The sequence below is a fragment of the Anabrus simplex genome, chromosome 3 (genome assembly GCF_040414725.1).
Source record: "Anabrus simplex isolate iqAnaSimp1 chromosome 3, ASM4041472v1, whole genome shotgun sequence".
In the NCBI taxonomy this organism is placed as follows: Eukaryota; Metazoa; Arthropoda; class Insecta; order Orthoptera; family Tettigoniidae; genus Anabrus; species Anabrus simplex.
In genome coordinates, this window is record NC_090267.1 from 23,741,279 (window position 1) to 24,021,139 (window position 279,861).

The window sequence follows — 279,861 nt, forward strand, 5'->3', positions numbered from 1 at the left end:
CCTGGGAGCAGTCTTGGCTTGCGGCTGGGCGGCCATCTCCTGATGGGCCGGCGTCGCCTTCTGCTTCCTGGTCCGGTGTCGTCTTCTTCTTCTTCCCGGGCGTGTCTTCCCGGCAGGGGAAGAGGCCTCGTCCTGGTGGCCCTCCTCCCGGCCTGGTGACCCCGGGGTAGCTGGTGGTTCCGCTGCGTCGCCGTCTTCTTCCTTCTCCTGGCTGGCGGAGGCGGCGTCGGTCGGTGCTAACACTCGACTGCGTTCCCGATCCTTGGGGGCGCACATCGAGGTCTGCAGCTCGACAGACACGATAGCAGGCTGGGCCTGGGTAGCAGCCTCCGAACGCCATGGGACGTCCTTTTCCACTGCTGTGCTCCTATCCGCCATCAGGGGCGCCTTCCTGGATTGCACTCGGGTGACCGGCCCTTCCTGGTAGGCCTGGGTCTGTGACCACTTCGTGGAGGTGGCCCTTGGAGGAGTGGTCTGCGTCCACTTCGCAATTCCGAGTCGCTCAGCCTGGGTCGCACAGTCGCGGCGCCAGGGGGCGGCATGCTCCACCTCCGTAGTGGCGTCGCTGGTCTCCGACCGGGTGGCTTGTACTAGGTCAGTGTTAACCGCCCTATGCCTTAGCCTCCTCGGCGTCTGGGTGATGGCCTCCCTGGTCTCCGGCTCAGCATTCCTCCTGAGGGCGCCGGCGTTCGTCCCTGGCACGCCGTCCCTCCCAGGTAGTCGGACGACCTGAAACAGAGTAGAGAGCTCCATCTCCACGTCGTGCACCCGCTCCTGGTCGTGATGCCTTATGATAAGGCCTCCTGGTAGAAAGCTCTCCACGGACATGGTCGTCGGTAGCCTCCTGCCTCCCTGGAGGGGGCGCCGCACTCTGTCCAGGACTAGGGCCCGTTCGGAATGAACAGGGCGACCTGGCCTGTAGTAGACGAGCAGCGCCTCGTACTCCGGATCGGTGTAGCCCTCAGAGAAGAAAAAGCCGTCGGGGGGTTGCACCCATCCCTGTGCGGCTCCGTCTCCACCTCGGTCTGTGACGCGTCCTGCTCCGTCGGTGAGGACGATGTCTTTGGTTCAGGGTGGTCCTCCATCCATTGCCGCGTTGTGTAGAAGCGGCCTCCCCTGTAGATAACTCCTTTCGCCAACGCCATGCCATAGGAAGCGTCCCTGAAGTTCGCCGTGGTCATCCTGAAATAAAATCCTGAAAGAGAGATGGTAGTGCCTGTTCTTCAGCTCCTTACTTTATAGGCGAGATGCCCTGGTACTAGCAGTGGGGGAAAAACGCAACCCCTTCTCAAAATGTGCTCCGATAATACGCAACGTACAGTGACGAATATCAAATTGTAGCTCCTGTATTCCCATTTTCACTGAGTGAATATTATTAAAATAGCTTCATAGATTCTCAAGCAATCTTAAAAGCATCCTTTTGTCTCTGTTGGTGATTGATGACGACCACTAGGAGAATCCTTCAGTTCGCTGCCACGGTTGGGACTCAACATCTGTTAACCATTAAGACGCGCCCCTGTTACGGCGTATCTACCATTCTTTCAATTAAGTAGAGAACTTCTCGGTCTCATAATTATGTGTAAAATTCCCTGATTCAAATGAATGTTTGCACGTGACTCTCCGTCGAGTATTTTGCGATTTATAAAAATTATCGAGGGAAAAACAATTGAACTCGATGAGTTGGCAGTGTGAATGAATGATGGAAATAGGGTATAATGTTAGTTCTCACATTGGATGTACTCCCTGAGCCTTGCTAGTGACCTAGATTCTCTGTCACGTGATAACGCGTCTCTTTCTGTCTTGCTCGTGGTTGGAGTGAGAAAACTTCACGTACAAGCGCTCTTGCACCGCCTCGCTGCTAATTACCAGCAACTAGAGTTGGGTCGCGCGACTCAGGTTACTGCCAATCGTATCCCGGAGCGGGTGGAAAAATTCTAACTTGGGCAGTTTTTTATCATGGAATGATGCGGAAAACGGCATATTTCAACTCCTGGGTATCATGACATACTATAAGTGACGTTGTGAACGGTCACAGTACCATGCCGGCATTTGCCTGGAGGAGAAATGGGAAACCCTGGAAAAGCACTTCCAGGATAGCTGAGGTGGGAATCGAACCCACCTCTACTTAGTTTACCTCCCGAGGCTGAGTGGACCCCGTTCCAGCCCTCGTAACACTTTTCAAATTTCGTGGCAGAGCCGGGAATCCAACCCGGGCCTCTGAGGGTGGCAGCTAATCACAATAACCACTACACCACAAAAGCGAGTAAAGGAGACTCTGGATACTGAAGGTAAATTTATGGCCTCCTCCATTGAGCAGACAGCTCCGTGTCAGGATAGCCGAGCGGTCTAAGGCACCAGACTCAAGGGAATACCTTGCCTGTATGACGCAGGCCAGAAGATTTGTGGTCGTCTCTGAGGGCGTGGGTTCGAATCCCACTCCTGACAATTATTATTATTATTATTATTATTATTATTATTATTATTATTATTGAATTTCCCATTACAAACCCTATTTTACAAGTAGTATATTAGGGCTATAGATAGTGAGACTAAGTTAATACATGACAATTGAATTAAAATAGAGATGACTTATAAATGAAATGGAGAAATTTAACAAACACTTTATAACAGCATCTTCTCTGAAATACCATAGTGAGAGGTGCTTGGTATTCTATATTACACATGTTTAAATGCATTAATAATTCATATCAACTCCTGTTAAAAATCGGACACTCAAATAAATGATGAGGAACAGTTTGTTGCATTTCACAGGTACAGCTGTAGGGCTTCTGAATACTGATTCCAAACCTCTCGAAGTATGATCCAAACTTTCCATGTCCTGTCAAACACTGAGTTATAATATGTTCATGTTGCAAAAACCTACTTTGTAGTGTGTCTTGAATATTTGGAAAGAACAACTCCCTTGTTAGCTGGCCATTAGTGCTGGTGATCCATTGGTTGTTCTACGTATCTTTTGTATTCTCCTTCAGTTCCTTTTGTACATGAGACATAGGGGACTTTCATATATCAACAAGGCGTCAGAAGAAGTAGTAGCTGCTTTGGCAAGTTCATCAGATCTCTCATTTCCTTCTACTCCGTCATGACCTCGGACCCATTTCATGCAGATATGGTTACTGTAGCCTAATATGTGTGATCTTATATTAACAGCTACCGGATGAAAGTTATATTTTTCTTGGATTGCTCTCAAAGCTGCCTGAGAGTCACTCAATATTTGTAATGCCTAGTGTATAGTGCACAATTCGGCTTGAAAGACTGAACATGAGGGAGATAGTCTAAATTTTTCAGCATGCACCTCACTGTTATTCTGTATCACTACAAAAGCACATCCTACAAGCCAGCCATCATTTTCTTTGCTAATCCGGGATCCGTCCGTATAAATATTGTAATGATGTTGTGTGTTGCACACTTCTTGCACAAGATTATTGGCAAATTTACTTGGGTGATTTGCTGTCAATGCATTAGCTTGCAGTTCAGGAGTAACCATTAATATCCTATCAGGATATAAAACACCTTTTTTTGTTAATGTGAGCTCAGCTTTGGCAATGGCTGTTAAATAGAGATGTGGGATTCCCGCCACAACAAGGGCTGCTTCCGTGGATATTGTGCGGTATGCATGAATAATTCTGAGTACAAAAGCTCTTTGAATTTGGGCTAGTTTATTATACAAGGGAAATAAGGAAATTTAAAAAAATGTAGAATAGTAAACAGGAAAATCAAAGAGGGTAGGGAGCATAGAGAAACTAGAAAACAGCTAATGAGGGAACTGAATAGAGTGAAAAAGGAAGCAAAAGAGAAATATATGAAAGGCATACTTCAAGAGGGTAATGACCACAAAGGGAAATGGAAAAAGGTGTATTCATATATTAGGAATAAAAAAGGAAAAGGAATCCAAATTCCTACAATGGTGGGAGAAGGGGGTGAACACAATTCAACAGATACTGAGAAAGCAAATCTATTTAGTAGGGAATTCAGAGATTCAGTAGAAGATTGTCAGGAGTTGGACACAGTAACAGAAGATAGAGAGGGAGAGACACATAGGGAAACAAGAAGCTTCTCATTCACAAATGAAGATATTTTCAGAGAAATCCAACTGCTTCAGCAAGGAAAAGCAGCAGGAAGTGATGAAATTACTGGGGAGGTATTAAGGACAATGGGTGGTACATAGTGCCTTATTTAAAATTTCTCTTTGACTATGTCATAAATAATAGTGTAATACCAAAGGAATGGAAGGAATCTATAATAATACCAATTTATAAAGGAAAGGGTGATAAAAGGAAACCAGAGAACTACAGACCAATCAGCCTGACCAGTATAGTTTGTAAAATACTGGAGAGTTTAATATCAAAGTACATCAGAATGATATGTGATGATAAAAATTGGTTCATGAGGAGCCAGTATGGATTTAGAAAGAAATTTTCTTGTGAGACACAACTGGTGGGATTTCAGCAGGACATATCAGATCAGTTGGATTCAGGAGGCCAGTTAGATTGCATAGCCATAGATCTTTCCAAAGCCTTTGATAGAGTAGAACATGGAATATTATTAAAGAAATTGGAGGGAATAGGTTTGGACGTAAGGGTTATACGTTGGATAAGAACATTTCTAAATTCAAGGGTTCAGAAAGTCAAAGTAGGAAATAATATATCACAGGAAGAGAAAGTTTGGAAGGGAATCGCACAGGGTAGTATAATCGGTCCGTTACTTTTCTTAATATACACAAATGATTTAGGGAACAATATAACATCAAAAATAAGATTGTATGCAGATGATATAATTGTTTATAGGGAAATAAATAACATTGAGGATTGTTCAGAATTACAAAGGGACCTTGAAAGTATCCAACAGTGGGTTGAAGAAAATAATATGAAGGTTAATGGAGGCAAATCAACTTTTACAACGTTTACAAACAGGAGCTTTAAAACTGAATTTGAATATACTTTGGATGAGGTAGTTATCCCAAAAGATGGCAAGTGCAAATGCTTAGGTGTGAGGTTTGAAAGTAATTTGCACTGGAAGGGTCATGTTGATGACATTGTTGGGAAAGCATACAGATCGTTACATGTCATAATGAGGCTACTTAAAGGATGCAACAAAGAATTAAAAGAAAAAGTTACTTAAGTATGGTTCGTCCGTTATTGGAATATGCAAACAGTGTTTGGGATCCTCACCAAGAATACCTAATAAAAGAAATAGATAGTGTGCAGAGGAAAGCAGCAAGATTTGTAACAGGGGATTTCAGGAGAAAGAGTAGTGTATCAGAAATGTTAGAGGAACTTGGGTGGGAAACTTTAAGTAAGAGAAGGGAGAAAACTAGACTTATAGGATTATATAGAGCCTATACAGGAGAAGAAGCATGGAGAGAAATCCGTGAGAGGCTTCAGTTGGAAAATAATTATATTGGCAGAACTGACCACAAGTATAAAATTAGAAGGAATTTTAGCAGAAGTGACTGGGATAAATTTTCATTCATTGGGAAGGGTGTGAAGGAGTGGAACAGTTTACCAGGGGTAGTGTTTGATCCTTTTCCAAAATCTGTACAGGTATTCAAGAAGAGAATAAACAGCAACAGGGAAAATAAATGAAATGTTAGAGGGCATTCGACCAGTGCAGGCTATTGTAAATAAAAAATGTGTGTAAAAAAAATTTAATTCCATCCCCAGGTCCATGGAGTTTGGACAGCCAAAGTAGGGGACTGCCTTTAGGGGTGAAGTACAGTGGGGACTTCGAGGGTCCTGGGACCGCTACGGTAGCTGTGAAGGCCCTTCAGGAACTCTGAAAAGTGGTGGCAAAAGGGGGTTCTGGTTAAGACGCAGTAGGTCGTTATGCTACTTAGGTTCCAAAATGGGTAAAGAAAAGTAAATAAATGCATGGTAAATTTTAATCTTATATCAGTTGCATAGTATTATTTGAAGTAATTCCACATACTGTATATGAGTTGACTATGTTTGTAAGTATAGGAGATATTATAAGTAGAATTTTGTAAACAATATAAATTTATTAAGGATGGTCTGTTTGTTTAATAAAAAAATTGTTAGCATAAATTGTATATTATTGTATTCTAGAAAAAAATTCTTCTCTTGTTAATTTAATATTTAGTGCTTGACAATAATGTATTTTAGTGTACCATTTGCCACCGAGGTAGACACCTCATTTGCAAATAAAGAGATTTTGATTTGATTTGAACCCACTTCCTTTTCAATACATTACGATAAGCAGATGAACCATACAGTAATAATGGTTCCACTGCTACATGATACATTGTCTTTAATAGTTCTAGATTAAGTCCCCATGTCAGTCCGGTAGCAATAGTGAAGCCAGACAGAAATTTGCTAGCTTTGGTAGACAGAACATTGAAATGCGCTCTAAATGTTAGTTTTCTGTCTGAAACAACACCTAAGTATGACATTTGGTCCACCAATTTTATAACTTGTCCATTCATGTGTACTACAGGTGTTTCAGCTTTCCTCTTCCTCGTAATGAACATGCCGCTCGTTTTTTGAGGGTTGAACTCCAATTTATTTTCAAATCCCCAGTTGTAAATTATATTCAGCGCTGTATTAGCTCGAAAAGTCAAATTTGAAACATCATTACTTTTAAGTAAGAGAGGAGCATCATCTGCATAAGCAATTATGTGACAGACAGCAGGTAATTCCAAAATCAGTAAATCATCATATAGAATTGTCCAAAATCCTGGACTACATGCAGAACCTTGAGGACAGCCTTTGGTGACATTTTTGGTAAATGTAGTACTGCCCATTGTGAGCTTTGCCATTCGATTATTAAAGTAGTTTCTGATTTTTATATACAAGTTTCTAGGACAGGATTTTTTCTTCAATTGATGTAATATTTTTGGCCACCAGGCATTGTGAAACGCTCCTGAAATATCTAGCGAGATCAGCAGAGCGGTCTTCTTTTCTGCAAATACCTCTTCTATCCATTCGACTACCAGTCGTATTGCATCCTCTGTTGACTTCTGTGCTGTGAACCCAAACTGGTTGTCCTTTAAAAGATTGTTACTGCGGAGGTGGAACATAACTCAATCAATTAATAGCTTTTCTAATATTTTTCCTAACACTGGCAATAGACATATAGGCCTATAAGATTTTGCACTAGCTTTGTTTGAAGAATTTGGTTTTGGAATCATTTTCACTGCAGCCACCTTCCAACAGTCAGGGAACACACCAAGTTCCAGGCACATATTAAATATATTCAGAAATAGTTTTGGGCAACACATTTGGATATTTTTTTATTATATTGGCTGATATTCCGTCCATTCCTGGGGATTTATTAACACATTGTTTGTTGATTACACGTTGAACTTCTTCAAGTGTAAAGGGAGAATCATTTATCGTGTCTGGTGCAGTTTTTGTGGAATTTCTGGCATATTTCTGAAAGTTATTATCTTGTGATTCTTCGGGGAAGAATTTTTTCAAAAGTACCTCCGCTGTTTCTTGAATGGTTGTTGCGAACCCACTCGCTGTATGTAAGGTTGTGATAGTATTATTGAAATTTTCAGGTCTTCGTATGATTTTATATACAATGTTCCAAGGGTTACTGGTCTGTTGTGCAGAGCAGAAAGCTTTCCATGCCTCATTTTTGGTTTGTATTATTTTAATTTTATAATCCGATTTAATTCTATTATAAGCCTCTTCATAATGTCGACGAAGTATTTCACAAGTAGATCGCTTATATCTCCTGTATGATGCTAAGACCTTCTTTCTCATCCAATCTAGTTCCGAGTTCCACCAGTAATTGTTTGCAGGTTTCTGCGACAATTTGGGAAGATGCGCTTCACAGATATTATAAATAGTTTGCGTAAAGTCATTTATCATTATATTAAGTTGTTGGCTTGTAGTCACTTGTAGCACCTGCTCTGCTATTCTTTCAAGTTTCCGAGCAGCTATCTGAAAATGAGTCCACTGAAAATTTTTTGTTCTAAAAATACGTGTAATGGATTGACTAGCACTAACTGTATTTATACATACATACATACATACATACATACATACATTATCATTATAGACTGTTATGCCTTTCGGCGTTCAGTCTGCAAGCCTCTGAGAATTTACTAAACGTCGCCACAATCCTTGATTTGCAACTAGTGTTGTGGCCTCATTTAGTTGTATACCTCTTATCTTTAAATCATTAGAAACTGAGTCTAACCATCATCGTCTTGGTCTCCCTCTACTTCTCTTACCCTCCATAACAGAGTCCATTATTCTCCTAGGTAACCTATCCTCCTCCATTCTTCTCACATGACCCCACCACCGAAGCCGGTTTATGCGTACAGCTTCATCCATCGAGTTCATTCCTAAATTAGCCTTTATCTCCTCATTCCGAGTACCATCCTACCATTGTTCCCACTGTTTGTACCAGCAATCATTCTTGCTACTTTCATGTCTGTTACTTCTAACTTATGAATAAGATATCCTGAGTCCACCCAGCTTTCGCTCCCGTAAAGTAAAGTTGGTCTGAAAACAGACCGATGTAAAGATAGTTTCGTCTGCGAGTTGACTTCCTTCTTACAGAATACTGCTGATCGCAACTGCGAGCTCACTGCATTAGCTTTACTACACCTTGATTCAATCTCACTTACTATATTACCATCCTGGGAGAACACACAACCTAAATACTTGAAATTATCGACCTGTTCTAGCTTTGTATCACCAATCTGACATTCAATTCTGTTGAATTTCTTACCTACTGACATCAATTTAGTCTTCGAGAGGCTAATTTTCATACCATACTCATTGCACCTATTTTCAAGTTCCAAGATATTAGACTCAGGCTTTCAGCACAGTCTGCCATTAAGACCAAGTCGTCAGCATAGGCCAAACTGCTTACTACATTTCCATCTAACTGAATCCCTCCCTGTCATTTTATACCTTTCAGCAGATGATCCATGTAAACTACGAACAGCAAAGGTGAAAGATTGCAGCCTTGTCTAACCCCTGTAAGTACCCTGAACCAATAACTCATTCTACCATCAATTCTCACTGTAGCCCAATTGTCAACATAAATGCCTTTGATTGATTTTAATAATCTACCTTTAATTCCATAGTCCCCCAGTATAGCGAACATATTTTCCCTCGGTACCCAGCCATATGCTTTCTCTAGATCTACGAAACATAAACACAACTGCCTATTCCTGTCGTAGCATTTTTCAATTACCTGGTGCATACTGAAAATCTGATCCTGACAGCCTCTCTGTGGTCTGAAACCACACTGGTTTTCATCCAACTTCCTCTCAACGACTGATCGCACCCTCCCTTCCAAGATTCCAGTGAATACTTTGCCTGTTATACTAATCAATGAGATACCTCGATAGTTGTTGCAATCCTTCCTGTTCCCTTACTTATAGATAGGTGCAATTACTGCTTTTGTCCAATCTGAAGGTACCTTACCAACACTCCACGCTAATTTTACTACTCTATGAAGCCATTTCATCCCTGCCTTCCCACTATACTTCACCATTTCAGGTCTAATTTCATCTATTCCTGCTGCCTTATGACAATGGAGTTTATTTACTATCCTTTCCACTTCCTCAAGCATAATTTCACCAACATCATTTTCCTCCTCCCCATGAGCTTGGCTGTTTGCAACACCATCATGATGATGTCCTTTTACATTGAGAAGATGTTCAAAATATTCCCTCCACCTCTCCAGTGATTCCCTGGGATCTATTATGAGTTCACATGAATTACTCAAAACACTGTTCATTTCCTTTTTCCCTCCCTTCCTAAGATTCTTTATTACTGTCCAGAAAGGTTTTCCTGCTGCTTGACCTAGCCTTTCCAGGTTATTACCAAAATCTTCCCATGACTTCTTTTTGGATTCAACAACTATTTGTTTCGCTCTGTTTCTTTCATCTACGTACAAATCCCTGTCTGCCTCGGCCCTTGTTTGGAGCCATTTCTGATAAGCCTTCTTTTTACGTTTACAGGCTGCTCTCACTTCATCATTCCACCAAGATGTTCGCCTTTTCCCATCTTTACACACAGTTGTTCCTAGGCATTCCTTTGCTGTTTCTACTACAGCATCCCTGTATGCCACCCATTCACTTTCTATATCCTGAACCTGCTTACTGTCTACTGTTCGAAATTTCTCACTAATCATATCCATGTACTTCTGTCTAATTTCCTTGTCCTGGAGATTTTCTACCCTTATTCGTTTGCAGACAGATTTCACTTTCTCTACCCTAGGCCTAGAGATACTTAGCTCACTACAGATCAGATAGTGGTCTGTATCATCAAAAAATCCCCGGAAAACTCATACATTCCTAACAGATTTCCTGAATTCAAAGTTTGTTAAGATATAGTCTATTATGGATCTGGTACCCCTAGCCTCCCATGTGTAGCGGTGAATAGCCTTATGCTTGAAGAATGTATTTGTAACAGCTAAACCCATACTAGCACAGAAGTCCAGCAAACGCTTCCCATTCCCATTAGCTTCCATATCTTCCCCACATTTACCAATCACCCTTTCGTATCCTTCAGTTCTATTCCCAACTCTCGCATTGAAATCGCCCATTAGCACTATTCTATCCTTGCTGTTGACCCTGACCACGATGTCACTCAATGCTTCATAAAACTTGTCAACTTCATCCTCATCTGCATCCTCACATGGTGATTACACGGGCACAATTCTTCTCCTAATTCTTCCCACTGACAAATCTACCCAGATCATTCGCTCATTTACGTGCCTAGCAGAAACTATGTTGCGTGCAATGGTATTCCTGATAAAGAGTCCTACCCCAGACTCTGCCTTTCCCTTTCTAACACCCGTCAAGTACACTTTATAATCTCCTATCTCTTCCTCATTATCTCCCCTTACCCAAATATCACTTACTCCTAGCACATCCAGATGCATCCTCTTTGCTGACTCAGCCAGTTCTACCTTCTTTCTTCCATAAGCCCCATTAATATTGATACCTCCCCATCGAATTCCATTTCGTTCGCCAAGTTGTTTCCAAGGAGTCCCTCGCCTGTCAAATGGGAGTGGGACTCCATTACTCCCATAGGTCCGAGGCGTGCTTAAAGTGTTCTGAGCTCGGTAAATTCATGAAGCAGGATGCTGCCCTACTTGCACATAGTCCAAGTGAGGATCTCTCCTCTAACGGGTTATGGACCACTGGTGAATTGTATATTCCTAGCCACCTGAGCACAAGGAGGACCACGACTCAGAATATGTCCGAGATGCCCACTCCCATTCCATAGCAACTGGTATCCCGACTCTCAGGACCACTTACTAGGCCACTCAGCCGTTGCCCATGGTTCACGAAATAGGACGTGACTACAGTGTCTGTTTTAATTTTTATAGTAATAAGTCTATGATCAGAAAGACTAGGAGCTTCACTGACTTCCCATTCCAAAATGTGTTTTAAAAGTGCAGGTCAACAGACGCTAACGTCTATAAAACTATTACTATCATTTCGACTGAAAGTTGGAATTCGTCCATCGTTAAGTATTATTAGATTATTGCAGGAGCAAAAATCGAAAAACTGATTTCCACGATTATCGGTCACAGGACTTCCCCATGCACTATGTTTAGCATTAATATCTCCAATTACTAAGAAGGCCTTGTCTTTCAAATCAATACACAGTTCGTTGAGGTCATTTAGAACTTCACTTAAATTATCCTTGGATTCACAGTAAATATCACATACATAGAAAGTCTTACCATTTAAGTCAACACCTACTACAACTCTGTCAGGTGAACAGTATTGTATCAACTGAAAAACGGACGTTGAAGTTGTTACGATAGCGGCACGCGGTCTATCACCGTTACACACTAGTGATGGGTCGTTCATGAACGAACTGACTCTTTTGAACGACTCTTGTAAGAGCTAGCTCCCTCCTTGCTCCTTGAGAGCTAGCACGAACCGACTCTTTTATCAACAGCTAGTCGTTCAATTACGAGTCGGCTCTTGCATGAGCTAGCTCCCTCCTTGCTCCCTGAGAGCTAGCACGAGCCGACTCTTTTATCAGCAGCGACTCCAAGAAAGAGCTAGCTCGTCACATCGACTCTCGTTCATTTCTAGCCAATGCCATGCCTCAGATAATCACGTGACGTACTGAAGCCGCTTTCTTTTTTATAGGCTGCCCAGTCTAGCCTCTTCCCGCATTCAGTCAGTGCTCTGAGTGCAGTGGTTCTGGTCTGTTTGTTAGGTACGTTTTTGTGCCATAGTTCTGGCAACTTGCAACGTAACGAAACAATGAAATTAAATAAATAACATGTTATTGAGCAATACTTACCTGTTCACTTCCTGTATGCACTCATAATCTATGAAGGATGTAGGGCCTAGTATAGATCCAGTAGGTTAGGAGCAAATAAACGACACGAAGTTCGGGTTAACTAACCTCAACTAAGCACGAACAAACATTCGCTATCCAGAATACTGAATATACCACTCGGCAAGTGGAAACGGCGTAGTTTTATTCTGTCTGAAATAATTAAGAAATACGCTGACAAATCCTCATCTGTTTCTTAAATGAGTTCGTAGTTATGAATTAACATATTGCCAAAATCTTTCGGTTTTACGGTACAGTGGATAAAATATACCGTAGTTTTAAATCGAATTAAGGCAAATAGAAAATAACACTAGTTTTGGCTTTAAAATATAGGCTAAATAACTCATACCAACGTGTATACCGCAGTACATTTTCAAATAATTATTTATTGACGTGTAAGAAGTCCGACTCCTTAGCTGGATGGTCAGCATTAAGACCCTCGCTGCAGAGGGTCCCGGATTCGATTCTCGGCCAAGTCGGGAATGTAATTCTTCTGGCTCGGGAACTGGGTGTTTGTGTTTGTCCCAACACTTTCCTCTTCATATTCAGACAACACACCACAATACCAACCACCATAGAAACACGCAATATTGATTACATCCCCCCGCATAAGGTTAGCGTCAGGAAGGACATCCGGTCATAAAACAGGGCCAGCCGGGCTGAGTGACTCAAACGGTTGAGGCGCTGGCCTACTGACACCAACTTGGCAGGTTCGATCCTGGCTCAGTCCGGTGGTATTTGAAGGTGCTCCAATACGTCAGCCTTGTGTCGGTAGATTTACTGTCACGTAAAAGAACCCCTGCGAGGCTAAATTCTGGCACCTCGGCGTCTCCGAAAACCGTAAATGTAGTTGGTGGGACGTAAAGCCAGTAACATTATTACTGATTAAAAAACAGGGCCAAATCCACATTTGCGGAACAGTTTGCACCCGCGAACCCACAAGTGTGGGAAAAGTGGTCGAAGCGGAAGAAGAAGAAGTAAGTTTAGATAGTGTAAGGAATGCCAATATATCGAACATATACGAGTCATACGGTTTAATCGTTCTTGAAAAAAAAAAAAATAGAAGAGAGTGTGACCATACTGTACACGAAAAATAGGCAAAATGCTATGCGTACTGTAGTATACTTGGTTATATGTACGTTTGTGCTGATAGTAGTTTCCATTATTTTCGTTAAAGATCGCGTTTAATTAGTTATGTTTCCTACGCTGCATTAATGAATGAAAGAATCTGTTGTCCCAACGCGGAGTGTTTTAAGTGAGAAACTTTCTGCAGCTCCAGTCGAAAGAGGATATTCTGATGACATCTTTTGAGTGAAATGTAAACTACGTGCACAGGAATATTCTTCTTATGCTTATCTGGATTGCCGCGGTCGAACGGAAGTATTGCCAATATCTCGAACATACGTCCCGTACGGTGCATTCAATCTTGAAAGACATCATTTTAAGGAGAATGGAACTTAGGCAAAGTAATATTAGATGTTATCAATCAACACTGTATATTTGCGACACGTTTCTCCGTTACTGTGTATAAAACTTTATCATTGGATTAATTGCGAATGTTGGCAGCGATGTACATTTGTTTTATTCCAAGAGTAGCGTACCAAACTGTACATTGTGTTGCCATCTGTTGTGTAAAAGGTGAACTATCTCGCACCATCTCGCTCCTTCAAATAAAAACGGGAGTCATGATTAATCTAGAAGATGTAAAATCACGCTATTTTGGACGTTTCTGAATAAAAAACTCATGGCTTAGTGTATACTATAGTAACTTACATCCCATTACATTCTTAAACAATTATTTATTAACGTGTAAGTATTGCCAATATCATGAACATACGTCTCGTCACGGTGCATTCAGTCTTGAAAAGCATCATTTTAAGAAGAAAGGAACATGGGCAAAGTAATATTAGATGTTATCCATTAATACTGCATATTTGTTAATCATTTCTTCGTTACTGTATATAAAGCTTTATAGTTAGATTATTTGCCAATGTTGCCAGGAGTGCATTTGTTTATTTGTTTTATTTCAAGAGAAGCTTTCTGAACTAGACGTTGTGCTGCCATCTGTTGTGGAAAATATAAACTATTTGCGCTATATCGTTCGTTCCCGGAAGTCATACAGAGCGACCGGAAGTCATGAAGAGCGACCGGAAGTCATAAAGAGCCGTCTGCCCTAAACCGGATGAACGAATGAACGAACGAACCTGGAGCGGAGAGCGGCCTCTGACTTCCTGGCTCGCTCCTACCTTTCCGCTCCCAAGAGTCGACTCTTTTGAACGACTCTCAGTTAGGAGCGGGAGCGAATGAGCTAGCTCCCTCAAAAGAGCTAGTTCGACCCATCACTATTACACACTATTATTGGTAAGAACTAGCGATGGGCATTCCGAATGAAAACTATCGAATTATTCGATAGTCTCAAACTACCGTTTCATTCGATTGTTTTCAACAACATTCGATGTTTCATTCGGTCTATATGATACTGAATTCTCCTGCAGTAGTTGCTCCCACTTCGCTCAAAACGATAGTACCTACGTAAGTCAATAATGTTAAGGAAACGATAGGAACCAATGCAATAGTATTACGGTCTAGGAGAGCAATTATCGCGCGCGTATTTTAAACATTATCCAATGATGGTCCGTAAATATTATTCTCTCCATTACATGGGCAAAAAAAGCAGTCCAGCAGAATTCTGGAAGACACACAAATCTGCCATGGAACTCTTATACACATTGGCACAAAAATATCTCACAGTTCCTGCACCATCTGTTTCAGCAGGAATAATATTTTCGAAAGCTGGCCAGATGAGTGAAAGAAGAAACAGTCTGAAAGCAAAACATTTAGATCTTTTAATATTCCTGAACAAAAATCTTTGATTATAGGAAGACAGTGGTAGCCTAAGTGTCTGATTAATTATACTGCAAGTTTAACATATTGTTTTAGTTATCCTAACCTGTTCTATGTGCACAGAATGAAAACATTTGATCTAGCTACTTTATGTACTTTTTACCACGACATAAAATTAGTGACTGCACATATAAATGCTTATTGCTCTATTACATGTGTGTTTCATTTAGTTCGCGGTTTGGTTGTATTTTTTCATGTTAAAATGCAATTTTTTAAAATATAATGTAAGTATCTGAAAATCTATGACAGCTTTGAAGAGAGCTATGTTTAACGGCTGTTTGCACATGTATATTGTTTGACATGATACCAGTTAAATACCGGTAAATAAAAATGTATTTTACTGTACTTCCTCCTACGAAGAGAGATTGCCTAACCTAAAACTGACGAAGTGCACCATTAAATATTTCATATTAAAATAAGTAGGCCTATGTGGTCCCAGTGTCCATAATGTTAATAATGAGTATTCTATAAATTGTTCCTAATGATTAGCACAGATCTTGTGGGAGCCGAAGTTTCAAGGATCAGAGTAAATATAAGACCGTACACTGTAAAAAGCGTGCATATTGCAGTAATTAGTAACTACCGTAACGAATGTCAGCAATTCGGAAACCGAATGAAAACTATCGAATAAAAACATTCGGTTGTTCTCCTGGACTATCGTTTAACAATCGATAGCAGGAAACATTCGAAATGCCCATCACTATGTCAGCAATTCGGAAACCGAATGAAAACTATCGAATAAAAACATTCGGTTGTTCTCCTGGACTATCGTTTAACAATCGATAGCAGGAAACATTCGAAATGCCCATCACTAGTAAGAACTGTACAGTTCAGACCAAATCTAACGACTTTGTTCCCTCTGGTGTTCGGTTCTTGTACACACAGAAGTTTTATAACATGTTCCTGTTTTAAATTATTAAAGTCCGAGTTTTGTATGATTTCCTGCGTTGGGACAACTGATTTATGTAAGTTTTGCTGATATATATTAATTTCAGGCATAATTCATTTTTGATTTGATAATATTTACTTTTCTTTGATAAATGGAACAATCAGTTGATGTGGCAGGATGATCCGTTTTCAAGTGTTCGTTCCTTGTTCTAGAAGCCATTTTCCGATTAGTGTTCTTGCAATTAATGCATTCCGTTTTACTTTTAGGACAGTCTTTTGTTTCATGTAAATCAGAACACTGAGAACAGATTAAAAGACATTCACACTCTTTCGCAAAATGATTGAAGCCATGGGACTTGTAACAGGGTATCACACGTGTATACTCGTTGACTGGACAACTACAATAACCGATGCATAACCTCTCTGATCGCATTATGATGTTATAAACACTCGGTGACACTTCGAACACAGAGTATTGCGATCTTCCATTCCTTGACTTCCTTACAAAGCATTTCTTCAGGAACGCACTCGTATCTAGCAAGCTGTGCTTCACGAGAGGATTTTGTTGTAATATGGCTTCCGTTGACTCCTCCTCCGGAAAATCCTCCTCGATCCCATGTATCATAATTCGAGGATTTAATTTCTTCAGAATTCGTGCAGACAAGTTAGATTGCGTCTCCTGGAGATGGTTTACAAAGGTCTTACACTCGTCATTATTTCTTAATTCCAATATAGCACCCTTATTTGAAGTTTTCTTGATGTTTTTAACTCCTACCTGCAGTGAAGCCAATTTTGTCTCAGATTGCAATATATTAAGGGTTTGCTGCGAATCTTTATCTTTAGTAGCGTCCTATGGAGTAACCAGCACAATATTAGCTATTTTCTGTGAAACTGGTTGTGTGGGCTATGTAGTGACCTGAAGTACATCCTAGTAGCTCTGTTGTTTGCTTTCAGCTGTAGTTAGTTCTTCCCGTAACTTGAGTAATTCTTCTTTAAATGAGTCAAGAGTTTTCTTGATATGATCTGCTGAATCAAGTACTTTGCTGATCCAATGCTTGTTGGTCCTTTTGTCACAGTTAAGCACCTCCTTAATGAACTTTATGTGATTTTCAGCACATCTGTACACTCCGCCATCTTTATTCACTCCTGACAATGTTATTCTTTGTTTTTTGTACTGGTCGATAGCTAAACTCAACATTTCCATATGAATCTGGGACTGGAAACACAACCTCTATTTTGTTGTCATCCGGTGTGTGATGTTCATAGAATTTGTTAGACACTGTTTACGTGAAAATAGTAGGGGGGGAATGTGTAGGGGAATAGATATTGTTCCCCTGAAGGTTTTGAGCAACAATACTAGACTAGACCCACTAGTTCATTGCATTTCCTCCAAATGTGCGTAAATTACATTTGGAACGATGTCGCAGATCAGTTACACTATGCATCTACATCTTTACAGGAAAGACGCCACCATCTTCTCGGAAGAATAACTCATTTAGGATTGTAGAACAGGACTATTATTATATCATAGAATTCTCTCCCCCTCCTTTAGCGTATATCTACTTTCAGAGATCTATGAATATGATACACCAATAAACACTTACAAAAGTTCCTTGACCCCGACGTGATTCCAACACGCAACCTTCTGATCTGGAGTCAGACGCATTACCGTTGCGCCTCGGAGTCACTGATGTTTCTCAACCGTCTACTAGGTATTAGACCTGGGACTCAAAAACACAAGCGTTTTACTATTAACAGTTCGGAGACACAACTGTTGTGCAACGAAACGAAATAATTACAAGGAAACAACCGTTGCAGTGCCGCTCTGCCACCCATCAAGTGATGTTTCATTCTGTTCGCGAAAGTAGCTTCCATGACACTGGACTTATCATCAATTCAAACGTGTTTTCTTGGCACAATACCAGAAATTTTACATTCCCAAGGACCTAATACGCCGCTGTAATGTCCCCAGATTTTAAGCTGATCAGTATTGTTAACACTCGCTACTATTAACAATTTCAGATGCTGCTTGAACTATATCCCCGTCTTCCTGGAAGTGATACTTATCTGGAGTGTTGCCTACGAGATACACAAGGCCTGGAAATACAACACTCTAAACTTGTCCTCGAGATACTTCCGACAAGCGCTGCTACAGTTCTCTTTACTATTCTGTCTATGCACTTTTTTCTTTCTTTCCTAATCTGCTTACCTTCCAGGGTTGGTTTTCCCCTCGGACTCAGCAAGCGATCTCACATCTACCGCCTCAAGGGCAGTGTTCTGGAGCTTTAGACATTGGGTCAGAGGATTCAACTGGGGAGGATGGTCAGTACTTCGCGCAGGCGTCCTCACCTGCTGTGTTGGTGGGGGATTGGAAGATTAGGAGGGATAGAGGGTAGGAAACGGTCGTGGCCTTAAGTTAGGTACCATGCCGGCATTTGCCTGGAGGAGAAGTGGGACAATCCTGGAAAACCACTTCCAGGATGGCTGAGGTGGGAATCGAACACACCTCTACTTAGTTGACCACCCGGGGCTGAGTGGACCCCGTTCCAGCCCTCCTAACACTTTTCAAATTTAGTAGCAGAGCCGGGAATCCAACTCGGGCCTCTGGGGGTGGCTGCTAATCACACTATCCACTGCACCGCAGAGGAGGACCACTACAGTCACAAAAGCGAGTAAAGGAGACTCTGGATACTGAAGGTAAATTTATGGCCTCCTCCATTGAGCAGAAGGCTCTGTGTCAGGATGGCCGAGCGGTCTAAGGCGCCTGACTCAAGGGAATACCTTGCCTGTACGACGCAGGTCAGAATAATTCTGGTCCTCTCTGAGGGCGTGGGTTCGAATCCTACTCCTGACAATATTTTTCTTGTACTGGTCGATAGCTAAACTCTACATTTCCATATTAATCTGGGACTGGAAACACAACCTCTATTTTATTATCCGGTGTGTGATGTTAATAGAATTTGTTAGACACTGTTTACGTGAAAATAGTAAGGGGGGAATGTGTAGGGGAATAGACACTGTTCCCGCGAAGGTTTTGAGCAACAATACTAGACTAGACGCACTAGTTCATTGAATTTCCTCCAAACGTGCGTAAATTAGATTTGGAGCGATGTCGCAGATCAGTTACACTATGCATCTACATCTTTACAGGAAAGACGAAACCATCTTCTCGGAGGAATCACTCATTTAGGATTGTAGAACAGGACTAATACTATATCATAGAATTCTCTCCCCTCCTTTAGCGTATATCTACTTTCAGAGATCTATGAATATGATACACCAATAAACACTTACAAATATTCCTTGACCCCGACGTGATTCGAACACGCAACGTTCTGATCAGGAGACAGACGCGTTACCGTTGCGCCACGGAGTCACTGATGTTTATCAACCGTCTACTAGGTATTAGAATTGGGACTCATAAGCACAAGCGTTTTATTAACAGTTCGGAGACACAACTGTTGTACAACGAAACTAAATAATTACAAGGAAACAACCGTTGCAGTGCCGCTCTGCCACCCATCAAGTGACGTTTCATTCTGTTCGCGAAAGTAGCTTCCATGACACTGGACTTATCATCAATTCAAACGAGTTTTCCGGGCACAATACCAGAAATTTTACATCCCCACGGACCCAATACGCCGCTGTAATGTCCCCAGATTTTTTTTCCTAGGGGCTTTACGTCGCGCCGACACAGTTACGTCTTATGGCGACGATGGGATAGGAAAGGCCTAGGAAGTGGAAGGATGCGGCCGTGGCCTTAATTAAGGTACAGCCCCGGCATTTGCCTGGTGTGAAAATGGGAAACCACGGAAAACCATCTTCAGGGCTGGCGACAGTGGGGCTCGAACCCACAATCTCCCGATTACTGGATACTGGCCGCACTTAAGCGACTGCAGCTATCGAGCTTGGTCCCCCCCCCCCCCCAGATTTTAAGCTGATCAGTATTGTTATCACTCGCTACTATTAACAAATTCAGACGCAGCTTGAACTATATCCGCGGGTTCCTGGAAGTAATTCTTATCTGGAGCGTTGCCTACGAGATACACAAGGCCTGGAAATACAGCACTCTAAACTTGTCCTCGAGATAATTCCGACAAGCGCCGCCAGAGTTCTCTTTACTATTCTGTCTATGCACATTTTTCTTTCCTTCCTAATCTGCTTACCCTCCAGGGTTGGTTTTTCCCTCGGACTCAGTAAGCGCTCTCACCTCTACCACCTCAAGGGCAGTGTTCTGGAGCTTCAGACATTGGGTCGGAGGATTCAACTGGGGAGGATGGTCAGTACCTCGCGCAGGCGTCCTCACCTGCTGTGTTGGTGGGGGATTGGAAGATTAGAAGGGATAGAGGGAAGGAAACGGTCGTGGCCTTAAGTTAGGTACCATGCCGGCATTTGCCTGGAGGAGAAGTGGGACAATCCTGGAAAACCACTTCCAGGATGGCTGAGGTGGGAATCGAACACACCTCTACTTAGTTGACCACCCGGGGCTGAGTGGACCCCGTTCCAGCCCTCGTAACACTTTTCCAATTTAGTAGCAGGGCCAAGAATCCAACCCGGGCCTCTGGGGGTGGCTGCTAATCACACTATCCACTGCACCGCAGAGGAGGACCACTACAGTCACAAAAGCGAGTAAAGGAGACTCTGGATACTGAAGGTAAATTTATGGCCTCCTCCATTGAGCAGAAGGCTCTGTGTCAGGATGGCCGAGCGGCCTAAGGCGCCTGACTCAAGGGAATACCTTGCCTGTACGACGCAGGTCAGACTAATTCTGGTCCTCTCTGAGGGCGTGGGTTCGAATCCTACTCCTGACAATATTTTTCTTGTACTGGTCGATAGCTAAACTCTACATTTCCATATTAATCTGGGACTGGAAACACAACCTCTATTTTATTATCCGGTGTGTGATGTTAATAGAATTTGTTAGACACTGTTTACGTGAAAATAGTAAGGGGGGAATGTGTAGGGGAATAGACACTGTTCCCGCGAAGGTTTTGAGCAACAATACTAGACTAGACGCACTAGTTCATTGAATTTCCTCCAAACGTGCGTAAATTAGATTTGGAGCGATGTCGCAGATCAGTTACACTATGCATCTACATCTTTACAGGAAAGACGAAACCATCTTCTCGGAGGAATCACTCATTTAGGATTGTAGAACAGGACTAATACTATATCACAGAATTCTCTCCCCTCCTTTAGCGTATATCTACTTTCAGAGATCTATGAATATGATACACCAATAAACACTTACAAATATTCCTTGACCCCGACGTGATTCGAACACGCAACGTTCTGATCAGGAGACAGACGCGCTACCGTTGCGCCACGGAGTCACTGATGTTTATCAACCGTCTACTAGGTATTAGAATTGGGACTCATAAACACAAGCGTTTTATTAACAGTTCGGAGACACAACTGTTGTACAACGAAACTAAATAATTACAAGGAAACAACCGTTGCAGTGCCGCTCTGCCACCCATCAAGTGACGTTTCATTCTGTTCGCGAAAGTAGCTTCCATGACACTGGACTTATCATCAATTCAAACGAGTTTTCCGGGCACAATACCAGAAATTTTACATCCCCACGGACCCAATACGCCGCTGTAATGTCCCCAGATTTTTTTTTCCTAGGGGCTTTACGTCGCGCCGACACAGTTACGTCTTATGGCGACGATGGGATAGGAAAGGCCTAGGAAGTGGAAGGATGCGGCCGTGGCCTTAATTAAGGTACAGCCCCGGCATTTGCCTGGTGTGAAAATGGGAAACCACGGAAAACCATCTTCAGGGCTGGCGACAGTGGGGCTCGAACCCACAATCTCCCGATTACTGGATACTGGCCGCACTTAAGCGACTGCAGCTATCGAGCTTGGTCCCCCCCCCCCCCCAGATTTTAAGCTGATCAGTATTGTTATCACTCGCTACTATTAACAACTTCAGACGCAGCTTGAACTATATCCGCGGGTTCCTGGAAGTAATTCTTATCTGGAGCGTTGCCTACGAGATACACAAGGCCTGGAAATACAGCACTCTAAACTTGTCCTCGAGATAATTCCGACAAGCGCCGCCAGAGTTCTCTTTACTATTCTGTCTATGCACATTTTTCTTTCCTTCCTAATCTGCTTACCCTCCAGGGTTGGTTTTTCCCTCGGACTCAGTAAGGGCTCTCACCTCTACCACCTCAAGGGCAGTGTTCTGGAGCTTCAGACATTGGGTCGGAGGATTCAACTGGGGAGGATGGTCAGTACCTCGCGCAGGCTTCCTCACCTGCTGTGTTGGTGGGGGATTGGAAGATTAGAAGGGATAGAGGGAAGGAAACGGTCGTGGCCTTAAGTTAGGTACCATGCCGGCATTTGCCTGGAGGAGAAGTGGGACAATCCTGGAAAACCACTTCCAGGATGGCTGAGGTGGGAATCGAACACACCTCTACTTAGTTGACCACCCGGGGCTGAGTGGACCCCGTTCCAGCCCTCGTAACACTTTTCCAATTTAGTAGCAGGGCCAAGAATCCAACCCGGGCCTCTGGGGGTGGCTGCTAATCACACTATCCACTGCACCGCAGAGGAGGACCACTACAGTCACAAAAGGGAGTAAAGGAGGCTCTGGATACTGAAGGTAAATTTATGGCCTCCTCCATTGAGCAGACGGCTCTGTGTCAGGATGGCCGAGCGGTCTAAGGCGCCAGACTCAAAGGAATACCTTGCCTGTACAACGCAGGTCAGAAGAATTCTGGTCCTCTCTGAGGGCGGGGGTTCGAATCCCACTCCTGACAATGTTTTTCCTTTTTTGTACTAGTCGATAGCTAAACTCTACATTTCCATATTAATCTGGGACTGGAAATACAACCTCTATTTTATTATCCGGTGTGTGATGTTAATGGAATTTGTTAGACACTGTTTACGTGAAAATAGTAAGGGGGGAATGTGTAGTGGAATAGACACTGTTCCCGCGAAGGTTTTGAGCAACAATACTAGACTAGACGCACTAGTTCATTTAATTTCCTCCAAACGTGCGTAAATTACATTTGGAACGATGTAGCAGATCAGTTACATTATGCATCTATATCTTCACAGGAAAGACGAAACCATCTTCTCGGAGGAATCACTCATTTAGGATTGTAGAACTGGACTATTATTATATCATAGAATTCTCTCCCCTCCTTTAGCGTATATCTACTTTCAGAGATCTACGGATATGATACACCAATAAACACTTACAAAAGTTCCTTGACCCCGACGTGATTCGAACACGCACCCTTCTGATCTGGAGTCAGACGCGCTACCGTTTCGCCACGGAGTCACGGATGTTTCTCAACCGTCTACCAGGTATTAGACCAGGCACTCATAAAAACAAGCGTTTTATAATTAACTGTTCGGAGACACAACTGTTGTACCACGAAACGAAATAATTAGAAGGAAACAACTGTTGCGGCAGTGGTAAAGAAGTAGGGGACTGGAAATAATAATGATATTGCATTGAAAATTACTCACATGTGTTTAGTAATCCATTTTGTATATTATTAGGTCCCGAAATGTAGCATTATTAGTGATTTTGTGCGTAATATTGGTAATAATTGCACACAAGAAGTAGGAGGATATATTTATGATGGCCATCTTTGTTTCTAGAGATGTTATAGTATAGACTGGTTACTTTGACTTTACAACAAAGCAAGGAATTTCAGATAGGTGAGAAGCATGGAAGTTACAACATAAAGCATGGATGTTACAACTCCTCTAATTTAGTAGCTGTAATTTATCTTTGCAAATTCAGGCCAACCTCTGTCATAAGGGGACCACACTCCTTTCGAAAGGCTCTTAACTATCGCCGCGGCGCATACTGCCCGCACGGCAAGAAAAAAGTATAATTTAGTGGCTCTAACCCAGGGATGGCGAACCTATGCCACGCGTGTCACTAGGTGACACGCGGACACGATTTCGGTGACACGCCACATGAACATAATAATATTTTATATATACGTCTCGTAATACAGACAGTGCATATCTTACAGCGTTTCACGTGTAAGAAATAAATATCGAAAATCTAAATACTAGTTCCATTCGGACGTGCAATATGGCAACACTGCTACACTGATAGGTCCGAAAGTCAAGTGAGGTAATGTCGTTTTCTGGTGGTTTTGTATACGGACATCGCAAATATGTTTTCGGTGCCGAAAAAAACAGAAACTTAACAAAGGTGGTGACCGTATTTTTCAAGAACTCTGGCCAAGGGAATTCGGACTGTTAAAAAGATGTGTTGCCTGTGTTCGAAAACAGTTGTATCCCCACATTTAATGTAAAGCGCAATTTTGAGACTGGTCATTCAAATGTTTGTTCCATTTCAAATGAAGAAAGAAGAGAGTTTGTTTCACAAAATATCCAACATTACACAAACAAACTAGTTCTTTTGTATCATCTTCCCGGCCAAGGAATAATATCAGTGCGGCTGTTTCTATCTGTCTCACTGCATAGTACAGCATGCATGGGAAACAGATTTCTGACGGTGAGTTGTTGAAAGAAAGTTTCTTATTGACGTCCAACACATTATTTGAAAACTTCCCTAACAAACAACTAATAATTAACAAGATTAAAGAAATGCCAGCCAGCTGAACTGTTGTCAAGGATAGAATAATAAAAATGAGTGAAGAAGTTTCGGAGCAGTTGAAAGCTAATTTGGATAACTCCCACATATATGCAGGATTGTTTGATGGAAGCATGAATGTGACCTTACAAGCAAGGATAGCTGTTTTTTTTTTAAATAAGATTTCCTTATAGAATTGTGATGAGGGAGAAATTAGTTTAATTGTTGAGCGTACAAACTACAACATGGGAAGATACTGAAGCTAATGGGGGAAGTGAAGTCCATTCACAATATTAGTACTATAGATTTTTATATTTATTTTTTTTACAATTTGTTTTACGTCGCACTGACACAGATAGGACTTGTGGCGACGATGGGATAGGCTTACGAGTGGGTAGGAAACCGCCGCGGCCCCGCGGAACATGCAATCAAATATATTTAAAAGATATATTGCACCCGTTATGCAAATATGTATAATAAATAAATAAATGACTCAATAAATGAATAAATAACGTATTATGAAACATAATCTGGAAATTGAAAGGAAGTTGCGAGGGGGGGGGGGGGAGGTTGTAGACATCCCGTAATGGAAATGGAAAACAACAAGTGGCACAGTCAACAGATGAGAATAATAAACCAGAGTTAAAATGGCACACTAGTTGGAAAAGGTTCGCCATCCCTGCTCTAACCTATCTTTGCAAAATCCAGGCCAAGCTCTGTCATGCGAACAGTGGCCCCCTTCGGGGGCCACACTCCCTTCGAGAGGCTCTAAACTATCGCCGCGGCGCATACTGCACGCACGGCAAGAAAAAAGTATAATTTAGTGGCTCTAACCTATCTTTGCAAAATTCAGGCCAAACTCTGTCATGACAATAACATATTTGCATTGCAACTTCCATGCTCCCATGCTTTCCAATGTCAAAGTAACCAGTCTATTCCATAACATCTCTGGAAACAAACAAAGATGGCTATCATGAACACATCTTTATACTTAATATGTGCAATTATTGTCCGCCTCTGTGGTGTAGTGGTTAGCGTGATTAGCTGCCACCCCCGGAGGCCCGGGTTCGATTCCCGGCTCTGCCACGAAATTTGAAAAGTGGTACGAGGGCTGGAACGGGGTCCACTCAGCCTCGGGAGGTCAAATGAGTAGAGGTGGGTTCGATTCCAACCTCAGCCATCCTGGAAGCAGTTTTCCGTGGTTTCCCACTTCTCCTCCAGGCGAACCTCCTTAAGGCCACGGCCGATTCCTATCCCTTCCAATCATCCCATCCCTCCACAAGGCCCCTGTTCAGCATAGCAGGTGAGGCCGCCTGGGCGAGGTACTGGTCATACTCCCCAGTTGTATCCCCGACCAATAGTCTGAAGCTCCAGGACACTGCCCTTGCGGCGGTAGAGGTGGGATCCCTCGCTGTGTCCGAGGGAAAAGCCGAACCTGGAGGGTAAACAGATGATGATGATGATGATGTGCAATTATTACCAATATTACCGACAAAATGACTAAGAATGCCACATTTCGGGACCTAATAATATTCAAAATTTTCAATGCAATATTATTATTATTTCCAGCCGCTCTGCCACCCATCAAGTGACGTTTCATTCTGTTCGCGACAGTAGCTTCCATGACACTGGACTTATCATCAATTCAAACGTGTTTTCTGGGCACAATACCAGAAATTTTACATGCCCAAGGACCCAATACGCCGCTGTAATGTCCCCAGATTTTAAGCTGATCAGTATTGTTAACACTCGCTATTCATTAACAACTTCAGAAGCTGCTTGAACTATATCCTCGTCTTCCTGGAAGTGATACTTATCTGGAGTGTTGCCTACGAGATACAAAAGGCCTGGAAATACAACACTCTAAACTTGTCCTCGAGATACTTCCGACAAGCGCCGCTAGAGTTCTCTTTACTATTCTGTCTATGCACTTTTTTCTTTCTTTCCTAATCTGCTTACCCTCCAGGGTTGGTTTTACCCTCGGACTCAGCAAGCGATATCACCTCTACCGCCTCAAGAGCAGTGTTCTGAAGCTTCAGACATTGGGTAGGAGGATTCAACTGGGTAGGATGGTCAGTACCTCGCGCAGGCGTCCTCACCTGCTGTGTTGGTGGGGGATTGGAAGATTAGATGGGATAGAGGGTAGGAAACGGTCGTGGCCTTAAGTTAGGTACCATGCCGGCATTTGCCTGGAGGAGAAGTGGGAAAATCCTGGAAAACCACTTCCGGGATGGCTGAGGTGAGAATCGAACCCACCTCTACTTAGTTAACCTCCCGGGGCTGAGTGGACCCCGTTCCAGCCCTCGTAACACTTTTCAAATTTCGTAGCAGAGCCGGGAATCCAACCCGGGCCTCTGGGGGTGGCTGCTAATCACACTATCCACTGCACCGCAGAGGAGGGCCACTACAGTCACAAAAGCGAGTAAAGGAGACTCTGGATACTGAAGGTAAATTTATGGCCTCCTCCATTGAGCAGACGGCTCCGTGTCAGGATGGCCGAGCGGTCTAAGGCGCCAGACTCAAGGGAATGCCTTGCCTGTATGACGCAGGTCCGAAGAATTCTGGTCCTCTCTGAGGGCGTGGGTTCGAATCCCACTCCTGACCATGTTTTCCTTTCTTTTTTGTACTGGTCGATAGGTAAACTTACATTTCCATATTAATCTTGGACTGGAAATACAACCTCTATTTTATTATCCGGTGTGTGATGTTAATGGAATTTGTTAGACACTGTTTACGTGAAAATAGTAAGGCGGGAATGCGTAGGGGAATAGACACTGTTCCCACGAAGGTTTTGAGCAACAATACTAGACTAGACGCACTAGCTCATTGAATTTCCTCCAAACGTGCGTAAATTAGATTTGGAACGATGTCGCAGATCAGTTACACTATGCATCTACAACTTTACAGGAAAGACGAAACCATCTTCTCGGAGGAATCACTCATTTAGGATTGTAGAACAGGACTATTACTATATCATAGAATTCTCTCCCCTCCTTTAGCGTATATCTACTTTCAGAGATCTATGAATATGATACACCAATAAACACTTAAAAATGCTCCTTGACCCCGACGTGATTCGAACACGCAACGTTCTGATCTGGAGTCAGACGCGCTACCGTTGCGCCACGGAGTCACTGATGTTTCTCAACCGTCTACCAGGTATTAGACCTGGCACTCATAAACACAAACGTTTTATTATTAACAGTTCGGAGACACAACTGTTGTACCACGAAACGAAATAATTACAAGGAAACAACCGTTGCAGTGCCGCTCTGCCACCCATCAAGTGACGTTTCATTCTGTTCGCGACAGTAGCTTCCATGACACTGGACTTATCATCAATTCAAACGAGTTTTCTTGGCACAATACCAGACATTTTACATCCCCACGGACCCAATACGCCGCTGTAATATCCCCAGATTTTAAGCTGATCAGTATTGTTAACACTCGCTATTATTAACAACTTCAGAAGCTGCTAGAACTATATCCGCGTCTTCCTGGAAGTGATACTTATCTGGAGCGTTGCCTACGAGGTACACAAGGCCTGGATATACAGCACTCTAAACTTGTCCTCGAGATACTTCCGACAAGCGCCGCTAGAGTTCTCTTTACTATTCTGTCTATGCACTTTTTTCTTTCTCAACTAATCTGCTTACCCTCCAGGGTTGGTTTTACCCTCGGACTCAGCAAGCGATCTCACCTCTACCTCCTCAAGGGCAGTGTTCTGGAGCTTCAGACATTGGGTCGGAGGATTCAACTGGGGAGGATGGTCAGTACCTCACGCAGGCGTCCTCACCTGCTCTGTTGCTGGGGGATTGGAAGATTAGAAGGGATAGAGGGAAGTAAGCGGTCGTGGCCTTAAGTTAGGTACCATGCCGGCATTTGCCTGGAGGAGAAGTGGGAAAATCCTGGAAAACCACTTCCAGGATGGCTGAGGTGGGAATCGAACACAACTCTACTTAGTTGACCCCCCGGGGCTGAGTGGACCCGTTCCAGGCCTCGTAACACTTTTCAAATTTCGTAGCAGAGCCGGGAATCCAACCCGGACCTCTGGGGTGGCAGCTAATCACACTATCAACTACACCGCAGAGGAGGACCACTACAGTCACAAAAGCGAGTAAAGGAGACTCTGGATACTGAAGGTAAATTTATGGCCTCCTCCATTGAGCAGACGGCTCCGTGTCAGGATGGCCGAGCGGTCTAAGGCGCCAGATTCAAGGGAATACCTTGCCTGTATGACGCAGGTCCGAAGAATTCTGGTCCTCTGTTGGCGTGGGTTCGAATCCCAGTCCTGACCATGTTTTTCCTTTTTTTTGTACTGGTCGATAGCTAAACTTACATTTCCATATTAATCTGGGACTGGAAATACAACCTCTATTTTATTGTCATCCGGTGTGTGATGTTAATAGGATTTGTTAGACGCTGTTTACGTGTAAATAGTAAGGGGGGAATGTGTAGGGGAATAGACACTGTCACTGCCTTCGTGATGTCCAGGCCGTACTGTAACGGGCGCGGGAAAGCAATCAGCTGATCGTTAGGGGGGAAAGTTAGCACTTGAGTTAGTAGAGTTAAACATAGATTTTCGCAGTTTTATTGAAATTTTTAACGATGGCCACGTGTTCACTCAGATATATGTGAGAATGGGTCGTCATCGACTGCATTATTAAGTGGAAAGTCGTTAATTAGTGAAGAAAACTTAGTGTGAGCGTGTATTTATGTGAAGCTATTGGTTAAGAAGATCGTTCTTCAGTGTTTTAATTTCGTAGTTTATTTGTGTAAAGTTATATTTATAGTGTAAAATTAATTGAGTTAGTGCATTCTGTGTTTTATTATTAACCACGAATTGTATATACTTAAATTAAGATGATCAGTGAGGGACATCACCATGCCTAAAAGTTGCTGTGTGCCTGGCTGCAAAGCTAATTATAAACAAGGAGAGTACACTCGGGTATTAGTGTTTCCTTCTGATGAAGAACGAGTTATGTTATGGAAGAAGGCTATTCCCAGGGAGAATTTAATAGTTAATCACAACACAGTTGCGTGAAAACACATCCTGAGAGAAATAAGAGTGTCCCGTCCAGATGGTGAGTTAATTTTTTTTATTATGTCATAAACATGGGTAACATTAGGTAGGCCCTATATTTTTATGTAATCAGACCTACGGCTTATCTGAATTTGGTGTATTTGAAAATGCAAGTCTTGGTTTTGAGTATCACCGAGCTCGAAAGCTGCATTCGCTTAACTGCGGTCAGTATCCAGTATTCGGCAGACAATGGGTTCGAACCCCACTGTCGGCAGCCCTGAAGATGGTTTTCCGTAGTTTCCCATTTTCACGCCAGGAAAATGCTGGGGCTCTACCTTAATTAAGGCCATGGGCGCTTCCTTCCCATTCCTAGACCTTTCCTGTCCCATCCTCACCGTAAGACCTATCTGTGTCGGTGCGATGAAAAGCAAATAGAAAAAAAATGAGTATCAAACAGCAGTGTGTGATTTATGTAAATCTTATCTTCTGACAGATTCAGATCTTATTTATGAACTGTCTCCAACCGAGCTCGATAGCTGCAGTCGCTTAAGTGCGGCCAGTATCCAGTATTCGGGAGATAGTAGGTTCGAATCCCACTGTCGGCAGCCCTGAAAATGGTTTTCCGTGGTTTCCCATTTTCACACCAGGCAAATGCTGGGGCCGTACCTTAATTAAGGCCACGGCCGCTTCCTTCCCACTCCTAGCCCTTCCCTGTCCCATCGTCGCCATAAGACCTATCTGTGTCGGTGCGACGTAAAGCAACTAGCAAAAAAAAAAAAAAAAAAAAAAACTGTCTCCAGAAGTAAGATATCTGAATTTCCTAAATCGAGGGGGCTTAAAGTATCCATGAAATGAAGTGAAATGTCGTATGGCTTTTAGTGCTTCGGCTCGTCAGGTGCAGGTCTTTCTATTTGACTCCCGTAGGCGACCTGCGCGTCGTGATGAGGATGAAATGATGATGAAGACAACACCTACACCAGCCCCCGTGCCATTGGAATTAACCAATTAACGTTATAATCCCCGAACCGGCCGGGAATGGAACCCGGGACCCTGTGAACCGAAGGCCAGTACGCTGACAGTTCAGCCATCGAGTCGGACAAAGTATCCATCAGACATGTTAATAGAGCTTGGAATTGAGGTGTACAAAGTATATTGTATGTTGGTGTCAGATATATATATATAAAAAGATGATATTTCTAAATTCAGACGATCCTAAGTGTGTCACAAAATCCCTGGCTTTGGAGTCAATGCAGTTGGCTGATTCCCTAGTCATTTGTGACTGCGGGAAGAAATTGGAAGACCTGGCCGGACCGTGTAGGCCTATATATATTTGGGTGAATATATTTTTAAATAACTTTTCCAAAATTCACACCGACTTGTGTATTCAACAATGTGCTTCAAAGAGAGCAGACCTACTCCATACTGGTGTAACTTCCTGTAAGAGGTCCAGGAAAGCTGCAGTGTTCAGTGAGGTACAGAAATAATTTATATTTGTAATAAATAGTAATGGTAATTGGCTACATGTTTTCTGTCAGTGTGTATGATGTGAATGTTCCAGTTGACCAGAAAATGGATAAAATCGCAAGAATATGTCTCAAAGTGTTAGGCTGTACTCACGCAAACGAACGTATATACGCGAGAAAATAGAACGTTACGGAGAAGGATATTCATTGTATGTCAGAATTAACAAATGTTTGAGGATAGGTTTTGGTTTTATAAGGTGTTAACAGTTCTTTAAGTAATTTAAACGAGTGTGTTATTCAAGCGGAGCGTATGCGTATCGCCTTCAAGTCCCCCCCAAAGCGTGACGTCATCAGAGGTACAGTACGACCTGGACATTACGAAGGCAGTGACACTGTTCCCGCGACGGTTTTGAGCAACAATACTAGACTAGACGCACTAGTTCATTGAATTTCCTCCAAATGTGCGTAAATAACATTTGGAACGATGTCGCAGATCAGTTACACTATGCATCTATATCTTTACAGAAAATACGCCACCATCTTCTCGGAAGAATAACTCATTTAGGATTGTAGAACAGGACTATTATTATATCATAGAATTCTCTCCCCTCCTTTAGCGTATATCTACTTTCAGAGATCTATGAATATGATACACCAATAAACACTTACAAAAGTTCCTTGACCCCGACGTGATTCGAACACGCAACCTTCTGATCTGGAGTCAGACGCGCTACCGTTGCGCCACGGAGTCACGGATGTTTCTCAACCGTCTACCAGGTACTAGACCTGGCACTCATAAAAACAAGCGTTTTATTATTGACAGTTCGGAGACACAACTGTTGTACCACGAAACGAAATAATTACAAGGAAACAACCGTTGCAGTGCCGCTCTGCCACCCATCAAGTGACGTTTCATTCTGTTCGCGAAAGTAGCTTCCATGACACTGAACTTATCATCAATTCAAACGTGTTTACTGGGCACAATACCAGAAATTTTACATCCCCAAGGACCCAATACGCCATGTAATGTCCTCAGATTATAAGCTGATCAGTATTGTTAACACTCGCTATTATTAACAACTTCAGAAGCTGCTAGAACTATATCCGCGTCTTCCTGGAAGTGATACTTATCTGGCGCGTTGCCTACGAGATACACAAGGCCTGGAAATACAACACTCTAAACTTGTCCTCGAGATACTTCCGACAAGCGCCGCTAGAGTTCTCTTTACTATTCTGTCTATGCACTTTTTTCTTTCTTTCCTAATCTGCTTACCCTCCAGGGTTGGTTTTTCCCTCGGACTCAGCAAGCGATATCACCTCTACCGCCACAAGGGCAGTGTTCTGGAGCTTCAGACATTGGGTAGTAGGATTCAACTGGGGAGGATGGTCAGTACCTCGCGCAGGCGTCCTCACCTGCTGTGTTGGTGGGGGATTGGAAGATTAGGAGGGATAGAGGGTAGGAAGCGGTCGTGGCCTTAAGTTAGGTACCATGCCGGCATTTGCCTGGAGGAGAAGTGGGAAAATCCTGGAAAACCACTTCATGGATGGCTGAGGTGGGAATCGAACCCACCTCTACTTAGTTGACCTCCCGGGGCTGAGTGGACCCCGTTCCAGCCCTCGTAACACTTTTCAAATTTCGTAGCAGAGCCGGGAATCCAACCCGGGCCTCTGGGGCTGGCTGCTAATCAGACTATCCACTGCACCGCAGAGGAGGACCACTACAGTCACAAAAGCGAGTAAAGGAGACTCTGGATACTGAAGGTAAATTTATGGCCTCCTCCATTGAGCAGACGGCTCTGTGTCAGGATGGCCGAGCGGTCTAAGGCGCCTGACTCAAGGGAATACTTTGCCTGTACGACGAAGGTCCGAAGAATTCTGGTGCTCTCTGAGGGCGTGGGTTCGAATCCCACTCCTGGCCATGTTTTCCTTTTTTTTGTACTGGTCGATAGCTAAACTCTACATTTCCATATTAATCTGGGACTGGAAATACAACCTCTATTTTATTATCATCTGGTGTGTGATTTTAATAGAATTTGTTAGACACTGTTTTCGTGAAAATAGTAAGGGGGGAATGTGTAGGCGAATAGACACTGTTCCCGCGACGGTTTTGAGCAACAATACTAGACTAGCCGCACTAGTTCATTGAATTTCCTCCAAATGTGCGTAAATTAGATTTGGAACGATGTCGCAGATCAGTTACACTATGCATCTACATCTTTACAGGAAGGACGCCACCATCTTCTCGGAAGAATAACTCGTTTAGGATTGTACAACAGGACTATTATTATACCATAGAATTCTCTCCCCTCCTTTAGCGTATATCTACTTTCAGAGATCTATGAATATGATACAGCAATAAACACTTACAAAAGTTCCTTAAGCCCGACGTGATTCGAACACGCAACCTTCTTATCTGGAGTCAGACGCGCTACCGTTGCGCCACGGAGTCACTGGTTTTTTCTCAGCCGCCTACTAGGTATTAGACCTGGGACTCATAAACACAAGCGTTTTGTTATTAACCCAGTGGCGGCTCGTTTGGGAGGCGCTAAGTCGCGCGCCCCCCACGGGGTTCCATTAAATTCGGGAATTTTAATCTTAAACGTTAACAAGGGAAATATTTTACTATAAGATTATTATCAAGGGCGCGAGTTGTACTGTGCTGCGGCGCGATGCGCTGCTGGCCCTACGCAGGAGGGCGCTCTCTCACAGCGGACCAAATACTCCCGAGTCTCGCTTGACTGGCCTTGAGGGAGCCAATCAGAGGCGCAGTAGAGATGTGCTGTTCTACGGAAATTCCGGCGCGTTTCTGCCGCGGCCCATCGTTGCAGCCAACCTACCCGAAACATTGGTGATCTGATTTCTATTTAACAGGGGTCAGTTTATGCCATTTCTCTCCTAAAACTAGGAACTATTTTACTGAGGCACTTACCTGAGTTAAATGTGCCGGTATACATTTAAAATAGTCTTGTAATTTTTAGGATTATTAACTAACGAAACGAGTAACGACTGTAACTACTGGCTCCTCGCACTTGACTCATGTTGGCCATACTCACTGGAGAGCGCGATGTTTAACTTTGTGTTGGTGAATGACCGTGATGCGACTGTGACAAGGTGAAATTAGGAGAAAGGTTGTGATTTATATGTAGGCGTAGTGTTATGTATGCACTTCGTACAGTATGATTACCGTCGAACATATTAAAGAACTAACGTTTTCTTCTCTTTCTACCGAGAAGAAAGTCGAACTGAAGGAGTGTTTTAGGCCGACACCAGACTTCTTGTTGAAAAAACCGGAGACAAAGAAAAATGAAAATAGGGCTTTCCAAAGACAAATTAGTTCTCCTGACGTATATAACAAGAACTCGCGGATATGTGGAAGTGATATCTCAGAAACCTTTTACTGCTTTCCTTGCCCGCTATTCTCCCGTTCTAGGAAAGGAGATAAATGGATCACCACAGGGGTGATATCAATAGTACCATGGACTTTGAAATGCTGTAAGTGATCACTACAATGAAACTATTCGTAAACATAACTCGATGGTGGACAAGAACAGGCAAATATTATTATTATTATATATATATATATACATTCGTTTAGCCCCTTAAGGAGCACGTGGAACCATTAAATAGCACTGGTATTCTTCATCTTCTTGTTCTTCTTATCTTCCCAAAACTTCCTCATCCTTTCACTATGGGCCTGCCGTCTTTCTTGTGTCCACGAGTTTTTGAGTTTCAAGCTTTTCTCAGATGGATTCTTGGGTGCAAATTTATGGCTGTTGATCTTTTGTCTGTATGTATTCCTTGTGGTTGCCATTGGATCAACGTCGACTTCTGCGAGGTCCTTTTGTGCATCCACGAGCCAGCGAGCTTTGGATTGTCGGTTTCCATTGATAATAAGAAATATCTTCTTAGTCAGTCGTGAGTCATCCATTCGTGCTAGATGTCCATAAAATTTCATACGCCGTTTGCGTGCGACTGAAGAGAATCGCTCAGTTAATGCATAGAGTTCTTCCGAGCTTCTTCGCATCCATTTACCCTCTTGAAACTTGGGCCCGAATATCTTCCTCAGTACCTGTCGTTCAATTTTCTCGATGTCCTTGATGTTAATGGTAAGTGCTGATGTCTCAGTTGCGTAGAGTGCCTCAGGGAGGACAACGGTGTGGTAGTGTCGGAGTTTGGCTTTTGTGGATATTGATTTCTTATTGTAGAACTTGTAGGTGATTAGGTATGCTTTACGTAGTTTTTCTGCGCGCATTTTGTTGGCTGCTTTTTCATTGCCTGAATCACCAATAATTTCACCCAAGTACTGGAATTGTTTGACTTGTAAAATGTTGCCATATTTGGTCGCTAGTGATGTTAGGTGTGTGCACTTGGAGTCCATGTATTGCGTTTTTTCATAAGAGATGTGGAGACCAGTTTTTATTGCAATCTCGTGAAGCTTCTCGATGGCGTGCCTGGCTTCTTCGGGAGTCCGGGTAATTATTGCTAGATCGTCAGCAAAGGCAAGGCATTTAATGTTAATCCGTTTACTTTTCGTTCCCATGTTTATTCCGGGTACTTCTTTCTCCCATGTTTTAATGACCTTATCCAGTACTAGGTTGAACAGAAGTGGGGACAATCCATCACCTTGTCTAACGCCTGTTTTTATTTCAAAGGGTGCAGAGATTTCACCCATGAACTTCACCTTAGAGGTTGTATCTGTTAAGGTTTGTTGGATTAACGTGAGTGTTTTGTTATCAACACCGTATTCTCGAAGAACATTGAACAGGGTACCACGGTCTATTGAGTCGTATGCTTTTTTAAAATCTACGAAAGTGACTACTGTGCGGTTTGACTGGCGGTGTTGGAGTATCATCTTCAGGTTCCAGATCTGTTCCACGCACGATCGATGTGGACGGAAGCCCGCCTGATATTCGCCGATCTTATCTTCTGTCTGTTGTTCCAATCTGGTAAGCAGAGCACGTGAAAGAATTTTGTATGCTATTGACAGAAGAGAAATACCTCGGTAGTTGTTTGGATCCATCTTGTCACCTTTCTTATGCAGTGGATGGATCAGGGCAGTTTTCCAATCTACAGGTATGACTTCACTTTCCCATATGTTCGCAATGATGACCTGTAATTGGTCGATCATTTGATCCCCTCCAATCTTAAGCATCTCGGCGATTACACCATCTTCTCCTGGTGCTTTATTGTTTTTGAGATGTAATATGATGCTCCTTATCTCCTCATGGGTCGGTGGAAGGGAATCTGTGTTTGGAGTGGGTATGTGGAATTGAAGTTTCTCAGTTGGTGATTCGCAGTTGTGTAACTTTTCGAAGTGTTGTTTCAGGATGTCACAGTTAGCCTTTGTATTTGTTTCGAGAGTTCCGTCAGGGCGCCGAAAAGAAAGAGTGGGTGGCTTGTAGCTGGTCAGTTCTTCGCGAAAGGTTTTGTAGAAATTTCTCGTGTTATTCCGTTTGAAGTCATTATCGATCTCCTCTAATCTCTTGTTATGGTATGCACGTTTAATTCGTCTGAGTCTTTTGGACGTTTGCTTCTGAGTTTCTGAAAATATATGCCAATTCTCTGGTGTTTGATGACTGTGCCAATTCTTCCAGGCTCGTATACGTGTTTCCAGTGCTCTGTCACAATCCGAAGTCCACCATCTATGTTTCCGTTTACGGGGTGGTTGGCCAAGTTTCGTAGATGATTCTTGGATAGTCTCAAGGAGTGCATCCCATGTTTTTGCATTTGCACGCAACGACTGGGCAAACTCATGTGCATGTTCTTGCAGATAACCTGGGTCAATGCGTGGGATTGTAGGTTTTTGGTATTTCCTTCGGTTGGGTCTGAAACGGATTTTGATTTGTGAGAGGTGGTGGTCTGACTCTACATAACCTTTGCGTACCCTGATGTTCATAATTTCAGGGGAAAATTTTCTGGTAATTGCTACATGGTCGATCTGGTATTCGCCTAGGTGACTGATCGGCGATTTCCATGTGGTCATTTTTTGTGGAGGTTTCTTAAAGTGTGTGGACATCAGCTGGAGGTTTGCCATTCCACATACGTTGATTAAACGGTGTCCATTTGCGTTAGTCTTCTTGTGTGCTGAGAAACATCCAGTAATATGCCTGTGTTCCCTTTCTCTGCCGATTTGCGCATTAAAATCTCCAAGGAGAATTTTTACATGATGCTGAGGGATCTTGGTAAGTGCCCGTTCGAGTAGTGACCAAAATTTTTCAACCTTGTTTTTGTCAGGTTCACTGTTGACTGGAGCGTGTGCATTAATTAGTGTATAGGCTTTATTGGCGCATTTAACTGTGAGCAAGGAGAGGCGTTCTGAAGGTGACGTGAAATTTATCACAGAGTTCTGGATGCTGTTGTGTACTAGGAATCCAGTTCCCAACACATACAGGTTGCTATTTGGCACTTTTGTTGCTGGCTTCCCCTTGTAGAAGCGGTAACCACAGGAGTCAAAATGATCGGAGTCGCGAAATCGTGTTTCTTGTATTGCAAGTATCAGAATCCTAAATCTGTCACAAGTATCCGTGACTGTCTTGAGTTTCCCTATTTTGGTCAGGGTTTGTGCGTTTAGTGTACCAATGAATTTGGTTTCCTTAGGTTTGAGGAGTTTTGGGAAGCTCCGACTCTTCCCAGCATGATGTCCTGGTCCCCCAGAATCCGAATGACCAGGTTTACCTTTGCTGTTGTCAGCTCGGGACTGAGGTAGTTGCTTTGTTACTGTTGTTTCCATCATGCTATATTCATGGTTGATTTTAGCTGGGGGGCATGAGCCCGGGGCGAGCGAATCACTGATGTCTGATTCACTCTCATCGTAAGGGTTGTTAATCCGTACGGGTAGCTGGTGTTTATTATTGTATTATCGCAGACCACCAAGATGGCTCCCAGCAGTAGGCAAAGATCTGTTGCCTTAGAAACGCCTCACTGGAAGAGTGGAGTTATATATCTAGATGGTAGTATCTATGGAGACCAAGAAAATTTAGCGAGTGGGTGGTTGTTAGGGCAAGGTTAGCAACCAAAATACACTCTTACTAATTTATCTATGGAGCAATTGTAGCAAAATCCAGCATGGAGGCACTTAGGGCAATAAGATGAAATAAAATTATGCCCTCAAATAAACTAAAACAAGCTCTAGACTCTTAAGATAACACGTTCACACAACCACCACACCAATTAAATGCTCAAATACTCCCTGATACCCATTAACACTACACAGAACGCGAGAAAGGATGTTAAGATCGCGGAGCTCCACTACACACATGATCTCTTCCAGTGAGCTTCTATTATTATTATTATTATTATTATTATTATTATTATTATTATTATTATTATTATTATTATTATTATTATGTATGTTCAGTCTTCAGCCCTAAGGCTGGTTGGATCCTCAACAGCTCTGCCATCAGCTGTCATAGATGGCCTAGGCATCACTGAAGAGGCATACTAGGGAAATGAGGAGTGAGGTAGTTTCCCGTTGCTTTCCTCACTGAGCCAGAAGTTGCTGTTACATGTCAGTCTGCGAAGCCCACTGAAAGGCACGCACCAACCGACCCTATGAGCAACATTTTCACACCATTCATAGCAGGGACTGGCTGCAGAAGGAATGGAATTACTAGCATCGCTCATACCTCAGTCACTTTCATATTGTCAAAGCCAAGGATAAGACAGAGACAGATCAATGAAAGTAACAAAATTGCTCTAGCCCATACCAGAAGACATAGTGCACTGTAAACACTAGGTCCTGCCAGTAAAGGGATATAATAATAATAATAATAATAATAATAATAATAATAATAATAATAATAATAATAATAATAATAATAATAATAATAATAATAATAATAATAATAATAATAATAATAATAATCAAAACAATTGCGTATGCATTGCACCGTATAGTGTTCGAATTGTGTATCTTGATAACATGTTTTGAAGAACTTGAGATATTTGTGGAATTATGAAACTAAGGTGCGCCCCCCACTGCTGATATCCACGAGCCGCCACTGAATTAACCCTTTATAGGGCAAATGACTGGGGGTATTAAAAAATCTATTTTATGGTTAATTTGTACATGAAATGTATGTAAGACTATGGATGTACAACTAGTTTATGGATTTACATCTTATTTCGTAAAATGTGCGGTGGGAAATTAGTATCCCACTGACCGTTCCAGATAGGTAACATCTGTGTGTGGGCAGTTTGATAATAATTTCCCACTTAAAAATATTTATGATAATGCGCTCATTACGTATTAATTACTTTATTGCCATCAATATAATACAATAACATTACATACTACATGGCCTATGGATTAAAAAATGATAATGAAATCTCTCAAACCTAATTTACTTTGGTTGTAGAAAAATTTGAAAATACTGTCTATGATTTGTGAAATGGTTCAAAGAATGATTTACATAATGCAACATTACATTTCATGTTACTCCTTTTACTCGATACTACACTGTGCAAAGCGACGATATGTTTTTATTAGCTCAGGTAGATGGCTGTCGATATCTAATAATCTCGCCGTATTTTCGATCGTTGCTTGTCCATCAGACCTGTTTCTCTTCCTTCTACGCCCGTTCGCTGGGGAATAGCCAGGGCGTTTCTTGCTCGAAAATAACTATCAGTTCATTTACTAGTTGTGACCTTATCTTCAGGTGTGATGTACCTTTTGTCTTCTCTTTCATTCCCGCTTTGTACACTGTGTATGAATTGGCAATCGCAATATCCAGGAAGTAATAAAAATCTTCTTGACTTCTTGACCTGCCAATAAAAGATAACATGAACCTATAAGACACTATGTATAGGAATACCAATCATAATAGGTTGCATGGGTTGAACATTGTTTTTTTCTTACCTACCAGAGTACTGGACACGATCTTCAGCATCAGAGTTTCCACCTTCCTCCGAGTTCACAGCTTGTTCTTCTGATATTTCATTCAGCCAGACTTCAATCTTTGCTTCCATATTCAGAGCAGTAGTAATCAGCCTACAAATAGTTCCAATATAATACTGTATTATTATTATTATTACCAAGTTACTATTAGAGGAAACATGCTTTACCTATGTTTATGATTTGAAACCACTTATTAGAAGAACTAAATAACACAAATACAGTCCAAGCAAAATTAGGCCTAGATCTTGCATAAAATCCAAGTACTGGCTAAGTGCAAATGACAATAACATCTTTGTCCGTCGTCATAAGGGGAAACTTAAAACAGTTTTAGAATAAGGAATTATAGTAAGTTTGAAAAATACGTAAACAATTTTGAAATGACATCTTACTAAGTTGTAGAAAAACTATGAAATTATCATTTTTTTTAAATTTCGTGTGGCTATTTCTAGCCGAGTGCAGCCCTTGTAAGGCAGACCCTCCGACGAGGGTGGGCGGCATCTGCCATGTGTAGGTAACTGCGTGTTATTGTGGTGGAGGACAGTGTTATGTATCATTGATTCTGTTAGTAGTATTCCAAATGACACAACGGATGGATCATTATGATATTTGTAACCGTACGTATGTACGATCCCCGAGTTTTTAGGTTAGAAAATTTTCGTATATAGTTTGTAATGTTAAAATCATGTAATTTTGTTTATTTACAATGTAGAAACGTAATATTATAAGAAAAATGTATAGTTAGGGAATATTGCATATGTGCATCATTATATTTTGTATAAATTTCCGTTTGGGTAAGAGTCTGTAAATATGGCCTAGCCGTAAGGATTGTGCAACCGGGAAAACAGCGACTATATCGGGAAGGACGGTTGAGGTCAGTTGTGTGTGTTGCAACAAAGTGGCTTGGAAACACGGGGTACGGCAGGTGGTATAGGCTGAAGACTGGAGTGGATCAATGTGGATATACGTGAGTGGACGTTCTATGTTACATCTGACACTCGATAGAAAATACGAGGGCTTTGTTTTAAGCGAGGTTGGGTTGACTGAGTGACGCGTCAAGAAGTGCCTGTGAGAGCGTTGCTACCAGTTAACTTTTCAGGACGCTATAACCACGTGTAGCAAGCATATATAAGTGTGTACGCGTGTACGGCGAGCAGTGGCGGTGGGCTCTCAGGAGCACAGGAGCACGTGAACACCCAGTTTTATTACATATTTACGCATTCATTCTTTTCTTTCGACCTGATTTCGACAATCGATCGAAAGCATTCGACAATCGACTTATATCGAAGCTCCGTTACACCGACAGTTGTTCGTTTTGACTGACAGTGCAGCGAGCACACTGGATAATGCGCTATTGTGCTGAAGACTATACGCATGCGCAAAGCAGATGACGTCATGGTTTTCTGCACTGATATTCCCATTAGCGAGGAGCACGGTAAGGTACGTGCCTTGTCGTCTAGAGCCACCCTCAACCCAGTGGCAGTATTACAGTTGACCACAAGGGTCCGCCACCTCCCCTATTATAGTTAGCCTCAGCCTCCCAGGAGCTACTATTGCATTACATTACCGGCATATTTCGCTTGTACCCTAATTCTGAATAGGCATTTTGGTGTCTGTTCAGACTCTTTTCCAGAAAGAGAACTGAATACAATGGCGCATATGTATCCCTGCCTAAATAAGATACAGCTGAAGACTGAACTAGAAGTATTGTATATGAGAAATGGCTTTCAGAAAGATGATGGGGCCATTTCCATGTTGCAGTTTCTGCTTGACAATGAACTAGATAGGGACACATTTCCACAATTATGCGAATTACTCCGAATTGTTGTCACAACCCCAATTACGACAGCGGAGCCTGAGAGGTGTTTTTCTACTTTGAATACGAATTAAAACGTTTCTGAGGAACACCATGACTGGAGAAAGACTGTCAGCGCTGGCTATGCTTGTTATTGAGAAGAGATTTGTCAACAACATCAGTGACTTCAATCGTAAAGTGTTTGAGAAATTTGCGCGATTGAAAGACAGAAGGATTGCTTTCCTGTACAAATAATCAGCATTTACGTGAGTAGCTAATCTAAATCCTATCATTTAAATAAGCATGATCTAGTATTGTTGTTTGTACTGCATGCTAAATTGTTTAGAGTAGTGGCTATAATTTGCAAAATGAGAGTAATTACCATGTGATACAGTAGAACCCTAACTAACCGAGATAATGTGGAGACTATTGGGGTCAATTCGGAAATAATTATTTTTAAAAAAATTACCGGTAAATGCGGTACATATTCCTTCTATGCTTCTCGTCATACCCAGGTGAACTTCGTGCTGTTTAAAAACTAGGAATAGTGCTCGCATCCTTCAGTGTTCGCAGTGCAGTAAAGCTATTATGAATTTTACTATTGTTCTACACTAAGACAGCCGGCCCGCGGTGTAGGGGTAATATGCCTGCCTCTTACCCGGAGGCCCCGGGTTCGATTCCCGGCCAGGTCAGGGATTTTAACCTGGATCTGAGGGATGGTTCGAGGTCCACTCAGTCTACGTGATTACAATTGAGGAGCTATCTGACGGTGAGATGGCGGTCAAAAAAGCCAAGAATAACGGCCGAGAGTATTCGTCGTGCTAACCACACGACACCTCGTAATCTGCAGACCACCGGGCTGAGCAGCAGTTGCTTGGTAGGCCATGAGGTTTGGTTTGGTTCTACACTAACACCCAGGTGAAATTCGTGCTGTTTAAAAACCAAGAATAGTGCTCGCATCCTTCAATAATCTCAGTGTAGTAAAGTTATTGTGAATTTTACTTTTGTTCTACACTAACAAATTAGTCTCGTATAAAATTTATCCTCGGTTACAGGGGTTCTACAAAGTATTTGTGAAGAAGGAACCGTACAACTGTTAGTGAAATGATTTATGTACCTATGTTACTCTTTTGCTGATTTGAGACATGAACAGAAATGTTGTGAACCTCCTAAAAATTTTGTCACGAGCCGCCACTGATGGCGAGTCATTCTGATTCTCACTCTGATTCTGATACTTATTCCGACTCTGATGCTGATTCTGCGTGTTTCTCATTTGTACCGGTCTGCGGGAGCTACGTATTTGCGCAGTTTGCTATACGATCTGCTATTGTTCGTGAGTATCTGTTACGGAGGGAACATGGTATAATCTCAACGACTTACCGGCTTTGCAGTGGACATTCTATGAAAAGAAAGTGTTTGTTTGTAACTTGTCACCCGAGTATGCAGCTTCAGTAGATGGAGAATTTTGCTGTTTGCTTGCCTCCGGACATGTAACGCCTTCTGTCCAGCCAGCAATTGGAAAGGATTCAAGACGTCGACGAAGAAGTGTAAATAAGGTTAGGAATGCTCCTCGTATAGAAGGTTGCATCCATATGTAGAGAAATAGTCGTCGTACTTTTCTCTACCAGATTAGGATTCACGGTAACAGTGGAGTGCAGTGGGGCTCTTACCTGGAGGTATGTTAAAAGTATAATGATGTTCTATTTTTTATTGGTAATTTTAATGGTTTGTAATTTGCCTTTGTAGACGGCAAACGAGTAAATTTCATGAAGAGATGATTTTGTTGGGTAGTATTGTGTATATTTGCTCTATGTAAACAGCAAGCACTAAGTGGGTTGCATAATTGTTGATTTTGTTGGTGTTTGTCACATATTAGTTCTTATTCTGGGAGTAAAGTCAGAGAGTCAAACTTAAAGTGAGTCTTTTGTCAGTGGAGTAAGGCTGAACCTGGCATGTTACCCAAATTTAATTTCAGGGGTTATATAGCAACAGGTAAGGTTATAAAGCAAGTCTGGAGCCTCGTCAGCCTGATGACCGTCGCCTTGGGAGAGGGAGTGGCTCGTTGCTCTACATAATTAAATATTCCTGCAATTGTTTTGCAGGTGGCGCCCATTATCCTTGTTATTTACACTTAGTTGAGTCAACGTTTATCTGTTCAGTATTTCAATAGCTTGCAGTAGTTACATATTCATGGCACAAATACATTTGGTCCTTGAATAAAACATGATAAACTGCATCTCAGAAGTGTATACTAATCTTTAGAAATCTTCTGTGTTGAGTATTCCACTCCTTCTTCCTACAGACACCGTTTCACTGCAACTGAACCCAAAGTGACAGCCACTGTACGCGTGCTAGGAACCACTGGGAAATATACTTCCCACCTAGTGATTTAGGTCGTAGTAGCGATCAGGTTATTAAGTTTGAAATCAAATTGTGCAGCCCTCTTACACTAGCAAGTGGAACTGCATGCTCTGAAACAACTGGGAAGATAATCTCCCTAAACCCGTTACGTATATACGAGGTGGGAAGATAATATCCCAAAGACCTATACAGAGTTAACAGTTCGGAGACACAACTGTTGTACAACGAAACGAAATAATTACAAGGAAACAACCGTTGCAGTGCCGCTCTGCCACCCATCAAAAGACGTTTCATTCTGTTCGCGACAGTAGCTTCCATGACACTGGACTTATCATCAATTCAAACGTGTTTTCTGGTCACAATACCAGAAATATTACATCCCCACGGACCCAATACACCGCTGTAATGTCCCCAGATTTTAAGCTGATCAGTATTGTTAACACTTGCTACTATTAACAACTTCAGAAGCTGCATGAACTATATCCGCGGCTTCCTGGAAGTGATACTTATCTGGAGCGTTGCCTACGAGATACACAAGGCCTGGAAATCACTCTAAACTTGTCCTCGAGTTACTTCCGACAAGCGCCGCTAGAGTTCTCTTTACTATTCTGTCTATGCACTTTTTTCTTTCTTTCCTAATCTGCTTACCCTCCAGGGTTGGTTTTTCCCTCGGACTCAGCAAGCGATATCACCTCTACCGCCTCAAGGGCAGTGTTCTGGAGCTTCAGACATTGGGTAGGAGGATTCAACTGGGGAGGATGGTCAGTACCTCGCGCAGGCGTCCTCACCTGCTGTGTTGGTGGGGGATTGGAAAATTAGGAGGGATAGAGGGTGGGAAGCGGTCGTGGCCTTAAGTTAGGTACCATGCCGGCATTTGCCTGGAGGAGAAGTGGGAAAATCCTGGAAAACCACTTCCGGGATAGCTGAGGAGAGAATCGAACCCACCTCTACTTAGTTGACCTCGCGGGGCTGAGTGGACTCCGTTCCAGCCCTCGTAACACTTTTCAAATTTCGTAGCAGAGCCGGGAATCCAACCCGGGCCTCTGGGGGTGGCTGCTAATCACACTAACCACTGCACCGCAGAGGAGGACCACTACAGTCACAAAAGCGAGTAAAGGAGACTCTGGATACGGAAGGTAAATTTATGACCTCCTCCATTGAGCAGACGGCTCTGTGTCAGGATGGCCGAGCGGTCTCAGGCGCCAGACTCAAGGGAATACCTTGCCTGTACGACGCAGGTCAGAAGAATTCTGGTCCTCTCTGAGGGCGTGGGTTCAAATCCCACTCCTGACATTATTTTTCCTTTTTTGTACTGGTCGATAGCTAAACTCTACATTTCCATATTAATCTGGGACTGGAAATACAACCTCTATTTTATTATCATCCGGTGTGTGATTTTAATACATACATACATACATACATACATTTATTGAACATAACAGACGACTTCGCCGCTATACATGTTCACATGCAAAGTAAAATAAATAATAAATAATAATAATAATAATAATAATAATAATAATAATAATAAGGATAATAATAATAAGAATAATATCTATCAGTCATTAGCTGTAGCAGTCACTCAATGTTCAAACATATTCATCCAGTGTCCTTATTGTGCTCTGTACTTGCGTCACATTATTGTTCCTGACCTACACCTAATCAATAAATCAAACAACAACACTCAGCCTTTCAGCACTTGCATTCCAGCTAACTTTAAAACAAACAGACCATGCAATCCTGTATCATTACCCAACTTCACATAACGAAGTACTCTATCCCTATATTCCCTAATCCATTAGAATTTTATCATACTATCCCCTTCCCTTATATACATAACTATTCCACCCCCCCTATTCCCCTGCCTACCCTCTAACTCACTCTCCTTCATTTTACTCTCGCATGCCTTTTTTGTCGCACATAAATACCTGTTCAATTCACCCCATTTTTCCCATTGTTTAATAATCCATCTCAGGATTGCGTTCTCATCCCCTCTCCCCAATATTTCCCGATGCTCGGCACTCAATAATCCATGTCATAACCCCCTCGTTACCTCACAGTCTCTTAGCAAGTGAAAATCATCATTCACATCTCCGCAAAGTACACATCTTGTCTTATCCCACCCCTGTATCCACCCTGTATTCCTTTGCAAACCTAAAAGCCACCACATCATCCCATACCGTTTTGACCTATCGACGTATCTAATATTCAACCCTGCTATCTCCTCTATTTCGTCAAAACCGTCAGCGAATTTCTTAGTCTGCTTTCCCCCAATAATTTCTGCCTATGGATATCTCTAATTCTCCTTTCCAGTATATTCATCCCTCTCACTTCTGTCTTCGACCAAACCTCCCCCCACAGGTGTCCTAATCCTATCCTCTCCAAATATCCCTTTATTTTTTCTAACCATCCACCCTTATACCTGCTCTTAAATTGCTGTGCATAAGCTGCCTGTAATACTCTCCCACCTTCCTGTCTTTTTAAATTCATCCAGTATCTAACTATTCTTTTCACACCCTCTGATTCCAAATCCTCCCCACACATTAATTCCGCCCCTACATTTGCTGTACACCTCGGTAAGCCCATTACTAACTTAGCAAAACCACTAACAATCCTTCTTAGTTCCTCTCTTTTCTCATCCAGCCCCCAAACTTCTGAGCCGTATAATACCCTCCCAACGATTACCGACCTGAACACAAGTCTCAGTGTTTTATAACTGATCCCCGGATACTTGACTAGCAAAATTCTGACTGAGGCTACGGCTGCCAATCATCTATATTTCACCCTTTTGATCTGGTCACTCCAAGTTTCTTTATCATTAAAAATAACTCCTAGATATTCCAACTTCCTTACCTGTTCCAATCTTTCTCCCTGAATTACCCAATTACCTTCTATCTTTCTTCTTTTGTCCACCTGTACTACTAATATTTTAGACTTATTTCCATTAATTCTCAATCCCCATTTCCTCGCAAATAGCGTCACTGACTTTAAGGCCCTATTCATCGCCCCTGAGGTTAGCGTCATCAATAACACATCATCCGCAAATATCAGTCCTGGTACTTCAAAATCATTAATTACTGGTACAGCGCAATTTTCTGCCCCAAACCCCTCTAAAATATCGTTGATAAATAAAATAAACAGTATTGGCGATAACTTGCAACCTTGTTTTAAACCCACCTTGGACTCTAATGGTCCACTCAGTCTCCCTTCTCCCAATTTTACACAAAACCTGACAACCCTATATATTCCTTCCACAGCCCTCAACATCATCTCCGAAACCCCTAGCCTGCCTAATTTCTCTAATAGGGCCTCTCTATTCACCTTGTCAAAAGCTTTCTCAAAATCTATTGCTGCTACATAAACCGTACTTCTAGCCATATTCTTATATTTTTCTAAAATAGTCTTTACAATCATTATATTATCCACTGTTCTTTTCTTTTTCCTAAATCCCCCTTGGTAATCCGTCAAAATTTCATTTTCTTCCGCCCACTCGCTTATTCTGTTCGCTAACACACCAGTATATATTTTACTCAAAGAAATCAACAGAGATATACCTCTATAACTGTTCACATTGTTCCTACTACCCTTCCCCTTGTATATAGGGCATATAATTCCTGTTTCCCATTCCTTAGGGTAATTACCTCCCTCAAATATCCTATTGAATAGTTTAACCATGCCCTCTATCATTATCTCATTTTTACTAATTTCCTTCCAAAACTTGTTATTTATACCATTACACCCCCCGGCCGACTTCGCTCTGGCTCTGCTTATCACTCTCAGGATTTCCTCTCTTGTGATTTCTTTATTCAGGTCATAAATTGCCACTCTCCTATTCCTCCAAATTACTTCTTCTCCCGAACCTCTCCATCTTTCATCCCCCTTTTTCCCTAGTAATTCATCAAAGCGCCTGACCCATTGCACTTCCTCAATACTCGTTCTCTCTATATTCCTTCCACCCTTAATAATTTTATTAATCTTATCCCAAACTCTCTCAAAATTATTTGTCTTGCAGTCATTATGTATGGCTTCCATTTGTTCCTCTAACCACGTCTTTTTTGTCCTACAAATTTTCTTTTTATACTCCTTCCTCAATCTACAGAAAAACTCCCTTTCTTGGCTCCCACCTTTCCTTCTATATTCTCCTAATGCGTCCATCACCTTCCTCCGCATTCCTTCACACTCCCTATTAAACCATTCTTCTCCCTCTTTCTTATTTCCCTTTCTAGCTTTCGCCTTCTGCGCTATCACCTTTATTGGATGTAGCAACAATTCCAAGGCTTTATCAGTATTATTCTCTTCTAACGCCCCTTCCCACCCATATTTCAGAAGATGTAACTCCTCTTTTACTACCCTATTCCAATCCCGGCCCACCTTCTCTGTCCATTTATACTTATTATAACCACTCCCTCGTTTATCATTTGTCTCATCTTCCTTCATTGTACACTTCTCTTCCTACCTTTTCAGCATAACCCTCACCGGGAAATGGTGTGATTTAATCCAGTCTCTTATTTCCATTCTTACAACTTCCTCAATCATCCCTTCCGAACTTAAAACCATATCTATCACACTACCACCCTTCTCAGTAACATATGTCAATTTCCCCGTCCTGTCACCCTCTATCCACCCATTCAGAATATACAAATTTCCCACAGCACACATCTCTAGGAGCTTCTCTCCATAACTATTTGTAATTTTGTCCTCACTCCTTCTACTTTCCAACAAACACATTCCATCCTCCCTACTATAAACTGGGCTCTGTTCCCCTATTCTCGCGTTCAAATCCCCAAATAACAACATATCCTCCTCACCTGGATATATTCCCCTTATCCTACCAATATCCACCAATAACTCTTCAAAAAAATATTTATTTGCATATGCTGAATTACTAGGGTGGCAGTAAACAAAAGCTAGATTTATTTTCTTCCTCCTTCCCTCACCCCCTCCCAAATTCAATCTCAGCCATATGGTTTCCATCATATCGGCCTCTATATCCTCTACTCTTTCACTAATTTCTTCCCTAATTAGAACTATCATCCCTCCTGGTGCTCGTCCCTTATTCCTCTCTTTTCTTCTATATTTATATTTTATCTCAAACCCCTTCCATTAAATCTCCCTCCCTGTTTCCAACCACGTCTCCAAGAGTGCCACAACATCAAAACTTTCAATTACTTCCCGAACTTTCTTGTTTCCTGATTTGTTCCTTAGTCCCTCAATATTCACACATCCTATTTTCCAATATAGTTATAACATTCCCTCCCTCCCTTCTAGGTCTCCCCCTCTATTCTTACTTCTAGTAGTTATCGACCTCTCGTCCTCTGTATCCTCCATCCCTTTACGTACTTTTCCCCATATGTCTTTTAAGCTCTTACTTCTGACTTTACTCATAATTTTTATACCTTCCTGTCGATCTGTCCCCTCTTGACCTTTCTTGTTCACTACACCACTGCACCCTGCTCTCACCGCTTCTTGCTGCTCACCCCCACTCACCCCCTCACTATTTTGGACTTCTGAATCCACCTTCCCTTGTCCTTTCTTGCTCACTGCAACACTACACTCAAATCTCCCAGTTTCTTGCTGCCCACTCTCACCGTCCACTTCACTATCTTGATCTTCTGTCCACCGGCTGCACTGCCCATTCTCTTCTGAGATGCTCTCCTCTCCTGCCACGTCCCTCCTCCTCTTCTTTTCTTCTTTCTTCGTCCCATCTTGCCTTGTCCTCTCACCACCCTCAACCCTCTCGTTTTCGTCCATCTCCTTTAGCTTCGTCACTGAATGTACTCTAACCCATCGCCCGTTTGTCACCTCCAACCTCAGACCTCTTATTCGGGCCTTTAGCCCCTGGTTCCTAGCTCTCCATAGGTGCCTATTCAAGATCTTCATATTTTCACTTCCTTCTCTTCCCATGTCTCTTTTCACCCTTATTTTCTGTCCCTGTAAATTCTTACTGTTACCTACCACAATTTCTGCCAGTAGGGTAGATAAAAGTTTTACCCTAATTGGCCTCCGACCTTTAGTCTTACCAATTCTCTCTACATCGTCTATGTCTATCTGACTAAAGTTTATCTTAATTGAATCACGTGTCATTTCCACCACCTTAAATATCAGTTCAATCTTGCTCTCCCTCGCCCCTTCCTCAACTCCATATATAAATATGGCTTTCTCCAATCTCTCCTGCCTGTACCCCTCCTCTTCTTTCTTCATCTTCATCACCTCCTCTTTCAGATGTTTCACTTCCCCTCTCATAACTCGATTTCTTTCTCATTATTGTCCACTCTCCTGCTCGATTCCTCTGTCTTCATTTCAAGCCATTTCTTCATGTTCCCTATCTCCTTTCTCTGCTCCTCCGTCATGTGCTTTATTTCCTGCACCTTGTCCTATTGACACTTTTCCTGCATAACTTCACTTACAACCACCCTGAGTGCGGTCAAATCCTCCGTACTATATTTTCCACTGGTATTTGGGCCTGGGTTTACTTCCACCCCCTCCCAATAACCAGTAGCACCGCTATCACTGTCACTACCAGCACCGCTTCACTCACTTTTAATCCGTCCGTACTTATCACCAAGCCATTCCTGGTCTCCTTCTTCTGCCTTGCCTGCCATTTCCCAATAGCGGCCCGGTACTGTTCAATGACGACCATGTTTACAGCACGCACTTCACTACGCAACCTCTATCCTCGACCGCTCGAGCTAGACTGGTGTGATTTTAATAGAATTTGTTAGACACTGTCTTCGTGAAAATAAGGGGGGAAAGTGTAGGCGAATAGACACTGTTCCCGCGAAGGTTTTGAGCAACAATACTAGACTAGACGCACTAGTTCATTGAATTTCCTCCAAATGTGCGTAAATTACATTTGGAACGATGTCGCAGATCAGTTACACTATGCATCTATATCTTTACAGAAAATACGCCACCATCTTCTCGGAAGAATAACTCATTTAGGATTGTAGAACAGGACTATTATTATATCATAGAATTCTCTCCCCTCCTTTAGCGTATATCTACTTTCAGAGATCTACGGATATGATACACCAATAAACACTTACAAAAGTTCCTTGACCCCGACGTGATTCGAACACGCACCCTTCTGATCTGGAGTCAGACGCGCTACCGTTGCGCCACGGAGTCACTGATGTTTCTCAACCGTCTACCAGGTATTAGACCTGGCACTCATAAAAACAAGCGTTTTATTATTAACAGTTCGGAGACACAACTGTTGTACCACGAAACGAAATAATTACAAGGAAACAATCGTTGCAGTGCCGCTCTGCCACCCACCAAGTGACGTTTCATTCTGTTCGCGACAGTAGCTTCCATGACACTGGACTTATCATCAATTCAAACGTGTTTTCTGGGCACAATACCAGAAAATTTTACATCCCCACGGACCCAATACGCCGCTGTAATGTCCCCAGATTTTAAGCTGATCAGTATTGTTAACACTCGCTATTATTAACAACTTCAGAAGCTGCTAGAACTATATCCGCGGCTTCCTGGAAGTGATACTTATCTGGAGCGTTGCCTACGAGACACACAAGGCCTGGAAATACAACACTCTAAACTTGTCCTCGAGATACTTCCGACAAGCGCCGCTAGAGTTCTCTTTACTATTCTGTCTATGCACTTTTTTCTTTCTTTCCTAATCTGCTTACCCTCCAGGGTTGGTTTTTCCCTCGGACTCATCATCATCATCATCATCATCTGTTTACCCTCCAGGTTCGGTTTTTCCCTCGGACTGAGCGAGGGATCCCACCTCTACCGCCTCAAGGGCAGTGTCCTGGAGCTTCAGACTCTTGGTCGAGGGATACAACTGGGGAGTATGACCAGTACCTCGCCCAGGCGGCCTCACTTGCTATGCGGAACAGGGGCCTTGTGGAGGGATGGGAAGATTGGAAGGGATAGGCAAGGAAGAGGGAAGGAAGCGGCCGTGGCCTTAAGTTAGGTACCATCCCGGCATTCGCCTGGAGGAGAAGTGGGAAACCACGGAAAACCACTTCCAAGATGGCTGAGGTGGGAATCGAACCCACCTCTACTCAGTTGACCTCCCGAGGCTGAGTGGACCCCGTTCCAGCCCTCGTACAACTTTTCAAATTTCGTAGCAGAGCCGGGAATCCAACCCGGACCTCTGGGGGTGGCAGCTAATCACACTATCAACTACACCGCAGAGGAGGACCACTACAGTCACAAAAGCGAGTAAAGGAGACTCTGGATACTGAAGGTAAATTTATGGCCTCCCCCATTGAGCTGCCGACTGTGTGGCAGGATGGCCGAGCGGTCTAAGGCGCCAGACTCAAGGGAATACCTTACCTGTATGACGCAGGTCCGAAGAATTCTGGTCCTCTCTGAGGGCGTGGGTTCGAATCCCACTCCTCACAATGTTTTCCTTTTCTTTGTACTGGTCGATAGCTAGACTTACATTTCCATAATAATCTGGGACTGGAAATACAACCTCTATTTTATTATCCGGTGTGTGATGTTAATGGAATTTGTTAGACACTGTTTACGTGAAAATAGTAAGGGGGTAATTTGTAGGGGAATAGACACTGTTCCCGCGAAGGTTTTGAGCAACAATACGAGACTAGACGCACTAGTTCATTGAATTTCCTCCAAACGTGCGTAAATTACATTTGGAACGATGTCGCAGATCAGTTACACTATGCATCTACATCTTTACAGGAAAGAAGAAACCATCTTCTCGGAGGAATCACTCATTTAGGATTGTAGAACAGGACTATTACTATATCATAGAATTCTCTCCCCTCGTTTAGCGTATATCTAATTTCAGAGATCTATGAAGATGATACACTAATAAACACTTACAAAAATTCCTTGACCCCGACGTGATTCGAACACGCAACCTTCTGATCTGGAGTCAGACGCGCTACCGTTGCGCTACGGAGTCACTGATCTTTATCAACCGTCTACTAGGTATTAGAATTGGGACTCATAAACACAAGCGTTTTATTAACAGTTCGGAAACACAACTGTTGTACAACGAAACGAAATATTTACAAGGAAACAACCGTTGCAGTGCCGCTCTACCACCCATCAAGTGACGTTTCATTCTGTTCGCGACAGCAGCTTCCATGACACTGGACTTATCATCAATTCATACGTGTTTTCTGGGCACAATACCAGAAATTTTACATCCGCACGGACCCAATACGCCGCTGTTAGGTCCCCAGATTTTAAGCTGATCAGTATTGTTAACACTCGCTACTATTAACAACTTCAGAAGCTGCTTGAACTATATCCGCGTCTTCCTGGAAGTGATAGTTATCTGGAGCGTTGCCTACGAGATACACAAGGCCTGGGTATACAGCACTCTAAACTTGTCCTCGAGATACTTCCGACAAGCGCCGCTAGAGTTCTCTTTACTATTCTGTCTATGCACTTTTTTCTTTCTCATCTAATCTGCTTACATTCCAGGGTTGGTTTTTCCCTCGGACTCAGCAAGCGATCTCACCTCTACCTCCTCAAGGGCAGTGTTCTGGAGCTTCAGACATTGGGTCGGAGGATTCAACTGGGGAGGATGGTCAGTACTTCGCGCAGGTGTTCGCACCTGCTCTGTTGCTGGGGGGTTGGAAGATTAGAAGGGATAGAGGGAAGGAAGCGGTCGTGGCCTTAAGTTAGGTACCATGTCGGCATTTGCCTGGAGAAGAAGTGGGAAAATCCTGGAAAACCACTTCCAGGATGGCTGAGGTGGGAATCGAACCCACCTCTCTTTAGTTGACCCCCCGGGGCTGAGTGGACCCCGTTCCAGGCCTCGTAACACTTTTCAAATTTCGTAGCAGAGCCGGGAATCCAACCCGGACCTCTGGGGGTGGCAGCTAATCACACTATCAACTACACCGCAGAGGAGGACCACTACAGTCACAAAAGCGAGTAAAGGAGACTCTGGATACTGAAGGTAAATTTATGGCCTCCTCCATTGAGCAGACGGCTCCGTGTCAGGATGGCCGAGCGGTCTCGGGCGCCGGACTCAAGGGAATATCTTGCCTGTATGACGCAGGTCCGAAGAATTCTGGTCCTCTCTGAGGGCGTGGGTTCGAATCCAACTCCTGAAAATGTTTTCCTTTTTTTGTACTGGTCGATAGCTAAACTCTTCACTTCCATATTAATCTGGGACTGGAAATACAACCTCTATTTTATTGTCATCCGGTGTGTGATGTTAATAGGATTTGTTAGACACTGTTTACGTGTAAATATTAAGGGGGGAATGTGTAGGGGAATAGACACTGTTCCCGCGAAGGTTTTGAGCAACAATTCTATAGTCGTCCCCGTGTAAGGACGTACCCTAAAGGTGCAACCTTACCCTTTCTCCCCTGTAATATTAAAGTATTGATTTATAGTAACTTTTCTTGCTGTTGGGTCTTTTTCAGTGTCGGTAACCATACAGTTTAGGGACCCGACTTGCCGATACGACGTCTTACATTAACCGTTAATCTGGCACGTTGGCAACGTTCAATCACTGTTCTAGCGTGAATTGCGTGTTGCCACCGCATTGGTATTAAAGTCACTAATGATACAATTGCGAGAATATTTTCTTTTTCTGTGGGATTGTAAATCTATTTGGCTAATACCAGGTAAGTAGAATTGTGGCATGTTCGGATAATGCATTTGATAACATAGTTTGTGTGAAATGATGAGCACAACATTTTATTAATTACGTTCCTATTTCGTCCCATACTTATACGAACAGAGTTCGATTGGGATGTCTAAGAAGGAAGAAAAATCTGCAAGAACTCCTCCGAAAAGGAAAGCAAGGTTACGTCCTTTACAAACATCAGGCCAAGAAATGCTTGTACATTGCTACGAGCAATTGAAACACGAACTACGACGAAGAAGGTATCAGTCGCAGTGATACGAAGCTAATGGCAAGAGTTTCATTATTAACTGGGGTAAGTGTTCGTTTTTATCTTGTTTCTGTGATAAGTTTCTGACATAATGACAATCAGTTCAAATGGAGCAGTATTTCATTCTGAACCGAACCTAACCTAATCATGTAGGCCTATACCATGTCTTGTGTCGACTTCGATACGGTTTGTAGACTTAACCTTTGTGTATTCCTGTTGACGTATGGTGTATGTGTATGTAATATATTTCTGTGTGTGTATTCTTACAGGGTAGTGGTGAATATATATGTTATATATTATATTTTATTTAAAAATCTTAGAATAATTTATCTTCATCAGGTGTCTTTGGTTTCAAATGTGCATTTCTCTTTCAGGGTCGCCCACATACTCCTGGAATAAACCACACAAATCTGGACATGATGTTCAAGGAGTAATTCGTCGACCTGTGTCTGAGGGAGGAAGACTGGTTATTGTTCATGCTGGAAAGAAAGATGGCTTTGTACCTGGTATGTTCTTACTTTATTTTACTTCATTTTATTATAGTGAGGTGATCTCTCTTTTCATAGTTATGAGGGTATTTAGGGTTTGTAGTACGGATGTAAAAGGGAAGGGCACGTAAGTCTCTGATAAAACCCCAACTTGAGTACAGTTCCTGTGTATGAGACCCTCACTAGGATTACTTGATTTGAGAACTGGAAAAGTTCAAAAGAAAGAAGCACGATTTGTTGTGGGTGATTTCTGACAAAAGAGTAGCGTTACAAAAATTTTGTCGAGTTTGCGCTGGGAAGACTTGGGAGAAAGGAGACGAGTGGCTGGACTAAGTGGTGTGTTCCGAGCTGTAGGTGGAGAGGTGGTGTGGAATGACATTGGTAGACGAATACGTTTCAGTGGTATTTTAAAAGTAGGTAAGATCATAGTACAATTATAAAGTTGAGGATGAAAAGTGGGGCAAATATTTGTTTTTGTTTTTTTTAAGAAGGGAGTTAGGGATTGGAGTAATTTACCAAGGGAGATTTCAATAAATTTCCAAATTCTTTGCAATTATTGAAGAAAAGACTAGGCCTGTCCCTGAAACTGCATCTTCCACCTGGGCGACTGATCTAAGTGCAAATCAGTGGTGCCCGATTGATTGAAATTGACTGGCACGAGATCGGTAGTGGCATTATAACTTACCGCTCATTGGGTTCTGTACGTGGTTTTTGATTTTGACTTCTCCACTGTCAAGGGATCTCTTGGTTATTAAAAAGACTTGCAGGTATTCACTTTAGGCCAATGATTAACCTTAGAGAGGTACTTCAATCAAAACTTCCCCAGTGTATTTTCATATAATATTACTGGATATTTGTATCAGTAAATTACTTGTATTGCAGGCCTATTTATTATGTTTATTCTGCATTCGACAATCTCCACCTGAATCGGTGCTTGATACCTGACTGTTGAACACCTTCCAAGCTTCTTATTTCTTACTGCCTGATATAGGTTTATTGTTCGCAGCAATTACATTTGTTCTAAGGTATTGAAATGGGTGTTTATACTTATATCTTTAATGCAAGTAATCGTGGACTTCTAATCCAGATATAGGCCTACTAATGGAAATACATTCATGAGAGATGTTAGGATAAAGTAGTGTAAGTAGTAATTCATCATCAGGTGACTTTGCTACACAGTAGTTGGTTTCACTTAAAATCAGACATCTTTTTGTATCATTCAACAGAAATCACATTTTTTTATCAATTAATAGGCCTATCCTTGAAGAGGGGTGATCTCATATTTTTAGGGAATACTTTTTTTAGAAGAAATAACTTCATACTAAAACTTAAAATTCTTACAGGTGCTGATTTGATGCTACAAACTTGAAGAGAAATCAAGATTATGCTACAAAAGATGAGCTGCAAAGGTTGTGTAATATGAATCGAAGTCACTTAAAGAGGTACAGAAGCACCTAAACATAAGTTTAGATAATGTTGTTTACATTCATGTTGTGACCGGGCGAGTTGGCTGTGCGCGTAGAGGCGCCCACTGGTTTTCTGATTAAACATCATTTATTTAAGCTATTGCATCAGTCTACTTACATACTCACTGTCCACGTATACCGGTAACCTGGTGATTCGATTATTGAAGCATTGTGCAATGATGCGACATACAAACTGAGACAATTTCGAGTGGTCATGAGCATAACTCATAGTCATAGGGTAGGCTAAATAATAATGTAATTGGCTTTATGTCCCACTAACAACTTTTATGGTTTTTTTGAGATGTCGACGTGCTGGAATTTAGTCCTGCAGGAGCTCTTTTATGTGCCAGTAAATCTACTGACACGAGGCTGAGCACCTTCAAATGCCATCGCACTGAGCTCGGCCCTGCCAAGTTGGGTTCAGAAGGCCAGCGCCTCATCCGTCTGAGCCATTCAGACAGGCGTGGAGGCTAGAGAGCTGAGTTTAAGTAATTGTCGAACGTCAACTAGTTATAAAAATACTGATTGATTAAACTAATACGGTAATTAGAATAACCTAATTGCCTACCTACTTACAAGCTAGGTACTTTGGAATTATGTTCTGACTATCTTTTTAACACTGCAAATAAATCCATCTATTATTTAAAACTCCCTGTAAGAAGAGGACAGTGAATGCGAGTGGGTATTATTTTCAAATGAGCTGAGCTCGAGAGTCCATTGTAGCATATGATTTTTCCAGTGTACCATGACTCTGTATGTATTGCTTCAGAGGAAGTTTGGCTTCCCGCCAATGTCCAGTGTACCGATAATGAGCCATGTGTGTGTTGTGTCTCACTGATCCGTGACTACGTACGATTCTTTCAGTGTGCCATGATTCACTGTGTCTCGCTGCAACGGAAGCTCGGCTCCCCGCCAGTGTCCATTGTGCCGATAAGGAGCCGTGTGTGTCATGTGGCTCACTGAGCCGTGATTGTGCATGATTTGTGTGCGTGAGCTTGCCGTTCCTGTGAATCGATTCACTCGGACACTTGAATGAATCGATACACTGCTTCGAATCATGCACTCAGTAGCCAACATTAGTACAGGTACATAGTACATTACCATTAAGACAGATAGCATTGCAAAGTAATTCGTCTTTACCATAATAATAATAATAATAATAATAATAATAATAATAATAATAATAATCGTATGGCCTCAGTTACCGTGTGTAGACATTTCAAGTTGACGCCATCTGGCTGTCTGCTCGTTTTTGACGTTCCGTTTTATTCTAGGCCCACTAGATGGCAGACCGAGTATACCGAAACTCTCTTGGGCGTCTCTGGCTGAGATTTAATTAATTTTGTCAGGTAAACACCAAATGTGTCGCCAGAGATCTTTTACATGCCGATATCGTACGGCATGGAGTTTCGAATGGACTTTTTTCCGCCCTTCAAAAATCCGACTACCTCTGCCGGGTTTGAACCCGCTATCTTGGGATCCGGAGGCCGTCACTCTACCACTGATCCACAGAGACAGCTGTCTTTACCATGAAATACATCGTCAACATAGATTAGTGAGGTTGGACATCCTGCCCGTCATCATTCATCAGTCGCTGTTCAACATACTGTACTTGTCAAAACTAGTAAGTTTCTATTTTACACAATAATAGTGAAATGTTGATGAAGACGACATACACCCAGCCCCCGTGCCAGAGATATTAACCAACGGTGGTTCAAATTCGTGACGCTGTCGGGAATCGAACCCGCATCCTGTGACCAAAGGCCAGCACGCTAACCATTTAGCCATGGAGCCGGACAATAATAGTGAAAAACCACGTTCACTGCAGCTATTGTTGACTGGATATTTTTTCTCTTTAAAGAACAGTGAGTACCACGAATTAATATCCTGTTTGTTGATTCCTGTAAACTTTGTATGTACGGTGTTGGTTCGCCAGTTCCTAGCGTATCTACTGAATGAAAACTTTGTAGATCAATGGATTCAGTTTTATGTTTATTGCCTTCAGTCGTCACGGCAGTGCTTTCAATGACAACAGTCGCTCGAGTACAATTCCTGTCGAACCTAACCTAACCCTGTGACAATCAGTGGTTTTCGGTGGATCACAACCTAACCGGTCATTATAATTTGTTTTCGGCGGATCACAACCAAACCTGTCCCTATCAGTGGTTTTCGGAAGAATACTGTGGTTTTGTCACAAGCCAATACAGACTCTTGAATCAATGTGTGAAAATGGGAAAGAGCAGAAAACCCTCTTCAGGAATGCCAATCTCAAAGTCCATAGTCTTTTTAGCGTTGTCGCACAGCTGAAATGTCACTTTAGAGGTAATTGTAAAAAGTCTTGTATATAGGCTCTACAGATACATAGTACATTACCAATTCCATCTCGATAGCTATGAGACGCACACTGCATAGCGGTTTCGCTCTATAGATAAATCATATTATAGTGAAAAAAAAAATTGTTTAAAAAAATCTGACATGAAGGTCCAGAAGGAAAATACTTTCATTGGAATTCTTATTTATGTGTTCACCACCCTAGTAGGTTTAAATAAACCTTATAAATGCTTCGTAAGGCCCATTCTCGAATATGGATCTGCATGCTGGGATGCGTACAGGATGGGTTTAATAAATTCCCTAGAGAAAGTTCAAAGAAGAGCGATGCGTTTCGTAACTGGGAATAGGAGAAATACCATTAATTGGGAAAGTCTTGAATCTAGAAGAACTAGAGCTCGCCTGTGTGGTCTTTATAAGAGCTATACGGAAAGGGCTGCTTGGAGTTGTATTAGGAATAATTTGGAACCTCCCTCATACTTATCGAGAAATTATCATAAGCATAAAAACCAGCATACGGATGTGGGCAAGTTTTCCTTCGTCAACAGGATCGTAAGGGATTGGAATAAATTACCTGCAGCAGCCTTTGATAGATTCCCTTCTGGTATCAAGTCATTTAAGAAGACCATTAGTGTTTGTGGAAAGTGAAAAGTAAAAGTTGTAAATTATGGGCACTGAATTTGTGATTTTCTGCTTGGATTCCATTGTGAAACTGGGAGGTTTTTACTTGTGGTATTCTCTTTCCAGGAAATTGCTTGCTGTACTCATGGTTTTGTAATTGCTGTTGTTCTTGGTTAATTAACAATGTTTTTAACTTTATTTTTTATCACTTGTAACGTTAAGCTAGTAGTAAGCTCAATCTATAGTTTTGTAAGCCATAATGTCAAGTATTGGAAATAATTAAATTGTGTGTGAAACTGTACATGATGCTGGATTTAAAACGACTAGTAGTATTTCTTGTAATATTTTTTATGGAATTCCTTTTTGTACCGATACTTTAGTTGTTGTAGTTGTTGGGTAGTAGGTTTTAACTTTATCATCACTTGTAGTGTTAAGCTAGTAGTAAGTTCAGTCTGTAGTATTGTAATTTGTAGTGTTAAGTACTGGAAATACTTAAGTTGTGTGCGAATATGTATATAATGACACTGGATTTAGAAAGTTAAATTACTAGTATCTTTTGCTTGTTGTAATGTTGTTGTTGTAGGGTAATTACGGTTTAACTTCACTTTATTATCACTTATAATGGTAAGCTAGTAGTAAGGTCAACCTATAATATTGTAAGCCATATTGTTAAGCACTATAAATACTTAAGTTGTGTGAGAATTTGTATATGATGTTGCTCGATTTAGAATATTAAACTAGCAGTAATGCTTGCAATATTTTCCTTCCATATATCTGCTTCTTGTACTCTTGTTCTTTGCTTGTTTGTTTGTTTTTTGTTTGTTGTTGTTGGGTAATTATGTTAACTTTACTTTATTATTACATTACTGTAAGTGACCGTTGCCACCGGGATATTTCCCATTTGCAATTTAATAATAATAATAATAATAATAATAATAATAATAATAATAATAATAATAATAATAATAATAATAATGAGTGACAGGGTTTAACGTAATTTGGAAGGAATGTTTTGCGTATGATAAACGAGTACCAGGTTAACTACTGGGGGGCAAGGGCGGCATGCGTAGAACTAACCACTCCACTCCACCGAGTGCCAACGTTATGGATAGTGGAAGCCTTCACCTTCCACCCTTCCAATCGCTTTCATGGTTTGTACGGAGATGACTTTGCTTTTTGCTTTTTAAATATTAGTATTCATGTTTATTATGTTTGTTTATTCATACCCGTGCTTTGTAATTCAGTGACCATGGAATGGCTCTAAATGTTGTAAATTATATTTATATTTACTTCTATTTATTTCCTTTTTCCATATTGCACATGTTTGTTGTTATTATTATTACTGCTACATATCGCTTAACATGTAAATAAACTAATATTTAATACATAATGTTTATCTCTTTGAATTCATTTTTTCGTTGCGTATTCTTTTTGCTATGACAACATTACTTCTTTATGATATAAATAAATATAAAATAAAAGTATTTCTTCCCAAACATATTTGTTATACGTGCACCAATCAGAGAACCAACCTTTTACTAAGGTGCATAATGTTTTTGCATACATGTATAATTGAAGAACTGAAGATCCATATACAGGTAAGTGGGTCGCCCATGTGGTAGGCCTATTACGCGTCATAGGAAACTGAGTGAACTGGCTGTGCAGTTTGATCACATTGCTGTGAGCTTGGTATCAGGAGATGGTGATGGATTTGAACCCCACACTCGGCACGTCTGAAGTTTTTTTTTCGCCCGTCATTTTCATTTCAGGCTAGTGCTGTGTCTGTACGCTTATGTACATTTTAAACGTTTGAAATCTTAGCCCTCTTCCCTATCCCATTCTTGCCTCACAACCTGTCTTCATGTGATTTAAGGCAATGTATATGTAAAAATCTGGTAATGTTGTTTGACTCATAGTGCTCCTGTACATTGGTTTCTGTAATGTTGTAAGCTTGAGATACACCAGCTTGTAAGCTGAAAATATTTTTCAAATGCCAAATGCCGTAAAAGTACTTAGTGGGATGTAAAGCTGTTAGCATTATTATTGAAAGGAAGGACAGATATGTCTTATGTGGTAAGTCCTTGAACTTGCAGAAATCGCAATGAATTATACAATCTATATTCCCTCCCCCCTTCCTTTTTCTTTTTTTTTGCTAGTTGCTTTTACGTCGCTCCGACACAGATAGATCTTATGGCGACGACCAACCTTCCTTTAACAATGCAGTTATAGTAATGCGTACATCAGAATAAAGGCAGGATTTTTTAAAATTAATTTAAGCAAGTGAAGGAGAGAATGTATGACTAGCTCAGGTTGGCGGATTCGAGTTAGACGGTATTTGAAAGTGCTCAAATACGCCAGCCTCATGTCTAGATCTACCGGTACATAAAGAACTCTTGTGGGACGAAATACTGGCACCTCGGCGTATGTGAAAACGATAGAAGTAGATAGTAGAAGTAATATTCAATTCTGCAGTGAGCTTGAAAGCTGACCTAATTTCCGTTCACGTAGCTTGGCACATTAGTGTTCTTATATGGTGGGTTCGAGTCCGGCGGTATTTGAAAGTGCTCAAATACGCCAGTGTCATGTCTAGATCTACCGGTACATGAAATAACTCTTGCGGGACGACATTTTTTGGCAGTACAACTTATTACATTATTATTTTCAAATCCCCAGTGAACTTGAAAGCTGACCTAAATTCCGTTCACGGAGCTTGGCACATTAGTATTCCTATATGTTTCCTGGTAAGCCTGAAGATATAACCAGCCTGCAGGCTGAAAATATGCCCAGTAATCTCTCTCCTTACTGGTTACCGGTATTGAAGAGAGAAGGAAATGTTCGCGCAAAAGAAAGGGAAGTCATTGGATGTCTGGAACTTTCGAAAATCACACTGCAAAGATTTATTAAATAAATTGTATCGTTTAACACGCCCCTCTTTTCAAGGATATGGTTAGTACGCCTACTGTATATCAAAATAAAGACAGATACATGCAACATTAATTTGAGTGAGAAAGTGTGTTTATTTCCTTAATTCCTCATTGAGCGTGGAAACCGACTTAATTATGAATATCTTGATTTATTTCATCTTAACTTTTAGCATTTACTAGGGTAGGGACACATTCATTATCGGTGTTTACATTGAGGTTAGTTTGTTATGGTTATGTCTGGTGATTTTAATATGTAACCAGGCAGGTTGGCAGCAGTGATCAGCCATTACAAAAAAGAGAAAACAAAAGCATCGGGCGGCGATATTTACTTTCTGGGGTATTTCCTTACGCGGCGATTACTATAGACTAGACGCACTAGTTCATTGAATTTCCTCCAAATGTGCGTAAATTACATTTGGAACGATGTCGCAGATCAGTTACACTATGCATCTACATCCTTACAGAAAATACGCCACCATCTCCTCGGAAGAATAACTCATTTAGGATTGTACAACAGGACTATTATTATATCATAGAATTCAATCCCCTCCTTTAGCGTATTTCTACTTTCAGAGATCTATGAATATGATACACCGATAAACAATTACAAAACTTCCTTGACCCAGGCGTGATTCGAACACGCAACCTTCTGATCAGGAGTCAGACGCGCTACCGTTGCGCCACGGAGTCACGGTTGTTTATCAACCGTCTACGAGGTATTAGACCTGGCACTCATAAATTCAAACGTTTTATTATTAACAGTTCGGAGACACAACTGTTGTACCACGAAACGAAATAATTACAAGGAAACAACCGTTGCAGTGCCGCTCTGCCACCCATCAAGTGACGTTTCATTCTGTTCGCGACAGTAGCTTCCATGACACTGGACTTATCATCAATTCAAACGAGTTTTCTGGGCACAATACCAGAAATTTTACATCCCCAAGGACCCAATACGCCGCTGTAATGTCCCCAGATTTTAAGCTGATCAGTATTGTTATCACTCGCTACTATTAACAACTTCAGAAGCAGCTTGAACTATATCCGCGGCTTCCTGGAAGTAATTCTTATCTGGAGCGTTGCCTACGAGATACAAAATACAGCACTCTAAACTTGTCCTCGAGATAATTCCGACAAGCGCCGCTAGAGTTCTCTTCACTATTCTGTCTATGCACTTTTTCTTTCTCATCTAATCTGCTTACCCTCCAGGGTTGGTTTTTCCCTCGGACTCAGCAAGCGCTCTCACCTCTACCACCTCAATGGCAGTGTTCTGGAGCTTCAGACATTGGGTCGGAGGATTCAACTGGGGAGGATGGTCAGTACCTCGCGCAGGCGTCCTCACCTGCTGTGTTGATGTGGGATTGGAAGATTAGAAGGGATAGAGGGAAGGAAACGGTCGTGGCCTTAAGTTAGGTACCATGCCGGCATTTGCCTCGAGGAGAAGGGGGGACAATCCTGGAAAACCACTTCCAGATGGCTGAGGTGGGAATCGAACACACCTCTACTTAGTTGACCACCCGGGGCTGAGTGGACCCCGTTCCAGCCCTTGTAACACTTTTCAAATTTAGTAGCAGAGCCAGGAATCCAACCCGGGCCTCGGGGGTGGCTGCTAATCACACTATCCACTGCACCGCAGAGGAGGACCACTACAGTCACAAAAGCGAGTAAAGGAGACCCTGGATACTGAAGGTAAATTTATGGCCTCCCCCATTGAGCGGACGGCTGTGTGTCAGGATGGCCGAGCGGTCTAAGGCGCCAGACTCAAGGGAATACCTCGCCTTTACGACGCAGGTCAGAAGAATTCTGGCCCTCTCTGAGGGCGTGGGTTCGAATCACACTCCTGACAATATTTTTCCTTTTTTGGTACTGGTCGATAGCTAAACTCTACATTTCCATATTAATCTGGGACTGGAAATACAACCTCTATTTTATTGTCATCCGGTGTGTGATGTTAATAGGATTTGTTAGACACTGTTTACGTGTAAATAGTAAGGGGGGAATGTGTAGGGGAATAGACACTGTTCCCGCGAAGGTTTTGAGCAACAATACTAGACTAGCCGCACTAGTTCATTGAATTTCCTCCAAATGTGCGTAAATTACATTTGGAACAATGTCGCAAATCAGTTGCACTATGCATCTATATCTTTACAGAAAATACGCAACCATCTTCTCGGAAGAATAACTCATTTAGGATTGTAGAACATGACTATTATTATATCATAGAATTCTCTCCCCTCCTTTAAGGTATATCTACTTTCAGAGATCTACGGATATGATACACCAATAAACACTTACAAAAGTTCCATGATCCCGACGTGATTCGAACACGCAACCCTCTGATCTGGAGTCAGACGCGCTACCGTTGCACCACGGAGTCACGGATGTTTCTCAACCGTCTACCAGGTATTAGACCTGGCACTCATAAATTCAAGCGTTTTATTATTAACAGTTCGGAGACACAACTGTTGTACCACGAAACGAAATAATTACAAGGAAACATCCGATGCAGTGCTGCTCTGCCACCCATCAAGTGACGCTTCATTCTGTTCGCGACAGTAGCTTCCATGACACTGGACTTATCATCAATTCAAACGTGTTTTCTGGGCACAATACCAGAAATTTACATCCCCAAGGACCCAATACGCCGCTGTAATGTCCCCAGATTTTAAGCTGATCAGTATTGTTAACACTCGCTATTATTAACAACTTCAGAAACTGCTTGGACTATATCCGCGTCTTCCTGGAAGTGATACTTATCTGGAGCGTTGCCTACGAGATAGACAAGGCCTGGAAATACAACACTCTAAACTTGTCCTCGAGATACTTCCGACAAGCGCCACTAGAGTTCTCTTTACTATTCTGTCTATGCACTTTTTTTCTTTCTCATTTAATCTGCTTACACTCCAGGGTTGGTTGTTCCCTCGAACTCATCAAGCGATATCACCTCTACCGCCTCAAGGGCAGTGTTCTGGAGCTTCAGACATTGGGTATTAGGATTCAACTGGGTAGGACGGTCAGTACCTCGCGAAGGCGTCCTCAGCTGCTGTGTTGGTGGGGGATTGGAAGATTAGGATGGATAGAGGGAAGGAAACGGTCGTGGCCTTAAGTTAGGTACCATGCCGGCATTTGCCTGGAGGAGAAGTGGGAAAATCCTGGAAAACCACTTCCGGGATGGCTGAGGTTGGAATCGAACCCACCTCTAAGTAGTTGACCTCCCGGGGCTGAGTGGACCCAGTTCCAGGCCTCGTAACACTTTTCAAATTTCGTAGCAGAGCCGGGAATACTACCCGGACCTCTGGGGGTGCCAGATAAGCACACTATCAACTACACCGCAGAGGAGGACCACTACAGTCACAAAAGCGAATAAAGGAGACTCTGGATACTGAAGGTAAATTTATGGCCTCCCCCATTGAGCTGCCGACTGTGTGGCAGGATGGCCGAGCGGTCTAAGGCGCCAGACTCAAGGGAATACCTTACCTGTACGACGCAGGTCAGAAGAATTCTGGTCCTCTCTGAGGGCGTGGGTTCGAATCCCGCTCCTGACAATATTTTTCCTTTTTTTGTACTGGTCGATAGCTAAACTCTACATTTCCATATTAATCTGGGACTGGAAATACAACCTCTATTATATTGTCATCCGGTGTGTGATGTTAATAGGATTTGTTAGACACTGTTTACGTGTAAATAGTAAGGGGGGAATGTGTAGGGGAATAGACACTGTTCCCGCGACGGTTTTCAAATCAAATCAAAATCTCTTTATTTGCAAATGAGGTGTCTACCTCGGTGGCAAATGGTACACTAAAATACATATATTGTCAAGCACTAAATATTAAATTAACAAGAGAAGAAAATTTTTCCTATAATACAATATTATACAATTTACGCTAACAATGTTTTCTATTAAACACACAGCTCATCCTTAATAAATTTATATTGTTTACAAAATTCTACTTATAATATATCCTGTCCTACTTACAAATATAGTCAACTGATATACAGTATGTGGAATTACTTCAAATGATACTATACAACTGGTATAGCATTAATATTTACATTGCATTTATTTATTTACTTTTTTTTTTTTTACCCGTTCTGGATCCTAAGTAGCATAACGACCTGCTGCGTCTTAACCAGAGCCCCTTTTGCCACCACTTTTCAGAGTTCCTGAAGGGCCTTCACAGCTACCGTAGCGGTCCCAGGGCCCTCGAAGTCCCCACTGTACTTCACCCCTACAGGCAGTCCCCTACTTTGGCTGTCCAAACTCCTTAGACCAGGGGATGGAATTAATTTATTCACACACATTTTTTTATATACAATAACCTGCACTGGTCGAATGCCCTCTAACATTTCATTTATTTTCTCTGTTGCTGTTTATTCTCTTCTTGAATATCTGTACAGATTTTGGAAAAGGATCAAACACTACCCCTGGTAAACTGTTCCACTCCTTCACGCCCTTCCCAATGAATGAAAATTTACCCCAATCGCTTCTGCTAAAATTCCTTCTAATTTTATATTTGTGGTCAGTCCTGCCAATATAATTATTTTCCAACTGAAGCCTCTCACGGATATCTCCCCATGCTTCTTCTCCTGTATAGGCTCTATATAATCCTGTAAGTCTAGTTTTCTCCCTTCTCTTACTTAAAGTTTCCCACCCAAGTTCCTTTAACATTTCTGATACACTACTCTTTCTCCTGAAATCCCCTGTTACAAATCTTGCTGCTTTCCTCTGCACACTATCTATTTCTTTTATTAGGTATTCTTGGTGAGGATCCCAAACACTGTTTGCATATTCCAATAATGGACGAACCATACTCAAGTAACTTTTTTCTTTTAATTCTTTGTTGCATCCTTTAAGTAGCCTCATTATGACTTGTAATGATCTGTATGCTTTCCCAACAATGTCATCAATATGACCCTTCCAGTGCAAATTACTTTCAAATCTCACACCTAAGTATTTGCTCTTGCCATCTTTTGGGATAACTACCTCATCCAAAGTATATTCAAATTCAGTTTTAAAGCTCCTGTTTGTAAAAGTTGTAACAGTTGATTTGCCTCCATTAACCTTCATATTATTTTCTTCAACCCATTGTTGGATACTTTCAAGGTCCCTTTGTAATTCTGAACAATCCTCAATGTTGTTTATTTCTCTATAAACAATTATGTCATCTGCATACAATCTTATTTTTGATGTTATATTGTTCCCTAAATCATTTGCGTATATTAAGAAAAGTAACGGACCGATTATACTACCCTGTGCAATTCCCTTCCAAACTTTCTCTTCCTGAGATACATTATTTCCTACTTTGACTTTCTGAACCCTTGAATTTAGAAATGCTTTTATCCAACGTGTAACCCTTACGTCCAATCCTATTCCCTCCAATTTCTTTAATAATATTCCATGTTCCACTCTATCAAAGGCTTTGGAAAGATCTATGGCTATGCAATCTAACTGGCCTCCTGAATCCAACTGATCTGATATGTCCTGCTGAAATCCCACCAGTTGTGCCTCACAAGAAAATTTCTTTCTAAATCCATACTGGCTCCTCATGAACCAATTTTTATCATCACATATCCCTCTGATGTACTTCGATATTAAACTCTCCAGAATTTTACAAACTATACTGGTCAGGCTGATTGGTCTGTAGTTCTCTGGTTTCCTTTTATCACCCTTTCCTTTATAAATTGGTATTATTACAGATTCCTTCCATTCCTTTGGTATTACACTATTATTTATGACATAGTCAAAGAGAAATTTTAAATAAGGCACTATGTACCACCCCATTGTCTTTAATACCTCCCCAGTAATTTGATCACTCCCTGCTGCTTTTCCTTGCTGAAGCAGTTGGATTTCTCTGAAAATATCTTCGTTTGTGAATGAGAAGCTTCTTGTTTCCCTCTGTCTCTCTCCCTCTCTATCTTCTGTTTCGGTTTCCAACTCTTGACAATCATCTACTGAATCTCTAAATTCCCTACTAAATAGGTTTGCTTTCTCAGTATCTGTTAAATAGTGTTCACCCCCTTCTCCCACCATTGTAGGAATTTGGATTCCTTTTCCTTTTTGATTCCTGATATATGAATACAGCTTTTTCCATTTCCCTTTGTGGTCATTACCCTCTTGAAGTATGCCATTCATATAATTCTCTTTTGCTTCCTTTTTCGCTCTATTCAGTTCCCTCATTAGCTGTTTTCTAGTTTCTCTACTCTCCCTACCCTCTTTGATTTTCCTGTTTACTATTCTACATTTTCTTTTTAATTTTCTTATTTCCCTTGTATAATAAACAGGGTCTGAGGTCATTTTACCCTTCTTAACAGGTACAAATCTCTTCTCTCCTTCCCAAATAATTCCTTTAAATTTAGCCCAAAGTGTATCCACGTTACTCCCTTCACTTATCCAACAACTGAACTGTGAGTTAAGGTAAGTCCCAAATTCATCAACTTTAGTTTTTCTGTACAATTTCTTGTCTTGTGTAACCCTCTTATTAAGCCTTTTTGGTACGAGTCCTACATCCATTATTACAGCCTTATGGTCTCCTATTCCTTCAATTACCTCAGTTTTATCAACAATTTCCCATGGTTTAACCAAGAATACATCTAGTAAGTTATTGAGACGAGTCGGTTCTTGTACTACTTGTGTAAATCCTCCCTCCCAAATTAACTTATTTGCCAGTTTCTGTTCATGGGCTTCACTTGCAGCTCCTTTCCATTCAACCTCAGGCAAATTTAGATCTCCCCCAATTATTACCATATCATTGTTATTGTTTTTACAAGTATAATCTATTATTTTTTCAAAGATTTCCATGTCTCTTTCCTCTCTTCCAGGCCTGTATGTTCCTATAATTCCCACCTCCTTCATATTATCACAAACTAATTTTATCCCTAATATTTCATCCCTTTCATCGGTAAACCATTCATGTGAACAGTAAGTTTCCTTCACCAGAATAAACACCCCCCCTCCCTTTTTATCTCCTCGGTCTCTACGATAGACTGTGTACCCTTCTGGAAATACTTCTCTATTACCCACCCCTTCTTTCAACCACGATTCCACTCCTATCACCACATCAGTCTCATAAGATTCCATCAATGTACCGAATTTTAATTGTTTATTTACTACACTTTGACAGTTTACCAAGAGCAATCTCAGACCCCCTTCCTCCCTAAAACTTGACTGTTGCAATTGGGTAACTTGAAATTCCTTACTATCCTGAGTTTCTTTTTCTAGTTGATTGAGCCAGCTTGAAGTATAGCTGGCTCTTTCTGCTAGTTTTCCTGGTCAGTATTATAACTCAAGGGAGTTGCCTGTTTTACAGTACATATCTTAAGATTAATAAAATCTAGAACAATATTTCCTATCTTTCGTTTACCTGAATTGTTTAGATGGAGGCCATGTTTTGTATAACAGTATCTCTCAAAACTGCTGCATTCAATAACCTGAGTATTCCGAAAATGTTTACAAATTTTAACAATATCTGTATTGACCTTGTCCACTTCAATGTTCACACATGAATCTCTACTCAAATCATGCCTGTGGGGCACGTTCACTACAAAAACGTTAGTGTGGGTCAGCTTCCCTAGTGTATGTTTAAGTTGTGATCTTACATTCTTGGCGTCGTCGCGAGCTACGTCGTTCGTCCCACCGATGATAAGCACTGCATCGCCGCTCCCGAAGTTCCTAGTTGCTGCTTCTACGTTTTCCACAACACTGCTGATAGAAGCTCCTGGATATATTTCTCCGGTTGCTGCTATATTCTCGTCGTTAATCACTCCCGCAATTCCCCTTCCTTGGCTATCACCAAACACAGCTACCTTCGCTGATTTAGGCCTAACTGGGTCTTGAATCTGAATTCTAGGCCTAAATTTCAAACTCGGCACGGCAACGGATCGCGATGATTTGGTTTCACGCGCGCGATCACTTTCTTCCAGGATTAAATTATTTAGGGCAGAAAACCTATTTCTAATGTTTATTTCCGGAAATTCAGTTGTAGATTTCTTCTTAGCCGGCCATCCACGAACTACTTGACACCACGTGCTCGAGTTTGTTACTTGTACCGGTATATCACTCGATGAATGGTCAGTACCAAATTCTCGCGATCGCAGTCTTTCTTTTAATTCTTGATTTTCAACTTTAAGAGTCTCATTGTCCTTTTTTAGAATGTTTATAATTTCTAATGCACTTTTATATTCCTCATCGACTGTTTTCGGTGCTTCGTCAACGCCGTCCCCAACAACAACATTCCGAACACACTGCTCACAAATCCAGTCAACATTTTCATTAGTTTTTACGTCTCTAGGGCAATTTCCGCACTTATAATGCCACCATCGATCACATGAATCACACAACATTCCATTTTTCACTAATTTTCGACATTTTCCGCACTTTTCGTCACATTTTACGGTTAATTTACTCGGAGAATAAAACACTACGTCGTCATTACCGGGCGCCATTTTGAAAAAAAAAAAGCAACAATGCTAGACTAGCCGCACTAGTACATTGAATTTCCTCCAAATGTGCGTAAATTACATTTGGAACGATGTCGCAGATCAGTTACACTGTTCATCTACATCTTAACAGAAAATACGCCACCATCTTCTCCTAAGAATAACTCATTTAGGATTGTAGAACAGGACTATTATTATATCATAGAATTCTCTCCCCTCCTTTAGCGTATATCTACTTTCAGAGATCTACGGATATGATACACCAATAAACACTTACAAAAGTTCCTTGACCCCGACGTGATTCGAACACGCAACCTTCTCTTCTGGAGTCAGACGCGCTACCGTTGCGCCACGGAGTCACGGATGTTTCTCAACCGTCTACCAGGTACTAGACCTGGCACTCATAAATTCAAGCGTTTTAATATTAACAGTTCGGAGACACAACTGTTGTACCACGAAACGAAATAATTACAAGGAAACAACCGTTGCAGTGCCGCTCTGCGACCCATCAAGTGACGTTTCATTCTGTTCGCGACTGTAGCTTCCATGACACTGGACTTATCATCAATTCAAACGTGTTTTCTGGGCACAATACCAGAAACTTACATCCCCAAGGACCCAGTACGCCGCTGTAATGACCCCAGATTGTAAGCTGATCAGTATTGTTAACACTCGCTATTATTAACAAATTCAGAAGCTGCTAGAACTATATCCACGTCTTCCTGGAAGTGATACTTATCTGGAGCGTTGCCTACGAGATACACAAGGCCTGGAAATACAACACTCTAAACTTGTCCTCGAGATACTTCCGACAAGCGCCGCTATAGTTCTCTTTACTATTCTGTCTATGCACTTTTTTCTTTTTTATCTAATCTGCTTACACTCCAGGGTTGGTTTTTCCCCCGAACTCATCAAGCGCTCTCACCTCTACCGCCTCAAGGGCAGTGTTCTGGAGCTTCAGACATTATGTAGTAGGATTCAACAGGGTAGGACGGTCAGTACCTCGCGCAGGCGTCCTCAGCTGCTGTGTTTGTGGGGGATTGGAAGATTAGGAGGGATAGAGGGAAGGAAACGGTCGTGGCCTTAAGTTAGGTACCATGCCGGCATTTGCCTCGAGGAGAAGGGGGACAATCCTGGAAAACCACTTCCGGGATGGCTGAGGTCGGAATCGAACCCACCTCTAAGTAGTTGACCTCCCGGGGCTGAGTGGACCCCGTTCCAGCCTTCGTAACACTTTTCAAATTTAGTAGCAGAGCCGGGAATCCAACCCGGTCCTCGGGGGTTGCTGCTAATCACACTATCCACTGCACCGCAGAGGAGGACCACTAGAGTCACAAAAGCGAGTCAAGGAGACTCTGGATACTGAAGGAAAATTTATGGCCTCCTCCATTGAGCAGACGGCTCCTTGTCAGGATGGCCGAGCGGTCTAAGGCGCCAGACTCAAGGGAATACCTTGCCTGTACGACGCAGGTCCGAAGAATTCTGGTCCTCTCTGAGGGCGTGGGTTCGAATCCCACTCCTGACAAAATTTTTACTTCATTGGTACTGGTCGATAGCTAAACTCTACATTTCCATATTAATCTGGGACTGGAAATACAACCTCTATTATATTGTCATCCGGTGTGTGATGTTAATAGGATTTGTTAGACACTGTTTACGTGTGAATAGTAAGGGGGGAATGTGTAGGGGAATAGACACTGTTCCCGCGAAGGTTTTGAGCAACAATACTAGACTAGCCGCACTAGTTCATTGAATTTCCTCCAAATGTGCGTAAATTACATTTGGAACGATGTCGCAGATCAGTTGCAATATGCATCTATATCTTTACAGAAAATACGCCACCATGTTCTCGGAAGAATAACTCATTTAGGATTGTAGAACAGGACTATTATTATATCATAGAATTCTCTCCCCTCCTTTAGCGTATATCTACTTTCAGAGATCTACGGATATGATACACCAATAAACACTTACAAAAGTTCCTTGAACACGCAACCTTCTGATCTGGAGTCAGACGCGCTACCGTTGCGCCACGCAGTCACGGATGTTTCTCAACCGTCTACGAGGTATTAGAGCTGGCACTCATAAAAACAAGCGTTTTATTATTAACAGTTCGGAAACGCAACTGTTGTACCACGAAACGAAATAATTACAAGGAAACAACCGTTGCAGTGCCGCTCTGCCACCCATCAAGTGACGTTTCATTCTGTTCGCGACAGTAGCTTCCATGACACTGGACTTATCATCAATTCAAACGAGTTTTCTGGGCACAATACCAGAAATTTTACACCCCCACGGACCCAATACGCCGCTGTAATGTCCCCAGATTTTAAGCTGATCAGTATTGTTATCACTCGCCACTATTAACAACTTCAGAAGCAGCTTGAACTATATCCGCGGCTACCTGGAAGTAATTCTTATCCGGAGCGTTGCCTACGAGATACAAAAGGCCTGGAAATACAGCACTCTAAACTTATCCTCGAGATAATTCCGACAAGCGCCGCTATAGTTCCCTTTACTATTCTGTCTATGCACATTTTTCTTTCTCATCTAATCTGCTTACCCTCCAGGGTTGGTTTTTCTCTCGGACTCAGCAAGCGCTCTCACCTCTACCACGTAAAGGGCAGTGTTCTGGAGCTTCAGACATTGGTTCGGAGGATTCAACTGGGGAGGATGGTCAGTACCTCGCGCAGGCGTCCTCACCTGCTGTGTTGATGGGGGATTGGAAGATTAGAAGGGATAGAGGGAAGGAAACGGTCGTGGCCTTAAGTTAGGTACCATGCCGGCATTTGCATCGAGGAGAAGGGGGACAATCCTGGAAAACCACTTCCAGATGGCTGAGGTGGGAATCGAACACACCTCTAAGTAGTTGACCACCCGGGGCTGAGTGGACCCCGTTCCAGCCCTCGTAACACTTTTCAAATTTAGTAGCAGAGCCAGGAATCCAACCCGGGCTTCGGGGGTGGCTGCTAATCACACTATCCACTGCACCGCAGAGGAGGACGACTACAGTCACAAAAGCGAGTAAAGGAGACTCTGGATACTGAAGGTAAATTTATGGCTTCCTCCATTGAGCGGACGGCTCCGTGTCAGGATGGCCGAGCGGTCTAAGGCGCCAGACTCAAGGGAATACCTTGCTTGTACGACGCAGGTCAGAAGAATTCTGGTCCTCTCTGAGGACGTGGGTTCGAGTCCCACTCCTGACAAAATTTGTCCTTTTTTGGTACTGGTCGATAGCTAAACTCTACATTTCCATATTAATCTGGGACTGGAAATACAACCTCTATTTTATTGTCATCCGGTGTGTGATGTTAATAGGATTTGATAGACACTGTTTACGTGTAAATAGTAAGGGGGGAATGTGTAGGGGAATAGACACTGTTCCCGCGAAAGTTTTGAGCAACAATACTAGACTAGCCGCACTAGTTCATTGAATTTCCTCCAAATGTGCGTAAATTACATTTGGAACGATGTCGCAGATCAGTTGCACTATGCATCTATATCTTTCCAGAAAATACGCCACCATGTTCTCGGAAGAATAACTCATTTACGATTGTAGAACAGGACTATTATTATATCATAGAATTCTCTCCCCTCCTTTAGCGTATATCTACTTTCAGATATCTACGGATATGATACACCAATAAACACTTACAAAAGTTCATTGACCCCGACGTGATTCGAACACGCAACCTTCTGATCTGGAGTCAGACGCGCTACCGTTGCACCACGGAGTCACGGATGTTTCTCAACCGTCTACCAGGTATTAGACCTGGCACTCATAAAAACAAGCGTTTTATTATTAACAGTTCGGAGACACAACTGTTGAACCACGAAACGAAATAATTACAAGGAAACAACCGTTGCAGTGCCGCTCTGCGACCCATCAAGTGACGTTTCATTCTGTTCGCGACAGTAGCTTCCATGACACTGGACTTATCATCAATTCAAACAAGTTTTCTGGGCACAATACCAGAAATTTTACACCCCCACGGACCCAATACGCCGCTGTAATGTCCCCAGATTTTAAGCTGATCAGTATTGTTATCACTCGCTACTATTAACAACTTCAGAAGCAGCTTGAACTATATCCGCGGCTACCTGGAAGTAATTCTTATCTGGAGCGTTGCCTACGAGATACAAAGGCCTGGAAATACAGCACTCTAAACTTATCCTCGAGATAATTCCGACAAGCGCCGCTAGAGTTCTCTTTACTATTCTGTCTATGCACATTTTTCTTTCTCATCTAATCTGCTTACCCTCCAGGGTTGGTTTTTTTCTCGGACTCAGCAAGCGCTCTCACCTCTACCACCTCAAGGGCAGTGTTCTGGAGCTTCAGACATTGGTTCGGAGGATTCAACTGGGGAGGATGGTCAGTACCTCGCGCAGACGTCCTCACCTGCTGTGTTGATGGGGGATTGGAAGATTAGAAATGATAGAGGGGAGGAAACGGTCGTGGCCTTAAGTTAGGTACCATGCCGGCATTTGCCTGGAGGAGAAGTGGGAAAATCCTGGAAAACCACTTCCGGGATGGCTGAGGTTGGAATCGAACCCACCTCTAAGTAGTTGACCTCCCGGGGCTGAGTGGACCCAGTTCCAGGCCTCGTAACACTTTTCAAATTTCGTAGCAGAGCCGGGAATACTACCCGGACCTCTGGGGGTGCCAGCTAAGCACACTATCAACTACACCGCAGAGGAGGACCACTACAGTCACAAAAGCGAGTAAAGGAGACTCTGGATACTGAAGGTAAATTTATGGCCTCCCCCATTGAGCTGCCGACTGTGTGGCAGGATGGCCGAGCGGTCTAAGGCGCACAGACTCAAGGGAATACCTTACCTGTACGACGCAGGTCAGAAGAATTCTGGTCCTCTCTGAGGGCGTGGGTTCGAATCCCACTCCTGACAATATTTTTCCTTTTTTTGTACTGGTCGATAGCTAAACTCTACATTTCCATATTAATCTGGGACTGGAAATACAACCTCTATTATATTGTCATCCGGTGTGTGATGTTAATAGGATTTGTTAGACACTGTTTACGTGTAAATAGTAAGGGGGGAATGTGTAGGGGAATAGACACTGTTCCCGCGAAGGTTTTGAGCAACAATGCTAGACTAGCCGCACTAGTTCTTTGAATTTCCTCCAAATGTGCGTAAATTACATTTGGAACGATGTCGCAGATCAGTTACACTATTCATCTACATCTTAACAGAAAATACGCCACCATCTTCTCCTAAGAATAACTCATTTAGGATTGTAGAACAGGACTATTATTATATCATAGAATTCTCTCGCCTCCTTTAGCGTATATCTACTTTCAGAGATCTACGGATATGATAAACCAATAAACACTTACAAAAGTTCCTTGACCCCGACGTGATTCGAACACGCAACCTTCTGTTCTGGAGTCAGACGCGCTACCGTTGCGCCACGGAGTCACGGATGTTCCTCAACCGTCTACCAGGTACTAGACCTGGCACTCATAAATTCAAGCGTTTTAATATTAACAGTTCGGAGACACAACTGTTGTACCACGAAACGAAATAATTACAAGGAAACAACCGTTGCAGTGCCGCTCTGCGACCCATCAAGTGACGTTTCATTCTGTTCGCGACTGTAGCTTCCATGACACTGGACTTATCATCAATTCAAACGTGTTTTCTGGGCACAATACCAGAAACTTACATCCCCAAGGACCCAGTACGCCGCTGTAATGTCCCCAGATTGTAAGCTGATTAGTATTGTTAACACTCGCTATTATTAACAAATTCAGAAGCTGCTAGAACTATATCCACGTCTTCCTGGAAGTGATACTTATCTGGAGCGTTGCCTACGAGATACACAAGGCCTGGAAATACAACACTCTAAACTTGTCCTCGAGATACTTCCGACAAGCGCCGCTAGAGTTCTCTTTACTATTCTGTCTATGCACTTTTTTTCTTTTTTATCTAATCTGCTTACACTCCAGGGTTGGTTTTTCCCTCGAACTCATCAAGTGCTCTCACCTCTACCGCCTCAAGGGCAGTGTTCTGGAGCTTCAGACATTATGTAGTAGGATTCAACTGGGTAGGACGGTCAGTACCTCGCGCAGGCGTCCTCAGCTGCTGTGTTTGTGGGGGATTGGAAGATTAGGAGGGATAGAGGGAAGGAAACGGTCGTGGCCTTAAGTTAGGTACCATGCCGGCATTTGCCTCGAGGAGAAGGGGGACAATCCTGGAAAACCACTTCCACATGGCTGAGGTGGGAATCGAACACACCTCTACTTAGTTGACCACCCGGGGCTGAGTGGACCCCGTTCCAGCCCTCGTAACACTTTTCAAATTTAGTAGCAGAGCCGGGAATCCAACCCGGACCTCTGGGGGTGCCAGCTAATCACACTATCAACTACACCGCAGAGGAGGACCACTAGAGTCACAAAAGCGAGTCAAGGAGACTCTGGATACTGAAGGAAAATTTATGGCCTCCTCCATTGAGCAGACGGCTCCGTGTCAGGATGGCCGAGCGGTCTAAGGCGCCAGACTCAAGGGAATACCTTGCCTGTACGACGCAGGTCCGAAGAAATCTGGTCCTCTCTGAGGGCGTGGGTTCGAATCCCACTCCTGACCAAATTTTTCCTTCATTGGTACTGGTCGATAGCTAAACTCTACATTTCCATATTAATCTGGGACTGGAAATACAACCTCTATTATATTGTCATCCGGTGTGTGATGTTAATAGGATTAGTTAGACACTGTTTACGTGTAAATAGTAAGGGGTGAATGTGTAGGGGAATAGACACTGTTCTCGCGAAAGTTTTGAGCAACAATACTAGACTAGCCGCACTAGTTCATTGAATTTCCTCCAAATGTGCGTAAATTACATTTGGAACGATGTCGCAGATCAGTTGCACTATGCATCTATATCTTTCCAGAAAATACGCCACCGTGTTCTCGGAAGAATAACTCATTTAGGATTGTAGAACAGGACTATTATTATATCATAGAATTCTCTCCCCTCCTTTAGCGTATATCTACTCTCAGAGATCTACGGATATGATACACCAATAAACACTTACAAAAGTTCATTGACCCCGACGTGATTCGAACACGCAACCTTCTGATCTGGAGTCAGACGCGCTACCGTTGCGCCTCGGAGTCACGGATGTTTATCAACCGTCTACCAGGTATTAGACCTGACACTCATAAAAACAAGCGTTTTATTATTACAGTTCGGAGACACAACTGTTGTACCACGAAACGAAATAATTACAAGGAAACAACCGTTGCAGTGCCGCTCTGCGACCCATCAAGTGACGTTTCATTCTGTTCGCGACAGTAGCTTCCATGACACTGGACTTATCATCAATTCAAACAAGTTTTCTGGGCACAATACCAGAAATTTTACACCCCCACGGACCCAATACGCCGCTGTAATGTCCCCAGATTTTAAGCTGATCAGTATTGTTATCACTCGCTACTATTAACAACTTCAGAAGCAGCTTGAACTATATCCGCGGCTACCTGGAAGTAATTCTTATCTGGAGCGTTGCCTACGAGATACAAAGGCCTGGAAATACAGCACTCTAAACTTATCCTCGAGATAATTCCGACAAGCGCCGCTAGAGTTCTCTTTACTATTCTGTCTATGCACATTTTTCTTTCTCATCTAATCTGCTTACCCTCCAGGGTTGGTTTTTTTCTCGGACTCAGCAAGCGCTCTCACCTCTACCACCTCAAGGGCAGTGTTCTGGAGCTTCAGACATTGGTTCGGAGGATTCAACTGGGGAGGATGGTCAGTACCTCGCGCAGACGTCCTCACCTGCTGTGTTGATGGGGGATTGGAAGATTAGAAATGATAGAGGGGAGGAAACGGTCGTGGCCTTAAGTTAGGTACCATGCCGGCATTTGCCTGGAGGAGAAGTGGGAAAATCCTGGAAAACCACTTCCGGGATGGCTGAGGTTGGAATCGAACCCACCTCTAAGTAGTTGACCTCCCGGGGCTGAGTGGACCCAGTTCCAGGCCTCGTAACACTTTTCAAATTTCGTAGCAGAGCCGGGAATACTACCCGGACCTCTGGGGGTGCCAGCTAAGCACACTATCAACTACACCGCAGAGGCGGACCACTACAGTCACAAAAGCGAGTAAAGGAGACTCTGGATACTGAAGGTAAATTTATGGCCTCCCCCATTGAGCTGCCGACTGTGTGGCAGGATGGCCGAGCGGTCTAAGGCGCACAGACTCAAGGGAATACCTTACCTGTACGACGCAGGTCAGAAGAATTCTGGTCCTCTCTGAGGGCGTGGGTTCGAATCCCACTCCTGACAATATTTTTCCTTTTTTTGTACTGGTCGATAGCTAAACTCTACATTTCCATATTAATCTGGGACTGGAAATACAACCTCTATTATATTGTCATCCGGTGTGTGATGTTAATAGGATTTGTTAGACACTGTTTACGTGTAAATAGTAAGGGGGGAATGTGTAGGGGAATAGACACTGTTCCCGCGAAGGTTTTGAGCAACAATGCTAGACTAGCCGCACTAGTTCTTTGAATTTCCTCCAAATGTGCGTAAATTACATTTGGAACGATGTCGCAGATCAGTTACACTATTCATGTACATCTTAACAGAAAATACGCCACCATCTTCTCCTAAGAATAACTCATTTAGGATTGTAGAACAGGACTATTATTATATCATAGAATTCTCTCCCCTCCTTTAGCGTATATCTACTTTCAGAGATCTACGGATATGATAAACCAATAAACACATACAAAAGTTCCTTGACGCCGACGTGATTCGAACACGCAACCTTCTGTTCTGGAGTCAGACGCGCTACCGTTGCGCCACGGAGTCACGGATGTTCCTCAACCGTCTACCAGGTACTAGACCTGGCACTCATAAATTCAAGCGTTTTAATATTAACAGTTCGGAGACACAACTGTTGTACCACGAAACGAAATAATTACAAGGAAACAACCGTTGCAGTGCCGCTCTGCCACCCATCAAGTGACGTTTCATTCTGTTCGCGACAGTAGCTTCCATGACACTGGACTTATCATCAATTCAAACGAGTTTTCTGGGCACAATACCAGAAATTTTACACCCCCACGGACCCAATACGCCGCTGTAATGTCCCCAGATTTTAAGCTGATCAGTATTGTTATCACTCGCCACTATTAACAACTTCAGAAGCAGCTTGAACTATATCCGCGGCTACCTGGAAGTAATTCTTATCCGGAGCGTTGCCTACGAGATACAAAAGGCCTGGAAATACAGCACTCTAAACTTATCCTCGAGATAATTCCGACAAGCGCCGCTATAGTTCCCTTTACTATTCTGTCTATGCACATTTTTCTTTCTCATCTAATCTGCTTACCCTCCAGGGTTGGTTTTTCTCTCGGACTCAGCAAGCGCTCTCACCTCTACCACGTAAAGGGCAGTGTTCTGGAGCTTCAGACATTGGTTCGGAGGATTCAACTGGGGAGGATGGTCAGTACCTCGCGCAGGCGTCCTCACCTGCTGTGTTGATGGGGGATTGGAAGATTAGAAGGGATAGAGGGAAGGAAACGGTCGTGGCCTTAAGTTAGGTACCATGCCGGCATTTGCATCGAGGAGAAGGGGGACAATCCTGGAAAACCACTTCCAGATGGCTGAGGTGGGAATCGAACACACCTCTAAGTAGTTGACCACCCGGGGCTGAGTGGACCCCGTTCCAGCCCTCGTAACACTTTTCAAATTTAGTAGCAGAGCCAGGAATCCAACCCGGGCTTCGGGGGTGGCTGCTAATCACACTATCCACTGCACCGCAGAGGAGGACCACTACAGTCACAAAAGCGAGTAAAGGAGACTCTGGATACTGAAGGTAAATTTATGGCTTCCTCCATTGAGCGGACGGCTCCGTGTCAGGATGGCCGAGCGGTCTAAGGCGCCAGACTCAAGGGAATACCTTGCTTGTACGACGCAGGTCAGAAGAATTCTGGTCCTCTCTGAGGACGTGGGTTCGAGTCCCACTCCTGACAAAATTTGTCCTTTTTTGGTACTGGTCGATAGCTAAACTCTACATTTCCATATTAATCTGGGACTGGAAATACAACCTCTATTTTATTGTCATCCGGTGTGTGATGTTAATAGGATTTGATAGACACTGTTTACGTGTAAATAGTAAGGGGGGAATGTGTAGGGGAATAGACACTGTTCCCGCGAAAGTTTTGAGCAACAATACTAGACTAGCCGCACTAGTTCATTGAATTTCCTCCAAATGTGCGTAAATTACATTTGGAACGATGTCGCAGATCAGTTGCACTATGCATCTATATCTTTCCAGAAAATACGCCACCATGTTCTCGGAAGAATAACTCATTTACGATTGTAGAACAGGACTATTATTATATCATAGAATTCTCTCCCCTCCTTTAGCGTATATCTACTTTCAGATATCTACGGATATGATACACCAATAAACACTTACAAAAGTTCATTGACCCCGACGTGATTCGAACACGCAACCTTCTGATCTGGAGTCAGACGCGCTACCGTTGCACCACGGAGTCACGGATGTTTCTCAACCGTCTACCAGGTATTAGACCTGGCACTCATAAAAACAAGCGTTTTATTATTAACAGTTCGGAGACACAACTGTTGAACCACGAAACGAAATAATTACAAGGAAACAACCGTTGCAGTGCCGCTCTGCGACCCATCAAGTGACGTTTCATTCTGTTCGCGACAGTAGCTTCCATGACACTGGACTTATCATCAATTCAAACAAGTTTTCTGGGCACAATACCAGAAATTTTACACCCCCACGGACCCAATACGCCGCTGTAATGTCCCCAGATTTTAAGCTGATCAGTATTGTTATCACTCGCTACTATTAACAACTTCAGAAGCAGCTTGAACTATATCCGCGGCTACCTGGAAGTAATTCTTATCTGGAGCGTTGCCTACGAGATACAAAGGCCTGGAAATACAGCACTCTAAACTTATCCTCGAGATAATTCCGACAAGCGCCGCTAGAGTTCTCTTTACTATTCTGTCTATGCACATTTTTCTTTCTCATCTAATCTGCTTACCCTCCAGGGTTGGTTTTTTTCTCGGACTCAGCAAGCGCTCTCACCTCTACCACCTCAAGGGCAGTGTTCTGGAGCTTCAGACATTGGTTCGGAGGATTCAACTGGGGAGGATGGTCAGTACCTCGCGCAGACGTCCTCACCTGCTGTGTTGATGGGGGATTGGAAGATTAGAAATGATAGAGGGGAGGAAACGGTCGTGGCCTTAAGTTAGGTACCATGCCGGCATTTGCCTGGAGGAGAAGTGGGAAAATCCTGGAAAACCACTTCCGGGATGGCTGAGGTTGGAATCGAACCCACCTCTAAGTAGTTGACCTCCCGGGGCTGAGTGGACCCAGTTCCAGGCCTCGTAACACTTTTCAAATTTCGTAGCAGAGCCGGGAATACTACCCGGACCTCTGGGGGTGCCAGCTAAGCACACTATCAACTACACCGCAGAGGAGGACCACTACAGTCACAAAAGCGAGTAAAGGAGACTCTGGATACTGAAGGTAAATTTATGGCCTCCCCCATTGAGCTGCCGACTGTGTGGCAGGATGGCCGAGCGGTCTAAGGCGCACAGACTCAAGGGAATACCTTACCTGTACGACGCAGGTCAGAAGAATTCTGGTCCTCTCTGAGGGCGTGGGTTCGAATCCCACTCCTGACAATATTTTTCCTTTTTTTGTACTGGTCGATAGCTAAACTCTACATTTCCATATTAATCTGGGACTGGAAATACAACCTCTATTATATTGTCATCCGGTGTGTGATGTTAATAGGATTTGTTAGACACTGTTTACGTGTAAATAGTAAGGGGGGAATGTGTAGGGGAATAGACACTGTTCCCGCGAAGGTTTTGAGCAACAATGCTAGACTAGCCGCACTAGTTCTTTGAATTTCCTCCAAATGTGCGTAAATTACATTTGGAACGATGTCGCAGATCAGTTACACTATTCATCTACATCTTAACAGAAAATACGCCACCATCTTCTCCTAAGAATAACTCATTTAGGATTGTAGAACAGGACTATTATTATATCATAGAATTCTCTCGCCTCCTTTAGCGTATATCTACTTTCAGAGATCTACGGATATGATAAACCAATAAACACTTACAAAAGTTCCTTGACCCCGACGTGATTCGAACACGCAACCTTCTGTTCTGGAGTCAGACGCGCTACCGTTGCGCCACGGAGTCACGGATGTTCCTCAACCGTCTACCAGGTACTAGACCTGGCACTCATAAATTCAAGCGTTTTAATATTAACAGTTCGGAGACACAACTGTTGTACCACGAAACGAAATAATTACAAGGAAACAACCGTTGCAGTGCCGCTCTGCGACCCATCAAGTGACGTTTCATTCTGTTCGCGACTGTAGCTTCCATGACACTGGACTTATCATCAATTCAAACGTGTTTTCTGGGCACAATACCAGAAACTTACATCCCCAAGGACCCAGTACGCCGCTGTAATGTCCCCAGATTGTAAGCTGATTAGTATTGTTAACACTCGCTATTATTAACAAATTCAGAAGCTGCTAGAACTATATCCACGTCTTCCTGGAAGTGATACTTATCTGGAGCGTTGCCTACGAGATACACAAGGCCTGGAAATACAACACTCTAAACTTGTCCTCGAGATACTTCCGACAAGCGCCGCTAGAGTTCTCTTTACTATTCTGTCTATGCACTTTTTTTCTTTTTTATCTAATCTGCTTACACTCCAGGGTTGGTTTTTCCCTCGAACTCATCAAGTGCTCTCACCTCTACCGCCTCAAGGGCAGTGTTCTGGAGCTTCAGACATTATGTAGTAGGATTCAACTGGGTAGGACGGTCAGTACCTCGCGCAGGCGTCCTCAGCTGCTGTGTTTGTGGGGGATTGGAAGATTAGGAGGGATAGAGGGAAGGAAACGGTCGTGGCCTTAAGTTAGGTACCATGCCGGCATTTGCCTCGAGGAGAAGGGGGACAATCCTGGAAAACCACTTCCACATGGCTGAGGTGGGAATCGAACACACCTCTACTTAGTTGACCACCCGGGGCTGAGTGGACCCCGTTCCAGCCCTCGTAACACTTTTCAAATTTAGTAGCAGAGCCGGGAATCCAACCCGGACCTCTGGGGGTGCCAGCTAATCACACTATCAACTACACCGCAGAGGAGGACCACTAGAGTCACAAAAGCGAGTCAAGGAGACTCTGGATACTGAAGGAAAATTTATGGCCTCCTCCATTGAGCAGACGGCTCCGTGTCAGGATGGCCGAGCGGTCTAAGGCGCCAGACTCAAGGGAATACCTTGCCTGTACGACGCAGGTCCGAAGAAATTTGGTCCTCTCTGAGGGCGTGGGTTCGAATCCCACTCCTGACCAAATTTTTCCTTCATTGGTACTGGTCGATAGCTAAACTCTACATTTCCATATTAATCTGGGACTGGAAATACAACCTCTATTATATTGTCATCCGGTGTGTGATGTTAATAGGATTAGTTAGACACTGTTTACGTGTAAATAGTAAGGGGTGAATGTGTAGGGGAATAGACACTGTTCTCGCGAAAGTTTTGAGCAACAATACTAGACTAGCCGCACTAGTTCATTGAATTTCCTCCAAATGTGCGTAAATTACATTTGGAACGATGTCGCAGATCAGTTGCACTATGCATCTATATCTTTCCAGAAAATACGCCACCGTGTTCTCGGAAGAATAACTCATTTAGGATTGTAGAACAGGACTATTATTATATCATAGAATTCTCTCCCCTCCTTTAGCGTATATCTACTCTCAGAGATCTACGGATATGATACACCAATAAACACTTACAAAAGTTCATTGACCCCGACGTGATTCGAACACGCAACCTTCTGATCTGGAGTCAGACGCGCTACCGTTGCGCCTCGGAGTCACGGATGTTTATCAACCGTCTACCAGGTATTAGACCTGACACTCATAAAAACAAGCGTTTTATTATTACAGTTCGGAGACACAACTGTTGTACCACGAAACGAAATAATTACAAGGAAACAACCGTTGCAGTGCCGCTCTGCGACCCATCAAGTGACGTTTCATTCTGTTCGCGACAGTAGCTTCCATGACACTGGACTTATCATCAATTCAAACAAGTTTTCTGGGCACAATACCAGAAATTTTACACCCCCACGGACCCAATACGCCGCTGTAATGTCCCCAGATTTTAAGCTGATCAGTATTGTTATCACTCGCTACTATTAACAACTTCAGAAGCAGCTTGAACTATATCCGCGGCTACCTGGAAGTAATTCTTATCTGGAGCGTTGCCTACGAGATACAAAGGCCTGGAAATACAGCACTCTAAACTTATCCTCGAGATAATTCCGACAAGCGCCGCTAGAGTTCTCTTTACTATTCTGTCTATGCACATTTTTCTTTCTCATCTAATCTGCTTACCCTCCAGGGTTGGTTTTTTTCTCGGACTCAGCAAGCGCTCTCACCTCTACCACCTCAAGGGCAGTGTTCTGGAGCTTCAGACATTGGTTCGGAGGATTCAACTGGGGAGGATGGTCAGTACCTCGCGCAGACGTCCTCACCTGCTGTGTTGATGGGGGATTGGAAGATTAGAAATGATAGAGGGGAGGAAACGGTCGTGGCCTTAAGTTAGGTACCATGCCGGCATTTGCCTGGAGGAGAAGTGGGAAAATCCTGGAAAACCACTTCCGGGATGGCTGAGGTTGGAATCGAACCCACCTCTAAGTAGTTGACCTCCCGGGGCTGAGTGGACCCAGTTCCAGGCCTCGTAACACTTTTCAAATTTCGTAGCAGAGCCGGGAATACTACCCGGACCTCTGGGGGTGCCAGCTAAGCACACTATCAACTACACCGCAGAGGCGGACCACTACAGTCACAAAAGCGAGTAAAGGAGACTCTGGATACTGAAGGTAAATTTATGGCCTCCCCCATTGAGCTGCCGACTGTGTGGCAGGATGGCCGAGCGGTCTAAGGCGCACAGACTCAAGGGAATACCTTACCTGTACGACGCAGGTCAGAAGAATTCTGGTCCTCTCTGAGGGCGTGGGTTCGAATCCCACTCCTGACAATATTTTTCCTTTTTTTGTACTGGTCGATAGCTAAACTCTACATTTCCATATTAATCTGGGACTGGAAATACAACCTCTATTATATTGTCATCCGGTGTGTGATGTTAATAGGATTTGTTAGACACTGTTTACGTGTAAATAGTAAGGGGGGAATGTGTAGGGGAATAGACACTGTTCCCGCGAAGGTTTTGAGCAACAATGCTAGACTAGCCGCACTAGTTCTTTGAATTTCCTCCAAATGTGCGTAAATTACATTTGGAACGATGTCGCAGATCAGTTACACTATTCATGTACATCTTAACAGAAAATACGCCACCATCTTCTCCTAAGAATAACTCATTTAGGATTGTAGAACAGGACTATTATTATATCATAGAATTCTCTCCCCTCCTTTAGCGTATATCTACTTTCAGAGATCTACGGATATGATAAACCAATAAACACTTACAAAAGTTCCTTGACCCCGACGTGATTCGAACACGCAACCTTCTGTTCTGGAGTCAGACGCGCTACCGTTGCGCCACGGAGTCACGGATGTTCCTCAACCGTCTACCAGGTACTAGACCTGGCACTCATAAATTCAAGCGTTTTAATATTAACAGTTCGGAGACACAACTGTTGTACCACGAAACGAAATAATTACAAGGAAACAACCGTTGCAGTGCCGCTCTGCGACCCATCAAGTGACGTTTCATTCTGTTCGCGACTGTAGCTTCCATGACACTGGACTTATCATCAATTCAAACGTGTTTTCTGGGCACAATACCAGAAACTTACATCCCCAAGGACCCAGTACGCCGCTGTAATGTCCCCAGATTGTAAGCTGATTAGTATTGTTAACACTCGCTATTATTAACAAATTCAGAAGCTGCTAGAACTATATCCACGTCTTCCTGGAAGTGATACTTATCTGGAGCGTTGCCTACGAGATACACAAGGCCTGGAAATACAACACTCTAAACTTGTCCTCGAGATACTTCCGACAAGCGCCGCTAGAGTTCTCTTTACTATTCTGTCTATGCACTTTTTTTCTTTTTTATCTAATCTGCTTACACTCCAGGGTTGGTTTTTCCCTCGAACTCATCAAGTGCTCTCACCTCTACCGCCTCAAGGGCAGTGTTCTGGAGCTTCAGACATTATGTAGTAGGATTCAACTGGGTAGGACGGTCAGTACCTCGCGCAGGCGTCCTCAGCTGCTGTGTTTGTGGGGGATTGGAAGATTAGGAGGGATAGAGGGAAGGAAACGGTCGTGGCCTTAAGTTAGGTACCATGCCGGCATTTGCCTCGAGGAGAAGGGGGACAATCCTGGAAAACCACTTCCACATGGCTGAGGTGGGAATCGAACACACCTCTACTTAGTTGACCACCCGGGGCTGAGTGGACCCCGTTCCAGCCCTCGTAACACTTTTCAAATTTAGTAGCAGAGCCGGGAATCCAACCCGGACCTCTGGGGGTGCCAGCTAATCACACTATCAACTACACCGCAGAGGAGGACCACTAGAGTCACAAAAGCGAGTCAAGGAGACTCTGGATACTGAAGGAAAATTTATGGCCTCCTCCATTGAGCAGACGGCTCCGTGTCAGGATGGCCGAGCGGTCTAAGGCGCCAGACTCAAGGGAATACCTTGCCTGTACGACGCAGGTCCGAAGAAATCTGGTCCTCTCTGAGGGCGTGGGTTCGAATCCCACTCCTGACCAAATTTTTCCTTCATTGGTACTGGTCGATAGCTAAACTCTACATTTCCATATTAATCTGGGACTGGAAATACAACCTCTATTTTATTGTCATCCGGTGTGTGATGTTAACAGGATTTGATAGACACAGTTTACGTGTAAATAGTAAGGGGGGAATGTGTAGGGGAATAGACACTGTTCCCGCGAAAGTTTTGAGCAACAATACTAGACTAGCCGCACTAGTTCATTGAATTTCCTCCAAATGTGCGTAAATTACATTTGGAACGATGTCGCAGATCAGTTGCACTATGCATCTATATCTTACCAGAAAATACGCCACCATGTTCCCGGAAGAATAACTCATTTACGATTGTAGAACAGGACTATTATTATATCATAGAATTCTCTCCCCTCCTTTAGCGTATATCTACTTTCAGATATCTACGGATATGGTACACCAATAAACACTTACAAAAGTTCCGTGACCCCGACGTGATTCGAACACGCAACCTTCTGATCTGGAGTCAGACGCGCTACCGTTGCACCACGGAGTCACGGATGTTTCTCAACCGACTACCAGGTATTAGACCTGGCACTCATAAAAACAAGCGTTTTATTATTAGCAGTTATGAAACGCAACTGTTGTACCACGAAACGAAATAATTACAAGGAAACAACCGTTGCAGTGCCGCTCTGCGACCCATCAAGTGACGTTTCATTCCGTTCGCGACAGTAGCTTCCATGACACTGGACTTATCATCAATTCAAACGAGTTTTCTGGGCACAATACCAGAAAATTTACACCCCCACGGACCCAATACGCCGCTGTAATGTCCCCAGATTTTAAGCTGATCAGTATTGTTATCACTCGCTACTATTAACAACTTCAGAGGCAGCTTGAACTATATCCGCGGCTACCTGGAAGTAATTCTTATCTGGAGCGTTGCCTACGAGATACAAAGGCCTGGAAATACAACAATCTAAACTTGTCCTCGAGATACTTCCGACAAGCGCCGCTAGAGATCTCTTTACTATTCTGTCTATGCACTTTTTTTCTTTTTTATCTAATCTGCTTACACTCCAGGGTTGGTTTTTCCCTCGAACTCATCCAGCGCTCTCACCTCTACCGCCTCAAGGGCAGTGTTCTGGAGCTTCAGACATTATGTAGTAGGATCCAACTGGGTAGGACGGTCAGTACCTCGCGCAGGCGTCCTCAGCTGCTGTGTTTGTGGGGGATTGGAAGATTAGGAGGGATAGAGGGAAGGAAACGGTCGTGGCCTTAAGTTAGGTACCATGCCGGCATTTGCCTCGAGGAGAAGGGGGACAATCCTGGAAAACCACTTCCACATGGCTGAGGTGGTAATCGAACACACCTCTACTTAGTTGACCACCCGGGGCTGAGTGGACCCCGTTCCAGCCCTCGTAACACTTTTCAAATTTAGTAGCAGAGCCGGGAATCCAACCCGGACCTCTGGGGGTGCCAGCTAATCACACTATCAACTACACCGCAGAGGAGGACCACTAGAGTCACAAAAGCGAGTCAAGGAGACTCTGGATACTGACGGAAAATTTATGGCCTCCTCCATTGAGCAGACGGCTCCGTGTCAGGATGGCCGAGCGGTCTAAGGCGCCAGACTCAAGGGAATACCTTGCCTGTACGACGCAGGTCCGAAGAATTCTGGTCCTCTCTGAGGGCGTGGGTTCGAATCCCACTCTTGACAAAATTTTTCCTTCATTGGTACTGGTCGATAGCTAAACTCTACATTTCCATATTAATCTGGGACTGGAAATACAAACTCTATTATATTGTCATCCGGTGTGTGATGTTAATAGGATTAGTTAGACACTGTTTACGTGTAAATAGTAAGGGGTGAATGTGTAGGGGAATAGACACTGTTCTCGCGAAAGTTTTGAGCAGCTATACTAGACTAGCCGCACTAGTTCATTGAATTTCCTCCAAATGTGCGTAAATTACATTTGGAACGATGTCGCAGATCAGTTACACTATGCATCTACAGAAAACACGCCACCATCTTCTCGGAAGAATAACTCATTTAGGATTGTAGAACAAGACTATTATTATATCATAGAATTCTCTCCCCTCCTTTAGCGTATATCTACTTTCAGAGATCTACGGATATGATACACCAATAAACATTTACAACAGTTCCTTGACCCCGACGTGATTCGAACACGCAACCTTCTGATCTGGAGACAGTCGCGCTACCGTTGCGCCACGGAGTCACAGATATTTCTCAACCGTCTACCAGGTATTAGACCTGGCACTCATCAACACAAGAGTTTTATTATTAACAGTTCGGAGACACAACTGTTGTACCACGAAACGAAATAATTACAAGGAAACAACCGTTGCAGTGCCGCTCTGCCACCCATCAAGTGACGTTTCATTCTGTTCGCGACAGTAGCTTCCATGACACTGGACTTATCATCAATTCAAACGAGTTTTCTGGGCACAATACCAGACATTTTACACCCCCACGGACCCAATACGCCGCTGTAATGTCCCCAGATTTTAAGCTGATCAGTATTGTTATCACTCGCCACTATTAACAACTTCAGAAGCAGCTGAACTATATCCGCGGCTACCTGGAAGTAATTCTTATCTGGAGCGTTGCCTACGAGATACAAAAGGCCTGGAAATACAGCACTCTAAACTTATCCTCGAGATAATTCCGACAAGCGCCGCTATAGTTCTCTTTACTATTCTGTCTATGCACATTTTTCTTTCTCATCTAATCTGCTTACCCTCCAGGGTTGGTTTTTCTCTCGGACTCAGCAAGCGCTCTCACCTCTACCACCTAAAGGGCAGTGTTCTGGAGCTTCAGACATTGGTTCGGAGGATTCAACTGGGGAGGATGGTCAGTACCTCGCGCAGGCGTCCTCACCTGCTGTGTTGATGGGGGATTGGAAGATTAGAAGGGATAGAGGGAAGGAAACGGTCGTGGACTTAAGTTAGGTACCATGCCGGCATTTGCCTCGAGGAGAAGGGGGACAATCCTGGAAAACCACTTCCAGATGGCTGAGGTGGGAATCGAACACACCTCTACTTAGTTGACCACCCGGGGCTGAGTGGACCCCGTTCCAGCCCTCGTAACACTTTTCAAATTTAGTAGCAGAGCCAGGAATCCAACCCGGGCTTCGGGGGTGGCTGCTAATCACGCTATCCACTGCACCGCAGAGGAGGACCACAACAGTCACAAAAGCGAGTAAAGGAGACTCTGGATACTGAAGGTAAATTTATGGCTTCCTCCATTGAGCAGACGGCTCCGTGTCAGGATGGCCGAGCGGTCTAAGGCGCCAGACTCGAGGGAATACCTTGCTTGTACGACGCAGGTCAGAAGAATTCTGGTCCGCTCTGAGGGCGTGGGTTCGAGTCCCACTCCTGACAAAATTTGTCCTTTTTTGGTACTGGTCGATAGCTAAACTCTACATTTCCATATTAATCTGGGACTGGAAATACAACCTCTATTCTATTGTCATCCGGTGTGTGATGTTAATAGGATTTGGTAGACACTGTTTACGTGTAAATAGTAAGGGGGGAATGTGTAGGGGAATAGACACTGTTCCCGCGAACGTTTTGAGCAACAATACTAGACTAGCCGCACTAGTTCATTGAATTTCCTCCAAATGTGCGTAAATTACATTTGGAACGATGTCGCAGATCAGTTGCACTATGCATCTATATCTTTCCAGAAAATACGCCACCATGTTCTCGGAAGAATAACTCATTTAGGATTGTAGAACAGGACTATTATTATATCATAGAATTCTCTCCCCTCCTTTAGCGTATATCTACTCTCAGAGATCTACGGATATGATACACCAATAAACACTTACAAAAGTTCCTTGACCCCGACGTGATTCGAAGACGCAACCTTCTGATCTGGAGTCAGACGCGCTACCGTTGTGCCTCGGAGTCACGGATGTTTATCAACCGTCTACCAGGTATTAGACCTGGCACTCATAAAAACAAGCGTTTTATTATTAACAGTTCGGAGACACAACTGTTGTACCACGAAACGAAATAATTACAAGGAAACGACCGTTGCAGTGCTGCTCTGCCTCCCATCAAGTGACGTTTCATTCTGTTCGCGACTGTAGCTTCCATGGCACTGGACTTATTATCGATTCAAAGGAGTTTTCTGGGCACAATACCAGAAATTTTACATCCCCACGGACCCAATACGCCTCTGTAATGTCCCCAGATTTTAAGCTGATCAGTATTGTTATCACTCGCTACTATTAACAACTTCAGAAGCTGCTTGAACTATATCCGCGGCTTCCTAACAGTAATTCTTATCTGGAGCGTTGCCTGCGAGATACAAAAGGCCTGGAAATACAGCACTCTAAACTTGTCCTCGAGATAATTCCGACAAGCGCCGCTAGAGTTCTCTTTACTATTCTGTCTATGCACTTTTTTCTTTCTCATCTAATCTGCTTACCCTCCAGGGTTGGTTTTTCCCTCGGACTCAGCAAGCGCTCTCACCTCTACCACCTCAAGGGCAGTGTTCTGGAGCTTCAGACATTGGGTCGGAGAATACAACTGGGGAGGATGGTCAGTACCTCGCGCAGGCGTCCTCACCTGCTGTGTTGATGTGGGATTGGAAGATTAGAAGGTATAGAGGGAAGGAAACGGTCGTGGCCTTAAGTTAGGTACCATGCCGGCATTTGCCTCGAGGAGAAGGGGGACAATCCTGGAAAACCACTTCCAGATGGCTGAGGTGGGAATCGAACACACCTCTACTTAGTTGACCACCCGGGGCTGAGTGGACCCCGTTCCAGCCCTCGTAACACTTTTCAAATTTAGTAGCAGAGCCAGGAATCCTACCCGGGCCTCGGGGGTGGCTGCTAATGACACTATCCACTGCACCACATAGGAGGACCACTACAGTCACAAAAGCGAGTAAAGGAGACTCTGGATACTGAAGGTAAATTTATGGCCTCCCCCATTGAGCTGACGAGTGTGTCAGGATGGCCGAGCGGTCTAAGGCGCCAGACTCAAGGGAATACCTTGCCTGTACGACGCAGGTCCGAAGAATTCTGGTCCTATCTGAGGACGTGGGTTCGAATCCCACTCCTGAGAAAATTTTTCCTTCATTGGTACTGGTCGATAGCTAAACTCTACATTTCCATATAATCTGGGACTGGAAATACAACCTCTATTATATTGTCATCCGCTGTGTGATGTTAATAGGATTTGTTAGACACTGTTTACGTGTGAATAGTAAGGGGGGAATGTGTAGGGGAATAGACACTGTTCCCGCGAAAGTTTTGAGCAACAATACTAGACTAGCCGCACTAGTTCATTGAATTTCCTCCAAATGTGCGTAAATTACATTTGGAACGATGTCGGAGATCAGTTGCACTATGCATCTATATCTTTACAGAAAATACGCCACCATTTTCTCGGAAGAATAACTCATTTAGGATTGTAGAACAGGACTATTATTATATCATAGAATTCTCTCCCCTCCTTTAGCGTATATCTACTTTCAGAGACCTACGGATATCATACACCAATAAACACTTACAAAAGTTCCTTGACCCCGACGTGATTCGAACACGCTACCTTCTGATCTGGAGTCAGACGCGCTACCGTTGCGCCACGGAGTCACGCATGTTCATCAACCGTCTACCAGGTATTAGACCTGGCACTCATAAAAACAAGCGTTTTATTATTAACAGTTCGGAGACACAACTGTTGTACCACGAAACGAAATAATTACAAGGAAACAACCGTTGCAGTGCCGCTCTGCCACCAATCAAGTGACGTTTCATTCTCTTCGCGACAGTAGCTTCCAATCCACTGGACTTATCATCAATTCAAACGAGTTTTCTGGGCACAATACCAGAAATTTTACACCCCCACGGACCCAATACGCCGCTGTAATGTCCCCAGATTTTAAGCTGATCAGTATTGTTAACACTCGCTATTATTAACAAATTCAGAAGCTGCTAGAACTATATCCACGTCTTCCTGGAAGTGATACTTATCTGGAGCGTTGCCTACGAGATACACAAGGCCTGGGCATACAACACTCTAAACTTGTCCTCGAGATACTTCCGACAAGCGCCGCTAGAGTTCTCTTTACTATTCTGTCTATGCACTTTTTTCTTTCTCATTTAATCTGCTTACACTCCAGGGTTGGTTATTCTCTCGAACTCATCATACGCTCTCACCTCTACCACCTCAAGGGCAGTGTTCTGGAGCTTCAGTCATTGGGTAGTAGGATTCAACTGGGTAGGACGGTCAGTACCTCGCGCAGGCGTCCTCACCTGCAGTTTTGGTGGGGGATTTGAAGATTAGAAGGGATGGAGGGAAGGAAGCGGTCGTGGCCTTAAGTTAGGTACCATGCCGGCATTTGCATGGAGGAGAAGGGGGACAATCCTGGAAAACCACTTCCAGATGGCTGAGGTGGGAATCGAACACACCTCTACTTAGTTGACCACCCGGGGCTGAGTGGACCCGGTTCCAGCCCTCGTAACATTTTTCAAATTTCGTAGCAGAGCCGGGAATCCAACCCGGGCCTCTGGGGATGGCTGCTAGTCACACTATCCACTGCACCGCAGAGCAGTACCACTACAGTCACAAAAGCGAGCAAAGGAGACTCTGGATACTGAAGGTAAATTTATGGCTTCCCCCATTGTGCAGACGGCTCTGTGTCAGGATTGTCGAGCGGTCTAAGGCGCCGGACTCAAGGGAATACCTCGCCTTTACGACGCAGGTCAGAAGAATTCTGGTCCTCTCTGAGGGCGTGGGTTCGAATCCCACTCCTGACAATATTTTTCCTTCATTGGTACTGGTCGATAGCTAAACTATACATTTCCATATTAATCTGGGACTGGAAATACAACCTCTATTATATTGTCATCCGCTGTGTGATGTTAATAGGATTTGTTAGACACTGTTTACGTGTGAATAGTAAGGGGGGAATGTGTAGGCGAATAGACACTGTTCCCGCGAAGGTTTTGAGCAACAATACTAGACTAGACGCAGTAGTTCATTCAATTTCCCCCATATGTGCGTAAATTACATTTGGAACGATGTCGCAGATCAGTTACACTATGCATCTACATCTTTACAGAAAATACGCCACCATCTTCTCGGAAGAATAACTCATTTAGGATTGTAGAACAGGACTATTATTATATCATAGAATTCTCTGCCCTCCTTTATCGTATATCTACTTTCAGAGATCTACGGATATGATACACCAATAAACACTTACAAAAGTTCCTTGATCCAGACGTGATTCGAACACGCAACCTTCTGATCTGGAGTCAGATGCGCTACCGTTGCGCCACGGAGTCACGCATGTTCATCAACCGTCTACCAGGTATTAGACCTGGCACTCATAAAAACAAGCGTTTTATTATTAACAGTTCGGAGACACAACTGTTGTACCACGAAACGAAATAATTACAAGGAAACAACCGTTGCAGTGCCGCTCTGCCACCCATCAAGTGACGTTTCATTCTCTTCGCGACAGTAGCTTCCATGACACTGAACTTATCATCCATTCAAACGTGTTTTCTGGGCACAATACCAGAAATTTACATCCCCAATGACCCAATACGCCGCTGTAATGTCCCCAGATTTTAAGCTGATCAGTATTGTTAACACTCGCTATTATTAAGAACTTCAGAAGCTGCTAGAACTATATCTGCGTCTTCCTGGAAGTGATACTTATCTGGAGCGTTGCCCACGAGATACACAACGCCTGGAAATACAACACTCTAAACTTGTCCTCGAGATACTTCCGACAAGCGCCACTAGAGTTCTCTTTACTATTCTGTCTATGCACTTTTTTTCTTTCTCATTTAATCTGCTTACACTCCAGGGTTGGTTTTTCCCTCGAACTCACCTCTACCGCCTCAAGGGCAGTGTTCTGGAGCCTCAGACATTGGGTAGTAGGATTCAACTGGGTAGGACGGTCAGTACCTCGCGCAGGCGTCCTCACCTGCTGTGTTGGTGGGGGATTGGAAGATTAGAAGGGATAGAGGGAAGGAAGCGGTCGTGGCTTTAAGTTAGGTACCATGCCGGCATTTGCCTGGAGGAGAAGTGGGAAAATCCTGGAAAACCACTTCCAGGATGGCTGAGGTGGGAATCGAACCCACCTGTACTTAGTTGACAACCCGGGGCTGAGTGGACCACGTTCCAGGCGTCGTAACACTTTTCAAATTTTCTAGCAGAGCCGGGAATACTACCCGGACCTCTGGGGGTGCCAGCTAATCACACTATCAACTACACCGCAGAGGAGGACCACTAGAGTCACAAAAGCGAGTAAAGGAGACTCTGGATACTGAAGGTAAATTTATGGCCTCCTCCATTGAGCAGACGGCTCCGTGTCAGGATGGCCGAGCGGTCTGAGCCGCCAGACTCAACGGAATACCTTGGCTGTATGTCGCAGGTACGAAGAATTCTGGTCCTCTCTGAGGGCGTGGGTTCGAATCCCACTCCTGACAATGTTTTCCTCTTTTTGTACTGGTCGATAGCTAAACTTATATTTCCATATTAATCTGGGACTGGAAATACAGACTCTATTTTATTGTCATCTGGTGTGTGATGTTAATAGGATTTGTTAGACACTGTTTACGTGTAAATAGTAGGCCTAAGGGGGGAATGTGTAGGGGAATAGACACTGTTCCCGCGAAGGTTTTGAGCAACAATACCAGACTAGCCGCACTAGTTCATTGAATTTCCTCCAAATGTGCGTAAATTACATTTGGAACGATGCCGCAGATTTGTTACACTATGCATCTACATCTTTAGAGAAAACACGCCACCACCTTCTCGGAAGAATAACTCACTTAGGATTGTAGAACAGGACTATTATTATATCATAGAATACTCTCGCCTCCTTTAGCGTATATCTACTTTCAGAGATCTACGGATATGATACACCAATAAACACTTACAAAAGTTCCTTGACCCCGACGTGATTCGAACACGCAACCTTCTGATCTGGAGTCAGTCGCGTTACCGTTGCGCCACAGAGTCACGGATATTTCTCAACCGTCTACCAGGTATTAGACCTGGCACTCATAAAAACAAGCGTTTTATTATTAACAGTTCGGAGACACAACTGTTGTACCACGAAACGAAATAATTACAAGGAAACAACCGTTGCAGTGCCGCTCTGCCACCCATCATGTGACGTTTCATTCTGTTCGCGACAGTAGCTTCCATGACACTGGACTTATCAATTCAAACGAGTTTTCTGGGCACAATACCAGAAATTTTACATCCCCACGGACCCAATACGCCGCTGTAATGTCCCCAGATTTTAAGCTGATCAGTATTGTTATCACTCGCTACTATTAACAACTTCAGAAGCAGCTTGAACTATATCCGCGGCTTCCTGGAAGTAATTCTTATCTGGAGCGTTGCCTACGAGATACAAAAGGCCTGGTAATACAGCACTCTAAACTTGTTCTCGAGATAATTCCGACAAGCGCCGCTAGAGTTCTCTTTACTATTCTGTCTATGCACTTTTTTCTTTCTCATCTAATCTGCTTACCCCCCAGGGTTGGTTTTTCCCTCGGACTCAGCAAGCGCTCTCACCTCTACCACCTCAAGGGCAGTGTTCTGGAGCTTCAGACAATTTGTCGGAGGATTCAACTGGGGAGGATGGTCAGTACCTCGCGCAGGCGTCCTCACCTGCTGTGTTGATGTGGGATTGGAAGATTAGAAGGGATAGAGGGAAGGAAACGGTCGTGGCCTTAAGTTAGGTACCATGCCGGCATTTGCCTGGAGGAGAAGTGGGAAAATCCTGGAAAACCACTTCCGGGATGGCTGAGGTCGGAATCGAACCCACCTCTAAGTAGTTGACCTCCCGGGGCTGAGTGGACCCCGTTCCAGCCTTCGTAACACTTTTCAAATTTAGTAGCAGAGCCAGGAATCCAACCCGGTCCTCGGGGGTGGCTGGTAATCACACTATCCACTGCACCGCAGAGGAGGACCACTACAGTCACATAAGCGAGTAAAGGAGACGCTGGATACCGAAGGTAAATTTATGGCTTCCCCCATTGAGCAGACGGCTCTGTGTCAGGATTGTCGAGCGGTGTAAGGCGCCGGACTCAAGGGAATAATTCGCCTTTACGGCGCAGGTCAGAAGAATTCTGGTCCTCTCGGAGGGCGTGGGTTCGAATCCCACTCCTGACAATATTTTTCCTTTTCTGGTACTGGTCGATAGCTAAACTCTACATTTCCATATTAATCTGGGACTGGAAATACAACCTCTATTTTATTATCATCCGGTGTGTGATTTTAATAGAATTTGTTAGACACTGTTTTCGTGAAAATAGTAAGGGGGGAATGTGTAGGCGAATAGACACTGTTCCCGCGAAGGTTTTGAGCAACAATACTAGACTAGACGCACTAGTTCATTCAATTTCCCCCATATGTGCGTAAATTACATTTGGAACGATGTCGCAGATCAGTTACACTATGCATCTACATCTTTACAGAAAATACGCCACCATCTTCTCGGAAGAATAACTCATTTAGGATTGTAGAACACGACTATTATCTATATATATAAAATAACTTGTCCTGACTGACTGACTGACTGATTCATCATCGCCGAGCCAAAACTACTGGACATAAAGAGATGAAATTTTTGGGGATATATTCATATTAAGAGGTAGGTGCTCGCTAAGAGAGGATTTTTGGATATTCCTTCGCTAAGGGGGTGAAAACGGGGGTGAAATTTTAAAATGACTTGCTCTATATCTCAAAACTTTAAAAGTTTACAGATGTAAAAATTGGTATTTAGAATCTTCTTTAAAAATAAGGAAACACGTATTTTTTGGTTTTCAGAAAATCCCAATAGGAGGGGTGAAAAAGGGTGAAAATTGGGAAAAATGGGTTGAATGCCTTTAATCAGGATACCGGTACCTATATCTCAGAAACTGAAGATATTACAGACCTGAAAATTGGTACTTTTGATCTCTTTTTAAAATAAAGAAACACGTATTTTTTTGTTTTTAGAAAATCCAATTAATGGGAGGGTGAAAAGGGGGTGAATTTTTAAAATGAGTGAATCTATATCTCCAAACTTTTAAAGTTTGCAGATGTAAAAATTGGTACTTAGAACCTTCATTAAAAATAAAGGAACACGTATTTTTTTGTTTTCCGAAAATCGCAATAGGAGGAGTGAAAAGGGGCTAAAAAGTGGTTGAATGCCTTTAATGAGGCTACTTATATATCAGAAACTGAAGATATTACAGACCTAAAAATTGGTGTTTGGGATCTCCGTTAAAAATAAAGAAACACGTATTTTTTTGTTTCTGGAAAATCCAATTTGGGGGGTGAAAAGGGAGTAATATTTTAAAATGAGTGTATCTATCTCAAAATTTTTAAAGGTTATATATGTGAAAATTGGTATTTAGAATCTCCTTTAAAAACAAATAAACACACGTATTTTTTCGTTTTTGGAAAATCCAAATATTGGGGGGTAAAAGGGGGGAGGGTAATTTTTTTAAAATGAGAGTGTATACATCTTAAAACTTTAAAATTTACAGATGTAAACATTGGTAGTTAGAATCTCCTCTAAAAAAAAAGGAAAACGTATTTTTTGTTTCCTCTAAATCCCAATAGAAGGGGTGTAAAAGGGTGAAAAATGGGTTGAATGCCTTTAATGAGGATACATATATCTCAGAAACGAAAGATATTACAGAACTGAAAATTTGTATATGGGATCTCCTTTAAAAATAAAGAAACACGTATTTTTTCGTTTTGGAAAATCCAATTAATGGCGGTTAAACAGGAGTGACAAATTGGGTGAATTTTTGAAAGACTATATCTACAGAATATCTTGGAAACGTAAAATGTTACAGACGTAAAAAGTGGGTGTTTGTAATCTCCTGTAAATCTAAAGAAACATAGGTGATTTGTGTTTGGAAACTCCACTTAAGGGGAACTCAAAAGGGGTGAAATTTTAAAATGAGAATTTTTACAGTTTATCTAAAAAAACTTAACATGTTACAGAAGTGAAAAATGGTATTTTTTATCTCTATTAAACATAAAGAAACGTGTATTTTTAGCTTTCGGAAATACCACCTGGGTGGAGGGGGGGGGGATAAAGTGACTGAAAATGGTGTTGAGTTCTTTTAATTAGGCTACTGATATCTCAAAAATGAAGATGTTACAGACGTGAAATTTGATATTTGCAATCTGCTTTAAAAATAAAGAAACACGTATTCTCGGAAAATCCAATGAAGGGGGGGGGGTGAGAGAATAGAAAAATTAATTGAATTAATTGAATGAGAATACATACATCTAATAAAAACTAAAGTTGTTACAGACGTGAAAATTCGTATTTGGATCTGCTTTAAGAACAAAGAAAAACGCGTTTTGGGGGGAAACCATCTTGGAGGGCGGGAGTGTAAAGGAGTTGAATTCCTTTCATGAGGACACATAAAACAAAAACTGAAGAAGTTAGAGTCGTGATAATTGGAATTTAGAAGATCCTTTACTATTAAAGAAACAAGTATTTTTTGCAGGAAAATTCACTTAGGGGGGGGGGGGGGGAATAGTGTGAAATGAAGTGAAGAAAGTAAATAATTTTTATGGGGATACTTATATCTCAAAACTGAAGGTAATAGACGTGAACATTGGTGTTTGAAATCTTCTTTAAACATAAGAAACAAGCCTTCTTCTAATTTTTTTTTTTGGGGGGGGGGGTTGCCGGTAAATAAACTTAACGGCGGTGGGGTGTAGAAGGAGGTGAGACCAATTGATTTTACTGTTCTTAATGTACTTATAAGGATCCTCGGCAGCGCGCCGGCCTCTCACAGCTGGGTTCCGTGGTTCAAATCCCGTTCACTCCATGTGACATTCGTGCTGGACAAAACGGAGGCGGGACAGGTTTTTCTCCGGATACTCCGGGTTTCCTGTCATCATCCATTCCAGCAACACGTAATAATAATAATAATAATAATAATAATAATAATAATAATAATAATAATAATAATAATAATAATAATAATAATGTTCCGGACCGTCGTCAAATGTGCGGACAGCGCTGGAAACGGCTCCTGGACGGGTAATGACTAAGAATGCAGTCCGGCCGCGGGTTCAGTGCCTTCTAGGCACCCAATATGACACCACGCCGGATCTCCTGAAGGATTTTATCCATATTAAAAATGATTATAGGAAAAGATGGCAAAGATTTACGGACCCAACTGACCGGGAGGAATACCTGAGCCTAGCCCGGGAAGTACGAAATCGATTGCTGGAAAAGAAGATTGAAAAATGGGAGGAAACATGACGTAACCTAATAGAAAACGAGTCAGATCGGGAATTTTGGTGGGTTCTCGCAGAAAACGAGTCAGACCGCGAATTTCGGCGGATTATATATCTAAAACAATAAGCATTCAATTATAAATTTCAGTATAATACCGTAGCGAAGCACGGGTATCTTGCTAGTTATATCATAGAATTCTCTGCCCTCCTTTATCGTATATCTACTTTCAGAGATCTACGGATATGATACACCAATAAACACTTACAAAAGCTCCTTGACCCCGACGTGATTCGAACACGCAACCTTCTGATCTGGAGTCAGTCGCGTTACCGTTGCGCCACAGAGTCACAGATATTTCTCAACCGTCTACCAGGTATTAGACCTGGCACTCATAAAAACAAGCGTTTTATTATTAACAGTTCGGAGACACAACTGTTGTACCACGAAACGAAATAATTACAAGGAAACAACCGTTGCAGTGCCGCTCTGCCACCCATCATGTGACGTTTCATTCTGTTCGCGACAGTAGCTTCCATGACACTGGACTTATCAATTCAAACGAGTTTTCTGGGCACAATACCAGAAATTTTACATCCCCACGGACCCAATACGCCGCTGTAATGTCCCCAGATTTTAAGCTGATCAGTATTGTTATCACTCGCTACTATTAACAACTTCAGAAGCAGCTTGAACTATATCCGCGGCTTCCTGGAAGTAATTCTTATCTGGAGCGTTGCCTACGAGATACAAAAGGCCTGGAAATACAACACTCTAAACTTGTCCTCGAGATACTTCCGACAAGCGCCACTAGAGTTCTCTTTACTATTCTGTCTATGCACTTTTTTTCTTTCTCATTTAATCTGCTTACACTCCAGGGTTGGTTTTTCCCTCGAACTCATCAAACGCTCTCACCTCTACCGCCTCAAGGGCAGTGTTCTGGAGCTTCAGACATTGGGTAGTAGGATTCAACTGGGTAGGACGGTCAGTACTTCGCGCAGGCGTCCTCACCTGCTGTGTTGTTGGGGGATTGGAAGATTAGGAGGGATAGAGGGAAGGGAGCGGTCGTGGCCTTAAGTTAGGTACCATGCCGGCATTTGCCTGGAGGAGAAGTGGGAAAATCCTGGAAAACCACTTCCAGGATGGCTGAGGTGGGAATCGAACCCACCTGTACTTAGTTGACAACCCGGGGCTGAGTGGACCACGTTCCAGGCGTCGTAACACTTTTCAAATTTTCTAGCAGAGCCGGGAATACTACCCGGACCTCTGGGGGTGCCAGCTAATCACACTATCAACTACACCGCAGAGGAGGAACACTAGAGTCACAAAAGCGAGTAAAGGAGACTCTGGATACTGAAGGTAAATTTATGGCCTCCTCCATTGAGCAGACGGCTCCGTGTCAGGATGGCCGAGCGGTCTAAGGCGCCAGACTCAAGGGAATACCTTGCCTGTAAGACGCAGGTCCGAAGAATTCTGGTCTTCTCTGAGGGCGTGGGTTCGAATCCCACTCCTGACAAAATTTTTCCTTCATTGGTACTGGTCGATAGCTAAACTCTACATTTCCATATTAATCTGGGACTGGAAATACATCCTCTATTATATTGTCATCCGGTGTGTGATGTTAATAGGATTTGTTAGACACTGTTTACGTGTAAATGGTAAGGGGTGAATGTGTAGGGGAATAGACACTGTTCCCGCGAAAGTTTTGAGCAACTATACTAGACTAGCCGCACTAGTTCATTGAATTTCCTCCAAATGTGCGTAAATTACATTTGGAACGATGTCGCAGATCAGTTGCACTTTGCATCTATATCTTTACAGAAAATACGCCACCATCTTCTCGGAAGAATAACTCATTTAGGATTGTAGAACAGGACTATTATCTATATATATAAAATAACTTGTCCTGACTGACTGACTGACTGATTCATCATCGCCGAGCCAAAACTACTGGACATAAAGAGATGAAATTTTGGGGATATATTCATATTAAGAGGTAGGTGCTCGCTAAGAGAGGATTTTTGGATATTCCTTCGCTAAGGGGGTGAAAACGGGGGTGAAATTTTAAAATGACTTGCTCTATATCTCAAAACTTTAAAAGTTTACAGATGTAAAAATTGGTATTTAGAATCTTCTTTAAAAATAAGGAAACACGTATTTTTTGGTTTTCAGAAAATCCCAATAGGAGGGGTGAAAAAGGGTGAAAATTGGGAAAAATGGGTTGAATGCCTTTAATCAGGATACCGGTACCTATATCTCAGAAACTGAAGATATTACAGACCTGAAAATTGGTACTTTTGATCTCTTTTTAAAATAAAGAAACACGTATTTTTTTGTTTTTAGAAAATCCAATTAATGGGAGGGTGAAAAGGGGGTGAATTTTTAAAATGAGTGAATCTATATCTCCAAACTTTTAAAGTTTGCAGATGTAAAAATTGGTACTTAGAACCTTCATTAAAAATAAAGGAACACGTATCTTTTTGTTTTCCGAAAATCGCAATAGGAGGAGTGAAAAGGGGCTAAAAAGTGGTTGAATGCCTTTAATGAGGCTACTTATATATCAGAAACTGAAGATATTACAGACCTAAAAATTGGTGTTTGGGATCTCCGTTAAAAATAAAGAAACACGTATTTTTTTGTTTCTGGAAAATCCAATTTGGGGGGTGAAAAGGGAGTAATATTTTAAAATGAGTGTATCTATCTCAAAATTTTTAAAGGTTATATATGTGAAAATTGGTATTTAGAATCTCCTTTAAAAACAAATAAACACACGTATTTTTTCGTTTTTGGAAAATCCAAATATTGGGGGGTAAAAGGGGGGAGGGTAATTTTTTTAAAATGAGAGTGTATACATCTTAAAACTTTAAAATTTACAGATGTAAACATTGGTAGTTAGAATCTCCTCTAAAAATAAAGGAAAACGTATTTTTTGTTTCCTCTAAATCCCAATAGAAGGGGTGTAAAAGGGTGAAAAATGGGTTGAATGCCTTTAATGAGGATACATATATCTCAGAAACGAAAGATATTACAGAACTGAAAATTTGTATATGGGATCTCCTTTAAAAATAAAGAAACACGTATTTTTTCGTTTTGGAAAATCCAATTAATGGCGGTTAAACAGGAGTGACAAATTGGGTGAATTTTTGAAAGACTATATCTACAGAATATCTTGGAAACGTAAAATGTTACAGACGTAAAAAGTGGGTGTTTGTAATCTCCTGTAAATCTAAAGAAACATAGGTGATTTGTGTTTGGAAACTCCACTTAAGGGGAACTCAAAAGGGGTGAAATTTTAAAATGAGAATTTTTACAGTTTATCTAAAAAAACTTAACATGTTACAGAAGTGAAAAATGGTATTTTTTATCTCTATTAAACATAAAGAAACGTGTATTTTTAGCTTTCGGAAATACCACCTGGGTGGAGGGGGGGGGGATAAAGTGACTGAAAATGGTGTTGAGTTCTTTTAATTAGGCTACTGATATCTCAAAAATGAAGATGTTACAGACGTGAAATTTGATATTTGCAATCTGCTTTAAAAATAAAGAAACACGTATTCTCGGAAAATCCAATGAAGGGGGGGGGGGGTGAAAGAATAGAAAAATTAATTGAATTAATTGAATGAGAATACATACATCTAATAAAAACTAAAGTTGTTACAGACGTGAAAATTCGTATTTGGATCTGCTTTAAGAACAAAGAAAAACGCGTTTTGGGGGGAAACCATCTTGGAGGGCGGGAGTGTAAAGGAGTTGAATTCCTTTCATGAGGACACATAAAACAAAAACTGAAGAAGTTAGAGTCGTGATAATTGGAATTTAGAAGATCCTTTACTATTAAAGAAACAAGTATTTTTTGCAGGAAAATTCACTTAGGGGGGGGGGGGGAATAGTGTGAAATGAAGTGAAGAAAGTAAATAATTTTTATGGGGATACTTATATCTCAAAACTGAAGGTAATAGACGTGAACATTGGTGTTTGAAATCTTCTTTAAACATAAGAAACAAGCCTTCTTCTAATTTTTTTTTGGGGGGGGGGGGTTGCCGGTAAATAAACTTAACGGCGGTGGGGTGTAGAAGGAGGTGAGACCAATTGATTTTACTGTTCTTAATGTACTTATAAGGATCCTCGGCAGCGCGCCGGCCTCTCACAGCTGGGTTCCGTGGTTCAAATCCCGTTCACTCCATGTGACATTCGTGCTGGACAAAACGGAGGCGGGACAGGTTTTTCTCCGGATACTCCGGGTTTCCTGTCATCATCCATTCCAGCAACACGTAATAATAATAATAATAATAATAATAATAATAATAATAATAATAATAATGTTCCGGACCGTCGTCAAATGTGCGGACAGCGCTGGAAACGGCTCCTGGACGGGTAATGACTAAGAATGCAGTCCGGCCGCGGGTTCAGTGCCTTCTAGGCACCCAATATGACACCACGCCGGATCTCCTGAAGGATTTTATCCATATTAAAAATGATTATAGGAAAAGATGGCAAAGATTTACGGACCCAACTGACCGGGAGGAATACCTGAGCCTAGCCCGGGAAGTACGAAATCGATTGCTGGAAAAGAAGATTGAAAAATGGGAGGAAACATGACGTAACCTAATAGAAAACGGGTCAGATCGGGAATTTTGGTGGGTTCTCGCAGAAAACGAGTCAGACCGCGAATTTCGGCGGATTATATATCTAAAACAATAAGCATTCAATTATAAATTTCAGTATAATACCGTAGCGAAGCACGGGTATCTTGCTAGTTATATCATAGAATTCTCTCCCCTCCTTTATCGTATATATACTTTCAGAGATCTACGGATATGATACACCAATAAACACTTACAAAAGCTCCTTGACCCCGACGTGATTCGAACACGCAACCTTCTGATCTGGAGTCAGACGCGCTACCGTTGCGCCACGGAGTCACGGATGTTTCTCAACCGTCTACGAGGTATTAGAGCTGGCACTCATAAAAACAAGCGTTTCATTATTAACAGTTCGGAAACGCAACTGTTGTACCACGAAACGAAATAATTACAAGGAAACAACCGTTGCAGTGCCGCTCTGCCACCCATCAAGTGACGTTTCATTCTGTTCGCGGCAGTAGCTTCCACGACACTGGACTTATCATCAATTCAAGCGAGTTTTCTGGGCACAATACCAGAAATTTTACACCCCCACGGACCCAATACGCCGCTGTAATGTCCCCAGATTTTAAGCTGATCAGTATTGTTATCACTCGCTACTATTAACAACTTCAGAAGCAGCTTGAACTATATCCGCGGCTACCTGGAAGTAATTCTTATCTGGAGCGTTGCCTACGAGATACACAAGGCCGGGAAATACAACACTCTAAACTTGTCCTCGAGATACTTCCTACAAGCGCCGCTAGAGTTCTCTTTACTACTCTGTTTATGCACTTTTTTCTTTTTTATGTAATCTGCTTACACTCCAGGGTTGGTTTTTCCCTCGAACTCATCAAGCGCTCTCACCTCTACCGCCTCAAGGGCAGTGTTCTGGAGCTTCAGACATTATGTAGTAGGATTCAACAGGGTAGGACGGTCAGTACCTCGCGCAGGCGCCCTCAGCTGCTGTGTTTGTGGGGGATTGGAAGATTAGGAGGGATAGAGGGAAGGAAACGGTCGTGGCCTTAAGTTAGGTACCATGCCGGCATTTGCCTCGAGGAGAAGGGGGACAATCCTGGAAAAACACTTCCAGATGGCTGAGGTGGGAATCGAACACACCTCTAATTAGTTGACCACCCGGGGCTGAGTGGACCCCGTTCCAGCCCTCGTAACACTTTTCAAATTTAGTAGCAGAGCCGGGAATCCAACCCGGACCTCTGGGGGTGCCAGCTAATCACACTATCAACTACACCGCAGAGGAGGACCACTACAGTCACAAAAGCGAGCAAAGGAGACTCTGGATACTGACGGTAAATTTATGGCCTCCTCCATTGAGCAGACGGCACAGTGTCAGGATGGCCGAGCGGTCTAAGGCGCCAGACTCAAGGGAATTCCTTGCCTGTAAGACGCAGGTCAGAATAATTCTGGTCCTCTATGAGGGCGTGGGTACAAATCCCACTCCTGAAAATATTTTTCTTTTACTGGTCGATAGCTAAACTCTACATTTCCATATTAATCTGGGACTGGAAATACAACCTCTATTTTATTGTCATCCGGTGTGTGATGTTAATAGGATTTGTTAGACACTGTTTACTTGTAAATAGTAAGGGGGGAATGTGTAGGCGAATAGACACTGTTCCCGCGAAGGTTTTGAGCAACAATACTAGACTAGACGCACTAGTTCATTCAATTTTCTCCAAATGTGCGTAAATTACATTTGGAACGATGTCGAAGATCAGTTACACTATGCATCTACATCTTTACAGAAAATACGCCACCATCTTCTCGGAAGAATAACTCATTTATGATTGTAGAACAGGAATATTATTATATCATAGAATTCTCTCCCCTCCTTTCGCGTATATCTGCTTTCAGAGATTTATGAATATGATACACCAATGAACACTTACTAAAGTTCCTTGACTCCGACGTGATTCGAACACGCAACCTTCTGATCTGGAGTCAGACGCGCTACCGTTGCGCCACGGAGTAACGGATGCTTATCAACCGTCTACAAGGTATTAGACCTGGCACTCATAAAAACAAGCGTTTTATTATTAACAGTTCGGAGACACAACTGTTGTACCACGAAACGAAATAATTACAAGGAAACAACTGTTGCAGTGCCGCTCTGCCACCAATCAAGTGACGTTTCATTCTGTTCGCGACAGTAGCTTCCATGACACTGGACTTATCATCAATTCAAACGTTTTTTCTGGGCACAATACCAGATATTTTACATCCCCACGGACCCAATATGCCGCTGTAATGTCCCCAGATTTTAGGCTGATCAGTGTTGTTATCACTCGCTACTATTAACAACTTCAAAAGCTGCTTGAACTATATCCGTGTTTTCCTGGAAGTGATACTTATCTGGAGCGTTGCCTACGAGATACACAAGGCCTGGTAATACAGCACTCTAAACTTGTCCTCGAAATACTTCCGACAAGCGCCGCTAGATTTCTCTTTACTATTCTGTCTATGCACTTTTTTCTTTCTCATCTAATCTGCTTACCCTCCAGGGTTGGTTTTTCCCTCGGACTCAGCAAGCGATCTCACCTATACCACCTCAGGGGCAGTGTTCTAGAGATTCAGACATTGGGTCAGAGGATTCAACTGGGGAGGATGGTCAGTAACTCGCGCAGGCGTCCTCACCTGCTGTGTTGATGTGGGATTGGAAGATTAGAAGGGATAGAGTGAAAGAAACGGTCGTGGCCTTAAGTTAGGTACCATGTCGGCATTTGCCTCGAGGAGAAGGGGGACAATCCTGGAAAACCACTTCCAGATGGCTGAGGTGGGAATCGAACACACCTCTACTTAGTTGACCACCCGGGGCTGAGTGGACCCCGTCCCAGCCCTCGTAACACTTTTCAAATTTAGTAGCAGAGCCAGGAATCCAACCCGAGCCCCGGGGGTGGCTGCTAATCACACTATCCACTGCACCACAGAGGAGGGCCACTACAGTCACAAAAGCGAGTGAAGGAGACTCTGGATACTGAAGGTAAATTTATGGCCTCCCCCATTGAGCAGACGGCTCCGTGTCAGGATGGCCGAGCGGTCTAAGGCGCCAGACTCAAGGGAATACCTTGCCTGTACGACGCAGGTCCGGAGAATTCTGGCCCTCTCTGAGGGCGTGGGTTCGAATCCCACTCCTGACAAAATTTTTCCTTCATTGGTACTGGTCGATAGCTAAACTCTACATTTCCATATTAATCTGGGACTGGAAATACAACCTCTATTATATTGTCATCCGGTGTGTGATGTTAATAGGATTTGTTAGACACTGTTTACGTGTGAATAGTAAGGGGGGAATGTGTAGGGGAATAGACACTGTTCCCGCGAAGGTTTTGAGCAACAATACTAGACTAGCCGCACTAGTTCATTGAATTTCCTCCAAATGTGCGTAAATTACATTTGGAACGATGTCGCAGATCAGTTGCACTATGCATCTATATCTTTACAGAAAATACGCCACCATCTTCTCGGAAGAATAACTCATTTAGGATTGTAGAGCAGGACTATTATTATATCATAGAATTCTCTCCCCTCCTTTAGCGTATATCTACTTTCAGAGATCTACGGATATGATACACCAATTAACACTTACAAAAGTTCCTTGACCCCTACGTGATTCGAAAACGCAACCTTCTGATCTGGAGTCAGACGCGCTACCGTTGCGCCACGGAGTCACGGATGTTTATCAACCGTCTACCAGGTATTAGACCTGGCACTCATAAAAACAAGCGTTTTATTATTAACAGTTCGGAGACACAACTGTTGTACCACGAAACGAAATAATTACAAGGAAACAACCGTTGCAGTGCCGCTCTGCGACCCATCAAGTACGTTTCATTCTGTTGGCGACTGTAGCTTCCATGACACTGGACTTATCATCAATTCAAACGTGTTTTCTGGGCACCATACCAGAAACTTACATCCCCAAGGACCCAATACGCCGCTGCAATGTGCCCAGATTGTAAGCTGATCAGTATTGTTAACACTCGCTATTCATTGACAACTTCAGAAGCTGCTTGAACTATATCCCCGTCTTCCTGGAAGTGATACTTATCTGGAGTGTTACCTACGAGATACACAAGGCCTGGAAATACAACACTCTAAACTTGTCCTCGAGATACTTCCGACAAGCGCCGCTAGAGTTCTCTTTACTATTCTGTCTATGCACTTTTTTTCTTTTTTATCTAATCTGCTTACACCCCAGGGTTGGTTTTTCCCTCGAACTCATCAAGCGCTCTCACCTCTACCACCTCAAGGGCAGTGTTCTGGAGCTTCAGACATTTTGTCGGAGGATTCAACTGGGGAGGATGGTCAGTACCTCGCGCAGGCGTCCTCACCTGCTGTGTTGATGTGGGATTAGAAGATTAGAAGGGATAGAGGGAAGGAAACGGTCGTGGCCTTAAGTTAGGTACCATGCCGGCATTTGCCTCGAGGAGAAGGGGGACAATCCTGGAAAACCACTTCCACATGGCTGAGGTGGGAATCGAACACACCTCTACTTAGTTGACCACCCGGGGCTGAGTGGACCCCGTTCCAGCCCTCGTAATATTTTTCAAATTTCGTAGCAGAGCCGGGAATCCAAGCCGGACCTCTGGGGGTGCCAGCTAATCACACTATCAACTACACCGCAGAGGAGGACCACTACAGTCACAAAAGCGAGTAAAGGAGACTCTGGATACTGAAGGTAAATTTATGGCCTCCTCCATTGAGCATACGGCTCCGTGTCAGGATGGCCGAGCGGTCTATGCCGCCAGACTCAAGGGAATACCTTGGCTGTATGACGCAGGTCCGAAGAATTCTGGTCCTCTCTGAGGGCGTGGGTTCGAAACCCACTCCTGACAATGTTTTCCTTTTTTGTACTGGTCGATAGCTAAACTTACATTTCCATATTAATCTGGGACTGGAAATACAGACTCTATATTATTGTCATCTGGTGTGTGATGTTAATAGGATTTGTTAGACACTGTTTACGTGTAAATAGTAGGCCTAAGGGGGGAATGTGTAGGGGAATAGACACTGTTCCCGCGAAGGTTTTGAGCAACAATACTAGACTAGCCGCACTAGTTCATTGAATTTCCTCCAAATGTGCGTAAATTACATTTGGAACGATGCCGCAGATCAGTTACACTATGCATCTACATCTTTAGAGAAAACACGCCACCACCTTCTCGGAAGAATAACTCATTTAGGATTGTAGAACATGACTATTATTATATCATAGAATTCTCTCCCCTCCTTTAGCGTATATCTACTTTCAGAGATCTATGAATATGATACACCAATAAACACTTACAAAAGTTCCTTGACCCCGACGTGATTCGAACATGCAACCTTCTGATCTGGAGTCAGACGCGCTACCGTTGCGCCACGGAGTCACGGATATTTCTCAACCGTCTACCAGGTATTAGACCTGGCACTCATAAAAACAAGCGTTTTATTATTAACAGTTCGGAGACACAACTGTTATACCACGAAACGAAATAATTACAAGGAAACAACCGTTGCAGTGCCGCTCTGCCACCAATCAAGTGACGTTTCATTCTGTTCGCGACAGTAGCTTCCATGACACTGGACTTATCATCAATTCAAACGTGTTTTCTGGGCACAATACCAGAAATTTACATCCCCAATGACCCAATACGCCGCTGTAATGTCCCCAGATTTTAAACTGATCAGTATTGTTAACACTCGCCACTATTAACAACTTCAGAATCAGCTTGAACTATATCCGCGGCTACCTGGAAGTAATTCTTATCTGGAGCGTTGCCTACGAGATACAAAAGGCCTGGAAATACAGCACTCTAAACTTATCCTCGAGATAAATCCGACAAGCGCCGCTATAGTTCTCTTTACTATTCTGTCTATGCACATTTTTCTTTCTCATCTAATCTGCTTACCCTCCAGGGTTGGTTTTTCTCTCGGACTCAGCAAGCGCTCTCACCTCTACCACCTAAAGGGCAGTGTTCTGGAGCTTCAGACATTGGTTCGGAGGATTCAACTGGGGAGGATGGTCAGTTCCCCGCGCAGGCGTCCTCACCTGCTGTGTTGATGGGGGATTGGAAGATTAGAAGGGGTAGAGGGAAGGAAACGGTCGTGGCCTTAATTTATGTACCATGCCGGCATTTTCTTCGAGGAGAAGGGGGACAATCCTGGAAAACCCCTTCCAGATGGCTGAGGTGGGAATCGAACACTCCTCTACTTAGTTGACCACCCGGGGCTGAGTGGACCCCGTTCCAGCCTTCGACACACTTTTCAAATTTAGTAGCAGAGCCAGGAATCCAACCCGGGCTTCGGGGGTGGCTGCTAATCACACTATCCACTGCACCGCAGAGGAGGACCACTACAGTCACAAAAGCGAGTAAAGGAGACTCTGGATACTGAAGGTAAATTTATGGCCTCCCCCATTGTGCTGACGAGTGTGTCAGGATGTCCGAGCGGTCTAAGGCGCCAGACTCAAGGGAACACCTCGCCTGTACGACGCAGGGCAGAAGAATTCTGGTCTTCTCTGAGGGCGTGGGTTCGAATCCCACTCCTGAAAAAAAATTTCCTTCATTGGTACTGGTCGATAGCTAAACTCTACATTTCCATATTAATCTGGGACTGGAAATACAACCTATTATATTGTCATCCGGTGTGTGATGTTAATTGAATTTGTTAGACACTGTTTACGTGTAAATAGTAAGGGGGGAATGTGTAGGGGAATAGTCACTGTTCCCGCGAAGGTTTTGAGCAACAATACTAGACTAGCCGCACTAGTTCATTGAATTTCCTCCAAATGTGCGTAAATTACATTTGGAACGATGTCGCAGATCAGTTGCACTATGCATCTATATCTTTACAGAAAATACGCCACCATCTTCTCGGAAGAATAACTCATTTAGGATTGTAGAACAGGACTATTATTATCATCATCGTCATCATCATCATCATTTTACCCTCCAGGTTCGGCTCTTCCCTCGGACTCAGCGAGGGATCCCACCTGTACCGCCTCAAGGGCAGTCTCCTGGAGCTTCAGACTCTTGGTCGGGGGATACAACTGTGGAGTATGACCAGTACCTCGCCCAGGCGGTCTCACCTGCTATGGTGAACAGGGGCCTTGTAGGGGGATGGGAAGATTGGAAGGGATAGGCAAGGACGAGGGAAGGAAGTGGCCGTGGCCTTAAGTGAGGTACCATCCCGGCATTCGCCTGGAGGTGAACTGGGAAACCACGGAAAACCACTTCAAGGATGGCTGAGGAGGGAATCGAACAAACCTCTACTCAGTTGACCTCCCGAGGCTGAGTGGACCCCGTTCCAGCCCTCGTACCACTTTTCAAATTTCGTGGCAGAGCCGGGAATCGAACCCAGACCTCCGGGGGTGGCAGCTAATCACGCTAACCACTACACCACAGAGGCGGCGACTATTATTATATCATAGAATTCTCTCCCCTCCTTTAGCGTATATATACTCTCAGAGATCCACGGATATGATACACCAATAAACACTTACAAAAGTTCCTTGACCCCGACGTGATTCGAACACGCAACCTTCTGATCTGGAGTCAGACGCGCTACCGTTGCGCCACGGAGTCACGGATGTTTATCAACCGTCTACAAGGTATTGGACCTGGCACTCATAAAAACAAGCGTTTTATTATTAACAGTTCGGAGACACAACTGTTGTACCACGAAACGAAATAATTACAAGGAAACAACCGTTGCAGTGCCGCTCTGCCACCCATCAAGTGACGTTTCATTCTGTTCGCGACTGTAGCTTCCATGACACTGGACTTATCATCAATTCAAAGGAGTTTTCTGGGCACAATACCAGAAATTTTACATCCCCACGGACCCAATACGCCTCTGTAATGTCCCCAGATTTTAAGCTGATCAGTATTGTTATCACTCGCTACAATTAACAACTTCAGAAGCTGCTTGAACTATATCCGCGGCTTCCTGGAAGTAATTCTTATCTGGAGCGTTGCCTACGAGATACAAAAGGCCTGGAAATACAGCACTCTAAACTTGTCCTCGAGATACTTCCTACAAGCGCCGCTAGAGTTCTCTTTACTATTCTGTCTATGCACTTTTTTCTTTCTCATCTAATCTGCTTACCCTCCAGGGTTGGTTTTTCCCTCGGACTCAGCAAGCGCTCTCACCTCTACCACCTCAAGGGCAGTGTTCTGGAGCTTCAGACATTGGGTTGGAGGATTCAACAGCGGAGGATGGTCAGTAACTCGCGCAGGCGTCCTCACCTGCTGTGTTGATGTGGGATTGGAAGTTAGAAGGGATAGAGGGAAGGAAACGGTCGTGGCCTTAAGTTAGCTACCATGCCGGCATTTGCCTCGAGGAGAAGGGGGACAATCCTGGAAAACCACTTCCAGATGGCTGAGGTGGGAATCGAACACACCTCTACTTAGTTGACCACCCGGGGCTGAGTGGACCCCGTTCCAGCCCTCGTAACACTTTTCAAATTTAGTAGCAGAGCCAGGAATCCAACCCGGGCCTCGGGGGTGGCTGCTAATCACACTATCCACTGCACCACAGAGGAGGACCACTAAAGTCACAAAAGCGAGTAAAGGAGACTCTGGATACTGAAGGTAAATTTATGGCCTCCCCCATTGTGCTGACGAGTGTGTCAGGATGGCCGAGCGGTCTAAGGCGCCAGACTCAAGGGAATACCTTGCCTGTACGACGCAGTTCGGAAGAATTTTCGTCCTCTCTGATGTCGTGGGTTCGAATCCCACTCCTGACAAAATTTTTCCTTCATTGGTACTGGTCGATAGCTAAACTCTACATTTCCATAGTAATCTGGGACTGGAAATACAACCTCTATTATATTGTCATCCGGTGTGTGATGTTAATAGGATTTGTTAGACACTGTTTACGTGTGAATAGTAAGGGGGGAATGTGTAGGGGAATAGACACTGTTCCCGCGAAGGTTTTGAGCAACAATACTAGACTAGCCGCACTAGTTCATTGAATTTCCTCCAAATGTGCGTAAATTACATTTGGAACGATGCCACAGATCAGTTACACTATGCATCTACATCTTTAGAGAAAACACGCCACCACCTTCTCGGAAGAATAACTCATTTAGGATTGTAGAACAGGACTATTATTATATCATAGAATTCTCTCCCCTCCTTTAGCGTATATCTACTTTCAGAGATCTACGGATATGATACACCAATAAACACTTACAAAAGTTCCTTGACCCCGACGTGATTCGAACACGCAACCTTCTGATCTGGAGTCAGACGCGCTACCGTTGCGCCACGGAGTCACGGATGCTTCTCAACCGCCTACCAGGTATTAGACCTGGCACTCATAAAAACAAGCGTTTTATTATTAACAGTTCGGAGACACAACTGTTGTACCACGAAACGAAATAATTACAAGGAAACAACCGTTGCAGTGCCGCTCTGCCACCAATCAAGTGACGTTTCATTCTGTTCGCGACTGTAGCTTCCATGACACTGGACTTATCATCAATTCAAAGGAGTTTTCTGGGCACAATACCAGAAATTTTACATCCCCACGGACCCAATACGCCGCTGTAATGTCCCCAGATTTTAAGCTGATCAGTATTGTTAACACTCGCTATTATTAACAAATTCAGAAGCTGCTAGAACTATATCCACGTCTTCCTGGAAGTGATACTTATCTGGAGCGTTGCCTACGAGATACACAAGGCCTGGAAATATAACACTCTAAACTTGTCCTCGAGATACTTCCGACAAGCACCGCTAGAGTTCTCTTTACTATTCTGTCTATGCACTTTTTTCTTTCTCATTTAATCTGCTTACACTCCAGGGTTGGTTATTCTCTCGAACTCATCAAACGCTCTCACCTCTACCGCCTCAAGGGCAGTGTTCTGGAGCTTCAGACATTGGGTAGTAGGATTCAACTGGGTAGGACGGTCAGTACCTCGCGCAGGCGTCCTCACCTGCTGTGTTGGTGGGGGATTGGAAGATTAGAAGGGATAGAGGGAAGGAAGCGGTCGTGGCCTTAAGTTAGGTACCATGCCGGCATTTGCCTGGAGGAGAAGTGGGAAAATCCTGGAAAACCACTTCCAGGATGGCTGAGGTGGGAATCGAACACACCTGTACTTAGTTGACAACCCGGGGATGAGTGGACCCCGTTCCAGGCCTCGTAACACTTTTCAAATTTCGTAGCAGAGCCGGGAATACTACCCGGACCTCTGGGGGTGCCAGCTAATCACACTATCAACTACACCGCAGAGGAGGACCACTACAGTCACAAAAGCGAGTAAAGGAGACTCTGGATACTGAAGGTAAATTTATGGCCTCCTCCATTGAGCAGACGGCTCCGTGTCAGGATGGCCGAGCGGTCTAAGCCGCCAGACTCAAGGGAATACCTTGGCTGTATGTCGCAGGTCCGAAGAATTCTGGTCCTCTCTGAGGGCGTGGGTTCGAATCCCACTCCTGACAATATTTTCCTTTTTTTGTACTGGTCGATAGCTAAACTTACATTTCCATATTAATCTGGGACTGGAAATACAGACTCTATTTTATTGTCATCTGGTGTGTGATGTTAATAGGATTTGTTAGACACTGTGTACGTGTAAATAGTAGGCCTAAGGGGGGAATGTGTAGGGGAATAGACACTGTTCCCGCGAAGGTTTTGAGCAGGAATACTAGACTAGACGCACTAGTTCATTGAATTTCCTCCAAATGTGCGTAAATTACATTTGGAACGATGTCGAAGATCAGTTACACTATGCATCTACATCTTTACAGAAAATACGCCACCATCTTCTCGGAAGAATAACTCATTTATGATTGTAGAACAGGACTATTATTATATCATAGAATTCTCTCCCCTCCTTTCCCGTATATCTGCTTTCAGATATTTATGAATATGATACACCAATAAACACTTACAAAAGTTCCTTGACCCCGACGTGATTCGAACACGCAACCTTCTGATCTGGAGTCAGACGCGCTACCGTTGCGCCACGGAGTCACGGATGTTTCTCAACCGCGTACCAGGTATTAGACCTGGCACTCATAAAAACAAGCGTTTTATTATTAACAGTTCGGAGACACAGCTGTTGTACCACGAAACGAAATAATTACAAGGAAACAACCGTTGCAGTGCCGCTCTGCCACCCATCAAGTGACGTTTCATTCTGTTCGCGACAATAGCTTCCATGACACTGGACTTATCATCAATTCAAACGTTTTTTCTGGGCACAATACCAGATATTTTAAATCCCCACGGACCCAATATGCCGCTGTAATGTCCCCAGATTTTAAGCTGATCAGTATTGTTATCACTCGCTACTATTAACAACTTCAGAAGCTGCTTGAACTATATCCGCGTCTTCCTGGAAGTGATACTTATCTGGAGCGTTGCCTACGAGATACACAAGGCCTGGATATACAGCACTCTATACTTGTCCTCGAAATACTTCCGACAAGCGCCGCTAGATTTCTCTTTATTATTCTGTCTATGCACTTTTTTCTTTCTCATCTAATCTGCTTACCCTCCAGGGTTGGTTTTTCCCTCGGACTCAGCAAGCGCTCTCACCTCTACCACCTCAAGGGCAGTGTTCTGGAGCTTCAGACAATTTGTCGGAGGATTCAACTGGGGAGGATGGTCAGTACCTCGCGCAGGCGTCCTCACCTGCTGTGTTGATGTGGGATTGGAAGATTAGAAGGGATAGAGGGAAGGAAACGGTCGTGACCTTAAGTTAGGTACCATGCCGGCATTTGCCTCGAGGAGAAGGGGGACAATCCTGGAAAACCACTTCCAGATGGCTGAGGTGGGAATCGAACACACCTCTACTTAGTTGACCACCCGGGGCTGAGTGGACCCCGTTCCAGCCCTCGTAACACTTTTCAAATTTAGTAGCAGAGCCAGGAATCCAACCCGGGCTTCGGGGGTGGCTGCTAATCACACTATCCACTGCACCGCAGAGGAGGACCACTACAGTCACAAAAGCGAGTAAAGGAGACTCTGGATACTGAAGGTAAATTTATGGCCTCCCCCATTGTGCTGACGAGTGTGTCAGGATGGCCGAGCGGTCTAAGGCGCCAGACTCAAGGGAATACCTCGCCTGTACGACGCAGGTCAGAAGAATTCTGGTCCTCTCTGAGGGCGTGGGTTCGAATCCCACTCCTGACAAAATTTTTCCTTCATTGGTACTGGTCGATAGCTAAACTCTACATTTCCATATTAATCTGGGACTGGAAATACAACCTCTATTATATTGTCATCCGGTGTGTGATGTTAATAGGATTTGTTAGACACTGTTTACGTGTAAATAGTAAGGAGGGATGTGTAGGGGAATAGTCACTGTTCCCGCGAAGGTTTTGAGCAACAATACTAGACTAGCCGCACTAGTTCATTGAATTTCCTCCAAATGTGCGTAAATTACATTTGGAACGATGTCGCAGATCAGTTGCACTATGCATCTATATCTTTACAGAAAATACGCCACCATCTTCTCGGAAGAATAACTCATTTAGGATTGTAGAACAGGACTATTATTATATCATAGAATTCTCTCCCCTCCTTTAGCGTATATCTACTTTCAGAGATCTACGGATATGATACCCCTTTCGCTCCCTGCACTCACAATTGTGAGTGTGGATTTAACACTGCCTAGATACGAATTTATTTTGTTGACTTCGTTCACTCCGCTCTCACATGAAAGTGAGGGTTGTGGTTTATGCGAAACCACTGCAGTCTGGCGGTAAACCTCAGATTCAAAGTTGAAAACAAGGAGTCTCGTTGCTAACTCTGTGACAAGATGGCACAACGAGGTAATTATGTTTCTATTTTAGTCAATTTGTACTTCTAATTATTATATCGTTATAAATTATTAACTTAATACTATCTAGAATTAAATTATATATATTTGTTTCCAATCTAAAAGTGTTTGGGGTATTCAATTCATCTATGAATTATGCACTCACGTTCGTGAGTGTTGGGAGTGTACGTGTACCCCTCAGCTTTGAGGTTAAGTTCGTCAGACATGCATTTATTGCTATTAAAGTAGCTTTAGCTACCTGTCTATTGTTCCTATTACTAATTACAGAGTCGAATCGTATTTTTACTTGCTCACAGTATATTTTCACGTAGTTGTAACTGTTTTAATTTACATTACAGTCTGTACTATCTATCCCTAATTTTAAGAAAAATGTACTTCAAGGTCTCTTGTAGCTTTTCAGATAAACTACGGGCACTAGAAAACCTCCTAGATTACCCAGGGGCTATTCAAGTTTAATTAGACACGTCAGATATTGAGGGATTTGATGGCAGTGATGACCAGTCAGCATGGCAACCAGAACCTTGTGCAGATGGTTCTAGTTCAGAATCTGAATAGAAGTGCCAGTGAACCCGGTTCCTTCGCCAAGTGTCTCATGGTCTATGAAAACATTTAAATGTAAACCTGGTCCTGAATTTATTTCTATACACGGAGGAAATCCAGTTTGGGTGAGTAAAATTTAGGGATTGCAAGTTTATTGGGAAGGTACCAGAAGAGATGATGGACCTGCTAGTGTTCCGGTTGGCCATTGGAGAGTACATTCTAGGTGGACCCAAGAGAAAAAGGTATGACGATTTCAATGAGCAGAATGGGAAACTTTCTCCCCCACAAGAAATACCTGCAGGTGTGTCCGGAAAAGACAAATGAATTGATGGTTTTGAAAATTATCCGGTTGTAGATAATTTGAAGACGCAACTATATTGCACACTTCATGGCTGCCAACGGAGATCTCACACACGATGAATGAAATGCAATGTTTACCTCTTTTTAAATAAATACAATAATTGTTTCCATTTGTTACGTACAGTGAAGTAGAAATTCCATTATGAAGACAAATCCTAAAGTGACATTTACCCTGCTGTAATCAATACTTTTGTTGTTATAATTTGTTATATTTCTGGTTACAAACTATTAAAAATTTACTTTAATTAAGGATATGATGGCAAAAATTGATTTTTCATTCACGAAACACATTTTAGGATGACAAATGCAAGATCTCAACCATCCTCATTGCCTTAGTAAATCTGATACTCACAATTGTGAGGGTCATGGTTTACTACTGACCCTCACAATTGTGAGGGGTCAAAAAATACCCCTAGTGGCGTTTGTAAATGGGGAAAATTTAATTTTTGGTAATATTTAGACCATAATCACTTAGGAAATGGCAATTACGCACCCATATTCTCTTAGTATATGTATCGGGAGTGAAAGGGATATACCAATAAACACTTACAAAAGCTCCCTGACCCCGACGTGATTCGAACACGCAACCTTCTGATCTGGAGTCAGACGCGCTACCGTTGCGCCACGGAGTCACGGATGTTTCTCAACCGTCTACGAGGTATTAGAGCTGGCACTCATAAAAACAAGCGTTTTATTATTAACAGTTCGGAAACGCAACTGTTGTACCACGAAACGAAATAATTACAAGGAAACAACCGTTGCAGTGCCGCTCTGCCACCCATCAAGTGACGTTTCATTCTGTTCGCGACAGTAGCTTCCATGACACTGGACTTATCATCAATTCAAACGAGTTTTCTGGGCACAATACCAGGAATTTTACACCCCCACGGACCCAATACGCCGCTGTAATGTCCCCAGATTTTAAGCTGATCAGTATTGTTATCACTCGCTACTATTAACAACTTTAGAGGCAGCTTGAACTATATCCGCGGCTACCTGGAAGTAATTCTTATCTGGAGCGTTGCCTACGAGATACAAAGGCCTGGAAATACAACACTCTAAACTTGTCCTCGAGATACTTCCGACAAGCGCCGCTAGAGTTCTCTTTACTATTCTGTCTATGCACTTTTTTTCTTTTCTATGTAATCTGCTTACACTCCAGGGTTGGTTTTTCCCTCGAACTCATCAAGCGCTCTCACCTCTACCGCCTCAAGGGCAGTGTTCTGGAGCTTCAGACATTGGGTAGTAGGATTCAACTGGGTAGGACGGTCAGTACCTCGCGCAGGCGTCCTCAGCTGCTGTGTTTGTGGGGGATTGGAAGATTAGGAGGGATAGAGGGAAGGAAACGGTCGTGGCCTTAAGTTAGGTACCATGCCGGCATTTGCCTCGAGGAGAAGGGGGACAATCCTGGAAAACCACTTCCGGGATGGCTGAGGTCGGAATCGAACCCACCTCTAAGTAGTTGACCTCCCGGGGCTGAGTGGACCCCGTTCCAGCCTTCGTAACACTTTTCAAATTTAGTAGCAGAGCCAGGAATCCAACCCGGTCCTCGGGGGTTGCTGCTAATCACACTATCCACTGCACCGCAGAGGAGGACCACTACAGTCACAAAAGCGAGTCAAGGAGACTCTGGATACTGAAGGAAAATTTATGGCCTCCTCCATTGAGCAGACGGCTCCGTGTCAGGATGGCGGAGCGGTCTAAGGCGCCAGACTCAAGGGAATACCTTGCCTGTACGACGCAGGTCCGAAGAATTCTGGTCCTCTCTGAGGGCGTGGGTTCGAATCCCACTCCTGACAAAATTTTTACTTCATTGGTACTGGTCGATAGCTAAACTCTACATTTCCATATTAATCTGGGACTGGAAATACAACCTCTATTATATTGTCATCCGCTGTGTGATGTTAATAGGATTTGTTAGACACTGTTTACGTGTGAATAGTAAGGGGGGAATGTGTAGGGGAATAGACACTGTTCCCGCGAAAGTTTTGAGCAACAATACTAGACTAGCCGCACTAGTTCATTGAATTTCCTCCAAATGTGCGTAAATTACATTTGGAACGATGTCGCAGATCAGTTGCACTATGCATCTATATCTTTACAGAAAATACGCCACCATGTTCTCGGAAGAATAACTCATTTAGAATTGTAGAACAGGACTATTATTATATCATAGAATTCTCTCCCCTCCTTTAGCGTATATATCATCATCATCATCATCATCATCTGTTTACCCTCCAGGTTCGGCTTTTCCCTCGGACTCAGCGAGGGATCCCACCTCTACCGCCCCAAGGGCAGTGTCCTGGAGTTTCAGACTCTCGGTCGGGGGATACAACTGGGGAGTATGACCAGTACCTCGCCCAGGCGGCCTCACCTGCTCTGGTGAACAAGGGCCTTGGAGGGGGATGGGAAGATTGGAAGGGATAGGCAAGGATGAGGGAAGGAAGCGGCCGTGGCCTTAAGTTAGGTACCATCCCGGCATTCGCCTGGAGGTGAAGTGGGAAACCACGGAAAACCACTTCGAGGATGGCTGAGGTGGGAATCGAACCCACCTCTACTCAGTTGACCTCCCGAGGCTGAGTGGACCCCGTTCCAGCCCACGTACCACTTTTCAAATTTTGTGGCAGAGCCGGGAATCGAACCCGGACCTCCGGGGGTGGCAGCTAATCACGCTAACCACTACACCACAGAGGCGGCTAGCGTATATATACTTTCAGATATCTACGGATATGATACACCAATAAACACTTACAAAAGTTCCTTGACCCCGACGTGATTCGAACACGCAACCTTCTGATCTGGAGTCAGACGCGCTACCGTTGCACCACGGAGTCACGGATGTTTCTCAACCGTCTACCTGGTATTAGACCTGGCACTCATAAAAACAAGCGTTTTATTATTAGCAGTTATGAAACGCAACTGTTGTACCACGAAACGAAATAATTACAAGGAAACAACCGTTGCAGTGCCGCTCTGCGACCCATCAAGTGACGTTTCATTCTGTTCGCGACAGTAGCTTCCATGACACTGGACTTATCATCAATTCAAACGAGTTTTCTGGGCACAATACCAGAAATTTTACACCCCCACGGACCCAATACGCCGCTGTAATGTCCCCAGATTTTAAGCTGATCAGTATTGTTATCACTCGCTACTATTAACAACTTCAGAAGCAGCTTGAACTATATCCGCGGCTACCTGGAAGTAATTCTTATCTGGAGCGTTGCCCACGAGATACACAACGCCTGGAAATACAACACTCTAAACATGTCCTCGAGATACTTCCGACAAGCGCCGCTACAGTTCTCTTTACTATTCTGTCTATGCACATTTTTTCTTTTTTATCTAATCTGCTTACACTCCAGGGTTGGTTTTTCCCTCGAACTCATCAAGCGCTCTCACCTCTACCGCCTCAAGGGCAGTGTTCTGGAGCTTCAGACATTATGTAGTAGGATTCAACTGGGTAGGACGGTCAGTACCTCGCGCAGGCGTCCTCAGCTGCTGTGTTTGTGGGGGATTGGAAGATTAGGAGGGATAGAGGGAAGGAAACGGTCGTGGCCTTAAGTTAGGTACCATGCCGGCATTTGCCTCGAGGAGAAGCGGGACAATCCTGGAAAACCACTTCCACATGGCTGAGGTGGTAATCGAACACACCTCTACTTAGTTGACCACCCGGGGCTGAGTGGACCCCGTTCCAGCCCTCGTAACATTTTTCAAATTTAGTAGCAGAGCCGGGAATCCAACCCGGACCTCTGGGGGTGCCAGCTAATCACACTATCAACTACACCGCAGAGGAGGACCACTAGAGTCACAAAGGCGAGTCAAGGAGACTCTGGATACTGAAGGAAAATTTATGGCCTCCTCCATTGAGCAGACGGCTCCGTGTCAGGATGGCCGAGCGGTCTAAGGCGCCAGACTCAAGGGAATACCTTGCCTGTACGACGCAGGTCCGAGGAATTCTGGTCCTCTCTGAGGGCGTGGGTTCGAATCCCACTCATGACAAAATTTTTCCTTCATTGGTACTGGTCGATAGCTAAACTCTACATTTCCATATTAATCTGGGACTGGAAATACAACCTCTATTATATTGTCATCAGATGTGTGATGTTAATAGGATTTGTTAGACACTGTTTACGTGTAAATAGTAAGGGGTGAATGTGTTGGGGAATAGACACTGTCCTCGCGAAAGCTTTGAGTAACTATACTAGACTAGCCGCACTAGTTCATTGAATTTCCTCCAAATGTGCGTAAATTACATTTGGAACGATGTCGCAGATCAGTTACACTATGCATCTACAGAAAACACGCCACCATCTTCTCGGAAGAATAACTCATTTAGGATTGTAGAACAGGACTATTATTATATCATAGAATTCTCTCCCCTCCTTTAGCGTATATCTACTTTCAGAGATCTACGGATATGATACACCAAAAAACACTTACAACAGTTCCTTGACCCCGACGTGATTCGAACACGCAACCTTCTGATCTGGAGTCAGACGCGCTACCGTTGCGCCACGGAGTCGCGGATATTTCTCAACCGTCTACTAGGTATTATACCTGGCACTCATCAAAACTAGAGTTTTATTATTAACAGTTCGGAGACACAACTGTTGTACCACGAAACGAAATAATTACAAGGAAACAACCGTTGCAGTGCCGCTCTGCCACCCATCAAGTGACGTTTCATTCTGTTCGCGACAGTAGCTTCCATGACACTGGACTTATCATCAATTCAAACGAGTTTTCTGGGCACAATACCAGAAATTTTACACCCCCACGGACCCAATACGCCGCTGTAATGTCCCCAGATTTTAAGCTGATCAGTATTGTTATCACTCGCCACTATTAACAACTTCAGAAGCAGCTTGAACTATATCCGCGGCTACCTGGAAGTAATTCTTATCTGGAGCGTTGCCTACGAGATACAAAAGGCCTGGAAATACAGCACTCTAAACTTATCCTCGAGATAATTCCGACAAGCGCCGCTATAGTTCTCTTTACTATTCTGTCTATGCACATTTTTCTTTCTCATCTAATCTGCTTACCCTCCAGGGTTGTTTTTTCTCTCGGACTCAGCAAGCGCTCTCACCTCTACCACGTAAAGGGCAGTGTTCTGGAGCTTCAGACATTGGTTCGGAGGATTCAACTGGGGAGGATGGTCAGTACCTCGCGCAGGCGTCCTCACCTGCTGTGTTGATGGGGGATTGGAAGATTAGAAGGGATAGATGGAAGGAAACGGTCGTGGCCTTAAGTTAGGTACCATGCCGGCATTTGTCTCGAGGAGAAGGGGGACAATCCTGGAAAACCACTTCCAGATGGCTGAGGTGGGAATCGAACACACCTCTACTTAGTTGACCACCCGGGGCTGAGTGGACCCCGTTCCAGCCCTCGTAACACTTTTCAAATTTAGTAGCAGAGCCAGGAATCCAACCCGGGCTTCGGGGGTGGCTGCTAATCACACTATCCACTGCACCGCAGAGGAGGACCACTACAGTCACAAAAGCGAGTAAAGGAGACTCTGGATACTGAAGGTAAATTTATGGCCTCCCCCATTGAGCTGACGAGTGTGTCAGGATGGCCGAGCGGTCTAAGGCGCCAGACTCAAGGGAATACCTTGCCTGTACGACGCAGGTCCGAAGAATTCTGGTCCTATCTGAGGGCGTGGGTTCGAATCCCACTCCTGAAAAAATTTTTCCTTCATTGGTACTGGTCGATAGCTAAACTCTACATTTCCATATTAATCTGGGGCGGGAAATACAACCTATTATATTGTCATCCGGTGTGTGATGTTAATTGGATTTGTTAGACACTGTTTACGTGTAAATAGTAAGGGGGGAATGTGTAGGGGAATAGTCACTGTTCCCGCGAAGGTTTTGAGCAACAATACTAGACTAGCCGCACTAGTTCATTGAATTTCCTCCAAATGTGCGTAAATTACATTTGGAACGATGTCGCAGATCAGTTGCACTATGCATCTATATCTTTACAGAAAATACGCCACCATCTTCTCGGAAGAATAACTCATTTAGGATTGTAGAACAGGACTATTATTATCATCATCGTCATCATCATCATCATTTTACCCTCCAGGTTCGGCTCTTCCCTCGGACTCAGCGAGGGATCCCACCTGTACCGCCTCAAGGGCAGTCTCCTGGAGCTTCAGACTCTTGGTCGGGGGATACAACTGTGGAGTATGACCAGTACCTCGCCCAGGCGGTCTCACCTGCTATGGTGAACAGGGGCCGTGTAGGGGGATGGGAAGATTGGAAGGGATAGGCAAGGACGAGGGAAGGAAGTGGCCGTGGCCTTAAGTGAGGTACCATCCCGGCATTCGCCTGGAGGTGAACTGGGAAACCACGGAAAACCACTTCAAGGATGGCTGAGGAGGGAATCGAACAAACCTCTACTCAGTTGACCTCCCGAGGCTGAGTGGACCCCGTTCCAGCCCTCGTACCACTTTTCAAATTTCGTGGCAGAGCCGGGAATCGAACCCAGACCTCCGGGGGTGGCAGCTAATCACGCTAACCACTACACCACAGAGGCGGCGACTATTATTATATCATAGAATTCTCTCCCCTCCTTTAGCGTATATATACTCTCAGAGATCCACGGATATGATACACCAATAAACACTTACAAAAGTTCCTTGACCCCGACGTGATTCGAACACGCAACCTTCTGATCTGGAGTCAGACGCGCTACCGTTGCGCCACGGAGTCACGGATGTTTATCAACCGTCTACAAGGTATTGGACCTGGCACTCATAAAAACAAGCGTTTTATTATTAACAGTTCGGAGACACAACTGTTGTACCACGAAACGAAATAATTACAAGGAAACAACCGTTGCAGTGCCGCTCTGCCACCCATCAAGTGACGTTTCATTCTGTTCGCGACTGTAGCTTCCATGACACTGGACTTATCATCAATTCAAAGGAGTTTTCTGGGCACAATACCAGAAATTTTACATCCCCACGGACCCAATACGCCTCTGTAATGTCCCCAGATTTTAAGCTGATCAGTATTGTTATCACTCGCTACAATTAACAACTTCAGAAGCTGCTTGAACTATATCCGCGGCTTCCTGGAAGTAATTCTTATCTGGAGCGTTGCCTACGAGATACAAAAGGCCTGGAAATACAGCACTCTAAACTTGTCCTCGAGATACTTCCTGCAAGCGCCGCTAGAGTTCTCTTTACTATTCTGTCTATGCACTTTTTTCTTTCTCATCTAATCTGCTTACCCTCCAGGGTTGGTTTTTCCCTCGGACTCAGCAAGCGCTCTCACCTCTACCACCTCAAGGGCAGTGTTCTGGAGCTTCAGACATTGGGTTGGAGGATTCAACAGCGGAGGATGGTCAGTAACTCGCGCAGGCGTCCTCACCTGCTGTGTTGATGTGGGATTGGAAGTTAGAAGGGATAGAGGGAAGGAAACGGTCGTGGCCTTAAGTTAGCTACCATGCCGGCATTTGCCTCGAGGAGAAGGGGGACAATCCTGGAAAACCACTTCCAGATGGCTGAGGTGGGAATCGAACACACCTCTACTTAGTTGACCACCCGGGGCTGAGTGGACCCCGTTCCAGCCCTCGTAACACTTTTCAAATTTAGTAGCAGAGCCAGGAATCCAACCCGGGCCTCGGGGGTGGCTGCTAATCACACTATCCACTGCACCACAGAGGAGGACCACTAAAGTCACAAAAGCGAGTAAAGGAGACTCTGGATACTGAAGGTAAATTTATGGCCTCCCCCATTGAGCTGACGAGTGTGTCAGGATGGCCGAGCGGTCTAAGGCGCCAGACTCAAGGGAATACCTTGCCTGTACGACGCAGTTCGGAAGAATTTTCGTCCTCTCTGAGGTCGTGGGTTCGAATCCCACTCCTGACAAAAATTTTCCTTCATTGGTACTGGTCGATAGCTAAACTCTACATTTCCATAGTAATCTGGGACTGGAAATACAACCTCTATTATATTGTCATCCGGTGTGTGATGTTAATAGGATTTGTTAGACACTGTTTACGTGTGAATAGTAAGGGGGGAATGTGTAGGGGAATAGACACTGTTCCCGCGAAGGTTTTGAGCAACAATACTAGACTAGCCGCACTAGTTCATTGAATTTCCTCCAAATGTGCGTAAATTACATTTGGAACGATGCCACAGATCAGTTACACTATGCATCTACATCTTTAGAGAAAACACGCCACCACCTTCTCGGAAGAATAACTCATTTAGGATTGTAGAACAGGACTATTATTATATCATAGAATTATCTCCCCTCCTTTAGCGTATATCTACTTTCAGAGATCTACGGATATGATACACCAATAAACACTTACAAAAGTTCCTTGATCCCGACTTGATTCGAACACGCAACCTTCTGATCTGGAGTCAGACGCGCTACCGTTGCGCCACGGAGTCACGGATATTTCTCAACCGCGTACCAGGTATTAGAGCTGGCACTCATCAAAACAAGCGTTTTATTATTAACAGTTCGGAGACACAACTGTTGTACCACGAAACAAAATAATTACAAGGAAACAACCGTTGCAGTGCCGCTCTGCGACCCATCAAGTGACGTTTCATTCTGTTCGCGACTGTAGCTTCCATGACACTGGAATTATCATCAATTCAAACGAGTTTTCTGGGCACAATACCAGAAATTTTACATCCCCACGGACCCAATACGCCGCTGTAATGTCCCCAGATTTTAAGCTGATTATTGTTATCACTCGCTACTATTAACAACTTCAGAACAGCTTGAACTATATCCGCGGCTTCCTGGAAGTAGTTCTTATCTGGAGCGTTGCCTACGACATACAAAAGGCCTGGTAATACAGCACTCTAAACTTGTTATCGAGATAATTCCGACAAGCGCCGCTAGAGTTCTCTTTACTATTCCGTCTATGCACTTTTTTCTTTCTCATCTAATCCGCTTACCCTCCAGGGTTGGTTTTTCCCTCGGACTCAGCAAGCGCTCTCACCTCTACCACCTCAAGGGCAGTGTTCTGGAGCTTCAGACAATTTGTCGGAGGATTCAACTGGGGAGGATGGTCAGTACCTCGCGCAGGCGTCCTCACCTGCTATGTTGATGTGGGATTGGAAGATTAGAAGGGATAGAGGGAAGGAAACGGTCGTGACCTTAAGTTAGGTACCATGCCGGCATTTGCCTCGAGGAGAAGGGGGACAATCCTGGAAAACCACTTCCAGATGGCTGAGGTGGGAATCGAACACACCTCTACTTAGTTGACCACCCGGGGCTGAGTGGACCCCGTTCCAGCCCTCGTAACACTTTTCAAATTTAGTAGCAGAGCCAGGAATCCAACCCGGGCTTCGGGGGTGGCTGCTAATCACACTATCCACTGCACCGCAGAGGAGGACCACTACAGTCACAAAAGCGAGTAAAGGAGACTCTGGATACTGAAGGTAAATGTATGGCCTCCCCCATTGTGCTGTCGAGTGTGTCAGGATGGCCGAGCGGTCTAAGGCGCCAGACTCAAGGGAATACCTCGCCTGTACGACGCAGGTCAGAAGAATTCTGGTCCTCTCTGAGGGCGTGGGTTCGAATCCCACTCCTGACAAAAATTTTCCTTCATTGGTACTGGTCGATAGCTAAACTCTACATTTCCATATTAATCTGGGACTGGAAATACAACCTCTATTATATTGTCATCCGGTGTGTGATGTTAATAGGATTTGTTAGACACTGTTTACGTGTAAATAGTAAGGGGGGAATGTGTAGGGGAATAGTCACTGTTCCCGCGATGGTTTTGAGCAACAATACTAGACTAGCCGCACTAGTTCATTGAATTTCCTCCAAATGTGCGTAAATTACATTTGGAACGATGGCGCAGATCAGTTGCACTATGCATCTATATCTTTACAGAAAATACGCCACCATCTTCTCGGAAGAATAACTCATTTAGGATTGTAGAACAGGACTATTATTATATCATAGAATTCTCTCCCCTCCTTTAGCGTATATCTACTTTCAGAGATCTACGGATATGATACACCAATAAACACTTACAAAAGTTCCTTGACCCCGACGTGATTCGAACACGCAACCTTCTGATCTGGAGTCACACGCGCTACCGTTGCGCCACGGAGTCACGGATGTTTCTCAACCGCCTACCAGGTATTAGACCTGGCACTCATAAAAACAAGCGTTTTATTATTAACAGTTCGGAGACACAACTGTTGTACCACGAAACGAAATAATAACAAGGAAACAACGGTTGCAGTGCCGCTCTGCCACCAATCAAGTGACGTTTCATTCTGTTCGCGACAGTAGCTTCCATGACACTGGACTTATCATCAATTCAAACGAGTTTTCTGGGCACAATACCAGAAATTTTACATCCCCACGGACCCAATACGCCGCTGTAATGTCCCCAGATTTTAAGCTGATCAGTATTGTTATCACTCGCTACTATTAACAACTTCAGAACAGCTTGAACTATATCCGCGGCTTCCTGGAAGTAGTTCTTATCTGGAGCGTTGCCTACGAGATACAAAAGGCCTGGTAATACAGCACTCTAAACTTGTTCTCGAGATAATTCCGACAAGCGCCGCTAGAGTTCTCTTTACTATTCTGTCTATGCACTTTTTTCTTTCTCATCTAATCTGCTTACCCTCCAGGGTTGGTTTTTCCCTCGGACTCAGCAAGCGCTCTCACCTCTACCACCTCAAGGGCAGTGTTCTGGAGCTTCAGACAATTTGTCGGAGGATTCAACTGGGGAGGATGGTCAGTACCTCGCGCAGGCGTCCTCACCTGCTGTGTTGATGTGGGATTGGAAGATTAGAAGGGATAGAGGGAAGGAAACGGTCGTGACCTTAAGTTAGGTACCATGCCGGCATTTGCCTCGAGGAGAAGGGGGACAATCCTGGAAAACCACTTCCAGATGGCTGAGGTGGGAATCGAACACACCTCTACTTAGTTGACCACCCGGGGCTGAGTGGACCCCGTTCCAGCCCTCGTAACACTTTTCAAATTTAGTAGCAGAGCCAGGAATCCAACCCGGGCTTCGGGGGTGGCTGCTAATCACACTATCCACTGCAACGCAGAGGAGGACCACTACAGTCACAAAAGCGAGTAAAGGAGACTCTGGATTCTGAAGGTAAATTTATGGCCTCACCCATTGTGCGGACGAGTGTGTCAGGATGGCCGAGCGGTCTAAGGCGCCAGACTCAAGGGAATACCTCGCCTGTACGACGCAGGTCAGAAGAATTCTGGTCCTCTCTGAGGGCGTGGGTTCGAATCCCACTCCTGACAAAATTTTTCCTTCATTGGTACTGGTCGATAGCTAAACTCTACATTTCCATATTAATCTGGGACTGGAAATACAACCTCTATTATATTGTCATCCGGTGTGTGATGTTAATAGGATTTGTAAGACACTGTTTACGTGTAAATAGTAAGGGGGAATGTTTAGGCGAATAGACACTGTTCCCGCGAAGGTTTTGAGCAGGAATACTAGACTAGACGCACTAGTTCATTGAATTTCCTCCAAATGTGCATAAATTACATTTGGAACGATGTCGAAGATCAGTTACACTATGCATCTACATCTTTACAGAAAATACGCCACCATCTTCTCGGAAGAATAACTCATTTATGATTGTAGAACAGGACTATTATTATATCATAGAATTCTCTCCCCTCCTTTCGCGTATATCTGCTTTCATAGATTTATGAATATGATACACCAATGAACACTTACAAAAGTTCCTTGACCCCGACGTGATTCGAACACGCAACCTTCTGATCTGGAGTCAGACGCGCTACCGTTGCGCCACGGAGTCACGGATGCTTCTCAACCGCCTACCAGGTATTAGACCTGGCACTCATAAAAACAAGCGTTTTATTATTAACAGTTCGGAGACACAACTGTTGTACCACGAAACGAAATAATTACAAGGAAACAACCGTTGCAGTGCCGCTCTGCCACCAATCAAGTGACGTTTCATTCTGTTCGCGACTGTAGCTTCCATGACACTGGACTTATCATCAATTCAAACGTGTTTTCTGGGCACCATAGCAGAAACTTACATCCCCAAAGACCCAATACGCCGCTGCAATGTGCCCAGATTGTAAGCTGATCAGTATTGTTAACACTAGCTATTCATTGACAACTTCAGAAGCTGCTTGAACTATATCCCCGTCTTCCTGGAAGTGATGCTTATCTGGAGTGTTGCCTACGAGATACACAAGACCTGGAAATACAACACTCTAAACTTGTCCTCGAGATACTTCCGACAAGCGCCGCTAGAGTTCTCTTTACTATTCTGTCTATGCACTTTTTTTCTTTTTTATCTAATCTGCTTACACCCCAGGGTTGGTTTTTCCCTCGAACTCATCAAGCGCTCTCACCTCTACCACCTCAAGGGAAGTGTTCTGGAGCTTCAGACATTTTGTCGGAGGATTCAACTGGGGAGGATGGTCAGTACCTCGCGCAGCCGTCCTCACCTGCTGTGTTGATGTGGGATTGGAAGATTAGAAGGGATAGAGGGAAGGAAACGGTCGTGGCCTTAAGTTAGGTACCATGCCGGCATTTGCCTCGAGGAGAAGGGGGACAATCCTGGAAAACCACTTCCAGATGGCTGAGGTGGGAATCGAACACACCTCTACTTAGTTGACCACCCGGGGCTGAGTGGACCCCGTTCCAGCCTTCGTAACTGTACCGGGCGGTACACCTCTACACCGTTTATTTAAAAGTTGCGCCAGTTGAAACTCCTCTTCTGGAGGAAGGTTGAACTTTATCTATTCTATTAATTCTCTACTTTCTCAGAAGATGTCACCACGTGGAAAATTTTGAGTTTTTGAACTGTGTCACTTTTGATGTGTTTTTGTTTCGCTTGAAGTAAGAAGTGTGAACTTTCTCTTCTAGAGGACACTACTGAAGAATTACAATAGTGCAACCTAGTGCAAAATCAAAGAACTATTTTGTTGGAGAAATTTTTATTTCAAGAGTTTGTTCTTTGTTAAATTTCTTTCTGTCATGGTTTAAGTTGGCTGTATACCCCTCTTTTTCCCCTTATTTTGGATCTAGCCAATCCCGAATTTCTTTAATTAATTTTCCACCAACAATGTGTTTCTTCTTCCTCTATGTAGGGGTTTCTTTTCCCTAGCCAATAAAAACCTTAAGGGAGGGTGTTTTATTTCCCCTAACGCCTAGAATCTTCCGCGAGAGGATATAAACTGCTGATTTTAGGGTCTCCGGGCCACTTCTGTTCCATCTTTCAGTGTATTAAGTACATAGCAGGAGGCGGGAAGCGCCTCTTTCTTCTTCAGCCGTTCAACACCAGGTAATGGTCTTTTAATAACTTCTTTTCTTGCTAGGTCGGCAGTTTAACACTCGCGGCGGGTTCGAAGCATTTCCATCATGTAACCTTTTCCTAAAATGTAATTACTCTTTTCATCTTTTTCTTGTAAAGCTACATATTGGGATAGAGAGTGCTAACCCTCTCGGGCTCCCCCTCACATTTGTTTTGAGGTGAACTTATTTTCTCAAACTATTCTTCGTTTATGTAATGTAAAGTGTTCTTCTCTAAGTCACCTCTGTAGTATGGGATTAGCCCTTGCGTTAGTGGCCCAGAGCCAGATTAGGTTTTAAAAACAAAGTGTATTAGGAGTGCAAGTTCGCCTCCTCTCAAATTGTTATTTTAGAGGTCATGTAATCAACCTTCTTTTCATGTAATAGACCTCCGTAGTTTGGGTATTTTACCCCTGTAAATACGTCCTTAGAGGACAGCTTGAAGGTAGAGTTTGGTGTGGCCTTTGAGAGGCTTAAATTTTAAGAGCGGATCGCTCTTTTGAAAATGGAGTGTCATATGCCTCGTGGAGGCTTTTCTGTGTAATTCGGCGCCAGGGGCTCCTAGGGATGAATGGGGTTTTCTGCCCCGTTGTTAAAATTTGTATATCGGAAAGTTGGGCTAGTTGCTCAAAAATTGTGAACTCAGGGCTCGAAGCCCAAACTCTGTAATCCCTGTAATTGTACATTTCAAATTGTGTTTCGGCTACTAAGTACCCGTTCTTTGTTATTACTTAATTTTGAAAAGAAAATATAACCTGGTTAAATTTTACTTAGTTTCTCTTCCGTAGCTTGAGACCCGTTCACGCCCGCACCTTCTTTCTCCTCTACCTACCACTAAAACACGGTAACAAGTGGTAGCAGAGCGTGGTTGAATGGGTCTCAATTTAGCCCCTTTTGACGGCTAAACATTGCTTTGATTCGAACTCTAACAATTTTCTCAGTTGCTGGAATTTTTTGAGTTTTTCAAAATTGTTCTGTCATCATGCCCGGCCCTCGCGATGTTCTCCTCCTTAACTATTTGCGCAAAGAGGAGTTGATATACGAGTTAACTATCAGAAATGTGCAATCTGGAGGCACGGTTGCAATCGACACAAACAAACTTAGAGAGTCCCTTGATTTGCCCATTTCCATCCCCAATTTGGGAGAGAAAGAAATTGATGACTCTCTTTCCACGATCGTCGAAAATATTACTGGGCTAGCATCTGTAGTTAGCTTTTTTGATGAAAACGATCCGTCTCCTAATCAAATCAAGCGTGTGCAAGGCAGGCTGTATCACTTTGCAAATAGAGTTAATGATCTATTGTCTCTAAAGGTGAATGACGTTCAGAGGAAGCAAGCTAATACGCTCCTTGAAACTATTTCTGAATTGTCTAATAAGGTCACTCAATTGCTAACCGGCGAAGCTCCTCCCAAAACTGATCAACCCGCCACGGTGAATGTAGGTAACGAGGAAGAGCCTCCTCAGGGAGAAGTCAATAGGATAACCGTTGCTGCTCAAACTATCTCTGCCCCATCGAACAACGAATCTGAACGCCGTGCGTCATTGAGTAACATCCGCTCTGAATTAACTTCTTTGCCCTTGAAACCTTTAACGACTATGCCACCTGGGTTCAGCAGCTTGCCTCATCCATTGGCAATGTTGCTTAGAGGTATCTCTAAGTTTTCCGTCAACACCACCAGTGACGTAATTTCATTTTTAAGATTTCTAGTGGAATTTCAGGATCATGCCCTTGTGTTTTCTCTTTCCCCATGTCAAATTTTGCAAATTATCTATCCTTATGCTATTGGTGTTCTATCTGACAAAATAGTTAGAGCCATTGCCGAGCAATCTTCTATTGAGGATTTCCATGCCCATTTGCTAGCTAACTTCATCCCGGCTAGGGCCAGGTCCTCCCTTATTCAGAAATACTATTATCGGGTACAGCGCTTGGATGAAAACCTGGCAGACTTCATCCAAGATATTAAGTTTTATACTAGGGTGTTTGCTCTCCACTTCCCTGAGGATCAGATCGTGCAAGCTATTGTTGAAGGGATTTCACCACCCTACAGGTCATATTTGTGTTTCGCGGCGTGCCCGCAAACCTTCTCTGAACTGGAAGCATTAGCCGTCTCTGCGGAAGGAGTTAGGTATGCCGATTCCTTGCGTGTGGCGAAAGAACCCCCGCCTTCCTTTAGTAACACTCGGCCTCCACCTCGCCGACCAGTCAATCCCCGTAAATGTTATGCTTGTGGGTCGCCTGACCATCTGCGGAATAAGTGTCCTCTGATCAAGTCAAGTGGGACAAGGAATGGAGCAGAGTCATCACAAGGCTGTTTTAAGTGTGGGGCCTTCTCACATATCGCCAAGAATTGCCCAAACTCAAATAGCACCCCCTCCTGCTCAACTTCTGGTGCAAATTCCAGCTATTCCAATAATAAAAAGTGACTAGTGGCGTCGGCTGAGCCGACTAATCCATCTTCCCGAGACTTAGCCCCTAGTAAACAGGTTGTAAATGCAGAGAACGACCAGCCTTCAAATTCATCTTTTGAATGCCCTAAAGAGTGTCTTAGGATTGCGGCGGATACCCCCGCACCTGTTCCTTTTCTTAAGATTGAGTTAAATAACGAGCCTATAACAGCTCTCTTAGATTCAGGCAGTGTTTGCTCTATTATTTCGGCTGATTGGTATTCTAAATTGAAATCTGTTTGTAAACTCCCTGACTATGTCTCTTCTCCTGTTCAATACGTTTCGGCTAATTCATCTCCATTAGAAATTCTAGGTTCCTTACTGGTCAAAATTCGTGTTTTTAAGTTTACATGGAAAGTTAAATTGTTTGTGGCCAAGCAATTGTCTTGCCCCATTATATTGGGAGCTGACTTTATTTCTCACACTGGTCTTGTGCTCGATCTCCGGTCTAGGTCGTGCACTTTCAAATTTGCTTCTAGTTATAAAATCCCACTATTAAAGTGTAATTCTGTATCATGTTCATCTATTTCGCCTACCCAGGATGAGATGTTGTTAGACCTTAGACATCTACCTGAGGAGCAGGCTGATAGTATTCGCAAACTGTGTCAGTCGTTTCCCGAGGTGTTCTCTGATACTCTTGGTGTTACTGACCTTATTGAATACAAAATTGAGGTCACGGACTCGATTCCTGTCCGTTTTCCACCGTATAGGCTATCTCCACCTAAAATGAAGGCTCTGAAAGAAATCATCGATCAGATGTTGAAGGATGGTATTATTAGGCCCTCTAAGTCAGCGTATTCTTCGCCTATTTTTCTAGTCCCGAAACCCCAAGGAGGCTTCAGGCCTGTCATTGATTACAGGGCTCTCAATCGGAAGGTGGTGTTGCAATCTGTGCCCCTTCCCGACCTTCATTCTTGCTTTTCATGGTTTCGTAAGGCCAAGTTCTTCACCATCTTGGACTTGAATCAGGCCTATAATCAAATTCCCCTTGCCGAAGAGTCTAAACATCTTACAGCGTTTGCCACGGACTGGAACTTATACGAATACAACCGCGTGCCTTTCGGGCTCCCCACGGGGGCAGCTGTGCTCACTAGGCTACTAGATAGGGTCTTTTCCGACATCAAATTTGAGTACTTATATCACTACTTGGATGATGTCGTCGTATTTTCCGAGACTTTTGAAGAACATCTAGATCATCTGCGAGAAGTTCTCGATCGCCTTCGTAAGGCTGGGTTAACTGTTAAGTTGTCCAAGGTTGCCTTTGCTAAGCCCTCAATGTCATTCCTAGGGCATATTGTGTCACCCGATGGGGTAGCTGTCGATCATTCTAGAACACAGGCCATCCGTGATTTTAAACCTCCTAAGGACATCAAAGGTATCGCTAGATTCATTGGTATGGTGAATTTCTTCAGGAAGTTTATTCCTAACTTCGCTAATAGAGCGGCGCCCTTAAACCTTCTTCGTAGGAAAGGCATCAAATTCGAGTGGGGACCTTCTCAACAAGCCGCTTTCGAGGATCTTAAATTAGCTCTCTGTAATGCCCCTGTACTTGCTATGCCTGATTTCTCGAAGAAATTCATCGTCCAAACGGACGCGTCGTCGTCAGCTGTAGCTGCAGTCCTTCTTCAAGAGACTGAACTAGGGAGGCGTCCCATCGCCTATGCATCTAGGACTCTATCGGTTCAAGAAGCCAAGTATTCCATCTATGAGCTCGAAGGGTTGGCAGTCCTATTCGCCTTAGAAAAGTTCCGTCTCTATCTGGAACATGTCAAATTCGACCTGGAGACAGATAATCAAGCCTTAAGCTGGGTCTTAGGTAGGCCGCGTCGTACAGGTCGTATAGCCCGTTGGGCCATCCGTATTTCTGCCTTCCAATTCGATGTACGGCATATCAGAGGTACCGAAAATGTTGTTGCTGATGGACTCAGCCGTATGTTTTCTAACGACGTCGAGACCCATGAACCGGTAGACAGTTCATCACCTCCCGAGTCCATGCTATCTGATGTTAATGCCATCTTAACAGATGCTCCCATGCTTTTTAGGGATATTGAGAAATACCAACGGGAAGATCCGACGCTGGCTCCTATAATGGAAACCCTTTCTTCTGGGGAACATGCTGTCCCTTATGTTCTGAGGAATGGTGTTCTATGTTGCCCTTCGAGGCATGATAAGTTGATGAAAGTTGTTGTTCCAGCGGTTCTTGTACCTATGATCTTCAAATACTATCATGAGACCCCATTGGGAGGGCATCTGGGTATCTTTAAAACTCGTGAAAAGATTCGTGAAATGTTCATCTGGAAAGGTATGGACGGTGAAATCCGTGAACTTGTAAAAGCTTGTAAATCTTGTTTGCTCAGTAAACCAACCATGTCCACCAAGGTAGGCCTCTTGTCTTCGCATCAAGCGTCGCGCCCCATGGAACGCCTGTATATTGATTATGTGGGACCCTTCCCCCAGTCAAAGGGGAATGCCAACAAGTTCATCTTTGTGTGTGTAGATGGTTTTACAAGATTTTCCTGGTTATTTCCGACTAAGCTGGCTACCGCTCAGTCTACAATTACTTGCTTAAATTCTATTTTTGCTTCTTTTGGTCCGTGTCAATATATTGTATCTGATAATGCTAAGGCTTTTACATCAAATTTATTTCGTAAATTCTGTTTTGACTTGTCCATCTCTCATGTAACTACTTCTGCTTATTACCCTCAACCTTCTCTGGCTGAACGGGTTAACCGTAATCTCAGGTCCGCACTCATTGCCTATCATCATGAAGATCCTTCCAGGTGGGACACGTCCCTGCATTGGATAGCTTTTGCTTTGAATTCGGCGGTTCATGAATCTCACAAGTTTACTCCAGCTTCTTTGATGTTCAAGTTTGTTCCCAACTCGCCGCTCTCTAACCTCTGGTCTTTGAATGACATTCTACCCGAGACAATAGATCCGGATAACATTAAAGATCTTTGGAAGAAGGCTAAAGCCAATCTTAAAGTGTCTCATGAAAAGGTTAGGGAAAGGTATGATCGTGGACGGAGACCCACCCCTTTGAAGGTAGGTGACCAGGTTATGGTCAAGAACTTTGTTCCCGCGGGCAAGCTTGCCCCCAGATTTCATGGGCCTTGTATCATTCTCGATTTTCTTACGCCGGTTACCTTATTGCTAAGTAATCCAGCCACCGAGAGGATATTTAGAGTTCACCTGTCCCAGGTGAAACCGGTGTAATTTTTGTGTCAACTTGCTTCATATAATTTTATAGGAATACGATGGTTATATTTTTTTTTTGAGTTCCACGCTTAAGGCTTTCTGCTCCTTCTATAATATTTTGTTTTATATGTAAGCTGTTCTTGTAAACCTCCCTCGATTGTTTAACTGCCATCCTGTCTTTGCCACGGCCATTACCACGCTCCCGTCTCCTGCTCCAATACACACTGCGGCTTCATAATATTAAGTTATGCCATGGATATTTGCACGCCGCTAGCCCCTCAACCTCTCCACAAGCCTGTACCCTCAACGAAGATGATTGTCCAACACAATTCTGCCGCCTAGCTTTAATGTTTCAGCGCCCCCGCAGCCGCTCAGCGCCGTGCAGCAACTGGGGAGGGGGATGGGCCCCCTCCTCTCCAGCGAAGACGACATGTGCCCGGCGAAGCCGGAGCTCTCCTCCCGGCCAAGGCTGATGTGCGGCGCACGACCTGCTACTGGCCCGCAGCCTGTATATGTTCACCGCGGGCGCGGCGTGTTTCAACACCTCTGCTCCCCTCATAGTGCGGGCGAGCGGTATCTCAGGGTACTTGAGGGGTCCGAGCGGCCTCCGTTGGACGCAAGCTGCAACGGCCGGTCTGGCCATCCGACTCAATCTACATCAACTACATGGACAGTCACCATAAGCAATAATTACATTTGGGAATTTAACAACAATATTTGGTGGACATTGCAAAACTTTTCTTCACTTTTAAGCATTAAAGGTTTATCTTCAGAAATTCAACTACTACAACAGAAAAACTTTACTGCACCGGCAACAACAAAATTTTGAAATTGCAACCAACCAAATTACTAAAATCTTATAAATGCTTCCGCAATTAATCTTAATATCAACATCAAAACTTGGACCTTATTTTGGAAACAAAGCTTATGTTCTTCTGTGTCACCCCTGGAGGAACTTTTGGGGGGGAGGTCTGTACCGGGCGGTACACCTCTACACCGTTTATTTAAAAGTTGCGCCAGTTGAAACTCCTCTTCTGGAGGAAGGTTGAACTTTATCTATTCTATTAATTCTCTACTTTCTCAGAAGATGTCACCACGTGGAAAATTTTGAGTTTTTGAACTGTGTCACTTTTGATGTGTTTTTGTTTCGCTTGAAGTAAGAAGTGTGAACTTTCTCTTCTAGAGGACACTACTGAAGAATTACAATAGTGCAACCTAGTGCAAAATCAAAGAACTATTTTGTTGGAGAAATTTTTATTTCAAGAGTTTGTTCTTTGTTAAATTTCTTTCTGTCATGGTTTAAGTTGGCTGTATACCCCTCTTTTTCCCCTTATTTTGGATCTAGCCAATCCCGAATTTCTTTAATTAATTTTCCACCAACAATGTGTTTCTTCTTCCTCTATGTAGGGGTTTCTTTTCCCTAGCCAATAAAAACCTTAAGGGAGGGTGTTTTATTTCCCCTAACGCCTAGAATCTTCCGCGAGAGGATATAAACTGCTGATTTTAGGGTCTCCGGGCCACTTCTGTTCCATCTTTCAGTGTATTAAGTACCGAGCAGGAGGCGGGAAGCGCCTCTTTCTTCTCCAGCCGTTCAACACAAGGTAATGGCCAATTAATAACATCTTTTCTTGCTAGGTCGGCAGTTTAACTCTCGCGGCGGGTTCTAGGTCTTCCACCATGTAACTTTCCTTTAAAATGTAAAAACAACTGATATCTATTCTATCTTTCAAACTACATATTGGGATAGAGAGTGCTTAACCCTCTCGAGCTCCCACTCATATTGTTTTGAGGTGAACTTATTTTTTTGCAACCTATTCTTCAGTAATGTAATGTAAGTTAGTATTTTCTTAAGTCACCTCAGTAGTATGGGATTAGCCCTTGCATCAGCGCCCTAGAGCCAACGTAGGTTTTAGAAACAATATGTATTAGGAGTGCATGTTCACCTCCTCGCAAATTGTTACTTTAGAGGTCATTTAATTAACCTTCTTTTATTTACTAGACCTCAGTAGATTGGGTATTTTACCCCTGTGTATATAGTTTTGGAGGCCAGCTTAAACGTGGAATTCGGAGTGGCCTATGACAGACTTTTATTTTAGGGCAAGTGACTCCTTTGAAAATTGTGTTCTGCCTCTAGGAGGCTTTTCTATGTAATTGGAAGCAAACGTTTCTGGCATGTGTGGGGGTTTTCGGCCCCTTTGTTCAATAGCGTATTTGTAAAGTTGGGCTCGTTGCTCAAGACTTATGTATCTGATTCTCGAAGTCCCGAATGGGGTAACTGTGTAATTGTACATTTCAAATTGTGTTTCTGCTACTAAGTACCTGTCTATTTGTTGTTACTTAAATTTGAAAAGAAAATATAACCTTGTTAAATTTTAATAGTAATTTCACTCTGTAGCTTGAGACCTATTCACCACCCAGCACCTTCCTTCATGCATAACTACCACAAACAACGGTAACAGTAACATTTTTCAAATTTCGTAGCAGAGCCGGGAATCCAACCCGGACCTCTAGGGGTGCCAGCTAATCACACTATCAACTACACCGCAGAGGAGGACCACTACAGTCACAAAAGCGAGTAAAGGAGACTCTGGATACTGAAGGTAAATTTATGGCCTCCTCCATTGAGCAGACGGCTCCGTGTCAGGATGGCCGAGCGGTCTAAGCCGCCAGACTCAAGGGAATACCTTGGCTGTATGACGCAGGTCCGAAGAATTCTGGTCCTCTCTGAGGGCGTGGGTTCGAATCCCACTCCTGACAATGTTTTTCTTTTTTTTGTACTGGTCGATAGCTAAACTTACATTTCCATATTAATCTGGGACTGGAAATACAGACTCTATTTTATTGTCATCTGGTGTGTGATGTTAATAGGATTTGTTAGACACTGTTTACGTGTAAATAGTAGGCCAAAGGGGGGAATGTGTAGGGGAATAGACACTGTTCCCGTGAAGGTTTTGAGCAACAATACTAGACTAGCCGCACTAGTTCATTGAATTTCCTCCAAATGTGCGTAACGATGCCGCAGATCAGTTACACTATGCATCTACATCTTTAGAGAAAACACGCCACCACCTTCTCGGAAGAATAACTCATTTAGGATTGTAGAACAGGACTATTATTATTATCATCATCATCATCATCATCTGTTTACCCTCCAGGTTCGGCTCTTCCCTCGGACTCAGCGAGGGATCCCACCTGTACCGCCTCAAGGGCAGTGTCCTGGAGCTTCAGACTCTTGGTCGGGGGATACAACTGGGGAGTATGACCAGTACCTCGCCCAGGCGGCCTCACCTGCTATGGTGAACAGGGGCCTTGTAGGGGGATGGGAAGATTGGAAGGGATAGGCAAGGAAGAGGGAAGGAAGTGGCCGTGGCCTTAAGTGAGGTACCATCCCGGCAATCGCCTGGAGGTGAACTGGGAAACCACGGAAATCCACTTCAAGGATGGCTGAGGTGGGAATCGAACCCACCTCTACTCAGTTGACCACCCGGGGCTGAGTGGACCCCGTTCCAGCCCTCGTACCACTTTTCAAATTTCGTGGCAGAGCCGGGAATCGAACCCAGACCTCCGGGGGTGGCAGCTAATCACGCTAACCACTACACCACAGAGGCGGCGACTATTATTATATCATAGAATTCTCTCCCCTCCTTTAGCGTATATATACTCTCAGAGATCCACGGATATGATACACCAATAAACACTTACAAGAGTTCCTTGACCCCGACGTGATTCGAACACGCAACCTTCTGATCTGGAGTCTGACGCGCTACCGTTGCGCCACGGAGTCACGGATGTTTATCAACCGTCTACAAGGTATTGGACCTGGCACTCATAAAAACAAGCGTTTTATTATTAACAGTTCGGAGACACAACTGTTGTACCACGAAACGAAATAATTACAAGGAAACAACCGTTGCAGTGCCGCTCTGCCACCCATCAAGTGACGTTTCATTCTGTTCGCGACTGTAGCTTCCATGACACTGGACTTATCATCAATTCAAAGGAGTTTTCTGGGCACAATACCAGAAATTTTACATCCCCACGGACCCAATACGCCTCTGTAATGTCCCCAGATTTTAAGCTGATCAGTATTGTTATCACTCGCTACTATTAACAACTTCAGAAGCTGCTTGAAATATATCCGCGGCTTCCTGGAAGTAATTCTTATCTGGAGCGTTGCCTACGAGACACAAAAGGCCTGGAAATACAGCACTCTAAACTTGTCCTCGAGATACTTCCTACAAGCGCCGCTAGAGTTCTCTTTACTATTCTGGCTATGCACTTTTTTCTTTCTCATCTAATCTGCTTACCTTCCAGGGTTGGTTTTTCCCTCGGACTCAGCAAGCGCTCTCACCTCTACCACCTCAAGGGCAGTGTTCTGGAGCTTCAGACATTGGGTCGGAGGATTCAACTGGGGAGGATGGTAAGTACCTCGCGCAGGCGTCCTCACCTGCAGTGTTGATGTGGGATTGGAAGATTAGAAGGGATAGAGGGAAGTAAACGGTCGTGGCCTTAAGTTAGGTACCATGCCGGCATTTGCCTCGAGGAGAAGGGGGACAATCCTGGAAAACCACTTCCAGATGGCTGAGGTGGGAATCGAACACACCTCTACTTAGTTGACCACCCGGGGCTGAGTGGACCCCGTTCCAGCCCTCGTAACACTTTTCAAATTTAGTAGCAGAGCCGGGAATCCAACCCGGGCCTCTGGGGATGGCTGCTAGTCACACTATCCACTGCACCGCAGAGCAGTACCACTACAGTCACAAAAGCGAGCAAAGGAGACTCTGGATACTGAAGGTAAATTTATGGCCTCCCCCATTGAGCTGACGACTGTCTGTCAGGATGGCCGAGCGGTCTAAGGCGCCAGACTCAAGGGAATACCTTGCCTGTACTACGCAGGTCAGAAGAATTCTGGTCCTCTCTGAGGGCGTGGGTTCGAATCCCACTCCTGACAAAAATTTTCCTTCATTGGTACTGGTCGATAGCTAAACTCTACATTTCCATATTAATCTGGGACTGGAAATACAACCTCTATTATATTGTCATCCGGTGTGTGATGTTAATAGGATTTGCTAGACACTGTTTACGTGTAAATAGTAAGGGGAACTATTCTGTCTATGCACTTTTTTCTTTCTCATTTAATCTGCTTACACTCCAGGGTTGGTTATTCTCTCGAACTCATCAAACGCTCTCACCTCTACCGCCTCAAGGGCAGTGTTCTGGAGCTTCAGACATTGGGTAGTAGGATTCAACTGGGTAGGACGGTCAGTACCTCGCGCAGGCGTCCTCACCTGCTGTGTTGGTGGGGGATTGGAAGATTAGAAGGGATAGAGGGAAGGAAGCGGTCGTGGCCTTAAGTTAGGTACCATGCCGGCATTTGCCTGGAGGAGAAGTGGGAAAATCCTGGAAAACCACTTCCAGGATGGCTGAGGTGGGAATCGAACACACCTGTACTTAGTTGACAACCCGGGGATGAGTGGACCCCGTTCCAGGCCTCGTAACACTTTTCAAATTTCGTAGCAGAGCCGGGAATACTACCCGGACCTCTGGGGGTGCCAGCTAATCACACTATCAACTACACCGCAGAGGAGGACCACTACAGTCACAAAAGCGAGTAAAGGAGACTCCGGATACTGAAGGTAAATTTATGGCCTCCTCCATTGAGCAGACGGCTCCGTGTCAGGATGGCCGAGCGGTCTAAGCCGCCAGACTCAAGGGAATACCTTGGCTGTATGTCGCAGGTCCGAAGAATTCTGGTCCTCTCTGAGGGCGTGGGTTCGAATCCCACTCCTGACAATGTTTTCCTTTTTTTGTACTGGTCGATAGCTAAACTTACATTTCCATATTAATCTGGGACTGGAAATACAGACTCTATTTTATTGTCATCTGGTGTGTGATGTTAAAAGGATTTGTTAGACACTGTGTACGTGTAAATAGTAGGCCTAAGGGGGGAATGTGTAGGGGAATAGACACTGTTCCCGCGAAGGTTTTGAGCAACAATACTAGACTAGCCGCACTAGTTCATTGAATTTCCTCCAAATGTGCGTAAATTACATTTGGAACGATGCCACAGATCAGTTACACTATGCATCTACATCTTTAGAGAAAACACGCCACCACCTTCTCGGAAGAATAACTCATTTAGGATTGTAGAACAGGACTATTATTATATCATAGAATTCTCTCCCCTCCTTTAGCGTATATCTACTTTCAGAGATCTACGGATATGATACACCAATAAACACTTACAAAAGTTCCTTGACCCCGACGTGATTCGAACACGCAACCTTCTGATCTGGAGTCAGACGCGCTACCGTTGCGCCACGGAGTCACGGATATTTCTCAACCGCGTACCAGGTATTAGAGCTGGCACTCATCAAAACAAGCGTTTTATTATTAACAGTTCGGAGACACAACTGTTGTACCACGAAACAAAATAATTACAAGGAAACAACCGTTGCAGTGCCGCTCTGCGACCCATCAAGTGACGTTTCATTCTGTTCGCGACTGTAGCTTCCATGACACTGGAATTACCATCAATTCAAACGAGTTTTCTGGGCACAATACCAGAAATTTTACATCCCCACGGACCCAATACGCCGCTGTAATGTCCCCAGATTTTAAGCTGATCAGTATTGTTATCACTCGCTACTATTAACAACTTCAGAACAGCTTGAACTATATCCGCGGCTTCCTGGAAGTAGTTCTTATCTGGAGCGTTGCCCACGAGATACACAACGCCTGGAAATACAACACTCTAAACATGTCCTCGAGATACTTCCGACAAGCGCCGCTACAGTTCTCTTTACTATTCTGTCTATGCACATTTTTTCTTTTTTATCTAATCTGCTTACACTCCAGGGTTGGTTTTTCCCTCGAACTCATCAAGCGCTCTCACCTCTACCGCCTCAAGGGCAGTGTTCTGGAGCTTCAGACATTATGTAGTAGGATTCAACTGGGTAGGACGGTCAGTACCTCGCGCAGGCGTCCTCAGCTGCTGTGTTTGTGGGGGATTGGAAGATTAGGAGGGATAGAGGGAAGGAAACGGTCGTGGCCTTAAGTTAGGTACCATGCCGGCATTTGCCTCGAGGAGAAGCGGGACAATCCTGGAAAACCACTTCCACATGGCTGAGGTGGTAATCGAACACACCTCTACTTAGTTGACCACCCGGGGCTGAGTGGACCCCGTTCCAGCCCTCGTAACATTTTTCAAATTTAGTAGCAGAGCCGGGAATCCAACCCGGACCTCTGGGGGTGCCAGCTAATCACACTATCAACTACACCGCAGAGGAGGACCACTAGAGTCACAAAGGCGAGTCAAGGAGACTCTGGATACTGAAGGAAAATTTATGGACTCCTCCATTGAGCAGACGGCTCCGTGTCAGGATGGCCGAGCGGTCTAAGGCGCCAGACTCAAGGGAATACCTTGCCTGTACGACGCAGGTCCGAGGAATTCTGGTCCTCTCTGAGGGCGTGGGTTCGAATCCCACTCATGACAAAATTTTTCCTTCATTGGTACTGGTCGATAGCTAAACTCTACATTTCCATATTAATCTGGGACTGGAAATACAACCTCTATTATATTGTCATCAGATGTGTGATGTTAATAGGATTTGTTAGACACTGTTTACGTGTAAATAGTAAGGGGTGAATGTGTTGGGGAATAGACACTGTCCTCGCGAAAGCTTTGAGTAACTATACTAGACTAGCCGCACTAGTTCATTGAATTTCCTCCAAATGTGCGTAAATTACATTTGGAACGATGTCGCAGATCAGTTACACTATGCATCTACAGAAAACACGCCACCATCTTCTCGGAAGAATAACTCATTTAGGATTGTAGAACAGGACTATTATTATATCATAGAATTCTCTCCCCTCCTTTAGCGTATATCTACTTTCAGAGATCTACGGATATGATACACCAAAAAACACTTACAACAGTTCCTTGACCCCGACGTGATTCGAACACGCAACCTTCTGATCTGGAGTCAGACGCGCTACCGTTGCGCCACGGAGTCACGGATATTTCTCAACCGTCTACTAGGTATTATACCTGGCACTCATCAAAACTAGAGTTTTATTATTAACAGTTCGGAGACACAACTGTTGTACCACGAAACGAAATAATTACAAGGAAACAACCGTTGCAGTGCCGCTCTGCCACCCATCAAGTGACGTTTCATTCTGTTCGCGACAGTAGCTTCCATGACACTGGACTTATCATCAATTCAAACGAGTTTTCTGGGCACAATACCAGAAATTTTACACCCCCACGGACCCAATACGCCGCTCTAATGTCCCCAGATTTTAAGCTGATCAGTATTGTTATCACTCGCCACTATTAACAACTTCAGAAGCAGCTTGAACTATATCCGCGGCTACCTGGAAGTAATTCTTATCTGGAGCGTTGCCTACGAGATACAAAAGGCCTGGAAATACAGCACTCTAAACTTATCCTCGAGATAATTCCGACAAGCGCCGCTATAGTTCTCTTTACTATTCTGTCTATGCACATTTTTCTTTCTCATCTAATCTGCTTACCCTCCAGGGTTGTTTTTTCTCTCGGACTCAGCAAGCGCTCTCACCTCTACCACGTAAAGGGCAGTGTTCTGGAGCTTCAGACATTGGTTCGGAGGATTCAACTGGGGAGGATGGTCAGTACCTCGCGCAGGCGTCCTCACCTGCTGTGTTGATGGGGGATTGGAAGATTAGAAGGGATAGATGGAAGGAAACGGTTGTGGCCTTAAGTTAGGTACCATGCCGGCATTTGCCTCGAGGAGAAGGGGGACAATCCTGGAAAACCACTTCCAGATGGCTGAGGTGGGAATCGAACACACCTCTACTTAGTTGACCACCCGGGGCTGAGTGGACCCCGTTCCAGCCCTCGTAACACTTTTCAAATTTAGTAGCAGAGCCAGGAATCCAACCCGGGCTTCGGGGGTGGCTGCTAATCACACTATCCACTGCACCGCAGAGGAGGACCACTACAGTCACAAAAGCGAGTAAAGGAGACTCTGGATACTGAAGGTAAATTTATGGCCTCCCCCATTGAGCTGACGAGTGTGTCAGGATGGCCGAGCGGTCTAAGGCGCCAGACTCAAGGGAATACCTTGCCTGTACGACGCAGGTCCGAAGAATTCTGGTCCTATCTGAGGGCGTGGGTTCGAATCCCACTCCTGACAAAATTTTTCCTTCATTGGTACTGGTCGATAGCTAAACTCTACATTTCCATATTAATCTGGGACTGGAAATACAACCTCTATTATATTGTCATCCGGTGTGTGATGTTAATAGGATTAGTTAGACACTGTTTACGTGTAAATAGTAAGGGGTGAATGTGTAGGGGAATAGACACTGTTCTCGCGAAAGCTTTGAGTAACTATACTAGACTAGCCGCACTAGTTCATTGAATTTCCTCCAAATGGGCGTAAATTACATTTGGAACGATGTCGCAGATCAGTTACACTATGCATCTACAGAAAACACGCCACCATCTTCTCGGAAGAATAACTCATTTAGGATTGTAGAACAGGACTATTATTATATCATAGAATTCTCTCCCCTCCTTTAGCGTATATCTACTTTCAGAGATCTACGGATATGATACACCAATAAACACTTACAAAAGTTCCTTGACCCCGACGTGATTCGAACACGCAACCTTCTGATCTGGAGTCAGACGCGCTACCGTTGCGCCACGGAGTCACGGATGTTTCTCAACCGCCTACCAGGTATTAGACCTGGCACTCATAAAAACAAGCGTTTTATTATTAACAGTTCGGAGACACAACTGTTGTACCACGAAACGAAATAATTACAAGGAAACAACCGTTGCAGTGCCGCTCTGCCACCCATCAAGTGACGTTTCATTCTGTTCGCGACAGTAGCTTCCATGACACTGGACTTATCATCAATTCAAACGTTTTTTCTGGGCACAATACCAGATATTTTACATCCCCACGGACCCAATATGCCGCTGTAATATCCCCAGATTTTAAGCTGATCAGTATTGTTATCACTCGCTACTATTATCAACTTCAAAAGCTGCTTGAACTATATCCGTGTCTTCCTGGAAGTGATACTTATCTGGAGCGTTGCCTACGAGATACACAAGGCCTGGAAATACAGCACTCTAAACTTGTCCTCGGAATACTTCCGACAAGCGCCACTAGAGTTCTCTTTACTATTCTGTCTATGCACTTTTTTCTTTTTTATCTAATCTGCTTACAATCCAGGGTTGGTTTTTCCCTCGAACTCATCAAGCGCTCCCACCTCTACCGCCTCAAGGGCAGTGTTCTGGAGCTTCAGACATTGGGTAGTAGGATTCAACTGGGTAGGAGGGTCAGTACCTCGCGCAGGCGTCCTCAGCTGCTGTGTTGGTGGGGGATTGGAAGATTAGGAGGGATAGAGGGAAGGAAACGATCGTGGCCTTAAGTTAGGTACCATGCCGGCATTTGCCTCGAGGAGAAGGGGGACAATCCTGGAAAACCACTTCCAGATGGCTGAGGTGGGAATCGAACACACCTCTACTTAGTTGACCACCCGAGGCTGAGTGGACCCCGTTCCAGCCCTCGTAACACTTTTCAAATTTAGTAGCAGAGCCGGGAATCCAACCCGGACCTCTGGGGGTGCCAGCTAATCACACTATCAACTACACCGCAGAGGAGGACCACTACAGTCACAAAAGCGAGCAAAGGAGTCTCTGGATACTGACGGTAAATTTATGGCCTCCTCCATTGAGCAGACGGCACAGTGTCAGGATGGCCGAGCGGTCTAAGGCGCCAGACTCAAGGGAATTCCTTGCCTGTAAGACGCAGGTCAGAATAATTCTGGTCCTCTGTGAGGGCGTGGGTACAAATCCCACTCCTGAAAATATTTTTCTTGTACTGGTCGATAGCTAAACTCTACATTTCCATATTAATCTGGGACTGGAAATACAACCTCTATTATATTGTCATCCGGTGTGTGATGTTAATAGGATTTGTTAGACACTGTTTACGTGTGAATAGTAAGGGGGGAATGTGTAGGGGAATAGACACTGTTCCCGCGAAGGTTTTGAGCAACAATACTAGACTAGCCGCACTAGTTCATTGAATTACCTCCAAATGTGCGTAAATTACATTTGGAACGATGTCGAAGATCAGTTGCACTATGCATCTATATCTTTACAGAAAATACGCCACCATCTTCTCGGAAGAATAACTCATTTAGGATTGTAGAACAGGACTATTATTATATCATAGAATTCTCTCCCCTCCTTTAGCGTATATCTACTTTCAGAGATCTACGGATATGATACACCAATTAACACTTACAAAAGTTCATTGACCCCTACGTGATTCGAACACGCAACCTTCTGATCTGGAGTCAGACGCGCTACCGTTGCGCCACGGAGTTACGGATGCTTATCAACCGTCTACAAGGCATTAGACCTGGCACTCATAAAAACAAGCGTTTTATTATTAACAGTTCGGAGACACAACTGTTGTACCACGAAACGAAATAATTACAAGGAAACAACTGTTGCAGTGCCGCTCTGCCACCAATCAAGTGACGTTTCATTCTGTTCGCGACAGTAGCTTCCATGACACTGGACTTATCATCAATTCAAACGTTTTTTCTGGGCACAATACCAGATATTTTACATCCCCACGGACCCAGTATGCCGCTGTAATGTCCCCAGATTTTAGGCTGATCAGTATTGTTATCACTCGCTACTATTAACAACTTCAAAAGCTGCTTGAACTATATCCGTGTCTTCCTGGAAGTGATACTTATCTGGAGCGTTGCCTACGAGATACACAAGGCCTGGATATACAGCACTCTAAACTTGTCCTCGAAATACTTCCGACAAGCGCCGCTAGATTTCTCTTTACTATTCTGTCTATGCACTTTTTTCTTTCTCATCTAATCTGCTTACCCTCCAGGGTTGGTTTTTCCCTCGGACTCAGCAAGCGATCTCAGCTATACCACCTCAGGGGCAGTGTTCTAGAGCTTCAGACATTGGGTCAGAGGATTCAACTGGGGAGGATGGTCAGTAACTCGCGCAGGCGTCCTCACCTGCTGTGTTGATGTGGGATTGGAAGATTAGAAGGGATAGAGTGAAAGAAACGGCCGTGGCCTTAAGTTAGGTACCATGTCGGCATTTGCCTCGAGGAGAAGGGGGACAATCCTGGAAAACCACTTCCAGATGGCTGAGGTGGGAATCGAACACACCTCTACTTAGTTGACCACCCGGGGCTGAGTGGACCCCGTCCCAGCCCTCGTAACACTTTTCAAATTTAGTAGCAGAGCCAGGAATCCAACCCGGGCCCCGGGGGTGGCTGCTAATCACACTATCCACTGCACCACAGAGGAGGGCCACTACAGTCACAAAAGCGAGTAAAGGAGACTCTGGATACTGAAGGTAAATTTATGGCCTCCCCCATTGAGCAGACGGCTCCGTGTCAGGATGGCCGAGCGGTCTAAGGCGCCAGACTCAAGGGAATACCTTGCCTGTACGACGCAGGTCCGAAGAATTCTGGTCCTCTCTGAGGGCGTGGGTTCGAATCCCACTCCTGACAAAATTTTTCCTTCATTGGTACTGGTCGATAGCTAAACTCTACATTTCCATATTAATCTGGGACAGGAAATACAACCTCTATTATATTGTCATCCGGTGTGTGATGTTAATAGGATTTGTTAGACACTGTTTACGTGTGAATAGTAAGGGGGGAATGTGTAGGGGAATAGACACTGTTCCCGCGAAGGTTTTGAGCAACAATACTAGACTAGCCGCACTAGTTCATTGAATTTCCTCCAAATGTGCGTAAATTACATTTGGAACGATGTCGCAGATCAGTTGCACTATGCATCTATATCTTTACAGAAAATACGCCACCATCTTCTCGGAAGAATAACTCATTTAGGATTGTAGAACAGGACTATTATTATATCATAGAATTCTCTCCCCTCCTTTAGCGTATATCTACTTTCAGAGATCTACGGATATGATACACCAATTAACACTTACAAAAGTTCCTTGACCCCTACGTGATTCGAACACGCAACCTTCTGATCTGGAGTCAGACGCGCTACCGTTGCGCCACGGAGTCACGGATGTTTATCAACCGTCTACCAGGTATTAGACCTGGCACTCATAAAAACAAGCGTTTTATTATTAACAGTTCGGAGACACAACTGTTGTACCACGAAACGAAATAATTACAAGGAAACAACCGTTGCATTGCCGCTCTGCGACCCATCAAGTACGTTTCATTCTGTTCGCGACTGTAGCTTCCATGACACTGGACTTATCATCAATTCAAACGTGTTTTCTGGGCACCATACCAGAAACTTACATCCCCAAGGACCCAATACGCCGCTGCAATGTGCCCAGATTGTAAGCTGATCAGCATTGTTAACACTCGCTATTCATTGACAACTTCAGAAGCTGCTTGAACTATATCCCCGTCTTCCTGGAAGTGATACTTATCTGGAGTGTTGCCTACGAGATACACAAGGCCTGGAAATACAACACTCCAAACTTGTCCTCGAGATACTTCCGACAAGCGCCGCTAGAGTTCTCTTTACTATTCCGTCTATGCACTTTTTTTCTTTTTTATCTAATCTGCTTACACCCCAGGGTTGGTTTTTCCCTCGAACTCATCAAGCGCTCTCACCTCTACCACCTCAAGGGCAGTGTTCTGGAGCTTCAGACATTTTGTCGGAGGATTCAACTGGGGAGGATGGTCAGTACCTCGCGCAGGCGTCCTCACCTGCTGTGTTGATGTGGGATTGGAAGATTAGAAGGGATAGAGGGAAGGAAACGGTCGTGGCCTTAAGTTAGGTACCATGCCGGCATTTGCCTCGAGGAGAAGGGGGACAATCCTGGAAAACCACTTCCAGATGGCTGAGGTGGGAATCGAACACACCTCTACTTAGTTGACCACCCGGGGCTGAGTGGACCCCGTTCCAGCCCTCGTAACATTTTTCAAATTTCGTAGCAGAGCCGGGAATCCAACCCGGACCTCTGGGGGTGCCAGCTAATCACACTATCAACTACACCGCAGAGGAGGACCACTACAGTCACAAAAGCGAGTAAAGGAGACTCTGGATACTGAAGGTAAATTTATGGCCTCCTCCATTGAGCAGACGGCTCCGTGTCAGGATGGCCGAGCGGTCTAAGCCGCCAGACTCAAGGGAATACCTTGGCTGTATGACGCAGGTCCGAAGAATTCTGGTCTTCTCTGAGGGCGTGGGTTCGAATCCCACTCCTGACAAAATTTTTCCTTCATTGGTACTGGTCGATAGCTAAACTCTACATTTCCATAGTAATCTGGGACTGGAAATACAACCTCTATTATATTGTCATCCGGTGTGTGATGTTAATAGGATTTGTTAGACACTGTTTACGTGTGAATAGTAAGGGGGGAATGTGTAGGGGAATAGACACTGTTCCCGCGAAGGTTTTGAGCAACAATACTAGACTAGCCGCACTAGTTCATTGAATTTCCTCCAAATGTGCGTAAATTACATTTGGAACGATGTCGCAGATCAGTTGCACTATGCATCTATATCTTTACAGAAAATACGCCACCATCTTCTCGGAAGAATAACTCATTTAGGATTGTAGAACAGGACTATTATTATATCATAGAATTCTCTCCCCTCCTTTAGCGTATATCTACTTTCAGAGATCTACGGATGTGATACACCAATAAACACTTACAAAAGTTCCTTGACCCCGACGTGATTCGAACACGCAACCTTCTGATCTGGAGTCAGACGCGCTACCGTTGCGCCACGGAGTCACGGATGTTCATCAACCGTCTACCAGGTATTAGACCTGGCACTCATAAAAACAAGCGTTTTATTATTAACAGTTCGGAGACACAACTGTTGTACCACGAAACGAAATAATTACAAAGAAACAACCGTTGCAGTGCCGCTCTGCCACCAATCAAGTGACGTTTCATTCTGTTCGCGACAGTATCTTCCATGACACTGGACTTATCATCAATTCAAACGTGTTTTCTGGGCACCATAGCAGAAACTTACATCCCCAAAGACCCAATACGCCGCTGCAATGTGCCCAGATTGTAAGATGATCAGTATTGCTAACACTAGCTATTCATTGACAACTTCAGAAGCTGCTTGAACTATATCCCCGTCTTCCTGGAAGTGATGCTTATCTGGAGTGTTGCCTACGAGATACACAAGGCCTGGAAATACAACACTCTAAACTTGTCCTCGAGATACTTCCGACAAGCGCCGCTAGAGTTCTCTTTACTATTCTGTCTATGCACTTTTTTCTTTCTCATTTAATCTGCTTACACTCCAGGGTTGGTTTTTCTCTCGAACTCATCAAACGCTCTCACCTCTACCGCCTCAAGGGCAGTGTTCTGGAGCTTCAGACATTGGGTAGTAGGATTCAACAGGGTAGGACGGTCAGTACCTCGCGCAGGTGTCCTCACCTGCTGTGTTGGTGGGGGATTGGAACATTAGAAGGGATAGAGGGAAGGTAGCGGTCGTGGCCTTAAGTTAGGTACCATGCCGGCATTTGCCTGGAGGAGAAGTGGGAAAATCCTGGAAAACCACTTCCAGGATGGCTGAGGTGGGAATCGAACCCACCTGTACTTAGTTGACAACCCGGGGCTGAGTGGACCCCGTTCCAGGCCTCGTAACACTTTTCAAATTTCGTAGCAGAGCCGGGAATACTACCCGGACCTCTGGGGGTACCAGCTAATCACACTATCAACTACACCGCAGAGGAGGACCACTACAGTCACAAAAGCGAGTAAAGGAGACTTTGGATACTGAAGGTAAATTTATGGCCTCCTCCATTGAGCAGACGGCTCCGTGTCAGGATGGCCGAGCGGTCTAAGCCGCCAGACTCAAGGGAATACCTTGGTTGTATGTCGCAGGTCCGAAGAATTCTGGTCCTCTCTGAGGGCGTGGGTTCGAATCCCACTCCTGACAATGTTTTCCTTTTTTTGTACTGGTCGATAGCTAAACTTACATTTCCATATTAATCTGGGACTGGAAATACAGACTCTATTTTATTGTCATCTGGTGTGTGATGTTAATAGAATTTGTTAGACACTGTGTACGTGTAAATAGTAGGCCTAAGGGGGGAATGTGTAGGGGAATAGGCACTGTTCCCGCGAAGGTTTTGAGCAACAATACTAGACTAGCCGCACTAGTTCATTGAATTTCCTCCAAATGTGCGTAAATTACATTTGGAACGATGCCGCAGATCAGTTACACTATGCATCTACATCTTTAGAGATCACACGCCACCACCTTCTCGGAAGAATAACTCATTTAGGATTGTAGAACAGGACTATTATTATATCATAGAATTCTCTCCCCTCCTTTAGCGTATATCTACTTTCAGAGATCTACGGATATGATACACCAATAAACACTTACAAAAGTTCCTTGACCCCGACGTGATTCGAACACGCAACCTTCTGATCTGGAGTCAGACGCGCTACCGTTGCGCCACGGAGTCACGGATATTTCTCAACCGTCTACCAGGTATTAGACCTGGCACTCATCAAAACAAGCGTTTTATTATTAACAGTTCGGAGACACAACTGTTGTACCACGAAAGGAAATAATTACAAGGAAACAACCGTTGCAGTGCCGCTCTGCCACCCATCAAGTGACGTTTCATTCTGTTCGCGACAGTAGCTTCCATGACACTGGACTTATCATCAATTCAAACGAGTTTTCTGGGCACAATACCAGAAATTTTACATCCCCACGGACCCAATACGCCGCTGTAATGTCCCCAGATTTTAAGCTGATCAGTATTGTTATCACTCGCTACTATTAACAACTTCAGAACAGCTTGAACTATATCCGCGGCTTCCTGGAAGTAGTTCTTATCTGGAGCGTTGCCTACGAGATACAAAAGGCCTGGTAATACAGCACTCTAAACTTGTCCTCGAGATAATTCCGACAAGCGCCGCTAGAGTTCTCTTTACTATTTTGTCTATGCATTTTTTTCTTTCTCATCTAATCTGCTTACCCTCCAGGGTTGGTTTTTCCCTCGGACTCAGCAAGCGCTCTCACCTCTACCACCTCAAGGGCAGTGTTCTGGAGCTTCAGACAATTTGTCGGAGGATTCAACTGGGGAGGATGGTCAGTACCTCGCGCAGGCGTCCTCACCTGCTGTGTTGATGTGGGATTGGATGATTAGAAGGGATAGAGGGAAGGAAACGGTCGTGGCCTTAAGTTAGGTACCATGCCGGCATTTGCCTCGAGGAGAAGTGGGACAATCCTGGAAAACCACTTCCAGATGGCTGAGGTGGGAATCGAACCCACCTCTACTTAGTTGACCACCCGGGGCTGAGTGGACCCCGTTCCAGCCCTCGTAACACTTTTCAAATTTAGTAGCAGAGCCAGGAATCCAATCCGGGCTTCGGGGGTGGCTGCTAATCACACTATCCACTGCACCGCAGAGGAGGACCACTACAGTCACAAAAGCGAGTAAAGGAGACTCTGGATACTGAAGGTAAATTTATGGCCTCCCCCATTGTGCTGACGAGTGTGTCAGGATGGCCGAGCGGTCTAAGGCGCCAGACTCAAGGGAATACCTCGCCTGTACGACGCAGGTCAGAAGAATTCTGGTCCTCTCTGAGGGCGTGGGTTCGAATCCCACTCCTGACAAAATTTTTCCTTCATTGGTACTGGTCGATAGCTAAACTCTACATTTCCATATTAATCTGGGACTGGAAATACAACCTCTATTATATTGTCATCCGGTGTGTGATGTTAATAGGATTTGTTAGACACTGTTTACGTGTAAATAGTTGGGGGGAATGTGTAGGGGAATAGTCACTGTTCCCGCGAAGGTTTTGAGCAACAATACTAGACTAGCCGCACTAGTTCATTGAATTTCCTCCAAATGTGCGTAAATTACATTTGGAACGATGGCGCAGATCAGTTGCACTATGCATCTATATCTTTACAGAAAATACGCCACCATCTTCTCGGAAGAATAACTCATTTAGGATTGTAGAACAGGACTATTATTATATCATAGAATTCTCTCCCCTCCTTTAGCGTATATCTACTTTCAGAGATCTACGGATATGATACACCAATAAACACTTACAAAAGTTCCTTGACCCCGACGTGATTCGAACACGCAACCTTCTGATCTGGAGTCAGACGCGCTACCGTTGCGCCACGGAGTCACGGATGTTTCTCAACCGCCTACCAGGTATTAGACCTGGCACTCATAAAAACAAGCGTTTTATTATTAACAGTTCGGAGACACAACTGTTGTACCACGAAACGAAATAATAACAAGGAAACAACGGTTGCAGTGCCGCTCTGCCACCAATCAAGTGACGTTTCATTCTGTTCGCGACAGTAGCTTCCATGACACTGGACTTATCATCAATTCAAACGAGTTTTCTGGGCACAATACCAGAAATTTTACACCCCCACGGACCCAATACGCCGCTGTAATGTCCCCAGATCTTAAGCTGATCAGTATTGTTATCACTCGCTACTATTAACAACTTCAGAAGCAGCTTGAACTATATCTGCGGCTTCTTGGAAGTAATTCTTATCTGGAGCGTTGCCTGCGAGACACAAAAGGCCCGGAAATACAGCACTCTAAACTTATCCTCGAGATAATTCCGACAAACGCCGCTATAGTTCTCTTTACTATTCTGTCTATGCACTTTTTACTTTCTCATCTAATCTGCTTACACTCCAGGGTAGGTTATTCCCTCGGACTCAGCAAGCGCTCTCACCTCTACCACCTCAAGGGCAGTGTTCTGGAGCTTCAGACATTGGTTCGGAGGATTCAACTGGGGATGATGGTCAGTACCTCGCGCAGGCGTCCTCACCTGCTGTGTTGATGGGGGATTGGAAGATTAGAAGGGATAGAGGGAAGGAAACGGTCGTGGCCTTAATTTAGGTACCATGCCGGCATTTGCCTCGAGGAGAAGGGGGACAATCCTGGAAAACCACTTCCAGAGGGCTGAGGTGGGAATCGAACACACCTCTACTTAGTTGACCACCCGGGGCTGAGTTGACCCGGTTCCAGCCCTCGTAACACTTTTCAAATTTCGTAGCAGAGCCGGGAATCCAACCCGGGCCTCTGGGGATGGCTGCTAGTCACACTATCCACTGCACCGCAGAGCAGTACCACTACAGTCACAAAAGCGAGTAAAGGAGACTCTGGATACTGAAGGTAAATTTATGGCCTCCCCCATTGAGGTGACGGCTGTGTGTCAGGATGGCCGAGCGGTCTAAGGCGCCAGACTCAAGGGAATACCTCGCCTGTACGACGCAGGTCAGAAGAATTCTGGTCCTCTCTGAGGGCGTGGGTTCGAATCCCACTCCTGACAAAATTTTTCCTTCATTGGTACTGGTCGATAGCTAAACTCTACATTTCCATATTAATCTGGGACTGGAAATACAACCTCTATTATATTGTCATCCGGTGTGTGATGTTAATAGGATTTGTTAGACACTGTTTACGTGTAAATAGTTGGGGGGAATGTGTAGGGGAATAGACACTGTTCCCGCGAAGGTTTTGAGCAGGAATACTAGACTAGACGCACTAGTTCATTGAATTTCCTCCAAATGTGCGTAAATTACATTTGGAACGATGTCGAAGATCAGTTACACTATGCATCTACATCATTACAGAAAATACGCCACCATCTTCTCGGAAGAATAACTCATTTATGATTGTAGAACAGGACTATTACTATATCATAGAATTCTCTCCCCTCCTTTCGCGTATATCTGCTTTCAGAGATTTATGAATATGATACACCAATGAACACTTACAAAAGTTCCTTGACCCCGACGTGATTCGAACACGCAACCTTCTGATCTGGAGTCAGACGCGCTACCGTTGCGCCACGGAGTCACGGATGTTTCTCAACCGCCTACCAGGTATTAGACCTGGCACTCATAAAAACAAGCGTTTTATTATTAACAGTTCGGAGACACAACTGTTGTACCACGAAACGAAATAATTACAAGGAAACAACCGTTACAGTGCCGCTCTGCCACCCATCAAGTGACGTTTCATTCTGTTCGCGACAGTAGCTTCCATGACACTGGACTTATCATCAATTCAAACGTCTTTTCTGGGCACAATACCAGATATTTTAAATCCCCACGGACCCAATATGCCGCTGTAATGTCCCCAGATTTTAAGCTGATCAGTATTGTTATCACTCGCTACTATTAACAACTTCAGAAGCTGCTTGAACTATATCCGCGTCTTCCTGGAAGTGATACTTATCTGGAGCGTTGCCTACGAGATACACAAGGCCTGGATATACAGCACTCTATACTTGTCCTCGAAATACTTCCGACAAGCGCCGCTAGATTTCTCTTTACTATTCTGTCTATGCACTTTTTTCTTTCTCATCTAATCTGCTTACCCTCCAGGGTTGGTTTTTCCCTCGGACTCAGCAAGCGCTCTCACCTCTACCACCTCAAGGGCAGTGTTCTGGAGCTTCAGACAATTTGTCGGAGGATTCAACTGGGGAGGATGGTCAGTACCTCGCGCAGGCGTCCTCACCTGCTGTGTTGATGTGGGATTGGAAGATTAGAAGGGATAGAGGGAAGGAAACGGTCGTGACCTTAAGTTAGGTACCATGCCGGCATTTGCCTCGAGGAGAAGGGGGACAATCCTGGAAAACCACTTCCAGATGGCTGAGGTGGGAATCGAACACACCTCTACTTAGTTGACCACCCGGGGCTGAGTGGACCCCGTTCCAGCCCTCGTAACACTTTTCAAATTTAGTTGCAGAGCCAGGAATCCAACCCGGGCTTCGGGGGTGGCTGCTAATCACACTATCCACTGCACCGCAGAGGAGGACCACTACAGTCACAAAAGCGAGTAAAGGAGACTCTGGATACTGAAGGTAAATTTATGGCCTCCCCCATTGTGCTCACGAGTGTGTCAGGATGGCCGAGCGGTCTAAGGCGCCAGACTCAAGGGAATACCTCGCCTGTACGACGCAGGTCAGAAGAATTCTGGTCCTCTCTGAGGGCGTGGGTTCGAATCCCACTCCTGACAAAATTTTTCCTTCATTGGTACTGGTCGATAGCTAAACTCTACATTTCCATATTAATCTGGGACTGGAAATACAACCTCTATTATATTGTCATCCGGTGTGTGATGTTAATAGGATGTGTTAGACACTGTTTACGTGTAAATAGTAAGGGGGGAATGTGTAGGGGAATAGTCACTGTTCCCGCGAAGGTTTTGAGCAACAATACTAGACTAGCCGCACTAGTTCATTGAATTTCCTCCAAATGTGCGTAAATTACATTTGGAACGATGTCGCAGATCAGTTGCTCTATGCATCTATATCTTTACAGAAAATACGCCACCATCTTCTCGGAAGAATAACTCATTTAGGATTGTAGAACAGGACTATTATTATATCATAGAATTCTCTCCCCTCCTTTAGCGTATATCTACTTTCAGAGATCTACGGATATGATACACCAATAAACACTTACAAGAGTTCCTTGACCCCGACGTGATTCGAACACGCAACCTTCTGATCTGGAGTCTGACGCGCTACCGTTGCGCCGCGGAGTCAAGGATGTTTCTCAACCGCCTACCAGGTATTAGACCTGGCACTCATAGAAACAAGCGTTTTATTATTAACAGTTCGGAGACACAACTGTTGTACCACGAAACGAAATAATAACAAGGAAACAACGGTTGCAGTGCCGCTCTGCCACCAATCAAGTGACGTTTCATTCTGCTCGCGACAGTAGCTTCCATGACACTGGACTTATCATCAATTCAAACGAGTTTTCTGGGCACAATACCAGAAATTTTACACCCCCACGGACCCAATACGCCGCTGTAATGTCCCCAGATCTTAAGCTGATCAGTATTGTTATCACTCCCTACTATTAACAACTTCAGAAGCTGCTTGAACTATATCCGCGGCTACCTGGAAATGATTCTTATCTGGAGCGTTGCCTACGAGATACACAAGGCCTGGATATACAGCACTCTAAACTTGTTCTCGAAATACTTCCGACAAGCGCCGCTAGATTTCTCTTTACTATTCTGTCTATGCACTTTTTTCTTTCTCATCTAATCTGCTTACCCTCCAGGGTTGGTTTTTCTCCCGGACTCAGCAAGCGCTCTCACCTCTACCACCTCAAGGGCAGTGTTCTGGAGCTTCAGACATTGGTTCGGAGGATTCAACTGGGGATGATGGTCAGTACCTCGCGCAGGCGTCCTCACCTGCTGTGTTGATACGGGATTGGAAGATTAGAAGGGATAGAGGGAAGGAAACGGTCGTGGCCTTAAGTTAGGTACCATGCAGGCATTTGCCTCGAGGAGAAGGGGGACAATCCTGGAAAACCACTTCCAGATGGCTGAGGTGGGAATCGAACCCACCTGTACTTAGTTGACCACCCGGGGCTGAGTGGACCCCGTTCCAGCCCTCGTAACACTTTTCAAATTTAGTAGCAGAGCCAGGAATCCAACCCGGGCCTCGGAGGTGGCTGCTAATCACACTATCCACTGCACCGCAGAGGAGGACCACTACAGTCACAAAAGCGAGTAAAGGAGACTCTGGATACTGAAGGCAAATTTATGGCCTCGTCCATTGAGCAGACGGCTCCGTGTCAGGATGGCCGAGCGGTCTAAGCCGCCAGACTCAAGGGAATACCTTGGCTGTATGACGCAGGTCCGAAGAATTCTGGTCCTCTCTGAGGGCGTGGGTTCGAATCCCACTCCTGACAATGTTTTCCTTTTTTTGTACTGGTCGATAGCTAAACTTACATTTCCATATTAATCTGGGACTGGAAATACAGACTCTATTTTATTGTCATCTGGTGTGTGATGTTAATAGGATTTGTTAGACACTGTTTACGTGTAAATAGTAGGCCTAAGGGGGGAATGTGTAGGGGAATAGACACTGTTCCCGCAAAGGTTATGAGCAACAATACTAGACTAGACGCACTAGTTCATTGAATTTCCTCCAAATGTGCGTAAATTACATTTGGAACGATGCCGCAGATCAGTTACACTATGCATCTACATCTTTAGAGAAAACACGCCACCACCTTCTCGGAAGAATAACTCATTTAGGATTGTAGAACAGGACTATTATTATATCATAGAATTCTCTCCCCTCCTTTAGCGTATATCTACTTTCAGAGATCTACGGATATGATACACCAATAAACACTTACAAAAGTTCCTTGACCCCGACGTGATTCGAACACGCAACCTTCTGATCTGGAGTCAGTCGCGTTACCGTTGCGCCACAGAGTCACGGATATTTCTCGACCGTCTACCAGGTATTAGACCTGGTACTCATAAAAACAAGCGTTTTATTATTAACAGTTCGGAGACACAACTGTTGTACCACGAAACGAAATAATTACAAGGAAACAACCGTTGCAGTGCCGCTCTGCCACCCATCAAGTGACGTTTCATTCTGTTCGCGACAGTAGCTTCCATGACACTGGTCTTATCAATTCAAACGAGTTTTCTGGGCACAATACCAGAAATTTTACATCCCCACGGACCCAATACGCCGCTGTAATGTCCCCAGATTTTAAGCTGATCAGTATTGTTATCACTCGCTACTATTAACAACTTCAGAAGCAGCTTGAACTATATCCGCGGCTTCCTGGAAGTAATTCTTATCTGGAGCGTTGCCTACGAGATACAAAAGACCTGGTAATACAGCAATCTAAACTTGTTCTCGAGATAATTCCGACAAGCGCCGCTAGAGTTCTCTTTACTATTCTGTCTATGCACTTTTTTCTTTCTCATCTAATCTGCTTACCCCCCAGGGTTGGTTTTTCCCTCGGACTCAGCAAGCGCTCTCACCTCTACCACCTCAAGGGCAGTGTTCTGGAGCTTCAGACATTTTGTCGGAGTATTCAACTGGGGAGGATGGTCAGTACCTCGCGCAGGCGTCCTCACCTGCTGTGTTGATGTGGGATTGGAAGATTAGAAGGGATAGAGGGAAGAAACGGTCGTGGCCTTAAGTTAGGAGAAGTGGGAAAATCCTGGAAAACCACTTCCGGGATGGCTGAGGTCGGAATCGAACCCACCTCTAAGTAGTTGACCTCCCGGGGCTGAGTGGACCCCGTTCCAGCCTTCGTAACACTTTTCAAATTTAGTAGCGGAGCCAGGAATCCAACGCGGTCCTCGGGGGTGGCTGGTAATCACACTATCCACTGCACCGCAGAGCAGTACCACTACAGTCACAAAAGCGAGCAAAGGAGACTCTGGATACTGAAGGTAAATTTATGGCTTCCCCCATTGAGCAGACGGCTCTGTGTCAGGATTGTCGAGCGGTCTAAGGCGCCGGACTCAAGGGAATACCTCGCCTTTACGACGCAGGTCAGAAGAATTCTGGTCCTCTCTGAGGGCGTGGGTTCGAATCCCACTCCTGACAAAATTTTTCCTTCATTGGTACTGGTCGATAGCTAAACTCTATATTTCCATATTAATCTGGGACTGGAAATACAACCTCTATTATATTGTCATCCGGTGTGTGATGTTAATAGGATTTGTTAGACACTGTTTACGTGTGAATAGTAAGGGGGGAATGTGTAGGGGAATAGACACTGTTCCCGCGAAGGTTTTGAGCAACAATACTAGACTAGCCGCACTAGTTCATTGAATTTCCTCCAAATGTGCGTAAATTACATTTGGAACGATGTCGCAGATCAATTGCACTATGCATCTATATCTTTACAGAAAATACGCCACCATCTTCTCGGAAGAATAACTCATTTAGGATTGTAGAACAGGTCTATTGTTATATCATAGAATTCTCTCCCCTCCTTTATCGTATATCTACTTTCAGAGATCTACGGATATGATACACCAATAAACACTTACAAAAGTTCCTTGACCCCGACGTGATTCGAACACGCAACCTTCTGATCTGGAGTCAGACGCGCTTCCGTTGCGCCACGGAGTCACGGATGTTTATCAACCGTCTACGAGGTATTAGAGCTGGCACTCATAAAAACAAGCGTTTTATTATTAACAGTTCGGAGACACAACTGTTGTACCACGAAACGAAATAATTACAAGGAAACAACCGTTGCAGTGCCGCTCTGCGACCCATCAAGTACGTTTCATTCTGTTCGCGACTGTGGCTTCCATGACACTTGACTTATCATCAATTCAAACGTGTTTTCTGGGCACTATACCAGAAACTTACATCCCCAAGGACCCAATACGCCGCTGCAAGGTCCCCAGATTGTAAGCTGATCAGTATTGTTAACACTCGCTATTCATTGACAACTTCAGAAGCTGCTTGAACTATATCCCCGTCTTCCTGGAAGTGATACTTATCTGGAGTGTTGCCCACGAGATACACAACGCCTGGAAATACATCACTCTAAACTTGTCCTCGAGATACTTCCGACAAGCGCCACTAGAGTTCTCTTTACTATTCTGTCTATGCACTTTTTTTCTTTCTCATTTAATCTGCTTACACTCCAGGGTTGGTTTTTCCCTCGAACTCACCTCTACCGCCTCAAGGGCAGTGTTCTGGAGCTTCAGACATTGGGTAGTAGGATTCAACTGGGTAGGACGGTCAGTACCTCGCGCAGGCGTCCTCACCTGCTGTGTTGGTGGGGGATTGGAAGATTAGAAGGGATAGAGGGAAGGAAGCGGTCGTGGCCTTAAGTTAGGTACCATGCCGGCATTTGCCTGGAGGAGAAGTGGGAAAATCCTGAAAAACCACTTCCAGGATGGCTGAGGTGGGAATCGAACCCACCTGTACTTAGTTGACAACCCGGGGCTGAGTGGACCACGTTCCAGGCGTCGTAACACTTTTCAAATTTTCTAGCAGAGCCGGGAATACTACCCGGACCTCTGGGGGTGCCAGCTAATCACGCTATCAACTACACCGCAGAGGAGGACCACTAGAGTCACAAAAGCGAGTAAAGGAGACTCTGGATACTGAAGGTAAATTTATGGCCTCCTCCATTGAGCAGACGGCTCCGTGTCAGGATGGCCGAGCGGTCAAAGCCGCCAGACTCAAAGGAATACCTTGGCTTTATGTCGCAGGTACGAAGAATTCTGGTCCTCTCTGAGGGCGTGGGTTCGAATCCCACTCCTGACAATATTTTTCCTTTTCTGGTACTGGTCGATAGCTAAACTCTACATTTCCATATTAATCTGGGACTGGAAATACAACCTCTATTTTATTATCATCCGGTGTGTGATTTTAATAGAATTTGTTAGACACTGTTTTCGTGAAAATAGTAAGGGGGGAATGTGTAGGCGAATAGACACTGTTCCCGCGAAGGTTTTGAGCAACAATACTAGACTAGACGCACTAGTTCATTCATTTTCCCCCATATGTGCGTAAATTACATTTGGAACGATGTCGCAGATCAGTTACACTATGCATCTACATCTTTACAGAAAATACGCCACCATCTTCTCGGAAGAATAACTCATTTAGGATTGTAGAACAGGACTATTATTATATCATAGAATTCTCTGCCCTCCTTTATCGTATATCTACTTTCAGAGATCTACGGATATGATACACCAATAAACACTTACAAAATTTCCTTGATCCAGACGTGATTCGAACACGCAACCTTCTGATCTGGAGTCAGACGCGCTACCGTTGCGCCCGGAGTCACGTACGTTTTTCAACCGTATACCCGGTATTAGACCTGGCACTCATAAAAACAAGCGTTTTATTATTAACAGTTCGGAGACACAACTGTTGTACCACGAAACGAAATAATTACAAGGAAACAACCGTTGCAGTGCCGCTCTGCCACCCATCAAGTGACGTTTCATTCTCTTCGCGACAGTAGCTTCCATGACACTGGACTTATCATCCATTCAAACGTGTTTTCTGGGCACAATACCAGAAATTTACATCCCCAATGACCCAATACGCCGCTGTAATGTCCCCAGATTTTAAGCTGATCAGTGTTGTTAACACTCGCTATTATTAAGAACTTCAGAAGCTGCTAGAACTATATCTGCGTCTTCCTGGAAGTGATACTTATCTGGAGCGTTGCCCACGAGACACACAACGCCTGGAAATACAACACTCTAAACTTGTCCTCGAGATACTTCCGACAAGCGCCACTAGAGTTCTCTTTACTATTCTGTCTATGCACTTTTTTTCTTTCTCATTTAATCTGCTTACACTCCAGGGTTGGTTTTTCCCTCGAACTCATCAAACGCTCTCACCTCTACCGCCTCAAGGGCAGTGTTCTGGAGCTTCAGACATTGGGTAGTAGGATTCAACTGGGTAGGACGGTCAGTACTTCGCGCAGGCGTCCTCACCTGCTGTGTTGGTGGGGGATTGGAAGATTAGGAGGGATAGAGGGAAGGAAGCGGTCGTGGCCTTAAGTTAGGTACCATGCCGGCATTTGCCTGGAGGAGAAGTGGGAAAATCCTGGAAAACCACTTCCAGGATGGCTGAGGTGGGAATCGAACCCACCTGTACTTAGTTGACAACCCGGGGCTGAGTGGACCACGTTCCAGGCGTCGTAACACTTTTCAAATTTTCTAGCAGAGCCGGGAATACTACCCGGACCTCTGGGGGTGCCAGCTAATCACACTATCAACTACACCGCAGAGGAGGACCACTAGAGTCACAAAAGCGAGTAAAGGAGACTCTGGATACTGAAGGTAAATTTATGGCCTCCTCCATTGAGCAGACGGCTCCGTGTCAGGATGGCCGAGCGGTCTAAGGCGCCAGACTCAAGGGAATACCTTGCCTGTACGACGCAGGTCCGAAGAATTCTGGTCCTCTCTGAGGGCGTGGGTTCGAATCCCACTCCTGACAAAATTTTTCCTTCATTTGTACTGGTCGATAGCTAAACTCTACATTTCCATATTAATCTGGGACTGGAAATACATCCTCTATTATATTGTCATCCGGTGTGTGATGTTAATAGGATTTGTTAGACACTGTTTACGTGTAAATGGTAAGGGGTGAATGTGTAGGGGAATAGACACTGTTCCCGCGAAAGTTTTGAGCAACTATACTAGACTAGCCGCACTAGTTCATTGAATTTCCTCCAAATGTGCGTAAATTACATTTGGAACGATGTCGCAGATCAGTTGCACTTTGCATCTATATCTTTACAGAAAATACGCCACCATCTTCTCGGAAGAATAACTCATTTAGGATTGTAGAACAGGACTATTATCTATATATATATAAAGTAGCTTGTCCTGACTGACTGATTCATCATCGCCGAGCTTAAACTACTGGACATAAAGAGATGAAATTTTGGGGATATATTCATACTATGACGTAGGTGCTCGCTAAGAGAGGATTTTTGGATATTCCTTCTCTAAGGGGGTGAAAACGGGGGTGAAATTTTAAAATGAGTTGCTCTATATCTCAAAACTTTAAAAGTTTACAGATGTAAAAATTGGTATTTAGAATCTTCTTTAAAAATAAGGAAACACGTATTTTTTTGTTTTCAGAAAATCCCAATATGAGGGGTGAAAAACGGTGAAAATGGGGAAAAATGGGTTGAATGCCTTTAATCAGGATTCCGGTACCTATATCTCAGAAACTGAAGATATTACAGACCTGAAAATTGGTACTTTTGACCACTTTTAAAAATAAAGAAACACGTATTTTTTTGTTTTTGGAAAATCCAATTAATGGGAGGGTGAAAAGGGGGTGAATTTTTAAAATGAGTGAATCTATATCTCCAAACCTTTAAAGTTTGCAGATGTAAAAATTGGTATTTGGAACCTTCATTAAAAATAAAGGAACACGTATTTTTTTGTTTTCGGAAAATCGCAATAGGTGGAGTGAAAAGGGGCTAAAAAGTGGTTGAATGCCTTTAATGAGGCTACTTATATATCAGAAACTGAAGATATTACAGACCTGAAAATTGGTGTTTGGGATCTCCGTTAAAAATAAAGAAACACGTATTTTTTCGTTTCTGGAAAATCCAATTTACGGGGGGGGGGGTCAAAAGGGAGTAATATTTTAAAATGAGTGTATCTATCTCAAAATGTTTAAAGGTTATATATGTGAAAATTGGTATTTAGAATCTCCTTTAAAAATAAATAAACACACGTATTTTTTCGTTTTTGGAAAATCCAAATATTGGGGGGTAAAAGGGGGGAGGGTAATTTTTTTAAAATGAGTGTGTATACATCTTAAAACTTTAAAATTTACAGATGTAAAAATTGGTAGTTAGAATGTCCTCTAAAAATAAAGGAAAACGTATTTTTGGTTTCCTGTAAATCCCAATAGGAGGGGTGTAAAAGGGTGAAAAATGGGTTGAATGCCTTTAATGAGGATACATATATCTCAGAAACGAAAGATATTACAGAACTGAAAATTTGTATATGGGATCTCCTTTAAAAATAAAGAAACACGTATTTTTTAGTTTTGGAAAATCCAATTAATGGCGGTTAAATAGGAGTGACAAATTGGGTGAATTTTTGAAAGACTATATCTACAGAATATATTGGAAACGTAAAATGTTACAGACGTAAAAGTGGGTGTTTGTAATCTCCTGTAAATCTAAAGAAACATAGGTGATTTGTGTTTGGAAACTCCACTTAAGGGGAACTCAAAAGGGGTGAAATTTTAAAATGAGAATTTTTACAGTTTATCTCAAAAAACTTAACATGTTACAGAAGTGAAAAATGGTGTTTTTTATCTCTATTAAACATAAAGAAACGTGTATTTTTAGCTTTCGGAAATACCACTTGGGTGGGTGTGGGTAAAAGTAACTGAAAATGGTGTTGAATTCTTTTAATTAGGCTACTGATATCTCAAAAATGAAGATGTTACAGACGTGAAATTTGATATTTGCAATCTGCTTTAAAAATAAAGAAACACGTATTCTCGGAAAATCCAATGAAGGGGGGGGGGTGAAAGAATTGAAAAATTAATTGAATGAGAATACATACATCTAATAAAAACTAAAATTGTTACAGACGTGAAAATTCGTATTTGGATCTCCTTTAAAAAAAAAGAAAAACGCGTTTTGGGGGGAAACCATCTTGGAGGGCGGGAGTGTAAAGGAGTTGAATTCCTTTCATGAGGACACATAAATCAAAAACTGAAGAAGTTAGAGTCGTGAAAATTGGTATTTAGAAGATCCTTTACTATTAAAGAAACAAGTATTTTTTGCGGGAAAATTCACTTAGGGGGGGGGGGGGGAGTAGTGTGAAATGAAGTTAAAAAAGTAAATTATTTTTATGGGGATGCTTATATCTCAAAACTGAAGGTAATAGACGTGAACATTGGTGTTTGAAATCTTCTTTAAACATAAGAAACAAGCCTTCTTTTAATTTTTTTGGGGCGGGGGGGTGCCGGTAAATAAACTTAACGGCGGTGGGGTGTAGAAGGAGGTGAGACCAATTGATTTTACTGTTCTTAATGTACTTATAAGGATCCTCGGCAGCGCGCCGGCCTCTCACAGCTGGGTTCCGTGGTTCAAATCCCGTTCACTCCATGTGACATTCGTGCTGGACAAAACGGAGGCGGGACAGATTTTTCTCCGGATACTCCGGTTTTCCTGTCATCATCCATTCCAGCAACACATAATAATAATAATAATAATAATAATAATAATAATAATAATAATAATAATAATAATGTTCCGGACCGTCGTCAAATGTGCGGACCGCGCTGGAAACGGCTCCTGGACGGGTAATGACTAAGAATGCAGTCCGACCGCGGGTTCAGTGCCTTCTAGGAACCCAATATGACACCACGCCGGATCTCCTGAAGGATTTTATCCATATTAAAAATGATTATAGGAAAAGATGACAAAGATTTACGGACCCAACTGACCGGGAGGAATACCTGAGCCTAGCCCGGAAAGTACGAAATCGATTGCTGGAAAAGAAGATTGAAAAATGGGAGGAAACAGCCGTAATCTAATAGAAAACGAGTCAGATCGGGAATTTTGGTGGGTTCTCGCAGAAAACGAGTCAGACCGCGAATTTCGGCGGATTATATATCAAAAACAATAAGCATTCAATTATAAATTTCAGTATAATACCGTAGCGAAGCACGGGTATCTTGCTAGTCTATATATATAAAATAACTTGTCCTGACTGACTGACTGACTGACTGACTGATTCATCATCGCCGAGCCAAAACTACTGGACATAAAGAGATGAAATTTTGGGGATATATTCATATTAAGAGGTAGGTGCTCGCTAAGAGAGGATTTTTGGATATTCCTTCGCTAAGGGGGTGAAAACGGGGGTGAAATTTTAAAATGACTTGCTCTATATCTCAAAACTTTAAAAGTTTACAGATGTAAAAATTGGTATTTAGAATCTTCTTTAAAAATAAGGAAACACGTATTTTTTGGTTTTCAGAAAATCCCAATAGGAGGGGTGAAAAAGGGTGAAAATTGGGAAAAATGGGTTGAATGCCTTTAATCAGGATACATATATCTCAGAAACGAAAGATATTACAGAACTGAAAATTTGTATATGGGATCTCCTTTAAAAATAAAGAAACACGTATTTTTTCGTTTTGGAAAATCCAATTAATGGCGGTTAAACAGGAGTGACAAATTGGGTGAATTTTTGAAAGACTATATCTACAGAATATCTTGGAAACGTAAAATGTTACAGACGTAAAAAGTGGGTGTTTGTAATCTCCTGTAAATCTAAAGAAACATAGGTGATTTGTGTTTGGAAACTCCACTTAAGGGGAACTCAAAAGGGGTGAAATTTTAAAATGAGAATTTTTACAGTTTATCTCAAAAAACTTAACATGTTACAGAAGTGAAAAATGGTATTTTTTATCTCTATTAAACATAAAGAAACGTGTATTTTTAGCTTTCGGAAATACCACCTGGGTGGAGGGGGGGGATAAAGTGACTGAAAATGGTGTTGAGTTCTTTTAATTAGGCTACTGATATCTCAAAAATGAAGATGTTACAGACGTGAAATTTGATATTTGCAATCTGCTTTAAAAATAAAGAAACACGTATTCTCGGAAAATCCAATGAAGGGGGGGGGGGGGTGAAAGAATAGAAAAATTAATTGAATTAATTGAATGAGAATACATACATCTAATAAAAACTAAAGTTGTTACAGACGTGAAAATTCGTATTTGGATCTGCTTTAAGAACAAAGAAAAACGCGTTTTGGGGGGAAACCATCTTGGAGGGCGGGAGTGTAAAGGAGTTGAATTCCTTTCATGAGGACACATAAAACAAAAACTGAAGAAGTTAGAGTCGTGATAATTGGAATTTAGAAGATCCTTTACTATTAAAGAAACAAGTATTTTTTGCAGGAAAATTCACTTAGGGGGGGGGGGGGAATAGTGTGAAATGAAGTGAAGAAAGTAAATAATTTTTATGGGGATACTTATATCTCAAAACTGAAGGTAATAGACGTGAACATTGGTGTTTGAAATCTTCTTTAAACATAAGAAACAAGCCTTCTTCTAATTTTTTTTTTTTGGGGGGGGGGGTTGCCGGTAAATAAACTTAACGGCGGTGGGGTGTAGAAGGAGGTGAGACCAATTGATTTTACTGTTCTTAATGTACTTATAAGGATCCTCGGCAGCACGCCGGCCTCTCACAGCTGGGTTCCGTGGTTCAAATCCCGTTCACTCCATGTGACATTCGTGCTGGACAAAACGGAGGCGGGACAGGTTTTTCTCCGGATACTCCGGGTTTCCTGTCATCATCCATTCCAGCAACACGTAATAATAATAATAATAATAATAATAATAATAATAATAATAATAATAATAATAATAATAATAATAATAATAATAATAATAATGTTCCGGACCGTCGTCAAATGTGCGGACAGCGCTGGAAACGGCTCCTGGACGGGTAATGACTAAGAATGCAGTCCGGCCGCGGGTTCAGTGCCTTCTAGGCACCCAATATGACACCACGCCGGATCTCCTGAAGGATTTTATCCATATTAAAAATGATTATAGGAAAAGATGGCAAAGATTTACGGACCCAACTGACCGGGAGGAATACCTGAGCCTAGCCCGGGAAGTACGAAATCGATTGCTGGAAAAGAAGATTGAAAAATGGGAGGAAACATGACGTAACCTAATAGAAAACGAGTCAGATCGGGAATTTTGGTGGGTTCTCGCAGAAAACGAGTCAGACCGCGAATTTCGGCGGATTATATATCTAAAACAATAAGCATTCAATTATAAATTTCAGTATAATACCGTAGCGAAGCACGGGTATCTTGCTAGTCTATATATATAAAATAACTTGTCCTGACTGACTGACTGACTGACTGACTGATTCATCATCGCCGAGCCAAAACTACTGGACATAAAGAGATGAAATTTTGGGGATATATTCATATTAAGAGGTAGGTGCTCGCTAAGAGAGGATTTTTGGATATTCCTTCGCTAAGGGGGTGAAAACGGGGGTGAAATTTTAAAATGACTTGCTCTATATCTCAAAACTTTAAAAGTTTACAGATGTAAAAATTGGTATTTAGAATCTTCTTTAAAAATAAGGAAACACGTATTTTTTGGTTTTCAGAAAATCCCAATAGGAGGGGTGAAAAAGGGTGAAAATGGGGAAAAATGGGTTGAATGCCTTTAATCAGGATACCGGTACCTATATCTCAGAAACTGAAGATATTACAGACCTGAAAATTGGTACTTTTGTTCTCTTTTAAAAATAAAGAAACACGTATTTTTTTGTTTTTAGAAAATCCAATTAATGGGAGGGTGAAAAGGGGGTGAATTTTTAAAATGAGTGAATCTATATCTCCAAACTTTTAAAGTTTGCAGATGTAAAAATTGGTACTTAGAACCTTCATTAAAAATAAAGGAACACGTTTTTTTTTGTTTTCGGAAAATCGCAATAGGAGGAGTGAAAAGGGGCTAAAAAGTGGTTGAATGCCTTTAATGAGGCTACTTATATATCAGAAACTGAAGATATTACAGACCTAAAAATTGGTGTTTGGGATCTCCGTTAAAAATAAAGAAACACGTATTTTTTTGTTTCTGGAAAATCCAATTTGGGGGGTGAAAAGGGAGTAATATTTTAAAATGAGTGTATCTATCTCAAAATTTTTAAAGGTTATATATGTGAAAATTGGTATTTAGAATCTCCTTTAAAAACAAATAAACACACGTATTTTTTCGTTTTTGGAAAATCCAAATATTGGGGGGTAAAAGGGGGGAGGGTAATTTTTTTAAAATGAGAGTGTATACATCTTAAAACTTTAAAATTTACAGATGTAAACATTGGTAGTTAGAATCTCCTCTAAAAATAAAGGAAAACGTATTTTTTGTTTCCTCTAAATCCCAATAGAAGGGGTGTAAAAGGTTGAAAAATGGGTTGAATGCCTTTAATGAGGATACATATATCTCAGAAACGAAAGATATTACAGAACTGAAAATTTGTATATGGGATCTCCTTTAAAAATAAAGAAACACGTATTTTTTCGTTTTGGAAAATCCAATTAATGGCGGTTAAACAGGAGTGACAAATTGGGTGAATTTTTGAAAGACTATATCTACAGAATATCTTGGAAACGTAAAATGTTACAGACGTAAAAAGTGGGTGTTTGTAATCTCCTGTAAATCTAAAGAAACATAGGTGATTTGTGTTTGGAAACTCCACTTAAGGGGAACTCAAAAGGGGTGAAATTTTAAAATGAGAATTTTTACAGTTTATCTCAAAAAACTTAACATGTTACAGAAGTGAAAAATGGTATTTTTTATCTCTATTAAACATAAAGAAACGTGTATTTTTAGCTTTCGGAAATACCACCTGGGTGGAGGGGGGGGGATAAAGTGACTGAAAATGGTGTTGAGTTCTTTTAATTAGGCTACTGATATCTCAAAAATGAAGATGTTACAGACGTGAAATTTGATATTTGCAATCTGCTTTAAAAATAAAGAAACACGTATTCTCGGAAAATCCAATGAAGGGGGGGGGGGTGAAAGAATAGAAAAATTAATTGAATTAATTGAATGAGAATACATACATCTAATAAAAACTAAAGTTGTTACAGACGTGAAAATTCGTATTTGGATCTGCTTTAAGAACAAAGAGAAACGCGTTTTGGGGGGAAACCATCTTGGAGGGCGGGAGTGTAAAGGAGTTGAATTCCTTTCATGAGGACACATAAAACAAAAACTGAAGAAGTTAGAGTCGTGATAATTGGAATTTAGAAGATCCTTTACTATTAAAGAAACAAGTAATTTTTGCAGGAAAATTCACTTGGGGGGGGGGGGAATAGTGTGAAATGAAGTGAAGAAAGTAAATAATTTTTATGGGGATACTTATATCTCAAAACTGAAGGTAATAGACGTGAACATTGGTGTTTGAAATCTTCTTTAAACATAAGAAACAAGCCTTCTTCTAATTTTTTTTTTGGGGGGGGGGTTGCCGGTAAATAAACTTAACGGCGGTGGGGTGTAGAAGGAGGTGAGACCAATTGATTTTACTGTTCTTAATGTACTTATAAGGATCCTCGGCAGCACGCCGGCCTCTCACAGCTGGGTTCCGTGGTTCAAATCCCGTTCACTCCATGTGACATTCGTGCTGGACAAAACGGAGGCGGGACAGGTTTTTCTCCGGATACTCCGGGTTTCCTGTCATCATCCATTCCAGCAACACGTAATAATAATAATAATAATAAGAATAATAATAATAATAATAATAATAATAATAATAATAATAATAATGTTCCGGACCGTCGTCAAATGTGCGGACAGCGCTGGAAACGGCTCCTGGACGGGTAATGACTAAGAATGCAGTCCGGCCGCGGGTTCAGTGCCTTCTAGGCACCCAATATGACACCACGCCGGATCTCCTGAAGGATTTTATCCATATTAAAAATGATTATAGGAAAAGATGGCAAAGATTTACGGACCCAACTGACCGGGAGGAATACCTGAGCCTAGCCCGGGAAGTACGAAATCGATTGCTGGAAAAGAAGATTGAAAAATGGGAGGAAACATGACGTAACCTAATAGAAAACGAGTCAGATCGGGAATTTTGGTGGGTTCTCGCAGAAAACGAGTCAGACCGCGAATTTCGGCGGATTATATATCTAAAACAATAAGCATTCAATTATAAATTTCAGTATAATACCGTAGCGAAGCACGGGTATCTTGCTAGTCTATATATATAAAATAACTTGTCCTGACTGACTGACTGACTGACTGACTGATTCATCATCGCCGAGCCAAAACTACTGGACATAAAGAGATGAAATTTTGGGGATATATTCATATTAAGAGGTAGGTGCTCGCTAAGAGAGGATTTTTGGATATTCCTTCGCTAAGGGGGTGAAAACGGGGGTGAAATTTTAAAATGACTTGCTCTATATCTCAAAACTTTAAAAGTTTACAGATGTAAAAATTGGTATTTAGAATCTTCTTTAAAAATAAGGAAACACGTATTTTTTGGTTTTCAGAAAATCCCAATAGGAGGGGTGAAAAAGGGTGAAAATGGGGAAAAATGGGTTGAATGCCTTTAATCAGGATACCGGTACCTATATCTCAGAAAATGAAGATATTACAGACCTGAAAATTGGTACTTTTGATCTCTTTTAAAAATAAAGAAACACGTATTTTTTTGTTTTTAGAAAATCCAATTAATGGGAGGGTGAAAAGGGGGTGAATTTTTAAAATGAGTGAATCTATATCTCCAAACTTTTAAAGTTTGCAGATGTAAAAATTGGTACTTAGAACCTTCATTAAAAATAAAGGAACACGTATTTTTTTGTTTTCGGAAAATCGCAATAGGAGGAGTGAAAAGGGGCTAAAAAGTGGTTGAATGCCTTTAATGAGGCTACTTATATATCAGAAACTGAAGATATTACAGACCTAAAAATTGGTGTTTGGGATCTCCGTTAAAAATAAAGAAACACGTATTTTTTTGTTTCTGGAAAATCCAATTTGGGGGGTGAAAAGGGAGTAATATTTTAAAATGAGTGTATCTATCTCAAAATTTTTAAAGGTTATATATGTGAAAATTGGTATTTAGAATCTCCTTTAAAAACAAATAAACACACGTATTTTTTCGTTTTTGGAAAATCCAAATATTGGGGGGTAAAAGGGGGGAGGGTAATTTTTTTAAAATGAGAGTGTATACATCTTAAAACTTTAAAATTTACAGATGTAAACATTGGTAGTTAGAATCTCCTCTAAAAATAAAGGAAAACGTATTTTTTGTTTCCTCTAAATCCCAATAGAAGGGGTGTAAAAGGGTGAAAAATGGGTTGAATGCCTTTAATGAGGATACATATATCTCAGAAACGAAAGATATTACAGAACTGAAAATTTGTATATGGGATCTCCTTTAAAAATAAAGAAACACGTATTTTTTCGTTTTGGAAAATCCAATTAATGGCGGTTAAACAGGAGTGACAAATTGGGTGAATTTTTGAAAGACTATATCTACAGAATATCTTGGAAACGTAAAATGTTACAGACGTAAAAAGTGGGTGTTTGTAATCTCCTGTAAATCTAAAGAAACATAGGTGATTTGTGTTTGGAAACTCCACTTAAGGGGAACTCAAAAGGGGTGAAATTTTAAAATGAGAATTTTTACAGTTTATCTCAAAAAACTTAACATGTTACAAAAGTGAAAAATGGTATTTTTTATCTCTATTAAACATAAAGAAACGTGTATTTTTAGCTTTCGGAAATACCACCTGGGTGGAGGGGGGGGGGATAAAGTGACTGAAAATGGTGTTGAGTTCTTTTAATTAGGCTACTGATATCTCAAAAATGAAGATGTTACAGACGTGAAATTTGATATTTGCAATCTGCTTTAAAAATAAAGAAACACGTATTCTCGGAAAATCCAATGAAGGGGGGGGGGGGGTGAAAGAATAGAAAAATTAATTGAATTAATTGAATGAGAATACATACATCTAATAAAAACTAAAGTTGTTACAGACGTGAAAATTCGTATTTGGATCTGCTTTAAGAACAAAGAAAAACGCGTTTTGGGGGGAAACCATCTTGGAGGGCGGGAGTGTAAAGGAGTTGAATTCCTTTCATGAGGACACATAAAACAAAAACTGAAGAAGTTAGAGTCGTGATAATTGGAATTTAGAAGATCCTTTACTATTAAAGAAACAAGTATTTTTTGCAGGAAAATTCACTTGGGGGGGGGGAATAGTGTGAAATGAAGTGAAGAAAGTAAATAATTTTTATGGGGATACTTATATCTCAAAACTGAAGGTAATAGACGTGAACATTGGTGTTTGAAATCTTCTTTAAACATAAGAAACAAGCCTTCTTCTAATTTTTTTTTTGGGGGGGGGGGTTGCCGGTAAATAAACTTAACGGCGGTGGGGTGTAGAAGGAGGTGAGACCAATTGATTTTACTGTTCTTAATGTACTTATAAGGATCCTCGGCAGCGCGCCGGCCTCTCACAGCTGGGTTCCGTGGTTCAAATCCCGTTCATTCCATGTGACATTCGTGCTGGACAAAACGGAGGCGGGACAGGTTTTTCTCCGGATACTCCGGGTTTCCTGTCATCATCCATTCCAGCAACACATAATAATAATAATAATAATAATAATAATAATAATAATAATAATAATAATAATAATAATAATAATAATGTTCCGGACCGTCGTCAAATGTGCGGACAGCGCTGGAAACGGCTCCTGGACGGGTAATGACTAAGAATGCAGTCCGGCCGCGGGTTCAGTGCCTTCTAGGCACCCAATATGACACCACGCCGGATCTCCTGAAGGATTTTATCCATATTAAAAATGATTATAGGAAAAGATGGCAAAGATTTACGGACCCAACTGACCGGGAGGAATACCTGAGCCTAGCCCGGGAAGTACGAAATCGATTGCTGGAAAAGAAGATTGAAAAATGGGAGGAAACATGACGTAACCTAATAGAAAACGAGTCAGATCGGGAATTTTGGTGGGTTCTCGCAGAAAACGAGTCAGACCGCGAATTTCGGCGGATTATATATCTAAAACAATAAGCATTCAATTATAAATTTCAGTATAATACCGTAGCGAAGCACGGGTATCTTGCTAGTCTATATATATAAAATAACTTGTCCTGACTGACTGACTGACTGACTGACTGATTCATCATCGCCGAGCCAAAACTACTGGACATAAAGAGATGAAATTTTGGGGATATATTCATATTAAGAGGTAGGTGCTCGCTAAGAGAGGATTTTTGGATATTCCTTCGCTAAGGGGGTGAAAACGGGGGTGAAATTTTAAAATGACTTGCTCTATATCTCAAAACTTTAAAAGTTTACAGATGTAAAAATTGGTATTTAGAATCTTCTTTAAAAATAAGGAAACACGTATTTTTTGGTTTTCAGAAAATCCCAATAGGAGGGGTGAAAAAGGGTGAAAATGGGGAAAAATGGGTTGAATGCCTTTAATCAGGATACCGGTACCTATATCTCAGAAACTGAAGATATTACAGACCTGAAAATTGGTACTTTTGTTCTCTTTTAAAAATAAAGAAACACGTATTTTTTTGTTTTTAGAAAATCCAATTAATGGGAGGGTGAAAAGGGGGTGAATTTTTAAAATGAGTGAATCTATATCTCCAAACTTTTAAAGTTTGCAGATGTAAAAATTGGTACTTAGAACCTTCATTAAAAATAAAGGAACACGTATTTTTTTGTTTTCGGAAAATCGCAATAGGAGGAGTGAAAAGGGGCTAAAAAGTGGTTGAATGTCTTTAATGAGGCTACTTATATATCAGAAACTGAAGATATTACAGACCTAAAAATTGGTGTTTGGGATCTCCGTTAAAAATAAAGAAACACGTATTTTTTTGTTTCTGGAAAATCCAATTTGGGGGGTGAAAAGGGAGTAATATTTTAAAATGAGTGTATCTACCTCAAAATTTTTAAAGGTTATATATGTGAAAATTGGTATTTAGAATCTCCTTTAAAAACAAATAAACACACGTATTTTTTCGTTTTTGGAAAATCCAAATATTGGGGGGTAAAAGGGGGGAGGGTAATTTTTTTAAAATGAGAGTGTATACATCTTAAAACTTTAAAATTTACAGATGTAAACATTGGTAGTTAGAATCTCCTCTAAAAATAAAGGAAAACGTATTTTTTGTTTCCTCTAAATCCCAATAGAAGGGGTGTAAAAGGGTGAAAAATGGGTTGAATGCCTTTAATGAGGATACATATATCTCAGAAACGAAAGATATTACAGAACTGAAAATTTGTATATGGGATCTCCTTTAAAAATAAAGAAACACGTATTTTTTCGTTTTGGAAAATCCAATTAATGGCGGTTAAACAGGAGTGACAAATTGGGTGAATTTTTGAAAGACTATATCTACAGAATATCTTGGAAACGTAAAATGTTACAGACGTAAAAAGTGGGTGTTTGTAATCTCCTGTAAATCTAAAGAAACATAGGTGATTTGTGTTTGGAAACTCCACTTAAGGGGAACTCAAAAGGGGTGAAATTTTAAAATGAGAATTTTTACAGTTTATCTAAAAAAACTTAACATGTTACAGAAGTGAAAAATGGTATTTTTTATCTCTATTAAACATAAAGAAACGTGTATTTTTAGCTGTCGGAAATACCACCTGGGTGGAGGGGGGGGGATAAAGTGACTGAAAATGGTGTTGAGTTCTTTTAATTAGGCTACTGATATCTCAAAAATGAAGATGTTACAGACGTGAAATTTGATATTTGCAATCTGCTTTAAAAATAAAGAAACACGTATTCTTGGAAAATCCAATGAAGGGGGGGGGGGGGGTGAAAGAATAGAAAAATTAATTGAATTAATTGAATGAGAATACATACATCTAATAAAAACTAAAGTTGTTACAGAGGTGAAAATTCGTATTTGGATCTGCTTTAAGAACAAAGAAAAACGCGTTTTGGGGGGAAACCATCTTGGAGGGCGGGAGTGTAAAGGAGTTGAATTCCTTTCATGAGGACACATAAAACAAAAACTGAAGAAGTTAGAGTCGTGATAATTGGAAATTAGAAGATCCTTTACTATTAAAGAAACAAGTATTTTTTGCAGGAAAATTCACTTAGGGGGGGGGGGGGGGGAATAGTGTGAAATGAAGTGAAGAAAGTAAATAATTTTTATGGGGATACTTATATCTCAAAACTGAAGGTAATAGACGTGAACATTGGTGTTTGAAATCTTCTTTAAACATAAGAAACAAGCCTTCTTCTAATTTTTTTTTTGGGGGGGGGTTGCCGGTAAATAAACTTAACGGCGGTGGGGTGTAGAAGGAGGTGAGACCAATTGATTTTACTGTTCTTAATGTACTTATAAGGATCCTCGGCAGCGCGCCGGCCTCTCACAGCTGGGTTCCGTGGTTCAAATCCCGTTCACTCCATGTGACATTCGTGCTGGACAAAACGGAGGCGGGACAGGTTTTTCTCCGGATACTCCGGGTTTCCTGTCATCATCCATTCCAGCAACACATAATAATAATAATAATAATAATAATAATAATAATAATAATAATAATAATAATAATAATAATAATAATGTTCCGGACCGTCGTCAAATGTGCGGACAGCGCTGGAAACGGCTCCTGGACGGGTAATGACTAAGAATGCAGTCCGGCCGCGGGTTCAGTGCCTTCTAGGCACCCAATATGACACCACGCCGGATCTCCTGAAGGATTTTATCCATATTAAAAATGATTATAGGAAAAGATGGCAAAGATTTACGGACCCAACTGACCGGGAGGAATACCTGAGCCTAGCCCGGGAAGTACGAAATCGATTGCTGGAAAAGAAGATTGAAAAATGGGAGGAAACATGACGTAACCTAATAGAAAACGAGTCAGATCGGGAATTTTGGTGGGTTCTCGCAGAAAACGAGTCAGACCGCGAATTTCGGCGGATTATATATCTAAAACAATAAGCATTCAATTATAAATTTCAGTATAATACCGTAGCGAAGCACGGGTATCTTGCTAGTTATATCATAGAATTCTCTCCCCTCCTTTAGCGTATATCTACTTTCAGAGATCTGCGGATATGACACACCAATAAACACTTACAAAAGTTCCTTGACCCCGACGTGATTCGAACACGCATCCTTCTGATCTGGAGTCAGACGCGCTACCGTTGCGCCACGGAGTCACGGACGTTTCTCAACCGTCTACGAGGTATTAGAGCTGGCACTCATAAAAACAAGCGTTTTATTATTAACAGTTCGGAAACGCAACTGTTGTACCACGAAACGAAATAATTACAAGGAAACAACCGTTGCAGTGCCGCTCTGCGACCCATCAAGTACGGTTCATTCTGTTCGCGACTGTAGCTTCCATGACACTTGACTTATCATCAATTCAAACGTGTTTTCTGGGCACTATACCAGAAACTTACATCCCCAAGGACCCAATACGCCGCTGCAATGTCCCCAGATTGTAAGCTGATCAGTATTGTTAACACTCGCTATTCATTGACAACTTCAGAAGCTGCTTGAACTATATCCCCGTCTTCCTGGAAGTGATACTTATCTGGTGTGTTGCCCACGAGATACACAACGCCTGGAAATACATCACTCTAAACTTGTCCTCGAGATACTTCCGACAAGCGCCGCTAGAGTTCTCTTTACTATTCTGTCTATGCACTTTTTTCTTTTTTTTCTAATCTTCTTACACTCCAGGGTTGGTTTTTCCCTCGAAATCATCAAGCGCTCTCACCTCTACCACCTCAAGGGCAGTGTTCTGGAGCTTCAGACATTTTGTCGGAGGATTCAACTGGGGAGGATGGTCAGTACCTCGCGCACACGTCCTCACCTGCTGTGTTGATGTGGGATTGGAAGATTAGAAGGGATAGAGGGAAGGAAACGGTCGTGGCCTTAAGTTAGGTACCATGCCGGCATTTGCCTCGAGGAGAAGGGGGACAATCCTGGAAAACCACTTCCAGATGGCTGAGGTGGGAATCGAACACACCTCTACTTAGTTGACCACCCGGGGCTGAGTGGACCCCGTTCCAGCCCTCGTAACATTTTTCAAATTTCGTAGCAGAGCCGGGAATCCAACCCGGGCCTCTGGGGATGGCTGCTAGTCACACTATCCACTGCACCGCAGAGCAGGACCACTACAGTCACAAAAGCGAGTAAAGGAGACTCTGGATACTGCAGGTAAATTTATGGCCTCCCCCATTGAGCTGACGGATGTGTGTCAGGATGGCCGTGCGGTCTAAGGCGCCAGACTCAAGGGAATACCTTGCCTGTACGACGCAGGTCAGAAGAATTCTGGTCCTCTCTGAGGGCGTGGGTTCGAATCCCACTCCTGACAAAATTTTTCCTTCATTGGTACTGGTCGATAGCTAAACTCTACATTTCCATATTAATCTGGGACTGGAAATACAACCTCTATTATATTGTCATCCGGTGTGTGATGTTAATAGGATTTGTTAGACACTGTTTACGTGTAAATATTAAGGGGGGAATGTGTAGGGGAATAGACACTGTTCCCGCGAAAGTTTTGAGCAACAATACTAGACTAGCCGCACTAGTTCATTGAATTTCCTCCAAATGTGCGTAAATTACATTTGGAACGATGTCGCAGATCAGTTGCACTATGCATCTATATCTTTACAGAAAATACGCCACCATCTTCTCGGAAGAATAACTCATTTAGGATTGTAGAACAGGACTATTATTATATCATGGAATTCTCTCCCCTCCTTTAGCGTATATCTACTTTCAGAGATCTACGGATATGATACACCAATAACCACTTACAAAAGTTCCTTGACCCCGACGTGATTCGAACACGCAACCTTCTGATCTGCAGTCAGACGCGCTACCGTTGCGCCACGGAGTCACGGACGTTTCTCAACCGTCTACGAGGTATTAGAGCTGGCACTCATAAAAACAAGCGTTTTATTATTAACAGTTCGGAAACGCAACTGTTGTACCACGAAACGAAATAATTACAAGGAAACAACCGTTGCAGTGCCGCTCTGCCACCAATCAAGTGACGCTTCATTCTGTTCGCGACAGTAGCTTCCATGACACTGGACTTATCATCCATTCAAACGTGTTTTCCGGGCACAATACCAGAAATTTACATCCCCAATGACCGAATACGCCGCTGTAATGTCCCCAGATTTTAAGCTGATCAGTATTGTTAACACTCGCTATTATTAAGAACTTCAGAAGCTGCTAGAACTATATCCGCGTCTTCCTGGAAGTGATACTTATCTGGAGCGTTGCCCACGAGATACACAACGCCTGGAAATACAACACTCTAAACTTGTCCTCGAGATACTTCCGACAAGCGCCACTAGAGTTCTCTTTACTATTCTGTCTATGCACTTTTTTCTTTCTCATTTAATCTGCTTACACTCCAGGGTTGGTTTTTCCCTCGAACTCATCAAGCGCTCTCACCTCTACCGCCTCAAGGGCAGTGTTCTGGAGCTTCAGACATTGGGTAGTAGGATTCAACTGGGTAGGAGGGTCAGTACCTCGCGCAGGCGTCCTCAGCTGCTGTGTTGGTGGGGGATTGGAAGATTAGGAGGGATAGAGGGAAGGAAACGATCGTGGCCTTAAGTTAGGTACCATGCCGGCATTTGCCTGGAGGAGAAGTGGGAAAATCCTGGAAAACCACTTCCGGGATGGCTGAGGTCGGAATCGAACCCACCTCTAAGTAGTTGACCTCCCGGGGCTGAGTGGACCCCGTTCCAGCCTTCGTAACACTTTTCAAATTTAGTAGCAGAGCCAGGAATCCAACCCGGTCCTCGGGTTGGCTGGTAATCACACTATCCACTGCACCGCAGAGGAGGACCACTACAGTCACATAAGCGAGTAAAGGAGTCTCTGGATACTGAAGGTAAATTTATGGCCTCCCCCATTGAGCAGGACGGCTGTGTGTCAGGATGGCCGAGCGGTCTAAGGCGCCAGACTCAAGGGAATACCTCGCCTTTACGACGCAGGTCAGAAGAATTCTGGTCCTCTCTGAGGGCGTGGGTTCGAATCCCACTCCTGAGAATATTTTTCCTTTTCTTGTACTGGTCGATAGCTAAACACTACATTTCCATATTAATCTGAGACTGGAAATACAACCTCTATTTTATTATCATCCGGTGTGTGATTTTAATAGAATTTGTTAGACACTGTTTTCGTGAAAATAGTAAGGGGGGGGGGAATGTGTAGGCGAATAGACACTGTTCCCGCGAAGGTTTTGAGCAACAATACTAGACTAGACGCACTAGTTCATTCAATTTCCCCCATATGTGCGTAAATTACATTTGGAATGATGTCGCAGATCAGTTACACTATGCATCTACATCTTTACAGAAAATACGCCACCATCTTCTCGGAAGAATAACTCATTTAGGATTGTAGAACAGGACTATTATTATATCATAGAATTCTCTGCCCTCCTTTATCGTATATCTACTTTCAGAGATCTATGAATATGATACACCAATAAACACTTACAAAAGTTCCTTGATCCCGACGTGATTCGAACACGCAACCTTCTGATCTGGAGTCAGACGCGCTACCGTTGCGCCACGGAGTCACGGATGTTTTTACACCGTATACCCGGTATTAGACCTGGCACTCATAAAAACAAGCGTTTTATTATTAACAGTTCGGAGACACAACTGTTGTACCACGAAACGAAATAATTACAAGGAAACAACCGTTGCAGTGCCGCTCTACCACCCATCAAGTGACGTTTCATTCTCTTCGCGACAGTAGCTTCCATGACACTGGACTTATCATCCATTCAAACGTGTTTTCTGGGCACATAACCAGAAATTTACATCCCCAATGACCCAATACGCCGCTGTAATATCCCCAGATTTTAAGCTGATCAGTATTGTTAACACTCGCTATTATTAACAACTTCAGAAGCTGCTAGAACTATATCCGCGTCTTCCTGGAAGTGATACTTATCTGGAGCGTTGCCCACGAGATACACAACGCCTGGAAATACAACACTCTAAACTTGTCCTCGAAATACTTCCGACAAGCGCCACTAGAGTTCTCTTTACTATTCTGTCTATGCACTTTTTTCTTTCTCATTTAATCTGCTTAAACTCCAGGGTTGGTTTTTCCCTCGAACTCATCAAGCGCTCTCACCTCTACCGCCTCAAGGGCAGTGTTCTGGAGCTTCAGACATTGGGTAGTAGGATTCAACTGGGTAGGAGGGTCAGTACCTCGCGCAGGCGTCCTCAGCTGCTGTGTTGGTGGGGGATTCGAAGATTAGGAGGGATAGAGGGAAGGAAACGATCGTGGCCTTAAGTTAGGTACTGCACCCGTCCCTACGCCTAATGGCTCCGGCATGATATCTACAGGGCGTTAACGGGTTGGAATAAAACAAATAGGCGCTTAACAAGACTAAGCTTAAAGGCATACAGTGTGGGAGACGGATCATACCTAATTACAATGAGAACACTTTCGGGTTAAAGTTTAGGTTAATACAAGTGGTTTATTAGGCCTTAATGATGATGATGGTAATGACGCATTTATATACAAATGAATTACGTGGATTATTATCAATTGTTGTTGTTTGTTATCGACTTTTAGTCGTATGTGATGGATCCGAGTATTATCTATCGCAGAGCGATCCATTATGACGAGATTCGAACGGGAAAACACTTATCATAGACACTGAGGCTATGTGACATCATTGATCAATAGGATTAACATGCATGCAACGAATCTGAGCAATCCCTATACTAAACACACAACTATTCCCCAACGAAATACCACGAAGGAACTCAAAAAAATGTGGAACAAACGCCCGGGTTTGAACCGACCCTCACTTGTATACAATTCACCACCCCGATGGTCAACACCATCGGCAACTCAATATAATCACAACAAGATACATAAACCCTTAAAGAACACAAATTATATACAGTAAACACGTGAGACATCCAGCCTTCGGTTGAGCATTGGGGTACCAATGCCGCTGTCGGGAACTGAACTGACACCCGTTGGGATGGAAGTGGGACTCTGAAAACCCTAAGCTACGTTATACTCCTGTGTGTAATGACAGTAAACTAACAAGTACTGGTAACAATCGCCGTGTCATTTATTAGCAACTACATCATTCTGGCGTGTTGAATATTTCATTATTAGGCGATTCTTTCGCCCTCATTCTCTTCAACTCAAGGCTCCCCCTACACGAGCGGACGAGCGTACAAAAAAAAACCAACACTTCTCCTCACAAGGTCAACTGCCCCAGCCCTGCTCGGCGGGTGGTCAGTGGCCTCGGCCTTCACAGGCATAACGCCCTTTCTTAACAAAACACCCCATCTCGGGGATCGTTCACTAATAAATTGAGCTTCATTGTTCATTAAACAAAATTTCATCGGCTCTCAATACTTCACTTCAATTCAACACACACATTCGTTTACAATATCATGATCCCGCGACGCGACACCGGTTTCTCTGATACCAATACTTGCATGATTACCATAACTACAATTTATTATTATTATTATTATTATTATTATTATTATTATTATTATTATTGTTATTGGGTTCATCATTACACTATCTCCCTACACGACTTACCTGGAAATTAGACCATACTGCATGATCATAATTAACTTCCTCGTAATAACGGTGTAATTAATCCATATCTAAATTGTGATTTCTCATAAAATCGTCACACGGTAATACAATTATGAATTAAATATTCCTCAATTTGCACTTAAATTGTGATAAGCCTGCCAATTAAAATTGTACACTTCCTATCTAAATATATGTCAGTGGAGGCCTGGGTGTCAGTTCCGAAGTCATATCTCGTAGTTCTGGGTGCTCACGGAATAAAATTACACTATTTACCAGCCATGCATTATCAACGCTGGACTACAGCCTAACTTGAATTACTCTGAATTACTAAAAATTAGTCTCCTGACGCATCAATAATTACAAGTTTTCCCAAATAAAATGATTAAGTCAATCTACTACTGCATGCCAACTTATCGTATTACCCCTTTATTTACAATTGATTGCTCAGATGTGTTACTAATTAAATAAAGTAAATAGAAGCTACGTGTATCATGGTAGCACATCTACATTACTGAAGTTACAATCTTTAACATTATAGCGTCAGGTAATGATAACTGTTCCCCGCCCAATCTGATTACGTCATATTAATTATGATTTATACTCATCTCCATCTCGATGACCCGTTGTCAGCTCAGGGAGTCCATTGCTGGTTTAGTGCTAACCCATAGGCACCAAAGCAGTTACTGGAGGCACCATTCTTCTTTCCAACCGGGAGTCCATTGTTCTAGGTTGACGAAACCGCTGGCAGTATTCCTGAGGCACACAACACGTCACTATTTATTCCAAGATTTGTGTAGTTACATTCAGTGTGAACGTCCAGCCCCGATATCGGACCTCACTCCGCAATCCGCGATTCAGTATCGGATTCCGCGTACCTTTGTTACTACTCGACACAGTAGCGCCGTAGTAATAATAATAATAATAATAATATTACAAATTATATTTAATGTTCGCGACACGTCCCTGATCTTTAAAGTTTAGACAATAGCATCACGTCTATCCAATCTCTGCAATATTTACGCACAGTACGCGATTTCACTTGTAAATTAAATTAAAATTCACTCAAACAAAAGATCGCTGGAAGCTCGACGGCACGTATCTTCGCCGCCCGTAAGCCACAAATCCCGACTGACTCTTCTCCCTTCCTGCAGTAGTTTTTACTAGGAAGCGATACCCCTTCCACTAATTTGTGTAGCGCCTATTCCCGGCGTACTCGAGGTAAAATAGTACGGGTGGTCGGTGACCAGTATCTAGTTGGTGCGATTGAGACATAACCACTCAATTATCCTTCGGTGAATCTCTTTAAATTAATTAAAATATGTTCTGCTTCCCCTACCACACGGGGTGAAGTCCCTCCGTCGAGGACGTGTCATGAGACTAACCAGATGGCCCCAGTACTTTTCCACGCAGAAACAACACAGTATTCTTTCTTCTGCTGAAAGTTATCACGGAAGAGGACATTAAACACTCTAAATAAATGTCCCAGTAACATTTATCCCTTTTAAATCGGGAGATGATCCCCTAATTCGAGTTTTATTAATTTTCTACCTCGTAGGTAATTAAGTTGGCCAGTCCGATTCCAAGATGGCTCCTATATTCCGTTTCGAAAAAGTTAGTTTCCCCTCATTCTGTGAGCCTTGAGGAGGGATGTCTTCTCTCGAGTGATGTCACAGGGAATCCCCATTCGTAACCCCTCCCGGGTCTAAGTTGGCTTGGCTTCATCTGCGGGGCCCCCGCTACACAAAGGATAATACTGCGCAATAAGTCGCAGACAAAGAAATCTCGTCGAATAATATTAAAATACACAATTTATCTATCTCAATGGTATGAATATTAATTAGTTCCGGTATGACCTCTATTAATGATATGAATATTAATCATTTACAGCGTTCTTTCCCTTTAATAGCATTGCGTGCGTAATTACGGATATCGATATCAACCTAAGGTCCTTGCATCATGCCCCTGTCGGGTTCAGTACCATGCCGGCATTTGCCTGGAGGAGAAGTGGGAAAATCCTGGAAAACCACTTCCGGGATGGCTGAGGTCGGAATCGAACCCACCTCTAAGTAGTTGACCTCCCGGGGCTGAGTGGACCCCGTTCCAGCCTTCGTAACACATTTCAAATTTAGTAGCAGAGCCAGGAATCCAACCCGGTCCTCGGGGGTGGCTGGTAATCACACTATCCACTACACCGCAGAGGAGGACCACTACAGTCACATAAGCGAGTAAAGGAGACTCTGGATACTGAAGGTAAATTTATGGCCTCCCCCATTGAGCTGACGGCTGTGTGTCAGGATGGCCGAGCGGTCTAAGGCGCCAGACTCAAGGGAATACCTCGCCTTTACGACGCAGGTCAGAAGAATTCTGGTCCTCTCTGAGGGCGTGGGTTCGAATCCCACTCCTGACAATATTTTTCCTTTTCTGGTACTGGTCGGTAGCTAAACACTACATTTCCATGTTAATCTGGGACTGGAAATACAACCTCTATTTTATTATCATCCGGTGTGTGATTTTAATAGAATTTGTTAGACACTGTTTTCGTGAAAATAGTAAGGGGGGAATGTGTAGGCGAATAGACACTGTTCCCGCGAAGGTTTTGAGCAACAATACTAGACTAGACGCACTAGTTCATTCAATTTCCCCCATATGTGCGTAAATTACATTTGGAACGATGTCGCAGATCAGTTACACTATGCATCTACATCTTTACAGAAATACGCCACCATCTTCTCGGAAGAATAACTCATTTAGGATTGTAGAACAGGACTATTATTATATCATAGAATTCTCTCCCCTCCTTTATCGTATATCTACTTTCAGAGATCTATGAATATGATACACCATTAAACACTTACAAAAGTTCCTTGACCCCGACGTGATTCGAACACGCAACCTTCTGATCTGGAGTCAGACGCGCTACCGTTGCGCCACGGAGTCACGGATGTTTTTACACCGTATACCCGGTATTAGACCTGGCACTCATAAAAACAAGCGTTTTATTATTAACAGTTCGGAGACACAACTGTTGTACCACGAAACGAAATAATTACAAGGAAACAACCGTTGCAGTGCCGCTCTGCCACCCATCAAGTGACGTTTCATTCTCTTCGCGACAGTAGCTTCCATGACACTGGACTTATCATCCATTCAAACGTGTTTTCTGGGCACAATACCAGAAATTTACATCCCCAATGACCCAATACGCCGCTGTAATGTCCCCAGATTTTAAGCTGATCAGTATTGTTAACACTCGCTATTATTAACAACATCAGAAGCTGCTAGAACTATATCCGCGTCTTCCTGGAAGTGATACTTATGTGGAGCGTTGCCTACGAGATACACAAGGCCTGGAAATACAACACTCTAAACTTGTCCTCGAGATACTTCCGACAAGCGCCACTAGAGTTCTCTTTACTATTCTGTCTATGCACTTTTTTCTTTCTCATTTAATCTGCTTACACTCCAGGGTTGGTTTTTCCCTCGAACTCATCAAGCGCTCTCACCTCTACCGCCTCAAGGGCAGTGTTCTGGAGCTTCAGACATTGGGTAGTAGGATTCAACTGGGTAGGAGGGTCAGTACATCGCGCAGGCGTCCTCAGCTGCTGTGTTGGTGGGGGATTGGAAGATTAGGAGGGATAGAGGGAAGGAAACGATCGTGGCCTTAAGTTAGGTACCATGCCGGCATTTGCCTGGAGGAGAAGTGGGAAAGTCCTGGAAAACCACTTCCGGGATGGCTGAGGTCGGAATCGAACCCACCTCTAAGTAGTTGACCTCTCGGGGCTGAGTGGACCCGTTCCAGCCTTCGTAACACTTTTCAAATTTAGTAGCGGAGCCAGGAATCCAACCCGGTCCTCGGGGGTGGCTGGTAATCACACTATCCACTGCACCGCAGAGGAGGACCACTACAGTCACATAAGCGAGTAAAGGAGACTCTGGATACTGCAGGTAAATTTATGGCCTCCCCCATTGAGCAGACGGCTCTGTGTCAGGATTGCCGAGCGGTCTAAGGCGCCAGACTCAAGGGAATACCTCGCCTTTACGACGCAGGTCAGAAGAATTCTGGTCCTCTCTGAGGGCGTGGGTTCGAATCCCACTCCTGACAAAATCTTTCCTTCATTGGTACTGGTCGATAGCTAAACTCTACATTTCCATATTAATCTGGGACTGGAAATACAACCTCTATTATATTGTCATCCGGTGTGTGATGTTAATAGGATTTGTTAGACACTGTTTACGTGTAAATAGTAAGGGGGGAATGTGTAGGGGAATAGACACTGTTCCCGCGAAAGTTTTGAGCAACAATACTAGACTAGACGCACTAGTTCATTTAATTTCCTCCAAATGTGCGTAAATTACATTTGGAACGATGTCGCAGATCAGTGGCACTATGCATCTATATCTTTACAGAAAATACGCCACCATCTTCTCGGAAGAATAACTCATTTAGGATTGTAGAACAGGACTATTATTATATCATAGAATTCTCTCCCCTCCTTTAGCGTATATCTACTTTCAGAGATCTACGGATATGATACACCAATAAACACTTACAAAAGTTCCTTGACCCCGACGTGATTCGAACACGCAACCTTCTGATCTGGAGTCAGACGCGCTACCGTTGCCCCACGGAGTCACGGACGTTTCTCAACCGTCTACGAGGTATTAGAGCTGGCACTCATAAAAACAAGCGTTTTATTATTAACAGTTCGGAAACGCAACTGTTGTACCACGAAACGAAATAATTACAAGGAAACAACCGTTGCAGTGCCGCTCTGCCACCAATCAAGTGACGCTTCATTCTGTTCGCGACAGTAGCTTCCATGACACTGGACTTATCATCCATTCAAACGTGTTTTCTGGGCACAATACCAGAAATTTACATCCCCAATGACCCAATACGCCGCTGTAATGTCCCCAGATTTTAAGCTGATCAGTATTGTTAACACTCGCTATTATTAAGAACTTCAGAAGCTGCTAGAACTATATCCGCGTCTTCCTGGAAGTGATACTTATCTGGAGCGTTGCCCACGAGATACACAACGCCTGGAAATACAACACTCTAAACTTGTCCTCGAGATACTTCCGACAAGCGCCACTAGAGTTCTCTTTACTATTCTGTCTATGCACTTTTTTCCTTTCTCATTTAATCTGCTTACAAACCAGGGTTGGTTTTTCCCTCGAACTCATCAAGCGCTCTCACCTCTACCGCCTCAAGGGCAGTGTTCTGGAGCTTCAGACATTGGGTAGTAGGATTCAACTGGGTAGGACGGTCAGTACCTCGCGCAGGCGTCCTCAGCTGCTGTGTTGGTGGGGGATTGGAAGATTAGGAGGGATAGAGGGAAGGAAACGGTCGTGGCCTTAAGTTAGGTACCATGCCGGCATTTGCCTGGAGGAGAAGTGGGAAAATCCTGGAAAACCACTTCCGGGATGGCTGAGGTCGGAATCGAACCCACCTCTAAGTAGTTGACCTCCCGGGGCTGAGTGGACCCCGTTCCAGCCTTCGTAACACTCTTCATATTTAGTAGCAGAGCCAGGAATCCAACCCGGTCCTCGGGGGTTGCTGCTAATCACACTATCCATTGCACCGCAGAGGAGGACCACTACAGTCACAAAAGCGAGTAAAGGAGACTCTGGATACTGAAGGTAAATTTATGGCCTCCTCCATTGAGCAGACGGCTGTGTGTCAGGATGGCCGAGCGGTCTAAGGCGCCAGACTCAAGGGAATACCTCGCCTTTACGACGCAGGTCAGAAGAATTCTGGTCCTCTCTGAGGGCGTGGGTTCGAATCCCACTCCTGACAATATTTTTCCTTTTCTGGTACTGGTCGATAGCTAAACAGTACATTTCCATATTAATCTGGGACTGGAAATACAACCCCTATTTTATTATCATCCGGTGTGTGATTTTAATAGTATTTGTTAGACACTGTTTTCGTGATAATAGTAAGGGGGGAATGTTTAGGCGAATAGACACTGTTCCCGCGAAGGTTTTGAGCAACAATACTAGACTAGACGCACTAGTTCATTCAATTTCCCCCATATGTGCGTAAATTACACTTGGAATGATGTCGCAGACTCTGTGGTGTAGTGGTTAGCGTGATTAGCTGCCACCCCCGGAGGCCCGGGTTCGATTCCTGGCTCTGCCACGAAATTTGAAAAGTGGTACGAGGGCTGGAACGGGGTCCACTCAGCCTCGGGAGGTCAACTGAGTAGAGGTGGGTTCGATTCCCACCTCAGCCATCCTGGAAGTGGTTTTCCGTGGTTTCCCACTTCTCCTCCAGGCGAATGCCGGGATGGTACCTAACATAAGGCCACGGCCGCTTCCTTCAATCTTCCTTGCCTATCCCTTCCAATCTTCCCATCCCTCCACAAGGCCCCTGTTCAGCACAGCAGGTGAGGCCGCCTGGGCGAGGTACTGGTCATACTCCCCAGTTGTATCCCCCGACCAAGAGTCCGAAGCTCCAGGACACTGCCCTTGAGGCGGTTGAGGCGGGATCCCTCGCTAAGTCCGAGGGAAAAACCGAACCTGGAGGGTAAACAGATGATGATGATGATGATGATGATGTCGCAGATCAGTTACACTATGCATCTACATCTTTACAGAAAATACGCCACCATCTTCTCGGAAGAATAACTCATTTAGGATTGTAGAACAGGACTATTATTATATCATAGAATTCACTACCCTCCTTTATCGTATATCTACTTTCAGAGATCTATGAATATGATACACCAATAAACACTTACAAAAGTTCCTTTATCCCGACGTGATTCGAACACGCAACCTTCTGATCTGGAGTCAGACGCGCTACCGTTGCGCCACGGAGTCACGTATGTTTTTCATCCGTATACCCGGTATTACACCTGGCACTCATAAAAACAAGCGTTTTATTATTAACAGTTCGGAGACACAACTGTTGTACCACGAAACGAAATAATTACAAGGAAACAACCGTTGCAGTGCCGCTCTGCCACCCATCAAGTGACGTTTCATTCTCTTCGCGACAGTAGCTTCCATGACACTGGACTTATCATCCATTCAAACGTGTTTTCTGGGCACAATACCAGAAATTTACATCCCCAATGACCCAATACACTGTTAACACTCGCTATTATTAAGAACTTCAGAAGCTGCTAGAACTATATCCGCGTCTTCCTGGAAGTGATACTTATCTGGAGCGTTGCCCACGAGATACACAACGCCTGGAAATACAACACTCTAAACTTGTCCTCGAGATACTTCCGACAAGCGCCACTAGAGTTCTCTTTACTATTCTGTCTATGCACTATTTTTCTTTCTCATTTAATCTGCTTACACTCCAGGGTTGGTTTTTCCCTCGAACTCATCAAGCGCTCTCACCTCTACCGCCTCAAGGGCAGTGTTCTGGAGCTTCAGACATTGGGTAGTAGGATTCAACTGGGTAGGACGGCCAGTACCTCGCGCAGGCGTCCTCAGCTGCTGTGTTGGTGGGTGATTGGAAGATTAGGAGGGATAGAGGGAAGGAAACGGTCGTGGCCTTAAGTTAGGTACCATGCCGGCATTTGCCTGGAGGAGAAGTGGGAAAATCCTGGAAAACCACTTCCGGGATGGCTGAGGTCGTAATCGAACCCACCTCTAAGTAGTTGACCTCCCGGGGCTGAGTGGACCCCGTTCCAGCCTTCGTAACACTTTTCAAATTTAGTAGCAGAGCCAGGAATCCAACCCGGTCCTCGGGGGTTGCTGCTAATCACACTATCCACTGCACCGCAGAGGAGGACCACTACAGTCACAAAAGCGAGTAAAGGAGACTCTGGATACTGAAGGTAAATTTGTGGCCTCCCCCATTGAGCAGACGGCTCCGTGTCAGGATGGCCGAGCGGTCTAAGGCGCCAGACTCAAGGGAATACCTTGCCTGTACGACGCAGGTCAGAAGAATTCTGGCCCTCTCTGAGGGCGTGGGTTCGAATCCCACGCCTGGCAAAAATTCTCCTTCATTGGTACTGGTCGATAGCTAAACTCTACATTTCCATATTAATCTGGGACTGGAAATACAACCTCTATTTTATTATCATCCGTTGTGTGATTTTAATAGAATTTGCTAGACACTGTTTTCGTGATAATAGTAAGGGGGGAATGTTTAGGCGAATAGACACTGTTCCCGCGAAGGTTTTGAGCAACAATACTAGACTAGACGCACTAGTTCATTTAATTTCCCCCATATGTGCGTAAATTACACTTGGAACGATGTCGCAGATCAGTTACACTATGCATCTACATCTTTACAGAAAATACGCCACCATCTTCTCGGAAGAATAACTCATTTAGGATTGTAGAACAGGACTATTATTATATCATAGAATTCTCTCCCCTCCTTTATCGTATATCTACTTTCAGAGATCTATGAATATGATACACCAATAAACACTTACAAAAGTTCCTTGATCCCGACGTGATTCGAACAAGCAACCTTCTGATCTGGAGTCAGACGCGCTACCGTTGCGCCACGGAGTCACGGATGTTTTTCAACCGTATACCCGGTATTAGACCTGGCACTCATAAAAACAAGCGTTTTATTATTAACAGTTCGGAGACACAACTGTTGTACCACGAAACGAAATAAATACAAGGAAACCACCGTTGCAGTGCCGCTCTGCCACCCATCAAGTGACGTTTCATTCTGTTCGCGACAGTAGCTTCCATGACACTGGACTTATCATCAATTCAAACGTGTTTTCTGGGCACAATACCAGAAATTTACATCCCCAATGACCCAATACGCCGCTGTAATGTCCCCAGATTTTAAGCTGATCAGTTTTGTTAACACTCGCTATTATTAACAACTTCAGAAGCTGCTAGAACTATATCCGCGTCTTCCTGGAAGTGATACTTATCTGGAGCGTTGCCTACGAGATACACAAGGCCTGGAAATACAACACTCTAAACTTGTCCTCGAGATACTTCCGACAAGCGCCACTAGAGTTCTCTTTACTATTCTGTCTATGCACTTTTTTTTTTCTCATTTAATCTGCTTACACTCCAGGGTTGGTTTTTCCCTCGAACTCATCAAGCGCTCTCACCTCTACCGCCTCAAGGGCAGTGTTCTGGAGCTTCAGACATTGGGTAGTAGGATTCAACAGGGTAGGAGGGTCAGTACCTCGCGCAGGCATCCTCAGCTGCTGTGTTGGTGGGTGATTGGAAGATTAGGAGGGATAGAGGGAAGGAAACGGTCGTGGCCTTAAGTTAGGTACCATGCCGGCATTTGCCTGGAGGAGAAGTGGGAAAATCCTGGAAAACCACTTCCGGGATGGCTGAGGTCGGAATCGAACCCACCTCTAAGTAGTTGACCTCCCGGGGGTGATTGGACCTCGTTCCAGCCTTCGTAACACTTTTCAAATTTAGTAGCAGAGCCAGGAATCCAACCCGGTCCTCGGGGTTGGCTGGTAATCACACTATCCACTGCACCGCAGAGGAGGACCACTACAGTCACATAAGCGAGTAAAGGAGACTCTGGATACTGAAGGTAAAGTTATGGCCTCCCCCATTGAGCTGACGGCTGTGTGACAGGATGACCGAGCGGTCTAAGGCGCCAGACTCAAGAGAATACCTCGCCTTTACGACGCAGGTCAGAAGAATTCTGGTCCTCTCTGAGGGCGTGGGTTCGAATCCCACTCCTGACAATATTTTTCCTTTTCTGGTAATGGGCGATAGCTAAACACTACATTTCCATATTAATCTGGGACTGGAAATACAACCTCTATTTTATTATCATACGGTGTGTGATTTTAATAGAATTTGTTAGACACTGTTTTCGTGAAAATAGTAAGGGGGGAATGTGTAGGCGAATAGACACTGTTCCCGGGAAAGTTTTGAGCAACAATACTAGACTAGACGCACTAGCTCATTTAATTCCCCCATATGTGCGTAAATTACATTTGGAACGATGTCGCAGATCAGTTACACTATGCATCTACATCTTTACAGAAAATACGCCACCATCTTCTCGGAAGAATAACTCATTTAGGATTGTAGAACAGGACTATTATTATATCATAGAATTCTCTCCCCTCCTTTATCGTATATCTACTTTCAGAGATCTATGAATATGATACACCAATAAACACTTACAATAGTTCTTTGATCCCGACGTGATTCGAACACGCAACCTTCTGATCTGGAGTCAGACGCGCTTCCGTTGCGCCTCGGAGTCACGGACTTTTTTCAACCGTATACCCGGTATTAGACCTGGCACTCATAAAAACAAGCGTTTTATTTTTAACAGTTCGGAGACACAACTGTTGAACCACGAAACGAAATAAATACAAGGAAATAACCGTTGCAGTGCCGCTCTGCCACCCATCAAGTGACGTTTCATTCTGTTCGCGACAGTAGCTTCCATGACACTGGACTTATCATCCATTCAAACGTGTTTTCTGGGCACAATACCAGAAATTTACATCCCCAATGACCCAATACACTGTTAACACTCGCTATTATTAAGAACTTCAGAAGCTGCTAGAACTATATCCGCGTCTTCCTGGAAGTGATACTTATCTGGAGCGTTGCCCACGAGATACACAACGCCTGGAAATACAACACTCTAAACTTGTCCTCGAGATACTTCCGACAAGCGCCACTAGAGTTCTCTTTACTATTCTGTCTATGCACTATTTTTCTTTCTCATTTAATCTGCTTACACTCCAGGGTTGGTTTTTCCCTCGAACTCATCAAGCGCTCTCACCTCTACCGCCTCAAGGGCAGTGTTCTGGAGCTTCAGACATTGGGTAGTAGGATTCAACTGGGTAGGACGGCCAGTACCTCGCGCAGGCGTCCTCAGCTGCTGTGTTGGTGGGTGATTGGAAGATTAGGAGGGATAGAGGGAAGGAAACGGTCGTGGCCTTAAGTTAGGTACCATGCCGGCATTTGCCTGGAGGAGAAGTGGGAAAATCCTGGAAAACCACTTCCGGGATGGCTGAGGTCGTAATCGAACCCACCTCTAAGTAGTTGACCTCCCGGGGCTGAGTGGACCCCGTTCCAGCCTTCGTAACACTTTTCAAATTTAGTAGCAGAGCCAGGAATCCAACACGGTCCTCGGGGGTTGCTGCTAATCACACTATCCACTGCACCGCAGAGGAGGACCACTACAGTCACAAAAGCGAGTAAAGGAGACTCTGGATACTGAAGGTAAATTTGTGGCCTCCCCCATTGAGCAGACGGCTCCGTGTCAGGATGGCCGAGCGGTCTAAGGCGCCAGACTCAAGGGAATACCTTGCCTGTACGACGCAGATCAGAATAATTCTGGTCCTCTATGAGGGCATGGGTTCAAATCCCACTCCTGACAATATTTTTCTTGTACTGGTCGATAGCTAAACTCTACATTTCCATATTAATCTGGGACTGGAAATACAACCTCTATTATATTGTCATCCGGTGTGTGATGTTAATAGGATTTGTTAGACACTGTTTACGTGTAAATGGTAAGGGGGGAATGTGTAGGGGAATAGACACTGTTCCCGCGAAAGGTTTGAGCAACAATACTAGACTAGCCGCACTAGTTCATTGAATTTCCTCCAAATGTGCGTAAATTACATTTGGAACGATGTCGCAGATCAGTTGCACTATGCATCTATATCTTAACAGAAAATACGCCACCATCTTCTCGGAAGAATAACTCATTTAGGATTGTAGAACAGGACTATTATTATATCATAGAATTCTCTCCCCTCCTTTAGCGTATATCTACTTTCAGAGATCTACGGATATGATACACCAATAAACACTTACAAAAGTTCTTTGATCCCGACGTGATTCGAACACGCAACCTTCTGATCTGGAGTCAGACGCGCTACCGTTGCGCCTCGGAGTCACGGATGTGTTTCTACCGTATACCCGGTATTAGACCTGGCACTCATAAAAACAAGCGTTTTATTATTAACAGTTCGGAGACACAACTGTTGTACCACGAAACGAAATAAATACAAGGAAACCACCGTTGCAGTGCCGCTCTGCCACCCATCAAGTGACGTTTCATTCTGTTCGCGACAGTAGCTTCCATGACACTGGACTTATCATCAATTCAAACGTGTTTTCTGGGCACAATACCAGAAATTTACATCCCCAATGACCCAATACGCCGCTGTAATGTCCCCAGATTTTAAGCTGATCAGTATTGTTAACACTCGCTATTATTAACAACTTCAGAAGCTGCTAGAACTATATCCGCGTCTTCCTGGAAGTGATACTTATCTGGAGCGTTGCCTACGAGATACACAAGGCCTGGAAATACAACACTCTAAACTTGTCCTCGAGATACTTCCGACATGCGCCACTAGAGTTCTCTTTACTATTCTGTCTATGCACTTTTTTTCTTTCTCATTTAATCTGCTTACACTCCAGGGTTGGATTTTCCCTCGAACTTATCAAGCGCTCTCACCTCTACCGCCTCAAGGGCAGTGTTCTGGAGCTTCAGACATTGGGTAGTTGGATTCAACTGGGTAGGAGGGTCAGTACCTCACGCAGGCGTCCTCAGCTGCTGTGTTGGTGGGGGATTGCAAGATTAGGAGGGAAAGAGGGAAGGAAACGATCGCGGCCTTAAGTTAGGTACCATGCCGGCATTTGCCTGGAGGAGAAGTGGGAAAATCCTGGAAAACCACTTCCGGGATGGCTGAGGTCGGAATCGAACCCACCTCTAAGTAGTTGACCTCCCGGGGCTGAGTGGACCCCGTTCCAGCCTTCGTAACACTTTTCAAATTTAGTAGCAGAGCAAGGAATCCAACCCGGTTCTCGGGGGTGGCTGGTAATCACACTATCCACTGCACCGCAGAGGAGGACCACTACAGTCACATAAGCGAGTAAAGGAGACTCTGGATACTGAAGGTAAATTTATGGCCTCCCCCATTGAGCAGGACGGCTCTGTGTCAGGATTGCCGAGCGGTCTAAGGCGCCAGACTCAAGGGAATACCTCGCATTTACGACGCAGGTCAGAAGAATTCTGGTCCTCTCTGAGGGCGTGGGTTCGAATCCCACTCCTGACAAAAATTTTCCTTCATTGGTACTGGGCGATAGCTAAACACTACATTTCCATATTAATCTGTGACTGGAAATACAACCTCTATTTTATTATCATCCGGTGTGTGATTTTAATAGAATTTGTTAGACACTGTTTTCGTGAAAATAGTAAGGGGGGGAATGTGTAGGCGAATAGACACTGTTCCCGCGATGGTTTTGAGCAACAATACTAGACTAGACGCACTAGGTCATTCAATTTCCCCCATATGTGCGTAAATTACATTTGGAATGATGTCGCAGATCAGTTACACTATGCATCTACATCTTTACAGAAAATACGCCACCATCTTCTCGGAAGAATAACTCATTTAGGATTGTAGAACAGGACTATTATTATATCATAGAATTCTCTGCCCTCCTTTATCGTATATCTACTTTCAGAGATCTATGAATATGATACACCAATAAACACTTACAAAAGTTCCTTGATCCCGACGTGATTCGAACACGCAACCTTCTGATCTGGAGTCAGACGCGCTACCCTTGCGCCACGGAGTCACGTATGTTTTTCAACAGTATACCCGGTATTAGACCTGGCACTCATAAAAACAAGCGTTTTATTATTAACAGTTCGGAGACACAACTGTTGTACCACGAAACGAAATAATTACAAGGAAACAACCGTTGCAGTGCCGCTCTGCCACCCATCAAGTGACGTTTCATTCTCTTCGCGACAGTAGCTTCCATGACACTGGACTTAATATCAATTCAAACGTGTTTTCTGGGCACAATACCAGAAATTTACATCCCCAATGACCCAATACGCCGCTGTAATGTCCCCAGATTTTAAGCTGATCAGTATTGTTAACACTCGCTATTATTAAGAACTTCAGAAGCTGCTAGAACTATATCCGCGTCTTCCTGGAAGTGATACTTATCTGGAGCGTTGCCTACGAGATACACAAGGCCTGGAAATACAACACTCTAAACTTGTCCTCGAGATACTTCCGACAAGCGCCACTAGAGTTCTTTTTACTATTCTGTCTATGCACTTTTTTTTTTTTCTCATTTAATCTGCTTACACTCCAGGGTTGGTTTTTCCCTCGAACTCATCAAGCGCTCTCACCTCTACCGCCTCAAGGGCAGTGTTCTGTAGCTTCAGACATTGGGTAGTAGGATTCAACTGGGTAGGAGGGCCAGTACCTCGCGCAGGCGTCCTCAGCTGCTGTGTTGGTGGGGGATTGGAAGATTAGGAGGGATAGAGGGAAGGAAACGGTCGTGGCCTTAAGTTAGGTACCATGCCGGCATTTGCCTGGAGGAGAAGTGGGAAAATCCTGGAAAACCACTTCCGGGATGGCTGAGGTCGGAATCGAACCCACCTCTAAGTAGTTGACCTTCCGGGGCTGAGTGGACCCCGTTCCAGCCTTCGTAACACTTTTCAAATTTAGTAGCAGAGCCAGGAATCCAACCCGGTCCTCGGGGGTTGCTGCTAATCACACTATCCACTGCACCGCAGAGGAGGACCACTACAGTCACATAAGCGAGTAAAGGAGACTCTGGATACTGAAGGTAAATTTATGGCCTCCCCCATTGAGCTGACGGCTGTGTCAGGATGACCGAGCGGTCTAAGGCGCCAGACTCAAGAGAATACCTCGCCTTTAGCAGGTCAGAAGAATTCTGGTCCTCTCTGAGGGCGTGGGTTCGAATCCCACTCCTGACAATATTTTTCCTTTTCTGGTACTGGGCGATAGCTAAACACTACATTTCCATATTAATCTGGGACTGGAAATACAACCTCTATTTTATTATCATCCGGTGTGTGATTTTAATAGAATTTGTTAGACACTGTTTTCGTGAAAATAGTAAGGGGGGAATGTGTAGGCGAATGGACACTGTTCCCGCGAAGGTTTTGAGCAACAATACTAGACTAGACGCACTAGCTCATTTAATTTCCCCCATATGTGCGTAAATTACATTTGGAACGATGTCGCAGATCAGTTACACTATGCATCTACATCTTTACAGAAAATACGCCACCATCTTCTCGGAAGAATAACTCATTTAGGATTGTAGAACAGGACTATTATTATATCATAGAATTCTCTCCCCTCCTTTATCGTATATCTACTTTCAGAGATCTATGAATATGATACACCAATAAACACTTACAAAAGTTCTTTGATCCCGACGTGATTCGAACACGCAACCTTCTGATCTGGAGTCAGACGCGCTACCGTTGCGCCTCGGAGTCACGGACGTTTTTCAACCGTATACCCGGTATTAGACCTGGCACTCATAAAAACAAGCGTTTTGTTATTAACAGTTCGGAGACACAACTGTTGTACCACGAAACGATATAAATACAAGGAAATAACCGTTGCAGTGCCGCTCTGCCACCAATCAAGTGACGTTTCATTCTGTTCGCGACAGTAGCTTCCATGACACTGGACTTATCATCAATTCAAACGTTTTTTTCTGGGCACAATACCAGATATTTTACATCCCCACGGACCCAAACGCCGCTGTAATGTCCCCAGATTTTAAGCTGATCAGTATTGTTATCACTCGCTACTACTAACAACTTCAGAAGCTGCTTGAACTATATCCGCGTCTTCCTGGAAGTGATACTTATCTGGAGCGTTGCCTACGAGATACACAAGGCCTGGATATACAGCACTCAAACTTGTCCTCGAGATACTTCCGACAAGCGCCGCTAGAGTTCTCTTTACTATTCTGTCTATGCACTTTTTTCTTTCTCATCTAATCTGCTTACCCTCCAGGGTTGGTTTTTCCCTCGGACTCAGCAAGCTCTCTCACCTCTACCACCTCAAGGGCAGTGTTCTGGAGCTTCAGATTTGGTTCGGAGGATTCGACTGGGGAGGATGTTCAGTACCTCGCGCAGGCGTCCTCACCTGCTGTGTTGATGTGGGATTGGAAGATTAGAAGGGATAGAGGGAAGGAAACGGTCGTGGCCTTAAGTTAGGTACCATGCCGGCATTTGCCTCGAGGAGAAGGGGGACAATCCTGGAAGACCCCTTCCAGATGGTTGAGGTGGGAATCGAACACACCTCTACTTAGTTGACCACCCGGGGCTGAGTGGACCCCGTTCCAGCCCTCGTAACACTTTTCAAATTTCGTAGCAGAGCCGGGAATCCAACCCGGGCCTCGGGGGTGGCTGCTAATCACACTATCCACTGCACCGCAGAGCAGTACCACTACAGTCACAAAAGCGAGTAAAGGAGACTCTGGATACTGAAGGTAAATTTATGGCCTCCCCCATTGAGCTGACGACTGTGTGTCAGGATGGCCGAGCGGTCTAAGCCGCCAGACTCAAGGGAATACCTTGCCTGTACGACGCAAGTCAGAAGAATTCTGGTCCTCTCTGAGGGCGTGGGTTCGAATCCCACTCCTGGCAAAAATTTTCCTTCATTGGTACTGGTCGATAGCTAAACTCTACATTTCCATATTAATCTGGGACTGGAAATACAACCTCTATTATATTGTCATCCGGTGTGTGATGTTAATAGGATTTGTTAGACACTGTTTACGTGTAAATAGTAAGGGGGGAATGTGTAGGGGAATAGACACTGTTCCCGCGAAGGTTTTGAGCAACAATACTAGACTAGCCGCACTAGTTCATTGAATTTCCTCCAAATGTGCGTAAATTACATTTGGAACTATGTCGCAGATCAGTTACACTATGCATCTACATCTTTACAGAAATACGCCACCATCTTCTCGGAAGAATAACTCATTTAGGATTGTAGAACATGACTATTGTCCGCCTCTGTGGTGTAGTGGTTAGCGTGATTAACTGCCACCCCCGGAGGCCCGGGTTCGATTCCCGGCTCTGCCACGAAATTTGAAAAGTGGTATGAGGGCTGGAACGGGGTCCACTCAGCCTCGGGAGGTCAACTGAGTAGAGGTGGGTTCGATTCCTATCTCAGCCATCCTGGAAGTGGTTTTCCGTGGTTTCCCACTTCTCCTCCAGGCGAATGCCGGGATGGTACCTAATATAAGGCCACGGCCGCTTTCTTCCCTCTTCCTTGCCTATCCCTTCCAATCTTCCCATCCCTCCACCAGGCCCCTGTTCAGCATAGCAATTGAGGCCGCCCGGGCGAGGTACTGGTCATTCTCCCCAGTTGTATCCCCGACCAAGAGTCTGATGCTCCAGGACACTGCACTTGAAGCGGTAGAGGTGGGATCCCTCGCTAAGTCCGAGGGAAAAACCGAACCTGGAGGGTAAACAGATGATGATGATGATGATGATGATGACTATTATTATATCATGGAATTCGGAGGTGATGATTGAGGATATTGTAAGAATGGAAATAGGAGACTGGATTAAATCACACCATTTCCCGGTGGGTGTTATGTTGAAAAGGGGGGAAGAGAAGTGCACAAGGAAGCTGGTTGGGACGAGTGATAAACGGGGGAGTGGATATCATCATCATCATCTGTTTACCCTCCAGGTTCGGTTTTTCCCTCGGACTCAGCGCGGGATCCCACCTCTACCGCCTCAAGGGCAGTGTCCTGGAGCTTCAGACTCTTGGTCGTGGGATACAACTGGGGAGTATGACCAGTACCTCGCCCAGGCGGCCTCACCTGCTATGGTGAACAGGGGCCTTGTAGGGGGATGGGAAGATTGGAAGGGATAGGCAAGGATGAGGGAAGGAAGCGGCCGTGGCCTTAAGTTAGGGACCATCCCGGCATTCGCCTGGAGGTGAAGTGGGAAACCACGGAAAACCACTTCGAGGATGGCTGAGGTGGGAATCGAACCCACTCTACTCAGTTGCCCTCCCGAGGCTGAGTGGACCCCGTTCCAGCCCTCGTACCACTTTTCAAATTTCGTGGCAGAGCCGGGAATCGAACCCGGACCTCCGGGGGTGGCAGTTAATCACGCTAACCACTACACCACAGAGGCGGCGTGGGATTGGATATAATAAGTATAAATGGTCAGAGAAAGTGGGCCGAGATTGGAATAGAGTAGTAAAAGAGGAGTTACAATTCCTTAAATATGGGTGGGAAGGGGCCTTAGAAGTGAATAATACTGATAAATCCTTAGAGTTGCTGTTACATCCAATAAAGATAATAGCGCAGAAGACGAGATCTAGTAAGAGAAATAAGAAGGAGGGAGAAGAATGGTTTAATAGAGAGTGTGAAGGAATGCGGAGGATGGTGATGATTGCGTTAGAAGATTATCGAAGGAAAGGTGGGGACCAAGAACGGGAGATTTTTTGTAAAATGAGGAAAGAGTATAAAAAGAAAATTGGCGAGACAAGAAAGGCGTGGCTAGAGGAACAAATTGAACCCATGAATAAGGATTGCAAGACAAATAATTTTGAGAGAGTTTGGGACAAGATTAATAAAATTATTAAGGGTGGAAGGAATAAAGAGAAAACGAGTATTGAGGAAGAGCAATGGATGAGGCACTTTGATGAATTACTAGGGGAAAAGGGGGAAGAAGGATGGAGAGGGACGGGGAAAGAGGTAATTTGGAGGAATAAGAGAGTGGCAATATATGATCTGGATAAAGAAATCTCAAGGGAGGAAATCCAGGGAGTGATAAGCAGAGTTAGAGCCAAGTCGGCCGGGGGATGTAATGGTTTAAATAACAAGTTTTGGAAAGAAATTGGCAAAAATGAGATAATGATAGAGGGCATAGTTAAACTATTCAATAAGATATTTGAGGGAGGGAAGTTCCCGAAGGAATGGGAAACAGGAATTATATGCCCAATATACAAAGGGAAGGGTAGTAGGAGTAGTGTGAACAATTACAGGGGCATATCTCTGCTGGATTCCTTAAGTAAAATATACACTGGAGTGCTAGCGAACAGGATAAGTAGGTGGGCGGAAGAAAATGAAATATTGACAGATTATCAAGGAGGATTTAGGAAAAAGAAAAGAACGGCGGACAACATTATGATAGTAAAGACTATTCTAGAAAAGTATAAAAGTATGGCTAGAAGTACGGTTTACGTAGCAGCAATAGATTTTGAGAAAGCTTTTGACAAGGTGAATGGAGAGGCCCTATTAGAGAAATTAGGCAGGTTAGGGATTTCAGAAAAGATGTTGAGGGCAGTGGAAGGAATATATAGGGTGGTTAGGTTTTGTGTTAAATTGGGAGAAGAGAGACTGAGTAGACCCTTAGAGTCCAGGGTGGGTTTAAAGCAAGGGTGTAAATTATCGCCAATACTGTTTATTTTATTTATCAACGATATTTTAGAGGGATTTGGGGCTGAAAATTGGGCTGTGCCGGTAATTAATGGTTTAGAGGTACCAGGACTGATATTTGCGGATGATGTATTATTGATGGCGCTAACTTCAGGGGGGATGAATAGAGCGTTAAATGCAGTGACGCTATTTGCGAGTAAATGGGGATTGAGAATTAATGGAAATAAGTCTAAATTATTAGTAGTCCAGGTAGACAAAAGAAGAAAGATAGAAGGTAATTGGGTAATACAGGGAGAAAGTTTGGAACAGGTAAGGAAGTTGGAATATCTAGGAGTTATTTTTAATGACAAAGGAACGTGGAATGACCAGATCAGAAGGGCGAAAAACAGGGGATTGGCAGCCCTAGCCTCAGTCAGAAACATGCTAACCAAATATCCGGGTATCAGTTATAAAACCCTGAGGCTAGTGTTAAGGTCGGTAATTTTTGGGAGGGTATTGTACGGCGCAGAAGTTTGGGGGCTGGATGAGAAAAGAGAGGAACTAAGAAGGATTGTTAGTAGTTTTGCTAAGTTAGTAATGGGCTTACCGAGGTGCACAGCAAATGCAGGGGCGGAACTAATGTGTGGGGAGGATTTGGAATCAGAGGGGGTAAAAAGAATAGTGAGATACTGGATGAATTTAAAAGGACAGGAAGGTGGGAAGATAGTCCAGGCAGCGTTTGAACAGCAATGTAAGAGCATGTATAGAGGGGGCTGGCTAGAAAAAATAAAGGGATATGTGGAGAGGATAGGATTAGGACACCTGTGGGGGGAGGTATGGTCGAAGACAGAAGTTAGAGGGATGAAGATATTGGAAAGGAGGATTAGAGATATACATAGGCAGAAATTATTAGGGGAAAGCAGACTGAGAAATTCGTTAAAGGTTTTGACGAAAATAGAGGAGATAGCAGGGTTGAATATTGTATACGTTGATAGGTAAAAACGATATGGAATGATGTGGTGGTTGTTAGGTTTGCCAAGGAATACAGGTTGGATGCAGGGGAGGGATAAGACAAGATGTATACTTTGTGGGGCAGGGAATGATGAATTTCATTTGCTAAGAGATTGCGAGGAAACGAGGGAGATAAGACATGGATTATTGAGTGAAGAGCATCGGAAAATATTGGGAAGGGGGGATGAGAAAGCAATCTTGAGATGGATTATTAAGCAGTGGGAAAAAGGGGGTGAATTGAACAGATATTTATGCGCGGCAAAAAAGGCCTGCGAGAGTAAAATGAAGGAGGCTGAGTTAGAGGTTGGACAAGGGAGTAGGGGGGTGGAATAGTTTTGTATGTATATGGGAAGAGTGGGTAAAATAAAAGGGAAGGGGATAGTATGATAAGATTCAAATGAGCTAGGGAAGACAGGAGTTGTGTACTTAGTTGAGTATGGGGAGTTGGGTAATGATATGGGATTACATGAAGGCAAGGTCTTTCTGTTTGTGTTAGAGTTGGTGGGAATGCAAGTGTTGAAATGCTGAGTGGTGTTGTTTGCAGTATTGATTAGATGTAGGTCAGTAACAATAAAGTGACGAAAACGCAGAACGAAATAAGGACACTTGATGAGCATGCTTGAATATTGAATAAGAGACTGCTACTGCAAACGACTGTTACGAATAATACTCTTATACATAGATTATTATTATTACTATTATTATTACTTTCATTATTACTATTACTATGATTCTCTTTTTTCAGTTTTACTCTCTTGATTCTGGGGTGTTAATTCTACGGAATGAGGGGCATGGCACGAGACTCTGAGGATGACTGCTGTGGTGGCTCTTCTTTAAGGGTTTCACGTTTCCGGAGTGTCCAAACGAGCCTTATGACATGCCCAGGGGATACGATAATTTTCTCTTCTATTTCTTTTTTTGGTGATCTGAGTGGTTTATTATTATTATTATTATTGCAGTAGTTAGTAAATTGGTATTCTCTATTGTTTATTTTTCCTTTTCTCTGTATGTGAACATGTATAGGGGCGAAATCGCCTGTTATGTTCAATAAACGTTCAATGTTCTATTATATCATAGAATTCTCTCCCCTCCTTTAGCGTATATCTACTTTCAGAGATCTACGGATATGATACACCAATAAACACTTACAAAAGTTCCTTGACCCCGACGTGATTCGAACACGCAACCTTCTGATCTGGAGTCAGACGCGCTACCGTTGCGCCACGGAGTCACGGCTGTTTCTCAACCGTCTACCAGGTATTAGACCTGGCACTCATAAAAACAAGCGTTTTATTTTTAACAGTTCGGAGACACAACTGTTGTACCACGAAACGAAATAATTACAAGGAAACAACCGTTGCAGTGCCGCTCTGCCACCAATCAAGTGACGTTTCATTCTGTTCGCGACTGTAGCTTCCATGACACTGGACTTATCATCAATTCAAACGAGTTTTCTGGGCACAATACCAGAAATTTTACATCCCCACGGACCCAATACGCCGCTGTAATGTCCCCAGATTTTAAGCTGATCAGTATTGTTATCACTCGCTACTATTAACAACTTCAGAAGCAGCTTGAACTATATCCGCGGCTTCCTGGAAGTAATTCTTATCTGGAGCGTTGCTTACGAGATACAAAAGGCCTGGAAATACAGCACTCTAAACTTATCCTCGAGATAATTCCGACAAGCGCCGCTATAGTTCTCTTTACTATTCTGCCTATGCACTTTTTTCTTTCTCATCTAATCTGCTTACCCTCCAGGGTTGGTTTTTCCCTCGGACTCAGCAAGCGCTCTCACCTCTACCAACTCAAGGGCAGTGTTCTGGAGCTTCAGACATTGGGTAGTAGGATTCAACTGGGGAGGATGGTCAGTACCTCGCGCAGGCGTCCTCACCTGCTGTGTTGATGGGGGATTGGAAGATTAGGAGGGATAGAGGGTAGGAAGCGGTCGTGGCCTTAAGTTAGGTACCATGCCGGCATTTGCATGGAGGAGAAGTGGGAAAATCCTGGAAAACCACTTCCGGGATGGCTGAGGTGGGTATCGAACCCACCTCCACTTAGTTGACCTCCCGGGGCTGAGTGGACCCCGTTCCAGCCCTCGTAACACTTTTCGAATTTCGTGGCAGAGCCGGGAATCGAACCCGGACCTCCGGGGGTGGCAACTAATCACGCTAACCACTACACCACAGAGGCGGACATGATTTACATAATGCAACATTACATTTCATGTTACTCCTTTTACTCGATACTACGCTGTGCAAAGCGACGATATGTTTTTATTAGCTCAGGTAGATGGCTGCCGATATCTAATAATCTCGCCGTATTTTCGATCGTTGCTTGTCCATCAGACCTGTTTCTCTTCCTTCTACGCCTGTTCGCTGGGGAATAGCCAGGGCGTTACTTGCTCGAAAATAACTATCAGTTCATTTACTAGTTGTGACCTTATCTTCAGGTGTGATGTACCTTTTATCTTCTCTTTCATTTCCGCTTTGTACACTGTGTATGAATTGACAATCACAATATCCAGGAAGTAATAAAAATATTCTTGACTTCTTGACCTGCCAATAAAAGATAACATGAACCTATAAGACACTATGTATAGGAATTCCAATCATAATAGGTTGCGTGGGTTAACATTGTTTTTTTCTTACCTACCAGAGTACTGGACACGATCTTCAACATCAGAGTTTCCACCTTCCTCGGAGTTCACAGCTTGTTCTTCTGATATTTCATGCAGCCAGACTTCAATCTTTGCTTCCATATTCAGAGCAGTAGTAATCAGCCTACAGATAGTTCCAATATAATACTGTAGTATTATTATTATGACTATTATTATTATTATTATTATTATTATTATTATTATTATTATTATTATTATTATTATTATTACCAAGTTACTATTAGAGGAAACATGCTTTACCTATGTTTATGGTTTGAAACCACTTATTAGAAGAACTAAATAACACAAATACAGTCCAGATCATGCATAAAATCCAAGTACTGACTAAGTGCAAATGACAATAACATCTTTGTCCGTCGTCATAAGGGGAAACTTAAAACAGTTTGAGAATAAGGAGTTACAGTAAGTTTGAAAAATATTTAAACAATTTTTAAAGGACATCTTACTAAGTTGCAGAAAAACTATGAAATTATCATTGATTCCGTTAGTAGTATTCCAAATGACACAACGGATGGATCATTATGATATTCATGGCACAAATACATTTAATCCTTGAATAAAACATGATAAACTGCATCTCTGAAGTATATACTAACCTTTAGAAATCTTCTGTGTTGAGTATTCCACTCCTTCTTCCTACAAACACCGTTTCACTGCAACTGAACCCAGAGTGACAGCCACTGTACGCGCGCTAGGAACCACTGGGATATATACTTCCCACCTAGTGATTTAGGTCGTAGTAGCGATCAGGTTATTAAGTTTGAAATCAAACTGTGCAGCCCTCTTACACTAGCAAGTGGAACTGCATGCTCTGAAACAACTGGGAAGATAATCTCCCTAAACACGTTACGTATATACGAGGTGGGAATATAATATCCCAAAGACCTAAAAAGAGTTAACAGTTCGGAGACACAACTGTTGTATCACGAAACGAAATAATTACAAGGAAACAACCGTTGCAGTGCCGCTCTGCCACCCATCAAGTGACGTTTCATTCTGTTCGCGACAGTAGCTTCCATGACACTGGACTTATCATCAATTCAAACGTGTTTTCTTCGCACAATACCAGAAATTTTACATTCCCACGGACCCAATACGCCGCTGTAATGTCCCCATATTTTAAGCTGATCAGTATTATTAACACTCGCCATTATTAACAACTTCAGAAGCTGCTAGAACTATATCCGCGTCTTCCTGGAAGTGATACTTATCTGGAGCGTTGCCTACGAGATACACAAGGCCTGGAAATACAACACTCTAAACTTGCCCTCGAGATAGGTAACATCTGTGTGTGGGCGGTATGATAATATTTTCCCACTTAAAAAAATTTATGTTAATGCGCTCATTACGTATTAATTACTTTATTGCCATCAATATAATACAATAACATTACATACTACATGGCCTATATATATTAAAAAATGATAATGAAATCTCTCAAACCTAATTTACTTTGGTTGTAGAAAAATTTGAAAATACTGTCTATGATTTGTGAAATGGTTCAAAGAATAATTTACATCATCATCGTCATCATCTGTTTACCCTCCAGGTTCGGTTTTTCCCTCGGACTTAGCGAGGGATCCTACCTCTACCGCCTCAAGGGCAGTGTCCTGGAGCTTCAGACTCTTGGTCGGGGGATACAACTGGGGAGTATGACTAGTACCTCGCCCAGGCTATGTTGAACAGGGGCCTTGTGGAGGGATGGGAAGATAGGATGGGACAGGCAAGGAAGAGGGAATCGAACCCACCTCTACTCAGTTTACCTCCCGAGGCTGAGCGGACCCCGTTCCAGCCCTCGTACAACTTTTCAAATTTTGTGGCAGAGCCGGGAATCGAACCCGGGCGTCCGGGGGTGGCAGCTAATCACGCTAACCACTACACCACAGAGGCGGACATCATTTACATAATGCAACATTACATTTCATGTTACTCCTTTTACTCGATACTACGCTGTGCAAAGCGACGATATGTTTTTATTAGCTCAGGTAGATGGCTGCCGATATCTAATAATCTCGCCGTATTTTCGATCGTTGCTTGTCCATCAGACCTGTTTCTCTTCCTTCTACGCCCGTTCGCTGGGGAATAGCCAGGGCGTTTCTTGCTCGAAAATAACTATCAGTTCATTTACTAATTGTGACCTTATCTTCAGGTGTGATGTACCTTTTGTCTTCTCTTTCATTTCCGCTTTGTACACTGTGTATGAATTAGCAATCACAATATCCAGGAAGTAATAAAAATCTTCTTGACTTCTTGACCTGCCAATAAAAGATAACATGAACCTATAAGACACTATGTATAGGAATCATCATCATCATCTGTTTACCCTCCAGGTTCGGCTTTTCCCGCGGACTCAGCGAGGGATCCCACCATTACCGCCTCAAGGGCAGTGTCCTGGAGCTTCAGACTCTCGGTCGGGGGATACAACTGGGGAGTATGACCAGTACCTCGCCCAGGCGGCCTCACCTGCTATGGTGAACAGGGGCCTTGTAGGGGGATGGGAAGATTGGAAGGGATAGGCAAGGATGAGGGAAGGAAGCGGCCGTGGCCTTAAGTTAGGTACCATCCCGGCATTCGCCTGGAGATGAAGTGGGAAACCACGGAAAACCACTTCGAGGATGGCTGAGGTGGGAATCGAACCCACCTCTACTCAGTTGACCTCCCGAGGCTGAGTGGACCCCGTTCCAGCCCTCGTACCACTTTTCAAATTTCGTGGCAGAGCCGCGAATCGAACCCGGACCTCCGGGGGTGGCAGCTAATCACGCTAACCACTACACCACAGAAGCGGCATGTATAGGAATACCAATCATAATAGGTTGCGTGGGTTGAACATTGTTTTTTTTCTTACCTACCAGAGTACTGGACACGATCTTCAGCATCAGAGTTTCCACCTTCCTCCGAGTTCACAGCTTGTTCTTCTGATATTTCATCCAGCCAGACTTCAATCTTTGCTTCCATATTCAGAGCAGTAGTAACCAGCCTACAAATAGTTCCAATATAATACTGTATTATTATTATTATTATTATTATTATTATTATTATTATTATTATTATTATTATTATTATTATTATTACAGGAAACATGCTTTACCTATGTTTATGATTTGAAACCACTTATTAGAAGAACTAAATAACACAAATACAGTCCAAGCAAAATTAGGCCTAGATCTTGCATAAAATCCAAGTACTGACTAAGTGCAAATGACAATAACATCTGTGTCCGTCGTCATAAGGGGAAACTTAAAACAGTTTTAGAATAAGGAATTATAGTAAGTTTGAAACATACGTAAACAATTTTGAAATTACATCTTACTAAGTTGCAGAAAAACTATGAAATTATCATTGATTCTGTTAGTAGTATTCCAAATGACACAACGGATGGATCATTATGATATTTGTAACCGTACGTATGTACGATCCCCGAGTTTTTAGGTTAGAAAATTTTCGTATATAGTTTGGAATGTTAAAATCATGTAATTTTGTTTATTTACAATGTAAAAACGTAATATTATAAGAAGAATGTATAGGTAGGGAATATTGCATATGTGCATCATTATATTTTGTATAAATTTCCGTTTGGGTAAGAGTCTGTAAATATGGCCTAGCCGTAAGGATTGTGCAACCGGGAAAACAGCGACTATATCGGGAAGGACGGTTGAGGTCAGTTGTGTGTGTTGCAACAAAGTGGCTTGGAAACACGGGGTACGGCAGGTGGTATAGGCTGAAGACTGGAGTGGATCAATGTGGATATACGTGAGTGGACGTTCTATGTTACATCTGACACTCGATAGAAAATACGAGGGCTTTGTTTTAAGCGAGTTTGGGTTGACTGATTGACCAATCATCAATCAATCAATCAATCAGTACTGATCTGCATTTAGGGCAGTCGCCCAGGTGGCAGATTCCATATTTTTTGTTTTCCTAGCCTTTTCCTAAATGATTTCAAAGAAATTGGAAATTTATTGAACATCCCTCTTGGTAAGTTATTCCAATCCCTAACTCCCCTTCCTATAAATGAATATTTGCCCCAGTTTGTCCTCTTGAATTCCAACTTTATCTTCATATTGTGATCTTTCCTACTTTTATAAACGCCATTCAAACTTATTCGTCTACTAATGTCATTCCACGCCATCTCTCCGCTGACAGCCCGAACATACCACTTAGTCGAGCAGCTCTTCTTCTTTCTCTCAATTCTTCCCAACCCAAACATTGCAACATTTTTGTAACGCTACTCTTTTGTCGGAAATCGCCCAGAACAAATCGAGCTGCTTTTCTTTGGATTTTTTCCAGTTCTTGAATCAGGTAATCCTGGTGAGGGTCCCATACACTGGAACCATACTCTAGTTGGGGTCTTACCAGTGACTTATATGCCCTCTCCTTTACATCCTTACTACAACCCCTAAACACCCTCATAACCATGTGCAGAGATCTGTACGGTACCCTTTATTTGCAATCCCATTTATGTGATTACCCCAATGAAGATCTTTCCTTATATTAACACCTAGATACTTACAATGATCCCCAAAAGGAACTTTCACCCCATCAACGCAGTAATTAAAACTGAGAGGACTTTTCCTACTTTTAAAACTCACAACCTGACTTTTAACCCCGTTTATCAACATACCATTTGCCTGCGGTCCATCTCACGACATTTTCGAGGTCACGTTGCAGTTGCTCACAATCTTGTAACTTATTTATCACTCTATAGAGAATAACATCATCCGCAAAAAGCCTTACCTCCGATTCCACTCCTTTACTCATATCATTTATATATATAAGAAAACATAAAGGTCCGATAATACTGCCTTGAGGAATTCCCCTCTTAATTATTACAGGGTCAGATAAAGCTTCACCTACTCTAATTCTCTGAGATCTATTTTCTAGAAATATAGCAACCCATTCAGTCACTCTTTTGTCTAGTCCAATTGCACTCATTTTTGCCAGTAGTCTCCCATGATCCACCCTATCAAATGCTTTAGACAGGTCAATCGCGATACAGTCCATTTGACCTCCTGAATCCAAGATATCTGCTATATCTTGCTGGAATCCTACAAGTTGAGCTTCAGTGGAATAACCTTTCCTAAAACCGAATTGCCTTCTATCGAACCAGTTATTAATTTCACAAACATGTCTAATATAATCAGAAAGAATGCCTTCCCAAAGCTTACATACAATGCATGTCAGACTTACTGGCCTGTAATTTTCAGCTTTATGTCTATCACCCTTTCCTTTATACACAGGGGCAACTATAGCAACTCTCCATTCATCTGGTATAGCTCCTCCGACCAAACAATAATCAAATAAGTACTTCAGATATGGTACTATATCCCAACCCATTGTCTTTAGTATATCCCCGGAAATCTGATCAATTCCAGTCGCTTTTCTAGTTTTTAACTTTTGTATCTTATTGTAAATGTCATTGTTATCATATGTAAATTTTATTTCTTCTTTGGCCTTAGTCTCCTCCTCTATCTCGACATTATCCTTGTAACCAACAATCTTTACATACTGCTGACTGAATATTTCTGCCTTTTGAAGATCCTCACATACACACTCCCCTTGTTCATTAATTATTCCTGGAATGTCCTTCTTGGAACCTGTTTCTGCCTTAAAATACCTATACATACCCTTCCATTTTTCACTAAAATTCGTATGACTGCCAATTATGCTTGCCATCATATTATCCTTAGCTGCCTTCTTTGCTTGATTCAATTTTCTAGTAAGTTCCTTCAATTTCTCCTTACTTCCACAGCCATTTCTAACTCTATTTCTTTCCAGTCTGCACCTCCTTCTTAGTCTCTTTACTTCTCTATTATAATTAGGTGGGTCTTTACGATTCCTTACCACCCTTAATGGTACAAACCTGTTTTCGCATTCCTCAACAATTTCTTTAAACCCATCCCAGAGTCTGTTTACATTTATATTTACCGTTTTCCACCGATCATAGCTACTTTTTAGAAACTGCCTCATGCCTGCTTTATCAGCCATGTGGTACTGCCTAACAGTCCTACTTTTAAGACCTTCCTTTCTATCACATTTATTTTTAACTACCACAAAAACAGCTTCATGATCACTAATACCATCTATTACTTCAGTTTCCCTATAGAGCTCATCTGGTTTTATCAGCACGACATCCAGGATATTTTTCCCTCTGGTTGGTTCCATCACTTTCTGAATCAGCTGTCCTTCCCATATTAACTTATTTGCCATTTGTTGGTCATGCTTTCTGTCGTTCGCATTTCCTTCCCAATTGACATCTGGCAAATTCAGATCTCCCGCTACAATCACATTTCTTTCCATGTCGTTTCCCACATAGCTGACTATCCTGTCAAATAATTCTGAATCCGCGTCAGTGCTACCCTTTCCCGATCTGTACACTCCAAATATATCAAGTTGCCTATTATCTTTAGAAATGAGCCTTACACCTAGAATTTCATGTGTCTCATCTTTAACTTTTTCGTAGCTTACAAATTCTTCTTTCACCAGAATGAACACTCCGCCTCCCACCCTTCCTATCCTATCTCTACGATACACACTCCAGTGCCGTGGGAAAATTTCTGCATCCATTATATCATTTCTCAGCCATGATTCAACACCTATTACAATATCTGGTGAATATATATCTATTAAATTACTTAATTCTATTCCTTTCCTTATAATACTTCTACAGTTCAACACTAACAATTTTATGTCATCCCTACTTGATTTCCAGTTCCCTGTTCCCTTATCACCGCTCCCTAGGCCATCCCGTTTCCCTGAATGTACCTCCCTATTACCCTTCCAAACAAATTTCCTAACTTATACGTACCACTGCGGTTTAAATGAAGACCATCTGAGCGCAGATCCCTATCTCCTACCCACCCATTTGGATCTAGAAATTTCACTCCCAGTTTCCCACATACCCACTCCATAGTCTCATTTAAATCCCCAATCACTCTCCAGTCAGTATCCCTTCTACACAGTATTCCACTAATAACAATCTCCGCTTTCTTAAACTTCACCCGTGCTGCATTTACCAGATCCCACACATCTCCAACTATGTTGGTACTTATATCAGCTTGCCTTACGTTGTTGGTACCAACGTGAAACACTACCACCTTCTCCTTCCCCTCCTCCCTCTCTTCTCCTTTCCTCAACATCTGCCTCAACCTAATTCCTGGATAACACTCTACCCTGGTACCCTTTCCTCCACACACTTTCCCCACGTGTCTAACGATGGAATCTCCCATGACCAGAGCCTCAACCCTACCCACCTCGTTTGATCCCCTCCCCTCCTTATCAGCCCTATCTTTCCTGATAACTGCAGAAGCTATTTCCTCCTCCCTTTTCTCCTTCCCATGACCCTGTTCCACCTGTCTTTTCCTATCATCTACTCTACATTTTCCTTTCCTACCTTTTCCCTTCCTCCTACTCCCACACATCTCAGCAACAGTTCCCTGTCCCTCATCTTCCCTCTGTTGTTCTACCTGTAGTGACTCGTACCGATTTTGCACAGACACCTGTCCTGAATTCTGATCCTGAATAGAGCTCTTAGCCTGCAATCTCCTTCCCCTTAGAACATTAGACCACCTGTCTTCTACAACTCCTCCCTTTCCTTCCCCTCCCTCTTGTACACCTACTGTAACCTGTACGTTGTTTGAGGGAGTCCTATCTTCCCTCCTGTCTTCTGTGAGAATCCTAATTATCTCCCTCAAATTTTCCAACTCCTCCCTCATACCCCTCAATGCCTCGCCACACTCACAGAAACTACACTCGCGCTCCTTAGCCATTCTTTACGGGGGGAAAATGAAATTAAAAATAAAATAACTTATTTTCAAAAAATAAATGAACGGAGGGATATATTGTCTGGGATAGTACACAACAATAAGGTAATTAATATACGACTACACTACAATACTACTTAGTCGTGCTCTATTTTTTTTATCCTACAACCCCTGACAGGATAAAAACTGCTGTTAATTACTGAATATCGAAAGTAATAGCCTACACAAGAACTACACAATTCCAAACTGCAATTAAGCCTATTCTAATTACAACAACAGTATTTTAGTACGAGTTTCTACGGATACCTCTACTACACCAGTACTACACAAATATTTTACAATAATAAAATAATCACACTAAATTCTAATAGGATATTACTCGTATACTACTGTACAGTACACTACAGTAATGTTAAACTACTTTCAGACGTATCCTAATTACGGAACCGTACCGTATGTCACTAAACTAAGCACAACAGAAATGAAATTTGCAAGAACTACTGTACTCAAAGATTACCAACGAAGCTAAATGCTTAGACAAATTATTATTAGTATTACGGTCTAATAGATACACACGAATATAGCAGGCAAGATACGGCACTATCTAAATGTACTGTATCTATACTACAATGTATCTACACTACACTACCCTGCGTTTGGTTAAATGCTTAAGTATCAAAAAGATTGCCGTACACGAAGAAAAACACGAATATAACTGGCAAGATACTATCTAATATATTATACCTTATCTTCACTACAATTCTACTGAAATGTGGTTATGTGATTATTACAGCTGGTGGATTACTATTATTTTCCCTACTCCACGGGACGGAAAATAAAAGTGTCCTTAATTAGGCCTACTGAAAAATACGAGGTTGTCTACAGTAATTTCTCAAATATTTCTATAAAAACTACTACTACTACTACTACTCCAGGGACTTGAACTGCAATTACTGGGATATATGAACTTTATTATTATTAGCTAACCGCTCATAAATATTGAAAGATCGAGGGAGCGAAATATAAATTACGGATACTTTAACTACCTACTTAGAAGTACCAATGAATGGAATACAAGATCAGCTGATTTTTATTTATATTTACTTGACTACACTACACCCTTTGTTCACAACTTAGCCAACAATGCAATATTTGAATATGAGGACCGACAATAATCAATAACAATACAACGACTGTTAACTATTACCGTGTAATCTCTTTAACTTCTTTTTAAATGGAGATTTACAGGCGTATCTTAGTTTTTTTTTATGTAGTAAATTATTACCTTCGCGACAGTTTGAACGGATATCTATACGAAATAGCGGAGAAGTTGCTGCAGAAGTTACGGTACTATTCCTTATGATAACCTACCTTTGTAAGTATAACCAACGAACCTACAGATATTTACAAATATTTTCAAAGTTAATATTATTACCTAAAGTATTTCCTAAACCTAAAATCGAAACAAGGTACACCTAGCTAGCCTACTTAACCTAGAAAACGTAATTTACTGAGGACCAACTGAATTACTTGTTACAAAATTTAAATAAATGTCACTACTCCCAATTTCTACCAACAAGCACTAAACACCACTATATAAACAGCACTAAATGAATCAGATATACACAAAATTCAGCTATTTCAATAGGTTTTCACTACTTTATCACTACAATAATGCAAGAGCTCTCTCAACAGCCAACCGTTCTCAAGCGCATCCAACAATGCATCAAGAAGTGCCTGTGAGAACTTGTCACCCAGTATGCAGCTTCAGTTGATGGAGAATTTTGCTGTTTGCTTGCCTCCGGACATGTAACGCCTTCTGTCCAGCCAGCAATTGGAAAGGATTCAAGACGTCGACGAAGAAGTGTAAATAAGGTTAGGGATGCTCCTCGTAAAGAAGGTTGCATCCATATGTAGAGAAATAGTCGTCGTACTTTTCTCTACCAGATTAGGATTCACGGTAACAGTGGAGTGCAGTGGGGCTCTTACCTGGAGGTATGTTAAAAGTATAATGATGTTCTATTTTTTATTGGTAATTTTAATGGTTTGTAATTTGCCTTTGTAGACGGCAAACGAGTAAATCTCATGAAGAGATGATTTTGTTGGGTAGTATTGTGTATATTTGCTCGATGTAAACGGCAAACACTAAGTGGGTTGCATAAGTGTTAATTTTGTTGGTGTTTGTCACATATTAGTTCTTATTCGATGTTCTACTTTTGATTTGTGATTTTAATGGGTTGTAATTTGCCTTTGCAGACGGCAAACGAGTAAATCTCGTGTAGAGATGATTTTGTTGGGTAGTGTTGTGTATATTTGCTCTATGTAAACAGCAAGCACTAAGTGGGTTGCATAAGTGTTGATTTTGTTGGTGTTTGTCACATATTAGTTCTTATTCTGGGAGTAAAGTCAGAGAGTCAAACTTAAAGTGAGTCTTTTGTCAGTGGAGTAAGGCTGAACCTGGCATGTTACCCAAATTTAATTTCAGGGGTTATATAGCAACAGGTAAGGTTATAAAGTAAGTCTGGAGCCTCGTCAGCCTGATGACCGTCGCCTTGGGAGAGGGAGTGGCTCGTTGCTCTACATAATTAAATATTCCTGCAATTGTTTTGCAGGTGGCGCCCATTATCCTTGTTATTTACACTTAGTTGAGTCAACGTTTATCTGTTCAGTATTTCAATAGCTTGCAGTAGTTACATATTCATGGCACAAATACATTTGCTCCTTGAATAAAACAGGAAAAACTGCATCTCTGAAGTATATACTAATCTTTAGAAATCTTCTGTGTTGAGTATTCCACTCCTTCTTCCTACAAACACCGTTTCACTGCAACTGAACCCAAAGTGACAGCCACTGTACGCGTGCTAGGAACCACTGGGAAATATACTTCCCACCTAGTGATTTAGGTCGCAGTAGCGATCAGGTTATTAAGTTTGAAATCAAACTGTGCAGCCCTCTTAAACTAGCAAGTGGAACTGCATGCTCTGAAACAACTGGGAAGATAATCTCCCTAAACACGTTACGTGTATACGAGGTGGGAAGATAATATCCCAAAGACCTATAAAGAGTTAACAGTTCGGAGACACAACTGTTGTACAACGAAACGAAATAATTACAAGGAAACAACCGTTGCAGTGCCGCTCTGCCACCCATCAAGTGACGTTTCATTCTGTTCGCGAAAGTAGCTTCAATGACACTGGACTTATCATCAATTCAAACGTGTTTTCTGGGCACAGTACCAGAAATTTTACATCCCCACGGACCCAATACGCCGCTGTAATGTCCCCAGATTTTAAGCTGATCAGTATTGTTAACACTCGCTATTATTAACAACTTCAGAAGCTGCTTGAACTACATCCGCGGCTTCCTGGAAGTGATACTTATCTGGAGTGTTGCCTACGAGATAAACAAGGCCTGGAAATACAGCACTCTAAACTTGTCCTCGAGATATTTACGACAAGCGCCGCTAGAGTTCTCTTTACTATCCTGTCTATGCACTTTTTCTTTCTTTCCTAATCAGCTTACCCTCCAGGGTTGGTTTTTCCCTCGGACCCACCAAGCGATCTCACCTCTACCGCCTCAAGACCAGTGTTCTGGAGCTTCAGACATAAGGTCGAGGGTTCAACTGGGGAGGATGGTCAGTACATCGCGCAGGCTTCCTACCTGCTGTGTTGAACAGAGGCCTTGGTGGGGGATTGGAAGATTAGAAGGGATAGAGGGAAGGAAGCGGTCGTGGCCTTAAGTTATGTACAACACACTATCCACTACACCGCAGAGGAGGACCACTACAGTCACAAAAACGAGTAAAGGAGACTCTGGATACTGAAGGTAAATTTATGGCCTACTCCATTGAGCAAACGGCTCCGTGTGAGGATGGCCGAGCGGTCTAAATTCGCCAGACTCAAGGGAATACCTCGCCTGTACGAGAAGAATTCTGGTCCTCTCTGAGGGCGTGGGTTCGAATCTCACTCCTGAAAACGTTTTTGTTTTTTTGTACTGGTCGACAGCTAAACTCTACATTTCCATATTAATCTGGGACTGGAAATACAACCTCTATTTTCTTGTCATACGGTGTGTGATGTTAATAGAACTTGTTAGACACTGTTTATGTGAAAATAGTAGGGGGGGAATGTGTAGGGGAATAGACACTGTTCCCGCGAAGGTTTTGAGCAACAATACTAGGCTAGACGCACTAGTTCATTGAATTTCCTCCAAATGTGCGTAAATTACATTTGGAACTATGTCGCAGATCAGTTGCACTATGCATCTACATCTTTACAGAAAATACGCCACCATTTTCTCGGAAGAATAACTCATTTAGGATTGTACAACAGGACTATTATTATACCATAGAATTCTCTCCCCTCCTTTAGCGTATATCTACTTTCAGAGATCTATGAATATGGTACACCAATAAACACTTACAAAAGTTCCTTGACCCCGACGTGATTCGAACACGCAACCTTCTGATCTGGAGTCAGACGCGCTACCGTTGCGCCACGGAGTCACTGATGTTTCTCAACCGTCTACCAGATATTAGACCTGGCACTCATAAAAACAAGCGTTTTATTATTTACAGTTCGGAGACACAACTGTTGTACCACGAAACGAAATAATTACAAGGAAACAACCGATGCAGTGACGCTCTGCCACCCATCAAGTGACGTTTCATTCCGTTCGCGACAGTAGCTTCCATGGCACTGGACTTATCATCCATTCAAACGTGTTTTCTGGCCACAATACCAGAAATTTTACATCCCCACGGACCCAATACGCCGCTGTAATATCCCCAGATTTTAAGCTGATCAGTATTGTTAACACTCACTATTATTAACAACTTCAGAGGCTGCTTGATCTATATCCGCGGCATCCTGGAAGTATTACTTATCTGCAGCGTTGCCTACGAGAAACACAAGGCCTGGAAATACAACACTCTAAACTTGTCCTCGAGATACTTGCGACAAGCGCCGCTAGAGTTTTCTTTACTATTCTGTCTATGCTCTTCTTTCTTTCTTTCTTTCTTTCTTTCTTTCTTTCCTAATCAGCTTACCCTCCAGGGTTGGTTTATCCCTCGGACTCAGCAAGCGACTTAACCTCTACCGCCTCAAGTGCAGTGTTCTGGAGTTTCAGACATTGGGTCGGAGGATTCAACTGGGGAGGATGTTCAGTACCTCGCGCAGGCGCTCACCTGCTCTCTTGGTGGGGGATTGGAAGTTTAGAAGGGATAGAGGGAAGGAAGCTGTCGTGGCCTTAAGTTAGGTACCATGCCGCCATTTGCCTGGAGGAGAAGTGGGAAAATCCTCGAAAACCACTTCCGGGATGGCTGAGGTGGGAATCGAACCCACCTCTAGTTAGTTATTCTCCCGGGGCTGAGTGGACCCCGTTCCAGCCCTCGTAACACTTTTCAAATTTCGTAGCAGAGCCGGGAATCCATCCTGAGCCTCTGGGGGTGGCAGCTAATCACACTGTCCACTACACCGCAGAGGAGGACCACTACAGTCACAAAAGCGAGCAAAGGAGGCCCTGGATACTGAAGGTAAATTTATGGCCTCTTCCCTTGAGCAAACGGCTCCGTGTCAGGATGGCCGAGCGGTCTAAAGCGCCAGACTCAAGGGAATACCTTGCCTGTACGACGCATGTCAGAAGAATTCTGGTCCTCTCTGAGGGCGTGGGTTCGAATCCTACTCCTGACAATGATTTTCTTTTTTAGTACTGTTCGATGTCCGCCTCTGTGGTGTAGTGGTTAGCGTGATTAGCTGCCAACCCCGGAGGTCCGGGTTCGATTCCCGGCTCTGCCACGAAATTTGAAAAGTGGTACGAGGGCTGGAACGGGGTCCACTCAGCCTCCGGAGGTCAACTGAGTAGAGGTGGGTTCGATTCCCACCTCAGCCATCCTGGAAGTTGTTTTCCGTGGTTTCCCACTTCTCCTCCAGGCGAATGCCGGGATGGTACCTAACTTAAGGCCACGGCCGCTTCCTTCCCTCTTCCTTCCCTCTTCCTTCCAATCTTCCCATCCCTCCACAAGGCCCCAGTTCAGCATAGCAGGTGAGGCCACCAGGGCGAGGTACTGGTCATACTCCCCAGTTGTATCCCCCGACCAAGAGTCTGAAGCTCCAGGACACTGCCCTTGAGGCGGTAGAGGTGGGATCCCTCGCTAAGTCCGAGGGAAAAGCCGAACCTGGAGGGTAAACAGATGATGATGATGAGTACTGTTCGATAGTTAAACTTTACGTTTCCATATTATCTGGGACTGGAAATACAACTTCTATTTTATAGTCATCCGGTATGTGAAGTTAATAGAATTTGTTAGACACTGTTTACGTGAAAATAGTAGGTGGGGGGGGGGGGTAATGTGTAGGGGAATAGATACTGTTCCCGCGAAGGGTTTGGGCAACTATACTAGCCTAGACGCAATAGTTACATTGAATTTCCTCCAAATGTGCGTAAATTACATTTGGAACGATGTCGCGGATCAGTTACACTATCTTTACAGGAACGACGCCAACATCTTCTCGGAAGAATAACTCATTCAGGATTGTAGAACGGGACTATTACTATATCGTAGAATTCTCTCCCCTCCTTTAGCGTATATATATACTCAGAAATCTGTGAATATGATACACCAATAAACACTTACGAAATTTGCTTGACCCCGACGTGATTCGAACACGCAAACTTCTGATCTGGAGTCAGACTCGCTACCGTTGCGCCACGGAGTCACGGATATTTCTCAACCGTCTACTAGGTATTAGACCTGGGACTCATAAACACAAGCGTTTTAGTATTAACAGTTCGGAGACACAACTGTTGTACCACGAAACGAAATAATTACAAGGAAACAACCGTTGCAGTGCCGCTCTGCCACCCATCAAGTGACGTTTCATTCTGTTCGCGACAGTAGCTTACATGACACTGGACTTATCATCAATTCAAACGAGTTTTCTGGGCACAATACCAGAAATTTTACATCCCCACGGACCCAATACGCCGCTGTAATGTCCCCAGATTTTAAGCTGATCAGTATTGTTATCACTCGCTACTATTAACAACTTCAGAAGCTGCTTGAACTATATCCGCGGCTTCCTGGAAGTGATACTTATCTGGAGCGTTGTCTACGAGATACAAAAGGCCTGGAAATACAGCACTCTAAACTTGTCCTCGAGATACTTGCGACAAGCGCCGCTAGAGTTCTCTTTACTATTCTGTTTATGCACTTTTTTCTTTCTTTCCTAATCTGCTTACCCTCCAGGGTTGGTTTTTCCCTCGGACTCTGCAAGCGACCTCACCTCTACCGCCTCAAGGGCAATGTTCTGGAGCTTCAGACATTGGGTCGGAGGATTCAACTGGGGAGGATGGTCAGTACCTCGCGCAGGCGTCCTCACCTGCTGTGTTGTTGGGGGAATGGAAGATTAGAAGGGATAGAGGGAAGGATGCTGTCGTGGCCTTAAGTTAGGTACCATGCCGGTATTTGCCTGGAGGAGAAGTGGGAAAGTCCTGGAAAACCACTTCTGGGATGGCTGAGGTGGGAATCAAACCCACCTCTACTTAGTTGACCTCCCGGTGCTGAGTGGACCCCGTTCCAACCCTCGTGACACTTTTCAAATTTCGTAGCAGTGCCTGGAATCCAACCCGGACCTCTGGGGGTGGCTGCTAATCACAGCCTCGGGAGGTCAACTGAGTAGAGGTGGGTTCGATTCCCACCTCAGCCATCCTCGAAGTGGTTTTCCGTGGTTTCCCACTTCACCTCCAGGCGAATGCTGGGATGGTACCTAACTTAAGGCCACGGCCGCTTCCTTCCCTCATCCTTGCCTATCCCTTCCAATCTTCCCATCCCCCTACAAGGCCCCTGTTCACCATAGCAGGTGAGGCCGCCTGGGCGAGGTACTGGTCATACTCCCCAGTTGTATCCCCCAACCAAGAGTCTGAAGCTCCAGGACACTGCCCTTGAGGCGGTAGAGGTGGGATCCCTCGCTGAGTCCGAGGGAAAAGTTGAACCTGGAGGGTAAACAGATGATGATGATGATGATGATGAATTACAGAGGACACCAAACAGATATGAGATAAAAAATAGACTAAGAGCAATTGTTTGACTTATTTTCTAGAACGTAGGACCGAGCTCGATAGCTGCAGTCGCTTAAGTGCGGCCAGTATCCAGTATTCGGGAGATAGTAGTTTCGAATCCCACTGTCGGCAGCCCTGAAGATGGTTTTCCGTGGTTTCCCATTTTCACTCGAGTCAAATGCTGGGGCTGTACCTTAATTAAAAAGGAACGTAGGCCTTTGTCTCACACTATGTTAAGACGAAGTAAGTAATTCACGAAAACTTCGTGGTCAATTAAGACTAATACATATCAGCAGCATTAATGTTCAAATGATCACAAGGAACGATTCATTTAATCTCATAGAATATTATCTATAATGTATGACGTCCGATAGATACGATTAGCTTACCTGAGATGCAGGAAGTTATCACAATTTCAGCACTTTGCCGTTCAGGGGTTTCCTTCTGAAATTCTTGAACGCATCATCCTGATCGGAAATTTCCTTCGCCTGATTGTCCAGAATTGGTTTTAGAAACTTTGTCAGTATTATTTTACCTAGTCTTTCTTGATCACAACAACTAGTACAGTTAAAGCGTTGCAGGAACTTTGGCACAACATAGACAATTAGTTTCTTTACGAGATTTGTTTTTCCCAAGTAACATAAAGCAGAACATGTGAACTTTAAAAATGTTTCTTAGGAAATACACGAACTTTCTTGATGGATGCGCATTCTTATTAAGTGTGCTAGAGGACTATCACTGGTGGCTGATGATAGTTCTTGTAGGCATGTTTCACAGTGTGTCTGCTCCTCAGCCACTCTCACCAAATAGCCAGCTATCATTGCAAGGGAGACAAGTTCCATTGTAACGGGTAGTTCTGAAAGTATAAAGAAATTAACATTATAGGTATATTTTGACAAACCAATTAACAATGATATTTACAAGAGATACTTAATATTAAGAGGCTTACCTTCCAAGGGTTCATCCAGCAGCAGTAAAACTTCATTGGGAAGTGGAATGTAGTTTATTTGTCCGACATAGTTTTTCACTGAATGTTGCCTGAGGGAACTCAAACAGTGGAACGTCTGCCTTTCTACGTTCGTAGAGTCCGAAGGGTTTATCATGCCTGTTTTTAAAGTAGTTTCAAATGCGTACATAGTCGATCTCACGTCCATCATATCATTAAAACCACCCCTTCTTCGCAAGTGGCTAAAAAGAAGTTCAATATCATCGCTACTCAAGTTCCTACTCAAGATGTAGTGAAAACCAACTGAAAACAAATACCTTATACACTTCACAGTGGACTCTGTCGTAATAACTAGAGCGTCGTATGTCTCTTGACTGATTCTATTTACTTTTCTCTCTGCTTTCTGAATACTTTCCATGTATGGTAGGAAAGTTTCTGTCAACCATCCAGTCTTTCGTCGTCTGGTTCAGTGAACTCACTTTTGTCCGTATTTCTAGACACATAAGACTGCTTGATGTTGCATACATCGCGTATGTCGTGCCATTTTCGTATCACTTCAAGGAACTCGATAGTGCACCCATAAGCGAATTTACGTAATTAATTTATGAATTAAAAGTTGAATAATTCGCATATGGAATACTACAGTAGGCTGTGAAAGCCAGCAGTCACAAAGCAACATTCTGGCGCCAGTCAGTCGGCAAGGAAATCCTCGAAACTTTTCTTAGAGCACGAACAGCTTATAGACCGGCCTGAGTGCTAACATCCAATAAAGTTTATGGTACCGGCTAGGAGTGGCAACTTTCTACTTGGTTCTCACGAGAAAATTACGCGTTGAGGCTTGACCTACTTAGAAGGGGGAGAGAGACAACGATAATACCTGCCAACCCTTGGGAGGAAATGGAAGCATCCATGCTGCGAAGAGCGCGAAAGTCTCAGCCAATCACAAAATTCCAAATTTGAATGTCCTGTCATAGCGGGAATCTACAGTCAGTATTTCGCTATTTGGAGCCCGGAGGAGTTGTGAAAAAAACAATGTCCTGACTTCCTAATAATATTTGAAAATTTATCGGTGCGAAGGTGTGATTAATTATTGGCTAATTAATAAAAATTTAACTTCACACGGAAGAGTAGTATCGCCCAGGCACTGAACCTTCATGGCGGGAAGAAGCCATTCGCTGGAAGAAAATAACGCCGGTGATGCGCGCCGTCGTGTGGATTACCCTGTGATCGTTTCCCACGGCGCAATATAACAAGTAAGTCAGACCGAAATTAGGAAGATATTGTACATAATTTTTGAAGCTTTAACCTACGGATGTATGATAAAGCGCTCCCAAGTGCTAGATTACTACGCCACATCCCTTCCACAGAACTATTTTCGAGGTGGGGGGAGAACTGATTACAAAACCAGCGAGCAGAGTGGTGATTCTTCAGTGTGTGTGGGTTAGTTGAATTCAGAGTGTGTTTAGAGTGTGTCAGCTATTTCAGTTAGTGTGAGTCAGCTTTCAAATTCAGTCTTGTGTGAACTTTACTTTTGTGAATTCTGAGTCTGGTAGGAACGCGATCAGACACTTGTTGGCATTCCGAGTGAGCCATGTATTTTACTTGGGAGAGTAATATTTCAGGAGAAATGAACACTTTTAACAAACTTTATTTTATTTTGAATTTATGCATAGATAACAGGCAATAGCTATATTTTTCAACACTTGCCTTAAATGAGCTTACGTTAACAACCGAGAGGGACAATGTAACAGGTCGCAACACGTAACCGCATAAAGTTTCTCTGATCCACGTGTAGTTTGGACTTTTGTGGAAAGCTACTTTATTTTTTCACTTTTGGAGGACGATCTGTATAGATTTCTCCACACATCATTGGAAACTGTACTTTTAGCTTGCTTTTCATCACTTTCAATAAACTGTTATGGCAAGCGAGATGTTGCGGGGAGAAACTAGTTAAAGCAGACAGGGAGGAGAATGACTTTTCATTAATGGAAGGCCGCGATGTTAAAGACCTTGAACAAACTGTTATGTTCCGAAGAGGTGAACAACCGGTAAGCTGTAAGTAAACAAACTGAGAGGGGTGTGAGAGACCAGCAGGAGGCGTCAGGCAGGTAGCGGAGAGAAAACTTTCGACTTCACGTCAGATGTTATGCAGTGCTGTTGTATAATCTTCACTGAAGTGCTAGAAAATGCGTGTGTTATGTAAATGTAAGCGTGTGTAACGCCTTTATAAAATGTATCAAGTTTGCGTGTGTGAAAATTCGGAATACCACATCAGCTTCAAGATGGAATTCTAATTCATCATGACGGAGCCCGGAGGGTGATCCAACCTGCCTCCAGCACCCAGGTATGAGCAACAACAAAAATAATGTGTAAATAGAATATGTAGGACTGTGAACTAATCGATGATCAAATGTAGCTTAGACTGTTAGATAGGATTGTAAGTAATTCACATTATAATAAACACAATAATAATAATAATAATTTTTGCACTTTGAGCTAGGGTTATTTGCGCACTTCCTTTACGTAGATGTGTTTGCGTATTATTATGGATCATTTGTAGTAAGTCACTTTGACAGTTTAGGATGCTATATTATTAGATCTCAATGAGTGTAATGCCGATTTTTATAATAATAATAATAATAATAATAATAATAATAATAATAATAATAATAATAATAATAATAATAATAATCATGTTGTTATAACGTTGGTTTTGAGCGATATTTCTGTTGAAGTTGTGATTTTTGGAGATGCCGCCTTGTTGATTTTAAATGCTTATTTTGCTACTTGCGCATTCAGCTTGTTTTATGTTGTGGAATCATCATTCAGATGACCGTTTCTGGTAGTTCTTATACCGTGTATTTGGTGGACGCGAGTATTTATTTCTGTGTGTAGTTGCGGTTACACATTTTTCAATAGCTGTGTTTTGAGAGGCAATCTCGTCATTTTAGTAAACAGTTAGTGACAGGAAGCCATTGATGAGTCAGCTCTGATATTTTGTGATATGTGAAGCAGAGAATGATCTAGAGATCGAGCTAAGTGAATGATATCCCTGATGATCTGCGTTGATAATGGAAATGTGATATTTGGACCATGTCATGAACTGCCGTAAGAAATAGAGATGTGCACGACAGATATTTCGCCCGCCGGATACGAGCGAGGCCGTATTATGAGGTACTACGTCGAGAATAATGATGAGTAAATAGAATTGAGAGATGAATAATTTAACCAAGAGTGTTAAATACGTAACGACATGGGTTATGATTGTAGGCAGAAGCCTGTATTTTGTTTCAAATAGTTCCAGGGAAAGTAGATGCTCGGAATATATGCTAATTAAAGTACGAGGTATATGTGAGCAGAGCGACGAATCAATGTGCATTTTGACAGTCATGTAGAGTCATGGACGACATGGAATAGCAGTAATTATTATCTATAAAGGTTAAATAGTGTCATGGCCAGACATTTGTCGTCCGAGGTTAGAGATTGCCGTCAAATTCACAATATTTTTGCTACTCGTAGCGGGGTAAAAGTTTCTGTAGACTCCGATATTTGCGCATTTCATTCTTATTATTTTCAATAGGCAGCGATGTTGGGACCTAGATTTGTTTATTATTTTTTCTTTGTGTACCTTTTATCACCACTGATTTGTAGGATCTGATCATACGTGAATTATTTGCATTTGATTTGATGTAAATAGATAGGTGTAGTTAGGCTAGTTTTGATTTCTGTATTTTTTTGGTTGGAGCAGTGTTTCTCCATTAACAAGTTTAATTATGTAAATAAGATTTCATGTGTTAGGATAAGAGATCATCGATTAGGTCATAGTCAAAACCATAGTAGTGGTATGCTCATACCAGACATTCAGTAATTACCAAACCTTTAAAATCCACTACATTTTAATTAGGAAATGAAGCGATATTTAATAAACCAGTTGTATAATAACTGCCGCAATGAATGAGGTAAATAAGATGGGATCTGCCTCCATCTAGTGGTGGTACCACAAATAATGAGTTCGTAATGAAATGCAGTCAGCGGCAAATTAAGTAAAATTTTAATGTACAAGGATCGCTTATATTTGAAATGTAAACATGGGGCACTTGGCCTAATCATTTTAAAGAAGTCCACGCTATCACAGTCATGCAAGTGAAGTTTAAATAATTAGATGAGTGAATGTAACACTCAGGTTCATGTTTCAATAATTTCTTTTTTTTTTGTTTAACCACGAGTAGTTTGAATGTGGCAGTGGTTACGTGGTAAATGAAGTACGATGTTCATGGCTGTTTTCTTTGAATTCTGTCTTACTTTTGTTACACATGGTTAGTGCAGTCCATGATTATTTTAAAGTTGGGTGTTTCCCAACTGAGTCACATGTGTTAAAGATTTGATAAAAACCTCTGAGTCAGTGTTGATTTGATGATTAATTAATTAATTATTCAACTACACTAATTTATTTTTATAGACACTTCTCCATGTATTACAATTTAGTACTTCAAATGAGGTGGTATTTTCTGACCAGAGTTTTCAATTTATTCACGTCATCGTCTTGAAGACAGTGTCAACATAACCTGGAATATTTTAAATTTTGATCGACCCTCAGTCAATTTTATTGGGCAGAGAATTGGGTTATTGTAAGGTAGATCTTTAATCTTTCTTTTAAATTTTAATTTCATCTCACTTTGCTTATTTTCACCAGTTTATTTTCATAAATTTTGGCACTTTGCACTTTGTTCAATAAATCAGTTTGTTATTTAAATTTTAATTCAGTCTTTGGATACCGTCATTTATAGTTAGTTTACCCCATCTTTTCATTTCCTCACTCCCTGATCGACGTGTGGCCTATCACCGGGGATTATCGGACGCACCGCAACTGAGGAAGAAGAGTCTACATGCAGCGGTGAGTATCATTTAAATGTCATTTATTACAGGAGCAGCCGGCGCACAGAAGAAGGAAGAAGTTCACCGCAGTTGTTGCCTTGAGAAGGGCACAGGGGCCGGAGTGAGGAGTGAAAAGCGTGTCGCCCACCTTTGGGGCCAGATTTGCTTATCCCCGGGACTTTGCACTTTATATTTAATTTATTTTTGTACCCAGACTGACAGCCTTGAACATAGGTTTACTAAGTATTGATAAATATGAATGATGTGATAGTACTGTTTGACAAGTAGTGGTATTAATTATAACTAACATGTTTTGCATAATTTTATCCAAATTTAGGATAAAATTGTTTTGTATTGGTGATTACTATGTCTTGCATGTGTTGGAAGTATTGTTGGGGAACCTGAAGGTCTCAGTCGTCTCTCTCAGTATACGAATATGTCGATTAGTCAGGAGCAGTGGGACATGTTAATAAAAACAATCAGCGATTTAAGCGTAACAACTAGTGAGTTGAAATCTAGTCAGGCCGAACTATCAAACAAAATAGAAACTAGCCAGACCGAATTAGCCGACGAATTAAAATCCAGTCAGGCTGAACTTGCAAACAAGGTAGAAGGTAGCCAGGCAGAATTAGCGGCTAAGATTGAAAGTAGCCAAGCCGAACTTACAAATAAAGTAGAGGCAATACAGGAACAGGTATTAGTAGAATTCAAACAGTGTGAGGAAAAGCTCGAGCAGAAATTTATAAAGAGCCAGATCGAATTGAAGAAAGAATTACAGGCAAACCAGGACAAACTTATGCAAACGTGTAATGCGAACAGGCAGGAGACAATGGATGAAATAAAGAAATTAGCGGACGTGCAGGCGCAAATACAGGAGCAGCTAGACAGCCATAGCGCGACTTTTAAGGAGAGTATGAGGGAAAACAGAGTTATGATACAAGACCAGGGAAAGGACTTAGCTCAAAGTTTCATATTCTTGGAAGAACGCATAGATGAAATTGAGGACGAAACCAAGAAAGAAATAAGTAAGGTATGCGTGCAAGTTGGAGAGACTCAGGAGAAAATGTGTAATGAAATCATGACCCTAAAATCAGAAACCCAGGACATCACAAAGAAGTTAACGGAACTGTCGGAGAAAATAGCAGAGACTGAGGGTGAGATTGCACTTAATGAGCAATCAATAAGGCAGGAGTTTAATGAGGTCATTGTGGGAAAAAATCCAGGCAATTAAGAACCAAGGAGAAAACTTGTCAACTTTCGTTAAGCTACTGGTAGACAAACAGGCTACGGAATCGCAGGTAGTAAAGGAAATAAGGGTACAGACACAAGGTGAGCAAGCCGGGAGCGAGACGGTGACACAGGTATTCAACGTAGAAAGACCAATTCCGGAGAATACTCAAAGAAATGAAGCTTCCACCCAGATAATAAATATTGTGCGCACAAGTGACGATCAACCAAATAAATTTAGTGGGACGTCACAAATTACCCCGAAAGTATATCTGAGGGAATTAAAACAATATTTCCAAGATATAAAAGTCCCAGAAGACAAGAAACTACGTGTTGTAGAAAAATACCTAGAGGGACAGGCAAAGACATGGTACTATGGATTCGTGGACACGTTTAAGACATTCGAAGATTTCAAAAAAGCTTTCCTCGAAAGGTACTGGTCCTTGTCAACTCAACAAGCGCTCAGGATGGACTTGTACACTCGCAAGTACATGTCAACACAGCCCACACGTTATCTAGATTTCTTCTTAACCCAACTAGTGAAGCTCAGACAATTAGATTCCCCAGTGTCTGACGCGGAAATCGTTCAGACAATAATCAATCAATTTCCGCTAGACGTGCAGCGAATGCTAATCACGGCGAGAGTAGATGACCCAGCTCAAGTTGAGGCGATTTTAAGGGAGCTAGACGCCACATCAACCAGTAATGTACCGCAAAGAATGACTAGACAGACGCAAGAGCATAGGGCTTACCTAGCGAATGCCACGAGTGAGAACATACGAGGTAAGGCGCAGGAAAACGGCCCGAATTCAGGTGCTGTACCGGGGCGAGATATGAACACGCGACGCCAGGAGGAAGAGATCCAACGTCCGTGGTACCGACGACCTAACTATCCAGATAGGCGACCGAAATATCAGGACAGGCAGCCATACCATAGAAGGTATCTATCACGAGATAGAAGGCGATGGGAAGACAGAGGGAGAGACAGACCTTATTATCGTGACCGTGAAAGAAGATGGGACAAGAGAAGAAATTACCAACGAGATAGGAACTCGGACCCAAGATACCAAGAGGGGCGCCGATATATTAACGATCTGAATAATAAACAACAGCGCGATCCATGGAAACAGGCAATCGAATCCCAGGATATGAACCCAGATACCACGGGAGCCGAAAGCCTCGAGCTCCAGCAGGCAAGAAGGAGAGGAAGTGAGGACAGCAGGCCGCTCAACCCAAACGCACCAACGTACGAGGGGACTGGTGCTAAGAAAAAAACTTCAATTTCCAATTAGTAGCTCCATCTGACACTGACACAACCGCACCTTTAACCATCGAGAATGAAGAGTGGGAAGTAGCACAAGTAGATTCATGGATAGCACAGCCTGAAGACTTATTAAATGACGAATTCAAACAGGAGAGCCCTCAAATTTTACCTCTACCTGTTATTAAAATCAAAATTAATGGAACAAATATTTTAGGACTTTTAGACACCGGTGCTAGTATCAGCATTATTTCGAGGACTCTGTTTAATGACTTGAAAGAGAAAATGAGCTTACCTGAGATTCCGGTCTCGACTGTAAACATGAAAGGGATCGTGCCAGACAATGTGACTACCTGTAAGTCGCAGACATACCTGGAGATGACAATAGGAAACTCAACCTACAGTCATACATTTATTATTATGGCTAGAGTTAATTACAATATAATTCTCGGAGCCGATTTTCTCAGGGAAACGCATGCCGTCATTGACCTTGCAGGGGGCGTTGTGAAATTCCGAAGAAATGGAGGTCATGATAGGGTTGAAATAAATCCGGAAACTGATGAGGAGGACGAAGCAAATAACAGCACTGACGGAGAGTTCCACGATACTTTAGGAACCGAGCATGCGGAAGAAGAATTAAATATTTTGGACCATGTGGGGATTTTTACAGACATTTTTATGGCAGATACTGCAGAGGACATTGAGAAATTAATTAACGACAAGGTTGCTGAATTTAAAGGAACAAAACAACAGAAAGATAAATTAAGAGCTTTTTTAATTGAACATCAGGCCGTATTTGATTCTAAAGTGGGCCTAATACCAAATTTCACGTACGCTTTCAATGTTTTGGACTGGGAACCATATAAACGAAAGCCGTATCCAGTGCCAGAAAAATACCACGAGGAGGTCAAACAAATAATTAAACAAATGGAGGAAAACGGGATAATCTCGAAGCGACCCACTCCGTACGTGAACAGCCTTGTTATTGTAAAGAAAGCCGATAATTCCCTGAGGCTGTGTTTGGACGCTCGCCAATTAAACTCCAAATTAATCCCAGAGAATGATCAAGCCTTGCCTATTAAGGACGCGATTCGCCGCTTTAAAGATATGGAAGTTTCTACAGGTGTAGACCTGACCAGCTCTTTTCACCATATCCTTCTGCATGACAAATCGAAATTACTAACAGGGTTCATGTTTGATCAACAGACCTATGTCTTCGAACGGCTTCCCTTTGGGACCAGAAACTCAAGTAGTGCGCTGATACGAGCACTTGATAAGAACCTAACTGACGAAGTCAAGGCAGTTACCACTTTGTACATTGATGACATGATAATAGCAACTAAAACCTTTGAAGAAAACCTCCAAAATTTAGGTAAACTGTTCAAGAACATCGTAGAAACCGGATTCAAGGTGAATATCAAAAGTCACACTTCTGTCAGCCGGAAATCCTATTCCTAGGACACGCAATAGACGGCAAAGGAATCCGACCAAACCCAGTAAAGTTAGAAGCAATAAGTAACTTCCCTAGGCCTACCAAGGTGAAACACGTTCGCCAGTTCCTTGGTATGTGTCATTTTTTTTAGGGAACATTGTAAAAATTTTACCGAAGTCGTTGCACCACTCCAAGACCTGCTGCGTAAGAACAACAGATGGAAATGGACGCAGGAAGCAGAGACAGCGTTCACAAATACTAAAGAATTGTTAGCCAGGAGTATAAAATTAGCATATCCTGACTTTAACAAACCATTCATCCTCCAGACGGACGCATCTAAAGTTGGTATAGGTGCAGTCTTATTTCAGGAGCAGGATGATGAATGTAAGACCAAGGATTATTTAGGCTTTTATAGTAGAAAACTGAGGTCGCACGAACGGAACTACACAACTACAGAGTTGGAAATGCTAGCTATAGTCCAAGCCCTACAGCACTGGCGAAAGGTTATTTATGGATTTCCAATCGTCATAAGAACCGACCACAAAGCTTTAACGTTCATGTTAAAGTCAGCTGTTTCATCTGACAGAATTACAAGATGGTCATTGTTTGTGCAACAATTTAATTTCACCATTGAACACTGTACAGGCAAGGCGAACATTTTAGCTGACGCCTTAAGCAGAAACCCAAATAAACGTGAAGAGCAGGTAAATTATGTGGACTTAACACAGGAAGACAGAAATGTACTACTCCGACTGAGCCAGTTGCCAACCTTTCAACAGGCTGACCCAACCTTACAGCCGATAATCCAATATTTCCAGGGAGCAATTCAACAAGGGGACCCTCGTTATGACGAAATTCACAAGGCCGCAGAAGAATACAGGTTGTTAAATAATCAGTTGTTAATATATGCAGATAAGGACCATACAAAATTAAAGATCGTAGTTCCGAAAGAATTACAGGATGAGTTGATATGGCACGTACACCGCATTATTGGGCACGGAGGTATTGATAAGACCGTCGCCACAATTCAGGAAACCTTTACCTGGAAAGACCTTAGGAAGACTGTCAGAGATGCAATAATTATATGCGACACTTGCCAGCGTGTGAAGGCAAACTCCTACCTTGTAAAACAGAAACCAATTCCTATCCTACCGTCAAAGCCCCGTGAGTTATTCGCGATGGATATTTATGGAAAAATCCCGAAATCACGGAGAGGCAATCAGTTTATATTAGTCACCATGGATGTATTTTCGAAATTTACAAACCTTTCTCCAATGCAAAAGGCCAATACTAGGTCAGTTTTAAGATGCATTAATAGGGAAATAATTCCGGCTATGGGAAAACCGGAGAAATTATTAACAGATCACGGAACACAGTTCACCTCCGCACTGTTCAAAACAGGTTTACAGCAACTAGGAATACAACATGTTCTGAGTTCAACACGTCACCCAGAGTCGAACCCGGCAGAAAGAGTAATGAAAATCATCGCAAAAATTCAGCAGAATTTATATCCCAGAACAGCATTGGCGATGGGTAGATATTCTTCCGTTGATCACTGACTGCATAAATAATACTGTCCATGAAGCAACAGCAAAAATTCCGGCCACAGTACACAATGGTTTACAACCGGCTAGACCTTGGCATCCAGTCGTCAATTGTCCGCCTGATCCCCTATTGTCTCCCGAAGTGTGTACACAGCAGGTACAACAGCGTTTAAGAGAGCAAGCTGACCGCAGGCTAAGAAGGGTTCGGGGAAGAAGATCTCACAGGCCATTACGAGTAGGTGAAACTGTATTGATCCGTAGACCAGCCATCTCCGATCCTGAAAGGAGATACTACGCAAAATTTGCACCATTGTACATCGGTCCTTACCGCATTATTCAAGACATGCAAAACAATGCATATAAAATTAGAAGTTTAGATGGAGAAAATGAAATGGTTATGAATGCATCAAACCTCAAAATATATAAATCAGCACCAGGCGCAGCTCAAGTGAACCTCGTGGAGAAACAAAGGAGCTCAAACGCAGGAGAAGACACAAGTTCCGGCACGGAAGAAGAAGGTGAAGATGATGACCCGTGCACTGAAGCCGAAGAAGAAGATGACCAGGAACCCCTATCAACGAACCCAGGAGACGACAGTCATTTCGAGGTTGAGACAGGTCAACGAACAGTAGAAAATTGTCCGGAGTGTGAACAGAACTCAGCTGAGATACTGGCGGTCATGAAACAGATTGCGGATGACCTCGAGAAAGAGAACAGAAGTTTAGAGAGAGAAATCAGAGAAAAGCTCAGACATAAGCAGAGGGATACTTCATAGTCAGAAGTATACATTCGCTTATGGCTGCAAGTATGTGTAAACCATAGGTTGAATTGAAAATCTTCCATTATCGCGTAAGATTTCTAATGTCGTAGGGGAGCATTGCACCCATAAGCGAATTTACGTAATTAATTTATGAATTAAAAGTTGAATAATTCGCATATGGAATACTACAGTAGGCTGTGAAAGCCAGCAGTCACAAAGCAACATTCTGGCGCCAGTCAGTCGGCAAGGAAATCCTCGAAACTTTTCTTAGAGCACGAACAGCTTATAGACCGGCCTGAGTGCTAACATCCAATAAAGTTTATGGTACCGGCTAGGAGTGGCAACTTTCTACTTGGTTCTCACGAGAAAATTACGCGTTGAGGCTTGACCTACTTAGAAGGGGGAGAGAGACAACGATAATACCTGCCAACCCTTGGGAGGAAATGGAAGCATCCATGCTGCGAAGAGCGCGAAAGTCTCAGCCAATCACAAAATTCCAAATTTGAATGTCCTGTCATAGCGGGAATCTACAGTCAGTATTTCGCTATTTGGAGCCCGGAGGAGTTGTGAAAAAACAATGTCCTGACTTCCTAATAATATTTGAAAATTTATCGGTGCGAAGGTGTGATTAATTATTGGCTAATTAATAAAAATTTAACTTCACACGGAAGAGTAGTATCGCCCAGGAACTGAACCTTCATGGCGGGAAGAAGCCATTCGCTGGAAGAAAATAACGCCGGTGACGCGCACCGTCGTGTGGATTACCCTGTGATCGTTTCCCACGGCGCAATATAACAAGTAAGTCAGACCGAAATTAGGAAGATTTTGTACATAATTTTTGAAGCTTTAACCTACGGATGTATGATAAAGCGCTCCCAAGTGCTAGATTACTACGCCACATCCCTTCCACAGAACTATTTTCGAGGTGGGGGGAGAACTGATTACAAAACCAGCGAGCAGAGTGGTGATTCTTCAGTGTGTGTGGGTTAGTTGAATTCAGAGTGTGTTTAGAGTGTGTCAGCTATTTCAGTTAGTGTGAGTCAGCTTTCAAATTCAGTCTTGTGTGAACTTTACTTTTGTGAATTCTGAGTCTGGTAGGAACGCGATCAGACACTTGTTGGCATTCCGAGTGAGCCATGTATTTTACTTGGGAGAGTAATATTTCAGGAGAAATGAACACTTTTAACAAACTTTATTTTATTTTGAATTTATGCATAGATAACAGGCAATAGCTATATTTTTCAACACTTGCCTTAAATGAGCTTACGTTAACAACCGAGAGGGACAATGTAACAGGTCGCAACACGTAACCGCATAAAGTTTTTCTGATCCACGTGTAGTTTGGACTTTTGTGGAAAGCTACTTTATTTTTTCACTTTTGGAGGACGATCAGTATAAATTTCTCCACACATCATTGGAAACTGTACTTTTAGCTTGCTTTTCATCACTTTCAATAAACTGTTATGGCAAGCGAGATGTTGCGGGGAGAAACTAGTTAAAGCAGACAGGGAGGAGAATGACTTTTCATTAATGGAAGGCCACGATGTTAAAGACCTTGAACAAACTGTTATGTTCCGAAGAGGTGAACAACCGGTAAGCTGTAAGTAAACAAACTGAGAGGGGTGTGAGAGACCAGCAGGAGGCGTCAGGCAGGTAGCGGAGAGAAAACTTTCGACTTCACGTCAGATGTTATGCAGTGCTGTTGTATAATCTTCACTGAAGTGCTAGAAAATGCGTGTTATGTAAATGTAAGCGTGTGTAACGCCTTTATAAAATGTATCAAGTTTACGTGTGTGAAAATTCGGAATACCACATCAGCTTCAAGATGGAATTCTAATTCATCATGACGGAGCCCGGAGGGTGATCCAACCTGCCTCCAGCACCCAGGTATGAGCAACAACAAAAATAATGTGTAAATAGAATATGTAGGACTGTGAACTAATCGATGATCAAATGTAGCTTAGACTGTTAGATAGGATTGTAAGTAATTCACATTATAATAAACACAATAATAATAATAATAATTTTTGCACTTTGAGCTAGGGTTATTTGCGCACTTCCTTTACGTAGATGTGTTTGCGTATTATTATGGATCATTTGTAGTAAGTCACTTTGACAGTTTAGGATGCATTATTATTAGATCTCAATGAGTGTAATGCCGATTTTTATAATAATAATAATAATAATAATAATAATAATAATAATAATAATAATAATAATAATAATAATAATAATAATAATCATGTTGTTATAACGTTGGTTTTGAGCGATATTTCTGTTGAAGTTGTGATTTTTGGAGATGCCGCCTTGTTGATTTTAAATGCTTATTTTGCTACTTGCGCATTCAGCTTGTTTTATGTTGTGGAATCATCATTCAGATGACCGTTTCTGGTAGTTCTTATACCGTGTATTTGGTGGACGCGAGTATTTATTTCTGTGTGTAGTTGCGGTTACACATTTTTCAATAGCTGTGTTTTGAGAGGCAATCTCGTCATTTTAGTAAACAGTTAGTGACAGGAAGCCATTGATGAGTCAGCTCTGATATTTTGTGATATGTGAAGCAGAGAATGATCTAGAGATCGAGCTAAGTGAATGATATCCCTGATGATCTGCGTTGATAATGGAAATGTGATATTTGGACCATGTCATGAACTGTCGTAAGAAATAGAGATGTGCACGACAGATATTTCGCCCGCCGGATACGAGCGAGGCCGTATTATGAGGTACTACGTCGAGAATAATGATGAGTAAATAGAATTGAGAGATGAATAATTTAACCAAGAGTGTTAAATACGTAACGACATGGGTTATGATTGTAGGCAGAAGCCTGTATTTTGTTTCAAATAGTTCCAGGGAAAGTAGATGCTCGGAATATATGCTAATTAAAGTACGAGGTATATGTGAGCAGAGCGACGAATCAATGTGCATTTTGACAGTCATGTAGAGTCATGGATGACATGGAATAGCAGTAATTATTATCCATAAAGGTTAAATAGTGTCATGGCCAGACATTTGTCGTCCGAGGTTAGAGATTGCCGTCAAATTCACAATATTTTTGCTACTCGTAGCGGGGTAAAAGTTTCTGTAGACTCCGATATTTGCGCATTTCATTCTTATTATTTTCAATAGGCAGCGATGTTGGGACCTAGATTTGTTTATTTATTATTTTTTCTTTGTGTACCTTTTATCACCACTGATTTGTAGGATCTGATCATACGTGAATTATTTGCATTTGATTTGATGTAAATAGATAGGTGTAGTTAGGCTAGTTTTGATTTCTGTATTTTTTTGGTTGGAGCAGTGTTTCTCCATTAACAAGTTTAATTATGTAAATAAGATTTCATGTGTTAGGATAAGAGATCATCGATTAGGTCATAGTCAAAACCATAGTAGTGGTATGCTCATACCAGACATTCAGTAATTACCAAACCTTTAAAATCCACTACATTTTAATTAGGAAATGAAGCGATATTTAATAAACCAGTTGTATAATAACTGCCGCAATGAATGAGGTAAATAAGATGGGATCTGCCTCCATCTAGTGGTGGTACCACAAATAATGAGTTCGTAATGAAATGCAGTCAGCGGCAAATTAAGTAATATTTTAATGTACAAGGATCGCTTTCATTTGAAATGTAAACATGGGGCACTTGACCTAATCATTTTAAGAAGTCCACGCTATCACAGTCATGCAAGTGAAGTTTAAATAATTAGATGAGTGAATGTAACACTCAGGTTCATGTTTCAAAAATTTTTTTTTTTTTTTTTTTTTGTTTAACCACGAGTAGTTTGAATGTGGCAGTGGTTACGTGGTAAATGAAGTACGATGTTCATGGCTGTTTTCTTTGAATTCTGTCTTACTTTTGTTACACATGGTTAGTGCAGTCCATGATTATTTTAAAGTTGGGTGTTTCCCAACTGAGTCACATGTGTTAAAGATTTGATAAACACCTCTGAGTCAGTGTTGATTTGATGATTAATTAATTAATTATTCAACTACACTAATTTATTTTGATAGACACTTCTCCGTGTATTACAATTTAGTACTTCAAATGAGGTGGTATTTTCTGACCAGAGTTTTCAATTTATTCACGTCATCGTCTTGAAGACAGTGTCAACATAACCTGGAATATTTTAAATTTTGATCGACCCTCAGTCAATTTTATTGGGCAGAGAATTGAGTTATTGTAAGGTAGATCTTTAATCTTTCTTTTAAATTTTAATTTCATCTCACTTTGCTTATTTTTCACCAGTTTATTTTCATAAATTTTGGCAGTTTGCACTTTGTTCAATAAATCAGTTTGTTATTTAAATTTTCATTCAGTCTTTGGGTACCGTCATTTATAGTTAGTTTACCCCATCTTTTCATTTCCTCACTCCCTGATCGACGTGTGGCCTATCACCGGGGATTATCGGACGCACCGCGACTGAGGAAGAAGAGTCTACATGCAGCGGTGAGTATCATTTAAATGTCATTTATTACAGGAGCAGCCGGCGCACAGAAGAAGGAAGAAGTTCACCGCAGTTGTTGCCTTGAGAAGGGCACAATAGTTTTCTGAAGACCTTCCGGGTCTGAAACTTTCTCTGGGGCAACAATGGGTAATGTCTTCAAAGCAGCCGTAACGCTAATCGAAAGTAAATATTTCGCTCTCTGCACGTTCATTTTTTCGAGGTTTGACGGGAAGATGACCTTTCGGGTTAAACCTCGGACAAGTTTCACAGTAGACCCTTTCTGCATACCATACAACAGTTTTATATGGCTGCTGGAAATCTGTTTCTTATTCTGATAGAAGTCTTTCTCGAGGAAATGTGAACGGATGTTCTTCAACAAATGGCTGGAGACGAAACTCAGAAACAGGGGTCTAGTTTCGTCATTAGGATGTACAATTTCTGGCTTCAGTGTCCTACCGCACAGTTCCTTCATCATGTTTACATTAACTGAAGTATTATCAGTCACAATTCTTAGCACTTGAAAGCCTGTCTCCTCAACCTCAGAAATAACTTTCAGTGTCAGAGTATACAGCTAAGGACCCGTTAACTGACAGGTGAAATAAAATGCAACGGGAATGCGGAATGGTGTTGACAGTCCCCTGAATAAGAAGCTGAGAAGTCTATTAGCGAGTTTGTCACTTCTACCAGCTTCCTCTAATTCTGCCTCAGAGTATCCGATAAACTGATCGAGATTACGGTCATAAATACCTTTGGGTTTAATCGCCATCTCATCAATTATGATCGATCCTAGCTTTTCCTCCGTACATCTGATGTTTGGCAAATAAGTTAATATGGGAAGGACAGCTGATTCAGAAAGTGATGGAACCAACCAGAGGGAAAAATATCCTGGATGTGGTGCTGATAAAACCAGATGAGCTGTATAGGGAAACTGAAGTAATAGATTGTATTAGTGATCATGAAGCTGTTAAAAATAAATGTGATAGAAAGGAAGGTCTTAAAAGTAGGACTATTAGGCAGTACCATATGGCTGATAAAGCAGGCATGAGGCAGTTTCTAAAAAGTAACTATGATTGGTGGAAAACGGTAAATAAAAATGTAAACAGACTCTGGGATGGGTTTAAAGAAATTGTTGAGGAATGCAAAAACAGGTTTGTGCCTTTAATGGTGGTAAGGAATGGTAAGGACCCACCTTATTATAATAGAGAAATAAAGAGACCAAGAAGGAGGTGCAGACTGAAAAGAAATAGAGTTAGAAATGGCTGTGGAAGTAAGGAGAAACTAGAAAATTGAATCTAGCAAAGATGGCAGCTAAGGATAACATGATGGCAAGCATAATTGGCAGTCATACAAATTTTAGTGAAAAATGGAAGGGTATGTATTGGTATTTTAAGGCAGAAACAGGTTCCAAGAAGGACATTCCAGGAATAATTAATGAACAAGGAGAGTGTGTATGTGAGGATCTTAAAAAGGCAGAAGTATTCAGTCAGCAGTATGTAAATATTGTTGGTTACAAGGATAATGTCCAGATAGAGGAGGAGACTAAGGCCAAAGAGTATTAAAATTTACATATAATAACAATGTCATTTACAATAAGATACAAAAGTTGAAAACTAGAAAAGCGGCTGGAATTGATCAGATTTCTGGGGATATACTAAAGACAATGGGTTGGGATATAGTACCATATCTGAAGTACTTATTTGATTATTGTTTGGCCGAAGGAGCTATACCACATGAATGGAGAGTTGCTATAGTAAGCCCTGTGTATAAAGGAAAGGGTGATAGACATAAAGCTGAAAATTACAGGCCAGTAAGTTTGACATGCATTGTATGTAAGCTTTGGGAAGGCATTCTTTCTGATTATATTAGACATGTTTGTGAAATTAATAACTGGTTCGATAGAAGGCAATTCGGTTTTAGGAAAGGTTATTCCACCGAAGCTCAACTTGTAGGATTCCAGCAAGATATAGCAGATATCTTGGATTCTGGAGGTCAAATGGACTGTATCGCGATTGACATGTCTAAAACATTTGATAGGGTGGATCATGGGAGACTACTGGCAAAAATGAGTGCGATTGGACTAGACAAAAGTGTGACTGAATGGGTTGCTATATTTCTAGAAAATAGATCTCAGAGAGTTAGAGTAGGTGAAGCTTTGTCTGACCCTGTAATAGTTGAGAGGGGAGTTCCTCAGGGCAGTGTTATCGGACCTTTATGTTTTCTTATATATATAAATGATATGAGTAAAAGAGTGGAATCGGAGGTAAGGCTTTTTGCAGATGATGTTATTCTCTATAGAGTGATAAATAAGTTACAAGATTGTGAGCAACTGCAACGTGACCTCGAAAATATTGTGAGATGGACAGCAGGTAATGGTATGTTGATAAACGGGGCTAAAAGTCAGGTTGTGAGTTTTACAAATAGGGAAAGTCCTCTCAGTTTTAATTACTGCGTTGATGGGGTGAAAGTTCCTTTTGGGGATCATTGTAAGTATCTAGGTGTTAATATAAGGAAAGATCTTCACTGGGGTATTCACATAAATGGGATTGTAAATAAAGGGTACCGATCTCTGCACATGGTTATGAGGGTGTTTAGGGGTTGTAGTAAGGATGTAAAGGAGAGTGCATATAAGTCTCTGGTAAGACCCCAACTAGAGTATGGTTTCAGTGTATGGGACCCTCACCAGGATTACCTGATTCAAGAACTGGAAAAAAATCCAAAGAAAAGCAGCTCGATTTGTTCTGGGTGATTTCCGACAAAAGAGTAGCGTTACAAAAATGTTGCAATGTTTGGGTTGGGAAGAATTGAGAGAAAGAAGAAGAGCTGCTCGACTAAGTGGTATGTTCCGAGCTGTCAGCGGAGAAATGGCGTGGAATGACATTAGTAGACGAATAGGTTTGAATGGCGTCTATAAAAGTAGGAAAGATCACAATATGAAGATAAAGTTGGAATTCAAGAGGACAAACTGGGGCAAATATTCATTTATAGGAAGGGGAGTTAGGGATTGGAATAACTTACCAAGGGAGATGTTCAATAAATTTCCAATTTCTTTGAAATCATTTCGGAAAAGGCTAGGAAAGCAACAGATAGGGAATCTGCCACCTGGGCGACTGCCCTAAATGCAGATCAGTATTGATTGATTGCTTGATTGATTGATTGATTGATTGATTGATTGATTGATTGATTGATTGATTGATTGATTGATTGATTGATTGTTGTGATTATAATTGGTAAATGAACAGGAAGAAGCATTTCAAATATCTGTGAAACATTTCTACGTTGCATGTAGGGTTAGAATGATACTGTCTGTAGTTTACATGAAAAGGAATGGAATGAAACGGTGTTTAGCTTTTAGTGCCAGGAGTGTCTGAGGACAAGTTCGGCTCGCCAGGTGCAGGTCTTTTGATCTGACTCCTGTAGGCGACCTGCGCGTCGTGATGAGGATGAAATGAAGATGAAGACTACATATACACCCAGCCCCCGTGCCAGCGAAATGATCCAATTATGGTTAAAATTCCTGAACCTGCCGAGAATCAAACCTGGGACCCCTGTGACCAAAGGCCAGCACGCTAACCATTTAGCCATGGAGCCGGACACATGAAAAGGAAATTTACATAAACATCAATACTACTATTACACATTTCCTGTTACTTTTCTTGCTTGTTTTGAAAGACAATTCTCTTTCTTTGGGGGGTTTCCTATTATATGTCAAAGACTTAGGTGGAAAAGGGGCGTTGAAAATTGTTGGGATGGAATTCCACGTGAGTAGTTTCCGTCCATCTGCCCTCTTTAGTTCAAATTGCGATTCTTCAAAATGATGCTAGAAGAAAATACATAATAAAACCTATAAATATAAAACATCGTTCATATAAACATACTATTATTCAGGAATAATACGAATGTATAACTTTACTAACCTCGCACAAGAAGCAATTATCTGTAGGTTGCCATTTGTCACACCTACAGTTTTGTACCCACTGAGCTCTCCTTTCATGGGCGCCCGCAATGGGGGGCAAGGGGAGGCGCTTGCCACCCCCCCCCCTGGAATTCTGAAAAGTTGATGTTCAATTGTTTAGTATCATACCAGATTATTTCATAAAATGAACTTACTGCCAGTCATCTAGCATCTGTTATTTTCGCAAATTTCTGTAAACAATTTAATGTTGCTGACGTTATATTGGTATTTATATTCAAGAAAATTGTTAATGTGCCCCCCCTTGGAAAAGATCCTGCGGGCGCCCATGTCTCCTTTGCTTATCTCTCGGGAAGCGAAACACTCAAATTCCGTCAGTTGTCTTATTTTGACAATTTGGTGCGGCGCAGTATCCCGTTTTCCTTCAAAATACAAGTAATAACTCACATCATTACATCGGGCACGCCCACATAACAACGATATATGAGACCCAATATGGCCGCCACCGCAAAGTATTGTGATAGCGTGACCAGACCTCCCTAGACAGACCTTGCCAAGAACAGAACGGAAACCTGACATCTAGCGGCCAAATCGTGAACACGGTCGGACCGCCTTTTCAGCGACAAATTAGTAGCTATGTCCCGGCCTTGTAGGCCCTATACCTCGTAGGCAACACCCCTACTAACCACCCACAGCCAACAGTGCGTAAGCTTATTGCTCCGCCCATCTCGTTTCCTCCACCACACCCCCCTCCCCCAATTCCACACTGATACAATACAAGAAATGCAAATGTCACGCGTTCTGACAAGGGCCACGAAGGGCGTGAAAATGAATGACTCAGGAAGCCTCTATATGTAATATCTTCGGGGTCAGAAAAGAATAAGTGTTGACCAGGGAGTTCGGATGGAATAAGTAAAAGTGGGGATCTTGACACAAGTAAGTGAAAGTAATGTCAGGACACAGCTAAGGACCCTGTGATTGCCAACTCACGCTCCCAAGTTAATAGCTCGAGGTCCCGTTTAGTTGCCTCTTACAACAGGCAGGGGATACAGTGAGTGTTATTCTACTGTCACCACCCACAGGGAGAGAGAGAGAAATTGAGTGTGTGTGGCTATACACATTCGTGTTTAGTGTTTATTGGTGGAATATTAGTGATATTTACCTACATTTTGCGCTGAATAGTTCCACTGCTAAATTAAAAGGTTTACGCCTCTTCCCCCTTTTAGCTTTTATTTTGTATTATATTGCTCTTCAATACGGAAAAATGTGAAATTTATTACCTGTAGTTCCACTGGAGTTCAGCAGATTATGTGTTGTAGGTTATGTAGGTTAGGTTTAGCTTCCAGCTCGATAGCTGTAGTCACTTAAGTGCAGCCAGCATCCTGTATTCAGGAGATAGTGGGTTCGAACCCCACTGTCGGCAGCCCTGAAGATGGTTTTCCTGGTTTCCCAATTTCACACCAGTCCCCCATGCCAGCGAAATTAACCAATGATGGTTAAAATTCCTGACCCTGCCGGGAATCGAACCCGGGCCCCTTTGACCAAAGGCCAGCATGCTTTACTTCACTAAGTAATAACTCACATCATTCCATCGGGCACGCCCACATAACAACGATTTATGAGACCCAATATGGCCGCCACCGCAAAGGATTGTGGTAGCGTGACCAGACCTCGATAGACAGACCTTGCCAAGAACAGAACGGAAACCTGACATCTAGCGGCCAAACCCTGAACACGGTAGGGCCGCCTTTTAAGCGACAAATTAGTAGCTATGTCCCGGCCTTGTAGGCCCTATACCTGTCCCATTGTCGCCATTGATCTATCTGTGTCGGTGCGACGTAAAGCAATTTGTAAAAAAAAAAAATAATAATAATAATAATAATAATAATAATAATAATAATAATAATAATTTAGGTTTAAGTTTACCTTGTTTTGATTTTGGGTTGCGGGGAAGAGAAAATAATATTAACTCTTTTATTTAACCCTCTGGCAGGTATGCATGGGTGTAAAGTGCAACAGTATCACCATTTTTATGTCCGGCTCCATGGCTAAATGGTTAGCATGCTGGCCTTTGCTCAAAGGGGCCCGGGTTCGATTCCCGGCAGGGTCAGAAATTTTAACCATCATTGGTTAATTTCGCTGGCATGGGCTGGGTGTATGTGTTGTCTTCGTTATCATTTCATCCTCAACATGACATGCAGGTCGCCTACGGGTGTCAAATCGAAAGACCTGCATCTGGCGAGCCGAACATGACCTCGGACACTCCCGGCACTAAATGACATACGCCATTAATATTACCATTTTTATAAAGTTAAAGTATTTCCGTTCAATGCTAAGGTATTGTCCACCAGATGGCCACAGTTCCATAAAATTTGTCGCGCAAGGCATTGTTACTAGGGTCTTCACCTCAGTTGGCACTTTGTGCATTGCCCTCTGTTCGCATGCCTGGCCATGCGAGTACTATTTGTTTCACTTTTTTTCATGATGTTTAGCTTTTCTTTATACTTTATTTTTATTTTTTATTTTTTTACAATTTGCTTTACATCGCACCGACACAGATAGGTCTTATGGCAACAATGAGATAGGAATGGGGTAGGAGTGGGAAGAAAGCGACCGTGGCCTTTGCGCCAGCATTTGCCTGGTGTGAAAATGGGAAACCACAGAAAACGATCTTCAGGACTGCCAAAAGTGGGGTTCGAACCCACTAACTCCCGAATGCAAGTTCACAGCTGTGCACCCGTAAGCTCATGACCAACTTCCTCAGTTTTATCTTTTATCTATATAAAATAAGAGTGTTGTCTGTACATTGCTCAGAATTTAAAAATAATGGTACCGGTATTTCTGTATCGGTTGTGAAGGAAATGCACTTTAAAATTTTCTGTCATTTTTGTCTGTATGTATGTACGGGCATCACGAGAAAATGGCTGAAGAGAATTTAATGAAAATTGGTATGTAAAGTTGGGGAATGATGCACTACAATCTAGGCTATAAATAATTTTATTCGCGCTGAGTGAAATGGTAGTATAGAGAAAGGCCTATAATTTAATTCTCAAATATTCATAATAATAACAAAAAAATATCAACTTATAACCTTAAGAATATATCTACAACTAGCTTAAAGGAAAACTTATTCAAATATAAGGCTAAAATAAATTAACTGAATATTATTCTCAGCATTTAAGGACACTTTTATTCTCCGTCCCGCGTAGTAGGGAAAATAAAACTAATCCACCAGCGGTAAAAGTTCATATAAACACACTTCAGCTGAAAATTGTAGTGTATATACATTGTAGTGTGGATACAGTACATTTAGATAGTGCCGTATCTTGCCTGCTATATTCGTGTTATCTTACGTGTGTAGAGCTAGTACTAATAATAATTTGTCTAAGCATTTAGCTTTGTTGGTAATCTTTGAGTACAGTAGTTCTTGCAAATTTCATTTCTGTTTGTGCTTAGTAGTGACATACAGTACCGGTATCGTAATTAGGATACGTGTGAAAGTAGTTTAAAAATTACTGTAGTGTACTGTATAGTAGTATACGAGTAATATCCTATTAGAATTTAGTGTGCTTATTTTATTATTGTAAAATATTTGTGTAGTACTGGTGTAGTAGAGTTATCCGTAGAAACTCTTACTAACATTCTGTTGTAATTAGGATAGGCTTAATTGCAGTTTGGAATTGTGTAGTTCTTGTGTATTACTTTCAATATTCAGTAATTAACAGCAGTTTTTTATCCTCTTAGGGATTTAGGATAAAAAATAGAGTACGACTAAGTAGTATTGTAGTGTAGTCGTATATTAAACACATTATTGTTGTGTGATCTTTGAGTACTATCCCAGACAATATATCCCTCCGTTCATTTATTTTTTGCAAATAAGTTATTTTATTATTATTTTTATTTTTTCCGTAAAGAATGGCTAAGGAGCGCGAGTGTACGAACTGTGGGTGTGGCGAGGCATTGTCGGGTATGAGGGAGGAGTCGAGAGTTTGAGGGAGATAATTAGGATTCTCACAGAAGACAGGAAGGAAGATAGGACTCCCTCAAACAATGTACAGGTTACAGTAGGTGTACAAGAGGGAGGGCTACATCATCAATCAATCAATCAATCAATCAATCAATCAATCAATCAATCAATCAATCAATCAATCAATCAATCAAACAAACAATCAATCAATCAATTAATTAATTAATCAATCAATCAATCACTACTGATCTGCATTTAGGGCAGTCGCCCAGGTGGCAGATTCCCTATCTGTTGTTTTCCCAGCCTTTTCTTAAATGATTGCAAAGAAATTGGAAATTTATTGAACATCTCCCTTGGTAAATTATTCCAATCCCTAACTCCCCTTCCTATAAACGAATATTTGCCCCAATTTGTCCTCTTGAATTCCAACTTTATCTTCATATTGTGATCTTTCCCACTTTTAAAGACACCATCCAAACTTATTCGTCTACTGATGTCCTTCCACGTCATCTCTCCACTGACAGCTCGGAACATACCACTTAGTCGAGCAGCTCGTCTCCTTTCTCCCAAGACTTCCCAGCCCAAACTTTGCAACATTTTTGTAACGCTACCCTTTTGTAGGAAATCGCCCAGAACAAATCGAGCTGCTTTTCTTTGGATTTTTTCCAGTTCCTAAATAAGTAATCCTGGTAAGGGTCCCATACACTGGAACCATACTCTAGTTGGGGTCTCACTAGAGGGGAAGGAAAGGGGGGAGTTGTATAAGACAGGTGGTCTAATGTTCTAAGGGGAAGGAGATTTCAGGCTAAGGGCTCTATTCAGGATCAGAATTCAGGACAGGTGTCTGTGCGAAATCGGTACGAGTCGCTCCAGGTAGAACAACAGAGGGAAGATGAGGGACAGGGAACTGTTGCTGAGATGTGTGGAAGTAGGAGGAAGGGAAAATGTAGGAAAGGGAAATGTAGAGTAGAGGATAGGAAAAGACAGGCGGAACAGGGTCATGGGAAGGAGAAAAGGGAGGAGGAAGTAGCTTCTGCAGCTATCAGGAAAGATAGGGCTGATCAGGAGGGGAGGGGATCAAATGAGGTGGGTAGGGTTGAGGCTCTGGTCATTGGGGATTCCATCGTTAGACACGTGGGGAAAGTGTGTGCAGGAAAGGGAACCAGGGTAGAATGTTATCTAGGAATTAGGTTGAGGCAGATGTTGAGGAAAGTAGAAGAGAGGGAGGAGGGGAAGGAGAAGGTGGTAGTGTTTCACGTTGGTACCAACAACGTAAGGCAAGCTGATATAAGTACCAACATAATTGGAGATGTGTGCGATCTCGTAAATGCAGCACGGGTGAATTTTAAGAAAGCGGAGATTGTTATTAGTGGAATACTGTGTAGGAGGGATACTGACTGGAGGATGATTTGGGATTTAAATGAGACTATGGAGTGGGTATGTGGGAAACTGGGAATGACATTTCTAGATCCTAATGGGTGGGTAGGAGATAGGGATCTGCGCTCAGATGGCCTTCACTTAAACCGCAGTGGTTCATATAAGTTAGGAAATTTGTTTGGAAGGGTAATAGGGAGGTACATTCCGGGAAACGGGGTAGCCTAGGGAGCGGTGATAAGGGAACAGGGAACTGGAAATCAAGTAGTTAGTGTTGAACTGTAGAAGTATTGTAAGGAAAGGAATAGAATTAAGTAATTTAATAGATATACCGGGTGGTACAGCTGCCCCTATTTTTCCCCGAATATATGCAACCAGCTAGGACGTAAATGCCTCTTAGTCCCATCTTGCGCAACACCTTACAGCAATGTTATGTGCAGTTAACCCGATGTAGACTTCTCCGCACAATAGAAAAATGGTACAAGAGGCAGTAAGTGAGGTCCATCTCAAAAACACTGTACCATTTTATGTAGAGCGGTGTCCAATACTCTACTAATTTTTACGAAATGTTACTATACTGTACAAACCATAAACACGCCTATACCTGTCGGTAGAGAATTGTGCACCTGATTGGTCCAAGAGGCCATTTTCTTTTGATAGAAAGTGCGGTCGTGGTATCATATAAAACGTGATAGGGTAAGACCAATTACAGACATGTCAATGCACCACCATTTTGTACAGTCTCATCACATCGAAATTGATAGAAACGTGTTTTGCACTGTAGTTTATAATCTGTGGCACGCAAATACTGTACAGCAGATGTGATAGCTTACGCCATGTAATTACTACCGTTAGAGCGATCAAAAAAGGCATAAAACGGGACCATAAGGCTGTAACTCATCAGTAACTTGTCGAAGCGAGAACTTCCGCTCTCCTCGTGAATACAGAGTTACAAGGATGGGGCTTGTACGTTGCAAATAGCTGCGCGGAATTACGTATGGAAGACATACCTCGATAGGTTACTTGAAGCAGGAAGGGTTCTAACCATTCTTGAGTCATGCATTTTTTAATGTCATTTAGTATTCGCCTAGGCATCGTTTACGAAGACCTTTCTGAAGTCTCCGATATTCTTCTACGGAAGTTATAATAAACAGGTATCATAAATATCGCCACATACGCACCGATTGTGAATACCACCTGAAACATAACGCTGGATTCATTCAACCAAGTAACGCGTAGAAAATGGTTGCAACTATCTGGGCGTAAGAGAGACGCGATTCTTTAGTTCACTGTGGTGTTTGCACATTCGAGTTCAGAGCTTTTAACATCAACGATCAGTATCGAAGCGATAGCCTAGGTAATTCCATTAGTACAGAGCTATGAGACCAATTCTTTGTCGCCTGCAGTGGCTACATGGCACCAATCGCAGCGAGCATACGATATGTTAGCAGGCATTTAGAGTTCGAATCTAGTTACGAGCTTCTGAATTTTATTTTTATATTATACTTGTAAGGCCATTCGTAATAAATATTTAACGTTCTTAAGTCTCAAAAGTAATTTGCCACCTTTACAAAGAAAGCATACATACGAAAGGAATAATAACATGCGACTTCCATATGGCAAACGACCACAGGGAATGAAGCGCAGTGCACGTGTTGTCAACATTCTGACCCACCCATTCAACCAAGCAACTGCGCACGTTCGACTCGAAGACCAACTAACAGCGGTCTACACTTCATACGTAGGGCACATGAAACAGCATATCGTAATCCTAGCAGCAACGTGTGAGCACGTACTGTACGGTTAGCACGAAAGCAAACATTATGTATTCACGGGATGATTATGTGAATATGGTACTACTTTACGGAGAAGCAAGGCAAAATGCACGGGAAGCCAGACGCTTGTATCAAGAACGATTTCCTGGACGAAGGCTGCCAACTGCAGATATATTTCGACGTGTTAAAAGACGGTTGCGTGCAACGGGGTCATTTCATACATTACCCCCCGTTCGGGATGCTCCAGTGACGTCTGGAAATAACGACGAAGCTGTTCAAAATGCAATTGCATACAACCCGCACACAAGCTCACGGGCCATAGGAAATGAACTGAACATCAGTCATGTATCTGTACTGCGAATATTGCACCGCCATAAATTCCACCCTTTCCATCAACAGCTGCACCAGGAACTTCACGGAGATGACTTTCCAAAACGGATAGAATTTTCGCAATGGATATTACAAAGAGTTGAAGCTGATGCGAATTTCTTAATGGACATTCTCTTTAGTGATGAATCCAGATTTCACAACAACGGAACTGTTAATCGTCACAACTTCCATTACTGGAGCGTTGAAAATCCTCACTGGATCAGGGGCGCTCGATTTCAGGTACAATGGGGCGTCAACGTGTGGTGCGGGATACTAGGTGACAAGATAATTGGACCATATTTCTTCGAAGGAAACCTCACGGGACGACGCTATCTAGAGTTTCTTCGTGAGTACCTCCCACTCTTATTGGAGGATGTGCCCCTTATGACACGGTTACGGATGTGGTTCCAGCAGGATGGAGCTCCCTCACACTGGTCGTTGGCAGTACGGAACCACTTGCATAGGACATATCCTGGACGATGGATTGGACGAGGGGGTCCGGTCACATGGCCGGTTAGATCACCTGACCTTACTCCACTCGACTTTTTCCTCTGGGGTTATTTAAAGGAAAGAGTCTATGAGCAGGAGCCCGAGAGCCCGAATCATTTACGGCGGCTTATCACGGAAGCCTGCAGGCAGATTCCACCACATATGTTGCAGCAAGCAAGAATGTCTCTCCTCCACCGTGCTCAGATGTGCATTAACGAAGCAGGTGGTCATTTTGAACATTTGCTTCATTAATCGAATGGCTATGCATAAGCCCATCGCACCGCTGTCGGTACAATCTCACTTTATTGCAAATAGCTCTTTTAAGAGCTCCTTAAAAAACAAACATAGCTGAGTACCTGCAATATGAGAACTGATCATGATTTAGATTTGTCGTCAACAACACGACTCTCACGAACAACAACAACGCAATAAAAATATTCGTCGTACACAGGACTCGAACCGCCTACTAACGAACACCGGTACTCCCCTCTAACTTTTAGCAAGCTCGGCTATCACGGGTTGCTGTTTAGCGCTGTTGTTTTGCTGCTACTTCTAGTCATTCACCAATAATATTCTCTGTACAGGACGTTTCTGCGACACATAATTTTCACGATTGTTTACCATCAATCGGTATTTTATCATTAATGCTGATTTGCTTGACACGAATAAACGAATTATGGAAAGCGTTGTAAGAGCAGACATTGTAGTGAGTAGTCAAGGTCAATATTTTTAGGTTCGACTATAATCTGCGGGTTTCATAAAACTGCGTGAATAGGGGCAGCTGTACCACCCGGTATATTTACCAGATATTGTAATAGGAGTTGAATAATAGCTGAGAAATGATATATGGATGCAGAAATTTTCTCACGGCACTGGAGTGTGTATCGTAGAGATAGGATAGGAATGGTAGGAGGGGGAGTTTTCATTCTGGTGAAAGAAGAATTTGTAAGTTACGAACAAGTTAAAGGTGAGACACATGAAATTCTAGGTGTAAGGCTCATTTCTAAAGATAATGGGCAACTTGATATATTTGGAGTGTACAGTCCGAGAAAGGATAGCCCTGATGCGGATTCAGAATTATTTGATACGATAGTCGGCTATATGGGAAACGACATGGAAAGAAATGTGATTGTAGCGGGAGATCTGAATTTGCCAGATGTCAATTGGGAAGGAAATGCGAACGACAGGAAGCATGACCAACAAATGGCAAATAAGTTAATATGGGAAGGGCACCTGATTCAGAAAGTGATGGAACCAACCAGAGGGATAAAATATCCTGGATGTGGTGCTGATGAAACCAGATGAGCTCTATAGGGAAACTGAAGTAATAGATGGCATTAGTGATCATGAAGCTGTTTTTGTCGTAGTTAAAAATAAATGTGATAGAAAGGAAGGTCTTAAAAGTAGGAATATTAGGCAGTACCATATGGCTGATACAGCAGGCATGAGGCAGTTTCTAGAAAGGAACTATGATAAGTGGAAAACAGTAAATAAAAATGTAAACAGACTCTGGGATGGGTTTAAAGAATTTGTTGTGGAATGCGAAAACAGGTTTGTACTTTTAAGGGTGGTAAGGAATCGTAAAGACCCACCTTATTATAATAGAGAAATAAAGAGACTAAGAAGGAGGTGCAGACTGGAAAGAAATAGAGTTAGAAATGGCTGTGGAAGTAAGGTGAAATTGAAGGAACTTACTAGAAAATTGAATCTAGCAAAGAAGGCAGCTAAGGATAACATGATGGCAAGCATAATTGGCAGTCATACGAATTTTAGTGAAAAATGGAAGGGTATGTATAGGTATTTTAAGGCAGAAACAGGTTCCAAGAAGGACATTCCAGGAATAATTAATGAACAAGGGGAGTGTGTATGTGAGGATCTTCAAAAGGCAGAAGTATTCAGTCAGCAGTATGTAAAGATTGTTGGTTACAAGGATAATGTCGAGATAGAGGAGGAGACTAAGGCCAAAGAAGTAATAAAATTTACATATGATAACAATGACATTTACAGTAAGATACAAAAGTTGAAAACTAGAAAAGCGGCTGGAAATGATCAGATTTCTGGGGATATACTAAAGACAATGGGTTGGGATATAGTACTATATCTGAAGTACTTATTTGATTATTGTTTGGTCGGAGGAGCTATACCACATGAATGGAGAGTTGCTATAGTAGCCCCTGTGTATAAAGGAAAGGGTGGTAGACATAAAGCAGAAAATTACAGACCAGTAAGTTTGACATGCATTGTATGTAAGCTTTGGGAAGGCATTCTTTCTGATTATATTAGACATGTTTGTGAAATTAATAACTGGTTCGATAGTAGGCAATTCGGTTTTAGGAAAGATTATTCCACTGAAGCTCAACTTGTAGGATTCCAGCAAGATATAGCAGATATCTTGGATTCTGGAGGTCAAATGGACTGTATCGCGATTGACCTGTCTAAAGCATTTGATAGGGTGGATCATGGGAGACTACTGGCAAAAATGAGTGCAATTGGACTAGAGAAAAGAGTGACTGAATGGGTTGCTATATTTCTAGAAAATAGATTTCAGAGAATTAGAGTAGGTGAAGCTTTATCTGACCCTGTAAAAATTAAGAGGGGAATTCCTCAAGGCAGTATTATCGGACCTTTATGTTTTCTTATATATATAAATGATATGAGTAAAAGAGTGGAATCGGAGGTAAGGCATTTTGCGGATGATGTTATTCTCTATAGAGTGATATATAAGTTACAAGACTGTGAGCAACTGCAACGTGACCTCGAAAATGTTGTGAGATGGAGAGCAGGCAATGGTATGTTGATAAACTGGATTAAAAGTCAGGTTGTGAGTTTCACAAATAGGAAAAGTCCTCTCAGTTTTAATTACTGCGTTGACGGGGTGAAAGTTGCTTTTGGGGATCATTGTAAGTATCTGGGTGTTAATATACGGGAAGATCTTCATTGGGGTAATCACATAAATGGGATTGTAAATAAAGGGTACAGATCCCTGCACATGGTTATGAGGGTGTTTAGGGGTTGTAGTAAGGATGTAAAGGAGAGGGCATATAAGTCTCTGGTAAGACCCCAACTAGAGTATGGTTCCAGTGTATGGGACCCTCACCAGGATTATCTGATTTAAGAACTTGAAAAATGCAAGAAAATCAGCTCGATTTGTTCTGGGTGATTTCCGATAAAAGAGTAGCGTTACAAAAATGTTGCAAAGTTTGGGTTAGGAAGAATTGAGAGAAAGAAGAAGAACTGCTCGACTAAGTGGTATGTGATACTATTCCTTTAGTTTTGCCAATTGCCACCTTTTCAATACAATAAAAATATATTACAAACTTACATATTTATTATGATGTTTACATGGTACATATTTCGCTCCTTTTCATGAGCATCATCAGCCAAACTATCATTAACCCGTAGAGTGGGGCTTGCGGCTCCATCCGCACTTCAAACTCTGTGCTAGGGTGGGCGATGCGGCTCTAGACGCGCGACTGTTTTTATTTTTTTATTTTCTTCAGTATTAGGTGCAAGCTTTGAAACTTTCCTCACATGCTTTGGAAGGTGCTGCCATCTCTACGATTTTTTTTGAACTACGTAGTAAGAACGGTATTGCGACAGGGAATCCCCTATCTGTTTCTTTCGTATTTGTTCAGTGCAAAAATCTTTAAGCGCCGCATCACATTCACCCCGTGCATTCGTCAGTAGACCGCATGACTGGCCCTGCGCTATACTAAGTTCGCGATAAACAGAAGCTTCAGTGTGTTCCTTTTGCTTTTTTGAAATGTGTTAGAGTTTTATTTTGTTTTATATCGTATTACAGTATGTTTAAAAGGGCGAGGGATATTCCAAGTGATTGTACTATTCGTGATATCCTTGAAAATAGCGAAGATGAAAGTTGTAGTGACTTCAGCTCGGAAAGTGACGATGAATCTCCGTTATTAGTAAATATTCCGGGAAGTAGCTTTTCTAGTAGTGTTCCAAGACCGGTTCAATCGGTGCGGAGTTCGAGTTCCAGTGAAAGCAGTGAAACTGAGTCTGCGAATGACGGTAATCCTGCTGCTGTACAGGGTGAATGGGATGTGCGGGGTTGTAAGCGAGTAAGATTTCCAAAAAATTACAATGCTGGAATACAGGGTGAACTTTTAGATAAGAAACAGCCCGAAGAAATTTACGAATTTTCTGTAGATGACGGACTTTGTGATCTTATTGCTCAGCAAACAATTACCTCGAATTCGTTGATGGCAAAATGGAAAAGAAGTCGTGAGAGAGACTGGGTACCCACTAACAAAAATTAAATAAAACTTTTTTTTAGGAATCTTATTACTGCAGGGTATTGTTCAGAAGCCTAAATTAGTCCATTACTTTTCTCGTAATAAACTGTTAGCTACTCCGGTATTTTAAGAAATAATGTCTGAGAAACGAGTTTTCCTTTTAATTAATTTTTGCATTTTGCGGACAATGAAGCATATAATAGACAGGTTCACCCCAAATTGTATAAAGTGAAGCCAGTTCTAGACGACCTATTAACAAAATTCAGAACCGCATATACTCCAGACGACCGCCTATCTATCGATGAGAGCCTGTTATTGTAGAAAGGTAGACTGGGATGGAAGGTATACATACCGAAGAAACGGTCGCGCTTTGGTATGGAATCTTATAAGTTATGTGTAGCTGGGTATGTGTGGAACCTCCTATGGTATACGGGGAAGGTAACTGATCTGGTAAACGAAGTTTGTGGAATAGATTTCTGAGTACACTAAGCCTTCCAAAGTTGTATTTACACTGGCCGAAGGTCTGCAGAATAAAGGTTATGTAATAGCTGTGGATAATTACTACAGTAGTCCGGAGCTATTTGACCTGCTCAATGACCTTCAGACAGATGTTTTAGGCACCATAAGACCGAACAGAAAAAATCACCCAAAAGATGTTATGGGGAAGAAACTAAAAAAGGGGGAAGTTGCGTTTGCTTATCGTAACAAACTCATTGCTCTCAAGTGAAGAGACAAGAGGGATGTGTGTATGCTAAGTAGCATACATGATGCCGAAATGCGCACTGTGAAAAACAGGAAAGGGGACACAGTAGAAAAGCCTGTCATGTGTATAGATTACAATGACTCAATGGGTGGGGTCGATTTATCTGATCAGTGTATGGTCCCGTATAGTACAGCCCGAAAGCGAATCAAGAAATTCTACCAAAAGATTTTCAGGCACTTGTTAGACATAAAAATGTTCAATTCCTTCGTTATTTATCAAAAACATGGAGGAAAATTCACTCACAATTTCTTATGCACGTTATCCAGAAGCTTTTTGACAAGTATGATAAATCAACCCCTGCTGAAGCTCAGCCAGTCAGATCATTAGTGTCACTGTCAAATGACCCATCGGATCGATTCTCGGGAAGGCACTTCCCGGATTTCAATGCCCCCTCAAATACGAAACCCATTGCAAGCAAGAGATGTGTTGTTTGCAATGCAAATAATAAAATAAAGGAGACACAGCACTGCTGCATAATCTGCGATGTAGCACTGTGCCCAGCTCCTTGTTTCGGAGTGTACCACACCGCTAAAATGTGAACTGAGAGGCGTCCATTGAACGTGTATTGTGAATAGTGTCCCTAATTGTCTAAACTCGTGTGTGTGCGTGCGTGTAGACAGTGACGGCGACTGGGGGATAAAGAAATTAGAAACAAAATGTTGCAGGCGCAGTAGAACACAAACTCCCAGAGGAACAGTTTGGATTCCGTAAAGGAAGGAGCACCCTCCATGCCATTAACAACCTCATCAATGACATTGAAGAAGCCCTCAGACATCCAAGAGGCAAATTCCATGCAGTATTTGTTGATTATGCAAAAGCTTTCGACACGTTAAGCAGACCACTAATAATCGCGAAGCTGGAAGCAATAATGGGGAAAGACAAGCTCACGACTCTGATAAGTAACATACTGACGACAAATTACATACAAATTGATGACCAAGTCGCGACTTCGAAATTGATCATGCAGACCAACGGAGTACTCCAAGGAGACCCACTAAGCCCCTTGCTGTTTAAAATTGCGACGTACGATGTGGTAAATGTCACTCAGCAAAGAATAGAAGATTTGAAAATATACTTATATGCAGACGATATGGTCATTGGATCAAGTTCCCTACATGATGTGCAAAAAGCTGTAGACAATCTGGACAGGTGGGCAAAAGATAACAAGACGAAAATTAACACAGAGAAAACAGTGAAAATGACATTTCGGAAAGGTGGCCGAGAGGCCGCAAGTGACAGGATATACCTAGGATCTACAGTCCTTAAGACTGTCAATACATTTAAGTATCTAGGACTGACCATGCAGACAACAGCAACAACCTATAGGATTCACATAAAGTCTAGAGCAACGGCGGCCACCAAAGCAATATATGATATTAAAACAATTACCAAGCTTTCACTAGAAACTGCTATGAAACTATTTGATGCGAAAATTGCGCCAATTGCCACATATGGACTGGACATTATATGGAATAAATTGGGTCTGGCTGAGCTGAAGACAATTGAAGCAGTCAAGTCGCGCTTCCTGAAAGCTACACTGGGAATATCAAAATACACAAAATCAAGGCTTGCATATGAGCTTGCAAAGGAAACCTTCTTCATCGAGGACCTCCGAATGAAGCGAGGGTTTCCATCCACAGATGCTTGGGAAAAATTAATGCAGGACAGAGTGAAGAAGAGGGAAGAAATCTGGCTCGATTTCTACTCAACGGAGGCGATGATGAATAGTACATGGACAAAGACCAATCAAGACATGCGACATTTTGCTAACTCGATGGCCGTCCATGGGTACCACCTTAAACTGTGCAACACCGAGTACTTCCACGACCCCGACGAAACCTGTGTTTGCAAGCTGTGCAATGAGCATTGCAGTCGATATCACGTAATCACATGCAAAAACCGGGGATTATCTATTGTGAACTTTTGTAATAGTGAGAAGTAACAGTACATATGACAAACTTTGTTTATACAATACACAATTTGTGTGCTGTATCTTTATTAATTATGATGATTAATAAAGTGTTTATTAAAATGTTAGAATCTACATTTGAACTGCGAATTTAATTTCTTTTTCATACGGCTTAAATGCAATAAAATGTTATTTTTCCCCAAAATGTGGAAGAGCACTACCCCTAACCGGTAACCCCCACCCTATTGACACCGCCACTGCGTGCGGATATATAGTGAAAATCTCTGAGTGAAATTAGTGACTCAGCAGTTTCATATCCAGAACAAGAGAAGAAAGTACATATTCGGTGAGTACATTTTCTCTGATCATTTTTATATTCTTCAATAGTGTAATAATAGTACAGTATAACAATATATTAAGGTGCTTGTGGGACTACAATGACAGTCTGATTCGTAAATGTTTACTGCTTATGTACAAGTTTCGTAAAGTAACTATTACAATGCCCATAAAAGAAAAAAGGGAAATATAAGACTTATGCGTTTGTTGCACTAAAAAATGTCGTGCTTAAAAATCATTCTTTATCGTGAATATGCGGTGCAGTATCGAAATTAATGTGTCTTATTGTCACAATATACAAGTAATGTTTGACAGATACATGTCGGATTGCATAAATCCAAGTATTTAAAAAAATGACGAAAACGCCTCCCCACTGTAGTGTGTAAAGAGGAAGAGCTCGCTCCCCACTTAACGGGTTAATCTAAGATTGTGTAAGATCATAAAACAATTCTTTTGGTTCAAGATTACTCCTATAAAACTAATTGACAATCTTATAACATTTTAAAAGTCACACAACAATAAAATTATGTCTTAGGTTAACACTTTTTGTCTAAAATCTTCTTCAGTCCAAACATTTTATCGCCGAAACTCATCTGGTGAACATCTTTTAAAATTGTTTAAAAATTAGAATAAAATAAAAAACTTTTGAAATCTGGCTAGTTGTGTTGATTCCCGTGTTTAACTTGTATAATTGTCATTAAAACATCATAACAGTATTGAATATTTTCTGCAGTTGATAATTGTCATTATGGTCGATAGACTTGTTCTCGTTGCTGGAGTAACATTTATAAAATGTATTGGTATTAATTTATATTATCAATGGGGTAAAATTGTTCGTGAACAAACTTGTTGATGAAACACTTTTTGATGTGATATTGGATTTAAAATGTTCTCGAACGTTCCATAATGGCTCGTTGGTGTATCTGTAATGAAAGATAAAAAGTATATGTTTATGGTTTTGATTGTATTTCTGTATAACATCTTATTGGAAGAATTGTCACTTACTTTCCTTTCTGCTGCGTAATTGTTTGGTGTTACTCCTAGCCTCTTGAGAACTACTTGTTATCCTGTTTGCACTTCTTGTGTTGTATGAGTGAGTGTGGATGAGTTTAAGTTTTGGGCGGGGAGGGGGAAGGGAAATTTAAGGTAGGCGGCGCATTGGTAGCTACAGTAGACTGTGGAGGGGATAGTCTAGGGGAAGTGAGGGGAGGAGTTGAGTTTGTTTGTGTCAATAAGCCATTAACTTTTATCGGATTAAAATGTTTATAGAATTTATTTATATCTGATTTGAGTATTTGTATTAGTTCCGGTAATTGTAATACGATGGGATTCTTTATTTCTATTTCGTCATTTAGGTTTTTATTTTTATTGTATTGTTGATCAAAATGAATGTATATGTTTTCCAATTTCGTCATTTCTTTTCCTTTTTCTACTCTTCTTAAGACTTTTAAATCCCTTTCAATAGTTGTAAAACTGTGTCCAGTTTCATGTATGTGTGTACTCATTGCAGAATGTTTCCTGTGTTTGGCTGCATTTACATGTTCAAGATATCTTATTATAAAACTTCGGCCAGTCTGGCCAACGTATGAAAAATTGCACTCTGCGCACGTGAGCCTATATATTCCATATCCTTTATTCAGTAAGCTCATTTCAATCAATCAATCAATCAATCAATCAATCAATCAATCAATCAATCAATCAATACTGATCTGCATTTAGGGCAGTCGCCCAAGTGGCAGATTCCCTATCTGTTATTTTCCTAGCCTTTTCCTAAATGATTTCAAAGAAATTGGAAATTTATTGAACATCTCTCTTGGTAAGTTATTCCAATCCCTAACTCCCCTTCCTATAAATGAATATTTGCCCCAGTTTGTCCTCTTGAATTCCAACTTTATCTTCATATTGTGATCTCTCCTACTTTTATAAACGCCATTCAAACTTATTCGTCTACTAATGTCATTCCACGCCATCTCTCCGCTGACAGCCTGGAACATACCACTTAGTCGAGCAGCTCTTCTTCTTTCTCTCAATTCTTCCCAACCCAAACATTGCAACATTTTTGTAACGCTACTCTTTTGTCAGAAATCGCCCAGAACAAATCGAGCTGCTTTTCTTTGGATTTTTTCCAGGTCTTGAATCAGGTAATCCTGGTTAGGGTCCCATACACTGGAACCATACTCTAGTTGGGGTCTTACCAGAGACTTATATGCCCTCTCCTTTACATCCTTACTACAACCCCTAAACACCCTCATAACCATGTGCAGAGATCTGCACCCTTTATTTACAATCCCATTTATGTGATTACCCCAATGAAGATCTTCCCGTATATTAACACCCAGATACTTACAATGATCCCCAAAAGCAACTTTCACCCCATCAACGCAGTAATTAAAACTGAGAGGACTTTTCCTATTTGTGAAAACTCACAACCTGACTTTTAGCCCCGTTTATCAACATACCATTGCCTGCTGTCCATCTCACAACATTTTCGAGGTCACGTTGCAGTTGCTCACAACCTTGTAACTTATTTATCACTCTATAGAGAATAACATCATCCGCAAAAAGCCTTACCTCCGATTCCACTCTTTTACTCATATCATTTATATATATAAGAAAACATAAAGGTCCGATAATACTGCCTTGAGGAATTCCCCTTTTAATTTTTACAGGGTCAGATAAAGCTTCACCTACTCTAATTCTCTGAGATCTATTTTCTAGAAATATAGCAACCCATTCAGTCACTCTTTTCTCTAGTCCAATTGCACTCATTTTTGCCAGTAGTCTCCCATGATCCACCCTATCAAATGCTTTAGACATGTCAATCGCGATACAGTCCATTTCACCTCCAGAATCCAAGATACCGTATCTGCTATATCTTGCTGGATTCCTACAAGTTGAGTTTCAGTGGAATAACCTTTCCTAAAACCGAATTGCCTACTATCGAACCAGTTATTAATTTCACAAACATGTCTAATATAATCAGAAAGAATGCCTTCCCGAAGCTTACATACAATGCATGTCAAACTTACTGGCCTGTAATTTTCAGCTTTATGTCTATCACCCTTTCCTTTATACACAGGGGCTACTATAGCAACTCTCCATTCATGTGGTATAGCTCCTCCGACCAAACAATAATCAAATAAGTACTTCAGATATAGTACTATATCCCAACCCATTGTCTTTAGTATATCCCCAGAAATCTGATCATTTCCAGCCGCTTTTCTAGTTTTCAACTTTTGTATCTTATTGTAAATGTCATTGTTATCATATGTAAATTTTATTACTTCTTTGCCCTTAGTCTCCTCCTCTATCTCGACATTATCCTTGTAACCAACAATATTTACATACTGCTGACTGAATACTTCTGCCTTTTTAAGATCCTCACATACACACTCCCCTTGTTCATTAATTATTCCTGGAATGTCCTTCTTGGAACTTGTTTCTGCCTTAAAATACCTATACATACCCTTCCATTTTTTCACTAAAATTCGTATGACTGCCAATTATGCTTGCCATCATGTTATCCTTAGCTGCCTTCTTTGCTAGATTCAATTTTCTAGTAAGTTCCTTCAATTTCTCCTTACTTCTACAGCCATTTCTAACTCTATTTCTTTCCAGTCTGCACCTCCTTCTTAGTCTCTTTATTTCTCTATTATAATAAGGTGGGTCTTTACTATTCCTTACCACCCTTAATGGTACAAACCTGTTTTCGTATTCCTCAACAATTTCTTTAAACCCATCCCAGAGTCTGTTTAAATTTTTTTATTTACCGTTTTCCCCCGATCATAGTTACTTTTTAGAAACTGCCTCATGCCTGCTTTATCAGCCATATGGTACTGCCTAATAGTCCTACTTTTAAGACCTTCCTTTCTATCACATTTATTTTTAACTACCACAAAAACAGCTTCATGATCACTAATACCATCTATTACTTCAGTTCCCCTATAGAGCTCATCTGGTTTTATCAGCACGACATCCAGGATATTTTTCCCTCTGGTTGGTTCCATCACTTTCTGAATCAGCTGTCCTTCCCATATTAACTTATTTGCCATTTGTTGGTCATGCTTCCTGTCGTTCGCATTTCCTTCCCAATTGAGATCTGGCAAATTCAGATCTCCCGCTACAATCACATTTCTTTCCGTGTCGTTTCCCACATAACTGACTATCCTATCAAATAATTCCGAATCCGCGTCAGTGCTACCCTTTCCCAATCTGTACACTATCCGTGAAGGTGACATCTGATACATTTACAGTGGTTGGGATGTTTTTAAGGTCTGAGTTAGTCTGTTTTATTCTTGTATTAAGTTTTGCGGATTTTGTTTTGCTCTCTCTTAAATATGATATTTTGTTTTCTATAGTTCTTTGTTTCTTCTCTATTATACCAACGAGTTTCTCATTAGTAAATTGTTGTACTGATTGCCATTCTAACGGGACTAGAAGGTCAGAGATTTCTAAATGTGTACGATAAATTTGTAAGTTTAAAAACGACTTTTTTCTGTAATGTGTTTTTATCTCGTTTTTAGCCAGATTTCATTTACTTTGTTTTGAGTGTCTACTAAATTTGGCATAGATAATTTTCGTCTTTGTACAGATTTCAAAAATTTTGGTACTAGTTTGAATTTTAAACAAAAAATATGTCTTTCGCGATCTTACCAATCTTAACCTTAAGATTAATGAATCTGTTTTAATCTTATTATTAGCCTGGTTGGCCATTACATTGCAGGTTATAAACTTCATTTTCCTTGTCCGTATTGAAGATCTGTTTGTGATACAATTCCTTTAGTTTTGCCAATTGCCACCTTTTCAATACAATAAAAATATATTACAAACTTACATATTTATTTTGATGTTTACATGGTACATGTTTTGCTCCTTTTCGTGAGCATCATCAGCTAAACTATCATTAATCTAAGATTGTGTAAGATCATAAAACAATTCTTTTGGTTCAAGATTACTCCTATAAAACTAATTGACAATCTTATAACATTTTAAAAGTCACACAACAATAAAATTATGTCTTAGGTTAACACTTTTTGTCTAAAATCTTCAGTCCAAACATTTTATCGCCGAAACTCATGCGGTGAACATCTTTTAAAATTGTTTAAAAATAAGGATAAAATAAAAAAACTCTTGAAATCTGGCTAGTTGTATTGATTCCCGTGTTTAACTTGTATACTTGTCATTAAAACATCATAACAGTATTGAATATTTTCTGCAGTTGATAATTGTCATTATGGTCGATAGACTTGTTCTCGTTGCTGGAGTAACATTTATAAAATGTATTGGTATTAATTTATATTATCAATGGGGTAAAATTGTTCGTGAACAAACTTGTTGATGAAACACTTTTTGATGTGATATTGGATTTAAAATGTTCTCGAACGTTCCATAATGGCTCGTTGGTGTATCTGTAATGAAAGATAAAAAGTATATGTTTATGGTTTTGATTGTATTTCTGTATAACATCTTATTGGAAGAATTGTCACTTACTTTCCTTTCTGCTGCGTAATTGTTTGTTAATTTTTACGTCTGTAACATCTTCATTTTCCGAGATATAAGTATCCTCATAAAAGTAATTCAACTCCTTTTTCACCCCCACCCGTTTCCTACCCGTTAATTTGATTCCCCCTCCCCAAAAATGCGTGTTACTTTATTTTTAAAGGAGATTCCAAATACCAATTTTCACGTCTTTAACATCTTTAGTTCTTGATATATAAGAATCCTCATACAAAGAATTCTACTAATTTTTCTATTCATTCACCCCCCCCCCTTAAGTGGATTTTCCGAAGACAAAAGAACCCTTGTTTCTTTACATTGAAAGAAGATTCCAAATATAAATGTTCATGCCTCTAACATCTTCAAATTTTGAGATCTAAGTATCCTCATAAAAAGAATTCAACTCCGTCTTCACCCCAGCCCGTTAGGTTGATGCCTCCCCCCACTCCAAAAATGCGTGTTTCTTTATTTTTAAAGGAGATTCCAAATAAAAATTTTAACATGTGTAACCTTATGTTTTTGAGATATAAGTTTCTCCATAAAAAGAATTAACATTTTTCACTCCATTCACCCTCCCCCTTAAGTGAATTTTCCGAAAAACAAAAATACTTGTTTCTTTATTTAAGAAGGAGCTTCCAAATGCCTATTATCATGACTGCAACATCTTCAGTTTTGATATATATGTATCCTCATAAAAAGGAATTAAACTCCTTTTTCACCACCCACGCCCCCAAGTTGATTCCCCCCAAAATTCGTGCTTTCTTATTTTTAAGGGAGATTCCAAATACTAATTTTCACATCTGTAACATCTTTAGTTTTTGAGTTATAAGTATCCTCTACAAGGAATTTAATAATTTTTCCATTAATTCGCCCCCCTTAAGTGCATTTTCTAAGACAAAATATTACGTGTTTCTTCACTTTGAAAGAAAATTCCAAATACAAATTTTCATGTCTGTGACATCTTCAGTTTTTGAGATATAAGTATCCTCATGAAAAGGATTCAACTCATTTTTCACTCCAACCCCGCCCGTTAAGCTGGTTTCCCCCACCCAAAAAATGCGTGTTTCTTTATTTTTAAAGGAGATTCCAAATACCAATTTCGAAGTCTGTAACATTCAGTTTTGAGATATAAGTTTCTCCAGAAAAAGAATTTATTTTTAAAATTCCTTTCACACTCCCCACTCAAGTGAATTTTCAAAATCAAACAGTACCCGTTTCTTTAAAAGAGCTTCCAAATACCAATTATCACGACTGGAACATCTTGAGTTTTGAGATATATGTATCCTCGTAAAAGGATTTCATCTCCGTTTTCATCCCCCCCTACCAAGTTGATACCCCCCAAATTTATGTTTATTTATTTTTAAACGAGATTCCAAATACCAGTTTTCACGTTTGTAACATCTTTAGATTTTTGGGCATACATAAATTCAACTAATTTTTCAGTTCTTTCACCCCCCCCCCCCCCCCCCGCCCCCGTTAAGGGTTTTTTCCGAAAACCAAAGGATACGTGTTTACTAATTTTTAATGAATATTCCATGTACCAATTGTCACGTCTCCAACATGTTAAGTTTTTGAGATATACTGGACATGCTAATTTTAAAATTTCACCCCCCTTTTTCAGTTCCCCGTAAGTGGATTTCCCTAAAAAATATATGTTTCTTTACTTTTACAGGAAATTCCAAATACCAGTTTTCAAAATCTGTAATATGTTACGTGTCTGTGATAATTTGCAGATATAGTATTTTTAAAAGTTCATCCCTTTTGTCACTCCTGTTCATCGGATTATCCAAAAACAAAAAAATACCTGTTTCCTTATTTTCAAAGGAGATTCCAAATACCAGTTTTCATGTCTGTAACATCTTCAGTTTTTGAGATATAAGTCTCCTCATAAAAGGTGTTGAACTCCTTTCCGCCTTATTTTCACCCCCTTAATTGGATTTTCCGAAAACAAAAAAATACATGTTTCTTTACCTGGGAGATTCCAATTACCAATTTTCATGTCTTTAAAATTTTCAGTTTTCTAGATATAGATACACTCATTTTAAAAATTCACCCCTCTTTTCACCCCCTTAGCGACGGAATATCCAAAAGTCCTTCCTTAGTGAGCACCTAGATTGTAATATGAGTGTATTCCCAGTATTTCATTCCTTTATGTCCAGTAGTTTTGGCTCGGCGATGATGAATCAGTCAGTCAGTCAGTCAGTCAGTCAGTCAGTCAGTCAGTCAGTCAGTCAGTCAGTTAGTCAGTCAGTCAGTTAGGACAAGTTACTTTATATATATAGATTTCTACGGACAGTTTATAGCCTTAAATGAGACGAGTAAGAACGTAAATGGGATAGCCCAAGAACGTAATTTTTGGTTTCATTCACACGTCATTCACTCTTTCTTTCATTCATTCGGGTCAACTGTGTGTACTCTGGAGGAATTTACGTTAGGCTGTTTTAAATGTTCTAGACGAGCAAGACTTTTTAATATCTGGGATCGTATTCCATAACCTCGAAGCAGAGACCAGGAATGAATGGCTGTAGGTATTTGTTCGATGCAGTGATATTTCAAGTAGTGATCCGGAACGAGTGTTAATTTCGTGGAATGAAGAAAGAAACCTAAAATTGGACGATAGGAGTTGTCTGCCTCTGTTGATGTTTTCCTATTCCCAGTGCTCTAAATTGGTCCCATGCGCGATTAGTATTTAAGTTGTTAGCTAAATTCCGGAAACATTTTTTAAATTTCTGATTGACTGCTTTGTGCAATTTCTTAAGATGCGGTAAGATTCGAAGTCTGTGTCATCTAGGGTTTGTTTATAAAGTCGAAATAACGAGTCACAGTGGGCCATCATTCTCTTGGTTTCAACATCTAGCCATGGAGAAGAAAGGCGAGAAACCTTTACTCGACGTGTATGTGTGTGTTTCTTTGCCGCATTAATCGTATAAAATGTCACTTATATAAAGCTTACCACATGACTGTTATAAGAAAATTACCGTATTTATTCTAAACTGGAATATTGCATCTTTACTCAAACTGTTTATTCTTGCATTCATTTTACTTGTACTCGGAATATATGAAATGCTGCAGTTATGCTGGGATGGGAGTAGCAGAGGTAGCCGGGGAGAAGGGGTGTTGTCGTCCAAGGAGTCCAGACACCCCAGGAGTTTTAACGAATGTACTTTTATTAAGCATTTTATAAATAATGTATATTGCTATTAGCTTCCGGAGTCCGACTCATTGGCTGAATGATCAGTGCTGAGGCCTTCGGTTCAGAGGGTCCCAGATTCGATTCCCGGCCGGGTCGGGGATTTTAATCGCATCGGTTTAATTATTCTGGCTTGGGGACTTGGTGTTTGACCCAACACTTTCCTCTTCATATTCAAAAAACATACTACACTACCAACTAACAAAGAAACACACAACAGTGATTACATCGCCCCAGATAGGGTTGTCGTCGGGAAGAGCATCCGGCCGTAAAACAGGGCCAAATTCACATATGCTACACAGTTCGCACCCGTGACCCCACAGATGTGGGGAAAACGGGGGGGAGGGGTGGAAGGAGAATAAGAAGAAGAAGATTACTATTAGGTTCCGGAATCCGCACGAATCTACCACCCTTACTTGGATCCAAGGACACTCATTTCCTTTTTAGGTATTCTATACCACCTAAACTCTGGAAGTTTGGACACCTATCAAAACAAAATTCTGGATGAAGAGCTACCTTAATTCCCCCCACCGACTGAAATCCTGGCTACGCTACTGATGGAGAATGTTTGCCAAGTTGTTCCTCATCTTAAAACTAATCACTACCAACAGCACTTGTTTCCTTCCTGATCTTTTTCCAATTACCTTGTATGGATTTAGCCAGTTTTGCGGCCGGATGACTTCCCTGAACGAAGTGTTCACTATTGTGTGTTTTTGTCGTGGCTGATATGTCGTACGCAAATGAACATATGTACAAATGAACACAAACGCTCAACCCTCGAGCTGGAAGAATTAACTAACCAGTCAAAGTAAAAATCCACAACAGGGTCGAGATAGAAAGTGGGGCGCTCTGAACCGAAGACCACTACAGTGATCATTGACCTAGGAGCGGACTCTGTATATTGGTACTTGTGTTCCCGTTGTTAGTGGGTCGGTTTTTACAAGAGCGGTGGCTGAGATGGACAGTAGGCAAGGTATGATGATAAAAGGGGTTAAACGTCAGGTTGTGAGTTTCACAAATAGGACAAGTCCTCTCGTGTAGGGGTAGCGTGCCTCCCTCTTACCCGGAGGCCCCAGGTTCGATTCCCGGCCAGGTCAGAGATTTTTACCTGGACCTGAGGGCTAGTTCGAGGTCCAGTAAGCCTACGTGATTAGAGTTGATGAGGTATTGACGGTGAGATAGCGGCCCCGGTCTCGAAAGCCAAGAATAACGACCGAGAGGATTCGTCGGGCTGACCACACGACACCTCGTAATCTGCAGGCCTTCGGGCTGAGCAGCGGTCGCTTGGTAGGCCAAGGCCCTTCAAGGACTGTAGGGCCATGGGAGCGTAAGGATGTAAAGGAGAGAGCACCGAGAGAGTTGGCCGTGCGGTTAGGGGCACGCAGCTGTGAGCTTGCGTCCGGGAGATAGTGGGTTCGAACACCACTGTCGGTAGCCCTGAAGATGGTTTTCCGTGGTTTCCCATTTTCACACCAGGTGACCTTAATTAAGGCCACGGTCGCTTCCTTCCCATTCCTAGGTCTTCCCTTTCCCGTCGTCGCCATAAGACCTATCTGTGTCGGTGCGACGTAAAGCAAATAGAAAAAAAAAAGAGAGGGCATATAAATCTCTAGTAAGACCCCAACTAGAGTATGGTTCCAGTGTATGGGACCCTCACCATGATTACCTGATTCAAGAACTGGAAAAAATCCAAAGAAAAGCAGCTCGTTTTTTCTGGGTGATTTCCAACAAAAGAGTAGCGTTACAAAAATGTTAGAAAGTGTGGGCTCGGAAGACTTGGGAGAAAGGAGATGAGCTGCTCGACTAAGTGGTAAGTTATATTCCGAGCTGTGAGTGGACAGATGTCCGGCTCCATGGCTAAATGGTTAGCGTGCTGGCCGTTAGCCACAAGAAGTGTCGGGTTCGATTGCCGGCAGGGTCGGAAATTGTAACCAACATTGGTTAATTTCACTGGCATGAAGGCTGGGTGTATGTGTCGTCTTCATCATCATTTCATCCTCATCACGACGCGCAGGTCGCCAACGGGAGTCAAATCAAAAAGACCTGCATCTGGCGAGCCGAACTTGTCCTCGGACACTCCCGGCACTAAAAGCCATATGCCATTTCATTTTTTTCAGTGGAGAGATGATGTGGAATGACATCAGTAGACGAATAAGTTTGAGTGGTGTCTTTAAAATGAGGAAATATCACAATATGAAGATAAAGCTGGAATTTAAGAGGACAAATTGGGGCAAATACTCTTTTAGGGAGGGGGAGTTAGAGATTGGAATAACTTACCAAGGGAGATGTTCAATAAATTTCCAATTTCTTTGAAATCATTTAAGAAAACTAAGAAAACAACTGATAGGGAATCTGCCACCTGGCCGACTGCCCTAAATGCACAGAATATCAGTAGTAATTGATTGATTGATTGATTGATTGATTGATTGATTGATTGATTGATTGATTGATTGATTGATTGATTGATTGATTGATTGATTGATCGATCGTGAATTAGTGGCGGTGGACAAAAATATTTATAGACAACAGAAAGTACCAGGGGATCAGGGGGATATACGGTGGCGGTGGGAGTGGGGGACGTATACAACAAAACTGAAAATTATAGCTACAAAATGGTGAGTGTTTGATGCTCTCTGAGGGAATTTCGATAGAGAAGTTACGTTTGAGAGTTTACCAACTTAACTGCAGTGTCCACATCCTGACATGAGCTGCATGTACCATTTAAACCACATACCAGCCCTCCTGCCATTCTTTAATTTCTGTCAGTACGGTACCCAGGCCCAGACGGACGGCAGGTAATAGTGCTAACCCTTACCCGGACTTAACTGCGGTAATAAGGGGTGAAGGTCTGTACCGCAGGTACACCTGCCCCGTGCATTTAAAACTAGCTACTACCAACGTACCGTATGTTACCCCCTCTGGGGGGGAAGATGACCTATAGATTTTTAAAGTAATTTTGTATGTCAAAGTTTCCTAAACTGAATCGTTTATTGATTGTTTGTGGTATTCAAAAGTTATCAACACTTGTATCTCTTCGCGCCAACTTAATTCGTTAGCCAATTAGAAAATGTGTACATTTATTTAAGTAACCAATTATTTTTTTAAATATTTATTAAATTAACCAATATAAATTGTGGGTGTGTCAGGGTTTCGATCCAGAGAAATCTGGAACCTTCCTTTCCGCTATAAAAGCTGGCACATTTTGGACTATGTTGTCTTTGTGATCGCTTCAGTTTAGAGTGTCCATTTTCGGGAGGTCCAGAAGCTCAAGGTAGTGGCAGATTCTGCTTAACAACGTAATAGTCTTTGAAAGCTAGCTCGAGGGGAAGATTTCAGGTTTTGTTTGTAATGAAACTTTTATTTCTTAATGTAATTCTCACTCAGGTCTAAAGAACTTACTCGAAACAGGGAAAAAAGGGTGATACGGTACCTTCAATTTGGTGTCGAGGTGACTACGATTTTGTAACCTTCAAAATCTATCTAGTAATTTCTGTAACTTAAACATTTTTCTCAACCTGGTCACCTCCGTAGTATGGGCCTAGCCTCTGTAACGTCGGGCCACAAGCTCAAATAGTGTTTTAAGTATTTCATGCAAATTTCTAGGAGTGCAAGTGCTCGCCTCCTTACCATTTTGATTTTCGGCCAGTAACTTTAATGTTTTGTTTTTACCAAAGGCCTTGTAGAATGGGTACGTGTTACCCCTGTTAAATTCTATTTCATTAATTTCATGTTAAGTATGTCAGACTGTTGAGCAGTTAAGACAGTGAATACTGCTGAATTTTGTTAAATGTAGGTCGTGCCTTTGATAGGCCTGGAAAGCGCAAAGTTGTAGAGCAAAGATGCTCGTTCTATTGGTGTAAAAGAAATTGGGAGATCCGTCTCCGTGACTGTTGGTTGAAAGGAGCAACAGCGCTCATATAAAGTGTGTAATTAGGGAGATTCAAGCTCAGGTTGTAAATTGGTAACTAGGTGATTATTCTGATTGTTCCAACATTGTCACCTACGCTAACGAGGTTGTTCTGTACCTGAATTGTTATTCGCTTAGCAAAGTGTATAATTTTAAAATTTGAAAAGAAAAAGAACAGAAAGGAATATAGCTCCAATTCTAAAGTTATAAATTAATCTTCTGACTTTTCTATATCCACCCGTTCATGCCCGCAACTTCCTTCATGTATTTGTTCCACAGAGTCCCCGGAACAATATCGACGAACGGTTTGTGCCATCAGCCCCCCATTTTATCGTTCTCCATGTTAGGTCCTAAAACATTTTCTCGTGTCTCCCAAATATATGCGTTAGATGGAGTTATAAATTCTGAATAGGGTAAACTTTGGGTATATTTTTAATATTTTACATTATTTTTCACATACTTACGTGGAAGCTGGAATCATGAAATTTGGCTCGCATATCACTATTTTCAGTAGATGTATTCTTCATTGATAAGAACATTTTATGTTATCAATTCCACAGTCCCCACTGTACAACACTTATTATCGGCACACTTTATCTTACAAGGGGGCATTCCATACTCGTCACCACCGATTTCGCTCAAATTTATAGAACATGTAGGGCTTGGCTAGAAATAAAAGTACCCGAAGTGGAAACTCTAGATGGCCAAGCGTATAGAAAATAAATATAAAAATAGAAATGTTGACGCGGCTGTCGCACCGTATAAGCCACTTACGTTAGTGCGCATGCCAAGCAGTTGTTGGCGCAGCGGTAAGAGCTCGGACTGGTAATTGGATGGTCGTGGGTTCAACTCCCCGTGTGGAGACTGGTTTTTCTGTCAACTTTTATATTATTCATTTTTCCAATTAAGCAAAGAGGTGAATAATTCATTTTATTTATTTATTTATTTATTTATTTATTTATTTATTTATTTTTATTTTCTATACACTTGGCCATCTGGAGTTCCCACTTTGGGTACTTTCATTTCTAGCTAAGCCCTGCATGTTCTATAAATTTGAGCGAAATCGGCTGTGACGAGTAGGGGATGCCACTTTGTCAGTGCATTTGTATACGGGGGTGAGGAGTAAGGAGGGAGCTGTCCCGGTTCTAGTAGTGCTGCCAACTGAACGAAAATGAAATCTGAATTCAATCGGGAATATGATCGATCGATAAGAAGTTTCTAAACCGTTATTATCTTAAGCAAATAACTGTGTCACATACATATTATATAACATTTCTCGATGCGAATCTTGTTCCTAGCATGAATTCTATAGTTTGGCTTTGCTGTGTAAACAACAACAGAACTAGTAGGTAAAGTGTACGCCAGATGTCGCACAACGATGCTTAAGCCATTCATAGTTTGTGTTTCAAAGGTTGCCAGTACGAATCTCGAAGATTGCCGAGGTCGACCGATTCAGCACTAGGGTGTAAATGCACCAAGATAAAGTGTGCCGGTAATACTACGGTCCTGTATAATGGAATCACGGAAGGGAACGCTATATATCGCAAAGTTGATGAGAAATCGAAATGCCGAAAGTAATGTTAAGTGTTAAGAAACAAGATTACACAAGGTAGATAGAATAAGGGACATTGGCGAAGAATATTATATGCAATTCAAGAAGTAATTTTTATTCTTACTGAAGGCATCCAGCAAACCCAAAATAAGCAGCGTGATACACAGCTTCGACTTGTTTTGGAATGCTAGAAAATGAGATGAGCATATCAATTATTAGAAATATTTACTGCAGAAAGCTATTAAATACTGATTTTATGCCACCCGGTCAGCATTATGATTGAATACCGGTACCTGGCGCTCGGAACAACCAAGGTAATGTGATATATTGTGCCATATCACATATGCCCCAAGAGTAAAATATGTAATATTGTGAAATAATGAGGACTTATTACGAGAAAGAAGCTCTGGTGTAATAAGGAAGATGCGCAATGCAAGATCTCGGCAGCGCGTGGCATTCAAAATAACTTATCTTCCATAGTAACAGCAAGCAGTTCGTATATTTCACATGAGTCAATCTGGGAATTTACGAGATTGTTTGAGAGCGACAGATTCGAAAGAGGCCAATCCAGTCTTGGAAGCGAAACGAATGCAGACCTACCAACTTCGATTTTTACAGTACAGCACCATCAATGATTTAATTAGGCAATCTGTTATAAAGCCACACTCCACGTTTTTGACATGAAATAGAAGTTAATAATGTACACTGACTGAGCAAATATCATGGGATAGGGGAGCACAGATGCGCAGGTGTGTTGTCTGCGCACCACATGCCCACTGTGCCAGCGGCAGTTGTATAGGAGACCTTGTGAGCAGTGGCTGTGCTTGTGCCAGGTGTAACATGGAACGTCATCGTGAGCTGACACCGTTCGAACGGGGTATGGTGGATGGGAAGTGCGATTTCGGAAGTGGTGCGGTAATTCGGCTTCACACGATCAACCATGTCCAGGGTGTATCGTGAATGGTTGAAAGCGGGTGTCACCGTCCACAACAGACGAACGACCGGCCATCTAGCCACCCTCGATGACCGTGACGGGCGACATCTGAGACGGATTGTCAATAGTGACAGACGGGCAACCGCGCAACAAATCACGGCTCACTTCAACACAGGCCGTGCAAGACACGTCTCACAGTGGACAATCCGTAGACATGGGTTCTATGGGGTATGGGAGCCGGCGCCGCACACGGGTGCCACTGTTAACCCAACGTCATCGTGCACAACGACACGCATTTGTCGCCAGTCACCAGGGATGGACACTGGAACAATGGCGTAACGTGATATGTTCGGACGAATCACGATTTCAACTGCATCATGCCGATGGGAGGCACCGTGTATGGCGCAGACCACATGAAGCAATGGACCCCGCCTGCCTCGAAGGTGTGGTCCAGGGCGCTGGTGCCTCTGTTATGGTCTGGGGTGCATTTTCCTGGTATGGAATGGGCCCCCTAGTTGTTCTGGAAGAGACTTTGAATGGTACGCGGTATGTTGAGCTGCTCGGAGACCATCTCCACCTATTTTGGGCCTTCCAGCGCCCAGACGGTTGCGGTGTTCCAAGATGATAACGCGCCACCACATCGTTCCCACGTCGCCCGGGAATGGTTCCAGGAACTTTTTTTTTTTTTTTGCTAGTTGCTTTACGTCGCACCGACACAGATGGCGACGATGGGACAGGGAAGGGCTAGGAGTGGGAAGGAAGCGGCCGTGGCCTTAATTAAGGTACAGCCCCAGCATTTGCCTGGTGTGAAAATGGGAAACCACGGAAAACCATCTTCAGGTCTGCCGACAGTGGGGTTCGAACCTACTATCTCCCGAATACTGGATACTGGCCGCACTTAAGCGACTATAGCTATCGAGCTCGGTAGGTTCCAGGAACATGCAGCGGAGGTCCAACGACTGCCATGGCCACCCAGGAGCCCCGATATGAACCCTATCGAGCATATCGGGGATGTCCTGGAGCGCAGGCTCCGTGCCATGGATCCCGCACCCACGAACAGACCAGCATTGGCAGCCGCTCTGCAAACGATTTGGTGTCAGCTGCGTCCAAAGGACTACCAGGGACTTGTCGACTCACTTCCACGGCATCTCACTGCAGTTCGCAGGGCCAGAGGAGGCCCCACACGCTATTAGGTGACTATCCCATGACATTTGCTAAGTCAGTGTATATGTCATGAGGTTACTGTGTATTCCAATTTATGTTACGGGATGAAGTCTCTTTCATTATGTGAAAATTGTTAAGTTTTGTCATTTTCGAAAATATAACCTTTAATGAAATTTTAATCCATGTCTCGGCTTTGTAGTTAGACCCATTCATCCCGGCACCTTCTTTCACCTCTGCTGTACAGAAATCCCGGAACAAGTGATAGCAGAGCATGGTTCAATGGGTCTCAGTTAAGCCCCTTTGATGGCTAAATATTCAATTTGACTTGTACTCTATTTTCTCAGTCGCTGGAATCTTCTTTCCTATTTTCTAAAATTGTGAAAGTTTCTGTCATCACGTCCGGCCCTCGCGAAGTCCTCCATCCCGGCTACTTGCGCAAGGAGGAATTGATCTGTGAATTAACTATTAGAAATGTTTAATCTGGAGGCACGGTTGCGGCCGATACCACCAAGCTTAAGGATTCCCTTGATTTGCCAATTAGTATCCCAACCTTGGGAGAGAAAGACATTGATGAGGCTCTCTCCACGATCACAGACAACCTACTGAGCTAGCATCTGTAGTTAGTTTTTTTTAAGTAAGTGATCCATCTCCTAATCAACTTAAAAGAGTGCAGGCTAGATTGTACCATTTTTATAATAGGGTGAGCGATCTATTGTCTCTTAAGTTAACTGAACGTTAGGGTAAGGAGGCTAGTACTCTTATTGAACACCTTTCCAAAATGTCCAGTAAAGTTAGTCAGTTGTTAACTGGGACAGTTCCTCCCAAGACCGATCAAGCCACAGTTGTAAACATAGTAAGCGAGGAGGATTCTTCCAAAGGGGAAGAAAGTAGGACATCGGCGTCTGCCTCATTAGGAAATGAGTCTGATCGTCGTACTTCAATTCCACCTTTCGTTTTAAATAACGCTGTCTCTGAAGCTTCTTCACTCGCTAGGCCGTTAACTGTGATGTCACCCGGGTTTAGTAGTTTGCCTCATCCTTTGGCTATGTTACTTAGGGGAATTGCTAAATTTTCGGTCAATTCTACTAGCGATGTCATTTCATTTCTACAATTTTTAGTTGAGTTTCAGGATCACGCTCTTGTGTTTTCGCTTTCCCCTTCTCAAATTCTTCAGATTATTTACCCCTACTCCATTGGTGTTCTCTCAGACAAAATAGTTAGAGCCATAGCTGAGCAATCTTCTATTGAAGACTTCCATGCACACCTTCTGGCAAACTTCATTCCCGCTCGAGCAAGGTCTTCATTAATACAAAAGTATTATAACAGAGTACAACGACTGGATGAAAACTTGGCAGACTTCATCCAAGATATTAAGTTTTATACTAGGGTGTTTGCTCTTCATTTCCCAGAAGACCAAATTGTGCAGGCCATTGTGGAAGGAATTTCACCACCCTATAGATCATATTTGTGTTTTGCGTCGCGTCCGCAAACTTTTGCCGAGTTAGAAGCTATGGCTGTCTCAGCCGAAGGAGTTAGGTATGTTGACACCTTACGTGTCGCAAAGGAGCCCCCACCGTCTACGAGTAATTTTCGGCCTCCTCCTCGCCGAACTTCCATAACACGCAAATGTTATGCTTGTGGGTCCATAGATCATCTCCGGAACAAATGCCCTTTGATCAAATCCAACCGCTTGCTGCTCTATTAGATTCTGGGAGGGTGTGTTCCATTATTTCGGCTGAATGGTATTCCAAATTAAAATCTGTTTGTAAATTTCCTGATTATTCTTCCTCTTCAGTTCAATGTGTTTCGGCTAACACGTCTCCATTAGAAATTTTAGGTTTCATCTTTGCCAAAATTAGGATTACTAAATTTACTTGGAAGGTTAAACTCTTTGTGGCTAAGCACTTGTCTTGCCCCATTATATTGGGTGCGGATTTCATGTCTCATACTGGTCTAGTGCTCGACATTCAGAGCAAGTCGTGCACTTTCAAATTTGCTAGTAATTGAAAAATTCCCTCGTTGAAATGTAATTCTGTGTCATGTTCATCTGTTTCGCCTACCCAGGATGAGATGTTGTTAGACCTTAGACATCTACCTGAGGAGCAGGCTGATAGCATTCGTAAATTGTGTCAGTCGTTTCCAGATGTTTTCTCCGATACTCTTGGTGTTACTGACCTTATTGAATACAAGATTGAGGTTACGGATTCAATCCCCATTAGGTTTCCACCTTATAGGCTATCTCCCCTTAAAATGAAGGCTCTGAAGGAGATCAGATACTGAAAGATGGGATAATTCGACCCTCTAAGTCAGCGTATTCATCGCCTAATTTCCTAGTTCCAAAACCCCAAGGCGGCTTCAGGCCCGTGGTTGACTATAGGGCATTAAATCGGAAGGTGGTGTTACAATCTGTGCCTCTTCCCGACCTTCGATCTTGTTTCTCATGGTTTCGGAAAGCTAAGTTCTTCACCATCTCAGACCTTAATCAGGCGTATAATCAGATCCCTCTAGCTGAGGAATGCAAACATCTCACAGCTTTTGCTACGGATTGGAATTTGTATGAGTACAACCGCGTGCCTTTCGTGCTCCCCACGGGAGCAGCTGTGCTTAGACTACTAGATAGGGTCTTCTACGACATCAAGTTTGAATACTTGTACCATTATCTTGATGATGTCGTCGTGTTTTCTGAGACCTTTGAAGAACACCTAGAGCATCTAAAAGAGGTTCTTAATCGCCTTCGTAAGGCAGGGTTAACTATGAAGTTGTCCAAAGTTGCCTTTGCTAAGCCTTCCATGTCATTTCTAGGGCATATTGTGTCGCCCGATGGTGTTTCGATCGATCATTCTAGAACACAGGCCATCCGTGATTTCAGACCTCCTAAGGACATAGGTATGGTGAATTTCTTCAGAAAATTTATCCGTAACTTCGCTAACAGAGCGGTGCACTTGAACTTACTTCGTAGGAAAGGCGTCAAGTTCGGCCTTCTCAACAAGCCGCTTTTGAAGACCTGAAACTAGCTCTTTGTAATGCCCCTGTCCTTGCTATGCCTGATTTCTCGAAGAAATTCATCGTCAAAACCGACGCGTCGTCGTCGGCGGTGGCTGCAGTTCTTCTTCAAGAGACTGAACTCGGAAGGCGACCCATCGCCTATGTATCGAGGACATTATCGGCTCAAGAAGCCAAGTATTCCATCTATGAACTTGAAGGTTTGGCCGTCTTATTTGCACTAGAGA

General features: G+C 42.7%; 130 non-coding genes across 130 annotated transcripts; 65 read left to right on the forward strand and 65 right to left on the reverse strand.

Moving 5' to 3' along the window:
- The first annotated feature begins 2,327 nt into the window (after positions 1–2,327).
- Positions 2,328–2,445, forward strand: TRNAL-CAA (transfer RNA leucine (anticodon CAA)). The gene is made up of 2 exons: positions 2,328–2,365; positions 2,411–2,445. It is a non-coding gene; the product is annotated as a tRNA-Leu (tRNA).
- Positions 2,446–18,839: 16,394 nt separating this feature from the next.
- Positions 18,840–18,957, forward strand: TRNAL-CAA (transfer RNA leucine (anticodon CAA)). Its single transcript has 2 exons — positions 18,840–18,877; positions 18,913–18,957. It is a non-coding gene; the product is annotated as a tRNA-Leu (tRNA).
- Positions 18,958–19,407: 450 nt separating this feature from the next.
- TRNAR-CCU (transfer RNA arginine (anticodon CCU)) lies at positions 19,408–19,479 on the reverse strand. Its single transcript has one exon. It is a non-coding gene; the product is annotated as a tRNA-Arg (tRNA).
- Positions 19,480–20,796: 1,317 nt separating this feature from the next.
- On the forward strand, positions 20,797–20,914 carry TRNAL-CAA (transfer RNA leucine (anticodon CAA)). Its single transcript has 2 exons — positions 20,797–20,834; positions 20,870–20,914. It is a non-coding gene; the product is annotated as a tRNA-Leu (tRNA).
- Positions 20,915–21,364: 450 nt separating this feature from the next.
- TRNAR-CCU (transfer RNA tryptophan (anticodon CCA)) lies at positions 21,365–21,436 on the reverse strand. Its single transcript has one exon. It is a non-coding gene; the product is annotated as a tRNA-Arg (tRNA).
- A 1,318-nt stretch (positions 21,437–22,754) lies between these two features.
- Positions 22,755–22,872, forward strand: TRNAL-CAA (transfer RNA leucine (anticodon CAA)). The gene is made up of 2 exons: positions 22,755–22,792; positions 22,828–22,872. It is a non-coding gene; the product is annotated as a tRNA-Leu (tRNA).
- A 455-nt stretch (positions 22,873–23,327) lies between these two features.
- TRNAW-CCA (transfer RNA tryptophan (anticodon CCA)) lies at positions 23,328–23,399 on the reverse strand. The gene has a single exon. It is a non-coding gene; the product is annotated as a tRNA-Trp (tRNA).
- Positions 23,400–27,163: 3,764 nt separating this feature from the next.
- TRNAL-CAA (transfer RNA leucine (anticodon CAA)) lies at positions 27,164–27,281 on the forward strand. Its single transcript has 2 exons — positions 27,164–27,201; positions 27,237–27,281. It is a non-coding gene; the product is annotated as a tRNA-Leu (tRNA).
- A 457-nt stretch (positions 27,282–27,738) lies between these two features.
- TRNAW-CCA (transfer RNA tryptophan (anticodon CCA)) lies at positions 27,739–27,810 on the reverse strand. Its single transcript has one exon. It is a non-coding gene; the product is annotated as a tRNA-Trp (tRNA).
- Positions 27,811–31,842: 4,032 nt separating this feature from the next.
- TRNAW-CCA (transfer RNA tryptophan (anticodon CCA)) lies at positions 31,843–31,914 on the reverse strand. Its single transcript has one exon. It is a non-coding gene; the product is annotated as a tRNA-Trp (tRNA).
- Positions 31,915–32,963: 1,049 nt separating this feature from the next.
- TRNAL-CAA (transfer RNA leucine (anticodon CAA)) lies at positions 32,964–33,081 on the forward strand. Its single transcript has 2 exons — positions 32,964–33,001; positions 33,037–33,081. It is a non-coding gene; the product is annotated as a tRNA-Leu (tRNA).
- A 12,306-nt stretch (positions 33,082–45,387) lies between these two features.
- TRNAL-CAA (transfer RNA leucine (anticodon CAA)) lies at positions 45,388–45,505 on the forward strand. Its single transcript has 2 exons — positions 45,388–45,425; positions 45,461–45,505. It is a non-coding gene; the product is annotated as a tRNA-Leu (tRNA).
- A 5,763-nt stretch (positions 45,506–51,268) lies between these two features.
- TRNAW-CCA (transfer RNA tryptophan (anticodon CCA)) lies at positions 51,269–51,340 on the reverse strand. Its single transcript has one exon. It is a non-coding gene; the product is annotated as a tRNA-Trp (tRNA).
- A 1,127-nt stretch (positions 51,341–52,467) lies between these two features.
- On the forward strand, positions 52,468–52,587 carry TRNAL-CAA (transfer RNA leucine (anticodon CAA)). Its single transcript has 2 exons — positions 52,468–52,507; positions 52,543–52,587. It is a non-coding gene; the product is annotated as a tRNA-Leu (tRNA).
- Positions 52,588–53,042: 455 nt separating this feature from the next.
- Positions 53,043–53,114, reverse strand: TRNAW-CCA (transfer RNA tryptophan (anticodon CCA)). Its single transcript has one exon. It is a non-coding gene; the product is annotated as a tRNA-Trp (tRNA).
- A 10,399-nt stretch (positions 53,115–63,513) lies between these two features.
- TRNAR-CCU (transfer RNA tryptophan (anticodon CCA)) lies at positions 63,514–63,585 on the reverse strand. Its single transcript has one exon. It is a non-coding gene; the product is annotated as a tRNA-Arg (tRNA).
- A 1,038-nt stretch (positions 63,586–64,623) lies between these two features.
- Positions 64,624–64,741, forward strand: TRNAL-CAA (transfer RNA leucine (anticodon CAA)). The gene is made up of 2 exons: positions 64,624–64,661; positions 64,697–64,741. It is a non-coding gene; the product is annotated as a tRNA-Leu (tRNA).
- Positions 64,742–65,200: 459 nt separating this feature from the next.
- TRNAW-CCA (transfer RNA tryptophan (anticodon CCA)) lies at positions 65,201–65,272 on the reverse strand. The gene has a single exon. It is a non-coding gene; the product is annotated as a tRNA-Trp (tRNA).
- Positions 65,273–66,322: 1,050 nt separating this feature from the next.
- Positions 66,323–66,440, forward strand: TRNAL-CAA (transfer RNA leucine (anticodon CAA)). The gene is made up of 2 exons: positions 66,323–66,360; positions 66,396–66,440. It is a non-coding gene; the product is annotated as a tRNA-Leu (tRNA).
- A 5,178-nt stretch (positions 66,441–71,618) lies between these two features.
- Positions 71,619–71,690, reverse strand: TRNAW-CCA (transfer RNA tryptophan (anticodon CCA)). Its single transcript has one exon. It is a non-coding gene; the product is annotated as a tRNA-Trp (tRNA).
- Positions 71,691–72,738: 1,048 nt separating this feature from the next.
- TRNAL-CAA (transfer RNA leucine (anticodon CAA)) lies at positions 72,739–72,856 on the forward strand. The gene is made up of 2 exons: positions 72,739–72,776; positions 72,812–72,856. It is a non-coding gene; the product is annotated as a tRNA-Leu (tRNA).
- Positions 72,857–74,419: 1,563 nt separating this feature from the next.
- On the forward strand, positions 74,420–74,537 carry TRNAL-CAA (transfer RNA leucine (anticodon CAA)). Its single transcript has 2 exons — positions 74,420–74,457; positions 74,493–74,537. It is a non-coding gene; the product is annotated as a tRNA-Leu (tRNA).
- A 459-nt stretch (positions 74,538–74,996) lies between these two features.
- Positions 74,997–75,068, reverse strand: TRNAW-CCA (transfer RNA tryptophan (anticodon CCA)). Its single transcript has one exon. It is a non-coding gene; the product is annotated as a tRNA-Trp (tRNA).
- Positions 75,069–76,117: 1,049 nt separating this feature from the next.
- On the forward strand, positions 76,118–76,236 carry TRNAL-CAA (transfer RNA leucine (anticodon CAA)). The gene is made up of 2 exons: positions 76,118–76,156; positions 76,202–76,236. It is a non-coding gene; the product is annotated as a tRNA-Leu (tRNA).
- A 459-nt stretch (positions 76,237–76,695) lies between these two features.
- Positions 76,696–76,767, reverse strand: TRNAW-CCA (transfer RNA tryptophan (anticodon CCA)). The gene has a single exon. It is a non-coding gene; the product is annotated as a tRNA-Trp (tRNA).
- Positions 76,768–77,816: 1,049 nt separating this feature from the next.
- On the forward strand, positions 77,817–77,934 carry TRNAL-CAA (transfer RNA leucine (anticodon CAA)). Its single transcript has 2 exons — positions 77,817–77,854; positions 77,890–77,934. It is a non-coding gene; the product is annotated as a tRNA-Leu (tRNA).
- Positions 77,935–78,393: 459 nt separating this feature from the next.
- TRNAW-CCA (transfer RNA tryptophan (anticodon CCA)) lies at positions 78,394–78,465 on the reverse strand. Its single transcript has one exon. It is a non-coding gene; the product is annotated as a tRNA-Trp (tRNA).
- Positions 78,466–79,513: 1,048 nt separating this feature from the next.
- TRNAL-CAA (transfer RNA leucine (anticodon CAA)) lies at positions 79,514–79,632 on the forward strand. Its single transcript has 2 exons — positions 79,514–79,552; positions 79,598–79,632. It is a non-coding gene; the product is annotated as a tRNA-Leu (tRNA).
- Positions 79,633–80,091: 459 nt separating this feature from the next.
- Positions 80,092–80,163, reverse strand: TRNAW-CCA (transfer RNA tryptophan (anticodon CCA)). Its single transcript has one exon. It is a non-coding gene; the product is annotated as a tRNA-Trp (tRNA).
- Positions 80,164–81,211: 1,048 nt separating this feature from the next.
- On the forward strand, positions 81,212–81,329 carry TRNAL-CAA (transfer RNA leucine (anticodon CAA)). The gene is made up of 2 exons: positions 81,212–81,249; positions 81,285–81,329. It is a non-coding gene; the product is annotated as a tRNA-Leu (tRNA).
- A 459-nt stretch (positions 81,330–81,788) lies between these two features.
- TRNAW-CCA (transfer RNA tryptophan (anticodon CCA)) lies at positions 81,789–81,860 on the reverse strand. Its single transcript has one exon. It is a non-coding gene; the product is annotated as a tRNA-Trp (tRNA).
- A 1,049-nt stretch (positions 81,861–82,909) lies between these two features.
- On the forward strand, positions 82,910–83,028 carry TRNAL-CAA (transfer RNA leucine (anticodon CAA)). The gene is made up of 2 exons: positions 82,910–82,948; positions 82,994–83,028. It is a non-coding gene; the product is annotated as a tRNA-Leu (tRNA).
- A 459-nt stretch (positions 83,029–83,487) lies between these two features.
- TRNAW-CCA (transfer RNA tryptophan (anticodon CCA)) lies at positions 83,488–83,559 on the reverse strand. Its single transcript has one exon. It is a non-coding gene; the product is annotated as a tRNA-Trp (tRNA).
- A 1,049-nt stretch (positions 83,560–84,608) lies between these two features.
- Positions 84,609–84,726, forward strand: TRNAL-CAA (transfer RNA leucine (anticodon CAA)). The gene is made up of 2 exons: positions 84,609–84,646; positions 84,682–84,726. It is a non-coding gene; the product is annotated as a tRNA-Leu (tRNA).
- A 459-nt stretch (positions 84,727–85,185) lies between these two features.
- On the reverse strand, positions 85,186–85,257 carry TRNAW-CCA (transfer RNA tryptophan (anticodon CCA)). Its single transcript has one exon. It is a non-coding gene; the product is annotated as a tRNA-Trp (tRNA).
- Positions 85,258–86,305: 1,048 nt separating this feature from the next.
- Positions 86,306–86,424, forward strand: TRNAL-CAA (transfer RNA leucine (anticodon CAA)). Its single transcript has 2 exons — positions 86,306–86,344; positions 86,390–86,424. It is a non-coding gene; the product is annotated as a tRNA-Leu (tRNA).
- Positions 86,425–86,883: 459 nt separating this feature from the next.
- On the reverse strand, positions 86,884–86,955 carry TRNAW-CCA (transfer RNA tryptophan (anticodon CCA)). The gene has a single exon. It is a non-coding gene; the product is annotated as a tRNA-Trp (tRNA).
- Positions 86,956–88,004: 1,049 nt separating this feature from the next.
- On the forward strand, positions 88,005–88,122 carry TRNAL-CAA (transfer RNA leucine (anticodon CAA)). The gene is made up of 2 exons: positions 88,005–88,042; positions 88,078–88,122. It is a non-coding gene; the product is annotated as a tRNA-Leu (tRNA).
- Positions 88,123–88,581: 459 nt separating this feature from the next.
- TRNAW-CCA (transfer RNA tryptophan (anticodon CCA)) lies at positions 88,582–88,653 on the reverse strand. Its single transcript has one exon. It is a non-coding gene; the product is annotated as a tRNA-Trp (tRNA).
- Positions 88,654–89,702: 1,049 nt separating this feature from the next.
- On the forward strand, positions 89,703–89,820 carry TRNAL-CAA (transfer RNA leucine (anticodon CAA)). Its single transcript has 2 exons — positions 89,703–89,740; positions 89,776–89,820. It is a non-coding gene; the product is annotated as a tRNA-Leu (tRNA).
- A 451-nt stretch (positions 89,821–90,271) lies between these two features.
- On the reverse strand, positions 90,272–90,343 carry TRNAW-CCA (transfer RNA tryptophan (anticodon CCA)). Its single transcript has one exon. It is a non-coding gene; the product is annotated as a tRNA-Trp (tRNA).
- Positions 90,344–91,390: 1,047 nt separating this feature from the next.
- Positions 91,391–91,508, forward strand: TRNAS-CGA (transfer RNA serine (anticodon CGA)). Its single transcript has 2 exons — positions 91,391–91,428; positions 91,464–91,508. It is a non-coding gene; the product is annotated as a tRNA-Ser (tRNA).
- A 1,577-nt stretch (positions 91,509–93,085) lies between these two features.
- On the forward strand, positions 93,086–93,203 carry TRNAL-CAA (transfer RNA leucine (anticodon CAA)). Its single transcript has 2 exons — positions 93,086–93,123; positions 93,169–93,203. It is a non-coding gene; the product is annotated as a tRNA-Leu (tRNA).
- A 458-nt stretch (positions 93,204–93,661) lies between these two features.
- Positions 93,662–93,733, reverse strand: TRNAW-CCA (transfer RNA tryptophan (anticodon CCA)). Its single transcript has one exon. It is a non-coding gene; the product is annotated as a tRNA-Trp (tRNA).
- A 1,049-nt stretch (positions 93,734–94,782) lies between these two features.
- On the forward strand, positions 94,783–94,900 carry TRNAL-CAA (transfer RNA leucine (anticodon CAA)). The gene is made up of 2 exons: positions 94,783–94,820; positions 94,856–94,900. It is a non-coding gene; the product is annotated as a tRNA-Leu (tRNA).
- A 458-nt stretch (positions 94,901–95,358) lies between these two features.
- On the reverse strand, positions 95,359–95,432 carry TRNAW-CCA (transfer RNA tryptophan (anticodon CCA)). The gene has a single exon. It is a non-coding gene; the product is annotated as a tRNA-Trp (tRNA).
- Positions 95,433–97,049: 1,617 nt separating this feature from the next.
- On the reverse strand, positions 97,050–97,121 carry TRNAW-CCA (transfer RNA tryptophan (anticodon CCA)). Its single transcript has one exon. It is a non-coding gene; the product is annotated as a tRNA-Trp (tRNA).
- A 1,046-nt stretch (positions 97,122–98,167) lies between these two features.
- Positions 98,168–98,285, forward strand: TRNAL-CAA (transfer RNA leucine (anticodon CAA)). Its single transcript has 2 exons — positions 98,168–98,205; positions 98,249–98,285. It is a non-coding gene; the product is annotated as a tRNA-Leu (tRNA).
- Positions 98,286–101,645: 3,360 nt separating this feature from the next.
- Positions 101,646–101,717, reverse strand: TRNAW-CCA (transfer RNA tryptophan (anticodon CCA)). The gene has a single exon. It is a non-coding gene; the product is annotated as a tRNA-Trp (tRNA).
- A 1,048-nt stretch (positions 101,718–102,765) lies between these two features.
- TRNAL-CAA (transfer RNA leucine (anticodon CAA)) lies at positions 102,766–102,883 on the forward strand. Its single transcript has 2 exons — positions 102,766–102,803; positions 102,839–102,883. It is a non-coding gene; the product is annotated as a tRNA-Leu (tRNA).
- Positions 102,884–106,217: 3,334 nt separating this feature from the next.
- TRNAW-CCA (transfer RNA tryptophan (anticodon CCA)) lies at positions 106,218–106,289 on the reverse strand. The gene has a single exon. It is a non-coding gene; the product is annotated as a tRNA-Trp (tRNA).
- Positions 106,290–107,909: 1,620 nt separating this feature from the next.
- TRNAW-CCA (transfer RNA tryptophan (anticodon CCA)) lies at positions 107,910–107,981 on the reverse strand. The gene has a single exon. It is a non-coding gene; the product is annotated as a tRNA-Trp (tRNA).
- Positions 107,982–109,029: 1,048 nt separating this feature from the next.
- On the forward strand, positions 109,030–109,147 carry TRNAL-CAA (transfer RNA leucine (anticodon CAA)). Its single transcript has 2 exons — positions 109,030–109,067; positions 109,103–109,147. It is a non-coding gene; the product is annotated as a tRNA-Leu (tRNA).
- A 459-nt stretch (positions 109,148–109,606) lies between these two features.
- TRNAW-CCA (transfer RNA tryptophan (anticodon CCA)) lies at positions 109,607–109,678 on the reverse strand. The gene has a single exon. It is a non-coding gene; the product is annotated as a tRNA-Trp (tRNA).
- Positions 109,679–110,727: 1,049 nt separating this feature from the next.
- On the forward strand, positions 110,728–110,845 carry TRNAL-CAA (transfer RNA leucine (anticodon CAA)). Its single transcript has 2 exons — positions 110,728–110,765; positions 110,801–110,845. It is a non-coding gene; the product is annotated as a tRNA-Leu (tRNA).
- Positions 110,846–111,307: 462 nt separating this feature from the next.
- TRNAW-CCA (transfer RNA tryptophan (anticodon CCA)) lies at positions 111,308–111,379 on the reverse strand. Its single transcript has one exon. It is a non-coding gene; the product is annotated as a tRNA-Trp (tRNA).
- Positions 111,380–112,424: 1,045 nt separating this feature from the next.
- TRNAL-CAA (transfer RNA leucine (anticodon CAA)) lies at positions 112,425–112,542 on the forward strand. Its single transcript has 2 exons — positions 112,425–112,462; positions 112,498–112,542. It is a non-coding gene; the product is annotated as a tRNA-Leu (tRNA).
- A 961-nt stretch (positions 112,543–113,503) lies between these two features.
- Positions 113,504–113,575, reverse strand: TRNAW-CCA (transfer RNA tryptophan (anticodon CCA)). Its single transcript has one exon. It is a non-coding gene; the product is annotated as a tRNA-Trp (tRNA).
- Positions 113,576–114,620: 1,045 nt separating this feature from the next.
- Positions 114,621–114,738, forward strand: TRNAL-CAA (transfer RNA leucine (anticodon CAA)). Its single transcript has 2 exons — positions 114,621–114,658; positions 114,704–114,738. It is a non-coding gene; the product is annotated as a tRNA-Leu (tRNA).
- Positions 114,739–115,197: 459 nt separating this feature from the next.
- TRNAW-CCA (transfer RNA tryptophan (anticodon CCA)) lies at positions 115,198–115,269 on the reverse strand. The gene has a single exon. It is a non-coding gene; the product is annotated as a tRNA-Trp (tRNA).
- A 1,050-nt stretch (positions 115,270–116,319) lies between these two features.
- TRNAL-CAA (transfer RNA leucine (anticodon CAA)) lies at positions 116,320–116,437 on the forward strand. The gene is made up of 2 exons: positions 116,320–116,357; positions 116,393–116,437. It is a non-coding gene; the product is annotated as a tRNA-Leu (tRNA).
- Positions 116,438–116,900: 463 nt separating this feature from the next.
- TRNAW-CCA (transfer RNA tryptophan (anticodon CCA)) lies at positions 116,901–116,972 on the reverse strand. The gene has a single exon. It is a non-coding gene; the product is annotated as a tRNA-Trp (tRNA).
- Positions 116,973–118,018: 1,046 nt separating this feature from the next.
- Positions 118,019–118,136, forward strand: TRNAL-CAA (transfer RNA leucine (anticodon CAA)). The gene is made up of 2 exons: positions 118,019–118,056; positions 118,092–118,136. It is a non-coding gene; the product is annotated as a tRNA-Leu (tRNA).
- Positions 118,137–120,245: 2,109 nt separating this feature from the next.
- On the reverse strand, positions 120,246–120,317 carry TRNAW-CCA (transfer RNA tryptophan (anticodon CCA)). Its single transcript has one exon. It is a non-coding gene; the product is annotated as a tRNA-Trp (tRNA).
- Positions 120,318–121,366: 1,049 nt separating this feature from the next.
- On the forward strand, positions 121,367–121,484 carry TRNAL-CAA (transfer RNA leucine (anticodon CAA)). The gene is made up of 2 exons: positions 121,367–121,404; positions 121,440–121,484. It is a non-coding gene; the product is annotated as a tRNA-Leu (tRNA).
- A 963-nt stretch (positions 121,485–122,447) lies between these two features.
- Positions 122,448–122,519, reverse strand: TRNAW-CCA (transfer RNA tryptophan (anticodon CCA)). Its single transcript has one exon. It is a non-coding gene; the product is annotated as a tRNA-Trp (tRNA).
- A 1,050-nt stretch (positions 122,520–123,569) lies between these two features.
- TRNAL-CAA (transfer RNA leucine (anticodon CAA)) lies at positions 123,570–123,687 on the forward strand. Its single transcript has 2 exons — positions 123,570–123,607; positions 123,643–123,687. It is a non-coding gene; the product is annotated as a tRNA-Leu (tRNA).
- A 451-nt stretch (positions 123,688–124,138) lies between these two features.
- On the reverse strand, positions 124,139–124,210 carry TRNAW-CCA (transfer RNA tryptophan (anticodon CCA)). Its single transcript has one exon. It is a non-coding gene; the product is annotated as a tRNA-Trp (tRNA).
- A 1,046-nt stretch (positions 124,211–125,256) lies between these two features.
- On the forward strand, positions 125,257–125,374 carry TRNAL-CAA (transfer RNA leucine (anticodon CAA)). Its single transcript has 2 exons — positions 125,257–125,294; positions 125,340–125,374. It is a non-coding gene; the product is annotated as a tRNA-Leu (tRNA).
- A 961-nt stretch (positions 125,375–126,335) lies between these two features.
- On the reverse strand, positions 126,336–126,407 carry TRNAW-CCA (transfer RNA tryptophan (anticodon CCA)). The gene has a single exon. It is a non-coding gene; the product is annotated as a tRNA-Trp (tRNA).
- Positions 126,408–127,452: 1,045 nt separating this feature from the next.
- TRNAL-CAA (transfer RNA leucine (anticodon CAA)) lies at positions 127,453–127,570 on the forward strand. Its single transcript has 2 exons — positions 127,453–127,490; positions 127,536–127,570. It is a non-coding gene; the product is annotated as a tRNA-Leu (tRNA).
- Positions 127,571–128,029: 459 nt separating this feature from the next.
- Positions 128,030–128,101, reverse strand: TRNAW-CCA (transfer RNA tryptophan (anticodon CCA)). The gene has a single exon. It is a non-coding gene; the product is annotated as a tRNA-Trp (tRNA).
- Positions 128,102–129,143: 1,042 nt separating this feature from the next.
- On the forward strand, positions 129,144–129,261 carry TRNAL-CAA (transfer RNA leucine (anticodon CAA)). Its single transcript has 2 exons — positions 129,144–129,181; positions 129,217–129,261. It is a non-coding gene; the product is annotated as a tRNA-Leu (tRNA).
- A 459-nt stretch (positions 129,262–129,720) lies between these two features.
- TRNAW-CCA (transfer RNA tryptophan (anticodon CCA)) lies at positions 129,721–129,792 on the reverse strand. The gene has a single exon. It is a non-coding gene; the product is annotated as a tRNA-Trp (tRNA).
- Positions 129,793–130,837: 1,045 nt separating this feature from the next.
- On the forward strand, positions 130,838–130,955 carry TRNAL-CAA (transfer RNA leucine (anticodon CAA)). The gene is made up of 2 exons: positions 130,838–130,875; positions 130,911–130,955. It is a non-coding gene; the product is annotated as a tRNA-Leu (tRNA).
- Positions 130,956–131,413: 458 nt separating this feature from the next.
- On the reverse strand, positions 131,414–131,485 carry TRNAW-CCA (transfer RNA tryptophan (anticodon CCA)). The gene has a single exon. It is a non-coding gene; the product is annotated as a tRNA-Trp (tRNA).
- Positions 131,486–141,279: 9,794 nt separating this feature from the next.
- Positions 141,280–141,397, forward strand: TRNAL-CAA (transfer RNA leucine (anticodon CAA)). The gene is made up of 2 exons: positions 141,280–141,317; positions 141,353–141,397. It is a non-coding gene; the product is annotated as a tRNA-Leu (tRNA).
- Positions 141,398–142,352: 955 nt separating this feature from the next.
- TRNAW-CCA (transfer RNA tryptophan (anticodon CCA)) lies at positions 142,353–142,424 on the reverse strand. Its single transcript has one exon. It is a non-coding gene; the product is annotated as a tRNA-Trp (tRNA).
- A 1,049-nt stretch (positions 142,425–143,473) lies between these two features.
- On the forward strand, positions 143,474–143,591 carry TRNAL-CAA (transfer RNA leucine (anticodon CAA)). Its single transcript has 2 exons — positions 143,474–143,511; positions 143,547–143,591. It is a non-coding gene; the product is annotated as a tRNA-Leu (tRNA).
- Positions 143,592–144,315: 724 nt separating this feature from the next.
- Positions 144,316–144,433, forward strand: TRNAL-CAA (transfer RNA leucine (anticodon CAA)). The gene is made up of 2 exons: positions 144,316–144,353; positions 144,389–144,433. It is a non-coding gene; the product is annotated as a tRNA-Leu (tRNA).
- Positions 144,434–144,896: 463 nt separating this feature from the next.
- On the reverse strand, positions 144,897–144,968 carry TRNAW-CCA (transfer RNA tryptophan (anticodon CCA)). The gene has a single exon. It is a non-coding gene; the product is annotated as a tRNA-Trp (tRNA).
- A 1,049-nt stretch (positions 144,969–146,017) lies between these two features.
- TRNAL-CAA (transfer RNA leucine (anticodon CAA)) lies at positions 146,018–146,135 on the forward strand. Its single transcript has 2 exons — positions 146,018–146,055; positions 146,091–146,135. It is a non-coding gene; the product is annotated as a tRNA-Leu (tRNA).
- A 451-nt stretch (positions 146,136–146,586) lies between these two features.
- Positions 146,587–146,658, reverse strand: TRNAW-CCA (transfer RNA tryptophan (anticodon CCA)). The gene has a single exon. It is a non-coding gene; the product is annotated as a tRNA-Trp (tRNA).
- Positions 146,659–147,704: 1,046 nt separating this feature from the next.
- On the forward strand, positions 147,705–147,822 carry TRNAL-CAA (transfer RNA leucine (anticodon CAA)). The gene is made up of 2 exons: positions 147,705–147,742; positions 147,788–147,822. It is a non-coding gene; the product is annotated as a tRNA-Leu (tRNA).
- Positions 147,823–148,273: 451 nt separating this feature from the next.
- On the reverse strand, positions 148,274–148,345 carry TRNAW-CCA (transfer RNA tryptophan (anticodon CCA)). Its single transcript has one exon. It is a non-coding gene; the product is annotated as a tRNA-Trp (tRNA).
- Positions 148,346–149,965: 1,620 nt separating this feature from the next.
- TRNAW-CCA (transfer RNA tryptophan (anticodon CCA)) lies at positions 149,966–150,037 on the reverse strand. Its single transcript has one exon. It is a non-coding gene; the product is annotated as a tRNA-Trp (tRNA).
- Positions 150,038–151,085: 1,048 nt separating this feature from the next.
- TRNAL-CAA (transfer RNA leucine (anticodon CAA)) lies at positions 151,086–151,203 on the forward strand. The gene is made up of 2 exons: positions 151,086–151,123; positions 151,159–151,203. It is a non-coding gene; the product is annotated as a tRNA-Leu (tRNA).
- Positions 151,204–151,662: 459 nt separating this feature from the next.
- TRNAW-CCA (transfer RNA tryptophan (anticodon CCA)) lies at positions 151,663–151,734 on the reverse strand. Its single transcript has one exon. It is a non-coding gene; the product is annotated as a tRNA-Trp (tRNA).
- Positions 151,735–152,783: 1,049 nt separating this feature from the next.
- Positions 152,784–152,901, forward strand: TRNAL-CAA (transfer RNA leucine (anticodon CAA)). Its single transcript has 2 exons — positions 152,784–152,821; positions 152,857–152,901. It is a non-coding gene; the product is annotated as a tRNA-Leu (tRNA).
- Positions 152,902–153,360: 459 nt separating this feature from the next.
- TRNAW-CCA (transfer RNA tryptophan (anticodon CCA)) lies at positions 153,361–153,432 on the reverse strand. The gene has a single exon. It is a non-coding gene; the product is annotated as a tRNA-Trp (tRNA).
- A 1,050-nt stretch (positions 153,433–154,482) lies between these two features.
- TRNAL-CAA (transfer RNA leucine (anticodon CAA)) lies at positions 154,483–154,600 on the forward strand. The gene is made up of 2 exons: positions 154,483–154,520; positions 154,556–154,600. It is a non-coding gene; the product is annotated as a tRNA-Leu (tRNA).
- A 463-nt stretch (positions 154,601–155,063) lies between these two features.
- On the reverse strand, positions 155,064–155,135 carry TRNAW-CCA (transfer RNA tryptophan (anticodon CCA)). Its single transcript has one exon. It is a non-coding gene; the product is annotated as a tRNA-Trp (tRNA).
- A 1,045-nt stretch (positions 155,136–156,180) lies between these two features.
- TRNAL-CAA (transfer RNA leucine (anticodon CAA)) lies at positions 156,181–156,298 on the forward strand. The gene is made up of 2 exons: positions 156,181–156,218; positions 156,254–156,298. It is a non-coding gene; the product is annotated as a tRNA-Leu (tRNA).
- A 458-nt stretch (positions 156,299–156,756) lies between these two features.
- Positions 156,757–156,828, reverse strand: TRNAW-CCA (transfer RNA tryptophan (anticodon CCA)). Its single transcript has one exon. It is a non-coding gene; the product is annotated as a tRNA-Trp (tRNA).
- Positions 156,829–157,877: 1,049 nt separating this feature from the next.
- TRNAL-CAA (transfer RNA leucine (anticodon CAA)) lies at positions 157,878–157,995 on the forward strand. Its single transcript has 2 exons — positions 157,878–157,915; positions 157,951–157,995. It is a non-coding gene; the product is annotated as a tRNA-Leu (tRNA).
- Positions 157,996–158,453: 458 nt separating this feature from the next.
- On the reverse strand, positions 158,454–158,525 carry TRNAW-CCA (transfer RNA tryptophan (anticodon CCA)). The gene has a single exon. It is a non-coding gene; the product is annotated as a tRNA-Trp (tRNA).
- Positions 158,526–159,571: 1,046 nt separating this feature from the next.
- On the forward strand, positions 159,572–159,689 carry TRNAL-CAA (transfer RNA leucine (anticodon CAA)). The gene is made up of 2 exons: positions 159,572–159,609; positions 159,645–159,689. It is a non-coding gene; the product is annotated as a tRNA-Leu (tRNA).
- Positions 159,690–160,148: 459 nt separating this feature from the next.
- On the reverse strand, positions 160,149–160,220 carry TRNAW-CCA (transfer RNA tryptophan (anticodon CCA)). Its single transcript has one exon. It is a non-coding gene; the product is annotated as a tRNA-Trp (tRNA).
- A 1,048-nt stretch (positions 160,221–161,268) lies between these two features.
- Positions 161,269–161,386, forward strand: TRNAL-CAA (transfer RNA leucine (anticodon CAA)). Its single transcript has 2 exons — positions 161,269–161,306; positions 161,342–161,386. It is a non-coding gene; the product is annotated as a tRNA-Leu (tRNA).
- Positions 161,387–161,849: 463 nt separating this feature from the next.
- TRNAW-CCA (transfer RNA tryptophan (anticodon CCA)) lies at positions 161,850–161,921 on the reverse strand. Its single transcript has one exon. It is a non-coding gene; the product is annotated as a tRNA-Trp (tRNA).
- A 1,020-nt stretch (positions 161,922–162,941) lies between these two features.
- On the forward strand, positions 162,942–163,059 carry TRNAL-CAA (transfer RNA leucine (anticodon CAA)). The gene is made up of 2 exons: positions 162,942–162,979; positions 163,015–163,059. It is a non-coding gene; the product is annotated as a tRNA-Leu (tRNA).
- A 459-nt stretch (positions 163,060–163,518) lies between these two features.
- TRNAW-CCA (transfer RNA tryptophan (anticodon CCA)) lies at positions 163,519–163,590 on the reverse strand. The gene has a single exon. It is a non-coding gene; the product is annotated as a tRNA-Trp (tRNA).
- Positions 163,591–164,627: 1,037 nt separating this feature from the next.
- Positions 164,628–164,745, forward strand: TRNAL-CAA (transfer RNA leucine (anticodon CAA)). The gene is made up of 2 exons: positions 164,628–164,665; positions 164,701–164,745. It is a non-coding gene; the product is annotated as a tRNA-Leu (tRNA).
- A 1,580-nt stretch (positions 164,746–166,325) lies between these two features.
- TRNAL-CAA (transfer RNA leucine (anticodon CAA)) lies at positions 166,326–166,443 on the forward strand. The gene is made up of 2 exons: positions 166,326–166,363; positions 166,399–166,443. It is a non-coding gene; the product is annotated as a tRNA-Leu (tRNA).
- A 14,178-nt stretch (positions 166,444–180,621) lies between these two features.
- TRNAW-CCA (transfer RNA tryptophan (anticodon CCA)) lies at positions 180,622–180,693 on the reverse strand. The gene has a single exon. It is a non-coding gene; the product is annotated as a tRNA-Trp (tRNA).
- A 1,048-nt stretch (positions 180,694–181,741) lies between these two features.
- On the forward strand, positions 181,742–181,859 carry TRNAL-CAA (transfer RNA leucine (anticodon CAA)). The gene is made up of 2 exons: positions 181,742–181,779; positions 181,815–181,859. It is a non-coding gene; the product is annotated as a tRNA-Leu (tRNA).
- Positions 181,860–182,318: 459 nt separating this feature from the next.
- TRNAC-GCA (transfer RNA tryptophan (anticodon CCA)) lies at positions 182,319–182,390 on the reverse strand. The gene has a single exon. It is a non-coding gene; the product is annotated as a tRNA-Cys (tRNA).
- Positions 182,391–183,438: 1,048 nt separating this feature from the next.
- TRNAL-CAA (transfer RNA leucine (anticodon CAA)) lies at positions 183,439–183,556 on the forward strand. Its single transcript has 2 exons — positions 183,439–183,476; positions 183,512–183,556. It is a non-coding gene; the product is annotated as a tRNA-Leu (tRNA).
- A 463-nt stretch (positions 183,557–184,019) lies between these two features.
- On the reverse strand, positions 184,020–184,091 carry TRNAW-CCA (transfer RNA tryptophan (anticodon CCA)). The gene has a single exon. It is a non-coding gene; the product is annotated as a tRNA-Trp (tRNA).
- A 4,298-nt stretch (positions 184,092–188,389) lies between these two features.
- On the forward strand, positions 188,390–188,507 carry TRNAL-CAA (transfer RNA leucine (anticodon CAA)). Its single transcript has 2 exons — positions 188,390–188,427; positions 188,463–188,507. It is a non-coding gene; the product is annotated as a tRNA-Leu (tRNA).
- A 458-nt stretch (positions 188,508–188,965) lies between these two features.
- On the reverse strand, positions 188,966–189,037 carry TRNAW-CCA (transfer RNA tryptophan (anticodon CCA)). Its single transcript has one exon. It is a non-coding gene; the product is annotated as a tRNA-Trp (tRNA).
- Positions 189,038–190,084: 1,047 nt separating this feature from the next.
- TRNAL-CAA (transfer RNA leucine (anticodon CAA)) lies at positions 190,085–190,202 on the forward strand. The gene is made up of 2 exons: positions 190,085–190,122; positions 190,158–190,202. It is a non-coding gene; the product is annotated as a tRNA-Leu (tRNA).
- A 459-nt stretch (positions 190,203–190,661) lies between these two features.
- Positions 190,662–190,733, reverse strand: TRNAW-CCA (transfer RNA tryptophan (anticodon CCA)). The gene has a single exon. It is a non-coding gene; the product is annotated as a tRNA-Trp (tRNA).
- Positions 190,734–191,782: 1,049 nt separating this feature from the next.
- Positions 191,783–191,900, forward strand: TRNAL-CAA (transfer RNA leucine (anticodon CAA)). The gene is made up of 2 exons: positions 191,783–191,820; positions 191,856–191,900. It is a non-coding gene; the product is annotated as a tRNA-Leu (tRNA).
- A 956-nt stretch (positions 191,901–192,856) lies between these two features.
- Positions 192,857–192,928, reverse strand: TRNAW-CCA (transfer RNA tryptophan (anticodon CCA)). Its single transcript has one exon. It is a non-coding gene; the product is annotated as a tRNA-Trp (tRNA).
- A 1,013-nt stretch (positions 192,929–193,941) lies between these two features.
- TRNAL-CAA (transfer RNA leucine (anticodon CAA)) lies at positions 193,942–194,059 on the forward strand. The gene is made up of 2 exons: positions 193,942–193,979; positions 194,015–194,059. It is a non-coding gene; the product is annotated as a tRNA-Leu (tRNA).
- Positions 194,060–194,518: 459 nt separating this feature from the next.
- Positions 194,519–194,590, reverse strand: TRNAW-CCA (transfer RNA tryptophan (anticodon CCA)). Its single transcript has one exon. It is a non-coding gene; the product is annotated as a tRNA-Trp (tRNA).
- A 1,048-nt stretch (positions 194,591–195,638) lies between these two features.
- On the forward strand, positions 195,639–195,756 carry TRNAL-CAA (transfer RNA leucine (anticodon CAA)). The gene is made up of 2 exons: positions 195,639–195,676; positions 195,712–195,756. It is a non-coding gene; the product is annotated as a tRNA-Leu (tRNA).
- A 458-nt stretch (positions 195,757–196,214) lies between these two features.
- On the reverse strand, positions 196,215–196,286 carry TRNAW-CCA (transfer RNA tryptophan (anticodon CCA)). Its single transcript has one exon. It is a non-coding gene; the product is annotated as a tRNA-Trp (tRNA).
- Positions 196,287–197,299: 1,013 nt separating this feature from the next.
- Positions 197,300–197,417, forward strand: TRNAL-CAA (transfer RNA leucine (anticodon CAA)). Its single transcript has 2 exons — positions 197,300–197,337; positions 197,373–197,417. It is a non-coding gene; the product is annotated as a tRNA-Leu (tRNA).
- Positions 197,418–197,870: 453 nt separating this feature from the next.
- Positions 197,871–197,942, reverse strand: TRNAW-CCA (transfer RNA tryptophan (anticodon CCA)). Its single transcript has one exon. It is a non-coding gene; the product is annotated as a tRNA-Trp (tRNA).
- Positions 197,943–198,992: 1,050 nt separating this feature from the next.
- Positions 198,993–199,110, forward strand: TRNAL-CAA (transfer RNA leucine (anticodon CAA)). The gene is made up of 2 exons: positions 198,993–199,030; positions 199,066–199,110. It is a non-coding gene; the product is annotated as a tRNA-Leu (tRNA).
- Positions 199,111–199,570: 460 nt separating this feature from the next.
- On the reverse strand, positions 199,571–199,642 carry TRNAW-CCA (transfer RNA tryptophan (anticodon CCA)). Its single transcript has one exon. It is a non-coding gene; the product is annotated as a tRNA-Trp (tRNA).
- Positions 199,643–200,690: 1,048 nt separating this feature from the next.
- On the forward strand, positions 200,691–200,804 carry TRNAL-CAA (transfer RNA leucine (anticodon CAA)). Its single transcript has 2 exons — positions 200,691–200,728; positions 200,760–200,804. It is a non-coding gene; the product is annotated as a tRNA-Leu (tRNA).
- A 459-nt stretch (positions 200,805–201,263) lies between these two features.
- TRNAW-CCA (transfer RNA tryptophan (anticodon CCA)) lies at positions 201,264–201,335 on the reverse strand. The gene has a single exon. It is a non-coding gene; the product is annotated as a tRNA-Trp (tRNA).
- Positions 201,336–202,381: 1,046 nt separating this feature from the next.
- On the forward strand, positions 202,382–202,499 carry TRNAL-CAA (transfer RNA leucine (anticodon CAA)). Its single transcript has 2 exons — positions 202,382–202,419; positions 202,455–202,499. It is a non-coding gene; the product is annotated as a tRNA-Leu (tRNA).
- A 4,908-nt stretch (positions 202,500–207,407) lies between these two features.
- Positions 207,408–207,479, reverse strand: TRNAW-CCA (transfer RNA tryptophan (anticodon CCA)). The gene has a single exon. It is a non-coding gene; the product is annotated as a tRNA-Trp (tRNA).
- A 13,641-nt stretch (positions 207,480–221,120) lies between these two features.
- On the reverse strand, positions 221,121–221,192 carry TRNAW-CCA (transfer RNA tryptophan (anticodon CCA)). The gene has a single exon. It is a non-coding gene; the product is annotated as a tRNA-Trp (tRNA).
- Positions 221,193–222,260: 1,068 nt separating this feature from the next.
- Positions 222,261–222,378, forward strand: TRNAL-CAA (transfer RNA leucine (anticodon CAA)). Its single transcript has 2 exons — positions 222,261–222,298; positions 222,334–222,378. It is a non-coding gene; the product is annotated as a tRNA-Leu (tRNA).
- A 954-nt stretch (positions 222,379–223,332) lies between these two features.
- TRNAW-CCA (transfer RNA tryptophan (anticodon CCA)) lies at positions 223,333–223,404 on the reverse strand. The gene has a single exon. It is a non-coding gene; the product is annotated as a tRNA-Trp (tRNA).
- Positions 223,405–279,861: the final 56,457 nt, after the last annotated feature.